We start from the raw sequence: 288358 nt of genomic DNA on the forward strand, positions 1-288358 counted from the left end.
CAGCCAGTACTCCACAACTGGTGTAACAAAGACCGTGGTATGTACTATCATGTCTGTGGGATGGTGCATATAAAAGATCCCTTGCTGCTAATCGAAAAGAGTAGCCCGTGTGAAGTGACGACAGCGGGTTTCCTCTCTCAATTTCTGTGTGGTCCTTAACCATATGACCGACACCATATAACCGTAAATAAAATGTGTTGAGTGCATCGATAAATAAAACATTTCCTTCCTTATACGAAGAGCCTAATATTGCACCGTAAAAAAAATGTTTTAGTCTCAGCGAGGCGGGGTTAGCCCTTGCTGAACCAATTCTTATTACTGATTACATTAACTACATGCCTATGGTATTTGTACTGTGAAAACCCCCCCACAACGCACACACCCCAAACAAAACTGAAAAAAAAAACCTTTTTAAAAACCACAACCTCCAACCCCACCCCCCTAAACAAAAGAAACACAACCCCCAACCCCCCCCCCCCCAACAAAACAAAACAAAACAAAAAAATCCCACCCAGTAATACATACACACAGTCATGTATTGGCAGCTTATCTGACAGATTTCTATGGATTTTTATGTCCTTTTTTTTCTTTTTGTTCTTAGAAAAACGCTGATTACAAAAATACCTGTTATGGTTATTTTTGTGAGTAAAACATGCTTTCGATTACTCGTTCCAGCCAGTGCATCACGGCTGGTATTTAAAAGGCCGTGGTGTCTGATATTCTGTCTGTGGGATCATGTATATAAAAATCCTCTTTAATAATATACGTCAAAATTACCAAATGTTTGACGTCCAAAAGCCTATGATTAATAAGAAAGAAAGAAATGTTTTATTTAACGACGCACTCAACACATTTTATTTACGGTTATATGGCGTCAGACATATGGTTCAGGACCACACAGATTTTGAGAGGAAACCCGCTGTCGCAACTACATGGGCTACTCTTTCCGATTAGCAGCAAGGTATCTTTTATTTGCGCTTCCCACAGGCAGGATAGCACAAACCTTGGCCTTTGTTGAACCAGTTATGGATCACTGGTCGGTGCAAGTGGTGTACACCTACCCATTGAGCCTTGCGGAGCACTCACTACGGGTTTGGAGTCGGTATCTGGATTAAAAATCCCATGCCTCGACTGGGATCTGAACCTAGTACCTATCAGCCTGTAGACCGATGGCCTAACCACGACGCCACCGAGGCCGGTCCTATGATTAATAACCAAAGTACTCTAGTGATGTCGTAAAATAAAACAGACTTAACTTTATGGCAAATGAAAAACATTATTGTTTAAATTTATCTATCTGTCTGCCTGTCTGCCTGTCTATCTATCTATCTATCTATCTATCTATCTATCTATCTATCTGTATAACTATCTGTATATCTATCTATCTATCTATCTATCTATCTATTTATCTATCTATCTATCTATCTATCTATCTATCTATCTATCTATCTATCTATCTATCTGTCTATCTGTCTATTTATCTGTCTATCGATCATCGTGATATATCGCGATATCGGTTCCCTTACGTAAGCCAATCATAATATACTAATTACCGATTATAAAGAATATTTCTCACAACCTCAACAGCCCATATTTTTATCTTTATTTATATAAAGTAGGACAAAACAATATTCAAAATTTGCAAGCCTATTTTTAAAAATCAGTCAGCCTACATAATTTCTACCCACGTGGAATATTTTAATATTCCCTTGAAGTTGAATTAATCGATTCATAACGTGTATAAACATCACATTCTATTTTTATTTTATACTAAAAAAAATTTATTACATTCATAAAACTGGTTTAAAGAAAAACAAATCCCCACCAACCCCCAAACCCCCCATCCCGGAATAATCTTCTTACGCCAATGACTGTTATTAATTAATCACACAATTAGTATCGTGCACACAACATATATTTGTATACTAAATCAGTACGGGTCGATGGCGGGTCGAATGAAAACACAAAGATCTCTTGGACGCACACGCTATCAAATCTCGGGTGACAATAGATCTGCTTAGCCGTCGTTATGACGTCAGAAGCCGACTAAGTGTTTGTTAGCTTTAGTTTAATCAATACGGAACGAAATTGTTTCGCGGGGCTATACAGATACAAACACGCCCGTGCGTCACTGGTATATATCGGAATTTTAAAAAAGAACAAATGTACACCATGCCGATTAGATAAGGAAATAAAAGAGTTCAGATAATAGGCCTACATTTGTAAAGCATGACATAGCATGACAGCATGGCATAGCTTGGTATAGCATGGCATATAGTATAGCATGGTATGGTATAGCATGGTATAGCATACAATAGCATGACATAGCTTGGTATATTATGTATCATAGGATACGATGCAGTATGATATTACCAGAGTGTTTTTCGGTATCGTCAGTATTATATAAATTATTAGGAATAAAAATTGTACTATGTGAGCCTCTGGCGAGCATAATACATTATTATTAGTCCTAATATATGATATTGACGATACCGAAACACACGAGGGTAATAATCTCTTTATCATATAACCTCAAGCTTAATACAATGTGTTTTTGTAAATTGTACACGCAATTTAAATTCCGGTCCGCCATTACTAGAATTTCAAATGACGTAAGAATATGTAGCGCGGTGTCTTTTTGAATGGATGCATAACGTTTTTTTTTTGGGGGGGGGTTTTGTTTTCTGAACGCTGGACAGCTTTCAGTGTAAATTTTTGTTAAAAAAAAATGTATTGCCCCAGTGACAATGTCAAGGATGGGGTGCCTTGAATCATTGACTTACAAAGTGTCTGTAACATATATATCCATATTCATACATTATACATAAAAAAATATATATATGATATGATTTTATGACGTGATACATAAGACGGTATATAATAATAATATTATTATATAAGCTAGATTATGTTAAGTCGGCGAATATTAACTTATCGCACACAGATGTAGAAATAACTTATTTAATCAACCATGATTAGGCCTTATGCACCATTAAAATGACTGATTATAGACTGTATACGTTGTTATTGGTGGAATCTGAAACTATTACATTTCGCCTGACCCTTAATACAAAGAAAAACTGAAACCCGCTACATGTTGCCATTAGTAGCAAGGGGTCTTTTATATGCACCATCTCACAAACAGGATAGCACATACCTTGGCATTTGATATATCAGTCGTGGTGCTCTGGCTGGAACGAGAAATAGCCCAATGTACCGAAAGACGGGAATCGATCTTAAACCGACCGTGCATCAAGCGAGCGCTTTACCAATGAACTACATCCTGCCCTTAAAACAAGGAACACCGCTTCATCAAGGAAGTATTGTGTTTTGGACAAATAATTGCACATTCTCTTTATTCTATTTCGTTATTTTCGTCTTCTTTCTTTTTTTCTTTGGGGGTGGGGGGGGGTACGATCTGATCATCTGATCGTCATAGTGTTTATTTTAAAAACTTTCCTTATTGGGAGACCAAATCCAGTTTGGGCTACGTACAAACATGAGAACGATCAAAAGCACATTGAAATACACAGACACTGGTATTCTACACGATACTATATTTAGTATGTAATTAAGTCATTAAAAAGATTTTATAAGTCGAAAACATCTTACAAATGGCAGCAAATTAAGTTTAGTCCCTTTAATAAAATTACAGTATCGCCATGATGTGATTGTTTTGATCATCTCTCTACAGTTAATAGGTATTTCGACTACAGGGGCGTAGCATGGTCTGGACACGCGGGGGTGGGGGGTGGGGGGTGGGCTCAAGCTTTAATCTAGCAGACCCTTGTATCTACATTTCCCGGAAACATGGTTCTAGGGAATCCACCATTTTGACTATATTAAAACATCATTTGGACTCTACTTTGGGCAGATACGACTCTAATGGCGGTAGTGGGTTTTTTTTTTTTTGTCGTCAAAGGCTATAATACAGATTTTGCAAACTTCTAATAATTTAGTTTATAAAATGAGACCCTTAAGTCAGAACCAGCCTTGGTGTCATGTTCGTTAAAGCTTCGGCCTTAAAAGTTGGTAGGTGCTTGGTTCACATCCCAGTTGCGGCACCAACCCATAGCGAGCTTTAGTTGATCAGCGGAGAGTTGTACAGTGAGCGTCCTTCCCAGCTTGTCTCTCACTAGGGGCGGAATGTAACCCAGTTGTAATTAGAGCTCGCCTGATGCGCGGTTGATCTGTGATCGATCCCCGTCGGTGATCCCAGTTTGCTGTTTCTCGTTCAAGCCAGGGATCCACAAATGTTGTAACAAAGGCCGTGATATGTAGCCTACTATCCTGTCTGTGGGATGTTGCATATAAAAGCTCCCTTGCTGCTAGTCGGAAATATTAGCCCACGGGTTTCCTCGCTCATTACCTGTGTGATCCTTAACCATATGTCCGACGCCATATAACCGTAAATCAAAGGTGGTGAATGCGTCGTTAAATAAAACATTCCTTCCTTCTCTCTGGGTAACCACTAACAACCAACCATTAACTCTGATAGCCCAGATTACCGAGATTTACATGTGCCCAGAACAGCGTGCTTAAACCGTAAGTCGACATAAGCACCGGAAATTGCATAACAGATGAAATGTTATGGAAATTGAAATTAGATGTTAACCGTGTTATTGGTAAATGGAACATGTATATGCATGGTGATGTATTAAGTAAAAGTGGAGAAAGGTTTGGCGGCTATGTCCCTATTGTGTATTTTCGTCGATGTTTTTGTTTTTATGTACGTAAAACATCACCGACAGTGCGTCACTGTCGTCGCTCACGTAAATACGTTTTTCCAAACCCTGAAACCACTTTGGCTGCTTTGCGAAAATGCGTCAGTTCTTTCTGCTGTGATAAGAATCGATTGTCCAATCCCACGACATACTAGAATACTAAAAGAAATCTATGAAACACCTATCTCTTTAATGTAATGTAGACCAAATCATTTTTATGCCTGTTGGGTTTGCTTGTTATTACTCGTTCCAGCCAATTCACCACGACTGACATATCAAATGCTGTGGGATGGTGCATATAAAATATATGTTGCTACTAACTGAAAAATGTGCTCTAATGGTGTCATTAAACAAAACAAATTTAACTTGTTATTGTGTAGGCTACTTAATTAAATGTATTTATTTATTTTACTAATGCAGGCTCCGCCTCCCCCCCCCCCCCATACACCCACCCACCCCACCTACTAAATTATTCATTTATATCATTAATAGGTCAAAATTTCATTCCATTTAAAAAAAAAAAATTGACAAGATTTTCGTGATTACATCCAACAAACGTTCAAGCACGCTGTTCTGGGTACACGTCTTAGCTATATGGGTTGTCTATCCAGGAAGTGGGTTAATGGTTAGCTGTAACGAATGACAGATAAAAACAAATCAAGGTAAAAGCTTTACACCTCCCCCACTGTGCCGTCAAGGTAAAAGCTTTACACCTCCCCCACTGTGCCGTCAAAACTGACTCTAGTTTGGAGAGACGGGGATGAAGTGGGGGCTGAGGGTTTAGGTCGTCAGTCTCCTCGGGTGCAAAATCACCACCCCCACCCCCCAAAAAAACCCTACAAACAAACAAACAAACAAAAACAACAAAAAAACAAAACAAACAAACAACAACAAACCCTTCCCCCCAAAAAACCCCACCAACAACAAAAGATCGTGGTATGTATTACCCTGTCTGTCGGATGGTGCATATAAAAGATCCCTTGCTGCTAATCGAAAAGAGTAGCCCATAAAGTGGCGACAGCGGGTTTCCTCTCTCAATATCTGTGTGGTCCTTAACCATATGTCTGACGCCATATAACAGTAAATAAAATGTGTTGGGCGTCGTTAAATAAAACATTTCCTTCCTTCCAAAAAAAAACCCTCCCCAACAAACCCCAAACAAACAAACAATAAACAAACAAACAAAAGACAAAAACAAACAACAACTATGGACATTTGGCCAACATATTGACCAGCAAAACGAAATATTTTATCAGAAATAATGAATACTACATGAATGGCCTTTTTATAGCATTTATCTGAGCATTAGTTGTTTCAAAACATATCTGAGGAGCGAAACGGCGGCGTAAGAAACAAACGTGCTCAGCGCCTATGCAATAAAGATCATTGCCATGTAATTATTTTCTGTACAACCTTGGTAACCTTATTCAAGGGCAAACCTGCAAGCGTCGTTATCTGCTGATTTCCCTAAACTATATAGTAATCACTTATAACGAGACATAAAACACTCGCTCGTAATCGATATACATGTATATACTAGTAAATATATGTTAAAATCATTGTCTAAAATCAGGCAATTTGTAAAATACCTGAAATTTTCATCCAATTTATAAATTGCCTTAGTCACTCAGTCATTTTACATATTACCTGGAAAATGAGCCCCTTTATTTATACCTAGATTTTAGGAATATAAAATGCGCATTTCAATATGAAGTTGTCACTGTTCCTCAGAGATGGCAGACACTATGGAAGCTACGTTTTGTGAAGAATTGTCAACAAGAAAAAATTCTTATTCCAAATGATTGCTACCGACTAAAGAAGAATATGTTTTGTTGTTAGAAGAAGTTACGGTGGCTGCTCAATCTGAAAAGACCTGGGCAGGTATGATATTTTCCAATGCGGTGATGTTGAAAAGTTGATACGAAAACGAAAAGAAGATCCTGAAGATTTCGTTTACTTCTCTAACATTTTACTGCATATTTTCTTTTTGTTCTTTTTCTGATTATTTTGACAAGGGTATTTATGAAAATAAAATAAGGTCATTACTTTTGTTATTATGATTTTATGTATTTTAATTATTATTATAAAAAAGAGATTTGTCTTTCTTGTCTGTCATACTGTGTAAATATCAAAGGTATATCTCTAATCTTCATTTACTGTTGTTATATTATATGTTGTGTTTACAGCATCAAACGAATGTCAGTTACTTAAGAAGAACAATGCGTGATTATATAGCGAACTATCACATCAACTCGTCTTTCGTACTGAATAAATAAGTCATTTCAGTCAATCTGTCAAATAAAGGGGCTCATTTTCCAGGCAATATGTAAAATGACTGGAAATTTCAGGCACTTTGTAAATTGCCTGATTTTAGACATTGACTGTAACATATAGATAGATAAATAGATAGATTATACGAGAAATATACTTAGTTTAATTGAATTGTTGTTTTTTTCTATCAAGAAAAGACAAGCAACCATCTTTATATTGTAGCAATGGGAATATAACAAAATTGAATGAATGAAAATGAATGAATACATGAATGAAGATAATTAATGGGGAAAAATTAATAAATTAATGACAAAGCACAGCGGAAGCAAGTAGACAGTAGATATTGGGAAGGGGTGGTGAGGGGGCGCTGACTGGGATCGAGGGCGCAAAGCAAAGTTTCTAGGGGGTTCGTGGTATGTTCCCTAGTAAAATTTTGAAAACTATGGGTCTTATCCCCGTCCTTCTGTCTGTCTGTCTGTATGTCTGTCTATCTGTCCGTCCGTTCTACATATAGTTTTCCGGACGTTGTTGTTGTTGTTGTTGTTGTTATTGGGGTTTTGGGGTTGTTGTTTTTTCACAATGCTTCGATATATTGAGCTGAAATTTTGTGTATAGATTTGTTATATACTGCTACGGATCAAGTTTGACGTCGATTGCGATATAGCTATTTTTGACATTTATGACTCTTGAACTTAGGAATTCGAACATTTGCTTTCCGGACTTTCTTTTGGCAATGTCTCAAGGTACTGATCTAAATGTTTGTGTATAGCTTTATCATGTTCTGTTACGGTTAACTTTCATGACCATTTACCAAGTATTCCACAGAGTTATGTCCCTTGAAGTTTGGAGATACGAAAATTGTTTGGGCCCAGTAAGGAACATGTATTAGCAGTACTCTCAGAATGCTTGTTTTTCAAGCTTACTGGTAGCCAGTTATCAAAGGCCGTGGTATGTGTTATCCTGGCTGTGGATGGTGCATATAAAAGATCCCTTGCTACTAATGGAAAAATGTAGCGGATTTCCTCTCTATGACTGTGTCAAAATGACTATGTTTGACATCCAATAGCCAATGATTAATAAAGCAATATGCTCTAGTGGTGTCGTTAAACAAAACCAACTTTAAGCTTACTGGTGGTAATATTTCTAAATTTTTGCAATTCCAAACTAAAAAAACACATTTTTATACTCCGTGTGTTACTAACGGGCTCTATACACTAACCCACAGTTCATTATGAAAGGTCGTGATTATTCTCACATAAGTCTTTGAAAATGGAAGTTTTGACCCTCATATACTTAGGCAGTTGAATACACAATTAGACAGTACTCCACATTTTGATTTGAACAAAAATAAAAATAGGCCTACTTACACATGCACACACACACACGCACACACACACGCGCGCACACACATACACACACACACGCACACACACACACGCACACACATACACACACACACACACACACACACACACACATACACACACACTCACAGAGCACCACCTGAATTGTATTGTTGCCAAAAAGCTGCCTAGACGTAGTTGCCTGGGACTACGGAATTTAAATCTGATATCGATATTTGTTTTACGTATTCTGTATCTTCTGGGTATTTTCTGAGGTGGCGTGAAATAAATCACTTACGAGCAGCACATCAGTGTGATTCCATCTCCATAGTTAATTACCACACATTTTCATGCATATTTACGGTTTCTATTTTTGTCTCTAGTATACATTAAATATTATGTAACGATAGTAACACTTACCGTCGATATTTTTCATTATCTTCTGCATACGAAAAACATAAATCTTAGTGTTACGTATCCACGAAGTTATTATAATTACTTACTAAATATAAGCCACAGTGTCAGAATTAGGTGGTGTTTATTTAATTTCAAGGTGTATATGTATTTCATGAATAAGTAAATCTTATAGGTCTCCATATTGTAGTGGTTAAGCCATCGGACTTACCGGCTGGTAGATATTGACTCGCATTCTGGTTCCGGATCCCACGTGGTGTCAGTTTTAACGACATGATGGATATGTAAGGCCACTACCTCGACTTCTCTTTCATGAACAGCTAACCACTAACTCCCTGTGTACCCAGGACAGCGTGCTTGAACATTAATTGGCTATAAACACGATAATAACTTAACGATAAGAAAAAGAAGAAAGAAAGAATGATGAATGATGAATGAATGAATGATGAATGAATGAATGAATGAATGAATGTTTAACGACACCCCAGTACAAACACACATCTGCTAATGGGTGTCTGTGCATCCAACACCTGATTAATTTATAAATTGTAAATTAAAACAGATATCTTCAGGGGATATAGCTCAGTGGTAGAGCATTCGACTGCAGATCGAGAGGTCCCTGGTTCGATCCCGGGTGTCCCCTCATGTCTTATTTTTTAAAAATTAATTTTATTTCATATAAATATTTTTGGTCCCGTCATGATCTATTGTATCCTAAATTAATGTGATCTTTTTCATCTACATCAATGTAGACACTAAATACGTACCATTAAGAATAACATTCTGGAGCGTATTTCACAAAACATCGTAAATTTAAGTCTGCGACTACCGGTTATACTGGTCATACGGTTATATGTTTTTGGCATCTATTTCACACAGAAAATTACATCATTACAGAAAATGGAGCATATTGAGGACAAAAGAACATGAAATATGTGTATTTTAAACTATATTTGTTGTACTATAATAGTAAATAAAAACTGTGGTTTCGTCGTAGATTTACGTTTACGTGCAAAACTAGGCTTACGATGTTTTGTGAAATTGGGCCCTGTATTATATCATGCGGAAATGTATATGAACTCTTATTACCAGACGGAAGAGCACTTTGACTAGTTAGATCCGTTAAAATCACAGACCCTAGTTTCAAACCGTGAAAATGGACACTAAGTATTTTACTCTACAAACCTGTAACACTTCTGGATATAGTTTTACAACAGAGTGAACCGAGAGTCTGTGACATTGACACGGAGAAATGACCTCTAAAAATATACGTGCGTTTTTAGAATTATGAAAAATGCATTTCGTGGTATTAACAGACACCAGGATAACCTGAAACACTTTGGACATACGGAACTGTATAATCTAAACAATAAAATGCTAGTATGTCTAATCTCGATTATTAAAAATGGCTCCAATAGTAAAAAAAATGCGTCATAGTGTTTAAAAACCCAGGGTGTGTCACTTTAAAGTATAATAAATATCGTTTTTTCCCCTTGAAGCTTCGTTACCTGGGAATGACGTCAAAAGATGCCATGGCAACTAATGAAACAAATACACAAATAGGACTACACCACGTACTGCACAATTAATAATCTTAGAAGTATAAAAAAGGCAATTAAATGATCTTAGAGCTATAAATGGTAGATATTGAGCAAAATATCTAGACTGTCTTGTTTCCAAAAATAAGATTCCTATGTCAATCGTATCAATGTAATACGGAGAAAAGATGTGGGTGTGAATGTCTACAACATTACAATTATGAAACGGGAAGAAGAAACCCTATATAATTATAATCACGTAACCAAAGTTAAAATTTGTTTTATTTAACGACACCACTAGAGCACATTGATTTATTAATCATCGACTATTGCATGTCAAACATTTTGTAATTCTGACATATAGTCTTAGAGAGGAAACCCGCTACATTTTTTCATTAGTAGCAAGGGGTATTTTATATGCACCATCCCATTGATATGTTAGCACACACCACGGCCTTTGATATACCAGTCGTAGAGCACAGGCTGAAACAAGAAATAGCCTATTGGGCCACCGACGGGGATCGATCCTAGACTAACCGCGCACTAAGCGAGCGCTTTACCACTGCGCTACGTTCCGCCCCCTTTTAAATGTTAAAAGCCTACCCTTGCATTAATTAATCCCCTTCCTTCGAGTGTGTTTGTGTGTGTAACTTTTATCATGCTCATGTACCACGAAGGTTTCGAGCATGTCTGTGCCGGGTTCGGCATCTTGATAGCCAGACATCCAATCAGGGACAGATAAAGTTAAGTTAAGTTAGAATAATTACATCCAAAACAAAAGGGGAGTTTATAAATTTGTGTGGTCATCCTAACTAAAGACAATAATAACCCAAAAATAATTTATTAATAATTGGTCGCATTTTATAACTGGCAATCTAAAATAAAGTTTATTTTTAGGAGATTTGGCCCCAGCCACAGTAAGTTTAATTCCTTCGAGTAGCAGTATATCAAATAGCATCTCGTAGGGTCAAAGTTCGAGGTTCACCTAACATTTAGTAGCACAGTTAATACTACCAGTTCTGTCATTGGTGATAAATGTGACAGTGTTTGCTGTCATAAAATATTCTTTCTTCTGACCTGTAAATTCCTGTAATTTAATTTGAACTCGTATAAATGTACAAGTTACTACTGTGTTTGAAACATGTGCGGGGTCCTACTAGAAATAGAATTATACTATCTTTTTTTTTTACGTCTGTGGGATGATGCATATAAAAGAGCCCTTGCTGCTAATCGAAAAAAGTAGCCCATGTAGTGGCGACAGCGGGTTTCCTCTCTCTATATCTGTGTGGTCCTTAACCATATGTCTGACGCCATATAATCGTAAATAAAATGTGTTGAGTGCGTCGTTAAAAAAGATATTTCCTTCCTTCTCTAATTTTTTTTACGGAATTAAGGTAGCAAAAAACCTCTCCCTGTTATGTCTAAAACTAACAACTTAACACACACACACCCCTCTTATTTATTCTTATTCACTTTAATGGTGATGAGTAAGCGCTGTGTGTTGAGATTTTAGCCATACTATGTAAAGTTACTACATTAATGTCGCCTATGGGATTTGATTTGATGGTATAGACACTTCAGCGTTTGATTTGTATGCCTGTGAAAATGCTGATTATTTTTAACGGCCGCCTTACAAATAAGATAACATTTTGTGGCCAAACTACTGACACGCATGCATTTATTCTACAATTACTCACTATACGTATTGTCAGGAGTGGGACGGAACTACTTTTTAACTAGTTTATGATCATTAAAGCAATGTTGCATCGTTGAAAGTTACTCATTCTTTACTTTCCAGTTGATTGCTTTGATTTTCGAAAAACAGTTTTGAAGAAAGGAAAGGAAAAGAAATGGTTTATTTAACGACGCACTCAACACATTTTATTTATCCGGTTATATGGCGTCGGATAGTTTTGAAGATAATTTTTATTTTAATGGAGATGTTTGTTTTATTTTAACGACACCACTAGAGCACATTGATTTATTAATCATAGGCTATTGGATGTCAAACATATGGTCATTCTGACACAGTCATAGAGAGGAAACCCGTTACATTTTTCCATTAGTAGCAAAGGATAAATAAAATTACTGGCTACCGCCTTAAGATATCGGCTTTATCCTGCTCAGGTCGAATGGCGAATGACGCTTGGCAGAGCCCCACGACTGGTATATCAAAAGCTGTGGTACAAACGACAAAAGCTTTTGAATCAATGCAATCCCCTGAAAACCGGACAATATACTTGGTACCCTGGGTGTATAGTTTAGAGGGGTTTCACTGTCTGTGTGCCTCTCTCTGTGTCTGTCTCTGTCTGTCTGTCTCTGTCTCTGTCTGTCTCTGTCTGTCTGTCTCTCTCTCTCTCTCTCTCTCTCTCTCTCTCTCTCTCTCTCTCTCTCTCTCTCTCTCTCTCTCTCTCTCTCTCTATATATATATATATATATATATATATATATATATATATAACTGACTTCGAAAACTAGTAATTTTTTGGTCCATCATAGAGGTTTAATAGAGTTTGCAAATGCGGCGCACCGGGCAAATATTGTTAAAATAGCAACAGATTAAAAATTATAAATAACACAAATGCGACGCTCATTGCATTTATTATTTTTCACTCACACTTTTGAGTGTGTTGCTACATTTGTATTTAAATACTATTTGACATAAAAAAATGTTCTCTGAAGATGTCAAATATCCATGTACATGTAGTAGTTTATTTCAATGTTACAGTTCCCATACATTTTATATAATTCTATATTTGATTTTGGGTGGCTACCACACACACACAAACGCGCGGTCGCACGCGCGCGCACACACAACACACATGCGCGTACACACAAATCAAAAACAACAATCATAAACAATAAAAAAAACTAAACAATAACACCATCAAATCTACATTGTTTGCAGATTAGTTTAAAAATAAAAATGCATAAAAGAAGTTTGTTGACTTGCCATGCACAATGAGTCTGGTTATTGATTTCAAGCTAGTTACTAAGTTAGATACGCAAACCCTGAAACCATCTGAATTGCGACAGATAACAGGACAACTAGATCGACGTTTGGAGGGACAGAGTAGCGTGTATATATAAATCAATATCAATTTACAAATCATGAACGTAAAATATGGAATGCAAAATTAATTAATTCATTTGATCCAAGTGGACTTTTAAAATAAGTTACTGCGTGGTCTAATTCCAATTATTATTATTATTAATTTTATTTTATTTTATTTTATTTTATTTTATTTTATTCATTCATTAATTCATTCATTTATTCACTGTTTAATTATTATTTATTTATTCATGCGTTCGTGTATTTTTTTTTATATACATAGGTATTTATTTTACTTAATACCAGGGGCGTAGAGTGGCTGGACCTAGTCGGGGGCCTTTTGTCTACGTTTCCACTGGACATATTAAGAAAAAAATAAAAAAAGCCTCACCCGCTCAGCTAACTGGTAATATCGTCCGAACCTCCAATCTATGTCCCTGAATTCATAAACGGAACGTAGGCCAGTGGTAAAGCGTTCGCTTGATGCGCGATCAGTCTGGGATCGATCCCCGTCGGTGGGCCCATTGGGCTATTTCTCGCTCCAGCCAGTGCACCTCGACTGATATATCAATGGCCGTGGTATGTGTTATCATGTCCGTGGGATGGTGCATATAAAAGATCCCTTGCTGCTAATAAAAAAAATTTGACTATAAAGTGGCGACAGCGGGTTTCCTCTTTCAATATCTGTGGTGTCCGACGCCATATAACCGTAAATAAAATGTGTTGTGTGCGTCGTTAAATAAAACATTTCCTTCCTTTCTTCCTTCATAAAGTTATTTAGTGCTTACTAATATTAGTTTAAACCCCTTCATTATTAACTACAATTTTGTTTTCTAAATTTTTTTTTTTTTTTTTACAAGTTTAAATAATAACAATAATAGGCCCCCTACCAGCAAATTTTTTTATAATAATAATAAAAAAAATTAAAAACAAAAACAAAAACAAAAAAACCCCCACCAAAAAACCCTTCCTAAAGCATGTAATAATACTTGAAGTACATAAATACCAGACACGTGAAATGTCGAAAAAGAAAAATCTTATATTGCATCGATAATGGCACCTGTTCCGTAATTCTAAGTAAGTTGATCGCTGCACGCGCAAGCGTGGTATATGTCTCCTGTCAATACGAAAATCAAAGGTCACGCGAATGACGTACATTGATGTTTGCAAATACACGTCACGAGGAAGCTGCTGCGACTACTGCAAAATTATACCGACACACAAAAGAAACGAACCAAGACCATTTTTAAGGTTACGGTGGAGTCGACTCGGTTGAATTAGGGAAACCCCTATCTTTTCTGTAGCTAGAAAAAGAAAAGAAAGCAGTGTTTATCGAATCCTCAACACATTATTTATCAGCATATGATTTAAAAAAAAAATAATAAGAAAGAAAAAAAAAAAAAAAAAAAATAATAATAAAAAAAAAAAAAAAAAAAAAAAAAAAAAAAAAAAAAATGGTTTAAAAGATGATCATTGCGCTTTTTAAAAGCGTTTTCAAAACTAATAAACACGAACAAAACAACGTGTACACTTGATTAAACACGTATTTTTGTCACCTGAATCATTATCAACAATCTCAACTAAAACATTTCTGCTCAAATTAATGCAGTCAGTATTGTACTATGTCTTCTGAAAAATAAGGGTGGGACGCAGCCCAGTGGTACAGCGTTCGCTTGATGCGCGGTCGGTAAGGATCGATCCCCGTCGGTGGGCCCATTGGACTATTACTCGCTCCAGCCAGTGCTCCACAACTTGTGTAACAAGGAAGGAAATGTTTTATTTAACAACGCACTCAACACATTTTATTTCCGGTTATATGGCGTCGGATGGTGTAACAAAGGCTGTGGTATGTACAATCTTGTCTGTGGGATGGTGCATATAAAAGATCCCTTGCTGCTAATCAAAAAGAGTAGCCCATGAAGTGGCGACAGCGGGTTTTCTCTCTCAATACCCGTGTGGTCCTTAACCATATGTCTGACGCCATATAACCGTAAATAAAATGTGTTGAGTGCGTCGTTAAATAAAACATTTCCTTCCTTCTTCTGAAACATCGTAACACGTTTCTTTTTTATGTCAGTGTATGAGGGCCAATTTTTATTAACAAAACTATATATGTGGGTCAAGTAGGTTTGTAGAGCAATATTAACGGTGTCCAGAGTATTTACTTTAACACCAATATGAAAATTTCAGAATTATATTAGTTGTGTTAAGGATGGGCTTAATGGTGAGCTCTACCTAGTATGTACTGACAAACAGTAGGGATGAAACCCGCTATCAATATTACTAGTCGACGAAGTAGAATCTATGATATTGTAAACAAAATAGACATCTTATGGTATCACACACATATATACATACATGCATTTATACATACATGCATAATGCATACATACATGCATACATGCATACTCTTTCTACATCTCTCTCTCTCTCTCTCTCTCTCTCTCTCTCTCTCTCTCTCTCTCTCTCTCTCTCTCTCTCTCTCTCTCTCTCTCTCTCTCTCTCTCTCTATCTTGTTGTTTTTATGGGGTGGGGGCAACTGAGTAGTTAATAGTCTAAAACTCACTAAACAGTTAAGAAAATAATTTTCTTTAAGTTTCTATATTTTTTCCGGATTTATTGCCCCCCACCCACCCCCACCCCCCACCGCCCGCTAGCTACGGCCATGGTTTACAGTCATTTTTGGTCAAATGGACTGAAGACTGAAGAAATCACCGCCTATGATGCCATCTTAATAATGAAGTCTCATAGACGTCGGAAGTGGAGGAGTCGAAAATCACGTTAATATTATAGCTCTGATGCCTGGTCGATCAATTTAGGATTGATTCCCGTCGCTGGACCCAATGGGCTATTTCTCGTTCCAGCCAATGCTCCACAACTGACGTGACAAAGACTGTAGTATGTGCTATCCTGTCTGTAGGATACAGCATACAAAAGATCCCTTGCTGTTAATATGTAAGAGTAGTTATGGCGTGGCGGCAGCGGGTTTTCTCTTGCATTATCTGTGTGGTTCTTTTCTTTTTTAAAAGGGTTGGGGCCCTGAATTCACTACCTTACAAAGTACATAGAAAACAATATATTAATATATAAAAAAGGAGCAGTGACAAAAGTAGAAATAAAAAGAAGATTGAAAAGAGAAAACTTAAAATGAAGTTATAGATATACTTCCAAACTGGCGTCATACTTAAAATTATACACATAACAAAAGTACTGAGTGTCTCAGTTGTGGCCTTCTAGAACTTTTAACCATGGTCCCCAATTGTCGTCGAATTCTGTATGTAAGCAGTTTTTTTATTTTTGTAACTTATCTGTAATAAAATTGTTGATACCAGTCTCATTTAGTGTACTCTTTTGTAATTTTGATTTGTATATGTAACATTTTACGTTAACAATTAACCAGTTTACAAATATATGTGTACTATTTATAATTCTATTCTTAACCATATGTTCAATGCCACATAACCGTAAATAAAACATTTCTTTCTTCTGTCCGATGATTTGCACAGTACATACCACGGCATTTGGGAAATAAATCACTGAAGGGGACAGAAATTCGACCCATTGCAGCTCAATAAAACGCTCTGCTACTACACTACATCCATATGAAAAATGACATGCATGATGCACACGTGTGTTGATGTGGTATTTGAAAAAAAGAAAGAAAAAAAAAGTGTTAACATTTAACCCACATATACATATCCGCGGGGAGCTTATCGAACAAGTCGTCATGTTTACATACTGCTCGCTGTAATGATGTCACGTGTAGCCCAATACAAAAGCCATATCTGGCGGTGTGTGTGACGTACAGACAAGTTGACAAAATCGGAGCACATTGATAAAGACAGATGCGATTGGTAAGTAAACATTTTATGTGTTGGGGTCATTATTTATATTTCAACAATTATACCATGCACAGTGTATTATAGCTTTGTTTAAAAAGCACAGGTTTTTGAGAAACATACATAAGCAATACATATTTCCTTGGGAATATTAAAGAATTTAAGAATTAGGAAAGGAAGCACAGACCCCCCCCCCCAACCTCCCCCCAACAAAACAACAACACACAAACATATATATATATATATATATAATATATATATATATATATATATATATATATATATATATATATATATATATATATATATATATATATATATACATGTATGTATGTATGTATATATATACATGTATGTATGTATGCATATATATATATATATATATATATATATATATTATATATATATATATATATATATATATATATATATAAACAATACATACATACATACATACATACATACATACATGAGGCCAGAAAGGATTTAATTATCCCCTACGCCAGTGCGTTAATATCTATGTATGTAATAGTCAACCTCGACATACATACAATATATAGATATTCATACATCAATACATACTAGCCAGTGCCAGGTCTGCCCACTGTCTCATGCACGTAAGCGGGATCGACCGCGTAGATTGTAGGCCCCATGCATATGGTTGAGTTAAAGAGTTTCCTTTTTATGGAAGCTTCGATAGCTCAGAGCGTATCGTGGTTAGTCTTGCAATTTGCGGGCGAATCGGTGCCACAGGTTCGAGTCCTGGGACAATTTTTGAGGCCAGAAAGGATTTAATTATCCCCTGCGCCAGTGCGTTAATATCTATGTATGTAATAGTCAACCTCGACATACATACAATATATAGATATTCATACATCAATACACACATATATACATACATACATACATATATATATATATATATAATTAAAGACAGAATTATTTATTTTAATTCTGTTTATTTGTGTAGCCTACCAAAAAATAAACAACATCAACAACAACCCCCAACCCCCCAAAAACCTAAACAAAAAACAACAACACCAAAAAACCACAAAAAACCCCAACCCAAATAAATAAACGAACAGCAGCAACAACAAGAACACCACCCTCATGACACAGAATAAAATATTAAATAATGCAACAAACCCGTATATTTTTATTTGAATGTGATACTCACCATATATGAAAGACAACAGAAACTATTTGCGTATAGTGTTGGGTATTTCATCTCACTTAAACCATAAACGCGGCCTAGTCTATATATACACCCACGCTGCTTAAACTGTTAATCAAGCATAAAAATTATTTTATTGAAAGGGATGTAGTTCATTAGTAGACCAATCGCGGCACTGACATGCCACATGTCAGAGGATCGAACCCTCTCGGTGGACTCATTAAGGTGTACAATTTCCATTCTATCGGAAATCAATACATCGAGATAACTATTTTATAATTAAAGACAATAATCCTGTCTGTAGGAATGGGTGTATAAAAGATCATTTTCTGAAAAGAAAAAGTGAGGAGGGAACAGCTTTATTCTTTCACCAGAGAACAACATTTCCTAATCGAAAGTCTGCTTACGTGATGTTTACCTAGGTAACTAATTGTTTCTTTTAGATGAATTATATTTGCGTATCAGGTGAGTTTCCAAACCCAACACACTTCTACTATAGTTCTGTGTATTTTAAACAAAATTATTTGTTATTTAGTATTTCCGATTTGACTATAAGTCAACTGATATGTTGCGCATCAATTGAGTGTCAGAAATTAACTCTTATACAATTCTTGGCTTTTTGTAATACAATCATCCTCAAGTTTATAACGTTTGGCTTTAAAATATAACTGTTTTCCACGTAACCGATTGGCGGTTCGCAGGAACTTAAAGTTGCGTAACCGTCACGCGAAAAGATCGATGGTTCGCGTAAAACACTGTTCCCTGCTTTACCAATGGATCAGCTGTCTCAATGATTATTTGATTGTAGGCACCGATGAAAGCACGTGCTCTTAAACATGTGGGTGCTGTTTTATAAAATATGTGTGCTTTCCTGTCTGTGGGAAAGTGCATATAAAAGATCCCTTGCTGCCTTAGGAAACATATAGCGGGTTCCTCTGATGACTGATTACGGGTCAGAATTACCAAATGTTTAAATGATTAATTAATCAATGTGCTCTAGTAGTGTTGTTAACACATTTTTTTTTCACAAAGTATGTGAACAACATTTTGCTTGATAAATCAGGTTTTCCATAAAGGTGTTTAGGACGACACTTCTAAAGAATAGTCCGGTTTAGGAAATAGTTACATAAACAAAATACTTAAAAATTCTGATATGCTTTTTGAAATCTTTCTTTAATGATTACACGTAGGTTGACCTCTGTAGTATTTAACCCATTGGTTTGAAGTAACTTGTTATATGTAGTACTAACTGATAACAAGTGTGCAATGGTATGGTTCCACTTGTATAACAGCAACACGAGGCGGTGGTCATGCATAGGGGCCATTACTTGAAAATTATGTTGATTTTTTTTTACACGGTACTTGTCAGTCCAGAGCACTCCCTAAAATTAGTTGTCACATGACCCTCTCGACAGTGTTGTATTTTTAACAGAATATATTCTGACATAGAAATTGTATTGAACTGCATGGAGTAATTAATGGTGTTGTGTAACCTTAAGGGCTCGAATAGACTGGACGCGGTGCGTGCGTTCTGCCCGACTGTTGCGTCTGCGGTTTGCTATTTGGGCATATACAATGTCCCCGAACCCCCCTCAAAAGTCGCTCTCTTTGGAAGCTCAGCAAACTCAAAACTGCCTTATTTTTAGAATTTTACAAAATCCTTAATCCGCGCCAGCACATTACTGAATATAGCTTACCTGTCTGTCTATCTGTACACATACATTTTACAAAATCCTTAATCCGCGCCAGCACATTACTGAATATAGCTTACCTGTCTGTCTATCTGTACACATACATTTTTGTTAATCCGCGCCAGCACATTACTGAATATAGCTTACCTGTCTGTCTATCTGTACACATACATTTTACAAAATCCTTAATCCGCGCCAGCACATTACTGAATATAGCTTACCTGTCTGTCTATCTGTACACATACATTTTACAAAATCCTTAATCCGCGCCAGCACATTACTGAATATAGCTTACCTGTCTGTCTATCTGTACACATACATTTTACAAAATCCTTAATCCGCGCCAGCACATTACTGAATATAGCTTACCTGTCTGTCTATCTGTACACATACATTTTTGTCGGTAGGAAGGAAGGGGGAACGGTTTTAATTAACGACGCACTCGGTACATTTTAATTACGGTTATATGACACTGGACATTAAAAACCACCCAGTTATAATGAACGAGAAAACTCACTGCCGTCACGCCATTTGTTACTCTTTTTGATTAGCAAGGGATATTATTATTATTTTTATGGAGCATCTCACAAACAGGTTAGAACATACCGTGGCATTTGTTACACCAGTTGTGGAGTACTGGCTGGAACGAGACATGTTCGTTGGTATCATTTGTAAATGACAGATAGGGCCTACCTATATATTTTGCACCAAAATCAGGACTAATTTTCTCCAATCAGGAACAACATTTTAAAAATATATATTGATTAACGATTCGCTAACTTACCATTAGTCACATAAACATGTAGTCAAAGTAATACAGTGGCTTGCTATTAAGTAGCTAATGAAGATAGGAAGGTCGTACTAAAGATATCATAGTTTTGTTTATCTTGTCCTTGACCTGCAAATAGAGAATAACAAGTACGTTTTGTTCATACAATATCCATGATACCAGAGCCAAATCTAAAATTTCGCAAGTGGCTATAAAAATATATACATGTATGTGTGTGTGTGTGTGTGTGTGTGTGTGTGTGTGAGAGAGAGAGAGAGAGAGAGAGAGAGAGAGAGAGAGAGAGAGAGAGAGAGAGAGAGAGAGAGAGATGGAGATAAAGAGGGAGAGGAAGAGAGAGAGAGAGAAAAAAAAAGAAGAGAAACACAGAAAGGAGAGGAAGAGAGAAAGAAAGAGGGAAGAGGAAAGAGAAACAGAGAGAGAGAGAGGAAGAGAGAGAGAGAGAGAGAGAGAGAGAGAGAGAGAGAGAGAGAGAGAGGGAAGAGGAAGAGAGAGAAACAAAGAGAGGGAGAGAGAGAGAAAGAGAGAGGGAGAGGAAGAGATAGAGAAAAAGAGAAACAGAAAGGAGAGGAAGAGAGAGAGACAGAAAGAGAGAGGGAAGAGAGAGAGAGAGAGAGAGAGAGAGAGAGAGAGAGAGAGAGAGAGAGAGAGAGAGAGATTCATCGACTGATCGACACCCCAGCACACAAAACATCGGCTGTCGAGTATCGAATAAATGTAAATGCATTGATACATAAATTATAAAATTATGAATAAAACAAGTGTAAACATATCATCATAAAATAGCAAGAAATAAAATCTCAGCAAAAACGACAAAAAACTAACAATTGTTACAATCAAACCATGGAAACGGTGTATGATGGGATCGGTGGTAAACATAAATCAATATTGCACCCATCAATACAAAACGAAAAACACAAAAGTGGAAAATATCGCACGTGCCTACAGAACATCTTTTAAAATATCTAACACATACAGAAGGTAGACCATGGAAATGCTGTCATATCTGCACCACATGGAGAACAGTACTCGCAGAAGAAAAATAGCAGCGCAAAACATGTACACAACAACAAAAAATTATTAATCAAATGCAAAAACATATCTTACTGATGACGGTAATAACTGCTGTAGTTGATTAAGCCTGGCTAGTTAACACCTGGAATCGGACACCTGGAATTGAACACCTGGAATCGAACATCTGGACGCTCACATGACTAACAGGTTTTCTCCTCAGACAAGAATTTGTCTCAAGGCCAGATTATTTTTTCTGAAGTTTGATATTTGTGTCAAGATGAGTGATGTTTCAATGATCGATTATAATCGAAAACTGGTTGGTTTGGCTCTACCAATTGATATTAAAGTTCCATAATTGATTGTGTAGAAAATATTAAGTGTAATTGTTCCTCCAGTTTACATGATGGAATTATTGGTGTAAGTATGTTAGTTGTTGGTGTTTGTTTTCATGTGTATATAAAGAAAACGTATGTTAAATAGTTATTTATTGAATTGTAGGGTCTATCCAAGTGAAAACAACAATAGGTGCACAATGTATGTAATTGAAATCCTTATATGACCATAATTCTAACCGATTGTGTAATCGAAAGTTGATCGGTTCGTGCAAACCAAATGCAACCGATAATCGATGATGAAATTTCAACCGATTCTCAATACTAGTCGAAACTATTAATTTTACTGCATTCTACTTATGTTAAGATCATACTTTATATCAGTGCTACTAAGAGCGTCCATCTGAAATGTAACTAAATACAATGAACGCAGAACTGAACCTTGGCGCACTCCATTCATAAAAGTCCATATTTGAATATTTAAAGTATTTAATCCCGTTTACTACATTTCCGTTTAATAGTTATAGACCATAATATTCTAGCTTTAAGGCGAATTGCACAGTATTTAATCCAGTTTACCACATTTCCGTTTAATGGCTTTATACCATGATATTATAGTTTAGAATACATCGCACAGCTTTTAATCCAGTTTACTTCATGTCTGTTTAATAGTAATAGTTATATACCATATAATATTTTAGCTTTAGGATGAATGATACAGTATCTAATAACATTCGTACAGATTCCAAATGCATGTTCATGTATCAATAATACATACCCACTCTACACATCGAAGTACTTAATTATGGTGCATACATTGATGTTTTCGCAGAATCATCACGTATCTCTTCCTTTAATAGTGTCTACTAAAACGAAAACGAAATTTAAGGGTTTTTTCTTGTTTAGATTACCCCAAAAAATCCAACAGCATAACAACACCCCCCCCTCCCCTGGACCCCCCTGGATCCGCTACTGTATATTACAGAAAATTAACTACGTGGTTATCATTATATATATATCGTAGTTAAATATTTTATTAATTTTTTTTAAAACCCCAAACAATTCGAAAGCAAAACAACAACAAACAAACAAAAACAGCAATAACAACAACTTAATGAAACATTAATAAATATTAAATTACAATTAATGTTATATATGATTCACTACCTTCATACAACATTCAATCTAACCCAGAGCTTATATATTTTTTATAAGGTACACATGCGTCGGAAGCGGAGTGAAACAATTCCACCCCAAACCACCCCCTAACTTTAAAATTAAAATGGTCAGAACATACATTGCCCCTTTAATTCAAAGACTAATAATTAATTCCCCATCCCAAATGTTACTATCATCTTCTGACGCCTATAATATACGAAGGGTTATAGGGTTGATCTCCCTTGGTGGAATGGTGATGTTTCCCTCCAATTCAACCAGTGCCACACGATATTATATTAAATACTGGCATGTCCTGTCTGTGGAAAAGGGAATATAACATGTTCCTCGCTGCTTTTCAGGAGGTGTAGGTTAGGTGGTGGCAGCAAGTTTCCTAACTATTAAAAACAAAAGTCAAATAATCTCCATGACATGAACTAAAAAGTGTGAAAGCTGTTATATATAACAGGCACAGTCATTTTGCGTTATCTCATCACGGGATGAGACGCAGAATGCGCCGTCGGTATTGGATTGACCACCGTCGGTGGATAATTGAGTTATTTCTTGTTACAACTGGTGTTATAAAGGCCGTGGTATGTACTATCCTGTCTGTAGGATAATGTATATAAAAGATCCCTTGCTGCCGACACCATATAAATGTAATTAAAATGTGTTGAGTGCGTCTCCTTCCTTCTTTGATCCCATCAAGCAATAAGACGTAGAATGCGCCGTCGGTCTTGGATCGACCAACGTCGGTGGATAATTGGGCTATTTCTCGTTCCTGCCAGTGCTCTACAACTGGTGTTAAAAAAGATGTGGTGTGTATTATCCTGTCTGTAGGATGATGTATATAAACGACCCCATACTGCTAATAAGAAAGAGTATCCCAATGAATGGTAGCAACGAGTTCCTCTCTCATTATCTACGTGGTCCTTAACGCCATATAAATGTAGGCCCTAATTAATGTGTTGAGTGCGTCGTTAAATAAAAAAACATTAATTCCTTCCTTCCTTCTTTCTTCAAGTAGTTCTGAGGTGTGGTTAAACAAGTCTTATTAACTCCCATGCCAAGTGAATACCTCGCCTTGAAGAAAAAGAAAGTAAAAAAAAAAGATAAAAAAAAAAGGAGAAAAAAAAGAGAAGATTATGTGAAGCCATTTAACATGTTTGTACTTTTGAAAATTCACATGATAAGGAGAGCTGAAAAATTACTCAACTTGTACTTAAAGTGATGAGGAGCCATAGTGATAGTAAACGGCGAAGTCTGCGTTTTATGTTTAACACTCAAGTCGATGCATTTTTCTTGTTCGTAGGATATCGTTTATTCATCGGATGACCTAGGATGTAGGTCAGTGGTAGAACGTTAGTCTCAAATGCCACTCAGTGATGGAGTCAGTCCTCGAAAGGGCGGGACGTAGCCCAGTGGTAAAGCGCTCGCTTAATGAGTGGTCGGTATGTGATCTATCACAGTCAGTGGGCCCAGTGAGCTAATTCTCGTTCCAGCCAGTGCACCACTACTAGTATATCAAAGGCCGTGGTATGTACTATCCTGTCTGTGGGATGGTACATATAAAAGATCCCTTGCTACTAAAAGAAAAATGTAGCGGGTTTCCTCTTTAGGATTATATATAAAAATTACCAAATGTTTGACATCCAATAGCCGATGATTAATAAATCAATGTGATCTTTAAACAAAACAAACTTGAAATTTTCCATTGTCCTCAATGAATTCTGATTTCCCCCGTCCCATCCAATGCTCCACGATTGACAAATCATAGGCCCTGGTATGTACTATCATGTCTATATGAGTACATATATAAAAGACCCCGTATTGCTTTATCGGTAGATATAAATGGCTGTCCTCTGTCGAAATATTCCAGTTTAAATAGTGCTGACAGCCTATACTGTTAAACAATTATTCCTGTCTTTCAATTCATTCATAATTTAATAACTCATTCATTAATTCATTATCTTTACGTGCACGTCTTATATAACACTTTGGCAGGACACTGCAGAAACAGTGCTAATAATACTGTAAATACATAAACCTCAAAATATCGACCATAGTATTGGCTACCTTTGTCAAGTACACTTGGTATATACCACCAACGGACAGTGTACTAATAAGCAAGTGATTACGCTAATGTCCACACGTTCACACTACTTGCACTTAAAACAAGATGGTAATTACAGACGATAGCGAGGTGTATTTTCTTCTTCTTCTTCTTCTCTTTCACACTTTCTCTCATTAAACAAAAGGCCGAAAGAATTACTACATCCAATCACCAATCACCATTCACAGTAGCCGATAGATACCGAAGATTACGGGAAGTCCCCGCTGTTTTCCGGCCCGGCTCTTGCCAAGCTGCATGGGTCCCATCACAGCGCGGGGATTTCGCTGGCTCATTTTACGTCAGCTTGCATCATGATGTTACTCGATTTCACGCCAGAATATCAAAAAGCCCAGCTCATCTCTGGAGCACACAAGAATGACGTCAATCGAACGGACTGGACTGTACACACTATCGGTGTCATTTGATTCGACCCGCACGTATGATCGAGCGACCTGCCACCCCTACGAGAAAGTAGGCAAGTCCCGTGGCGACCGTAAGCGTGCGTGTGGTGCGGTCTGCTCTGGGTGTAGTAGACAGGGAGGGCATGGCGGCTCTATACCCTGAGGGTACGCGCTACCCTCCAGAACAGAGCCTGGACCGAGCCGTGCCCAGGGCGGCACTCAGTCGGAGAGATGCAGTGTCGTTCTGTTCAAGTAACTGTTACTTAACTGTGCCAAGGTTTGAGGTAGGTGACTTTCTTTCTCTTCGGTTCTTTTGTGTGTGGGTTTTTTTTTGCGATTTATATTGTCAGATTTAACTTCAGCTAATTTGACCGTGCCGCTTTCTGAACATGCACGGTAAATTGTCGTTTAGACTCGACACTAGAAAAGACACAGTCCTGTGCTTTGTATAGTTGAATGGTGTTATGGTCAGTAGATTTTCCCATTGAAGACTATCAATGACAGAGTACGCTAGTGTAGTTTCACTATAAAGCCAAGGGACCAATCGTTTTTTATGAGGGGTGGTAAAATTCGAAGCTTATCATCCCAGGCGCGTGTGCACCCCACCTCAATACATGCATACCAGCCTTGGTGGTTTAGTGGTTACGCCATCAGACTTACGACTGGTAGGGACTTATCCGGTACACTGGCTCTGACCCATGTCTCAGTAGGTAGGTATAGGAGAAGCCATGTGTTTAGGGAAGTGACGTCACGTATCAACATGCGCGCGCATCTGGTAGGCAGAAGTCTATCATAATGGCCATTAGTAACAAAGCGAACTAGCGTAGCGTGAATAGCAAAGAATGGCCAACACGTGCTTAAATTACCGCTTGTAGCACGGGAACGCTATTCTACATAGCTCCTGTATGGAGGAGATACATGTACTCTTTCCACCCATAAAATTTGACGATTGACCGAGTTCAAAACTATAGCAAACTTCCTTTTTTTTCTTTTTCTTTTCACCTGAATAAATATTTTTAGTCCATGTATTTTTAAAGCGTCTGGTCCATATTTCAAGTAAAGCATTACAAACGAGTGCGCGCATACACAAATAAAAATAATAAAATAAAACGAGTAGGCCTATATTTTTTATTTAAAACTTTAAAAGAAATAATTGGCCTACACTTTGTTAAAGAAAATTATTTCTTTAAACAATTTTAAATAACCCATATATATATATATATATATATGTATATATACATGTATATATATATGTATATATATATATATATATGTATGTATGTACATATACATATACATATACATACATATGTACACATACCACACATACACACACACACACACACATATATATATATATATATATATATATATATATATATATATATATATATATATGAACATTTGTTACAAATGAACAACCAGTAGACAATATATAGACAGTAGTTATATATATATAACACATCAGACTTGTCTACTGGTTCATTTGTAAGGCTTTTCATCAACAATAAATTTAAGCAAGTATCTTATTAGAAAACTTTACAAAAACTTTAAAACTATTAATTTTATCAAGTCCTTTTTTATTCCTTAAACTTGCTGATATCGGATACATATTAACACATTGTATTAAAATGGAGGAACCTAAATTTAGTTTCCATACATGTTCCATGACCACACATACATTGCTCCCTCTAGCTACAGCGTCCCTTTTCAAATATTAGTACAGAACTTAGCCTTTTAAACCGGATACATCTCAAATTTACTTGGTCCCTCACCTTTGTGGTTCCATCTTCAGAACATTTTGTAGCATTATTTTTTATATATATATATATATATATACATAAAAATTGCCATTAATATTTTAATTGCCTAATCCCATGCAGGCCAGGACATAGTTTAATACGCAGTCGATCTAGGATTGATTCCTGTTGGTGGTCCTATAGGGCTGTTTCTCATTCCAGCCAGTGCTCTACAACTGGTGTAACAAAGGCTACACTATTTATTATCCTGTCTGTGGGCTGATGCATATAAAAGGTCCCTTATTGTTAATCGGAAAGAGTAATCCATTGTGTGACAGCAGCAGGTTTCCTCCCTAATATTATCTGTGTGATCCCTAAACATGTCCGACTCTATATATCCGTAATTAAAATGACGAGTGCATTGTTAAATAAAAGATTCCTTCCTTTCAAATCTAAAACAGTGTCAGTTACCTTTGACAAGAGGCACAGTTTCAAAGGCTATCACTTTCAACCTGATTAATAAACCAGTTAAAACAACAAATTACTGTAAATTAACACACATTAACACAATGCAAATATCATTTGATCATTGGTTTATAATGATAATAGAAAAAGAAAATAATAAATATGTGTTGTCTATTGTTTCTCGATATAATTTTATTGATTTTGTAAAGTCTGTTTTTATTAGAAAATAGAGATCCTGGTAAAAAAAGATTAAATCCAAGTGTTATCAATGTCATCATCACATACTGAATAGCCCCAATAATATTGCATATGGTAGTTTGGAAAGTCAGTGAAAAAGGTTCTGGTATCCTTCTTATGCACAGAAACATGAGATACTGTAGAAAAGAATCGCTGAATCTAATACCAGTGTTCTTCTTAGCATCCCTTAATTCACCCTAAAACTTGAACGCCCTTAATTCATCGCGAAAGGCCCATTTTTCATCCAAGAGTTGCCAGTTCTCTTTTTGTCCATAAACAGGGATCACTGATACCTAGAAAAAAATAAGAAAATTGGTAAATTTCTATGATATATAAGTATGAAAGTTTTATATTGTGTATATTGAATATTATTGAAATATTTGAATACACATAAATGTATTTGTGAAGACATATTGACATTGTCACTGATGACAATAATACTTATAAATACAATCAGCTCCCCTTTTCTTTCTTTATTTGCTGCAAACTAATTCAGATAACTTATATAATAAATGCATGTAACATAATTTATGTTTTTAATAAAATATGGTGGCTATCACCAACTTGTGGATCAATATCCAGTTTTATTATTAGTATTTATTTATTTTTAATCCCCAAACAAATGATTTAATACATCTGATATCCCACCCTGAAATGTTTATACCTTTTATTTTATTATTAAAAAATCAACTTACACATTACAAATACACCTGTGGATCACTTCTTCAATAAAAAAAAAAGTAAAACATAATTAACATATAATATAATTAATAAATGGAAATATTTCAGAACCATTTTCATATGAAACAATATATATATGCTTGATTGCACACACCACGCACAGCTCCCTGTTATTTAATTAAAAATATAAATACTCCAGCCACCTACATATTTTATGGCATAATACAATATAAAATATATTCAGATTTTTGTTTTACCCACTAATGGATCTGTCAATACAAACAAAAAGTTACATAAAACGTTGTTTGTCGATTGACTGGGTAGGCCTACTGTTCACAGAGTATCTATCTTTGTTTCCATGTCAGTTTGGTGGGGGCTTTTATTATTATTATTTTTTATTTTATTATCTTTTCAATTTTCATTTCAATAAATACTGACGTGTATTAGTATTACGAATGAATAACATACAACAAACCTTGTATAAAATGACGATCTCCGTTGTGGGATGGGCAAAGTTGATTGTTGTCAGCTTTAACTGTTCAACGTTTCGCTTCCACTGTATTTGATGAAACTAATTTCATAATCCTTATTACAGTGACTTGTGCATCTAACAACAACGTATGAAATTACCATGACAAAATACCATTCATCAAAACTAGTCTACACTGATTTAATTGACGGAAAAACATTCGATTGTTCATTACTACTAATGCCAGTATTGTCAACTGGTTTCTTGCCTACCAGCGCTCACGCGGTACCACGTGATCAAAACATGTGACGTCACCGTGGCTTCTCCTATAAGGGTACCACTAACTTCTCTCTCAGTAACTACCAACCACTAACCTACTTACCTGGACAGACAGCCCAGATAGCTGCAGTGTGTGCCATGGATAGCGTTCTTGAACCTTCATTGGATACAAGCACAAAAACAAATACAAACAAATGAATATGCATGCATACAATCATTTCAGCATTACCTTCAAGCATATGTATCCCCCCAAACCTCTATGGATAAAAAACATTTCAGTCCAACCAAGCATATGAGACCCCCATTTGTAGTGCAATCAACTGGAGCTATAAAAACTTGACGGTGATGCACATTTTTCATTGGTTAATTGGTCTTGTTTAAAATTCTGGGGCGTAGCCAGAGAGGAAAACCCAGACCTGTAAAATAAATATCAATTGTCATGGGAAAAATAAAATAAATCTGGGGAAATTCCAGACGAGGCAAGCGTCATGCTGCTTACGCCATTGAAATTTTAAGATTAATTAACTAGAAAATATTTCTTGCAGTTGTCCTTTTCAGGGATAGGATTGATTTTCTTTAGACATGTGTCAAAAAAAGGGCTTGGCCCCAAAAATATTAGTCTTATTAGTTTAAAAAAAATTTCAACATGGTAAATGTTTTTCAACAAATAATTCATTTCAATATTTGGAAAGACTGCCGAACAGTCCAGCATACATGCTAATAATAATACTATCACTAACCCTAAACCTAAGCCTGAAGGAACTGGTTAATGCAATGTTTGGAAGTCTTGCCAAATATTTCTACTGGAACTTACAAGTAATCATGATAACCATGGAAATAGGAAATGGTTTATTTAACAATGCACTCAACTCATTTTATTTACGGTTATATGGTGTCAGACATATGGTTAAGGAGCACACAGATATTGAGAGAGGAAACCCGCTGTTGCGACTACTCTTTTTGATTAGCAGCAAGGGATCTTTTATATGCACTATCCCACAGACATGATAGCACATACCACAGCCTTTGATATACCAGTCGCGGCGCACTGGCTGAAACGAGAAATAGGCCGATGGATGGGCCCACCTACTAGGATCGATCCTAGACCAACCACGCATTAAGCGAGCGCTTTACCACTGGGCTATGTCCCGTCCTCTATGGAAATAGATGCACACCGTACATACTATCAGGTACCTACAGTAATGTTGACCTCAACCATCTATATGTATACAGCTAAAACATGACCCAATGACACGGCCATCATACCTTGTCAAGAAAAGCTATCTTATCAGGCATATGGTACAATGAAGGTTGTTTTAAACAATCTTGCATAAATTCCACCTGTAAGTGTAAACCTATCTTATCAAATATATGCTACAAGGAAGGTTGTTTTAAACAATGTTACATAAATTCCACCTGTAAGTGTAAACCTACCTGTCATTAAGCTTTGTACACTAGTCTAGTGGTGCTAGTCTAGTAGTGCCTTTTGTTATTTAAGGAAGTTTTTATTTTTGTATATGCTACAATGAAGGTTGATTTAAACAATGTTACATAAATTCCACCTGTAAATGTAAATCGGATATGTTTGAAAAGTTGTAATTAATCAACGTTATATGTTGTAAATTTATAACTAGTCATTATCCCCCGCAACACGGGTATTAAAACGAGCATTAACAAACGAAAACGTCTGCTTATTGTTGAATACAGGATTACTAACAACATTATGTACAATTAAAGTCATAGTATTATGTTTGTTTTTTGTTCAATTTACTGAATATAAATAATCATTTTATTAACTTAAATGCTCACTAAATGTTACTATTGTTGACTTGTTGAGCTCTACACACCCTGCCACTTCCATAATACTTTATAATATTAATAATGATTTTACCAAGGAACTGAAAACAAAACCAACACCCAAACACACAGTAAAAACTCAAGCTAATGTTCAACTAACGTCTCAGCATATCAGGGCTCGAACTTGAGAATTTGTCTCTGATGGCAATTTAAAAAGATAATTGTTTGCGTGAATACTGAATAGGCTCACCAATAGCAATTTAAAGCCTGCCCATGGCAATTTTTGTAAAAATAATTTTTGCAGAAATTATTTTTGCAGCAAATAAACACAACTGAAAGGTTATTTTGCTGTGTATAGACACATATTTTAAAAATACTAATGGTATATACTGGCATATAATGTATACCAGACGTAAACATTTTAAATGTGGTAATGTTATATACTGGCATATAATGTATACCAGACGTAAACATTTTACCATCATTGAGGAGCTTTAAAAGTGCCGTCAATGATGCTCTCGACCTACAGCAATTTATATCTCAACGACGGCGACTGTGGTTGGTGCCGTTGATAAGTTCGAATTCTGCATTCTGTACTGCGCCATGCTTGAAGTTCATATTGCGGAAAGGGAAGCAATCTTTGCTTGTCCTATTATCAGCTGGAACTAAAAATTAATCACAAAATTAAACTCCTAATTAGCCCTAATAGTGTAACTTTTTACCAGCTTTACAGATAGCACGAGACGAACACAGATAAAAGTTTTAAATGTTTGTATTGTTTAATAACACCACTAGAGCACATTGATTTATTTGTCATCGGCTATTGGATGTCAAACTTTTGAAAACCAGCTACATTTTTCCATTAGTAGCAAGAGATCTTTTATATGCACCATCCCACAGACTGGATAGCATATACCATGGCCTTTGATAAACCAGTCGTGATGCACTGGCTGAAGCGAGAAATAACCCCATGGGCTCACTGACGGGGGTGGGGGGTGTCAATCTCAGACATACTGCTTATCCAGGTGAGTGCTTTACCAAGTCTGGGCTACAGCCTGCCCCACAGATAAAAGATTATGATTTATATAATCACTCCTTAAAATGAGGAATACTGTAAAAAAAGAAGAAACAAAAAGAGAGGAGATGGAAAGCAGAACTTGCTTATGAAACTTTATTACACAGCATATTGCACAGTTTGAGTGGCATTTGCTGCCTGACAGGAGTTTGCTATCCGATTCCTGTCAATTTCAAGCCTTGCTGTGCAAGATTAATGAGTTAGTGAGAAAAAAGTGGTGATCATCATGTAGGCCAAATTTATTATCAGTGGTCTCCCAGTGCACTTTTGCTGCAAACAGATCAGCACATACCATGCAGGATTTCTGCCAGAAGGTAACACGGGTATGGTGCCATACCCAAATATTTTTGCAGATTTTATTTTTTGTAAGTTAACCTTTTGAGAAGAGTAACGACTATTATCATTACTGTATGATTTTCTTAACCCTAACCCTAACCTTACCCCATTTTCTTTCCCCCTGTTGACTGTGATTGCATTCAATTCCATAGCGGAATATCCAAAAAATTTCTTTCTGCCAGAAATACTGCCATGGTCTTTATATAACATCTTTGGCTACTGAAAAACAATATCTCTGGCTGCTAACTGAAAAAGAATTGTCTATGAGTATGAGACGCCATCAGATTTCTTCTGTAATATTAACCTCTATTGTGGAAAATCAGGTACAGTCAAACCTGTCTAAACCAGACTCTCAAATAACAGGAATCCTATGAAACTGGCCAAGTTTCATGGTCCCACATTTTCTAAATTATAAAACGCAACCTTCTGCACACCGGACACTGTCTGAATCGTATAAATATTAGGCCCAGGGTATGATCTGGTTTAGACAGGTTTTACTGTATCTGGGCCAAGAGAGCATTCTTGATATTTCCTTTGAAAATTGACTGTATGAGAATCCAATTTTTTCTTCTGTGATATTAACCTCTACATCAAAATCAAGAGCACATCATTGAAATATCCCTTCATATCCATAACCACCATTTCATGGCTCCAATTTGTGATGTAAATTCCTGTAGGTCAGGGGTTTCACCAATGGCACTTTGTGCCGCAGGATACAAATTTCTGCCATTGGTAAGGCCCCTCAACGATGGCCAAAATGTATACGTTAAAATTTATACATAAATGTTTTCATTTGAAATAGACTTTTTGTTATGTTTCTTTGCTACAAATGTCACTTTAAAAAAATTAACATGGGTGGGAAATTCTTAAGTTCAAGTCCTGGATTTGAGTCTATATGGTATAGGACCAAAGCTTAAAAACTGACATGCATTTGCCACTTAAAACAGACAGTATGTTTTTTTTCTAATATTGATAATCAGTTTCACAAACAGCTTTGGCTTTACATCTTACAGCATTGTACGACTATTTAGATTAAGAAATTAGTGCTAGTGATGTCGACATTATGATGAGCAATTGATTAGATTAGATATTATAAAAATGAAAAAATAAGAAAGAAAACAAAACAATTAATGTAAATTTACATAAAATTAGAGTAATGTTTGTATGAGTACAAGCAGTCAAAAAGTTAATTTCTAACACATGCTTCCAGACTACAATTTCAATTATAGATACTTCATTTCCAGCTATTTAAGGTTGACCTAAAGCAAATTTAGTCTTTCCTCTTTTCCTGCTGACACAAACATCTGAACTGCAATGAAAATGCACCACCCAGTTTTTAGTTGTTATTGCAATCACATGAATATATAAGGTTGCAATATAATAGTTCAAGCACATTATCCTGGACACACACCTCGGCTATCTGTCCAGGACAGAGGGTTAGAGGTTAGTTAGAGAGAGGTCGGTGTAGTGGCCTTACACCTACCCATTTACTGGCCTCGGTGGCGTCATGGTTAGGCCATCGGTCAACAGGCTGGTAGGTACTGAGTTCGGATCCCAGTCGAGGCATGGGATTTTTAATCCAGATACCGACTCCAAACCCTGAGTGAGTGCTCCGCAAGGCTCAATGGAATGGGTAGGTGTAAACCACTTGCACCGACCAGTGATCCATAACTGGTTCAACAAAGGCCATGGTTTGTGCTATCCTGCCTGTGGGAAGCGTAAATAAAAGATCCCTTGCTGCTAATCGGAAAGAGTAGCTCATGAAGTGGTGACAGCGGGTTTCCTCTCAAAATCTGTGTGGTCCTTAACCATATGTCTGATGTCATATAACCGTAAATAAAATGTGTTGAGTGCGTCGTTAAATAAAACATTTCTTTCTTTCCTACCCATTGAGTTGTTAAACTCACTCTGGATCGGAGCCAGTACCGGGATACAAACCCAGTACCTACCAGCCTTAAGTCGGATGGCTTGACAACTACACCACTGATGCCGGCCAGTGCACGGAATTGAGTGTATATATAACACCCATGTAAGTAATTAGCAGGGTCCCGTTAAACTCGTTCTCGGTTGGAGCCAGTACCGGGCTGTGAACCCAGTACCTACCAGCCTCAAGTCTGAAGGCTTAACCACTACAACACAGAGCCTGGCTATTGCATTTCCAGTGGAGATGAGTGTATATCAGACACCCATGTAAGTAATTAGCAGTGTCCCGTTAACCTCGCTCTCGGTTGGAGCCAGTACCAGGCTGCGAACCCAGTACCTACCAGCCTTAACTACTATACCACTAAAGACCGGCCAATGCGTTTTCAGTGGAGTTGAGTGTATATCCGACACCCATGTAAGTAATTAGCAGTGTCCAGTTAACCTCGCTCTCGGTTGGAGCTTGTACTGGGGTACGAACAGAGTACCTACCAGCATAAGTCCGATGGCTTAACCACTACACCAACAAGACCAGCCAGTGCGTTTTCAGTGGAGTTGAGTGTGTGTCGGACACCCATGTAAGTAATTAGTAGTGTCCCGTGCAAAACACGACCCACTTCCTACACACATTAATCGGTGTGTTGTCCAGCTCTGGGTGGGAGCCGGTATCACGGTGCGAACCCATTACCTACCAGCCTTAACCAATGCACCACTGATGCCAGCCAGTGCGTTTTCAGTGGAGTTGAGTGTATATCCGACACCCATGTAAGTAATTAGCAGTTTGTGTCCTGTTAAACTCGCTGTGGGTGTGAGCCGGTACCGGGGTATGAACAGAGTACCTACCAGCCTTAAGTCCAATGGCTTAACCACTACACCAACGAGACTGGCCAGTGCGTTTTCAGTGGAGTTGAGTATGTGTCGGACACCCATGTAAGTAATAAGCAGTGTCCGGTGCAAAACACGACCCACTTCCTACACATATTGATTGGCGTGTTGTCCAGCTCGGTGGTGTGTAGCAGGGTGCCGAATCACTTATCCTTTCACTATGTACATACACTGATTAATGTCCGCATTCACACAATCAATACCAAATGTAGTTACTAGCAGGGATTTAAAATGTGGCTTTACTCTATTATCTGTACATGTATGTATACTCATGCAGAACGTGGACATTTATACACAAGTTCAGCCCTCTGAGAATTGAAAATTGGCATGTTGCATAAAGCATTTATGAGTTATACAAAAACAAATCCAGGTAACCCATTTTTAGGTGGGTTTTTTTTGCATATATCTTGTTATGACCATGCAAATGATGTGCTGTATTTAATGAGCAGACGGAATGGATTAATGGATTACAAAACCAGACAGGTGTGAGTCATGCACAAATGAAACTATGGTTTTCGCAGTTTTCTGAGGCCTGAAGTTCATGTGTCGCTTAAACAACCTTAGTTCAAGCTATTGATCGCCAATCACGGGTATAGGAAGGTGCCAAAAAGTGTGTGTGTGTAGCCATAAATACATATATAAATATACAAAGACCATCACTGCCAACCCCCCCCCCCCCCATCCCCGCTTCCTATGCCAATTTGCCAAATGTGAATTAAAGTAGGATTTGGAGAATATATATTTTATTATTAAATCACCAAAATGCTAATTTAAAAACACATGGATAAAATTATTTAAAGACTCTTTAATTTTTAATTTTTTTATTTTGCTAACCATGACATGAATTTGGCCACAATTTTTGTGACAAAATTCACTAAATTGCTAACTGTTTGAGTCCAATGTAAACACAGTTTGATTTAAAACTTATTCTTGCTTTGATATTCATATGATATGCAGACCATAAAACTTTTACATTAAAAGTCAATCGGTTAATGTTTTGGTTTACAGTACACGTACTTATATATTTTCAAAGTGTTTATTAATGTTTCAAAGTGCCGATACTAAGGTCAACGACAGTCACTTTTCGCACCCTTGTTTTGGCTTCGTACACAGTAAATAAAACATATCCAATGGTAATATTTTGATGTGATATATTTGTCAAAAGTTACTTTTTATTTCTTTCATCTTTTGAAACTTAAAATTAATATTTTGTCCAGAATTATGAAAAATAAGAAAATACCAACCTGTAAACAATGTTGTCCGCTTGTTATAGAAATTTGACAGGGGTCAAGGTTAGTAGACCAGTTTTTATTTTAATGTGGCGAAGCATTGTAATAATATAGCTAATTTTGAATTTGAATGACGTCAGTATTCCAATGACATCACTTTGAATCGCCTTACAATAACCATACACTGAGTACATGACGTTTCCGTTTTAAGAATGCTGGAAAAATTCCAGTGCAAACTTGCTATTGAATTTTTTTTTTTGATCATTACTAATGCATCTGAATGTGTTTGAAGAAAATCTTGTGGATAAAAAATTATACCTTTTACGAAATATGGATTTCAAGTGAAATTACGGTAAGATATGCTATATTTATTGTGTACAAACCCAAAACAAGGGTGTGAAAAGTGACTGTTGTCGACCTTAGTAATAGGTGGCTGACAAAATTTGCTAAATTGCTAATTATTTTTGGGCAGGATTTACCTCAGTCGGTTAAGAGCTCGCGTGAGGTGTTTGAGTGGCAGGATCGAACGACCTCAGTGGATCTATTCAACTGAATTTGTTTTCTTGTTTCAACCAGTGCACCACAACTGGTCAAAGGCCGTGGTATGTGCTTTCCTGTCTGTGGAAAATTGCAAATAAGAGATTCCTTGCTGCTAATGGAAAAATGTAGGTTTCCTCTAATAATTACTGTAATTATGAAATGTTTGATAACCGATGATTAATTCATCAATGTGCTCTAGTGGTGTTGTTAAACAAAACATGTGTCCAACCTAACCCTAATACAACTGATTTAAAACTTGTTCTTGCTTTGATATTACAAGTATATAACATGCAGGACGTTACATTTTGCATCAACAGTTTTAATAGTTATATACAGTTTATTCATTTCCGCGGTATTCATTTATATTGTTTCACATTGCAGGCAAGTGCTTGTGTTATGAGCACTGCCCGAAATGATGCAACTGATTTTTAATGCAGTCAGAAAAGTTGTTTTTTGTGTGTGTCCACAAGCAGGCGCAGATGTATGTCACAATAGCTGATGAAATGCGTAGGTTGCTGGTGTACATGTTTTCTGACAAGTCTGACTCAAGCAGGGCATAAAGTTTGACATTAATGATTGTTCTGGTCGCGTGCCACTTACTTAACTGCCAATTTACGGCAAACACTATTTGACACTCTGTGCACCAGTAATTTCTGAAACTAAACATTGCCAATGACAATAACTGCTGTAATTTGTGTTACAAATCCGTTATTTATTTACAAAGACGCATGCATTCGGCTTATTTACACCAGCTAGGTTTCTGTCACAGTTAATAAACTCAACACAGTGCATTTTTATATTAAACATATTGAAAGCAGATTAATGGATTTTTATATTACACACATTGAAAGTAGCGCATTGCCTTTTTTTTATATTAAACATATCTAAAATAAAGCAGTGTCTTTCTGTATTAAACATTGAAATTAGTGCATTGCATTTTTATATAAAACTTTGAAAGTAGATTAATCAATTTTTATATTACACACATTGAAAGCACAGTGCCTTTTTCATATTAAACATATTTAAAATAAAACAGTGCCTTTTTGTATTAAACATTGAAATTAGCGCAGTGCATTTTTATATAAAACATTGAAAGTAGAGCAGTGCCTTTTTATATTAAACACTGAAAGTAGAGCAGTGCCTTTTTATATTAAACACTGAAAGTAGAGCAGTGCCTTTTTATATTAAACACTGAAAGTAGAGCAGTGCCTTTTTATATTAAACATATTAAAAGTAGAACTGTGTTTTGGACGGATATGTGTATGTGTTTTGGACGGATATGTGTATGTGTTTTGGACGGATATGTGTATGTGTTTTGGACGGATATGTGTATATGTTTTGGACGGATATGTGTATGTGGTTTGGACAGATATGTATATGTGTTTTGGACCAATATGTATATGTTTTAGACAGATATGTAAATGTGTTTCGGTCAGATATGTATATATGTTTCGGACAGTTATATACATGTGTGATGTTTAGTATTGTTATGTATATTGTGATATATTAATTGTATAGGAAATTTAAAGAACGTGCAAACCATTATTTTAAAATACTGATGGTATGGTTTGGATGTAGTCCAGTGGTAAAGCACTTATCTGATGTGGTGTTGATCTAGGATTAATCTGCATCGGTGGGCTCATGGGGCTGTTTCTTGTTCCAGCCTGTGCACCATGACTGGTATATTACCGGTATATGCTCTCTTGTCTGTGGGATGGTGCATATAAAATATCCTTTACTATTAATGGAAAAATGTACCGTAGCAGGTTTCCCCTTCTAAGACTATATGTCAGAATTACCAAATATTTTACATCCAATAGCTGATTATTAATAACTCTAGGGACCAAACTTTTAACTGTCGTTGATTAAACAAAGTGCCTGGACATTGAATATTCCTTGTTTTTATCAAGTTCAAGGCTAATATTCCTTGTTTTTATCAAGTTCAAGGCTAATATTCCTTGTTTTTATCAAGTTCAAGGCTTCTAGATTATGGTAGACCCACTTCAGTTGCTACTGATATGCAGTGTTGGGCTAGTAAATTTCTACTAATGCCCTGCCTGACGGCTAGTGAATTTTTTTTGGTCAAATGCTGCATTTAAAACTGTTTTGTAAATTTGAATATTCTGTCTCCCACAAATCTAAGGGTTTTTAAGCTCATGTCTCCCTCTTTAGGTGACATATCTGATTATTAGTACAATTGTATTTATTTAAAGTAGGGCTAGTGAACTTTTAATCATGGCTAGTACATTTTAAAAATCACTGATCCCATGGCAAGTGGATATTTATAAATTCTAGAAGCCCAGTAAGTTTATGACTTACTAACTCAGACTGTTAGGTTGTGTATCTGGTTGTGATTCTGTAATATTGCCATGTGTATACGGAAAATATATATACCCTGGTACATAGCATTTTGATATGGATATTTTATTTAGTGAGGAAAATTCAAAACAATCTTTAGATCAGTTAACTGTTTTGTGATTTATTGGTGGGTTACACAAAGGACGTTTGTCCCATAGCTAGTTCAAGGCAGAGTAAAAACATAATAAAATATATGAGTCATATTTGTTCTGTCCAGCTTAAAAAACAACTGCCTGTAATTTCTTGCTGTTGTGTAAACTAACAGCAATAATAATATTTGCTGTAACCCAACTAACTCTCATTTTGTTGCCATGCTTTCATTTGTTTGTGATTTTGTTTTTCCATTTGTTATTGTGACAGTAAAAACTTAATTGCTGATATGATGGATTGCATTACTATTTTTTTTTTTTAAGGATAGCCGTATTATATGACTACATATTACATGGTCTAATTGTTTTTTTGCTAAATAATAGGTTTACATCCCAGTGCATGAACTTCAGTACAATTATGTCAAGAGTGATTAATTGTTATTTGATTACTGCCCTTAACCTATTGACAGAGTGTTGTCTGGGATGTAGCCCAGTGGTAGAGCACTCGCTTGTTGCATGGTCGGTTTGGGATCGATCCCCGTCAGTGGGCCCATTGGGCTATTTCTCGTTTCAGCCAGTGCACCATGACTGGTATAATCAAAGGCTGTGGTATGTGCTATCCTGTCTGTGGGATAGTGCATATAAAAGATCCCTTGCTATTAATGGAAAAATGTAGTGAATTTCCTCTCTAAGATTATATATGTCAGAATGAATATGTTTGACATCCAATAGCTGATGATTAATAAAGCAATGTCTTCTAGTGGTGTCGTTAAACAAAACAATTTAAAAAATATATTATTGACGAAGTGTTGTCTGGGACCTTGTTATGGGCATTAACATAACAATTCCTCTTGCCTGGTTTAAAGTCTGAAGTATATTTGATTAAATTAGAAAATTACCCTTTGTCTCAGTATGACATGTGAAGTACATATATTGATAAAATCAAAGATTGCCAGTCTAAAAAAGTAAGTACAGTGTTACCTCTCAAAACCGGACCCTCTGTAAACCGAAATTCCCTCAAAACTGGACATTTTTCAGTCTTTTTTTTTTTTAAATCAGTAAATAACTTGACCTCTCTAAACCAGATATCTCTTTTAACCTGGTATTTTACGTGGTTTCAAGGGTGTCCAGTTTAGAGGGGTTTCACTGTAATTACACTACTACATTAGATTGTCATGGATAAAGGAAAACCTCAAAAGCATTGATTATCTTGTCATGCCTGCAAAATGTTCTACTTCGGTCAATGAAATTGTGAAAAACACTTATTTGAAAAAAGTAAAAGAAATTTTGTTACAGTATGCTTTTTGGCATATGTGTATGCCTGAAAAATAAGTAATTTGAGAAATCAAAATCGTTCCAATGTGTAAATATTTGTATAATTTTTAATTTTTTATTGATTACATTGTTTGTTATATATACTTATTTGCAATTCAATTTGTAGTCTTACTGAAGTGGATGAAGTTTTGAATTGAGTATAAAACAATTAAAACACATGTTTAATATATATTATAAACAAAAAAACCTAGAATTTGCAATTCCTATTATGGACATATTTTTCAGCATTTATTACTACAGAGGGGTGGAATTTAGCTTGGTCGGTTAAGTGCTCGCTTGAGGTGCTTGCATCGCAGGATCAAATCACCTCTATGGATCCATTCAACTGATTGGATTTTTTCTCGTTATAACCAGTGCACCACAACGGTCATGGTATGTGCTTTCCTGTCTATGGGAAAGTGCATATAAAAGATCCCTTGCTATATTAGGAAAAATATATCGGGTTTTCTCTGACTACGTATCAGAATTACCAAATCTTTGACACCAAATATTCGATGATTAATTAATCAATGTGGTGTCATTAAGCAAAACAAACCAACTTTATTACTACAGCTAATTCTTAACTGATATAATAAATTATATTCATCTTTGCTTGCCACAGCAATAGCAAAACACAAAGAGCCAAATTTATGTAGCTTGTTTTCGTCTTACACATGTTACTACATATATTTATAAAACTTAAATACCTGCGTTTAAGAAAAACAGACTTTGTAAGTTGATCCAAAATCGTTTTTGCCTGTCAGTTATGATTTAAAAAAAAAAAAAAAAAAATGAAATTCTAATTTCTGGAAATAGACAATAAAACCCCCTAATAATCTAAATAATAAATTTACATTTGAGCTTTTAACTCCCAGTACATTATTAAGTTTAATAATATCTGATATCTACATAAAACTATTTTGACAGTCAGTTACATTTGAGCTTTTAACTCCCAGTACATTATTAAGTTTAATAATATCTGATATCTACATAAAACTATTTTGACAGTCAGTTACATTTTGAGCTTTTAACTCCCAGTACATTATTAAGTTTAATAATATCTAGTACAAGTCTCATTTTCTATAACAGCTATAGAAGTATGATAACAAATTTTTATCAGTTGTTTTCTGGTTAATAATTCTGATTAGTTTTGCCAATAAGAAGATCAAAGAGGCTATAACAATATATATTATCTAGTTTTGCCAATAAGAAGATCAAAGAGGCTATAACAATATATATTATCTGTAATAACATGAAGATCAAAGTGAAAAAAAGAGAAAAAAAATCACATAAATTAGTCCAGTTTGCTGTATAACAAAATAGTATAATGTGAGAGGCAGCAGGCTTATATACATGAACATTAATAAATTACAAAAAGTCAATGGCATAGCCAGGGAAGGGGAGAATGAGAGTAGGAACCAGCCTTAGTGATGTTGTGGTCAAGCTATTGAACATTAGGCTGGTAGGTACAGGGTTCGCAGCCTGGTACCGGCTCCCACCTAGAGCGCGTTTTAACGACTCGTTAGGTAGGTGTAAGACCACTACACCCTCTTCTCTCTTACCAACCATCAACCACTAACAACTAACAACTAACCCACTGTCCTGGACAGACAACCCAGATAGCTTATGTGTGTGCCCAGGACAGCGTGCTTGAACTTTAATTGGATATAAGCATGAAAATAAGTTGAAATGAAAATGAGATTAGAAAACAAAAACTGTTGTTCATTGCCTATACAATTTACCTCACAATTTACACAAAGAAATTGGCCTTCAGAGTGCCTTTCAAAAGTATCAAATCCTCTCTGTAGACCTGTTTTCTGATTTTTTTTTTTTATTCCTGTCCCAACCAATGCCCCATGACTGAAATATATCAAAGTCTGTGGTATGTGCTGTTCTGTCTGTGGGAAAGTGCATATAAAAGATCCCTTGCTGCTAATGGAAAACTGTAGTGTTTTCTCTACATATCAGAATTAAATTTGTTGACATCAAATGGCCAATAATTAATGTACTCTAGTGGTGTCATTAAACAAAATAAACGTTAACTTTAGGTTAGAGCTGATAATAAACTAATGAATCCACAGATGGGTGTTGATCTTATTACCCATCACATCACACATTGGTATGAAACTTAGCTAAATAAAATGAATGAAATGGGTTTTTTTTAACGACTCACTCAACCCATTTTATTTACGGTTATATGGCGTCAGACATATGGTTAAGGACCACACAGACATAGAGAGAGGAAACCCGCTGTCGCCACTTCATGGGCTACTCTTTTTCGATTAGCAGCAAGGATTCATTTATATGCACCATCCCACAGACAGGATACCACAGCCTTTGATATACCAGTTGTGGTGCACTGGCTGGAACAAGAAATAGCCCAAATGGGCTCACCGACGGGGATCGATCCCAGACCAACCACGCATCAAGCGAGCACTGTACCATGGGGCTATGTCCCGCCTCCAAAAACTGAGGTAAATATTGCATATCCCTACCCGATACAAAAGTATACACAGACTGAGTATGATCTCAGTCAAGCCACATTATAATATAGATGTAGTTTCTCTGTGCTACAAATTAAAAGTTGATAACAAAGCTGAAGCTCTTGCTGGCCTTGTGGCGGTTTCAGCCTAATTGGTCATTGCAGTGTAATGACTATTGACAAAGCACTTGACAGGCAATTTGTTGTACCTATTTGTTCTGCGTATTTGTATTGGTAAGCTCAATTTAGTTGCCTTTGATAAAAGGAAAGAAGAAATGGCCAAGTCTGATTATTGATTATTTCTCGTCTTGTTTAGATATTGATCATTTTGAAGTTTATAATCATGATCATGATTTCGGTAATTAAATGGTATATATATCAAAAGATGGTAGTTTTAAATTTAATTATATGTAATGATGTTTTCTTAAAGGGACAGATCCTAGTTTTTAAAGGCACATTTTTTCACTACTAAGCCGTTGATCACTGATAACAAACATTACTTACATTTTATTGTTTAGATTATCAATTTCCGTACAACCAAAGTATTTCTTATTATTCTGGTGTTTCTAATTTTTAATGTCACAGACTCTTGTTTCACTCTGTTGTATCCAGGAGCGGGACGTAGCCCAGTGGTAAAGCACTCGCTTGATGTGTGGTCGGTTTGGGATCGATCCCCGTCGGTGGGCCCATTGGGCTATTTCTCGCTCCAGCCAGTGCACCACGACTGGTACATCAACGGCCGTGGTATGTGCTATCCTGTCTATGGGATGGTGCATATAAAAGATCCCTTGCTGCTAATTGAAAAGAGTAGCCCATGAAGTGGTGACAGCGGGTTTTCTCCCTCAATATCTATGTGGTCCATAACCATATGTCCGATGCCATATAACCTTACATAAAATGTGTTGAGTGCGTCGTTAAAAAAACCTATTTCCTTCCTGTTGTATCCAAATTTGTTACAGGTTTGTAAATTAACAAAACTTAGTGTCCATTTTTACGGGGTTTTTTTTAAACTAGGGTCTAGGTGAAAAATATGCCTTAGTGTTTAAAAACTAGGGTCTGTCCCTTTAAGCATTAAGCAGATTTTGTGTTGGATATTGGACTCTCTTTAATTTTCCATACAATATACAGTGGTCATACGGTTGACAAGAATAGTAACTGAAAAGTACAGAATATTGACAGATATATGAGAAATATATTTTTGAATGTAAATTAAATATTACAATCAACCTTTTGTTATTTTCATAACCTAAATACCTTTTTGTGCTGTAAATATAGACGGAAATTTATTGTACAAAGTATATCATTGTTATTAATAGTATGTGAAGATATATTGTAAAAAAAAGAATTTGTTTGTTTTTGTTTTACTGAACAAAAATTGATCATTTGCTCTCTCCCTCCCCCTCGCTTTTTCTGTGTGTGTGTGTGTGTGTGTGTGTGTGTGTCTCTCTCTCTGTCTCTTTCTCTCTGTCTCTTTCTTTCTCTGTCTCTCTGTCTCTGTCTCTCTCTGTCTGTCTCTGTGTCTCTCTGTCTCTCTCTCTCTCTCTCTCTCTCTCTCTCTCTCTCTCTCTCTCTCTCTCTCTCTCTCTCTCTCTCTCTCTCTCTCTCTGACCATGTTTTTACTACATTTTTTTTTCTTTTCTAAAAAACATCCAACAATGTGAGCACTTTTAAAAACAAGGTCATGCAATATTATGTTACTGTGGTAGTTTTCCTCCTATGCGGGCTTTGTTATTGTCCTAGTTCGGTAGTTTCGTGGTGGGTATCTTATCCCAGAGGAAGTAAATAGAGGGCAGATAAAACATGTCAAGCTATGCTGAAGGTAACTAGTACTTGAACTTATTCTGGTCATCCTGGGATGGGACGTAGCCCAGTGGTAAAGTGCTCGCTTGATGCATGTCTTTTTGGGATCGATCCCCATCAGTGGGCCCATTGGATTATTTCTCACTCCATCCAGTGCACCACAAGTGGAAAATATATCAAAGGCTGTGGTATATGCTATCCTCTCTTTTGGATGGTGCACAGGGATGTAGCGTGATCTGGACCTGTGGGGGTTCGAATATGAACCAAGTGGACCCTTTTTCTATTTTGTTTTTGCACCACCAGAAACTATATGTATAAACCTGTATATTTTAGTTCTGAAAGCAGACCATTTACTTTAACCCCCCCCCCCCCCCCCAGCCTATGCCCCTGGTGCATATAAAAGATCCCTTGTTACTAATAGAAAAATATAGTAGGTGTCGTCTCTAATACTATATATCGAATTTTTTTAACTTACTTGGATATGAGCAATATTGGGCTTTTTTAACACCTGGATGGGTGATCAAGTACAATCGACATTACCAGTACTACACCATTGTAACATTAAAGTAAAGTTTGTTTTGTTTAACGATGCCACTAGAGCACATTGATTTATTAATCATTGGCTAATGGATGTCAAATATTTGGTAATTTTTAAATTATAGTCCTAGTGAGGAAACCTGCTACATTTTTTCCATCAGTAGCAATGGACCTTTCATATGCACCATCCCACAGAAAGGACAGCACATACCATGTAATATTAAGAAGGAAGGAAATGATTTATTTAATGATGCACTCAGCATATTTTATTTACGGTTATATGACGTCAGACATATGGTTAAAGACCACACAGATATTGAAAGAGAAAACCCGCTGTTGCCACTTCATTGGCAACTCTTTTCGATTAGCAGAAAGGAATCTTTTATATGCACCATCCCACAGACAGGATAGTACATACCACGGCCTTTGATATACCAGTTGTGTTCACTGGCTGGAACGAGAAATGGATGTAATATTAAATGCCATACATCCCAATGGGTGTAAGCCAAGGGGACTTGATCGTTTAAGTATGTACACTATTGGATCCACCATATAAGTTTAATCAGATCCTACTACCATACGCATCAATGGGTTTTAATCTCACCAGCATCAGTGGGTCCACAGGGTGAGGTGGTGGTGTAGTGCAAAAGACGCCAAGGTTATTTGATTCCACAAGCATACACACCAAGTCACCAACGAGTCCAACAAGGGGGTTTGGCCCTTCTAGCATACATACACACTAATGGGTTTAATGCCACCAGCATCAATAGGTCCATGGTTGTGGGTGTGGGTGTCGTGCAAAAGATACCAAAAATGTTTGATCCCACCAACATACACACTTATGGGTTTAATCACACTGGCATCAATGGGTCCACTTGAGGAGGAAGCGGGGGATGATATGTAGTGCTGTAGAGCAAAAGACACCACTGGCAACAACCAAGGAGGTTTGATCCCACCAGCATACACACTAGTGGATCCACCACAGGGGTTTGATCCCACCAGCATACACACTAGTGGATCCACCACAGGGGTTTGATCCCACCAGCATACACACTAGTGGATCCACCACAGGGATTTGATCCCACTAGCATACACACTAGTGGATCCACCACAGGGATTTGATCCCACTAGCATACACACTAGTGGATCCACCACAGGGGTTTGATCCCACCAGCTTACACACTAGTGGATCCACCACAGGGGTTTGATCCCACCAGCATACACACTAGTGGATCCACCACAGGGGTTTGATCCCACTAGCATACACACTAGTGGATCTACCACAGGGGTTTGATCCTACCAGCTTACACACTAGTGGATCCACCACAGGGGTTTGATCCCACCAGCATACACACTAGTGGATCCACCACAGGGGTTTGATCCTACCAGCTTACACACTAGTGGATCCACCACAGGGGTTTGATCCCACCAGCATACACACTAGTGGATCCACCACAGGTGTGATCCCATCAGCATACACACTAGTGGATCCACCACAGGGGTTTGATCCCACCAGCATACACACTAGTGGATCCACCACAGGGGTTTGATCCTACCAGCTTACACACTAGTGGATCCACCACAGGGGTTTGATCCCACCAGCATACACACTAGTGGATCCACCACAGGTGTGATCCCATCAGCATACACACTAGTGGATCCACCACAGGGGTTTGATCCCACCAGCATACACACTAGTGGATCCACCACAGGTGTGATCCCATCAGCATACACACTAGTGGATCCACCACAGGTGTGATCCCATCAGCATACACACTAGTGGATCCACCACAGGGGTGTGATCCCATCAGCATACACACTAGTGGATCCACCACAGGGGTTTGATCCCACCAGCATACACACTAGTGGATCCACCACAGGTGTGATCCCATCAGCATACACACTAGTGGATCCACCACAGGGGTGTGATCCCACCAGCATACACACTAGTGGATCCACCACGGGTGTGATCCCACCAGCATACACACTAGTGGATCCACCACAGGGGTGTGGTCCCACCAGCATACACACTAGTGGATCCACCACAGGGGTTTGATCCCACCAGCATACACACTAGTGGATCCACCACAGGGGTGTGATCCCACCAGCATACACACTAGTGGATCCACCACAGGGGTGTGATCCCACCAGCATACACACTAGTGGATCCACCACAGGGGTTTGATCCCACCAGCATACACACTAGTGGATCCACCACAGGTGTGATCCCATCAGCATACACACTAGTGGATCCACCACAGGTGTGATCCCATCAGCATACACACTAGTGGATCCACCACAGGGGTGTGATCCCATCAGCATACACACTAGTGGATCCACCACAGGGGTTTGATCCCACCAGCATACACACTAGTGGATCCACCACAGGTGTGATCCCATCAGCATACACACTAGTGGATCCACCACAGGGGTGTGATCCCACCAGCATACACACTAGTGGATCCACCACAGGGGTGTGATCCCACCAGCATACACACTAGTGGATCCACCACAGGGGTGTGATCCCACCAGCATACACACTAGTGGATCCACCACAGGGGTTTGATCCCACCAGCATACACACTAGTGGATCCACCACAGGGGTGTGATCCCACCAGCATACACACTAGTGGATCCACCACAGGGGTGTGATCCCACCAGCATACACACTAGTGGATCCACCACAGGGGTTTGATCCCACCAGCATACACACTAGTGGATCCACCACAGGGGTGAGATCCCACCAGCATACACACTAGTGGATCCACCACGGGTTTGATCCCACTATCGTACACCCTAGTGGATCCACAGCAGGAGTTTGATCCTGTACCACACACACTAGTGGACCACCACAGGGGTTTGATCCTACTACTAATCACACTAGTGGATCCATAACAGGGGTATGATTCTACTACCATACACACTAGTGCATCCACCACAGGGGTTTGATCCCACTATCGTACACAATAGTGGATCCACCACAGGGGTTTGATCCTACTACTAATCACACTAGTGGATCCATCACAGGGGTTTGATTCTACTACCATACACACTAGTGGATCCACCACAGGGGTTTGATCCCACAAGCATACACACCTGTTGGTGTACTGGTGTTGAGATGGTGGTGGTGGTGATTATGTAGTGTCCACTACCATACACACTAGTGGATCCACCACAGGGATTTGATCCCACCAGCATACACACCAGATGGTGGTGGTGGTGATTATGTAGTGTCATTGGGTCTACAAACAGGATTTGCTCCTATTGTCTTTAAGTATGAGGCTTGTCTACAGGACATTGTGCGGGGGGGGGGGGGGGGGGGGGGGAGGGAGCTAGATGGTGGTGAGCGAAGTTTTTAGGGGGGTTAGGTTCCTCCTGGAAAGTACTTTTAAAAAGAAAATTTGCATGGAGCAAAATCCCTCTGTTCAAGATGACGATGCTGCTGCTGAACTGTTCTGCCAGAAGGAATTTTGTTGAATGCAAAATTATTTAAAAGACTGAGGGACCATTTCCATTCTTGAAGACGTGTTTGTCAAACATGAAAGTATTTGGCATGTTGTCTTTAAAACCCCCCATGAAATTATGTATGTACTGTTGGATGAAATCTTTAAAATGAGAAAAGAGGTCATTTTATCTTGGATTGTCTATTCCTGTTTAATTTGTATAACCAACCACATGGCATTTGTTTGCAGTGTGATAAGGTAATACTTAATCTTGATGTTATCAACCTTTGTTTTTAAAAAGAGATTTGATAGTGTCAAGGGGATCCTATAATACCCGTAACTGAATGAAACACGATTATCCAAATGTCTCTCCTAACTGTATATCTATTAGATCTCTGTATCGGACAGTGTATACCCGAGTAGCTCGGCTCTAGGTATGATCAGAGATAAGATCTTATATAAAGTATATATAATATAGCACGTATAGTTCACTAGAAAACACAACAAAAACACTACACACTTTGGAATCTGTATTACTACTACGCACCGGCCTCGGTGGCGTCGTGGCAGGCCATCGGTCTACAGGCTGGTAGGTACTGGGTTCGGATCCCAGTCGAGGCATGGGATTTTTAATCCAGAGACCGACTCCAAACCCTGAGTGAGTGCTCCGCAAGGCTCAATAGGTACGTGTAAACCACTTGCACCGACCAGTGATCCATAACTGGTTCAACAAAGGCCATGGTTTGTGCTATCCTGCCTGTGGGAAGTGCAAATAAAAGATCCCTTGCTGCTAATCAGAAGAGTAGCCCATGTAGTGGCGACAGTGGGTTTCCTCTCAAAATCTGTGTGGTCCTTAACCATATGTCTGACGCCATATAACCGTAAATAAAATGTGTTGAGTGCGTCGTTAAATAAAACATTTCTTTCTTTTACTACTACGCAGACCAATGTACTGCCGCAGTAGTTAATTAACAACAACAAATAATAACAACCCAGAACTGATCACTTAATTAGTTAATCTCTAGGTGTCTAGTTTACACAATATTGTAATCACTTCACCGTGACACAACACCCACACGTGTGATAATTGAGAAACGCTTCCAGGGGAACTTAATTAATAAAGGAATTACAACTCTATTCCTAACTGGTTAATTTTTAATTAACCCTTAACTACTCATTCAGTAACATTGTAACACAGAATTAATACTGGTACCTATCACAATAAAGACAATAACCTACAGTTTACCTAGGTCCTCTAGGATGACTGGCTAAGCCTTAATAATTATTTAGAACAGTGAGCCTACAGTATACTGCGTCAGATGACCGGCAGCACCGTCTAAATAATATTGGTATAATACAGTATTAAAATATTTAAAGTCACATCAATCACATCAAGGTTATACAACAGAGCAGAAATGATATTTACCAAGTCCAAACGGACTAACGTTCCCTGGTAAGCCTTCCAATATGTTTTTCCCCGATATCTCTAAAACCCTAGCTATTTATCATAAAACCTGAATATTGCCTGGGGGTACAACGCGGTCCTCCCCCTATCAAGTGGTATTTCCACAGCGACCATGCCGGCATATTTTTCTTAGATCGCCAGACTTACTGACGCCTAGTCGCCAAAATCACGGTCGTCGAAACCGCACTCGCAGAGGTATTACGTAACTACTGGCCACATGGCCTCCAGACCTGGACTAAGTGCATATTGGGATGCACGGTTGCGCGAAGGTATTACGTAACAAAGTGCCAACCTGGGCTAAGTGCATATTGGAACTGCATACGGCCCTCTAACACAATTAATATCGCCACAGGTGAAAACAAAATTAAGAGCATGTTCCGTCAAAGATAGCATTCCTAAACATTCCAGGGTTTTAATATCTGATATGTCAGTATAAAAAACAAAATATTTGTTAAACCCCTGTCCCAGATTTGTTACTCAAATATAAATATGTGTACTTTTAATTTATTTTGTTGTTGAAAATATGTATTTGTTAAATTAACTTTTAATATCACATAACCATTTCTAGTTTGAACTTTCTGATTGTTACTATTCTATACAGTGTAAAAAGAGGGAAATAACCCTTTAATTTCATCCTAGGATATTGTTTAGTCAGTTACTTTTTGATACCAAGCACCAGATTGTTACAGTCTTGGGCCTAGAGCGCTTGCTTGATGCACGTGTTTACGATCGATCCCTGCCGGTTGGCCCATTGGGCTATTTCTTATTGTAGCCAGTGTACCACGACTGGTATATCAAAGGCCTTGGTCTATGGGGATCCCTTTCTACAAATGAAAAAATGTAGCAGGTTTTCTTTCTAATACTGAATGTTAAAATTAAGAAAAGAGTTGACATCCAGTAGCCGATGATTAATACATTGTGTTTTACTGGTGCTGTTCAACAAAACAAACTTTAACCAACATGTTTACTAAAAATGATGGTTTATTTGTACACCAACTACTTCTATCACCACACACTGACATTTTCTTCTTCTAGGGTAAAGAATACATTTCCTTACTACTTTGAGAATTCCCCTTGCCAAATTGTTATTCTAGTTTTCCTTTTCTTAATGTCCTCTGATCGGAACCCTGTTCAGTATGTGCTTGCGTTGCAGAATCGATCCACCTAGGTGGATCCGTTCAACTTACTGGGGTTTTTCTCGTTCCAACCAGTGCATCACAACTGGTTAAAGGCCATGGTATGTGCTTTCCTGTCTGTGGGAAAGTGCATACAAAAGATCCCTTGCTGCATTAAGAAAATATTGCGGGTTTTCTCTATTGACTACAAGTCAAAATTACCAAATGTTTGACGTCCAATAGCCAATGATTAATATAATCAATGTGCTCTAGTGGTGTTGTTAAACGAAACAAACTGTTCAATATGGGACTGTGTCCTTGAGAAAGTTGACAGCGATCGCTAGTGTCTAGTGGCCTAGTTTAAAAAGAGGATGGGATTGAACTCGTTAAAGCACTTGCCTGAAGTGCTAGGGTCGAAGGATTGAATCTCTGTTTTTCTGATTAGGTTTTCCCCCTATCCCAGCCAGTGGCCAACCACTGGTATATCAAAGGCCATGTCCTGTTTGTGGTAAAGTAAAGCCTGGTTTTCTTGGACACAGGTGTTTAAGCATTGTAAATGTATGTAGCTACGCTGGTGTAAGACAGAAACAGGCTTTGTATGGTGTATGCTACCAAATCAAATTCTATAGACGACAATAGTATCTTGTGTGGCTAAAACTCCTACCTGCAGCGTATCAATCGACATAAACGCCACAGATATAAATACTACCACCCCTCATCCTTAAAGTGAATCAGAAAAAATTGGGGGTCAAGCTGCTCATTTCTGAGATAACGGTTAGCGTCTATGACTACCCTAGTTCCATACAAAATTGAAGTACTTTTTTTTTTACAGGTACCCCATACATGTTTCAAGCACAAGGCTACTTGACACAGTGGTACTAGATGAAATAAAATTGCATACATTTTTTGCCCATATGAAACTTTTTTTTTTTTACAACCAACATACCGTATATCGCTGTGTATTAGCCGACTTTTTTATACAAAAATTATCAAGTCAAAGGCTGGGGTCGGCTTATCTAAGGAGTCAACATTTTATTGGAAATGTAAAGTTAGAATAGTGACGTCACGGCTCGACTCGATCTATTGTCATTACTGTGCTCTGCATTTCCGCTTTCATAAAGGTTTAATATTGCATTTTAACACAAGCTATTACAAATAAAAGATATTAAAATTGTATATATATGTTCATCTTTAATAAATGTTGGTGTTTAAAAGTTATTTAGTAATATTTATCTGTTTAAACAACAATAAATAGTGACCGATCAAAACAATTTCGGAAAACTTCGCAGGTCACGTGTCATTACAAAACTGCTTACTAAACCGGTGAACACGTTAATTGTTCCAGCTTCATTTGTTTGGTTTGTCGGCTTGGGATTAATCGACACGGGTGGTTGGGTATGGTAGGGTATAGCCGACTAGTAATGAAAAGACCGATTAGCACAATCAACAATGCAAACAGTCACTGTGTTTTTAACGTGTGGCTGCAATCAAGAATGTTTAGGTATATTTCGCTATTTTGGTACTTATATTTTACGAGAAATAAATTAACCGGACACCGTTTCTATAAATAGAAATCGGCTACTGCTTCCGGATAAGTTTGCTGTGACAAATCACGTTTGAAAGCAGATGTACTTTGTCATTTTGTAGACCACACAGACATCTGACTTGGTTAGTTTTATATAGGGGGGTCGGCTTATATACAAGGTCTATAATTTTAAAGCCGATTTGGAGGGTGAAACTAGGGGGTCGGCTAATGCATGGAGTCGGCTAATACACAGCGATATACGGTACTCCAATCACAGGACTTGTGGTGTTCACTTCTCTATCAATAGTTGGGTGCACCTTGAACTTTGACACAGCCAGAAGTTATTTGGTTTAGTACTACCTGAATAAATTTAGCTCATTATCTTTTTGGCCGAGGCTTAGGCTGAATGTTTGTTAGGATGGCCGAGTTTTGGATGATTCCAAAACTTGTAAAAGTCAATAACGTAATAACTACAGTATGTGCCAGTGTGTAAATTAATTGTGCACCAGTGCCCTGCTACAGTTTTGTCCATGCCTTGAACAGGTTACTTCAGATCTACAGTTTTGTCAACTGTCTGTAGATGGAGCTCATGAAATATTTAATAAGAACTGGCTGATGAGGTTTACAGTCCAGTAGCTATGCACTTAAGGTAATCTTAGGGCTAAGATCGCTTTGTGGAACGGGGCCCAGGGGTAGACTGTTGATGGCAGTCAGTAAGTGGACATGTGTGAAATGACCTTGCTGATGCATGAAATAGTGGTCCCATCAACAGTCCATTTGTTTATTCACATACAGTAAACCATTGGATTACTATGTCATTGGTAGTGCTATGGTGTTGATTTACGGTTAAGCAAAATAAAGACAATAATATTCTACTCTCACTCACCTTGCTCGCTCACTCATTTACTCACTGCCTTGCTCATCTAGTCACTTTCTAACTTAGTCACTCAAACTCCCATGTTTACATTTGTTCATAAAAAAAAAGCCTTGACAGTTGATGAGGTGATAAATTTATGTTGTAAGATTTATAACAACATTTAGTTTGAACAGTGTGGATAATGGATAGGAAAGCAGTATTTATTCATCAACACCTCAACACATGTTAAACTATGACTGTTTGGTGTCATAATGTATGATTGTTTTCAACACATGAAAGAAAGGAAGAGAGATAGGAAATACACTAACACTACTTCTACTGGTAAAGCATCAAAGGACCGTTTATATGTACATTTATTCATCAACAACTCAACACATTTTAAACTATGGCTGTTTGGTGTTATAATGTATTTTATCAACCCATGAACAGGGTTCGAACTTAATGGTAAGGTTGCCTGCCTGGCGACCGATTTTTTTTCTTTCTTTTAAATGAATAATTAATAAATAAATAAAAGTACAGCTATGTAGCCTACTTTGCACCATGAAAAAGTGTAGGTCTGCTTTTACATATAAACATGCCCAATATAAGAATAGGTGTAAGGTAATTAAGTGGCATGAAAAATTGGGCACAAATTCATGTCGACAAGATTCAGCCCTGGTTATGTGTACACGTCATAGATATATTTTAGGATTTTTTAAAATTATTATTATTTCATTGAGATGGGGTGGGGGAGGAAGGGGTTGTGTCGGTTATACCAGTGCTCAACGTTTGGTGAACGCAAGCATCTTTTTTTGTTGGAAATTATATAATCGGCAATTATATAATCCTATTATCTAATTTAATATGAAACACTAAGTGATTTCGCAAACCTAACACGTGCATAGCTCGTGTTCTAACTTCTAACACGTGCATAGTTCGTGACCCATCACGTACATAGTTCAAAGTAAATGTTTTATCTTATAATCTGTTGCAATATTGTTTTGTTTTTTTAAAATATTATTCGGGCAAGTGAAAATAGATCCGGGCAAGTGAAAGTGCTGTCACCACTTGCCCGGATGGCAACTCAAAAAAAAAGTTAAGCGCAGACACTGCATGAACGAAAGATAGAGGTGGGGAAACCCACTGACATCACATAGACTACTCCTACCTGTAGAAAACCTGTATTTCATCAAGGAAGGAAGGAAGGAATGTTTTATTTATCGACACGGTCAACACATGTTAATTAAGTTATATGCAGTGCACGAACTTAAGAATTTGTCTCCCACAGCAATTTTTAAATGAATTGCTATGAATTAAACTGCCCACTGACGGCAATTTTTAAATGAATTGCTATGAATTAAACTGCCCACTGACGGCAATTTTTAAATGAATTGCTATGAATTAAACTGCCCACTGACGGCAATTTTTAAATGAATTGCTATGGATGAAACTGCCCACTGACGGCAATTTTGAACCTGCCTATGGCAATTTTTTTTAAAGGTTACTTTGCTGTATGTAGAGTCTACTTTATAGACATATTTCAAATGTGAAAATATTAAATATTGACATATTATGTACACCAGTTGAGGAGCTTTACCGATGACACAAAAGTGCCATCGATTATGATCTCAATTTATATCTCAATGAAAGCAATTGCCGTCAGTGCCGTCGTTAAGTTCGAGCCCTGTATATGGCTTTAGACATATGGTTAAAGGACCACACAGATAATGAAAGCGGAAAACCTGCTTCCGCCACACAATAGGTTACTCTTTCTGATCAGCAGCAAGGGATCTTTGATATTCAGCATCCCACAGACAGGATAGCACATAATGTGCAGCCTTTGTCACACCAGATGTGGTGTACTAGCTGGAACAAGAGGTATCCCAATGAGTCCAATGATGGGGATTGATCCTAGACTGTCTGCACATCATGCAAGCAGGATTCCATCGAGGGCAATCGATCCAGAAGCCCATTGACCTCAAGTGGGTGTTTTACAACTGAGCTGCAGCCTGCACCTCATGTGAATAAAGTTTTCTATTGGACTATTGTGGATTCCACTGGTGTTAAAATACACATTTTGATCCCTGATCCATAATTATTATTGCTGTGAAAACAGCATAGCCACTGGCTTGTTACTATGTTAGCCCAGATATCTATAGCGTCATCTGGAGAAACATGAAGGAGAAAAAAACAGACCAAAGTGTTGGATAGTAAATTGGAAATTACTTGTCTCATCAATATTTTATTGATACTCTACATATACTGAACCACAAAATGTTCCTAAGTGCATTAAATGTTGTTGTTTTTATCTTAATATAAAATTATTTTACAGGCATCGGTGGTGTAGTGGTTTTAAAAGCTGCCGGACTTAAAGTCGGTAAGTACTGGGTTCGCATCCTGTTACTGGCTCCCACCCAGAGAGAGAGTTTAGAGTAGTTGTATGGCCACTACACCAACTTCTCTCTCACTAACAACTAACCACCATCTTGGACAGACCACCCAGATAGCTGAAGTGTGTGCATAGGACAGCAAGCTTGAACCTTAATTGGATATAAGCATGAACATAATTATAAACAAACAACAAACAAATATATTTTGTAATTCAGATGCCTGCATGGTTTGCACTATGTGTTAATTTTAGTAAAGGTGTGGTGCAGAATGTGGTTCAGGGGTCTAATTCACAAAGCTAGACAACAAAGTATCCTCTTTGCAAATCTTTTAGCATTGCACTGCGATATTGCAAAGTTGCGAGAGTTTAGTGAATTGGTCCCCTGATAATAGAGTACCAGCCTGAGGTGCTTGGGTCGTAAGATCAAACCCCTTCTGTGGATCCATTTGGATTTGTTCTGACCAAACTATTGTGGCATGACTGGTTCCATATATCTTCTCGCCCAGTGGTAAAACGTTCGCTTGGTGCGCAGTCGGTCTGGGATCTATCCCCGTCGGTGGACCCATTGGGCTATTTCTCGTTCCAGCCAGTGTTCCACAACTGGTGTAACAAAGGCCGTTGTATGTACTATCCTGTCTGTGGGATGGTGCATATAAAAGATCCCTTGCTGCTAATCAAAAATAGTAGCCCATGAAGTGGCGACAGCAGGTTTTTCTTGCTCAGTACCTGTGTTGTCCTTAACCATATGTCCGACACCATATAACCGTAAATAAAATGTATTAAGTGCGTCATTAAATAAAACAATTCCTTCCTTTTTCACTAAAACAAAACAAAACTAACTTTTGACTCATAATGCTTTTTTGAGGTAAGATACACTGTTGAATTAATCCCTGTTGCATATTCATGACTAGTATATCAAAGGACATTTTATATATATATATACCGGTATATATATATATATATATATATATATATATATATAGCGCTATGCTGTCTTCTCAATTGGAGAGTACTGCTACATTAATTTACCCAGGGTTCATACTATACTGACAAGACAGCAAAAAGTCTCTTTTTCCCTCAAATAATTATAGGGAGAATTGAGCAGACATGGGGAGAAATTGTTTAAAAATGTTTTTGTTTTTTTGACGGTATTAGATTATTACAAGCATAATAAGAGCATTTGGGTTCTCATTTATATGCCTTCAAAAAATAAGTTTTTTCATTTTCAGCATTTTAAGCAACTGACCTTGATCTTGAATTAATGACAATTCACTATAAATCATAAACAGAAGTAGAATTGATGCAAAGACATCACCGTAACCAAGCCATTGGTTGACTTCTCAGGCCATTACTCTTATTTCTTCATCCATATATCAACAATCTATCATTGGCAGAATTGATTCAAGGCCATCAATTCAGGTACAAAATGGAGTTAGATGGCAGACCATACAGTGGTCTTCCCAATGCAGACAATTTGTTTCTCATCCAATAGCCAATAATTATTGATGTTAAACATGCATTCATTCTAATGGAGAACAAGAAAGAAAGAAATGTTTTATTTAACGATGCACTCAACACATTTTATTTTACGGTTATATGGCGTCAGACATATGGTTAAGGACCACACAGATTTTGAGAGGAAACCCGCTGTCGCCACTACATGGGCTACTCTTTCTGATTAGCAGCAAGGGATCTTTTATTTGCGCTTCCTACAGGCAGGATAGCACAAACCATGGCCTTTGTTGAACTGGTCGGTGCAAGTGGTTTACACCTACCCACTGAGCCTTGCGGAGCACTCACTCAGGATTTGGAGTCCATATCTGGATTAAAAATCCCATGCCTCGACTGGTATCCGAACCCAGTACCAACCAGCCCCCGAATTTAATGGCAGCCATTTAGCAAACTGCCATAATTCCCATGTCATATGCCTCAATGCCCTCAGACATAGTCTCAAGGCCTAACTGGCCATGCCTTATTTTACACAGTACTAACAGGTCATTATACTCAAACCCAACTCATGAAACCCCTCACACTTCTTTATTTTGAATGTGTGCTGTTGTGTTATATTAAGACATCTGTAAAGTTTGCCTTGTTGCCTTGCTTTCTTGCTGTAATGCCCTCAAAATATCTCCAGTAGTCTAGGCTAAATGGCCTTGCCCTTTAATTTGCAATTTTCCAGTCTTGCTTCATGACTTGCCAATAGTGAGACATTAAAAGTTCAGTGAGTACCATTTTGTAGTATACGCACATGCACACGCACGCGCGCGCGCACACGCACGCACGCATGCACACACGCACGCACGCACGCACACTCACATGAATCTGTACTCAAATAGCATAAGACCTTGTGGTATGTGATGAAATAAGATCTGAAAATAGGAGAATATCCAGACCCCTAAAAAAGCCAGGAGAATTATCAGGGATTAAAAACAGGAATATTACTAAGGACTTAAAAATGGACAAAACACTAGGCCCAGTGAGTACCTGAATACAAGAGAAATACCAGGGATTAAAAACAGGAATATTACTAAGGACTTAAAAATGGACAAAACACTAGGCCCAGTGAGTACCTGAATACAAGAGAAATACCAGGGATTAAAAACAGGAATGTTACTAAGGACTTGAAAATGGATAAAACACTAGGCCCAGTGAATACCTGAATACAAGAGAAATACCAGGGATTAAAAACAGGAATGTTACTAAGGACTTGAAAATGGATAAAACACTAGGCCCAGTGAGTACCTGAATACAAGAGAAATACCAGGGATTAAAAACAGGAATGTTACTATTGACTTGAAAATGGATAAAACACTACCTGAATACAAGAGAAATACCAGGGATTAAAAACAGGAATGTTACTAAGGACTTGAAAATGGATAAAACACTACCTGAATACAAGAGAAATACCAGGGATTAAAAACAGGAATGTTACTAAGGACTTGAAAATGGATAAAACACTACCTGAATACAAGAGAAATACCAGGGATTAAAAACAGGAATGTTACTAAGGACTTGAAAATGGATAAAACACTACCTGAATACAAGAGAAATACCAGGGATTAAAAACAGGAATGTTACTAAGGACTTGAAAATGGATAAAACACTACCTGAATACAAGAGAAATACCAGGGATTAAAAACAGGAATGTTACTAAAGACTTGAAAATGGATAAAACACTAGGCCCAGTGAGTACCTGAATACAAGAGAAATAAAGTGAAACCTCTCAAAATGGACCCTCTATAAACCGGAAATCCCCCCAAACCGGACATTTTTCACGGGTACTTCATTAAAAATCAGTACAGAACTTAACCTCTCTAAACCGGATACCTCTTTCAATCAGACATTTTGATTGGTTCCAAGGGTGTCCAGTTTAAAGGGGTTCCACTGTACCAGGGATTAAAAAGAGGACTATTACTAAGGACTTGAAAACGGGTGAAACACTAGGACCCGTGAGTAGCCTACCTGAATACAGGAGAAATACTAGTGACCTAAGTGCATGTAGAACCAGGTAAAACAACAAGGATCTGAAACCATGTGAAAGACTGGAAAGTATGAACCACAAGAGACAGCAGGGACCTGGAATGAGAAAAAACCCCACTAACCCCCCAAAAACCCCAAAACCTGCAATCAGGAAATATACCTGGAACCAGAAGAAACACATTGGATCTGAGACAGGGAGAAGCATCATCAAAGTTCTAAATGATAAAAGCAGCAAGGGACTGAAAGCATCACAGACCTAGAAACACCAGAGATGCTCGTCATTTCTCTCTCCTGTTCAGATTAGCAGTAACAGTTTCTATTTTCAGATGAAAGCAGATACTGCATTTCCACATCTGAGTGATAAACACGTAATGTCCGTGAACAGTATTGTGTATCATCACATTTCTTTTGCAGTTTAGTATATAACACAGCAACATGTAAAATATCTATTGATTTTTTTCGCCTTTTTTGTCATGCATTGGCGTCAGCATTTGCTTTACAATGATTATCACAAAAAGAACTGCTGTCCTATTTGCGTCAGTAACGACAATTTAATGATTGAGGAAGACCGACGTCTGTCCTTACAATCCAGTGATAGGAAATGCGTTGTTCTATTCTTCTTAATGGACATTGTCAAGTACTACAATGAAAGAGAGTAATGTTTCTTACGTCAGTTGTTTCCACTTAATAACAGTACAATGCATCTTTAAAATGTGTAGGTGTATAGAGGTAAACAAGGGGGTTTTGTTGTCGTACAGACGTGTACAGTCTGATTGTAATTATTTTAGATCGATCCAGTAAACCGAATGTCATTTGTTGTTTTTAATGACGTTTTTGTCAAAGAAAGAGCATAACCTTTCTTACATCAGTTATTTGCACTTTATTGTAGTATAAAAAATGTGTATACATAGATAGTACATTTTTCTTTTTTAAATAAGTGCAATAAGTTGTTAAATTCCAGTGTTTCATTTTGTTGTTTTAAAAAAAAAAAAAATTGTTTTTAAAGCACTACAAAAAAAAAAAAAAATCTGAACTGTTTTTGTCAGTAATTTCTTTTTACTGTGAACCATTTTAAGACATAATAAAAGAAATGCTAGATTTTAATCTAAATTTTGTTTCAAAGTGTGTTAGTAAAGATACATGTATATTTATTTTGTATTTTTGGGATAGGGAGAAACACTACACATCGAGAATCATATACCTTTAAAGAACAACAACAATTTGGTCAAACGTCATTTACAGGAACCCAATCCTACATCCTACATAGGGTATTGGCTGGAACAGGGCAAACACGAGTCCATTAGGGTAGACCTATCCTGTAATCGTTTACACTTCTGGCAAACACTCTAGCCTCCCTACCAATGATTTAGAGCCTATCTTTACTGTTAAAGTTTGTTTTGTTTAACAACACCACTAGAGCACATTGACTTATTAATCATCTGCTGTTGGATTTCAAACATTTGGTAATTCTGACATACAAGCCTTCCTGCTATAACCGTAAATAAAATGTGTTGAGTGCATCGTTAAATAAAACATTTCCTTCCTTTCCATTTTTCCATTAGTAGCAAGGGGTCTTTTATATGCACCATCCCAAAGACAGGATATCACATACCATGGCCGTTGATATACTAGTTGTGGTGCATTGGTGTGGAACAAGAAATAGCTCAATGGGCCCACTGATTAGTGTCAATCCAAGACTGACTGTGCAACAGGTGAGTGCTTCACCTCTGGGCTACACCCTGCCCTCCAGCCTGCCCTCCACCCTGCCCTCCAGCCTTGACTGACGTTGATGCTTAGTAAGGAATATAAGCCTGGCAGATTGCTTGGGTTGGAGCAACCCCTGCAACTACCCACAGCAATCAGCAATGCCGTGGAGCTTTTAATTCTCCATGATACATTTTTGCCGTGGACTATATTCAGGTTTTTTTTCAATGTCATGTTGTTTTTTTGCCGTGGACATTTTGTTAATTGCAGGGGTTGTTGGAGGATCGAACAATTTCATTGGACACATTCTCTGATTGGTTTTTCCCCCATCTCAACCAGTCCCCATAACTGGTATATCAAAGGACATGGTAGTGTAGTCCTTTCTTTGGGAAAGTGTCCCCATGACTGGTATATCAAAGGACATGGTAGTGTAGTCCTTTCTTTGGGAAAGAGGACCATGACTGGTATATCAAAGGACATGGTAGTGTAGTCCTTTCTTTGGGAAAGAGGACCATGACTGGTATATCAAAGGACATGGTAGTGTAGTCCTTTCTTTGGGAAAGTGTCCCCATGACTGGTATATCAAAGGACATGGTATGTGCTGTATAGTTTATAAGAAAGTGCATATAAAATATCTCTTACTGTGAATGGAAAACTGTTTTTTTCTGAGGGTTTCCTCTGAAGACAGTGTGTCAGAGTTACAAATGTTTGACATCCAATAGCCTATGACTAATTTATCAATGTCCTGTTGTGGTGTCAGTAAACAGACTCTAATGTTTCTGCATTATTCCCATGGAGTGTGGTGGTGCAGCCCCAAGTGTATTGCAGTGTATGCACCACTGCACAGTGAAACCTCTCGTTTGAATGGCTATAGAATCTTAGGTATATGGGATGACACTGCAATGTGTCATGAGGTGAGTGGGTCAGATTGAAGTTGAGCTAATATACTTAAAAAAATTAATTAAGGGCCACTAGAATTTAGGTAATTCTTTGCTAGTGTTACTTTATTCAAGTTTGCTTGCTACTAATGGAAAAATTAAGCAGGTTCCCGCTGTGACTGTCATAATTACCAAATGTTTGACATTCAGTTTTCGATGATTAATAAATCAATTTCCTCTAGTGATGTCATTAAACAAAACAAACATCTTATTCAGGGCTCACCCAGCCCATTGCCAAAGTAGCCAACTAATAATTATTTAAAAAATGACTTAAGCATTTAGCATTTGGTTAATAAACCTGGTTTTAAATTATTTCCTGTGTGAATTCTGATTATTGTAGCAAGTTTTGATCACAGATAACTTAAAAAAATGGTTTCAGTAAAATTTGACACATGATATACCCAAAAAGCTTGCACATGGTGGCGTTTTTGTGATTTTATGAAAACTAGCGAAGTATGCATTTGACTGTCATTCATTGGGGCAGGATGTAGTCCAGTGGTAAAGCATTGTGGGTCCATTGGGCTATTTCTTGTTCCAGCCAGTGCACCACGACTGGTTATCAAAGGCAGTGGTATGTACTACCCTGTCTGTGGGATGGTGCATATTGAAAAGAGTAGCCCATGACGTGGCGACAGCAGGTTTCTTCTCTCATATCTGTGTGGTCCTTAACCATATATCTGACGCCATATAACCGTAAATAAAATGTGTTGAGTGCATCATTAAATAAAACGTTTCTTTCTTTTCCTTATAACCATACAAAAAATGTGTTGAGTGTGTCGTTAAATAAAACATTTCTTTCTTTTATTACACAACTTATAATATACTTGTCATTTTGTTCACTCCAAATTGTTTAAATCGTTAAGTTTAAGAACATGCCATAACATAGACAACTTACAAGCTACATTGAAAAAAACTGTGTTTTGTTTTACTTTATATTTAAAGAAAAATGCCAAAAATATCTACTAGGCATCGGTTACTTGTGTTGAGTATATTTTTAAAGACCACTTCTTGATATTTGCTTAAGTGGGTGTTTAGCACAGGTTTGACTCGATATGAATAACTATACCAGTGTATATAAACTTTGTGACAATATTTATTTACCATTTGTGAAAGGCTTCCTTTGTCAATTACAATGCAACATGGATACTTTTCCCCTACAAAGATACATACATGAATGCATAATACATAGAAGATATTTCATGTTTTTTATCAAATATGATTTATATCATCGAGTGAAGTTTGTAATCATGTCTCATGAGTCACGCTTGCGCAAAGAGAGTGATATGATTGCAAACTTCACAAGATGTGATATAAATCATATTTGACAAAAAACATGAAATTATTATATAACTTTTGGCAATTTATCTTTACTTTTAAAATGCCAGCACAAAAATAGTTCCGGCTTTTTTTACAGTAAAGATAACACTTTCTACAGTGATGATAACACATTTTAGAGTGAAATAGTGAAATTTTCACTCTTAAAATGTGTTATCGTCACTTAGTGACTGATAACATTTTTATTTCACTAATATTTTAAGATATTTCACTAAATGTTATATAATAAATGTGTACATTTTTTATTATACAAGGAACCTCTTTTGCCATGCACATTGATGTGATACAATGTATATATATTTATTTACTAAAATACCTGAGACATTTACAATCAAACTTATAACAACCTGTGATACAACTATTAAAAGGAAGGAAATGTTTTATTTAACGACACACTCAACACATTTTATTTACGGTTATATGGTGTCAGACATATGGATAAGGACCACACAGATATTGAGAGAGGAAACCCGCTGTCACCACTGTATGGGCTACTCTTCTCAATTAGCAGCAAGGGATCTTTTATATGCACTATCCCACAGACAGGATACAACTATTAAAGATCATTTCATCATTATGCCATTATATCCAAACTAATACAAAATGACCTGTATTAACCATTTGTGGTGTATGTGAGAACAGAACAATGATCTTGAAACATGGCTATTAAATGCAGGTAGATGTATATACATGTATGTTAGATTATTTGAAAGGTAAAGTAGGCATCTCTTCAGTACAGTTAAAGATGTATACTATATTTGATTAGGCTTAAACAAATTACTTTTCTAGACACTCGACCCTACCAAGAAAAAGGGCAGATCCTAAAAAAAAATCCAATATATATATATATTTTCCAATATTTTTTATTAACATGTAGATGAAAAGGCTTCCTTTGATATACTTTATGTGGACCTGATTTTTAAAATAAAAGTTGACCTACCCTACCAGTTTTTAACACTTTATTCAAAATGCACCATTTATTATTATTTTGGGGGATCTTATTTGAGATAAAGGAAATTGTTCTCATTAAACAGGTGGCTGTTTGATCAGTTTTGACGCTATAATAATGTTAAGAAACAACCACCAGTTCTTCAAATTATATCCTAAGATTGTCCCTATTTGCACGAACTTGAATGCAGGAATGTTCCATTACATTCCCCATGTTCTACTGAGGTGCCAAAAGGCAAATCTTCAGCTTATTGCATTTGTCCAACATGAGAGCTTGTTTGGTTGATAATTATTAGCACACATTTCTTCGTGTATTCTCTTAAACTTGTGAAGCATTATGGGTTTTCAGTTACCACTCAAGCTGGTCAGAACTCATTACCTGACTGTGTCGAACTTGTCTGCAGAAAGAGATAGAGAGAGAGAGAAAAAGATTAAGTCCCATGTTGCTCTGTATGACGCAGGGAACTAGGTGTTAATTTACTCGCGGCAAACACAGACAAAAGTTACAGCGGAAAAAAAGAGTTTGTAGAAAGTTTAGAAGACAGGATGTGATAAGATGTAGAAGTCAGTGATGGTGTTACCACGGTAATTTAAGTACACGTCAGTGTAAGCAGGACATTCTAAAGACGGTGTTTTTGTTGAGATAAAATAATTGACTGATAATGCTTAGTTCTGTTTGCACACATATTTCTGGTGATCTCTGGTAAGTATGTGGCATAAAAATTTTATTTTAACATGTTTTTGTTTTGTGTTGGGTTTTTTGTTTATATTTTAAAAATATTTTCTTTCCTTTGAACATATTTTAAATTGACTATCCTGAGTTTACTGCTGTTATAGCGTGTTTCCGACTAATAAATTTTGTAAGTACTGAAATTACGTACTAAATACAGGGGTGGCACAGTGTGAAAAATAGTGATACAGCTTGAGGTTGCCAGACTCTCCTTCCAACTTCACCTGTGAAGGACATTTTCACAAATACAACAAATATAACCTACAAAAATGAAAAAGTGGTACGGCCATGGCCATACCGGCCATACCATCTGCACCGCCCCTGAAATATATTTTCTTGTTTAGAATATCAATTAGTGTATTCAGTGTATTTCTTGTCCTAATGTTTGTAAGTAGCCCAAACTGGATTTGGTCTCCCAATAATTTGTACATACAGAAAAATATATTATATTATACTAAGAAATAAAGTGAATTTTGTCTTAGTACAAACACTAATATATAGTCACTAATATTTTATGCAAAATAAATATATTTAAAGGGACATTCCCGAGTTTGCTGCCTTGTAAGATGTTTCCGACTAATAAAATATTTCTACGATTAAACTTTCATATTAAATATATTTTCTGGTTTAGAATATCAGTGTCTGTATATTCAGTGTGTTTCTGGTCATCTTAATATTTATAAGAAGCCCAAACTGGATTTGGAAAAAAAATATTTTAGGAATTAAAATGAAATTTAACCTAGTACAAATATTACAACGACCAGAAAGACCTTTAATATTTTATGCAGAAAAATATATTTGATATTCAATTACAATCGTTAAAAAGTATTTTAGTCGATAACATCTTAAAAATTGCAGCAAACTCAGGAATGTCCCTTTAATGTGAAACTGTAGTCAGTAAAATATGTCAACAGACCATTTTGCAGCTAAAAGAATCTTTAGAGTCTGAAAACCCCCAAAACATTTACATTGTATCTATGATACATTTAATTAATTGATCAATTAATCATTCTTTATTTGTTGTTTGATCATGTATATGCTACATTTAATGTCTTCATTTGTATTGATGTTATTTATGTGGTAAAAGTAATTGAGCATAAAGCACAATACGTGTTCAGTCAAGAGCCATATGTCATGATATCCATTGTACTGTGAATTAACTGCATACAGTTCGGGCCCAACTGAACATTGTATGATGAGGCATGCAATCAGGTAAGTAATTTTTTTTTTTTTTTCCACCTTTTAATGTCTGGAGGAATTGATTATTTTACATACAGCAGGCATTAAAATACATGTAAGTCAAGAACGGTTGTTTAGGTTACCTTACCAGGAGATTGCTGTATTTTAAGAGTTAAAAAAGTTTGTTTGTTTTTGTTAAAAAACTCCAGTAGAGCACATTGATTTATTAATCATCAGCTATTGGATGTCAAACATATGGTGAATTTTTTTTTAACATTTTTTAAGATATTAAACCACCTACATTTTTCCGTTAGTAGCAAGGGATCTTTTATATGCACCAGGATAGCACATACCACAGCCTTTGATATACCAGTCGTGGTGTACTAGCCGGAAATTTTAAAGATTCGAGAATAGTACTTCATTATCCACCAATTTAAAAAATCCAAAAAGTACCACAATCTAAATTATTATCAAATATGTGCTGTTTAATTATATACTGATGTCCAAAAAGAAACTTTACAAGGCTAGAAATTGTATTATGGAAAACCAACAAACGGTATGGTGGGATATGAAGTATCATGAACTTCAACATCTAAACATCACAATGCACTTGGTGGTATACATGCAAAGTGTTTGTAAAGTGGTTTCTAAACTGTTTCTTTTCGATTAACAACAATGTTTATAAAATTATTCAAATTTTATGTTTGTAAAGGTTATTTTTTGATGTCAGTATAAATTACGCACAAATGGAACAGTGATATGAATGAAAGAAAGAAATGTTTTATTTAACGACGCTCTCAACACATTTTATTTACGGTTATATGGCGTCAGACATATGGTTAAGGACCACACAGATTTTGAGAGGAAACCCACTGTCATCACTACATGGGCTACTCTTTCTGATTAGCAGCAAGGGATCTTTAATTTGCGCTTCCCACAGGCAGGATAGCACAAACCATGGCCTTTGTTGAACCAGTTATGGATCACTGGTAGGTGCAAGTGGTTTACACCTACCCATTGAGCCTTGCAGAGCACTCACTTAGGGTTTGGAGTTGGTATCTGGATTAAAAATCCCATGCCTCGATTGGGATCCGAACCCAGTACCTACCAGCCTGTAGACCGATGGCCTAACCACAATGCCACGGAGGCCGGTCAGCTGTTAAAGAGGCTGTCCTGAATTTGCAGCATGTTTTCAACTAACAAAGCGTTTTTGACAGCCAAAAGTACATATTAAATACATTTTCTTGTTTTAAACATATCAGTGTCTGTATATACAATGTGTTTCTTGTTACCTTAATGTTCGTAATAGCCTCAGTTATGTTTTACCTCTAAACAAGTTCATATTTAAAAAAAAATGTTTTTGGAAGTAAAACGAAATTCTAGCTACTCTGTAAACAGGACAACCAGAAACACATTTGATATATGGGAACTGATATTCCAAACAATAAACTGTATTCTAGATGTAACTTTACTTGTTAAAAAGGATTTATTCTTTGGAACTATGTTACAATGGTTGCAAACTCGGGATAGTCCATCTAACTTATGTCCTAAACACAGTTCAGGCAGCTTGAACCTTTTTTGGATATACACCAAAATTAAAGTATACTATCAGCAATAAAGATGTAGACATTTGTATGACAACCTATAAGGGATACCATGGAATATATAAAAAGCTGGGCCCATATTTTTGAAGCATTCTTAGCACTACGAAATTGTAAAACCATTGTAGGTTGTGACCACTACAGCACATGCCATAGTGACGTCATACCTTGGTTTTTACGATTTCGTAGGCTAAGGTTGCTTCAAAAATATGGGCCCTGTATTGAAATCAGTGTGTAGAGTTGCCCTTCATGTAAAGAGGGTTGTTTCTAAGTCTATTAGGTAGCCTTTGTTAGGCAGATTGGGGCAGGACGTAGCCCAGTGGTAAAGCGCTGGCTCGATGCACAGTCGGTCTGGGATCGATCCCCATTGGTGGGCACATTGGGCTATTTCTCGTTCCAGCCAGTGCATCACGACTGGCATGTCAAAGGCCTGTCTGTGGGATGGTGCATATAAAAGAACCATTGCTGCTAATTGAAAAAAGTAGCCCATGAAGTGGCGACAGCAGGTTTCCTCTCTCAATATCTGTGTGGTCCTTAACCATATGTCTGACGCCATATAACCATAAATAAAATGTGTTGAGTGCGTCGTTAAATAAAATATTTCTTTCTTTGTTAGACAGGCTTGAAGTACCTGTCATGTACTTTGTCTTTCATTAAAATGCTTTGAGCCAGGTGCTAAATAATCTAGGCTAATGAATAATTGTAATTAATTGTTGATGGATTCAGATTGGATTATCAAGTCATGACAAGTAACCTAATGTTTCAGTATATCTGTTTCAAGTTATTCTTCTTTTTTTCTTCAAAAAGAGGTCAAAAATGTTTGTAACATCCATCACAAAATGGTTGACATCCATGCTTGATACAGTGGTAGTGTTATAATTCAGACAAACATGATGCTTTATTACTATCACTTTATTTGCTAGGTAGTTTGTGTACATGTAATACATATCCAAAATATCTGTCCGTCCATCCATCCATCCATCTTATATCCATCCATCCATCCATCCATCTTATATCCATCCATCCATCCATCCATCTTCTATCTATCCATCCATTTTCTATCTATCCATCCATCTTCTATCTATCCATCCATCTTCTATCCATCCGTCCGTCCATCCATCCATCCATCCATCCATCTTCTATCCATCCATCCATCCATCCATCCATCCATCCATCCATCCATCTATGAATAATATAACACGATTAATTCAGATACTCTTAACTAATTGTTGAATTTGGTTTGGTCATCCTAATTAATAATCGAATATTATCACAGGAACTACCAAACATTGTTTGTATGGATACTGCTACTGCTACTTGGATCAAGTTTGTGATTAAATGGCAGTAGTTAAATTAAAGTTCAAAGTAAACATCGGCTGTTGGATGTCAAACATTTGGTAATTCTGAATCAGTCATCAGAGGAAACCTTGTACATTTGTTTTCAATAGCAGCAAGGGATCTTTTATATACTCTTTACCACAAACAAAGTACATGTACATACCTCGGCCTTTGACCAGTTGTGGTGCACTGGTTGGAATGGGGTAAAAAAACACCTAATCAGTTGAATGGGTAGTTAAATTAAAATGCTTTAATAATGCTCCATAACTTGGTGATGGTGAAAAAGAAAACAAATATATATAAATTGATGACTTGCATCTTAAAAAGGATATCAGTTTTGGTGATTTTAAATAAATGGGTTAGTTTATCAAGACTAATGGTAACATCGAGCCTAAAAAAAGGCCATAAAATGATGACTTGCAGTTTGAGAATAAGGAAATGTCACCATGCGGAGCGAGTGACCAAACATCTTTAAACATGTCTTCTACCGTTACAGGTAATTACGCACCCAAGAATGCTTCTTAGGTCATGGTTGCCAAGGAGTGTGGCAAAACCATAATGATAGCCAAGACATTTGTGTGTTGTTATTCCAGGGTGAACTATTAAGTGGACTTTAGACCCAGAGTTCAACAGTGTTTTATAGACATTTTCACAAATGCTTGTCATGAATAGTATATTGAAAATGTTGATAATGGGTTATGAGATGCATAGTCAGTCACATAGACAGGACAGCACATACCATGGTATTTGATATACTAGTCTTGTAGCACTGGTTGGGATAGGAAAAAACCTGGGTCTTTTTAGGAGATTTTATCCGACAATCCAAGCACTTCCGTCCACCGCTCCACCCTCAGTTTTGAGAAAGTCTTAAGTAATAAAGATGTTATGTTTATGATCTTTTTAATGTCATGTGAATGATTGAATTATAAATATTAAAAATGTATTCACATGTTGTAGATCGTGAGCCAAATGTATAAAATAAAAATAATTATGCATTGGTTTTAGATGCGTTTAAATGTTAAATGTGAACAAAATAAAACAAGTGCCGCTTGCTATAAACATGTGAATATCTATAGTAAATGATTTTTAAAATGAATACTGCTGTTTGAAAACATTACACATGACTAAAGGTTGTTTTCCATGTATGGTGTGTTTGATGGAAACACTGCTGTTGACAACCATAGAATCTGTTTTCAGATGTGTCAGTTTTCTGCAATCTGTGTAATATGCTGCACCTAAAACCATGTACATGAGAACTGGCCTAAAGGAATAAATACCTTGTAATCTTTGTAATCTTTAAACATGTCCACTGAAAAATGTTAGCAACAACTTGTACTGTTAGTGATAACAGTACATTGTAAACCATAAAACATTTTTAACAATTTAACAAGACCATACCAGACACCAGTATTTTATGTCATTAAACACATAAACATATTATTATTACATTGCCCATAATATGAGATTTAAACAAAAAGAAAGAATTTGTATTGCCGAGAACTGTATTTGTTTGTTTTGTTTAACATCGACTATTGGATGTCAAACATTTTTGTAATTTTGACATACCAGTTGTCATGCACTGGCTGGAACAAGAAATAGCAGAATGGGCCCAGCAATGGGAATCGATCCCAGACTGACCGCACATCAAGCGAATGCTTTACCAAGGGGCTACGTACCCCACCCTTGCTGAGAACTATGATGCAAAAGTATAATAATAATTCTACTATATCCGAACAAAATTATCTTATCATTTGCAGGCATGGTAAATTGATAACTTAGTTTTAAACCTGAGTAGAAATACTAAGTGGATTTGTGTATTACGTATACATGTATGTCTGTCGGTTTGTCTGAATGCTTTTGTCATTCAGTGTGTAATGGATCATTATACATTTGGCACCAAAAATGGATGACCGATTTCTTTAAGTATATCATTGAAACCCGACTCGGTGAATTAGCACGCATGCAAAATAGGTGCGTTTAGTGTAAACTGACCTCGTATGAATCCAGTACAGTTTGCAGCAGAGGGGGTAAGTTGTTCAATTCACTTGCAATGTATATTGATTTCATTGGAGATTAACACAGTTTTGTGTTATGTATCAATAAATAAATAAATATAAATAATAATGAAAATTAAAAAGATTTTTATTACATTTTATAGCTGTTAAAAGGCAGCTTGTATAACTAGCATCAGTTTTTAAAAAAGCAGTATATATATATATATATATATATACTAAATATATTCTAATATATATATTTTTTTCTTTAAAATTAAGTACCAATTGCATATAGAGAACATATTTGCTAAAACCTTAAAATTGCCCTTCTTTGGCACCACAACTTGTACATCAAAGGCCATGGTATGTGTTATCCTGTCTATGGGATGGTACATACATGTATAAAAGATCCCTTGGTGCTAATCAAAAAGAGTAGTCCATGAAGTAGCAACAGTGGGTTTCCTCTCTCAATATCTGTGTGGTCCTTAACCATGTGTCTGACACCATATAACCGTAAATAAAATGTGTTAAGTGCGTCGTTAAATAAAACATTTCCTTCATGGTCATCAAATGATTTATGATAAATAAATCCATGTGTTTAACACAATAACGATGTGTATGTATGGTGTGTGTTGTGTGTGGGTTTTTTATTATTATTTGTTAAAATATATATTTTCTATTATTCATGCTGAGATGGCATTAAACATTTATTCATTCCAGCCATTTTTGTTTTTACCCCCAGCTACCTGTCAGATCTCCATGGGTCAATCGTGTGTTGTTTCACCGATTACCACATTCCTTACATATATCCATTACCTGATCACACAGGCATTACAGTTTTGCCCATTAAGTGGATATTGCCTGCCAAGATAATGCATGTGTTACGACACAGTACTGTGAACCTCCGCTTTATTGGTACCATAGAGAGTTAGTACATTAAAAGATTAAGTAAAAATGTCTATATGCACAGGTGATATCGTTAAATTACAGCCAGCAGGTGAAATATGGTAATAATATGATTGCAGAACTGTGTTATGATCAGTCCGTTGTTAGCACCATAAGGGGGCAGGTTGATGCACGGTCAGTATGGGATTGATCCCTGTCAGTTGGCCCATTGGGCTATTTCTTGCTCTAGCCAGTGCACCATGACTGGTATATCAAAGGCCGATGTATGTGTTATCCTGTCTGTGGGATGGTGCATATAAAAGATCCCTTAGTGCTAATCGAAAAGAATAGCCCATGAAGTGGCGACAGTGAGTTTCCTCTCTCAATATCTGTGTGGTTCTTAACCATATGTCTGATGCCATATACCTGTAAATAAAATGTGTTGAGTGCATCGTTAAATAAAACATTTCTTTCCTTCCCTCTGTGAATCCATTCTGTGATTGTTTTTTTCCAATTCCAACCAGTGCCCTATGACTAGTATATCAAAGGCCATGGTATGTGCTATTCTGTCTGTGGGATGGTGCAAATAAAAGATCCCTTGCTGCTAATGGAAAAATGTAGCAGGTTGTTTTTCTAAGACTATACATGTATGTTAAAATTAACATCCAGTAGTTTATGATGAATAAATCCATGTTCTCTAGTGGTATCGTTAAAGAAAACAAACTTTTTATTACTAGGATGGATCACATGATTATTGCAGCCATTCGGGGACACGTAGGTTATGAATTTAGTTCCATTGAAAACAGTGCTCCTTTTCTTTATTTTATTTCGTTGAGAGTCAGAACAGATAGGCAGGAATGTGTGTTGGAATTTATGCAGGGAAGCACTGGACTGTGGTGAGTGAAGTTTCTAGGGTGTGTCGAGTCAAGCTCCCCTGAAAAATATATTGAGGGGGAAAAAAAGGAAAATTTGCTTGAGCAGGCGGGTTGGTGTGTGTGTGTGTGCGTGTGTGTGTGTGTGTGCGTGTGTGTGTGGGGTGATCCTCCAAAACCCTCCCCCTGCACATGCACCTGGATTTGATTGTTAGGTTATGCAATGTTGAAAAGGGAGTCATCTTCCATAATTATAATTATGGTGTAAAACCAGGGTTGATTCCTGCATCTAGAACTGAATGCCACATCATGTACTGGTGGTGTGTTATTATCGGAGGTAGATGCTCATCAGGATAAAGTCAAATTATGTAATCACTAATGGCTACAGCTACTGGAAATATACTGATGGAAAGAAATAAAGGATCACACAGATAGCAACAAGAAATAATGACTGCATTAAAAATCAATTCATATTATCAGAAGTTCACAGGGAACATATAGGCAGTACATTCAACACTACAGACATTCAATCCCACATTACAACTTGGTATGAAATACAGACATTACTACGCTAGTTGTGAATTAAATTTGGTCTACAATTTGATGTGTTACCTTATTTCTTTCCATCAGTATAATTATACTATTCTCCAGAATCATCTAATTTAACACAAACCACGTTGGACAACCACCTGTATTAAAATGTTACGTTTTGATGTTCCTTTAGATGCCTGCTAAATGCAGATTTGCCTATTTAATAGAATGGACTTTGATTTGTTTTATTCTTTCAATCATAGAGCGGCAGCTCAGACTGCTGTACCACATCCATACTAGTAGGACAGTACTGGAATCTTAATTTTTAATATACATACATCAGTTAATTTATTGAAAACTTAAAAGTTAAAGTTGCCAGGACAGCATGCTTGAATCTTAATTTTTAATATTAGCTACACTTATATTTAAAAGTTGGCTCTGTTCCACTAAGCGATCTTAGCTTTAAGATAATCTTAAGTGCATAACTGACATATACACTTAAGCTGATCTTAGTGCTAAGATAGCTTTGTGGAACGGGGCCCATGACAGCATTCTTGAACCTTATTTTTAAAATAGGCACATAATTACTGTTAAACTTGAAAGTTAAAAGTTCCAAAGACTGTGCTTGAACCTTAATTTTTAATATAGGCATGCCAGTTATTATTAAACTTAAAAGTTAAAAGTTCCCAAGACAGCAGGCTTAAACCATGATTTTTAACATAGGTACATCTATTATAATCTTATTATAAACTTAAAATATAAATGATCCAGGACAGCGTGCTTGAACTTTAATTTTTAATATAAGCGCATCCGTTACTGTTAAACTTTAAAAAGTTAGTTCTTTTATTATTGCAAAAAAGGGTCATATTGGCTTTCACCTTTTAAAGCTGGAGTTTGGTTAGTTCCTGGTCAAGATGTTTCCTCCCATCATCTCACCAAGATGTCAACAAACAAGTCAGTGGCAAACTATTCATACTAGGCATACCAGGCTAGGCCTCTACGTCATGCCTTTCGGGCTGAGTGTGATGGTTTTACACTCTTTTTTTTTTACATTATTTCTTTGTGTCTTTGCATGCTGTCTTGTGCTGTCTTATTTCGAACATGTAGAGAGAGATCCAGTATTTCTTGAGCACGTCAATTGAGGGGAAATGAAAACAAGTGAATGAGGCCAGCAGACAGGTACTGGTTGAAACTGTTTGTTTGGTTAATGAGGCGCACGTCAATACGATTGTACGAATAAAATCTCTGATGTCACTGTCAAATGGCTGGGATGCTTCAAGACATTTTTATTTTAAAATTGTTTCCTGTGGGTTTTTTTTTTGTGTTAAGTGCTTTCATTTCATGATTTCTTTGTCAAGTATTCTTTTATTCTGTAGAATTGTGGATTTAAAGAGTTATTTTGACAAGGGTTTATTTGTTTTTTTTACATGGTTAGTTCTGCAAAAATATTTTGGTAATTTAATAAGATGTGGATCTCTTCAAGGCTCAAATGTTAGCCTCAAAAAAAGTTATATTTATTGTTATTGTGAAAAAATTAATGAATGTTTAACAACATTCCAGCATGAAAAATACATCGGATATTGTGTATCAAACTAAGATAAATGCATAAATGAAATTATTGTGATGAGCTTGTTTTTGATATACTTCTGATTTTCTTTAAGATGTAAAGAAAGAAAGAAAGAAATGTTTTAATTAATGACACACTCAACACATTGTATTTGCGGTTAGCTATCGCCACTACATGGGCTACTCTTTCGGATTAGCAGCAAGGGATCTTTTATTTGCGCTTCCCACAGGCAGGATAGCACAAACCATGGCCTTTGTTGAACCAGTAATGGATCACTGGTCGGTGCAAGTGGTTTATACCTACCCATTGAGCCTTGCGGAGCACTCACTCAGGGTTTGGAGTCGGTATCTGGATTAAAAATCCCCTGCCTCGATTGGGATCCAAACCCAGTACCTACCAGCCTGTTGACCGATGGCCTACCACGATGTCACCGAGGCTGGTTCTTTAAGATGTCTGCATTTAGTTTGGCAGCATTTTAGTTTGCTTTTCATTTTTGATCATGAAGAATTTTCAAGGTTTTTAAAGTTTTGTTTTGAGTTATTTTCATTTCCCCCAAATTTTGGTTTTGATATATTTTCAGTTTTATTTAAAATTATTTAAATTTTTCTAAGGGTCAATTTTTGAGAAATTTCTAGTTTCCTTGTGCATTTCCAGCCATCTGAATATTTGGTTTAAAAAGGTTTCACTGTAGATACCTGAGAGGTGAACGGCTGTGTGTTATTGCTGTTACCTAATAGTGTTTATCTAATCCACTGGCTTTGCTCCATTAATAAATGGGAATAATGAAAAAGGGAATATTGAAGCTATTCTATATCCAAGAGTGTGGTGAATCAATTATTAACATGGAATACCATTTCCAAAGCCAGCGATAAGCTGCAGTCAAATTACAAGAAATATTTACTCTAGCTGTTACCGACGTAAGTGCAAACAGACTTTAAATATTGATGCCATTTTCATATGCAACATCACTCTTGTGGAATCCAGAGTTTCTCGGTGTATATTTTTTTTGATTTCTTGGAATTTAAAGAGATGGCAGACAGTCTGTAATCTTTTCATATTCGTATAAACAATGTGATAACGGTTGTTAACACCTCTTGCTAACTAACATCCGTATTTCAACAGCAGTCTGTATTATGTTTTGTTAATGTACTTGCTTGTATACATGCTTAGATCTTACATTCCATTTCAATGCAGATTTTGGTGAGTGAAGAATTTTTATCTTGGCGGCATGTGGAATTGGTTGATGGCAATTCCAGGAAAAACTAAATGTGAAATGATCACCTGAATTGGTTGGTTATGGGCTGGAAGTTAGCAAATGTTTTTCTTTAACATGCAAATGGTGCGAAATAATATAAATTGTTTTTCAAAGATGACGGGGGATTACAAAAATGCCATTCTCTATCGCTATTTTTCATTCCAACCAGTGCACCACAACTGGTATATCAAAGGCCGTGGTATGTGCTATCCTGTCTGTGGAATAGTGCATATAAAGAATCCCTTGCTGCTAATCGAAAAGAGTAGCTCAGGAAGTGGCAACAGCGGGTTTCCTCTTTCAATATCTATGTGGTCCTTAACCATATGTCTGATGCCATATAACTGTAAATAAAATGTGTTGAGTGTGTAGTTAAATAAAACATTTTTTCTTCTTCCATTCCCTGTCCATTAATCAGGAGTACGTGTATCTTTCAAATTTGTGTGGATTTGGACTTTCATAAGCAGTTATATAATTTATAATTTTGAAAATAGTTTTTTCTGTTTATATTGTATATTATAAAATGTATATTATAGTCTTGGCCAGGAAAGGTCAGTGATCACTCCCACTCCCACTCCCTTCTACAGTTGCTTGGACATATTTAGGAAAGCTGTAAATTGATCACCTTACAATAAAAAAAATTAGAAATACATTTGAAACTTCATTAGATTGCTTGCCTGGCACCATTTTAGGAGAATGGTCTTCAGCTCACTTTGATTTTGCTCTTGTCAACGACTGTAATGAAAAGAATGAAGTCTTTTGTATTTGTATATTTTAAATTAAACATGAATAAATAATTTTTTGACACAAATTTTCGTAAAACAATTATAATAATTTTGAAATAATAATGTTCCCAAGTGAAATTTTTGTCAATGTGAACAGTTTTTGGAAGGTTGATATTTGGATATGACAACATGGCAGGGCATATAGTCCAATGGTATAGCACTCACCTGATGTGCAGTCTGCCTAGAATCGATCTCCGTTGGTAAGCCCATTGGGCTATTTCTTGTTTCAGCCAGTGTGCCATATGACTGGTATATCAAAGGCCATGGTATGAGCTATCCTGTCTGTGGATAGTGCATATAAAAGATCCTTTGCTACTAACAGAAACATGTAACAAGTTATATTCAAAAATGTAGCAGGTTATATTTAAAAATGTAGCAGGTTTTCTTTCTAAGACCAAATATATCAAATGCTTGACATCCAGTAGCCACTGTTTAATTAATCAATGTGCTTTAGTGGCATTGTTAAAGAAAAGAGACTTTTAACTCTTTGTTCTGTCATAGCAAACAGTATTTTGGAAGGTTGGCATTTAGGATATGACGACAGTATTAATTCTATCATGGATTGTGGTTACAGGCGTCATCATGGAACATTTTCGAGTCGTCAGTCTTTGTCTTTTCTGCCGTCTTGTCTTTGTGTTCAGTGTAATCGCATCAAGAAGTGATAACATCTCTATGAGCTGTTACCAAGTGTCCGTGGCATTATTGTTATCATTCCCCCCCCCCCCCCCCCCCCCCCATGCAAAGTGTCAGTCAGGATTGGTGAATGGAACCATAGGCTAAAACCCCCAGAAGTTTTATGTAATCTTCCAAGTTGGAGGGCCATAACGACACTGCCCAAGACGTCTGAGCCTCGGAGATTGCACTTGTTTTTGCGCCGATCGCCTGATTGTCTTCGGAAATGTCAAGTGCCGATCTTGGAGACGTTATTAAAGATTGCCCAATTTCCCTGCTGATTGTCATCTCGGCGTGCTCATGTGCGGTGTGTGGTAATCTTTAGTTGGTGTAAGTCGGTAGTGAGGTGCTGATAGATGGAACTTATTGCCCGCTGACATTCATGGTCACGGTGCTACACATTCCGTCTTTACATTAATTACACCGCGTATATCTGAGACGTCATATTATTCATACTGCCAGTATCTTGTGACTCGCAGGCATTTTGGATAAAATTGATTTATGGTGAGACACAAGACAAACCAAGACACAAACACATCTAAACAAAAAAAATTTCATGAACTGGTTGTGTTGTTGCACACAAGATTACCTATTGTTGGATGGATTGATGAGTATATTAAAGCAGATCTGGGGGTTTATTGTTCAGATTAATCCATTAACATCTGTAGGGTATGTACATAATCAAGGTAGTCAAGTTGTTGCTCTGGACATGACCTGCTTGAACCATAGTTGGACTATCATCATCATCACTACCACCACCACCACCACCACCACCATCATCATCATCATCATCATCATCACCACCATCAGGATCATCATCATCATTATCATCATAATTACTATCATCATCATTTCTATACTGCTAAAAGAAGCTTGAAGACCATGTAGCGCTTAAATGAATTGTGTACCTTGTTTTAATTTCTTCCATTCGGAGCTGAATTTAGTTAAATGGTGTTTCTGTCCGAGGTGTGAGAGGTTATGAGTTCATTCTCACTTAATGGCTTCAGAGGAATTTGTAATGTGAAAAAGTGCATATATAAATTTAAATGTTACTGCCAGTTGTGAGAGAATGTTCGTAATATATATGATCTTTTATATTCATTATGTTGGAATTTGAAGGAACAAAATGTCAAAATGCCACTACAACACAGGTATAGTACATATAAACATTATCAGTAATGTTACCTTATATAAACATGTCAGCTTCACTGTGCTATTTTATACCCCACATTGGACATAATAATTTTTTTCCTATTCCAAATCCTCTATGGTGCATAGAAAATAATTCTTCATCAGCACCAAAATGAGTAGAAGCAAGTTTCTTCTCTATGCTTGCAAAACTTTAGACTCAAATCTCTTAATGATGTTATCTGATAGCAACTAATATACTTCTCAATGTTCTCGGGATATACCAAACACATGTCATGAATTGTTTATTAAATTTGTGCAACAGGCGATCAATGACACATTACAGTTTGGATGTTCCATACATCATCACTACAGTTATAGCATGACTTACAATTAGAGATATCGGCCATCGCACATCGCACATCGCACACATTAAATGCATATGCTTTACTTGAAATCTGTTTTTCCAAATATCTCTAGCAAATGTTGGGTAGTATATAGAACAATAAGCAAGGGTGTCCTTCATCTTTTTTGCCTCCTTTTCTCAGAGGACAATATTTTATAATCGTATGCATAACAAGATGTCAGTTCATGTGATTAATTTGTTCTTATTAGGTAACTGATAGTTCTGTTACATGAAATATATTTGCGGTCGGTTATCTAACCCTAAGGCATTGTATTATGCTTCTGTAGTATACTGATGATCCAGATATAATTTAAAGAAAATGATTATGCAACGAAGTATTTTTTTTTCAATTTGTCCACTGATGTGCTGTAATTCAAGGGCCGGATTTAGAAAGACTGTTTCTCTCATAAATATATATGTAACTACATATATTTATAATGCTTAAACACCTGCTGTTAAGAAGAAAAAATTGTTAATAAATTTAGCTCCAAGTGTTTAATAATCTGCCTATAGGGCTTACCTTATCCATTGACAAACATTTTGTGCCGGGATGTAGCCCAGTGGTAAAGCGCTCGCCTGATGCTCGGTAGGTCTAGGATCGATCCCCGTTAGTGGGCCCATTGGGCTATTTCTCGTTCTAGCCAGTGCACCACAACTAGCATATCAAAGGCTGTGGTATGTACTACCCTGTCTGTGGGATGGTGCATATAAAAGATCCCTTGCCGCTAATCAAAAAGAACAGCCCATGAAGTGGCGACAGTGGGTTTCCTCTCTCAATATTTGTGTGGGCCTTAACTATATGTCCGACACCATATAACTGTAAATAAAATGTGTGAGTGCATCGTTAAATAAACCATTTCCTTCCTTATTCCTTGTTACATTTGGCTTAAAATGCAGCAATGGAACCACCTTAAAGAAGAATAATCATCTCTTTAACAGAATGACGGTTCATGTAAAATATTGTTCCATGCTTTCTTATACTTTGTTACATTTGACCTTACAATGCAGCAATGGGACCACCTACCACTCATGTATTTCCTCCTTCACTGTCTGATTTGGGTATTTTGAGTGGCACTTTCATTCTGAGTGACGATCCTTTCAGACAAATTGTACATAACGCATCATGTCCAGGTTGTTGTGGACAAGTACACCCACTTACTGCAATTTAATCAGACCATTATGAAGTATTCCCATCTCTATACGCCTCTTGCCCTCCTACAGGTTTTCCACTTTTAAAGAGATTTGTCTGGACACATGCAGTATGGTGTTGTCAATTGTTCAATTTGTTGACAACAGCTTGTGTACCATTATAAAGATATTTTACAGTGATAAAAAAAACCCAGTAGATTCACTGAGATAGATGGATTCTAATATCTCCCCCCTACATCTCCCCCAAAAATGTATGATTGATATTTTTGTAAAATGGTAATTGCAGTGAAATAACAGGGCTCACCTTGTCCATTGCCAACTTAGCCAATAGCTAATTTTCATACAAAGTGGCTACAACATTTAGTCTGGCTAATAAAATGTTCATTAAATTTGCCACTTTTGAATTATTGTCAAGGAGGGGTGGGATGTAGCGCTTACCTGATGCACGGTCAGTCTAGGATTCATCCCCATTGGCGGGCTCATTGGGCAATTTCTCTTTCTAGCCAATGCACCATGACTGGTATTTCAAAAGCCATGGTATGTACTATCCTGTCTGTAGGATGGTGCATATAACAGATTCCTTGCTAAAAATGTAGGGGTTTTCTCTCATAGACAATGTCAAAATTACCACATGTTATCCAATAGACGATAATTAATAAATTAATGAGCTCTAGTGATTTCGTTATATAAAACAAACTTTTAACTTGAACCTTTTTTTCAAAGAAATACTTTATATATCTGAAAATTGGCTAAAAGAAAATTTGTTACAGTGTGAGCCCTGAAATAGATGTCTGTTCTTGTCCAATATATGGCACTAACATTTAATTTATTTTTTGGCACATGCATGTGTATATATGATATATTATTGATATTGTTAAAATAAGTCAAAATTCAATTGAAAAGATGATTTATAAAAAACAAACACATTTTACGCTACTTAATTTTGTTGTTGAGAGTATCTAAGTCCAAAGAATGAAAGAAATGGGAAAAGTTAATGGATTTAATGTGGGCACCTCACCATGTTGGATTAAGTTAGTGAGCAACAAATATACATGTAAGACAACACTGTTTCGACCAAGATAACAGAAAACAGATACAGTAAACCCTGCTCAAATGATCACTTTTTAGGCAGCCCCCTCCCACTACTCGGCTACTCTTATTGATTGAGAGACGAGATGTAGCCCAGTGGTAAAGTGTTCGCTTTATGCACGGTCGGTCTAGGATCGATCCCCGTCGGTGAACCCATTGGGTTATTTCTCGTTCTAGCCAGTGCTCCACAGCTGGTGTAACAAAGGTCGTGGTATGTACTATCCTGTCAGTGGGATGGTGCATATAAAAGATTACTTGCTGCTAATTGAAAAAAGTAGCCCATAAAGTAGTGACAGCGGATTTCCTCAATATTTGTGTGGTCCTTAACCATATGTCTGACGCCATATAACAGTAAATAAAATGTGTTGAGTGCGTTGTTAAATAAAACATTTCCTTCCTTCTTATTGACTTGGGGGGTGAGGGGGGGGGGGATGTAGCTCAGTAGTGCAGGTAAAGTCAAAGTTCTGTTTAACAACACCACTAGAGCACATTGATTTATTAATCATTGGCTATTGGATGTCAAACATTTGGTCATTCTGACAGTCTCAGTGGTACATTTACCTTGTCCTGTGCCTAACCACTGGCCTTGACAGAGACTGGATACAGGATGGATGTGCCTGAACCTTTGATAGATATAGGCACATAAATAGAGTTACCTCGACCTTTTAGATTTCAATCTGAGGTGCGATGGGTGGCAGGATCAATCCCCCTTAATGGAATTTCTCGCTCCAGCCAGTGTACCACGACTGGTACATCAAAGGCCATGGTATGTGTTATCCTGTCTATGGAATGGTTCATATAAAAGATCCCTTGCTGCTAACTGAAAAGAGTAGCCCTGAAGTGTCGACAGCGGGTTTCTTCTCTCAATAATAGCAGAATAGCATGTAACACAGCCTTGACTGTACCCCTAAAACTCCCAAATTGTTTTGTAAAAATAGGATAAAGTACTTAGTTTTTTTGTCTCCTACTGGTCCACCTGGAGGGGACTCTAGGTTTTACCTCTTGTCTGTATATGTCTGTCCATCCATCTGTTCATTTGTCTGTCCATCCATCTGTCCATTTGTCTGTCCCACATTTAGTTCCCTGGACGTTTTTGTTTTGCAATGTGTCAAAATATTCAGCTGCAATTTTGTCTGGGGCCAGACCACAGGCTATCCAGAGGCGGGGCCAGAGATGTGTATAACTTGATATATACAATTGCAGATCAAGTGTTAGCTGCATGGGGATCTGCCCATATTTGACAGTTGTGGCCCTTGCATTTAGCAGATGTGAATATTTGTTGGGTCTTGTAAAGGACAGGTATTGCTTTACCAGTACTTTTATAATGTTTGTTTCTGTGACATATTTTTCTGTAGATTCAGACATGCATGCAGACTAGAAGTCAGTGATACATGCAAAGCTTGTCTAAATCGAAAGCTATAACATGTTATCAGATCCATTAATCAGCGGTTGTGGTTTTTCCGCTATTTGATTTCTTTGTGGATGTGTGATCTTATCTGTGTATATGCTGTATACTAGTCCTTGCCTGTGTAATATATGAGAAGGTCACACTTACACACTGAGATGGGCCCTGCTGTTGATAGTGTTGCGGTGTTCCTTCAGCACATGTAGGTATCACATATACAAAACGTAGACCTGCATCAAGTGGTGTCTACACATATACATGTTGCCAGCTTTAGTTTTTCTTGGAGTGTGAAACAGTTTTTGAGAAGGGATAAGGGTGAGTGTCGCAGATAGTGGACTAGATTGAATTAAACATTAAGGAGAGAATGTAGAACTTTAGGAAGGGGGTACAAGTAGATAGCAGTGGCATATCTGTAACTGAATTACTTTTGTTTAGGATTGTCATACAAGCATGTAGCAAGGCTGAAAGCAGATCTATATATCGGGTGATTAAAAAAAGATGTCCCACTTTTTGAAGTTGAATAGAGGAACAGTTATGCAGTGCAGAACATAGAAATTTTGCATTAAAACCAGTTTATTATCTTAATTTTGATGTATTGATGGTAAAAGTTTCATTTTGATACATTTCTTACTTTTAAAATGGTGTATGGGTAAAAAAATAATGTTAAATGCAATGACAGGTTACTTTTAACACGTGCTAGGGGTAGCTCAGTGGTAAAGCACTCACCTGATACACTGTCAATCTAGGATCGATCCCCGTCAGTAGGCCCATTGGGCTATTTCTCATTCTAGCCAGTGCACCAAAGTACGTGGTATGTGCTACCCTGTCTTGAGTGGTATAGTGCATATAAAAGATCCCATGCTACTAATGGAAAACTGTAGCTGGTTTCCTCTCTAAGACTTATGTGTTAAAATTACCAAATCTTTGACATCCAGTAACTGATGATTAATAAATAAATGTGCTCTAGTGGTGTCGTTAAACAAAACAAACTTTAATCAACGTGTGTACTAAAAATGAAGTTCGACTGGTCCACCATGTACTTCTGCCAAACTTTAATCAGTGTGTGTACTAAAATTGAAGGTTGACTGGTCCACCATGTACGTCTGCCAAACTTTAATCAGCGTGTGTACTAAAAATGAAGGTAGACTGGTCCACCATGTACGTCTGCCAAACTTTAATCAGCGTGTGTACTAAAAATGAAGGTCGACTGGTCCACCATGTACGTCTGCCAAACTTTAATCAGCGTGTGTACTAAAAATGAAGGTCGACTGGTCCACCATGTACTTCTGCCAAACTTTAATCAACGTGTGTACTAAAAATGAAGGTAGACTGGTCCACCATGTACGTCTGCCAAACTTTAATCAGCGTGTGTACTAAAAATGAAGGTCGACTGGTCCACCATGTACTTCTGCCAAACTTTAATCAACGTGTGTACTAAAAATGAAGGTCGACTGGTCCACCATGTACTTCTGCCAAACTTTAATCAACGTGTGTACTAAAAATGAAGTTCGACTGGTCCACCATGTACTTCTGCCAAACCCAAAAATCTTTTCCTTCTAGAGTAAAATGTGTAGTGCATTTCCTTACTACTTCAGTAATTTACCTGCCAGATTGGACTTTTGTTTTTCCTTCTTCTAATGTCCTCTAGTTGCAACCCTGTTCAGTATGTCACTGTGTTTCTGAGAAAGTTAACGGTGATCGTGCAGACAATTTCACTGGCAGAAAAGTTTAAAAACAAAAATTCTTAAACTGTTGGGGGAAAAAATAACACAAAAAAGGAGAAAAAGTGCATTTTATAATGTAAAAAAGAGACTTGAGGGCAATGAGAAAAGAAAATGGTGGGCCAATCAACCATTGTTTTTAGTACATACAGTAGATGTTGAGTAGGTTCTCACTAATATAGCGTTTTTTTGACATTGTATTTTGTATCATGCACAGTTTTAAAATACATCATTGATGCATGCACCATTTTAAAAGTATGCCATTAATGCATTGATTATTTTAAAAGTATGCCATTAATGCATGCACCATTTCAAAAGTACGCCATTAATACATGCATCATTTTATAAGTACACCATTAATGCATGCACCATTTTAAAAGTATGCCATTAATGCATGCACCATTTTAAAAGTATGCCATTTATGCATGCACCATTTTAAAAGTACGCCATTAATGCATATTGCGCCATTATCACATTAAACAGCAAAAAAAACCTTTACTTATTGTTTATTACAGTAATCATCATGTAAGTCTTGGTGTCATGTAAATCGCTTAAACTTAAAACAATGCCGGCAACGACAGTCAATTAACTGACCTATGGAATAATCGCTGTAGTTATGGAAAGTTCTATTGTTATTGTTATTTTTATATGCGTGCATGCCCTCACGTTAGTGTGAGTTAAAACTACAAAATAGATTTTAATTTTGTCCCAGAATAATGTAAGCTAATTAAATATGATTAATTCAAGGGGACATGTCCCCACTTTTGAGATATTTTGCTTTATATTTACTTTATAATAGTGTAAAAGTGTGTAAATATAAAAGTGTGCCCCCCCCCACACACACACACTTTTTGGCACCTTCCTACGCTCATGGAGGTTATCATGGGTGACTAGACGACTGTTAATTTTCAGCCCTGCCATTAATGCATGCATCATTTTAAAAGTATGCCATTGGGTCAGGTCATGTCATGTCAGGGTTTTACATGCACATTCAGAACAAGCTGTTGTAGCGCACACCTGTCATGGGCACAGGTGCCAGCCTCGGCTGGCTCCTCCGTCCAGGACAGGATTACACCATTTTAAAAAGTATGCCATATACTAAAATGAATATTTTGCCATCAATATAATACATAATCAAATGATTCTACATTATATATATTTTTTACTATTTAACTGTAAAAAGTAGGGTTTTTTGTTTTAATCACCCAGTATATAGCAGTGACGTAAATGAGGCCCACATGTGTGGGAGGGTAACATACAATTTTGTTTAGTGGATGTTGGATAAAGGTGATCAGTCATTAGTGGCCATTGGACAATTTTATCTTTCGTTTTGGGATTTCCCATTTTGTCTGGAACAAGCGTTGGCAAGTTCCAGACCAAACAGTTGTATCCCTTGGGCTGAGATTTCCCGATCTCTAACAGACATATGTGATTGATTATTTTTCTGTCATCGTCCAACTATATTTATAGCTTTAAAAACAAAAAACAAAAAAAAACCCTATATTAACTTCAAAGTTAATAGCATTTTAAGTATCAGGTACTTTAATATTGCTGATTAACCAGATTATGTTTATATGAAACATTTATGAACATGGAAATACCGTTTATTGTACTGGTACTGGCACTGGTATTAGCACTACTGTAGTTCTGGACCCCGTTCCACGAAGTGATCTTAGAGCGCTGAGATCACTTCATGGAATGGGGCCCTGTTTAATATTTCTTGTAGTACAACACAGCAATTGTCTTTAAATGTATGATGTCAGGATGCAGTGGTTGGCCGAAATGCAGTGCTTTTTTCTGTTTAAGAGACTGAATTGTTTTTTGTTTTTTGTTTTTTGTTTTTTTATCCCACTGCCTCCTTTTCCTTTATGCAATGCCATATAACCGTAAATAAAATGTGTTGAGTGTGTCGTAAAATAAAACATTTCCTTCCTTTCCCGTTACTCCTTTGAATTCCATCTCATTTCTTCCCGATCTGGCAACTCCTATCTTTCAACTTCTTTCACTGTCCACCTCCACATCCAAGTCCTTGGCTCTCCAACCGCGACAGGTGCTTGTCTCTTGTGACTATCCGTGCCACACACCTGTCATTCCCCATCAGGTTTTAGCTATAGGCTTAGTCTGATCACTTCGGAGAATGTTAAGTAGTTAGTTCTGGCATTGTTAAGAGGCACTTGTAACTACCTACTATTGCCCCCACTACCGGCGGTCATTAGTAAGGGACTGAATTCTATAGTACACTTCAGAACATGACTTTGTTTTGATAGGCAAGCCGATAGAGACTTAAATAACATGTTATCTATCCATTTTGGTTGGTGGAACTTTGGTGATGCTGGGTGCAAGGTTAAACTTGTATGTTTTGGACATAAAGTATTTAGCCAGATTTTGTTTTAGTTAACTTAGAAATAAATCTAGGCCTGTGCTTATAAAACTTCTAAAGAGTCCAGACTCAATCTTGAATGGCAACACATGCATACAATTTGTATGGCGTTGCCATGACATTAGTCTTAGACTCTATCAAAGTCTTGAGTCTAGACTCTAAAAGTTCTATAAGCACTATTAGTCTTTGAGTTGTAAGCACCAGGCCTGATGACATATATACGAATAATACAACATTTTTGAGAGTTTCTTAATGAAATATTATGATTCAAATGGAGTGTAATAATTTGAAACCTTTCCAGATTCAAACTTCTGCCATTTCTCCAGGGATGGGAAAAGTCTCTTTTACTTTTTCAATTCTAGATTATGTTCTAGGTCAGTCCAGCATTATGTGTATACCCTGTCTCCAGACATAATATATTTCCATGACAGGCAATGTTAAATTTGATTACCCTGATTAATGTATTTGGAAATTTGACATATAAGTCTTAGAAACGAAACCTGCTACATTTTTCCATTAGTTGCAAGGAATCTTTTATATGCACAATCCCACAGACAGGACAGCACATAACACAGTCTTTGATATACCAGTCATGGTGCGCCGGCTAGAACGAGATACAGTCCAAAGGACCCACTGACATGAATCGATCCAAGACTAACAGCGCATCAGGCGAATGCTTTACTACTGTTCTATGTCTCGTCCTAATTTGCTTAAGATGGTTTAATGTTTCATATATTGAAATTTTATTTCTCTATTAACAAAATATTAAAGAATCTTGACTGATTTTATGGAAAATTAATGTATTATCTGTCTATTTAAAACTTAAAACATTTTATTTTTTAAAAAGTCCCAACTTAAATTTTTATACCATCATATTTTCAACTTTTCCTATTTTTAAAATATTTTTTTCTTCTTTTGAATGATTCCCAAAGGGAAATTTTTCTGCATGCTTTTGTGGTTTAATATTTCTGTATTGTGTTCTCCACCATTGGGAATAACTCTTCTTTGCTTCACATTTGCAGTTTGTATTTTGTCCTACATGTATAATTGTATACAGGTACATGTTGTTCTGCTGTCTGTCTTGTACCTGGGGATCACTTTTCTTCAGCAGTGTTTTCAGTAGCTGGCCGTCAAGACAACCATTGTAACTAGTGAGTGTTACAGAACCTGTGTTGTGTTTCTGTTGCCACACGTCTTAGCAAACTCAGAATGCTTTGTTGCAAACTGTGTTAATGGCGTTTCTGTTAACTGAACTGTAATGTTTTTGACCATGGAATAATTTGAAAGTATATATATATATATATATATATATATGTATATATGTATGGTATGTATGTCGATCACATCATCCAACTGTGTATTCTTTATTTTCTTTCCTTTCCTAGATGTAAACAGTCAGTTGATGCATCATTTGGTCTATATGTCTATCTTTCCATCTGTCTGTGAATCCTTGAATCTTTTGATCTATCAATAGTATTGTCTGTCCATACTTGAATCTTTAAATCCATCCTGGATGAATCCTTCCATCTGTCCGTCTGTCAGTCTATGCTTCAATCTATCCATCCATCCATCCATCCGTCTGTCCAGCCAGCCAGCCAGCCAGCCAGCCAGCCAGCCAGCCATCGTTTATGCAATCCATTCACCCCACTCTATCCATGAATCCGTCCGTCCGTCCATCCATCCATCCATCGTCCGTCCATCCATTCATCGTCCATCCATCCATCCATCCATCCATCGTCCATCCATCCATCCATCGTCCATCCATCCATCCATCTGTTCGTCCCTTTATCCATCTATCTGTCTGTCCATCCATCCGTCTGTTTCATCCATCCATCCATCCATCCATCCATCTGTCCATCCATCCATCCATCCATCCATCCATCCATCCATCCATGAATCCATTCATCTGTCCATGAATCCATCCATCCGTCTGTCCATCCATCTGTCTGTTTGTCTGTCTGTCTCTCTTTTTCTCTTTGTCTCTGTCAGTCAATATATCTGTCTGCATGCACTGATCCATCTATCATCTTTAATCTGGATCAAAACAAAAGAGAAAATAATTCAATGAAGTCTGAGATTATGGAACTTTTAAAATATTGATGTGTGTCATTCATGAATTCAGCTACATTGATTGAATAGCTAGGGCATTGTTAATTATTCAGTCATTTTTTAAAAATCCATTTACTTTTGATAGACGTCTTATAGCCAACAGTTTTGTTCATGAACAAGAAGTTTTTAGTTTATTTGGAATATGTGTGTATTAAAAATCAAATGTATTTGTCATGAAAACTGAACAAAGGATTTTTTTTATATGCATTCCTCTTAGACAGGACCACATACTTTGATATACCAGTTGTGGAGCAAAGGTAGGGACAAGAAAACAAAAACCTAGTCAAACATTATGTGCAGTTGGTCTAGGATTGTACCCCGTCTGTGGCCCATTGGGCTGTCTCGTTCCAGCCAGTGCACCATGACTGGTATATCAAAGACTGTGGTATGTGATATCCTGTCTGCAGGATGGTGTATATAAAAGATTCCTTGCTACTATTGAAAATTGTAACAGGTTTCCTCTCTAAGACTACAATGTATGTCAAATTTACCAAAGATTTGACATCCAATAGCTGATCATTAATAAATCAGTGTGCTCTTTTGGTGTCGTTAAACAAAACAAACTAACTTTTGCTAACTGAGCTAGATCCCACCTCTTTAAGAAATTAAGACTCCATGACTTGAGTTTCATTTATCTGTGAAGGAAATAAAGATTTAAAACCACAGGAGATAACATCCGAGTAACAGCTCCAACCTAAATGAGTTCCTAGCTCCAGGGTTAGGCAGTGAGGCCATTATTTTAACATTTCTCATACATTACTGGAGCCATTAATGACACCACAGCTACATTATCTCATGTAGATGTTTATGTTTATTTTTATTTTTAAACAGTCCTGTACCTTTAGCCCGTCATGGAAATTATTTATTGAAAATAACAGTTTCAGTTGATTGAAAAAGGAAAGTGGAAGTGTTTAGGAAATAACTAAAAAACACTATTTTTGTGTACAATTTAAAAAAACAATTGGTTCAGAAATAAATAAGATTCTGTGTGCATATCATGCTAAGAAAACAACATTGTCTTCTGGGAAGGACTATACAGAGCTTAGAAATAAGTTTAAAAAAAAACAAGACATAAAAAGAGAAAGATTGCTTAGATGCACGTATACTGTGTAATACATATAATTGATTGTCCATGTCTTTGACTAACAAAAAAAGAAGAAGGAAGTATTAACAACAACACAAGCTGAAATGATGCGACAATTGTGAACTGTATCGATCTCATTTTTGTGTCTGTGTCTGTGTTTTGCATCTTTTTTTTCATTATAAAAAGCTAAGCACTGTAACCTAACTACTGCCACATTTGAGATGAGCCTCGCTATTAACCAGACAATTCACAGCCAGCCGATAGAGAGAGAGACAGAGAAAAAGAGAGAGAACCCGTTCTGTCATCACCGCAGCCCAACACTGCTATCACTCCCTGTGTCTTGAAATTGTCAGCACCGACCTTGTGGTGAATCATTGATCTGCTAAGGAATGCTCACAGAGAACGAGCCACACTCCAGGAGAGAGAGAGAGGAGAGAAGGTACCGGAATATTGTGTCAATCACTCCGTAAACTGCAGCAATTTGGCTGTGACTAGTTTTTCCGAGAGCTTCCAACGCTTAATATGATTGTGACTTGATGGGGATACGGCACGTATTGGTTGTATTAGCGAGTCCACGCGTGCGTTCTGCCGGGCCTGCTGCCGGTATGTGAGGCGGATGCCCACGGAGTGAGGCACACAGTGGAACTGTTCTGGTACCGTGCACCGGCCTTTGTTTGTCCGTCTCCCGTCTCGCAGTATGTGACCGCAGCTCTTCCAAGTGACACTTTTGCCAATTAGGGACTTAACCTTTTGTGTCAATGCGAGAGCCGTCTTATAATATGACGTCTGCGGGCAGAGCTGTAATTTTCTCTCATGGGCAAAGATTGATTGGTGCAATCGGTGTGTGTGTGTGAAAAACGTTTTCAACGCTCTGTGAAGTGAGATTTTTACCACCACACACACCCCTCCTCTTCCTCCTCCTCTCTTTTCCTTTCTGCCAAGCATTGGTGGTGACAAATGAATTGTTAATCAACCCACCTTGATTGTGGTGTTAAGCATACATCATCATCGCTATCTTGTAGCAGACACGCGTTTCATTATACGACAGTAATAATCTTTTTCATATTACCGTTATTTCTATTTCGGATGATTGAGAAGAATATTTTTGTACTGATGGTGCATCTAATTTGTGTGGCGCTGTCGCTTCACGGGTCCGTTTCGTGTGATGGACGCACGAGTGCTGGTGAACTGAGGGTGATTCTCATGTGGACATAAGCTGTTTGAGTGTGCTCGGTACTCTGTCATGATTCCATTCACAACATGTATATGTTTTCGAAGAAATCGCACTGGCGCCATGGGTTGGAAGCTTATTCGTGGTGATCTAACCTTCGGGTCACTAGAATCCGACGGGCCTGCCCACAAGGATGTGGTGGTCTGTGAGGTAGGTTGTATGGTGCTAATGAAGTAACTATTTAAATTAAAACATATGTTAAATCTGTTAGCAAGTGTTCTTTTTTAATTGCTTGATTTTCAACCTAAAAATATTTTAGAAATTAAACAAAATGTTTAGGTTTGCTAAAATTATAGATTACTTAAGTCATTTGTTCATGCTTTCATTCTATTCATTTGTTTGCTTGTTCTTCTGTTCATCTGTTTGTTCGTTCATTTATTCGTTCATTCATTCATCCATCAAAATAACCATTTATATATTTAATTTCATTCATTCATTCTTACAACCAAACTTTCATACGTTGTACAACTATTCATTCATTTATTCATTTATTCATTCATTTACAATCATTCATTTATTCACATTTATTCATTCATTCATTCATTCATTTGTTTGTTTTACAGCTATTCATTCATTGTACAGTCATTCATTTATTCATTTATTCATTCATTTACAATCATTCATTTATTCACATTTATTCATTCATTCATTCATTTATTCATTCATTTACAATCATTCATTTATTCACATTTATTCATTCATTCATTCATTCATTTTTGTTCGTTTTACAGCTATTCATTCATTGTACAGTCATTCATTTATTCATTCTTAAACAACCATTCATTCATCTAATTAATTATTCATTATCCTATTAAATAATTTTCATTCATTCATTCATGGAGACTGAATATACATGTGCGTCACAACTGATATATCTATGTTTGTTTTTGTTCAGTTAATCTTTTTTCTTTTTCTTTTCTTTTTTTTGAAATACAAATGTGAAATATACTGGTATCTGTATGCAGATTGTCGCACTACAAAAATATTATATCACTGTCAGGTTGCAGCAATCTTTAAAATTTTCATTTTAAAAGTTTATATTAGAAAATGTTCTTGAAGGTTCATAGTTCAGTGTGTTAACAACTGCAATGTTAAGTTATGTATACAGTGGAGATAACACATGATTGTGTTAATGGTTTAATGTTGTTTTTTACATGACCTTTTGATCTTGATAATGCTTTCACCTTGTGCTATTAGATTATATGTGGGTGCATGAAGGTTCAGTAATGAAAGCTGGTTTTTTATTATAAAAAATTTAAAAAGCACTGGCATAGGAAATGGGGAGGTGGCAAGGGGGCATGTGCCCCCCACTTTTCAGATATTTTGCTTTATATTTGTTTTATAATAGTGTAAATGTGTGGAAATATAAAAGTGTGGCCCTCTCCCCACTTTTAGGCACCTTCCTACGCCACTGAAAAGTATATAATTAATCTATAGTTATTCATTAAAATGTTTCTTAAACTTAGTATTTTACTCTAAAATAATGTTAATCAGCCCCTGAGAATAGAAAATTTGCATAATCCATTTTTGGGTTGCACAAAAATAAATTCAGGTAGCTCATTTACTTTTTGCATAGCCCGTCATGACCATGTAAATAATTTAAATTTAATGTGCAAACGAAAAATATGTTATGCAAAATTAGATTTGCGAGAATAATGCACAAGCAAACCCGTCGTTCTCGCAATTTTCAAAGGTCTGATAAAACTAAAGTATATCCAATATCTCTCACAAAGAAAGCATTCTGAGAGTACTGCTGAAGCAATACTGGAAAAAACAAATGTTCATATCCCCTAAATTCAAGGGCCATAATTCTGTCAAAAATGAGAAAATCGCCATGAAAGTCAAACTTGATCTGTAACAGTACATGATAAAGCTATGTACAAAATTTTAGCTCTATATCTTGAGACATTGTGAAAAACAAGTCCGAAAAACTTTGTGGGACAGACGGATGGACGGACAGATGGACGGAGATGAAACTTAATAAACAAACTTGTAATTGTGGCTCATTAGCTAGAACATGAAAGAAGTCATACACAATGCTATCTAACAAAAGACAATAGAATAGGACTCGAACTTAACGATGACACCAATGGCAATTTCTGTAGTTGCGATATGAGTTTCTGTCAGTCATGGGCCTGACTGATGGCATTGTTTTGCTGATGGATGAAAATTATTGCCATCAGTAGAAGGGAATCTTTCTTGATTTTTATATTTGTTGCTAAAGTTACTGGTTTAAAATTGTTGTAGACCGGTTTAAAATTGCCGTCGGTAAGCATTTTGTCTACGTCAGAAACAAAACAAATTTGCTGAAGGTTACAAATTCTTAAGTGGATCATTAGATTAATCACTGTCAATGAACTTTTGGGTTTTTTTTTATCCCCCAACCCAATGAGTGGCCCATATCAGATACACCAAAGACCATACATGGGACAGTGCATACTACATGTATGGTTTGGATCAAGTTCATTGAGAGTGATTAATCTTATAGTCCACTACACCTTAGCCCAGCACTTGACTGCGTGTACCAAGCTATATATCACACCACCATATAATACCACTTGAATATCTCTCATATTCACTCCCACACAGTGAAGTTAAAGTTTTGTTTAACAGCACCACTAGAGCACATTTGATTTATTAAACACTGACTAGTGGATATCAAACATTTGGTAATGCTGACATATGGAAACCCACTACATTTTCCCATTAGCTACAAGGGATCTTTTATTTGTACTTTCTCGCAGGACAGCACCTACCACAGCCTTTGATATACCAGTCATGGGACACTGGTTGGAAAAGGAAAAATAACAACGGAGAATGAGGGCATTGAGGGGCTTGATTCTTTTGACCCACATATCTTTTATCTCACTTTTTAAGAGGAGCTAATATTCTTACTCCCCATCACTCCCTTGAGTCTAGTTCAAGGAGAGTAATTTATAGGGGAGCTAATATTCTTACTCCCCATCACTCCCTTGAGTCTAGTTCAAGGAGAGTAATTTATAGGGGAGCTAATATTCTTACTCCCCATCACTCCCTTGAGTCTAGTTCAAGGAGAGTAATTTATATGGTATCAATATGGTAATGTAACCTAAGTTAGGGGAGCAATTAATCACTCCCCGCAATTCTTTCTCTCATCTAAATCTGCGCTCTACACACAGATATACCAGCGATGGTCTATGACCTACCATCTTGGAAAGGAAAATAATATTTATTTAATGACACTCCCATGAAGAAGAAAACTAACAGGTCCACTGAGAGGCATTGATCTCGCGATCTCTCGCACCTCAGACAGACACTCCACCACGGAGCTATTCCGCAGGATGGATAGAATATGATGATGTGACACTTTTCATCATAATCAATTACCCCGGGCTTGCATGCGAAATGGTTCCAGTCTATAATGTTAGTCTACAGAATGACATTTCAGTCTAGACTGTAAACCGCCTGCTTCGTAATTCTCTACATTTGCTTAATATTTAGTCGAGGCTGAAATACATCATGATCAGTGAATGGTCAGGTTTTTAGTTGTTTCTTGTCGTCAAGATATAAATGTATGACTGAAGACATTAGACTTCAACATGATTTGAAGATCTGTTAAATTCATTGGCTGTTATTTCATATTTTGTTGGGAGATACAGCCTTGTAATAAATGGGCATGGATAAATAGTACATATGAACTAATGGTGAAGGTTATTGTAATTTATAGCATTCTGTGTGAATTAATGACATTGCTGAAGGCTTGAATAATGGAAGTTTCAAAGTAATGCCATACATGTTTTTGACAGCAAACCTGCAAGTGTGATAATTTATTTATTATCCTGTTGTGCACAAATTTACAAGCATTACAATGGGAGGAAAGAAATGTATTATTTAATGCCTTACTGAAGACATTTTTATTTATGGTTCTTTGGAATCAGATATTTGGTTAGTGACTTACTGAACACAATTTTATTTATGGTTATTTGGAATCAGATATTTGGTTAAGGACCACACAGATAATGAGAGAGGAAACCAGCAAGGGCTCTTTTTATAGAATAAAACATACTGCGGCCTCTGTTGCACCAATTGTAGTCCAATGGGCCATCCAATGGGTATTGATCCTAGAATATTAGCAGATGATTACCGTAATAAAACAATGTGCTCTAGTGGTGTTGTTGAACAAAACAAAATATAACTTGTTCATGTATTTTTAATTAAAATGAACCCAGCACCTCACATTTGTACCTTTTTTGGGGGGTGGGGGGTGGGGGTGGGGGTGGGGGTGGGATATAGCCCAGTGGTAAAGTGCTCCCTTGATGTGTGGTCGGTTAGGGATTGATCCCCATTGTTGGACTCATTGGGCTATTTCTCGTTCCAGCCAGTGTACTACAACTGGTATATCAAAGGCCATTTTATGTGGTATCCTCATTCCTGTCTGTGGGATGGTGCATATAAAAGATCCTTTGCTACTAATGGAAATATGTAGTGGATTTCCTCTCTAAGACTATATGTCAAAATTACCATCAATGTGCTTTAGTTTTTTTTAAACTTAACTTTAATTTTATTTTTTAATTAGATTTTTTTTTAATGCTTATGTTCAATAAAATGTTTCAAGCATACCATGTTGGACACATACCTCAGCTGGATTAATGGATTAATGGTTAGTGAGAGACAGAATAGATGTTTAGCGACACCCCAGCACGACAAATACATCGCTATTAGGTGTCAAACTATGGTAAAGGCAAAAATAATGTTAATGGTTAGTGAGGGAGAGGTCAAGGTAGTGGCCTTACAACACCCCATGGAGCTGCTAAAATGGGGTGGGTGCATGGAAACTCCTTTGTTCCCAGTCCAGCCACAGGTCATGCCAGACACTGGCTTTGGGATGGATGCGCCTGAACCTAAAATAAGACATGGGCACGTAAATAAAGTTCCAAGGCCAAAGTGCATGGAAGCTGATACTAGGATGGAAGGAAGGAAGGAAGGAAGGAAGGAAATGTTTTATTTAATGACACACTCAACACATTTTATTTACTGTTATATGGCGTCCGACATATGATTAAGGACCACACAGATATTGAGTGACAAAACCAGCTGTCGCCACTTCATAGGCTACTCTTTTTGATTAGCAGCATGGGATCTTTTATATGCACCACCCCACAGACAGGATAGTACATACCACGACCTTTGTCACACCAGTTGTTGATACTGGGATACAAACCCAGTATCTATAAGCCTTTAGGCAGGTGGCTTGACCACTTTTCCGCCAAGGCCATTTTGTTCGTTGATAATTACACGGTAGTGTACCTTCAAATTTTACTTATTGATGACATGTAGCCATATGGGAAAGTGCATCCCATCTTGTTGTCAGTGAGCCCAACACCACCAAGTCGTTATTGGCAGTTAATTTCAAAATTGGCTATCTGTCTTTGCCGAACAGCTGTTGGGCAACACAGTGGCTAGATGTGCCTGGGAGATAGTTTTCACAACATGGCCTTCAAAACAGTAATATGAGCAGGTGACATCTACTGAAGTTATTATTTCTTTTGATACCTTGCCCGTGTGTTTGTGATATACCAAACAAATTGTTATTGGATAGGAAACAGATGGGCTTTAATGAGAACTTACCTATATATTAGTTTTTAATGGTGTTTTTGCTACTGTAAATTGAGGTGGGGTTTTTTAACCTTGAGTAGGATGTATGTATAATAATAATCCCACTGCCCCCTTTCCTTTCTCTCCTTTGAATTCCATCTCATTTCTTCCTGATCTGGCAACTCCTATCTTTCAACTTCTTTCGCTGTCCACCTCCACATCCCAGTCCTTGTCTCCAACCGCAACGGGTGCTTATCTCTTGTGGCTATCTGTGCCACACACCTGACATTCCCCATCAGCTTTTAGCTGTGGGCTTAGTCTGACCACTTTGGGGAGTGTTCAGTAGTTACTTCTGGCATTGTTGAGAGGCACTTGTAACCACCTACTATGTACCCCTACTACTGGCGGTCATTAATTAGTGCTGTGGGTCAGACCAGCTTTATTAGCAGCAGAGGACGAGGATGCCAGGTTATGTTTTATTCTCCAGTAGTGTCGTTAAACAAAACAAAACAAAACTTTAAACATTTAACTTTTGATCACGGAGCTACATCCTAATTCTTCCACAAAAAGGGGAAAAACAGACAACAGTAGCAGCAGAAGAAATAGATGAAAAAAGAAATGTTCTATTTAACAACACACTCAGCACATTTTATTTACGGTTATATGGCGTCAGACATATGGTTACGGACCACACAGATATTGAGAGAGGAAACCCGCTGTCGCCACTTCATGGGCTACTCTTTTCGATTAGTAGCAAGGGATCGTTTATATGCACCATCCCACAGACAAGGTAGTACATACCATGGCCTTTGATATACAATTCGTGGTGCAGTGGCTGGAAAGAGAAATGGCCCAATTGGCCTACTGACAGGGATCGATCCCACACCGACCGTGCATTGAGCAAACGCTTTACCACTGGGCTACGCAGCAGAAATAGATGAACGCCATGTGTATTGACTTATCAGTGTATTGACTGCAGTACATAAATCATTGAACCCATTAAGACCTGATAAAAGTATGGCAGTCGCGGGGTATTAATCACTTATGGAATACAAACTAGCTGTGGACAATTGTTTAGTTATTCAGGGTGGTAAACATGTCGAGTTGTAAAAAAAATCGCCATGAATAATACAGCATGGCAACAATTGATTTATAGATTTTGCAATTAATTGCACGTCACTACCAAACTGACTCTCTCCACACACATTGTTGAGATGGTTGACCTCTGTGGTCCAGTGGTTGTGGCACTTGAATTAAAGGGACTATCGATCCCGAGTTTGTTTCCATTGTAAGATGTTTCCGACTAACATAACCTTTTTGCTGACGAAAATTACGTATTAAATATGTTTTTTTGTTTAGAATATCAGTTTCTCTATAAACAAGGTGTTTATTGTCATCCTAGGGCAGGATGTAGCCCAGTGGGAAAACGCTCGCTTGATGCGCAGTCAGTCTAGGATCATTCCCCGTTATCAGGATCGTTTGGACAATACAAAAATCATGACACTCGTTTTGTAATATCAGTACGATACACAAGCTCATATAATCTCTATATTTGTACCAACTTCTCTCTTACTACCCAACCTTTTGTCCTAGACAGTCAGCTGGGACATGTGCCCAGGACAGAATGTTTGAACCTTGGTGAAATTTAGGCACAACGATAAATTGAACTGAAATGCAGACTTGAGTTGGTCAGATGGTTATCTTTGCATCCTTGTATTGCAGAACGAAAGAAATGTTTTATTTAATGACACACTCAACCCAGTTCTACCTTTCATTGACACCCAATAGCTGATGTGTATTTTTGTGCTGGGGTGTCGTTAAACCGTTTGTTTGTTCGTTCATTTGTTCGTTTGTCCGTCCATCCATCCATCCATCCATCTATTCATTCAACACATTTTTATTATGGTTTTATTCCTTTCCTTTCCTTCCTAACAGCTGCTGATCAAACAATGTGCTGAGGTGCAGTTAAAACAAACATTCCTTTCCTTTCTGTCATGCTGATGAGGCGATTCGTGATCCTTTGTGGTTCAGGGAACAAATATAAAGTTATAACTGTTTAATGGCTCTCCATCACAAATGAAATATTGATTACCGAATCCAAGGTACCTCAGTTATTGGAAGATTTGTCACACAAAGTCTGTGTGTAGAACTCGGTCTGTCCTTTGAGTCGATTCAAGTCCCACACTTGGGTGTCCCGTCTCCAAATGTCACAGCCATCACAGGTGCTTCATCAGTGGGTAATAAACAACCAACTACAATCTTTGTTGTCTTCTACATGACACAAGTTTGGTAAAATCAGTACGATTCACACACGAGTGTAATGATTTCTTTGTTATCCATATTATTCTTTTTAATGAATAGGCTAAAATGACTGTCAAAATGTTCCAAATGTAACTAGAAGGAGATGAAAAAATCCAAAATGACGTCATTTTGGTAAGCGATTACACAGAGTTCAGATTAGGAAAGCCACATAATCATCCTATGATGTTACTTCCCAAAATGATGTCATTCTTTGGTCACTTGAAATTGTTATGACACATGTGTCATAAATGGTTATATTTCCTTGAATGTCTTGTAGAACTATGTGGATAATAAAATATATATACGTCATCAAGTAATTACCAAATACAGTTTGGTAATTTAGTATCAGATGGTAACTGCATTCTGTTGGTAATTCAGTAAATATAATCATGAGCTTTTAATTAATCTTTAAAGTGTTATAACGATGGGTGTTAACAATGAGGATTAGGGGTATATTGAAAAGTAATAGCTGCTTATTGATGCCACCATTAGTTTCATTAATCAGGCAAATGAATAAGATGCTAATATTAAAGTTTGTTTTATTAGAGCATATCATTAACTAAACATCAGCTGTTGGGTGTCAAATGTTTTGTAATTCTGACCCCTAGTCTTCAGAGGGAGCCCACTACAGTATACATTAGTAGCACAACATATATCAGTAGTGGGGCACTGGTTTGAATGGGGGGTGGGGGGGGGGGGCAGTAAGAGAATGGGTCTACCAACGGAAGAAGAAGTTTGTTTTGTTTAATGACACCAATAGAGCACATTGATTTATTAATCATCGGCTATTGGAATCATCGGCTATTGGATTTCAAACATTTGGTAATTTTGACATATGGTCTCAGAGAGGAAACCTGCTATATTTTCTCCAATAGTAGCAAGGGATCTTTTATTTGCACCATCCCAGAGACAGGACAGCACATACCACCACCTTTGATATACTAGTCATGGTGCACTGGCTGGAACGAGAAATAGCCCAGTGGGCCCACTGATGGGGATCAATCCCAACCCGACCGCGCATCAAGCAAGCACTTTACCACATGGCTATGTCCCGTCCCTGGGTCTACTGGTGGGGTTCAGTCCTTCAACTCCGGCTGCTATGGTGAAAGGTGTACTGATTCAGCTAGATCGGTCCCTGGATCTACTGGCGGGGTTCAGTCCTTCAACTCAGGCTACTATGGTGAAAGGTGTACTGATTCAGCTAGATCTGTCCCTGGATCTACTGGCGGGGTTCAGTCCTTCAACTCAGGCTAAAGGTGTACTGATTCAGCTAGATCTGTCCCTGGATCTACTGGCGGGGTTCAGTTCTTCAACTCAGGCTGCTGTGGTGAAAGGTGTACTGATTCAGCTAGATCGGTCCCTGGATCTACTGGTGGGGTTCAGTCCTTCAACTCAGGCTGCTATGGTGAAAGGTGTACTGATTCAGCTAGATCGGTCCCTGGATCTACTGGCGGGGTTCAGTCCTTCAACTCAGGCTGCTATGGTGAAAGGTGTACTGATTCAGCTAGATCGGTCCCTGGGTCTACTGGCGGGGTCCAGTCCTTCAACTCAGGCTGCTATGGTGGAAGGTGTACTGATTCAGCTAGATCGGTCCCTGGATCTACTGGTGGGGTTCAGTCCTTCAACTCAGGCTGCTATGGTGAAAGGTGTACTGATTCAGCTAGATCGGTCCCTGGGTCTACTGGCGGGGTTCAGTCCTTCAACTCAGGCTAAAGGTGTACTGATTCAGCTAGATCTGTCCCTGGATCTACTGGCGGGGTTCAGTTCTTCAACTCAGGCTGCTATGGTGGAAGGTGTACTGATTCAGCTAGATCGGTCCCTGGATCTACTGGTGGGGTTCAGTCCTTCAACTCAGGCTGCTATGGTGAAAGGTGTACTGATTCAGCTAGATCAGTCCCTGGATCTACTGGCGGGGTTCAGTCCTTCAACTCAGGCTGCTATGGTGAAAGGTGTACTGATTCAGCTAGATCGGTCCCTGGGTCTACTGGCGGGGTCCAGTCCTTCAACTCAGGCTGCTATGGTGGAAGGTGTACTGATTCAGCTAGATCGGTCCCTGGATCTACTGGTGGGGTTCAGTCCTTCAACTCGGGCTGCTATGGTGAAAGGTGTACTGATTCAGCTAGATCGGTCCCTGGGTCTACTGGCGGGGTTCAGTCCTTCAACTCGGGCTGCTATGGTGAAAGGTGTACTGATTCAGCTAGATCGGTCCCTGGGTCTACTGGCGGGGTTCAGTCCTTCAACTCGGGCTGCTATGGTGAAAGGTGTACTGATTCAGCTAGATCGGTCCCTGGATCTACTGGCGGGGTCCAGTCCTTCAACTCAGGCTGCTATGGTGGAAGGTGTACTGATTCAGCTAGATCGGTCCCTGTATCTACTGGTGGGGTCCAGTCCTTCAACTCAGGCTGCTATGGTGAAAGGTGTACTGATTCAGCTAGATCGGTCCCTGGATCTACTGGCGGGGTCCAGTCCTTCAACTCAGGCTGCTATGGTGGAAGGTGTACTGATTCAGCTAGATCGGTCCCTGGATCTACTGGTGGGGTTCAGTCCTTCAACTCAGGCAGCTATGGTGAAAGGTGTACTGATTCAGCTAGATCGGTCCCTGGGTCTACTGGCGGGGTTCAGTCCTTCAACTCAGGCTAAAGGTGTACTGATTCAGCTAGATCTGTCCCTGGATCTACTGGCGGGGTTCAGTTCTTCAACTCAGGCTGCTATGGTGAAAGGTGTACTGATTCAGCTAGATCGGTCCCTGGATCTACTGGTGGGGTTCAGTCCTTCAACTCAGGCTGCTATGGTGAAAGGTGTACTGATTCAGCTAGATCAGTCCCTGGATCTACTGGCGGGGTTCAGTCCTTCAACTCAGGCTGCTATGGTGAAAGGTGTACTGATTCAGCTAGATCGGTCCCTGGGTCTACTGGCGGGGTCCAGTCCTTCAACTCAGGCTGCTATGGTGGAAGGTGTACTGATTCAGCTAGATCGGTCCCTGGATCTACTGGTGGGGTTCAGTCCTTCAACTCGGGCTGCTATGGTGAAAGGTGTACTGATTCAGCTAGATCAGTCCCTGGGTCTACTGGCGGGGTTCAGTCCTTCAACTCGGGCTGCTATGGTGAAAGGTGTACTGATTCAGCTAGATCGGTCCCTGGGTCTACTGGCGGGGTTCAGTCCTTCAACTCGGGCTGCTATGGTGGAAGGTGTACTGATTCAGCTAGATCGGTCCCTGGGTCTACTGGCGGGGTCCAGTCCTTCAACTCAGGCTGCTATGGTGGAAGGTGTACTGATTCAGCTAGATCGGTCCCTGGGTCTACTGGCGGGGTCCAGTCCTTCAACTCAGGCTGCTATGGTGGAAGGTGTACTGATTCAGCTAGAGCTGTCCCTTAGATATGGTAATGATGATCTAGAATCTGAAAGTGAAATGTCCACTTTTATGACAAATATTCCTTTCATCTTCAAGGCATGTGTCTATATAAAACTTTAAGAGTCTAGACTCCTATCTTTTAAAGTCATCACACCCATACAGTTTGTATGTGTTGTCTAGACTTTAAAAGTTTCATAAGCATTTACAGTAAAACCTCTCAAAACTGGACCCTCTATAAACCAGAATCCCCTCAAAACAGGACATTTTTCTTAGCCCCTTTTTAAATATCTGTACACAAGAGAACCTCTCTAAACTGGATACCTCTTAAAACTGGACTTTGGTCCCGAGGGTGTCTGGTGTAGAAATGTTTCACCGTACATGTACTTTGTATAATACTCGTATTCCACATGTAGTAGTTAAACTAACAATCCTTTCCGATTCACTGCTGCAAACATATTAATAGTTGCTGATTAAACAGCTTGCAGGGATGTCATCATTATAAAATAGATATTCCTCTTTATTTAGTGCATAAATGGTAAAATATTTAGAACCTCACAAAGAAGCTGAAAATAAACTTACATTTGAAAACGGCTATCAATAAAGATGCAATTTTCGTTGAGAGCAATTTCCCCAGACAGACCAAATTTATCCCTCGAAAAATCACCAGTGCTGACAGTAATGTAGTAACATCCTTCAGGCAGAAATCCATGTTCCATTAGAACTCCTTGTTGGACAATTACATGTGGACGTGCAAGTTCGTTTAATGCTGTGAGAGTGGACACAGTGATCAATTCGCAATGTCCTATCCAAAGAACCGGTCAGCACTTAAAGAAAATTGTTTGGTGCAACATATCAATTTTAATTTGTTTTAAAAACAGATGTTATAGAAATATTTATAAATATTTTAAAAAAAAGTTCTATTCAATTGGTTTGGTTAAATTATTTGACTGGAAGTAGTGGTATGTTTTAGAAATTAAATCCGATGCCATATGACCATAATTAAAATATGTTGAGTGTGTCGTTAAATAAAAGATATTTATAAATATTTAAAAAAAAAGGTTTTATTCTAAAATTGGTTTACTTAAATTATATGACTGGAAGTAGTGGTATGTTTTAGAATAAATGTATAATGTACAACCTTTCTGAATGAACATGGAATATGATGAAACAAAAGTGCTAATAAATGTTCATTTCACCTATTTTTATTAAATGTCTCCCTTTTCTCCTGGGAAGGAAAAAGTCACTTCTATTTTTTCAATTCTAGATTAAAAATAAAAGTTTTGTTTTGTTGAACGGCACCACTAGAACACAATTATCTATTAATCATCAGCTATTGGATATCAAACATTTGGTAATTTTTACATATAGTCTTAGAAAGAAAACAAGCCACATTTTACCATTAGTGGCAAAGGATCTTTTATATGCACCATCCCATAGCACATACCATGCCCTTTGATATACCAGTCGTGGGGCACTGGTTAGAACGAGAAATAACCCAATGGGCAATTCTACTTCTAGATTAGTGCCAGGAGCTTGTCATTTGCATTGACAAAAGATGTTAAAATTTTGGATCTTATGGAACTAGATCTTTAAGTAATGTTAAGACTACGAACAGTCTGGTGTGTTTATCTTCAGTCGCACTGTCATATTAACTTGTCACCTGTTAAGAACGTATTAGCTTGTGCTTATTTTGTGCCATGGGCTTGAGCATAGTTTTAGCAGCTTTGCACCTATCATGCAAGTGGTCATTACAAAATTGGCCTTTCTGAATCATGCATATACATAAATCAGATTAATTAAATCTTTTCAGCCATTGATTTATGTGTGTTACATTCATTTCAAGAATGAGTGCTGTCAAGTTTGACTTTGTTCCCAAGTTAGAAACCAGACAAATATGCAATTTTATGTATCAGTCAGATTTATTGTACATCCAGTTGATCAGAAATCTATATTTCTTTATTATTTTCTATATCAAATTTCCTGCACAATTAGTGAACCAGAAATCTTTTGGGTTTTTTTAAAAATCAGATTTGTTAAATGTTCATGCAGTGTATTTAAAACCCATATTTCTTTAATTTTACTGTACAATTAGTGAATCAGAAATCTGAGTGGGCCATTGGGTTATTTCTCGCTCCTGCCAGTGCACCACGACTGGTATATCAAAGGATGTGGATATGTGTCATCCTGTCTGTGGGATGGTGCATATAAAAGATTCCTTGCTGCTAATCGAAAAGAGTAGCCCATAAAGTGGCGACAGTGGGTTTCATCCCTTAATATCTGTGTGGTCCTTAACAATATGTCTGATGCCATATAACCGTAAATAAAATGTGTTGAGTGCATTGTTAAATAAAACATTTCCTTCTTCTTGTCATTTGCATTGACAAAAGATGTTAAATTTTGGATCTTATGGAACTAGATCTTTAAGTAATGTTAAGACTACGAACAGTCTGGTGTGTTTATCTTCAGTCGCACTGTCATATTAACTTGTCACCTGTTAAGAACGTATTAGCTTGTGCTTATTTTGTGCCATGGGCTTGAGCATAGTTTTAGCAGCTTTGCACCTATCATGCAAGTGGTCATTACAAAATTGGCCTTTCTGAATCATGCATATACATAAATCAGATTAATTAAATCTTTTCAGCCATTGATTTATGTGTGTTACATTCATTTCAAGAATGAGTGCTGTCAAGTTTGACTTTGTTCCCAAGTTAGAAACCAGACAAATATGCAATTTTATGTATCAGTCAGATTTATTGTACATCCAGTTGATCAGAAATCTATATTTCTTTATTATTTTCTATATCAAATTTCCTGCACAATTAGTGAACCAGAAATCTTTTGGGTTTTTTTAAAAATCAGATTTGTTAAATGTTCATGCAGTGTATTTAAAACCCATATTTCTTTAATTTTACTGTACAATTAGTGAATCAGAAATCTGAGTGGGCCATTGGGTTATTTCTCGCTCCTGCCAGTGCACCACGACTGGTATATCAAAGGATGTGGATATGTGTCATCCTGTCTGTGGGATGGTGCATATAAAAGATTCCTTGCTGCTAATCGAAAAGAGTAGCCCATAAAGTGGCGACAGTGGGTTTCATCCCTTAATATCTGTGTGGTCCTTAACAATATGTCTGATGCCATATAACCGTAAATAAAATGTGTTGAGTGCATTGTTAAATAAAACATTTCCTTCTTCTTGTCATTTGCATTGACAAAAGATGTTAAATTTTGGATCTTATGGAACTAGATCTTTAAGTAATGTTAAGACTACGAACAGTCTGGTGTCTTTATCTTTAGTCGCACTGTCATATTAACTTGTCACCTGTTAAGGACGTATAAGCTTGTGCTTATTTTGTGCCATGGGCTTGAGCATAGTTTTAGCAGCTTTGCACCCATCATGCAAGTGGTCATTATGAAATTGGTCTTTCTGAATCATGCATATACATAAATCAGATTAATTAAATCTTTTCAACCATTGATTTATGTGTGTTACATTCATTTCAAGAATGAGTGCTGTCAAGTTTGACTTTGTTCCCAAGTTAGAAACCAGACAAATATGCAATTTTATGTATCAGTCAGATTTATTGTACATCCAGTTGATCAGAAATCTATATTTCTTTATTATTTTCTATATCAAATTTCCTGCACAATTAGTGAACCAGAAATCTTTTGGGTTTTTTTAAAAATCAGATTTGTTAAATGTTCATGCAGTGTATTTAAAACCCATATTTCTTTAATTTTACTGTACAATTAGTGAATCAGAAATCTGAGTGGGCCATTGGGTTATTTCTCGCTCCTGCCAGTGCACATTATATCAAAGGGTGAATATGTGTCATCCTGTCTGTGGGATGGTGCATATAAAAGATTCCTTGCTGCTAATCGAAAAGAGTAGCCCATAAAGTGGCGACAGTGGGTTTCACCAATATCTGTGTGGTCCTAACAATATGTCTGATGCCATATAAAAGGTGTTGAGTGCATTGTTAAATAAAAACATTTCCTTCTTCTTGTTTTTGACATCCTGTCTGTGGGATCTGTGCATATAAAAGATTCCTTCGATCTCGCTAATCGAAAAGAGTAGTTATAAGTCCATAAAGTGGCTTATTTTCACCCACATGAAGACAGCAGAAAATATTTTACAAACTTCGGTTTTAACGTTTTGTACACTCCCAATTATTCATATCTGTGTGTTTGGTGGTTTTGTGCCATAAAACAATATGTCCTGAAAGTTTCACGTACGCCATATAACCGTAAATAATTTCTTTAATGTGTTGAAGAAATCACCGCCAAAACATTGTTTGAACGTCGTTAAATAAAACAAACAGGTTTGTTATCTTGGCTGGTGAGTGAGATCGTACGCCTTTTCGCAGTTCTAATCGCCAAAAAAATAGGTTATAAAAAATAAATGTGTCTTAACATATTTGAATAAATACATTTTCCCCAAAACATCTGAATTTTTTTTACCCTCTTATAAAAAATTTATATTCTGTTATCAGATTTACTCAGTGTTTGGGGTTAAACCAGATTCTGTTCAAACAACAGAAGGCATGCTGTTAAAAATATTTTAGGTGGACAATATAAAATGCTCCTGATAAGTGATATGAAGTTGAGCCTCAAATGTGAAAGAAAAGAAAAGAAATGTTTTATTGAATGACGCACTCAACACATTTTATTTACGGTTATATGGCGTCAGACATATGGTTAAGGACCACACAGATTTTGAGAGGAAACCCGCTGTCGCCACTACATGGGCTACTCTTCCGATTGGCACTTCACACAGGCAGGATAGCACAAACCATGGCCTTTGTTGAACCAGTTATGGATCACTGGTCGGTGCAAGTGGTTTACACCTACCCATTGAGCCTTGCGGAGCACTCACTCAGGGTTTGGAGTCGGTATCTGGATTAAAAATCCCATGCCTCGACTGGGATCCGAACCCAGTACCTGCCAGCCTGTAGACCGATGGCCTGCCACGACGCCACCGAGGCCGGTATCATCTTATCAAAGGCAGTGGTATATACTGTCCTTTGTGGGAAAATATCATGTAGGATTCCTTGCTAAAATCCCTTAAGGGTAACTGCACGGCAGCAATAGGTATTTTTATGTATAATAGCACTACTACCAGTGTAATTTTGTCATACATGAGATTAAATGGCTTATATATTACTCCATTATGAGCATTTTTGTATATATATGTTACATTTTGATACGTTTATTGTTAAATGTTCACTGTTGACCCAGTATTTGTTTTTGTCATTTCCAAGGATTTAAGGTCTGTTATTTCTGGAACTAATATTCCTAATGTACCACCCACAAATTCATTCAATACTAACATAGTAATGTCTGAATTTCAAATGAAGTTGTAATGTGGGACTGAATGTCAGTGATGTCGAAATAACTGCCATAACACTGTTAACTTCTGACACTATGGATTGAGTGTTTTGGTTGCTGTTAATATTTATCTTATCCCCTATTTTTTCCATCAGTATAATAAAAATAGTAATAAAATCTGCAACATATTTAGTTTATTTGATTCCATCCGACTTTCTGCCTTGAAACAAAAAAGGTCAATAAACTAACAAATATTGTGGAAGCTAGCTAATCCTTGAATGCGCAGAAGGGCTTCCATAAAGCCAGATTTACAGAAACCAAAGAAAGTGCACCAGCCATTCTAAATATGTTTGGTTAATAGTCATTATTTTAGCTTTTTTTCTTCTAAAAATGACTTTTGCTAGAAATCAAAGTGTTTATTTATAGGTGCTGCAGATGCAATTGTGAACTTGTCAGAACAAATGAAATAGAAAAATAAATATTAAATGTGTTCGAAATCCAGTAGATGTTTTTTCCTATTCCGTGTTTTTGACAATGAATGAATTATACATCTTTGCATTAAAGGGACTATGCCAAGTTTGCTGTCAGTGCAAAATGTTTCTAAGTAACAGGTGGTTTAATGACTAAAATTGCATATTTAACAAACTTTTTCTGAATAAAATATCAGTGGCTGTACATTAAATGTATTTCTGATCATTCTAGAGTCTGTATAAGTTCAAATTTCATCAAAGCTTCTAAATTATGGTAGCCCCACTCCAATGGCTAGTGATATTCAATGTTGAGCTAGTAAATAACTACTAGTGCCATGCCTGATGGCTAGTGAAAAACTAAATTGTCAAACGTTGCAGTTAAGTCTGTTTTGTAAATATGAATATCCTGACCCCACTCCAACCCCCAATGTTAGTGTTTTTAAGCTCTATCTCCCTCTTTAGATGACATATCCGATTATTACTATTATGTAGTAAAATTGTATTAATTTAAAGTAAAGTAGTGCTGGTGAATATTTAATTGTGGCTAGTACAAATGTTTATTCACTGATCCCATGGCTAGCGGATTAAAAAACAATCCTAGAAGCACTGATATATATATATATATGTATTTTTAATGAAATTATTAGGAGGCTAAATCCAGTTTAAGCTACATAATAAACATTAGGATGACCAGTAACACATTTAATATACATACACTGATATTCTAAACAAGAAACCTTTATATTTAGTATGTAATTGTGGTTATTAAAATATTTTATTAGTTGGAAACATCTTACAGTTGCATCAAATGCAGAACCGTCTCTTTAATTTTCTGAAATATGTCACAGCCTTTTTATGTCTGAGAATTAGCACAGCAGTGAGTGCAGAGATATGGCTTGGATGTAATAATGTCATTTTGATTTCAACATGCTTGAAAGCTTCTTGTTCATTGTTCTGAAAATGCAGAACTATTTTTTGAAATCCAAGAAATGAATTTCCTTCCCAGTGTGGGTTTTTTGTCCACTTCTTTGGCTATCGACTGCAAGACTTGCGTCATACGGTGAGGAAATGTGACTCTCGATGGCAACATCCAGACACCAACTGCAATAACTTCTTAACAGAGGATTGATTCTCATGCACATGGCATTCATTAATAGTATTCCATTGCCGGAGAGCCAAGTATTGGTTTCGTTTAATGTGGGTTTTTTCCCCATCAGTTTGATATCGCTAGTGACAAAAGTTATGACGTACAAATGAAGAGTCGTTTTTCTAATCTGGCAGAGATTTCATTATCATTTTTGAAAATTGAAATAAATTGTGACGCCAGTAGCTTGTTTTTATTGGATCAGCATAACCAAACAAAAGAGAGAAAAAAGCAAAATAAGAAAGCCAATTTGTACAATTTGTAAAGTTCATTGTTCGATGTGTCTTAGTAATATATAGCTACAAGGCTGGAACTTAATGATGGCACCGACAGGAATTGCTTTAGCTGTGATTTCAGTTGCCATAGATCAGGGTCTTTACTGATCAGTTTTTTTTGCTACTGAATATAAATTATCGTCGGTTGAATGGATAAGTGTGTGTTTTTGTATTTGTTACAAAAGTTACTGGTTTGAAATTGCTGTAGGCAGGCTTAAAATGTTCATTGCTGTTTGTAGCAAATTCTTTAGCCCTGTAGCTATAGGCCATGGGCCTAATTCACTAAACTCTTGCAACTTTGTGATCTCGCAGTGCAATGCTAAAAGACTTTAAAAAAAGGATGCTTTGTTGTCTAGCAGAGCCTAAGAGACCTTTGTGAATTAGGCCCCAGAATTTTAATTTAACTTGGCATTTTTTTTTAAAGTGACATTTGCAGCAAATAAACATGACTGAAAGGTTATTTTGCTGTATGTAGACATATTTCAAATGTGCAAATGTTAAGTATTGGCAGATAATACATTTTGCGATTGTTGAGGAGCTTTACCAAGTGATGCTCTCTACCTAATGCAATTTATATCTCAACGACGGCGATTGCTGCCGGTGCTGTTGTTAAGTTGGAGCCCTGTATTATCGTGATGCTAGTGTCATGGGCATCAGGTCAAATTTTAGAAATAAAATTAACTTAGCAAGTTGTTTATTGAAATAATTATTTGAAGCATGTAAAAAAAGAAACATGGAAAAAGGATGTAAAACAATAAAGCTATGTGTGACCATCACCCAACAGAAAAAGAAAAGAAAAATATGATAATGGTTTTGGTTAAAAGTTATAGGTCAAGTCAAATTAGTTTGTTTTTCAGTTTGTTTCCTGCCATGGTACCTACTTTTACTTTTTGAGGTAGTGATGTAGAGTCTAAACTTTAGGTTTAAATATTATTCCATTACAAGGAAGGAAATGTTTTATTTAACGACGCACTCAATGCATTTTATTTACGGTTATATGGAGTCGGATCCATTATTACAAATGCAGCAAAATTTACTGAAGTTTGAGGTTGGGAAAAGTCCTATAAGTAATCGATTTGATCCGGAATTCTCCACATCATACCTGCTTGCGAGGCCACCCCTATTGATCAACTACCTGTCTTAAAGGCATATTGTCACAGACCTCTGACCTATTAAATAGCCTAACAAAGTATTACCTAAAAATATATAATTTTGATTTGTCCCTAAATGTACTTTATTCAACCATCTACGTAGCAACCATACTCCACTTATTAATGATATTTCGTAAAAATAATTGAATTATGGCAATGGTCTATAATTCAAAAACTAATATTGTCAACAGGGTTGACATGGATTTCACTCCATTGTGGTTCAGTTAAGGTGATGCGATAGCTAGATTTGGTTTCCAAATATTAATGTAATTTTTATTTATTATAAATTTTTAGAGAAATAAGGTTCTTAAATCTGTGACAGTATGCCTTTAAAGGGTCATTTCATATTTCTACATCATTTAATATGGTACAACTTGACTTGTCTTAAACAGCCAGCAGTTGTCACAGTCCACATTTTAAAACTCTTTGAAGGTGGCTTAATATACTGATGAAAAGAAATAAGGGAACACATCGAATTGTAGACAAAATTTAATTCACAACTAGCGTAATAATGTCTGTATTTCATACCAAGTTGTAATGTGGGATTGAATGTCTGTAGTGTTAAATGTGCTGCCTATATGTTCCCAGTCAACTTCTGACAATATGAATTGATTTTTAATGCAGTCATTATTTCTTGCTGCTATCTGTGTGATCCTTTTCATTCCATCAGTATATTATCATGGGTTTGAGTATACACATACATTACACACAGCCCTGACAATTAACCACGGCAATCGGCAATACCGTAGACATTGCAATGGTATTTTCAATTTTCCTCAGCATTTATCTTGCCATAGAGCATTCATTTTTTTTTTACTTTTCCCAGTCAACTACATGTTTATGATATTTTAGATCCATTAACATTGATTAAAAGTAGGTAAAAAATCCAAAAAGTCATGGTAAAAAATCCAAAAAGTCACGTTTACTTACAGGCATTTGTGGTCAGCTGTCCAGTATTTATGTCCATTATTCCCAATAACAGCGATTTTCTGACCAGAATTTTAAAAAAAAGAAAAAAGAACTAGATTCATATCCCAATATTTGGTGATTTTCGTTGTTGGTAAAACGATCAAATTTATTATCAAAATAGCTGTCACAATCAGCTATTGATCCCTGAAAATGACAACAACATGCCACCATTGTTGCCAAGCAAAAATACTTGCCAAAAACCACTTTTTGAACTCAAAATTCCAAGGTATTTTCCATTGAAAAAACCCAAAAGCAAAAGCCACTATTTTGTAAAATAATCTTTTTTTATTATCGGTGAGTGGCATGTACAAAACTGAAGAAAATGTGAATTGGTGAATGCACTGTATGTAGTGTACAGTATGTCAACTGCCGTGACTTCGGGCGAGATATCTTAAGAAAAGACCTTAGAAGTAACTGTCTGTACCGACAGAGTTTAAACCTGGTGATACTTTGAATTTTTACATCTTCTGTATCTACTGAGCATTTACCGAGATGGCATGAATACATTACTTATGAGAAGCTCATCAGTGTGATTCCAGCTCCATAGTTAATTACCACACATTTTCATATATATTTATAGTTTCTGTTTTTTTCACCCAGAACATGTTAAATATTGATATAGCGATAGTGTCACTTTGTTATTAGTCCTTTTCAATATCCTCTGCATATATACAGAACATTAATTTGAGTGTTTTGTATTCACCAAACATTCACTTTCAAAGTATAATGCTAGGTACAGACTACCAACTGTCAGCACAAAGTTGGCCAATTTTCTGCTGTTACAACTTACATGACTGTTCAGTTGGTAGTCTGAGCACTTTTACAACTCGATTCTCAATTGTCAAGCATTAGATGTTAATCTGAGCATGCCCACTGTAAGTTGGGAGTTGGGGAAATTACAATGCAACCATCGAGTTGACCAACTTCATTGTAACAGTCGACAGTCCAAGCCTAGCATATAAGGCACATAGTAAAAAATAGATGGTGCTTAATTAATTTCCACGAGTATATTTATTTTTATAATACTGACAAATTAAACTGCTCTTTTATATATTAACCACAAAACTGCCATGGAAAATGCCGTGGAGACTATTTTACAATCTTATAGTTATTTTGCTGTTGCCCTTTTCATAATTTCCAGAGTTGTTACATATAAGTTACTAAAAGACCATATATGAATAAAATGTCCTTGTTTTTTTCTATTTTCAGCGGAGAGGTGGCATCTCCTTTGAGAAGTCTGACAAAAATGCTATCTATGTTCGGACTTTAGGTAAGAAGGATGTAATTTTTCTTAAGCATACATGTAAATGAGTTTCTCTTTCTCAAACAGAAATTTAACAAAACTGATGGATGCTACAAAACTATTAAATTATGGACTACTGTAATTTTAACACTTGCTCTAGTATTAAACATATTGTAAATTTTAAAAAGTTCCTGTACTTGTAATAATTGCTTAAGCATTGAACATACATGTTTGGTAAGGACTTAGTAAAAACTGTAATTGTAAGGCTTGTTATAGCACTGGAAGTCATTGTTGCTATTAATTTAAGATTTTTTTTTACAAAATTTATTTGAGAAAAGTGAAGTTTTATGTTTCAAAGAATTATAAATTCCACTGGTTTATATCAACCGTCTAAGGGGATTAAATCCCTTTTGGGACAACCACCTTGTTTGTAATCATGCACATTATTGCAGACAAGCAACTTACATGGTTCTCTCATTTCCCCCCACTTTTTGACACAAGTTCTGTGAAAACACTTTTCCCACAGACAGAACAACACATACCATGGACTTTAATATACCAGTCGAGGAATACTGACTGAAACAGAAAGTGACACATCCACAAAGGGGTGAGGATAGTACAACCCCAGCAATGGCCCACAGAACTGTGTCTGGTCTAGTTACATGTCATGTCATAGGGTTTTACGTGCACGCCTGTCGTGGGCACAAGAGCTGGCCTTGGCTGGTTCCTCCGTCCATGACAGGAAAGGTGGGGGGAGAGGAGAGGAGGGACCGCCTGCACTGGCAGGTGTAAGGGAGCACCAGCAGCCCGATCAAATTGGTAGCAGGCGGTTGGGGGTGGTGGTGGTGCTATGGAATTTAAATGGAGCAGTTTTGATTGAGGGAATTTGGCGCAATTTTGAACTGTCGGTCGAAAGGTAAATGGCCGAGCTAATATAGGTTTTGATATTAGTGAATCGAGAGTGTCTAGTTGCAGAGCTGTGTCTGGTCTTATTTACAGAGCTGTGTCTAGTCTAGTTACAGAGCCGTGTCTGGACTATTTACAGAATTGTGTCTGGTCTAGTTACAGAGCTGTGTCTGGTCTAGTTACAGAGCCGTGTCTGGTCTAGTTACAGAGCTGTGAGCTGTGTCTGATCTAGTTACAGAGCTGTGTCTGGTCTAGTTACAGAGCCGTGTCTGGTCTAGTTACAGAGCTGTGAGCTGTGTCTGATCTAGTAACAGAGCTGTGTCTGATCTAGTTACAGAGCTGTGTCTGGTCTAGTTACAGAGCTGTCTGGTCTAGTTACAGAGCTGTGTCTGATTTAGTTACAGAGCTGTGTCTGATTTAGTTACAGAGCTGTGAGCTGTGTCTGGTCTAGTTACAGAGCTGTGTCTGGTCTAGTTACAGAGCTGTGTCTGGTCTGGTTACAGAGCTGTGTCTGATCTAGTTACAGAGCCGTGTCTGGTCTAGTTACAGAGTTGTGTCCTTAATCCCAAAATAACTAGAGCAGTAAATACTAATAGTGTCTGAGAACCCCAGTATTTAACTGTCATCAGTCATAACTTGTGTCAGATTCCATTAAGCTAAATTTTTGCTATTAAAGGGGAAATATTTTTATAAAAAACGTTTAAAATCTATAGCACTCCAGGACTTTTGTAAATAATATTAAAAAACCACCTTTGTGTTTCTGTTAGTGTTTTCTTTGCATGATCGCTTGCATAGTGTACTAATGCATACTGCATGTATGCACGTAAAATCTATCTTTTGTGTTCTCCAGTATTAGTTTTGGAAAACCTGTGGTCCATAAAATTGGTGTCACTGACGATACAGATTAGCCGAGCGTAGGGTGCCTATCTCCTGTGACGATGTTTACGATTTATTCCACTCTCGCCTTTTGTGCAGTCTTTGAGGTGTATGTACAAAGGGAGAGAATGGGTTTATTGTCACCGAGGTTTGAACACGTTCACCTACACGGAATCCGTCCACGTTTGCATATGTCATGGAGGTTTTACTTGTGTACTTGGCTTTCACTGTTGATAAAGAAATGTGTATGTGTATATATTGGTGGTATGCAACGTACAGTCAATTGTCAATTCAAGTTTATTGAACACTTAACCACCTTTTGCTGCTTGGATAATTTTAACTTCTTTTTTTCTTGTCTTGGTAAAGGAATATTTATTTGTTTATTTTTTTTAATATTCTGAAAAAATTTGTTTTCTTGATGGATCACTTATCTGGAAAACAGAAAGAAGGTGGTGATTTTCTTGAATAGACGATTGTCTCAATTTGTTGATGTATCACATGTTAAATCATGGTAAGTTGCTATTTTCTGTTTAGAATAAAAAGTAATGAATTTGTGGTTAGGGAATATGTGGGTGTCTATTTTTTTATATATATCTATACACTAAGCAACTAATGTTTTCTTGATTGATCAGTTAGCTAGAAGAAAAAAGGAAGTTTGTGCTTTTTTTGATTGGTTAATTTTCTCAATTTGTTGATGTATTGAATGTTAAATAATGATAAATTGCATGTTTTGTTCAGAGAAAAACAAAAGAATATGTGTTTAAGGAATATGTGGGTGTCTATTTTTTTTATATACTCTAAACAGCTAATATTTTCTTGATGAATCGGTTAGCCAGGAGGAAAAAGAAATGTTCAGGATTTTCTTGATTTGTTTAGTGTTGTATGTGTACATAATAAAGTAGATGGTGCTTTTCTGCTTTTGTAATTAAAAAATAAGATGAGGGTATATGTCTCTGTTAATTAAATATATACTTATATATATATATACACATGGCAGATGATTTCTTCATAGATTATTTAAATAAAAGAAAAGAAAGTTAATTAGTTAACCACATTTAAAGTCACAGACCCTAATTTCAACCTGTGAAAATACATTCTACATTTAAGTTTCGTTATCTATAAATCTGTAGGGTGTATACTACCAAATCAAATCCCATAGACGACAATAGTAACATATGTGGCTGAAACTCCTATCTGCAGCGTATCAATCGACATAAACGCCACAGATATAAATACTACCACCCCTCACCCTTAAAGTGAATCAGAAAAAATTAGGGGTCAAGCTGATCATTTCTGATATTACAAGTAGCGTCTATGACTACCCTAGTTCTGCACAAAATTCTAGTACTTTTTTTTTAACAGGTACCCCATACATGTTTTAAGCACAAGTCTACTTGGCGCAGTGGTACTAGATGAAGTAAAATTGAATACATTTTTTATCCAGAAGAAACTGTTTTTTTTTTTACAACCAACACACTCAAATTTATCACCAATCACAGGACTTGTGGTGTTCACTTCTATCAAAAGTTCGGTGCACCTCGAACTTTGACCCAGCTGGAATTTATTTAGTTTAGTACTACTTGTAACACATCTGGATAAAGTTACAGTAGAGTGAAACAAGTGTCTGTGACATTGAAACAGGGAAAAAATACCCTTTAAAAATAGACAACAGCTCGTCTCCATAACTATCACTTCTCAGAGATACGTGCATTTTTAGAATTATGAAAAATGCATTTCATGGTACTACAAAAATCAGGATATCCATAAACACTGAGGATGTTTGGAAGTGGATAATCTAAACAATAAAATGTAAGTAGTTGCTGATTTCAGGTATAAAAAACCCAGCTCTAATAAGTGAAAAATTTGCCATAGTGTTTACAAACTGAGGTTTACGACTTTAAAAACAAAAATAGTTAAGAAATATGTCGCTGTGTATTTTTTTTTTTAAATCACTAGATGAATGTTAAAGGAAGTGAAAGGAAGTTGATGATTTTTTGTTTGGGGGGGGGGGAGGGGATGCAATTTAGCTCAGTTGGTTGAGTGCTTGCTTGAGGTGGTTGCATGGCAGGATCGAACCACCTCGGTGGATCCATTCAGTTGATTGTTTTTTTTTCTCATTCCAACCAATGCACCACAACTGAACAAAGGCTGTGGTATGTGCTTTCCTGTCTGTGGGAAAGTGCATATAAAATATCCCTTGCTACATTAGGAAAAATGTAGCGGTTTTCCTCTGATGATTATGAGTCAGATTTACCAAATGTTTGACATCCAATAGCCGATGATTAATTAATCAATGTGCTCTAGTGGTGTCTTTAAACAAAACAAACTTTTTGATGATTTTTTTCATTTTATTAATGTATTGAATGTTTGAATAACCTTTATAGGGCATAAACTTGAAAATTTTCAGACAACCAAAAGGTCGTTTTGTGTTGTTTTAGTGTTTACACGAATAATTTTCTTACTACGACTGAAACTCAGGACAGTCCTTTAAATTTCTGAACAGCATATGATTTTGTGCATGTAGCGAGACTTCTAAAAACCACACCGACTTTGTATCGACTGCGATGCTGATTTCAAATGGATACATTGTAACTTTCTCACACTGGCAATGTAGGCCCATTCACTTATTATTTTCTTCCCAAAACAGTGATAAAATGAGCCAACACATCTTTTTAGATATTCTGAACAACAATTACTGCTTTTGCGCGAACAATCCATCCTTTTGGGGTTTGCATAACCGACAGACGAACGACAAAATTTTTGCATGCCAAATTTTATGCATTGAAATAAAAGATACTGTACATTTCTGTCTAATTAACCAATTGTCCAGGGGCCTAATTTGCTAAACTCTCGCAACTTTGCGATCTCGCAATGCAATGCTAAAAGACTTGCAAAGAGGATTCTTTGTTGTCTAGCAGAGCCTAAGAGAGCTTTGTGAATTAGTCCCCAGATAGCTAAGATACATGCAAAGAACAACATACCAGAACCATAAGTTGATATAAGCATGAAAAAAATAATTCAATGCTTATTAAAAATAAAACTAGCTTAGGGCACAAAACAGTGTCTTTTATATGGAAACACTGCCATATAGATGTTATAACCATAGAATCAAAACATTTTATATGTTCATTTTGATGCACATGCCTGTACCAAGCCAAAAACTATGCATTGAAAAATGGCCCTTACATTATGGATGAGAATTTTTCTCACTTTAAAGTCATAATTATCACATATATGGATATATAATAGCTAACTGCCACCACAGACCTCTGAGCATTAAAATTTCTGTAAATCATAAATAGATTACACAGTCAAATTCAGATAACCCAGGGGACACTTTTTCAAAAGCATAGGTAACTGGTTCACATGATTTTCACCTGTAGGTAACCGATTGTTTGGTTATAGGTAACCGATTGTTTGGTTCCACAAATTATATTAAATTAGGGTAATCCTAATGTTTTTGACGTTTAATTTTAAAATGTAAAGGTTCACCATGTAACCGATTGGCAATTTGTGTGAATTTAAAAGTTGTGTAACTGACGCACAAACAGAATGACGATTTGTGTAAAATATTGTGCCCTGTAACCAGTCATGACCATTAATTATGTCCTAACTTTAAAATGCGAACAAAAAATAGGTTGCATCAAACTAAAGACTCGTGTGAGAAACATGTGAACAAAACTATCATTCTTGAAATCCTCAAAACGCCTGCACCGATTAAACAGTATGATGAAGCTAGTGTGATTCAATTAGAAGGGGCGGGTCATAGCCCAGTGGTAAAGCATTCACTTGATATGCGCGGTCGGTTTGGGATTGATCCCCGTCAGTGGGCCCATTGGGCTATTTCTCACTCCAGTCAATATACCACACCTGGTACATCAAAGGCCGTAATATATGCTATCCTGTCTATGGTATGGTGTATATAAAAGAACCCTTGCTGCTAATCAAAAAGAGTAACCCATGAAGTGGCAACAGCGGGTTTCCTCTCTCTATATCTGTGTGGTCCTTAACCATATGTCCGACGCCATATAACCGTAAATAAAATGTGTTGAGTGTGTTGTTAAATAAAACATTTCCTTCCTTCAATTAGAAGATTTTACATTCCTTTTCTTTATACCTTGATTATGTCACAGCTTCCAGTAATTAAGTAACCGCTTGACCAGGTCACCATCCACTTAGCTTGTTGTCACCATTCTAAGACCATGACATCACTGCTTGACCAGGCCACCGACCGCTTAGCTTGTCACTAGTCTTTAGACCATGACATTACTGCTTGACCAGACCACCAACCGCTTAGCTTGTTGTGACCATTCTGAGACCATGACATCACTGCTTGACCAGGCCACCAACCACTTAGCTTGTTGTGACCATTCTGAGACCATGACATCACTGCTTGACCAGGCCACCAACCACTTAGCTTGTTGTCACCAGTCTTGAGACCATGACATCACTACTTGACCAGGCCACTGACCGCTTAGCTTGTCACTAGTCTTTAGACCATGACATCACTGCTTGACCAGGCCACCAACCACTTAGCTTGTTGTGACCATTCTGAGACCATGACATCACTGCTTGACCAGGCCACCAACCACTTAGCTTGTTGTCACCAGTCTTGAGACCATGACATCACTGCTTGACCAGACCACCAACCACTTAGTTTGTCACTAGTCTTCAGACCATGACATCACTTCTTGACCAGGCCACCAACCACTTAGCTTATTGTCACCAGTCTTTAGACCATGACATAACTGTTTGACCAGGCCACCAACTGCTTAGCTTGTCACCAGTCTTTAGACCATGATGTCACTGCTTGACCAGGCTACCAACCTCTTAGCTTGTTGTCACCAGTGTTTAGACCATGACGTCACTGCTTGACCAGGCTACCAACCACTTAGCTTGTCACCAGTCTTTAGACCATGACGTCACTGCTTGACCAGACCACCAACCGCTTAGCTTGTTGTCACCAGTCTTTAGACCATGACATCACTGCTTGACCAGGCCACCAACCGCTTAGCTTGTTGTCACCAGTCTTTAGACCATGACGTCACTGCTTGACCAGGCCACCAACCGCTTAGCTTGTTGTCACCAGTCTTTAGACCATGATGTCACTGCTTGACCAGGCCACCAACCGCTTAGCTTGTTGTCACCAGTCTTTAGACCATGATGTCACTGCTTGACCAGGCCACCAACCGCTTAGCTTGTTGTCACCAGTCTTTAGACCATGATGTCACTGCTTGACCAGACCACCAACCGCTTAGCTTGTTGTCACCAGTCTTTAGACCATGACATCACTGCTTGACCAGGCCACCAACCGCTTAGCTTGTTGTCACCAGTCTTTAGACCATGACATCACTGCTTGACCAGGCTACCAACCGCTTAGCTTGTCACCAGTCTTTAGACCATGACATCACTGCTTGACCAGGCCACCAACCGCTTAGCATGTTGTCACCAGTCTTTAGACCATGACATCACTGCTTGACCAGGCCACCAACCGCTTAGCTTGTTGTCACCAGTCTTTAGACCATGATGTCACTGCTTGACCAGGCCACCAACCGCTTAGCTTGTTGTCACCAGTCTTTAGACCATGACGTCACTGCTTGACCAGGCCACCAACCGCTTAGCTTGTTGTCACCAGTCTTTAGACCATGACATCACTGCTTGACCAGGCCACCAACCGCTTAGCTTGTTGTCACCAGTCTTTAGACCATGACGTCACTGCTTGACCAGGCCACCAACCACTTAGCTTGTCACCAGTCTTTAGACCATGACGTCACTGCTTGACCAGACCACCAACCGCTTAGCTTGTCACCAGTCTTTAGACCATGACATCACTGCTTGACCAGGCCACCAACGGCTTAGCTTGTCACCAGTCTGACACCATGGCATCACTGCTTGACCAGGCCACCAACCGCTTAGCGTGTGGTCACCAGTCGGAGACCATGACTGATGTCAGTACACAAGTCTAATTTGAACAGTTTCATCTTTCAGTCTCTGGGTGATTACTTTGTTGTAACCCAATCCACTCTATCTATTCTTTCTATCTCCTTTCATTCCTAACTCTTTGCGTTTATATAAAAAAAGCTATAGTTCTGTTAACACATTGTTGACGTAATATAATGCATTGTGGCATCTGTTTGTAAATGTTTATAAAAAAAAGTTTGAGCACATTGATTTATTAATCATCGGCTGTTGGATGACAAACATTTGGCAGTTCTGAAATATGGTCTCAGAGAGGAAACCTGCTACATTTTTCCATTAGTATCTTTTATAAGCACCATCCCTCAGACAGAAAAGCACATACCATGGTCTTTGATATACCAGTTGTGGTGTACTAACTGAAATGAGAAATAACGCAATGGGCCCACCAACGGGGATCGATCCTAGATCGACTGTGCATCCAGTGAGCACTTTATCACAGGGCTAAATTCAGCTCCCTGTGCATTAATTTTTTTTTTTAAATAAGCTACGCCTGCTGACCAATTCAATATCATTATTTAATTGTTTATAATGATAGCATATACTCAACAACGAAAGTTTAGCAAATATCTCTTATGATGTCTAAATTTGCCATGGTTGAATAAACTAAAAGAAAAGCCAGATCCTCCTGTTGTGTTAAGGCAAAGGTTGATGAGTTTATGTTGTTTGTAAATGGTAAACATTTCAGATGTGAATACTAATTAATAAAAATAGGTTAATTTATAAATGTTATGCCATTTCTTTTAACATTAGTTTAAATCAAACTGTTTGTTACATTCTAATTACATGTGATGGTCGAGACGTAGCCCAGTGGTAAAGTGCTCGCCTGATGTGCGGTCGATCTGGTATCGATCTCCATTGGTGGGCCCATTGGGCTATTTCTCGTTCCAGCCAGTGCACCACAACTGGTATATCAAAGGCCGTGGTATGTACTACCCTATCTATGGGATGGCGCATATAAAACATCATTTGCTACTAATGGAAAAATGTAGCAGGTTTCCTCTCTATGACTGTGTCCAATAGCTGATGATTAATAAATGAATTGCTCTAGTGGTGTTGTTAAACAAAACAAACTTTTTTTCTAATTACATGTAGGTCAATGCTGCCATGGGTTCAATAAACCCACAACTTTATTTACATGTATGGTGTAGGCTTTAAAAAACTCTGGCTTGAGTTCTCACTACATTTTAGTTGCTAAATGTTAAACTGTATGGTTAGATGAATTACTCTGTTGATTGAATGGCCCAAAGTTTGAATCGATTCACTAATCATAAATACACACACATTTGTCATTAACAGTCTTTTAAGACCTTAGTAAGATGTCCAAAGTTTGAATAAATTCAATAATCATAAATACACGCACATTTGTCAAAAACAGGCTTTAGACCTCGGCAAATTTTTAAGTTGCTAAATGGTATGGTCTTTTACTATGATGAGATGATTTACTACGTTTCGAGGCAATGATTTCAATCATCTATGAATTATTTCACACTTGCAATATTGGTTATTTCATGAGGCTCGCTCATGATAAGGACTCTCGGACGCATAACCTTAGTCTTGACTGGCACTGCGTCAATAAATGGATAGTTCTTTGTGTCTCCTTCGCTCATTATTGGCAACTTAGCTTTGTAGGACCGAGCAGCAAAATGAAGATTAATTCGAATCGAAGTACACCCAACAACGGTCTGTGAACTTCCATCCTTCAGTGAGAAGTCAGATAGAATTTTAGTTTTCCCACCTGAGGGTAAACTATGATTGACATAAAGACCTTAGATGACCCAGTTGCACTAGCTATCTATGCTTTTAATGTGAGTGCATGGAAACCAATGATAAGACACTAGGAATGATCTATGAAAACCCATTTACTACAAGTGGGAAACTAATCTGCTTTTTACATAACATGTACCTGCAAATACGCTTAGAGCGGTTTACTCCTTTATAGTTGACTTTGAAGGGTAAGTGCAGAACTTTAACAGAAATGTGCTGTAATTCTCTTTAGTTTTATAACATTTCAAATTTGTACACATCATACCCCCATGAAATATATTAAAACATCTATTTAATATGTTAAGAAACATTACAAATATGTACAGACTAATAAATTGGCTACCTTTTATTATAAAGATTATGTTCTGATTAACAAATAACATTTATTTAAAAACAAACTTGGTAATAGTTGGCATTGTGTTTGTTATTCTATTTGTTACGTAGCTACTTTTTTTTCTCAAAAATAATTGTTCTTTGTATATATATATATATATATATATATATATATATATATATATATATATATATATATATATATACACACACACACACACACACACACACACACACACACACACACACACACACACACACACACACACACACACACACACACACACACACACACACACATACTGGGCACAATATTAGTGCACATGTATTTGTGAAGGGCTTTATTAATAAAAATATTGGTAATTGTAAACTTGATAAATTTGTTAAGACGTCTGTATTTTATACTAACCAGCCACTCTATTTGGATGGTTGTTACCATTATGAAAGCAGCAATCATTGCACTGCTGGCTGTCTTGACTGGTTAATAATACTTTATGTGGTCATAAATTCACACGGTACACAATGGACAGCTCAACATGTGCTTCTTGTCCTCCCATTCAAGACACTTGTAATGCAATTTGTCTATTCCATAGAGTAGACCCTTTTTCTAAGCTATCTAAATCATAACTGCAATACAGTCTTGTCACGTGTTGGGACACGATTTAGCTCAGTTGGTAGAGCGCTCAACGGAGGTGCTTGAGTCCTAGGTTTTAATCCTTTTGTTGGACCCATTAGGTTTTGCCTGACCTCAACCAGTACTCTGTGCATGTCTGCTCCAGCCAGTGCACCACAACTGGTATATCCTGTCTGTGGGATGGTGCATATAAAAGATCCCTTACTGCTAATCGAAAAGAGTAGCCCATCAAGTGACGACAGCGGGTTTCCTCTCTCAATATCTGTGTGGTCCTTAGCCATTTGCCCCACGCCATATAACCGTAAATAAAATGTGTTGAGTGAGTTGTTAAATAAAACATTTCCTTTCTATGCATGTCTGTTTTTCCAAAGTATGTGCTGTCCTATGTGGGAAATTGCTTATAAAAGATGCCTTGCTGCTAATGGAAAAAGATAGTGATTTTCCTCCGAATTCTATCTATCATATTATCAAATGTTTGATATCAAATTATTATGCAGCAGCAGCCGATGATTAGGGATCATTTTGCTTATTTGTTTGTTTTGTTTAACGACACCACTACTGTGCACATTGATTTATTAATCATCAGCTATTGGATGTCAAACATTTGGTAATTTAGACATATAGTCTTAGAGATGAAACCCGCTACATTTTTCCATCAGTAGCAAGAGATCTTTTATATGCTCCATCCCACACACAGGATAGCACATACCATAGCCTTTGATATACCAGTCGTGGTGCACTGCCTGCAAGGAAAGGAAGAAAATGTTTTATTTAAAGATGCACTCGACACATTTTATTTACAGTTATATAGCGTCACTGGCTGGAATGAGAAATTTGCGGATTAGGGATCAATGTGCTATAGTAGTGTCATTAGACAAAACAGACTTCATTATTATACAGCAGCATTTTATTTTTAAAAAACTGTTTAACCATTCATATCATCTTTTCACTGTTCATTTTCTTCACATGCCAAAAAAACCCATTATCCATTTCTCCTTCTCTTTGTTAATATTCTCAAATTATTGTAATACGGTTTCTCTGCATTGTTGAAGTCTAAATTATAGTGTTATAAAACACTGGGTGATGGCTGTATAATAAGCTTTTGCCTGTTGGGCAATCCCAAGCCTATCAGAAGCTAATAAATGGTTCAACCAGGTGTTGCACTTTTCGAGTACTTAGAGCCAGTTTTATGTAGTAAGCGTAATTAAAAAGGCATGCATGCATATACAGGGCTCGGACTTAATGGTGGCACTCATGGCAGTTGCCATAGTTGTGATAGGAATCACGGTAGGTCAGCGGCATTACTGATGGCAGTTGCCATAGTTGTGATAGGAATCACGGTAGGTCAGCGGCATTACTGATGGCAGTTGCCATAGTTGTGATAGGAATCACGGTAGGTCAGCGGCATTACTGATGGCAGTTGCCATAGTTGTGATAGGAATCACGGTAGGTCAGCGGCATTACTGATGACAGTTGCCATAGTTGTGATAGGAATCACGGTAGGTCAGCGGCATTACTGATGGCAGTTGCCATAGTTGTGATAGGAATCACGGTAGGTCAGCGGCATTACTGATGACAGTTGCCATAGTTGTGATAGGAATCATGGTAGGTCAGCGGCATTACTGATGGCAGTTGCCATAGTTGTGATAGGAATCACGGTAGGTCAGCGGCATTACTGATGGCAGTTGCCATAGTTGTGATAGGAATCACGGTAGGTCAGCGGCATTACTGATGGCAGTTGCCATAGTTGTGATAGGAATCACGGTAGGTCAGCGGCATTACTGATGGCAGTTGCCATAGTTGTGATAGGAATCACGGTAGGTCAGCGGCATTACTGATGACAGTTGCCATAGTTGTGACAGGAATCACGGTAGGTCAGCGGCATTACTGATGGCAGTTGCCATAGTTGTGACAGGAATCACGGTAGGTCAGCGGCATTACTGATGACAGTTGCCATAGTTGTGACAGGAATCACAGTAGGTCAGCAGCATTACTGATGGCAGTTGCCATAGTTGTGATAGGAATCACGGTAGGTTAGCGGCATTACTGATGGCAGTTGTGGGTTTTATTTGTCACTGGATACAAAAATCATTGGTTTTGGTTTTGGTTGAAGGGATAATGTTTTTGGTTTTTAATTTTGTGTTTATTTGTTACAAAAGGTACTGGGCCCGTGCTTATAAAATGTTTAAAGTCCAGACTCAATCTCTAATGACGTCACATGCATACAATTTGTATGGCATTGTCATGATGTTAGTGTCTGACTCTTAGTAGAGTCTTGAGTCTAGACTTTTAAAAGTTTTATAAGCACCAGGCCTGGTTTAAAATTACCATGGGCAGGCTTAACGGCCTCGGTGGCGCAGTGATTAAGCCATCAGACTACAGGCTGGTAGGTACAGGGTTCGCAGCCCGGTACCACCTCCAACCCAGAGCAAGTTCTTACGGGCTTAGTGGGTAGGTCACTGCACCCTCTTTTCTCTCACTAACCACTAACCACTAACCAACCAACTAACCCACTGTCCTGGACAGACAGCCCAGATAGTTGAGGTGTGTGCCCAGGACAGCGTGCTTGAACCTTAATTGGATATAGGCACAAAAATAAGTTGAAATGAAATGAAATAGGCAGGCTTTAAATTGATGTAAGTGAGCATCTTGCCCATGGTAAAAACCCTACAGAATTGCTGTAGGTAACACATTCTTAGATTCAGTTGTAAGTAGCATACTAAATCATGTTTTTTTGTTGTTTGCGGATACACATCTTAGCACATGTTTTTCAACATGTAAATTCTACAAAGAACTTGGTATCTGAAATGCGCATCTGAAAGTAAAGTAACGCATGCATATAAATTTCATTACGATGTTGAGTGCGAATGATGCAAAATTTATACGCACGCATTTTTACCCCTGGTTTACAGTATGCAAATGTCATAAAGTGCATGATTATATAGACATAGCTAAGTAGTGTATATTGTAAAATCAACAAGAACACATGCCCCTTTAAAAGACATGTTTGTTGTATTTAAAAACAGTGTGGTTTCGTGTACTGTCACGGCTCGCACTGGCCGAACCAGAGGAGCACCCTCTGAACCAGCACGTGTTCATCTTCCACTTCATCGGTAATTAGGGCCAAGTCTTTGTCAGACACATTGCTTTTCAAAAGGAAAACAGGAGTATACACACATTCTTTCAAATATCTTATCTCGGTGGGATGTTACAAATTACATCTTTTGTTGTATGCAATGTTGGGATCGGCTCGGCTGGGATGTAGCCCAGTGGTAAAGCACTTACATGATGTGTTGTTGGTCTAGGATTGATATAAGTCCATTGGGCCCATTGGGCTATTTCTCGTTCCAGCCAGTGCATATGAATGGTATATTAATGGCCATGGTATGTGCTATCCTGCTTATGGGACGGTGCATATAAAATATCTCTTGCTTCTAATGGAAAAATATAGCGGGTTTCCTCTCTAAGAATATGTCAGAATTACCAAATGTTTGACATTCAACAGTTGATGATTAAACAAATTTTGAACTTTGGGATTGTGTTAAGAATAAGAAATAAATACACGCCTATGTTTTTAGGGACAAAAAAAAAAAAAAATTAAAACTGGAATTTAAAAAAAAATAGACTAAAAAGTAATTCAATTAGGGTAACCAGTATATACATGTATATGGTTGCACATTAAAAATGGAGTGAGATTTTCTTTTGACGGTTTCCTTTCCTTGAATACTGCATAACCATGTGTGGCAATGCATACAGTGTCTTGAAAACTGCCAATCACTTTGTCACAGATGCCACACAGCTAATTGCCTGTGGACGAGAATGCCAGCATAATCCACACTGTGTCACATGTATGTGTCTGATAACTGGTGCACCTACTGATTAGCCCTATCAGTGCCATACTTTCAAGGAAAACAATCTTCAGATAATGAGCTGGAGTTGGTATAGAGAAAACAGAAAGTGCTCTTTACACAGTCTGGAGTTATAGAACAAGAAAACACAGAGAGTCTTTGTCAAGTTCGGTCCGGTTATCACTATTCTAGGGTTAGCTCTGGCAGTCACCAAATTCGCCAATTGTGAATTTCAACAACAATTGGCGAAATTTATTTTAATTTAGCGAAATAATTTAATGAAATAATTGATATTTTGTTCTAGAATAACTGGGTTTCTGCTGGGTTTCTACTGGGTTTCTGCAGTGTTTGAAGTTTAGAAGACAATTTGGCGAAATGTTTTGCTGACCCAGAGCCAGCCGTGCTATTCAATAGGTTCAGTTTGATTCATGGCATTACCATTGTATTTGCATAAAGGCATGAATATACATAAACAGACATGCACATTATAATACAGGATTTATAAAAAATCTAATGATGCCAGAAATACATGTACACCATATGTGACTCCTTTTTTATTCCAATTTCTTTCTTTCAATGCTATTTTGTAAAATGTTCTGTTAACTCAACACAGTTGCAGTAAAATATTCAATAGATTCAGTTTTATTCGTTTTATTACTAAAGCATTTATTTAAAGGCATGCATGCATACATAAAGACAGGTACATTACAATTCAGGATTTATAAGTGTAACGATGTCAGGCATACATGCACACCAAATGTGTCATGTTTTTTCCCCATATTCCTTTTGTCAACAATATTTTGTATATGTTCTACTGACTCAAAACAGAAAAATATACTAAGTAACAAAAGAAATTTGAGGTGCAAAATAACAAACTATTTTGTTTTCTAGGCGGTGATGTGAAATTGACAGTAGAACATTTCAATTGATTTTATAATCTTACATATAACAGACATAATAGAAATATTGACCTCTAGGAAGTGTTATTTTGTGGTGAGATATTCTAGGCATATGACTGGTGTTATTTTGTGATATTCTAGGCGTACGACTGGTGTTATTTTATGTGGTGAGATATTCTAAGCGTACGACTGGTGTTAGTTTATGGTGAGATATTCTAGGCGTACGACTGGTGTTAGTTTGTGGTGAGATATTCTAGGCGTACGACTGGCGTTATTTTGTGGTGAGATATTCTAGGCGTACGACTGGCGTTATTTTGTGGTGAGATATTCTAGGCGTATGACTGGCGTTATTTTGTGGTGAGATATTCTAGGCGTACGACTGGCGTTATTTTGTGGTGAGATATTCTAGGCGTACGACTGGCGTTATTTTGTGGGGAGATATTCTAGACGTACGACTGGCATTATTTTGTGGGGAGATATTCTAGGTGTAGGACTGGTGTTATTTTGTGGTGAGATATTCTAGACGTACGACTGGCATTATTTTGTGGTGAGATATTCTAGACGTACGACTGGTGTTATTTTGTGGTGAGATATTCTAGGCGTACGACTGGCGTTATTTTGTGGTGAGATATTCTAGGCGTATGACTGGTGTTAGTTTGTGGTGAGATATTCTAGGCATATGGCTGGCGTTATTTTGTGGGGAGATATTCTAGACATATGACTGGTGTTATTTTGTGGGGAGATATTCTAGGCATATGACTGGCGTTATTTTGTGGTGAAATATTCTAGGCGTATGACTGGCGTTATTTTGTGGGGAGATATTCTAGGCATACGACTGGTGTGCCACTCCACTTCATTAACTAAATAAATAACTTCTGTCGGACACAATTATATATTAGTTTATGACCAAGAAAAAGTTGGCCCATTGGGATTCCATACACAAATTGGATAAAGCATGAAACAGTCTTTTTTTTTTTTTTTTTTTTTTTTTTTTTTTTTTATAAATTAGTTTTGTTCTTTTTTCTCTGCCTTCAATACATGCAGTGTGATGCTTTTGCAATGGTCAAACAGTCATTTACCAACTGAGTTGTTGGGTCTACAATGTTTAATTTTAATTAATAGGATTCTATATATATATATATATATATATATATATATATATATATATATATATATATATATATATATACTCTTCAAAAGAAGAAACGCAAAACCACATTGTCGTAACATTTGGAGAATTGATTTAATTATTGAATGGTGAGTCCGATAATTACCAAATGTTGCAGGATTGTTCACAATTCACTCTAGTCCATTGTGAGTAAGTGATAGGACACACCACCAAGGTCAAGGTCATCTGGAGTCAATACCGGGTGTGGCCTCCGCGTGTGTTGACAACTGCCTGGCACCGCCTGCCCATTGAAGCAACCAGAGTACGGATGACATCCCGGGGGATGGTGGCCCACTCGGCCTGCAGTGGACCAGGTCAGTTCTGCCAGTGTGTGAGATGGCTGCCCACACCATGACACTACCCCCGCCGAATCTGTCCACTTCCTGCACGTAGTTTGCCGCATAACGTTCACCACGACGCCTATACATGCGACATCTTCCATCATGACGTCGGAGCAGAAATCGGGACTCGTCACTGAACCACACCTGTCTCCATCGCAGTTGTCGATGAATCTGGCACCACTGCAGTCGGAGTCGACGGTGTTGTGGTGTTAAGATAACACCTCGAACTGGACATCTGGCACGAATGCCTACCTCACGTAGGCGGTTCCGTACGGTCTGGTTGGATATCCTGCGCAAACCTGGTATTGCTGCGGCTGTGGAGGTGGCAGTAGTCAATCGTTCCCGAAGGTGGCGTACCCGGATGTAGCGGTCCTGCCCGGGGGTAGTGACCCGTGGTCGACCGGATCTAGGGAGGTCACGTGTTGATCCATGTTGCTGGTAACGGTCCCACAGTAGATTGTTTTCAGTACGCTAAGACTCATATGTCAAAGACCATGGTATGTGCTATCTTGTTTATGAGGAAAGTGCAGGTGAAAGGTTTGTTGCTGCTTTGTTGATAGATTTCCTCTTTTTCTCTCTATTGAAATAACCATATGCAAGGCTGGTTTTTAAAAACTTGTTACCTGCAGCAATTTTTAAAATGTTTTTCCCATAGGCAAAATGCTCATTTGCAGCAATTTTTAAAATGTATTTTGCCATAGGCAGAATGCTCATTTGCAGCAATTTTTAAAATGTTTTTCCCATAGGCAGAATGCTCATTTGCAGCAATTTTTAAAATGTTTTTGCCATAGGCAGAATGTTCATTTGCAGCAATTTTAAACCAGTAACTTAAGCAACACATTTAAAAACTAAAAACAGTCCCTTTAGCTGACTGCAATAATTTTTATCCATTGGCAAGAAACTGCCATCGGTCAGGCAATGGCAAACCCCTAACCGATGGCAGTTTATATCAGAACCACAGCAATTGCCATCAGTGTCATAATTAATCTTGAGCCCTGCCTAATATGTTAAGACACCAAATATTGAAATAGCTGTAGTTAAATATACTTTTTAAACAAACATTCCTTTCCTTCTTTTCCCTGTAACAAAAGAACAGCACTCGTGTGTGTGTGTGTGTGTGTGGTGTGTATATGTGTGTGTATGTGTGTGTGGTGTGTATGTGTGTATATATGTGTGTGTGTATGTGTGGTGTGTATATGGGTGTGGTATGTATATGTGTGGTGTGTAAGTGTGTGTATGTGTATGTGGTGTGTGTATGCGTGTGTGGTGTGTATATGTGTGTGTGTTTGTGTGTGTCTGTAGTGTGTATTTGTGTGTGTGTGTCGGTGTGTGCGTGTATGTCTTGTCGTGCGTGTGTGTGTATGTATGTGTGTGTGTGGTGTGTATATATGTGTGTGTGTGGTGTGTATATATATGTGTGTGTGTGTGGTGTGTATATATGTGTGTGTGTGTACTGGATCCATCTAAACAATATTGAAAATTCTATTATTCCTCTTTATTCTATCGGAGAAATAGCAAAAACAATTTTTACATTCTCATTTCATGAATTGTGTTCACTTGGCACGCTCCAGTGGTAAAGATCTCTATATCTTTATCTGTCACTGGCAACCCGTTACTGTATTCCCATATGTGTTTCTTTATTATTTTCAAAATGGAATCTCATCTTGTTGTTGGGCACCTGACTTGCAAGAAGCGTTGTGGTATTGATTCGACAGCTTGTATATAGTGATCTATATAATAAACACATACTGCTCAATCAAACAAGTCACATACAAGCCGGGCCAGTCGGTGTTATTTCATTAAGGACCTTGCCAGACAGTAAACAAAAATGCAACAAAATTATAATTTTCATTTTTGTAAATTTTAGTTTACTGAACCTGTGGAGAGCACGGGAGCAGGATGTAGCTCAAGCAGTAGCATGTCCCGCCTGTGAAGCGGTCGGTTATCAGATCGATCCTTCTTAGTAGACCCATTTGTACAGTTTGGGCTATTTTCCGTTCCAACCAGTGGTCCAAAACGTGTTCATCAAAGGCTGTGGTATGTGCTGTCCTGTCTGGGAAAGTGAATATAAAAGATTCCTTGCTGCTTATCAGAAAAAATAGCCTATGTGGTGGCAGTGGGTTTTTATCTAAAGAAATATGTCAGAATGACCATATGTTTGACGTCCAATAGGCTGATGATAAGATGAAAATCAATGTGCTCTTGAGGCATCGTTAAATAAACCAAACTTTCACTTTACTTTAAGCCGGTGATGTGTTGGGTAATAAGGTGATGTTTATAGACCAGTTTAACTGTATATCATTGTTGGATGTCTGTTATATAACACTGGTAATTTAGTCTAGTAGGAACACTTCTAAAAACACTGTATATGTCTGTCTATGTATATGTCTATGTCTGTCTATGTCTATATCTATGTCTATATCTATGTCTATGTATATGGTAGAGTAAATGTGTGTTAAAAATTTGTTTTAACGACACCACTAGAGCACATTGACTTTTATTAATCATCAACTATTGGATGTGAATTTGTAATTTTGACATAGTCTTAGAGAGGAAACCCGCTACATTTTTACATTAGTAGTAGCAAAAGATCTTTTGTATGTACCATCCCACAGACAGGATAAGACATACCATGGCCTTTGATATACCAGTCGTGGTGCACTGGTTGGAACAAAATATAGCACAATGGGTCCATTAATGGGGATTGATTATTTGCCTTAATTTTGATAATTTTGATATTCTTTGACAGAGTTTTATCATTGTCCATTTAAACTAAAAAATTACGCATTAAAAATTGATGTATGTCAGTTTCATTAAAAAAAGAATTAATAAAAATATTGTAGTTAATGTAGCAAATAATATTTAAAAAAATAAAAAATTCAATTAAGATCTTTTTAAAAAGTATTTAGTTCTTTACATTTTAGTAGTTATGGAAACCTGTTTAAAAATAGAATTAGTAATTCTATATTTGCTCAACATATATCCTTAAATACTAGCCATATATTTAATTTTCAAAATCACATAGGTAACTAACAGAATCACTTCTTGGTGTATTTCAGGAGATGTCAAAATGCGGACAAAACCGGAAAGTACTGCTGCTCAGATGACCAGTGCCCGTACGGCCATCTTGGAATCGGAGCGACGGTTGTTGGACAGTAAGTGAATATACAGTCATGTTCTTCTCGTACTGCAAAGAAACCTTCAGTAATAATTTTTGTTATTTGTTTAACGACACCACTAGAGCACATTGATTTATTCATCATCGGCTATTGGATGTCAAACATTTGGTCATTATGACATAAAATCTCAGAGAGGAAACCGCTACATTTTTTCATTAGTAGCAAGGGATCTCTTATATGCACCATCCCACAGACAGAATAGCACATACCATGGCCTTTGATATACCAGTCGTGTCAGTGATAACATATGCAGGGCACTCAAAATTTCATATGATTGTTCAAGCTATCAATTTTAAAGGAAATGACACACAACAGTGAACATGGTGAGGAATATTGGTGTCACAAAAATTGCTGATCTAAAAAATGACACTTTGAAAATAACAGTAATCAATATTCACAACTTTGAAAACCACGCCCTCACCACTGTCCTGACATAAATTAGGGAAGTGTGGAATCAATGGATAGCTGTGGGTGTGTAGAACATTTTTATCAAATTAGCTATTAAACTTCAAACATTGCAGAAACACACCATTATTTTCAACAAAATAATAATCATTTCATGAAATTGTTTCACCAAAATAAAATAAAACTTGCCAGTTGTGTTTGAAATTGGCAAGTGGCAAAGCTAGCCCTGAGGTTCACACTCCTGGAGTTTTCAACATGATAAACTGTTCAGCTTGGCTACCTAATTTGATTATTTCCAATTCAAGCCATTAACAAATCAGTATGCCTTTTTGATTCTGGAGCTAAAAGTGTCCATTGGCAATAAACATTTTAAAAATTAAAAATCAAGTACTTATTTACAATTTGTTTGTTTACAGTTTGTAAAAATAGGTTATGCCATGATCAGATTTATCTTTTTTTTGCATGCGCACCCAATAGCTGATGTATTTTTCATGTTGGGGTGTCGTTAAACATTCATTCATTCATTCATTCATGCATCCGCACCTGCCTTTCGCACACACTGTCCAGCAAATTTGATTGCATTGATATTAGTAGGTGCAAACTGACCTGTCTGTCCCTGCTTTCACACATTTACACCTGTGTGCAATGCAATCAAATTTGGAAGACAACAGAGACAGTTGAGAATGAGAAAAAAATGTATAAATGTGACGGTAGCTTAAGTCATTCAATAAAATCAATCCACTGGTTGGTAGCATGGACAATAATGTCATGTGAAAGCGACTATCCCAAGTTGGTGAGACGTAGCCCTGTGGTAAAGTGCTCGCTTGATGTGCGGTTTGTTCGGGATCGATCCCCGTCGGTGGGCCCATTGGGCTTTTTTCTCATTCCAGCCAGTGCACCACAACTGGTATATCAAAAGCCATGGTATGTGCTATCCTGTCTGTGGGATGATGCATATAAAAGATCCCTTGCTACTAGTGGAAATATTGTAGCGGCTTTCCTCTATGACTGTGACAAAATTACCAAAAGTTTTACATCCAATAGCCGATGATTAATAAATCAATGTGCTCTAGTGGTGTCGTTAAACAAGACAAACAAACTTTAACTTTTTTCTTTTCTGTTTTTTTTTTTTTTTTTTGTTTTTTGTGGTGACATTGGCTTAAAATATTATGTGCCAAGTAATTATTGCACCGATACATCAGATGCATTTTTCACATTAATATCTTGCTTGCATTAATTTCATGATTTACATTAGCTACAAACTCAGGAAAATACCTTTAATATGAGGTGTACTTAGTAGTGTACTCATCTGAGGTTGTAGGATTAATTCCATTTGGTAGACCCATGGCACTTATTCCTGTCCAGTGGTAAAGTGCTGGCTTGATGTGTGGTCTGTTTACGATCGATCCCCATCAGTGGGCCCATTGGGCTATTTCTCGCTCAGCCAGTAGACCACAACTGGTACATCAAAGGCCGTGGTATGTACTACCCTGTCTGCGGGATGGTGCATATAAAAGATCCCTTGCTGCTAATCATAAAGAGTAGCCCATTAAGTGGCAACAGCAGGTTTCCTCTCTCAATATCTGTGTGATTATTAACCATATGTCTGATGCCATATAACCGTATATAAAATGTGTTGAGCGCATCGTTAAATAAAACATTTCCTTTCTTTCCTTATTCCTGTCCAAACCAAAGACCCACAGATAATTAATCAAATGCATAAAATACAATGGTATGGTCTGTTCTGGCTGTTAGAAAGTGTATATAAATGATTCCTTGCCGCATGTTAGTAGAGTTATGTGTCAGACCAATTAGCTGTTTCAGTGAAAACCCTCTAAAGGGAACACCCATGAGACCAAATGAAAATTCCAGTAAAAATTTTGTACTGACATTTAAAAGGGAACCCTATAGTGATAAATAGGCACTGAAATGAAAGAACAGACCTTTAAGGTATTTAACACTAAGTGTGGAAGGGAGACCCGCTGACTACAACTGTGGAGGGTTGTCTGGGGCAGGGATAATTCTGTCTGGAATGAGATTTCTTTGTCTTTCTGGACGAGCTTTTGTACTGAAATAGAAAAGTGAATATTTCTGCACAAAGCAAGGATTGTGTCAGGACAGACTATTCCAGCCAAGAGGAGAGATGTGTGCATGGGGAATTGTCTAAATAGACATTTGCAGGCATGACAAATGTTGCACACATTAACCTACTGGCCACTCATAAACTAAATGTCAGACTACTTGAATCGGAAAACAGCTTTTGTATCTTATTTGAACTGAGGTGCTTTATGCATGCATCGGTCCATTCCTCCATCTATCTTGTCTATCATGTTTGTATATCCATTAGTCTGCATGTTTATCCATCAGATTGTCCATTCATTCATTCATTCATTCATTCATTCATTCATTCATTCATTCATTCATTCATTCATTCATTCATTCATTCATTCATTCATTCTGCCCAAACCCACCCATGATTCCACCTGCTCAGCCACTGTATACCACACAAAGCCATCCGTTTGCCCACCCAAACGTCCAACCAGTCCATCCAATCAGTCATCCATCCATATGTCCACCTGTTCGTCCATCCGTCCGTCCGTCCGTCCAATCATCCATCCATCTGCCCACCTGTTCATCCATTCATCTGTCCATCCATCCATCCATCCATCCATCCAATCATCCATCCATCTATCCACATGTTCATCCATCCATCCATCCATCCATTCATCCATCCATCCATCCATCCATCCATCCGTCCATCCGTCCATCCGTCCGTCCATCCGTCCATCTGTCCACTTGTCCACCTGTTCATCCGCCCGTCCATCCGTCCGTCCGTCCATCCGTCCATCTGTCCATCCTGTCCGTCCGTCCGTCCGTCCGTCCGTCCATCCATCCATCCATCCATCCATCCATCCATCCAGTTTACAGGAAACCTGCAATATTTTTTCCATTAGCAGTAAGGGATCTTTTATATGCATTTTTCCACAAACAGGACACCACATACCATGGTATTTGATATACCAGTCATGGAGACATTGATTGGATTAGGGGGAAAAAAACCTGAGCAGAAAATGTGTCACTTATGGAGTTTGATCCTCCTACCCTAGAAACCATGAGCGCGTACTGTACCAACTGAGTAGATCCTGCCCCTGAAGAATGAAGTATTTCGGTCACATGGAGACTGTGACCCAGATACACTAAATATGTCTATCCACCCTAATATCGGGCCAGCAATGTTAATTAATGTCAGAGGAAATAGATTATTATTGATCGGCAGAGATGAAAGGTACATGTAATTAAGAAAAATTATTTCTATTAACTCATATATTTATTGCAAAGCTCTTCAGAATAATGACACATATGTTCCACAGTTGAACATTCTGTACAAGACTCATTTGTATAACAGCCACCTGTTTGTAAAGGAGGCTGAAGATAAATAATTTTAGTATATACACGTTACGTATATATACTGGTTCAACTGTGTAATAAGCTTGTGGGCAGGTCAATGTCTCTAAGGCAGAGACTCTGAAAAGTACAATTCGCCATGTACTTTTCAATTTCCAAACTGTTTATAATTCATAATTTTAATTTTTTTAGCAGTAGTTCTTTAGGCTAATAATTTGGATATCAAGTTGTAACTGTTTAAAAGAAGTTAATGCAGTTAAACAATGTTTTAAGCAGCCACATAAAGAAACGTTTAAAATATCCTTTTATTTAATAGAGAAGCTTATTAGGTGTTTTATTGGCTGGTTTTATTTGAGAAAACAGTAAGTTTTGTTGATTTAAGCAGGTATGTGTATCATAGAAATAAAAGAAAGGAAAGTAATGTTGCTGGTTTTTTGTTTGACGATGCCACCAGAGCACATTGATTTGGTCATTTTGGCATATAGACTTAGAGAGAAAACTTGTTACATTTTTTCTCTGTCTGTCTGTCTGTCTCTGTCTCTGTCTCTGTCTCTGTCTCTGTCTCTGTCTCAAGTGACAGGACGTAGCCCAGTGGTACAGCGCTCGCTCGATGTGCGGTCGGTGTGGGATCGATCCCTGTTGTTGGGCCCATTGGGCTATTTCTCATTCCAGCCAGTGCACCATGACTGGTTTATCAAAGGCTGTGGGATGGTGCATATAAAAGATCCTTAGTTGCTAATCAAAAAGAGTAGCCCATGAAGTGGCGACACTGGGTTTCCTCTCTCAATATCTTTATGGTCCTTAACCATATGTCTGATGCCATATAACTGTAAATAAAAATGTGTTGAGTGCATCATTAAATAAATCATTTCCTCCTTCTTCTTTTAGAGTTGACTTCATGAGATTATCATCACCACTTCTGTTCTCACTTCTTGATTAAATGTATAAAATCATTAACTGACTTTCTTTTAGAGTTGACTTCATGAGATTATCATCACCACTTCTGTTCTCGCTTCTTGATTAAATGTATAAAATCATTAACTGACTTTCTTTTAGAGTTGACTTCATGAGATTATCATCACCACTTCTGTTCTCGCTTCTTGATTAAATGTATAAAATCATTAACTGACTTTCTTTTAGAGTTGACTTCATGAGATTATCATCACCACTTCTGTTCTCGCTTCTTGATTAAATGTATAAAATCATTAACTGACTTTCTTTTAGAGTTGACTTCACCAGATTATCACCTACACTTCCGTTCTCGCTTCTTGAGTTTGCACAAAGTGCACAGAAGGCGGCGGACATGTTGGAAACAGAAAGCTGAAAGTCAGTGTCTGCTTGATGAGCATTACGACAGACAAGCCCAGGTATGGTCTCTCATGTTTAACACATGTACTGATGTCCAAAAGAAACTATACCAAGAAAAACATTATTTAATTTCCTTTATACTTTGGATAATGAAAATAAAATGGTGGTTAAATATCTTTCTGCTTTTATGGAATGCAATTTTGTTCCCAGCATACCAAAACACCACTCTAATAAATATATACATGTATGTTTTAAACGTGCAGCATATTTTGGTTTTTCGTCAGTAGTCTCTCAGAATATTGGTATAGTTTCTTTTGGACATCAGTTAAAATAACTGGTCATAGGACATGCTTGCTGGGTTTGGGAGTGAATGTGAGGGTGGGTCTGTTAAATTTATTAGTTGGTTTTATTATTGTAATACATGCATAGGCTTGAAATAGCAGCCTGTCAAAATGGAAAACCATTTTTTAGACCTAGCTAACAGGTGAAATAAAAATTAATCTGCTAAAACTCCCTAGATTTGTGGATAAAAAGATTAAAACATTATTTTATCTAGTGATTAAAAAAAGTCCCACCATTTGAAGTTCAATAGCGAAAAAAGTGCAATGCAGAATATTGGAATTTTGCACCAAACCAATTTATTATGTTGTCTATCAAGTACATATTTTAAATTTTGATACAGGGTGCTTTCCCTTGTATTCACTCTCCTGTCTTTTCTTTCATCTTGTCCTATTTACATAAACAATTCTTTATTATTATTATTTCTTTATTATTATTATTTCTTTAAATTGGCAACATTGGTTAAAAAACGTTGGACGAGTTTAATTAGTATGCCATAATTGCTGGTTTAGAAATAATATCTTCTTTGTTATTTATTTTCCATTGAATTTCATTTTTATCCTTTATGATTCATCTTCCCCAACAAATTCCATAAAAAAATAATTATAAAAAAATATTTGTTTGTAATCTTTGTAGCAACAAATACTTCATTGCTTGCATCTACAGTTACTATTTTGTTTGGTAATTGTATTAATAAGACAAGCAGATATTAAATTCATATATAATGGGGTATCTAAAAATACTTTTCTCCAAAAATCCCTAGGAGGGGGGAGGGTAACGGTATCTGGTCCATGGACTATAAGTTTAAATATTCAATTAGTACTTTAAATTGTTTCAGCATATATTTTGTAAGGTAATGAATTGGTGATCCCAATTCTAACATTACCGAGTTGAAGTTTTTCTTGAGGCAGTAAAGACTTTTTAAAGTATAGAAAATAATTTTTTTTTTTTTACTTTTTAGTACTCAGTCCCAAAATAAAAAATGTGTGGGATCATAACTGACCAAATTTGCTAGTTAACCTTTGTGCATGTGATTATATATGAGCGGTGATAAGTACTAACGACAGCAATTATTTCAGTATATTGAGGGAAATATTGGCTTCTGACCTACAATTGCGCTGTCACTGTAGCAAGCAACAGCGCTGTTTCATTAATGATTCCTCCCAATGATAGTCGCGGCGCGTTCTGAATAGGTCGCTTTCATCATAGAATCCTCTCATTTTGTTGTTCCGCTGCAGACCGGTAGCCCATTACTGTGTATTATCTTGAACTTCCTGTGCTAAATCTCTTTGCTGCTGTCATCAAGAGTTCTGCAGAGATGCTGTATTCACCAAAAAAAGATCTATTGGCATACTTCAGACATAGCTTGTCCAGACGTACACTTCAAAAAAAAAAAAAAAAAAAAGAAAAAAAAAGAGAGAAAAAAAAAAAAGGTTTCATCCCTAGAGTGTGTTTGTGTTGAAGCAGTTGTCTGTGGGGTTTATTAGATCATGTGAATTAGGACACAAGTGAGAGGCTGTGATCACTTGTCTATCCTTTGCTTGCGTGATGATAAAGCAGGAAAAGCTGTAGTCATTTATTTTTAAATTGAGTCTTCAATCGGTTTATCGTCGCAACTGGTCTTGGCCAGGAAATAATACAATTTTCTGCAGCTTAATCTGGCATCATTGTTTCTGAACTCGGTGACCTTGGAAATTGAAATCAAGGTCTTGAGTAGTTTGATTGTCTGGAGAGGGAAAATAAGGCCTGTTTAATGACAATCAAGCACTTTGTTTGGGCAGATTCGACACTGTATGGGAATTGTTACATATGGTCTAGAGACTGCCTAGATAAAGGGAAAATATTGAATAGTTTTGTTTTTAATATGACACTACTGCACACTTTAACCCTTCTGTGGTGTGACAGCCTGTGATCATTTTACTTATGTTGTGGACATGGCAGTGTGCTCTGTGCTGCTGTTAGTTTGACATCATGAAAAGGCTCTGTCCATGACATCATTCCAGCACAGACATGGAAAAGTTCAATTATAGCCATTTGTTGCCTGCCATATGGTTATTTTGACACATGGTCTGGAGCCAGAAAGGAACCTGCTTCTGTCAGACAAACTACAGTGAAACTCCCCTAAACTGGACACCCTCGGGACCAAGTCAAAAAGTCTGGTTTTAAGATAAATCTTAGTTCTTTCTCATCAAGGTGGCCAGCCAGTTCTTCAACTTCATCTTTTCTCTGTTTTGATCTGTCGGCTTCTTCTGTCCTTTTCCTTTGCTCTTCCAGGTAAAGTCTGTACCTGTTTTAAGAGGTATCCGGTTTAGAGAGGTTCTATTCTGTACAGATATTTAAAAAGGGACCATGAAACACATCTGGTTTTGAAGGAATTCCAGTTTACAGAGAGTCTGGTTTTGAGAGGTTTCACTGTACTACCAAACAGTAGCATTACATAGCTTTTATTAGTATTTTCCCATAGACAGGATAGTACATACAACAGCTTTTTTATGTACCATTTGTAGGAGGACACTGGTTGGATTGAGGAGAAACATCTAGTTCACTGAGGGGGTGGGGATCATCCTGTAAGCCATAAACAGAACAGTATCTATCACTTGATGTATCATTTGTGTGGCACTGGTTGGGATGGGGTCCATTGGGGGAGGGGGGATCAGTCCTGTTACTCATAAACAGAACAGTACCTATCACTTGATGTATCATTTGTGTGGCACTGGTTGGGATGGGGTCCATTGGGGGAGGGAGGATCAGTCCTGTTACTCATAAACAGAACAGTACCTATCACTTGATGTATCATTTGTGTGGCACTGGTTGGGATGGGGTCCATTGGGGGAGGGGGGGATCAGTCCTGTTACTCATAAACAGAACAGTACCTATTACTTGATGTATCATTTGTGTGGCACTGGTTGGGATGGGGTCCATTGGGGGAGGGGGGATCAGTCCTGTTACTCATAAACAGAACAGTACCTATCACTTGATGTATCATTTGTGTGGCACTGGTTGGGATGGGGTCCATTGGGGTGGGGCATTGACCCTATTACCCATAGACAGAACAATACGTACCACAGCTTTTGATGAACCATTTGTGTTGCACTGGAAAAATCCTGAGTCCAGTGAGGGGAGTCAGTTCTATAACCCATTGCACTTCATGTAAGAACTCTGCGACTGTCCTGACATGGAAAAAAACCCCAACCTACTGTTGCCATATTCTTGCCAACTGGCAGCTAGGAATTTATCTATACTTCCTCAAGGATGGGATAGCCTTTGATACAGGCCACTAATAAAGCACTGATTAGAGTGGGAAACTACCTAATGGCTCTGTCCACTGAGGTTCATTGTCTGGTTCATATATTACAGTAAATGGCGGAAGATAATTTTAGGCATGCCATTATTACTGACCAGAGGAAAGAAGTTTCAATTACATGTTTGTGATGAGGTCAAATTGGGATCATGCCTTTTCAGCTGTACTCTCCCGGAGCCAGCCCAGAAGGTCTTTAATTTGTCCGCATCAGGGAATAAGACCATTAAGGATCCATGCAAGCAGAATTTGTCTCGCTTATAAAGCTTCAGTCAGATGTGACCTAAGTCAACATCCCAGTAGTTTCGCACTACCATTTAACAGAATCTGCCTGGGGTGCAAAAGGTCATAAGATCGATCCCTCTAAACAGACTCTTTGTTTTTCTCTCTTGCAGCAAACGGGGGCGGGATGTAACCCAATGGTAAAGTGTTCGCTTGATGTGTGGTCGGTCCTGGATCGATCCGCGTCGGTGGATCCATTGAGCTATTTTTGTTCCAGCCAGTGCTCCACAACTGGTGTAACAAAGGCCATAGTATGTACTATCCTCTCTGTGGGATGGTCCATATAAAAGATCCCTTTCTGCTAATTGAAAAGAGTAGCCAATGAAGTGGCGACAGCAGGTTTCCTTTCTCAATATCTGAGTGGTCCTTAACCATATGTCCAATGCTATACAAACATAAATAAAATGTGTTGAATGTGTCGTTAAATAAAACATTTCTTTCTTCTTCTTTTTTTTGCAGCAAATGTTTTTGCTTAAGAACTGTTTTGTGTAATATATCAATTTAAATATTGAGGTTTTTGCTTAAGAACTGTATATGTAACATATCAATTTAAATATTCACTCTTAATTAAGCCAGATTTTTACCTAAAAACTGTGTCTGTACTATAGCAAACCTACTTACATTGTAGTTTTATAGTTCTGTATCCTAATAACCATCATAATTATGTGGTGTTCTGTTTAATGGAAAAGGAATCTTAACTGATCAGGGTTTCACTTACACGTAGTTGTAGAGCTTTGCTTGAGTAAAGTAAAGTTTGTTTTATTTAATGACGCCACTAGAGCACATTGATTTTTTTATCTTATCATCGGCTATTGGACATCAAACATATGGTCATTCTGACACTGTTTTTTAGAGGAAACCCGCTGTCGCCACATAGGCTACTCTTTTACGACAGGCAGCAAGAGATTTTTTATTTGCGCTTCCCACAGGCAGGATATCACAAACCATGGCCTTTGTTGAACCAGTTATGGATCACTGGTCGGTGCAAGTGGCTTATACCTACCCATTGAGACTTGCGGAGCACTCACTCAGGGTTTGGAGTCGGTATCTGGATTAAAAATCCCATGCCTCGACTGGGATCCGAACCCAGTACCTACCAGCCTGTAGACCGATGGCCTAACCATGATGCCACCGAGGCCGGTAGCTTTGCTTGAGATATGAAAGGTTCTGTAGGATCATCTTAAATTGTTGTATCATGAAAAACCGTGAACCGGGCTAATCCATAAATCAATCTATTTATGTTTGACTTGATACGCTTGAACGCCGACATCAAAATACTTTTGTTGAATTAAGAAAACCTTCTCAAAAACAAAGTGCACAAATAAGGAAAAGACAAGTAAAAATTCAAAATATTTTATATACATAGGGAAATGAATACATAACCGCCTTTTTGCACTGTTCGCACTATATTAAATGGTGTGTAATATTAAACAAACTTAAATAAACAAAGTTTTTACACTGCTGTCATTGTCAAAGTCTTGTCTGTTTCGCAGATTCATTGCATAAAAGTTTTGATGACATCACGTAACATGCGTCACTCTTGAAAAACAATATCCCGGTTTATGGGAGTATCTGAAGAATGTCAACATTAGACTACGACATGCATTTAATCATTTCACAACAGAAACTGGCATGAATATTAACATTTGTTGGTTGATTTTGATAATAAAGTGAACAAGGTAAAATATTATTACATCAAGTCGATTGTACAGTACAATGTGCATTTGCAGAAACCATTTCCCATTAATAGGCCAGTTCATGGTTACTTGAGGATACATCCAATCCATTTCTAACAGTTGTTAATGATTTATATGGTTACTGTATTTGACCGGAAATTAGCCCATGTCTTTGAATAAGCCCCCCCCCCCCCTCCGTTTTGATAGCATTTAAGAAATTAGGCCCTCATTCATAAATAAGCCCAGCCCCAACTTCGTCACCTTATAAATAACATGAAAATGCAAGTTTGCTCAAAGTTCATTTAAAAGGTAATACCTCCTGCAGATAATTAAACACAAATTAACAAAAACAATTTCTACTCTCCATCAGTTAACTGTATTGATGTAATTGTTCTCAAATTAATATACATGCACATGTACTCACGTATCACAAGTATCATATACTTGATATCTCATTAACAGCCATAGACCAAAAACAAATCATTAAAACATTCCTTTTCTTTCTAACTAATGTATTGACCAAGAGAAAATAATGAGGATTCTGACGAAAACTGTCTTGCCTGTCACTTAATGAATTGTAAAATGATGTGAAATTATTGCTTTCGAAGCAAACCTTGACCTTGGGTCTCACTGGAGATGGTGACACCATCCATTCTAACAGAACAAAAAAGACAAAACTATATATGATGAGTTCATTTCCAAAAGACAGTACATGTATATGTAAATTTTCAAATGTTAGAGTTATCATAATCAGTGAAGGTATATTGATATTAGTAAAAGTTTTTTTTATATTAATAACATAACTACAGTACATATCAAATTGCATGTCAAACATTTGGTAATTCTGAAATATAGTCTTGGAGAAGAAACCTGCTACATTTTTTTTCATTAGTAGGATAGTACATACCACAGCCTTTGCGGGGCACTGGCTGGAATAAGAAATAGCCCAATAGACCAACTGACTTGGATCGATTCTAGACCGATCTCACATCAGGTGAGCACTTTACCACTGGATTACATCCTGTCCAACTCGGCAATACAACAATAGAGTTTCCATCAAAATGTGATCCATGTCCATTACACAGAATTTTAAAACTCTTTCTTACACACCTGTTGGTCAGAACACCATGCGTTATTTTTGGTTACACATGGTTGTTAACACATGTATGTCTGTTAACAATTTCAAGACAAACGACTGGCTGCTTCTACATGATGACCAGGTCACCAGTGCCATACAACCAATGAAAAACTACATAATGGAAATTAATTAGACTGTGACGTATACCGTAGTTAACCTGATATTCATGTGTCTGTGACACATAAGTCAGCTACAAGTGCAATGGCTGTAAATAACTTTTAGTCAAAAAAGATGTTAAAATTTGCTTAAAACCTGGTTATGTAAGAAATTGTGAGATAAATGGTATCTAATGGCCACTTGTGTATTATTCTCTATCTACACTATACATTGTGTATGTCATATGTTGCAGCAAAATCATGTTTTTCTCAAAATGATTTAACTGGACATGCTTTTAAAACAACTTGTGAGATAAATGGTATCTAACGGCCACTCGTATATTATTCTCTATCTACACTATATGTTATATGTTGCAGCAAAATCATGTTTTTCTCAAAATGATTAAATGGACATGCTTTTAAAACAACTTGAGATAAATGGTATCTAACAGCCACTCCTGTATTATTCTCTATCTACATTATATGTTATATGTTGCAGCAAAATCATGTTTTTCTCAGAATTATTTAAATGGACATGCTTTTGAAAATAAATTCTTCATATAGTCATTATTATATATTATACTCTTCAAAAAAACTAGTGGAACTGAAATAAGAATTTACAATTGCCAAAATTGTAAGGTATATTAGTTGTGGGGAATGGTTATATTATAATAGTGAATTAATTGGGAAAACATTACAACCGGTATTTCAGTATTACAGTAGGTTTTATGACCACCAAAGATCTTGAAGGACGATTGGGGTCAGAAGTGAAATTTGAAAGTTGACGTTTTTTTATCAGTAAATTGCAAATTCAAACAATAAAAATGACTAAAAATAAAACAATAACAACTGTATGATCAACAGAATGAAAAAGATTGAAAGAAATAATGTTCCACAGTGATTAATGGACCTTCCTGGAAATTGTCAAAATCGAGAATGACACCCCACACATGTGCAAACTGTGGAATGTGTTATGGTGTGTTGATAAACAGAGCTGAATGTTCTTTACTAGGATGTCTGTGGTCAAAACGTATATTAGGTCTAATAGTTGATATTAACATTAATATTTCCGGTTCCCCTTCTTTTTTTTAAGAGTATATATAATTTAAATGACAAAACACTATGATAATAATAATATAATAATAATTAATATATGATATACTTTCTAAGAAAACCCATGACCTCTGTGACCTCGAGCAGCCGCACTGTCACTGTGATAAATCCCACTTGGATAAATATATTGATTTAATACAAAAAGAAAACTGGCCACGACTCCCAAGAAAGAGTTCATGCATGGAATCAAATTAACGGCCATCAAAGTGAAAGATAAATGTTCTGTCCACTGGTCTCAACCAGTCATGTCATTGATGCACATGAATATATACTAGGACCAAAAAAAAAACCCAGAGAGAAAGAAGAAAATTGCAGGGCTAAAAAACCAACATTTATTGGCATCATAATTAAATGAAATGCTTAAAGGCAAGCCTGGAAATAAGTGTCTAGTCGCAGACATTGTCCGGTACAAATGGGTCATCTGTCAAGCTTTGACAGTCACAAACTTAAGTTTATAATATTCGCGGTCATTTATGTCCGACACAGAATGAAGTATTTTTGTGTTGAATTGGTTTGATGCATTTTAAAAATGCATATTCAAAAGGTGTTTTTTTGACAGTCACAAACTTAATATGGTAATATTATTGGTCATTTTCGTCTGACACAAAATGAAGGATTTCTATGTTGAATCAGTTTGATGCAGTTTAAAAATGCATATTTAAAAATGTACCACTTCAGGCATGTGTTAATAGAACTTTTGCTTGAATGCCATTAGCCCAAGAAAGGAGAAAATTTCCCTTTAGACAATTTTGTCTATTAATAGACCTAAGCAACTTTGATAACCCCAAAGATCCATAATTGGCCGATGTGTTCTGAATGGCTTAAACAACCAACACATCTTTTAATATCAAAGTTTACCCCTCTACTCTAGTTCCAGTGTTTTATATGGGGCACAATTTGTCTCATAAGTGTCCTGTTTTGAAGTAACATTATTTCAACATTTGAAATGATGACAGTCACATTTTCAGTTATGACAGGCTTACATTGATCGATACATGCTCCCCCCCCCAAAAAAAAAACCCAAAACAAACAAAAACTAAATCCATTCCTGGAAAGAGATTATTCACAGATATGAAAAAGAAAGCAGTTTTTATCACAAAACGGTGAATATGTCGAAATTTTAAATGTCATGTCTGAAAACTTTTATCAATATAATATAATGTTATTTGCCGATTTATTGTCCCACTGTTTTTGAAGTACGCATAACCGTACAGTGTCTGTTTCAAATCAGTGTATATCAGAAGCCATCTGTGACCCGCGTGATGTCAAACTGTGTATAATAAAGTGACAAATAATTGATAATAATACACCTGAGTAAACTTTGATGGAATTTTGTTGCAGACATAGATTATTAATTACAGTAACAGAAATCTATAATCGTATTTCTGGTGGAATATCAGTGGGATATATAAGCAAGTGCACATAAGTCAGCAAGGGGAAAAAACCCAAATGTTTTTTGTTTAGATAGCAGTTGATAATAATAGGCTTGAGTAACTTTAATGGAATTTTGTTGTATACATGGATCATTAATTACATGAATTTTAATAAGTACATGTCACCGAAATCTATAATCTTGTTTCTGTTAGAATGTCAGTGGGATATATGTACAAATGCATTTAAGTCACAAGGAACCAAAAAATTTTTTTTTTTTAGTCAGCACATTGTTTAATATTATTAGATTTGTTGAGAAAATTAATTTTAATGAAGTACATCTCACCGAAATCTATAATCTTGTTTCTGTTAGAATGTCAGTGGGATACATGTACAAGTGCCTTTAACTCACAAGAAACAAAAAAATTAAATGTTTTTATAGATTTGTTGAAAGAAGAAACCCACTATTCTCACATCAACTATTCTAATTAACAGCAAGTTGTCTTTTATATACAAGATAGTACATACCACAGCCTTTAAAGATGATGACTAGTTTTTAAACAGTGTAAAATATTTTTGGCTGTTAAAGGTTTTTGACTGTTAACTTGCAGTGTTGCACATTTCTCACGTTTTGCTTAAACTTTCCATTTTGATAAATTTAACATGTTTCTGTTCATGAATATTTAGTTTTTTTAAAACAAAAATTCAATATAATTCAAAATTACTTTTTATGTTTACAAAATGAACAAGGTATGTATCTCTGAAACTATGGGTTCAATACCTTTAACATACCTCTGACACCATATAACCATAAATAAAATGTGTTGAGTGTGTCATTAAATAAAACATTTTCTTTACCTTTAACATACCAGTCAGCCTTTGGTTAGACTGAGTGGCATATAAACCTGACAGGTCCACAGGTAGGGCTTGATCCTGTGTTCCATCACAGTTCAACCAGAAGCTTTGCCACCACTGTGCTACATACATTTATTATCATATATGGTTCAACATAACCGAGTTAATAATAATCATATGAAACACGTGTAATAACAAGTGTAATGACTTAATTTTGGGAAGCGACGTCATAACATGACGTTGCTTCTGTAGTCCTAGCTCAGACTGTGCATTTGAAATATTACATCATTTCGTCGTCTCCTTCTAGTTGTGGCTGAAACATTTTGAGTTGGGTCTTGTTATTCATAAAGAAAACAACAATAATATGGATAATAAAGAAATTATTACACTCGCCTGTGAGTCGTACTGATTTTACGAAACTCGTATCAGGATTCATGTATTACCCTCGCTCTTGCTTGGGCAATACAAAAATACTGATACTCGTTTCGTAAAATCAGTACCACACACAAGCTTGTATAATAATCTCTATGTACGACCTGCTCCCCAGTCCCCAAGTACAGCTGTACTGACTGGTAAGCAAAAGGAAAAAAGTTTAATCTGATAAAACTTGTCATGCTTGGAATGATCCAGGTAGGAGCAAGTGGCCTTCGGAGTATGTTTACAGGTTCTTCTGCTCTTATCCCCAGCTTCCACAAAGTTAAGGCTTTTATTTACATAGATGTTGGTGTGTGCGTCAAAAAAATGTCTTCACTGTCCACAGAAGTCATGGGATGATCTGATGTTGGTAATCGTGTGTTGTTTCTCAATGTTACACGTTTCTGCTGCCTGTTGGCCCTTGATGGAATGAAAGTGAGAGGAATGCGTGTTTAAAGATTACGACAGCATACGTATGGTTAATCATTGTTAATCTGTTAAATGCAGTATATCAGGATGCACTTACACAGGGGACATGTACCTCCATGCTGGTAGGCTAGTGGCCACTCATTGGGTTTTACCTACTGTAGGAGCTGGATTTAGCTCAGTCGGTTGAGTGCTCGCTTGAGGTGCTTGCGTTGCAGGATCGAACCATCTTGATGGATCCATTCAGCTGATTTTTTCTCTCGTTCCAACCAGTTCACTACAACTAGACAAAGGTCGTGGTATGTGCTTTCCTGTCTGTAGGAAAGTGCATATAAAAGATTAGGAAAAATGTAGTGGGTTTCCTCTGATGACTACGAGTCGTAATTAACGAATGTTTGACATCCAATAGCTGATGATTAATTAATCAATGTGCTACAGTTGTGTCCCATGGCTGGTATGTCAAAGGCCATGGTATGTGCTGTCCTGTATTGGATGTCAAACATTTTTTAGTTTTTACATATAGTCTTAGAGAGAAAACCCACTACATTTTTCCATTAGTAGCAAGGGATCTTTTATATATGCACCATCCCACAGACAGGATAGTACATACCACAGCCTTGATATACCAGTCATGGTATACTGGCTGGAATGAGAAATAAGGTGTTTCAGTTAAAGGTGTGGCAGTGATCATATTTTAGACACCTGTAATGGCTACTGATTAAACAATGCACAGAGGGTGTCGTTAAACGCACATTCGTTTTCCATTCCTACCCGATTTATTTTAATGAAAATGCAGTGGCTTTAATTAGTATGCTCAATATGCACAGCGGAAGAAGATTGTCCTAACCGGAAAGACAAACAGCCATGAAAGTCTCCCTCGAGATTCTAGTGTTACCACAAACATGAAAGCTGATACAAACACAATAAAGATTATGTCAAGTTGCAGACTCCATTGACAGTCTCTAGGCACTTGAATTCTTGCACGGTTTTCCCCATCATAAATGTCTCGGCGGTGGTGTCATTATGTACTGAATGAGATTTACCAGTGACGTACAAGTGACGCAGATCATTAGAAAAGTCATCAAATTAATGAGCCTTATGTATGTCATTTGAACATAGGCTCCAGAAATAAATCATTGTTTGTTTTGCACATACATAGTTATATCTGTATAATATTCTTTTTTGAGAAAAATCTTGATCGACAAAGAACATTTGTGTCAACCAGTCTTGAAATACATGTACTTCAACATGGACTGGACTAAGAACTAAGAAGGGTAGATCTTAGTGATGTTTTATTAATCGACTAAATTAAATATTGATCAGTTGTATAGTCTACTGTGGTGGTGATTAGTTAGAAAATGTCGTAGTCAGTTGTTACACATGTTCCTACATTTTAAGGGGGTGGGACGTAGTTCAGTGGTACAGTGCTCACCTGATGCGCGATCGAGCAAGAATCAATCCCCGTCGGTGGGCCCATTGGGCTATTTCTCATTTCAACCAGTGCTCCACAACTGGTGTGACAAAGGCCGTGGTATGTACTATCCTGTCTGTGGGATGTTGCATATAAAAGATCCCTTGCTGCTAATCAAAAACCATTAAGTGGTGACAGCAGGTTTCCTCTTACAATATCTATGTGGTCCTTAACCATAATGTCCGACACCATATAACCGTAAATAAAATGTGTTGAGTGCATCGTTAAATAAAACATTTCCTTCCTTCCTTCCTTCCTTCCTTCCTTCCTTCTTTCCTACATTTTAAATGATAGATTTTATTTCAATATATGCTTGAGTCTAGGTTTGTTTTCATGTACACGTAAAGCAAACAAATATTGAGTTGGTAATAAATGTAAAATTAGCAATGTATAGGGTCTACCCCAATGAACTTGACAATAGGTCATAAGCCTAATAATTCAAGGCTTTCTTATGGAAGTGTAATTATAACTAATATTATTATTGAATTTAATTGGTTAGTGCAAACCGATTATAACTGATGATCAATGATGAAATTCCAACATTTTTCCTAGGCCCCGTTCCACGAAAGAATTGTAGCTAAGGTTAATTGTTGTGTCTTAAGGTGAGTTTTACAATTGGCACCGTAAACTTTATAGCCATTCCACAAAGCAACCTTACGGTAGTTGTAAATGTCCCTTTTATGATTAAAATCTTTTTTGCGAAGAAGTGTGAATTAGTTAAATGATAAATTGGTTACTGACTTTTCGGAACATCTTGGATATATTCATTGGTATCGGACATCTATGAAGAAATTTTGTTAGTGTTAGTGATAATTGCCAAATGCATAAGACATGAGAGTTATCTCCTGTATTTTCGTGTGAAGGTCCTATATGGCCTAGAATGTTATTCATCGAACGCCGAGTTTTATACAAGGTATTTGATATATATTAGATCCATTTTTACATAAAAAGTTAGTATCCTTCCTAAAAAATTAACAAATCATTTAACTGTCATTTGAAAGCTACGCTAGTGGCTTACAACTGCCTCATACCTATTGTAAATTTTCACAGTAATTTATGACGATAGTAGGCTATGCCGCATTGTGGAATGGGCTGGCAATCTTAGAAAAAAAATTAAGGAGGGGATGGTAGGTATTTACGGCGATAGTAGTCCTAAGATAGCTTCCTGGAATGGGGCCCGGCCATGGTCATTAGTCCTAACTGTTGATGGACAGCAGTGTATGGATTTCATTCTATACACATGTATAGTGAGCAGGAAACAAATGCATCAAATGACACAAATTATCAACAAACTTAAACATAACTTCTTTTTTTCAAGACTTTTTGTTTTGATTGCACTACACAATGGTATGTGCTGTAGTTGTTTACAGAGCACAATCAGTGGTAGAATGTTTAGAATTGATTACCAGTCCAAAATAAACCTCTCCCCCCCCCCCCCCCCCAGTTCCAGCCAGTGCTCCATAACTGGTACATCAAAGGCTATGGTATGTACTGTTCTGTCTATAAAAATCGCTTACTGCTTTATGGTAGAAGTAGCCTTTGTGATCGCAGCAAGTTTATTTTGTCACTGTAAACCAAGTGTCAAATAACCATACGTGTTGAGGTGTTAAAGCAAAATGTCTTTTCATTTCCTGTTGTTTTATAGAACACTATACATTTGTATTTATTATTAAAAGGGTGGGATTAACTCAGTTGATTGAGTGCTCACTTTAGATGCTTGCATCACAGGATCGAACCACCTTGATGGATCCATTTAACTGATTGGTATTTTTCTCGTTCTAACCAGTGCACCACAACTGGACAAAGGTCATGGTATGTGCTTTTCTGTCTGTGGGAAAGTGCATATAAAAGATCTCTTGCTGCATTAGAAAAAATGTAGCAGGTTTCCTCTAATAACTACGAGTCAGAATTACCAAATATTTGACATCCAATTGCCCATGATTAATTAATCAATGTGCTCTAGTGGTGTCATCAAACAAAACAAACTTTTTATTATTAAAAGGGCAGGATCTAGCTCAGTTGGTAGAGTGCTCATCTGGGGTGCTTTGGTCGTAAGATCGAATCCCCTATGTGGATCATTTCCTGATTGGGGTTTTTCTTATCCCACTCGGTGCCCCATGACTGATGTATCATAGGCCATGGTATGTGTTCTGTGTGCGAGTGTCTGTATAAAAGATCCTTCGCTGTAAATGGAAAAATGTTTCGCATCTTTCAGCCGATGATTAATAAAATCTATGTGCTTTAGTGGTGTCATTAAAAAAAAATGTTTAACTTTATTATTAAAGGCTTTCTTGCTGTGCTGCATAAGTAAATCATGTTTTTATTGTAATATAGCGAAGCTTTGTAACCATACAATTAATTTTTAATTTTAATTACATTGGGTATTCCAATGATGTCACTTAGCATCTCCACACAATAACAATAAACTGGGTGCATTTTTAGAATGCTGGAAAATTTCCAATGCAAAATTGCTACTAACGTCTTTTTTGTTTGTTTAAAAACCGGCCTCGGTGGCGTCGTGGTTAGGCCATCGGTCAACAGGCTGGTAGGTACTGGGTTCGGATCCCAGTCGAGGCATGGGATTTTTAATCCAGATACCGACTCCAAACCCTGAGTGAGTGCTCCGCAAGGCTCAATGGGTAGGTGTAAACCACTTGCACCGACCAGTGATCCATAACTGGTTCAACAAAGGCCATGGTTTGTGCTATCCTGCCTGTGGGAAGTGCAAATTAAAGATCCCTTGCTGCTAATCGGAAGAGTAGCCCATGTAGTGGTGACAGCGGGTTTCCTCTCAAACTCTGTGTGGTGCTTAACCATATGTCTGACGCCATATAACCGTAAATAAAATGTGTTGAGTGCGTCGTTAAATAAAACATTTCTTTCTTTCTTTCTTTTTTTGTTTAAAAATTACTAATGCACTTGACTGTGTTTGAAGAAAATCTTTTAATTAAATTTGTTTTTACTGTTTTCAAAATATGGATTTGAAGTGAAATTACATTAAGATATGTTATATTTTTTGTGCATGCATGAAGCCAAAACATGGTTGCGAAAAGGACTGTCCATCAACTGTAGTACATTGTGACTAACTGTGTGTTTGTCACCTAATAGGCAATGATTACAAGTGTGTTGAGCCGTGGTGAACACAGTTCTAATCATGTGGTTTCTTTCCCTTTTCCCCATTTCCTTCCATTTGCCTACAAATTGATATAATAGCACTGCTAATGAGAACGAAATCCATCCCTTGCCAGTCCTGACTCTGTATTATGCATCTCGACTTTACAGGCCTTAAAAGATGACGTAATGAAACAAAGTTCACTGGCCACTGGATTCTTGGCAGTCTTCTCCAGCATCATTAGATAGTCATCCATAATAACCATTTCTTTTCCTGTGTGCAGAAACTGCTTTGGTTACTAATGAATGGAATTGCAGCCTGGATAAACTCCACTTAAAAGGCGAGCCCTCTGGGTACGGGTTTTTTCCATGTCAATCATTAGGCTAGTCTATAGCAGCAGATTTCCCTTGCCCCCACACAAGCTGGTGTTTAATACGAGCCGCCGACTATTATTGTATTTGCGAACCTGTTTGCGTCATACCGGTTTTTGTGATTGCTAGTGTAAGCATGGCCTTCTGCATGTAGCTCTTCAGTGAATGCGATGAACAGAAATTAGGTTTTGCCCTTGCCATACTGGTGAAATATTACATACTTGCCTGGTTCTGAGACTGTAGATTTTTAAAGGAAAGTACAGAAGGAAGGTTTTATTTAACGATGTACTCAACACATTTTATTGTTAATTGAAGCATATCAAAAAAGTAAATATGGCCTTCATCCATTGATTATGAGAGGCAGTTCATTTTGACATTTAAGTTGTCGAGAGAGGGTGAGAGAGCAAATGTGTGTAAGAGAATGAGTGAGTGAATATGTGAGTGAATGAGTTGAAATTGGCGAGCAAGTAACTGGGTAAACATGGAGTGAATATTTGTGAGAGAGTGAAAGAAAGAAAGAAATGTTTTATTTAACGATGCACTCAACACATTTTATTTATGGTTATATGGCATCAGACATATGGTTAAGGACCACACAGATATTGAGAGAGGAAACCCGCTGTCGCCACTTCATGGGCTACTCTTTTCGATTAGCAGCAAGTGATCTTTTATATGCACCAAACCCATAGACAGGATAGTACATACCACAACTGGTATAACAAAGGCTGTGATATATACCATCCTGTCTGTAGGATGTCGCATATAAAAGATCCCTTATTGCTAATCAAAAAGACAGCCTATCGAGTGGTAACAGTGAGTTTCCTCTCTCATCTGTGTGGTCCATAACCATATAACCGAAATTAAAACATGTTGAGTGTGTCATTTAATAAAACATTCCTTTCTTCTGATTATTATAATTATTCATGTAGAATGGGGCACTTCCCCGTCCAGGAATAGGGCCCCACACTGAATTGAGTTATTTTCTGAACTTTATTCTGATAATTATTATTTACAAAGAACTGGACACTTCCCGTTCCAGGAAATCAGCCCCACACTGAATTGAATTATTTTCTGAATTTTATTCTGATTATTATTAATATTATAGAACTGGACACTTTCCAGTCCAGGAATCGGCCCCGCACTGAAATTCCAACTAGCTGCTGCTTAAAATCAATTATTTTCTGAACTGCGGCACACAAGGAAAACATTTGTGCCTGGCACTGTGTACAGGCAGCAGTGATAATCGGAATAAATTGTTCATCATGTCTAATTGCCTGTGGCCTTTTGTGCTAAAAATAATAAGGTGGCAGTGAGAATTGTTTTTGTGTCCGGAATTCATCAGCTCTGCATGTTTACCCAGGGAGCATGCAGCGAGAAAACCCACAGGTCAAGTTAGCTGTGACATGGTCGTGGGTGAGACAAGCAGAAAAAGAGGCAGAAAATTAATGAACCTGACAATTAATTAAGCAAGCTTGAAATCTTTTGGGCTCCATTTTAAATTCCATGTATGGTTGACGGGTCAAAGTGAGCCCATGTGGGGAATTGTATAATCACTGACATAGGAAGTGGTGGAGGGGGAGGGGGGCAAGGGGGCATGTGGCCCCACACTTTTCAAATATTTCGCTTTATATGTGCTTTATAATAGTGTAAAAGTATGTAAATATAAAAGTGTGCCCTCCCCCCCCCCCCCTTTTTGGCACCTTCCTACGCCACTGCTATTAATTACCAGTGTGCATTGGTACAAAAAGATGACGGTGATGCGGTGGGGCAACTACTGTAAGTCGTGAAATATTGGCGATCTTGAAATTTAGAAAAATCCAAATAAGTAACATACTATAGTGATATAAAATTTTAGTGAGGTCATCATATCAGAAACTAAAGAAGAATAAATTTGAGTTATATGATCAGTTGAAGTAATAGTTGTGATCAGTTTTGATGGTACGGTATGCAGCTTACAGACAATTTACATTTAACAAAAAATTCCAGTAACTAACTATTGTTGTTTGCTAATCTTTTGGTTTAATCAATAGCATGTAACCATTTTTATGTGTTTAGTTGACTAAACAATCACACAAAAGTTGTTCGGAACAGTCTGTTGCACGTCTCTTTAAATTTAGCGTCATGAAATATTAGTGACTTGTATGGTGTCACTAAGTTTGCTAAAAGTGCTCTCCTGGTGCGCGGTCGGTCTATCTCCACTTAAAATGCACCACTAATTGTTATTGTTATTGCTATTGCATGTACGATGATGCTATAAAACACACAATGACCTTAACCCATGTATACAAATTTTGAGTTATTTATTAGCTACCAGAATACATCCAGTTATACAAAATCACTTAAATGATTTAAAAAAAAAAAAAATCCTTTTTACAACTAGTAATCTGACTGGTGCATTTTCAATGGCAATCAGAATAGATGGCACTTGTCAATGTTTGGAAGCATATTGTGGATACAGTGGCATAACGTAGGCGTGGCCATTGGGGTGGTTGCCCCAGACACAAAATTCTGGACTGGTGGAAGGGACTCGGGGGAGTGCTAATTGTCCACTGGTTACGGGGTGCAATACTTGCCTTGCCTCGGGCATTGGCAACTGTCGCTATGCCACTGGGTATCTGAGCTGGAAATAAGGTACCAGCCTCAATCTTTAAAGACACAGACCCTAGTTTCAACCCGCAAAAATCGACACAAAGTTTGGTTAATCTATAAACCTGTAACACATTTGGATACGGTTGCAAGAGAGTGTACATCAAAACAAGAGTGTGAAGTTGAAATGGTGAAATACCGTTAAAAATAGACTACAACTCGACTCCATAACTGTTACTTCTTAGACACAAGTGCATTTTTAAAAATATAAAAAATGCATTTTGTATTATTAGAAACACCAGGATGACCAGAAAAACTTTGGTTGTACGGAAATGGATAATCTAAACAATAAAATATAAGTAAAGTTTGATTTCAGTGATCATGAACGGCTCTAATAGTGAAAAATATGCTGTAGTGTTTAAAAACTAGGGTATGTTCCTTTAAAGGCCTATATAAAGTTAAAATTAAAGTTAAAGTTTATGTTGTTTACTGATACCACTAGAGCACACTAATTTATTAATCATCAGCTATTAAATGTCAAACATTTGATAATTTTGACAGTCCTCACAGGAAACCCACTTCATTTTTCCATGAGCAACAAGGAATATTTTATATATCACTCTCCCATGAGGACAGCACATGCCATGCATGGAGTTTGATATATCAGTCATGCAGTAATGGATTGGATGGATCTACCACCGGGTTTTGATCCTATGACCACCAAGCTCCTCATGTGAGTGCCCTGAAGGCGTATTAATATATATACAGTGAAATTAATACCGGATCCTCTGTAAACTGGAATACTTTCAAAACCGGATGTTTTTCAAAGTCCCTTTTTAAAAACCAGTACATAATTGAACATCTCTAAACTGGATCCCTGTTAATACTGGACATTTTTATTAGTCCCTAAGGTGGCCGGTTTACAGGGATTTCATTATATATATATATATATATATATATATATATAAATAAACTTCTATGCAAGACAGAATCCAATAGTTCTGGCAGCATGGCTTTGCTTCCTGTCAGGGATGGGATGTAACATGGTCAGTAGAGGTTCATCGGAGGAATGAAACCCTCATTGGACTACTGTGCCAAACATTGGCAGATGACTGGTATTACTGAAGGCAATGTTTGTGCTGTCTTGTCAGTAGGAAAGTGCACATATAAACTATTTATCTGAATTATGTTTGGACTATCCATTGCTGTGATATGGAAAACTGTAGCAGGTTTCCTCTGAAGACTATGTGTGGGAACTACCAAATGCTTGACATCGAATAGCTGATGATTAATTAAACAATGTGCTCTAGTGGTATCGTTAAAGAAAACAAATGTTTACTCTGTTTCCTTTTAATTAAGCATGCCATGTTGATCTGGAAACTACGGGAAGCCATGGCCTGTGTAATTGTAAAATACTTCATCATTTTGCACATTCTTTAATAAATAATTTGATGCCGCTGTAAGTAAATGAGTTGAAGAAATTTATTTTCTTGATTACTGGGTCAGTCTCCTCCTGGGTGCACTGACTGGCTTTCACTGATTGCAGTTCCACAAATGATGAAGACAACCTAATGGTGGGGAAAGAAAAGGAATGTTTGTTTGACACTTCAGTATATTTTAAATCATGAATGATAGATGTCCAACATAAATGTATATGGTAGTTGGAGAGAGAGAGAGAGGGAGAAAGGGAGGGGGAGGGGGAGGGAGGGAGGGAGAGGGAGGGAGGGAGAGAGAGGAGGGAGAGAGAGAGGGAGAGAGAGAGAGGGCGAGACGGAGAGAGAGAGAGGGCGAGACGGAGAGAGAGACAGAGAAAAGAGACAGAAAGAGAGAGAGGGAGGGAGAGAGACAGAGAGGGAGGGGAGAGAGAGACAGAGAGGGAGGGAGGAGGGATAAGAGAGAGAGAGAGAGAGAGACAGACAGACAGACAGAGAGAGAGACAGACAGACAGTAAAAGAGTGGCTGGTTGGGTCAGATAGAGAGAATGAGTAAGTGAGTGAATGACAGAGAAACAGAAAGATCCATATATTGGCACATGTTCCTGATGTTATAGTAGCTCAAATTATATTTTATACGGAACCAAAACGTTATGTACCTCGAATACTAGGGTTAGCAGCTTTAAAACCCAAGATTTAACAGTGTAGTGAGGTGGTGGAAGGCATTGGGCGTTAAGCATTTTTCTATTTTCCTTCCCCTTCCAAACACTACATCTCATAAAGAAAATTGCAAAAATCAGCACAATTGTACATAATTCCTATATATGTTCTGCGGATAAATACGTGATGTTGTTGACAGAAATAGAGCCAACTAGTCTAACCCCTGTAATTAAGTTACTGGAACTGGCAAGTTCTTCAAATGAAGATAGATTTGTCGTTCAGCGCTAGATAAATTGACTTTTAACTATTATCTCAGTATAACCTCCGTCCTTATTGATTCTCTGCAGCAGTTAAGAAAACATAGCCCGTGTGGCAAGCAGAATGTTTCTTTATTCATTTACATCTCACGTGTGACGGGTCATAGGATCGATTGCCCTCTGTGGACTTGATTTTTTTATTTATTTCCCTATCACAACCAGCTCTCTATGACTAGTACATCAACAGTCAAGTTCTGGGGGCCTATTTCACTAAACATCGTAAGTATACGTCCGCAACTAGCAGTTATACCGGTCATTCATTTACACGTGTTTGACATCCGTTTCACGCAGAAAATTACATCATTACGGAAGATGGAGCATTTTAAAGACAAAAGAAAATGAAATATGTGTACTTTCAAACTGTATTTCTTGTACTATAATAAGAAGAATTGTGGTTAAGTCGTAGATTTACATTTATGTGCAAAACTAGGCTTACGATGTTTTTGTGAAATTGGGCCCTGGACTTTAGATCTCGTCAATTTGTGCACAATAGGTTTTTTTTTTTGGTACAGTAATGTTATTAACAGCTGTTGAAGAGTTGCAGATATTCACAAATTCATTTAAAGTTATTTAAAGCTTAACATTTCAGTGGGAGGGCACGATGTAGCCCAGTGATACAGCATTCGCTTGATGCATGGTCGGTGTGGGATCGATCCCCGTCGGTGGGCCCATTGGGCTAGTTCTCATTCTAACCAGTGCACCACGACTGGTATATCAAAGGCTGTGGTATGTACTACCCTGTCTGTGGGATGGTGCATATAAAAGATCCCTTGTTGGTAATCGAAAAGAGTAGTCTGTGAAGTGGTGACAGCGGATTTCCTCTCTCAATATCCGTATGGTCCTTAACCATATGTCTGATGCCATATAACCATAAATACAAAGTGTTGAGTGCGTTGTTGAGTAAACATTTCTTTCTTTCTTTCCTTTCAGTGATCTCCATGTGAAATGTCTTTACACTCAGCATGTTTGTACTTAATTTGGGTGTGATTATTTTGGCCATACATATCTTGGGTACATTTACTGCTGACCGGCCTCGGTGGCGTCGTGGCAGGCCATCGGTCTACAGGCTGGTAGGTACTGGGTTCGGATCCCAGTCGAGGCATGGGATTTTTAATCCAGATACCGACTCCAAACCCTGAGTGAGTGCTCCGCAAGGCTCAATGGGTAGGTGTAAAACCACTTGCACCGACCAGTGATCCATAACTGGTTCAACAAAGGCCATGGTTTGTGCTATCCTGCCTGTGGGAAGCGCAAATAAAAGATCCCTTGCTGCCTGTCGTAAAGAAGAGTAGCCTATGTGGCGACAGCGGGTTTCCTCTAAAAACAGTGTCAGAATGACCATATGTTTGACGTCCAATAGCCGATGATAAGATTAAAAATCAATGTGCTCTAGTGGCGTCGTTAAATAAAAACAAACTTTACTTTTACTTTCATTTACTGCTGTGAATTTGGTGCAACCTAAAGCTCTGATACTGTATATACTGTCCTGCACATAAAAAGATCGCTTTGCTGCCTTTTTAGTGTTTCCTATTTCTCTTCTTTTTTTTCAGCTTGTGTCAAAATAATCATATGTTAGCCAACCAATTTAGCCATAGTTTAAAATGTGCTAAGATGTTGCTAAACAAAATTAATATTTGTTTGCTTTCGTCTTTCTTTCTTTCTTTGATTTCTCGCTCCAGCCAGTGCACCACAACTGGTATATCAAAGGCTGTGGTATGTACTATCATGTCTGTGGGATGATGCATATAAAAGATCCCTTGCTGCTAATCAAAAAGAGTAGCCCATGAAGTTGCGACAGCGGGTTTCCTCTCAATATCTGTGTGGTGCTTAACCATATGTCTGACACCATATAACCATAAATAAAATGTGCGTCGTTAAATAAAACATTTCCTTCCTTCTTTCTTTTAACCATATGTTAAAATAATCATAAGTTAGACATCAAAATATAACAGACATAGTTTAAAAATGTGTTGAGGTGTCGGTTTAAACAAATATTCCTTTCCTTTCAATTAATTCATTTAAACCAAGTGTTGTAATTAACACAGTCATGTTGAACATGTAACCATTGATTATATATAGGGGCGGGATGTAGCTCAGTGGTACAGCGCTTGCTCAATGCGCGGTCGGTCTGGGATCGATCCCCGTCGGTGGGCCCATTGAGCTATTTCTCGCCACAGCCAGTGCACCACGACTGGTATATCAAAGGCCGTGGTATGTGCTATCCTGTCTGTGGGATGGTGCATATAAAAGATCCCTTGCTGCTACTCGGAAAGAGTAGCCCATGAAGTGGCGACAATGTTGAGTGTGTCGTTAAATAAAACATTTCTTTCTTTCTTTCCATTGATTATAACATAAGGAAGGAAGCAAATTTTTATTTAATGATGCACGCAACACATTTTAATTTGGTTGTATGGTGTCAGACATGCTTATAGGAACCACACAGATAATGAGAGAGGAAACCTGATGCCACCACACAATGGGCTACTCTTTCTGATTAGCAGCAAGGGATGTTTTATATTCAGCATATGACAGACAGGATAGTACACACCATGGCCTTTGTTACACCAGTTGTTGAGCATTGGCTAGAATGAGAAATAGCCCAATGGGCCCCCTGATGGAGATCGATCCATGACTGACCAGACATCAGGTTAGCACTCCTTATAACCAGGGCTGGGAATTATTCTGGGATCTGCGGTTTTCCTCTCATGGAACAATGCATTTCCTCGCATTTTAATCATTCTTGCCCCCAGACCCCTCTAGATTTCCTCTTTTTTTACATTTCACCACCCCGGACCCCTCTAGATTTCCTCTTTTTTACAGTTCACTCAATTCCCACCCCTGTATAACATAAGGAATGCAGTATAGCTGATTGCATGGTAAACTACTTGGTCGAGTATGTTTTATGAGTACCAGTAGTATGATTAATCTTCTGTTAACCCATCAGCTGGTTTATTTCCCATTGCAGTTAATGCTGTGTGACTTCGAAATCAAAGCAGAGAAGAGCATATTAGACTAACATGGATCACTGCTGAAAATAAGATGAGCAGGGCCCGTGGCTATAAAACTTTTTAAGAGTCCAGACTCAGTCTCTAATGACGTCACATTTTTATGGCGTTGTCATGACATTAGTGTCTCAGACTCTATTAGTTTCGAGTCTTAAACTCTAAAATTTTTATAAGCACCAGGTCTTGTCCAATCCCTACTTACAGAGAGGTGCCTAACCATAGCATTGAAATAAGAATAAGATAATATTAAAAACAATGTGCTGGGGTTTTGTTTAAACATGCATTAATTTTCGGATTAAGTGGTAACACTTGCTTGAGAGGCAATAGCCTCTATAGTGCTCTAGTGGTGTCATTAAACAAAACAAACATCTGTGGCAGCAATGGGTTTTCTTTTTCTTGATGTTAAGCACTTGTGACATGAAAGTTGAGAGTTTGGATTTGTGACTCACAAAACAAATACATTTTATTGTATACATAACCTTGAAATATATAGATCTTCAGAAACCATAAAAGTGATATTTGTTGCAAAGTCATATTTTCACCATAAAAGTCGTCAATGAAAATGTAGAAATCATATTTATATTTTTGAATACGTTCATTCTTCAGTTATCTCCCTTGTAAGTTATTAAAATGTAATTGTTGTTGTTAGTGTCGCTACATCATTTTATAGTTTGATTATTACCAATGCATCAGATTATATTTGAAAAAATAAAAATGTAATTTAAACAATTGTACCTATATAAAAAAAAAACCCCATGGATATGAAGTACAATACTGGTCAAATATATAAAACTGACTGTGTACAAAGCTAAATAGTGGTGACACAATGCCCTGTCGTTAACTTCGATTAATGGCGTGTTTGGGTTTCACTCATTGCTTCACAATTCATAAAAATAGGGTTTCACTCATTGCTTCACAATTCATGAAAATATGGTGTTTACACATCACTTGTTGACATAAAAATTGTATTTGAAAAAAAAAGAGAGAAAGAAATAGCCATTCTATGTGTATCCATTATACTCCATCTCTTCATGTAATATTTGAAAACCTGCATGTAGACTGGACTCTGCCCTTTACGTCTTCATTAGTTGCTTTGTTTGTGATTAGTGGCCACTCAGCGTTGCAAAGAACTCGTTTCCCTCAACCAGTCCCTCTATGGAATCATTTCTGGACCCGCGTTTAATGAGAAACTAAACTGAACACAGAATGCCCTCTGGATCATAATTGGTTGCTTTGTGAGCAGAAATTGTGGTATTTTCTGAATTTGTCGGCTCAGACACCATGCTTGGCTTTAGAACGCAGTGGGGAACATACAAAGCCTGTGATGAAATGTTAATGGAGTGATAGACTTGTTATAAGTGGGCATGTATCAGATAGGGAAATTACCTTAATTATTTTGTACTCCGAACTGATGCAGTGATAAAAATATATATAAAAAATTGCTTAAAACATGATTAAGACAACATCTTCAATGTGTTTTTTTCATCTGTTGGGACTAAGTCTTTCCAACAACAGTTTATTGACTAAAGTGTTGCTCTGTTTAGCTTTAAAAAAAAAAATTCTTTCACATAGTACATTATTTTTAATTATTATTATTGCTTAGTTTAATATGGCTTAATACTTGAATCTGCTACTAAAAATGATTTGGTTTTTCAAACTTATGTTCTTTGCTCACCTTAGGAAATTTGAAAAGTCCCAAAATGCATATAATATTTAGATATTTATTAGATGTATTAAGAGATCATTAAGCTAGTATTCTAAGAAAGAAACTTGTTTAATAAAAGATGGTCATTTCAGCAATGATACAACTTCTAATGACATTTCCTGTTTTATTTTATCCGCTTGATTTAATAATGTAACAAGTGGTACAAACAAATACAAAATGTAATACACTAATACAAAATGTAATACACTAATTACAAAATGTAATACAAAATGTAATACACTAATACAAAATGTAATACAAAATGTAAAAACAACCACACAGAATGTAATACACTAATACAAAATGTAAACAATCAAACACAGAATGTAATACACTAATACAAAATGTAAACAACCAAACACAGAATGTAATACACTAATACAAAATGTAAACAACCAAACACAGAATGTAATACACTAATACAAAATGTAAACAACCAAACACAGAATGTAATACACTAATACAAAATGTAAACAACCAAACACAGAATGTAATACACTAATACAAAATGTAAACAATCAAACACAGAATGTAATACACTAATACAAAATGTAAAAACAACCAAACACAGAATGTAATACACTAATACAAAATGTAAACAACCAAACACAGAATGTAATACACTAATACAAAATGTAAAAAGAACCAAACACAGAATGTAATACACTAATACAAAATGTAAACAACCAAATACAGAATGTATTACACTAATACAAAATGTAAAAACAATCAAACACAGAATGTAATACACTAATACAAAATGTAATTCACTAATGCAAAATGTAAACCAAACACAAAATGTAATACACTAATGTAAAATGTAAACAACCAAACACAGAATGTAATAGACTAATGCAAAATGTAACACCTAAATGCTTATTGTAGCAACACAATGCAAAATATAACAACCCAGTGCAAACTGTAGCACCTAAATGCAAAAATGTAACACCTAAATTCAAAATATAACACCTAATTGTTGAACTGTCTTAAGTGCGTCATTCACTACAGATATGTTTAAAAGAGAATTGCTTTACATGGGGATTACTGTACTGGAGCCAAAGAGCTATTCTTGTAAAACAGCATGTGGGGTGGAATGGATGGTACTTTGTTTCCCTACACCTCTTAGTTTTTGCATCAATGTTATGTTTCGGCTGATTATAGCAATATGAAGGTTGTAAAATTCCCATTAGGATGCTCTTTTTACTAATTACGCGTGTGGTTCTGCTTTGCTGGACACTGAGTGCCAGGGTATGTTACTTCGCAGTGTCTGCACATACAACATAGGCTGCTCATCAAAACATGCAGTTGTGTTTCCCATCATCGATAGGCTGTTTTTACTAAAACATACCACTTCCCTGACGTAGATTGCCCATAGATGTGAAATGCAGTTGGGTGTATGTTACTTGTTCCCACTTTTTGTGTGCCGATTTTTGACATTTATTGTCTTAAGTGCATAATGTGTTTACATTAATGGTTTTGAAATCTTTTTCTACCTCGCAACGCATAATTAATCTTTGCGAAATGCTGTTTGTTTTTTCAAAGCATTTTTTTGTTTGTTTTGAGATTTAGTTTGTTGTTGCTGCTGTTATTGGTATGTCAATGTTGTGGATTCTCATGTTGCATGTTTTACCTGTAAAAATGTGTGGAGCCCCTTTATTAAAAGTTGTGGTATACTATCCTGTATTTGGTAAAAGAACTTACTGTATTAATCAAAGAGGTGGGATTTAGCTCAGTCGGTTGAGTGCTCACTTGAGGTGCTTGAGGTCGCAGGATCAAACCACCTCAGTGGATCCATTCAGCTGATTGTGTTTTCTTCTCATTCCAACCCATGCACCACAACTGGACAAAGGCCATGGTATGTGCTTTCCTGTCTGTGGGAAGGTGCATATAAAAGATCCCTTGCTGCATTAGGAAAAATGTTGCGGGTTTTCTCTGATGACTACGAGTCAGAATTACCAAATGTTTGAAATCCAATAGTGGTGTCGTTAAACAACACAAACTTTATATTAATCAGCACTGGTGTAAAATAACTCTGACAAAATATTTCAATTAAAGTAATATGTTTAATCAAGCTGCTGGTATATCTGTGATATTAATAAACATTGGGTGGGTGGTTAGATGTGGGCGGGTTTTGGGTGGGTGTTTATATGGGGTTGGTGGGTGGATGGATAGATGGATGGATGGATAGATGGATGGATGTTAATGGCATCCAAGCATTAAAAACAACATAAAAACACAAACAAAAAAGAATTGAATATAAAAAATGAATCAGTGAAAAATATTAGTTTTATCATCACAATTTTCTTCTTGCATAATGTGTGTTCTGTCCTGCACAACATGCTGTTTCTCATCTACAATGATAACATTTCTGCTAGAAATAGATGGAACTCGATAATATATTGAGTCTTGACGACTTTTATAATTGACGCTTCTCGGGTTCATATGGTTCTTTTGACAACCATATCGCAAAGTCTTAATTCTAATGACAATAATTTGCTGCTGGCCACAAGACAGCAACCTTATTGAGATAACTAACTACCTGCCAGTTATTGAAAGCTTTGAACTGGCTGATTATAACAGTAATAATAATAATAACTTTTATTTGTAGAAGGTTATTTCTAGGAGATATCTCAATTAGCATGAATTTCTTTTCTTATTTTTTTCCCCTGAAGCTTTCTCAACAAGAATACAGGGTATGCACTAGGGATTTTTTTTTACTTGCCAACCACGCGAGTCACTTCAGCACTGACTTGCCCGTAAAAGTTTTGAGTTGCCTGAATTTTATTTTTTAAAAAGTAGTATATTTATATTGCACTTTTTTTCCACATTATTGTCATACAAACAAGAAAGAAAGAAATGTTTTATTTAATGACGCACTCAACACATTTTATTTACGGTTATATAGCGTCAGACATATGGTTAAGGACCACACAGATTTTAAGAGGAAACCCGCTGTCGCCACTACATGGGCTACTCTTTCTGATTAGCAGCAAGGGATCTTTTATTTGCGCTTCCCACAGGCAGGATAGCACAAACCATGGCCTTTGTTGAACCAGTTATGGATCACTGGTTGGTGCAAGTGGTTTACACCTACCCATTGAGCCTTGCGGAGCACTCACTCAGGGTTTGGAGTCGGTATCTGGATTAAAAATCCCATGCCTCGACTGGGATCCGAACCAGTACCTACCAGCCTGTAGACCAATGGCCTAACCACTACACCACCAAGGCCGGTGTCATACAAACAATAACAACAAGAAAGAAATATGAAGCAGAGACTGTTTCAGTGCTAATATTGCCCCCTGCACTGATCTGCATTGTACACATGTTGCCGTCCTCATGTTGAAACATTCCTTATGTTTTACTTTTAGCGTAATTATAACCAAAAAACCTCACAAAAACGTTATTTCTTTTAAAAGATTTATATGCTAACATAAGTAATGTCAAAAAGTATTATCTTACTAAATATGATGATTGTATACGACATTGAATCATCGGGCTTATGTTTCATTCTTCGGACGACACACACATTTTGAATTTGTTCGTTATTCGTGCATGTACATGTAGTTTGATTGCATATACATACAGAACCAGTCATTTGAATTGTTTTCAAAACTTACTTTCTGGTTGTTTTACAAACACTGAATTTTGGATATTCGGAATACAATACAACATATGTGCAAAATTTTGGTCGCCAGGCGGGCGACTCAGTATAAGCTTATGACTTGCCTAATATTATTTTCACTTGCCTGGGGCGACCGAGTGACCGTAAAATGCATACCCTGAGAATAAGAATGTTATATATTGCATATTCAACAAATGTAAATTATGATGTTCATCCCATCTATATGTATTATATACATACATGTATACAGTAATATACATGTATTATATACATGCAGTAATATAGTAACTGAAATATTAAGGATAAAACCATTAGTATGTACAAGGCAAAAGCCAAGGGATATTTTGACATAGTGCCCATGATGGGATGTATTCATAACCAGTGGCAGCTAGATGCTTCATCTGAAGCCAGATTTAGACCAGAATATACATTTAGCTCAATATAAGAACATTAACTTTAGGTCCAGTGGGCTGTATGTTCAATCCTTCTCAATGGATAGACCTATTGTTTTTGTGGGGGTTTGTCTCCATGGTTATAGCTGTAGTGGTCAAAAGCTTTGGTTTGTAATCCCTGGCTTTTTTCTCTGACAATATGGATAAACATGTACGGTTCAAGTTGTCTGTGGTCCACACGTCTGTCAGTTAACTTTTCTTGTCCAGGGCATATCTTTGTTTTTATCAGTACATCAAACCTTGCATGCAAGTACAACTTGGCATAGCAGTATGTCATGTACCACAATAAGGTCACCACAACATGCTTTTCACAGATTACAAGCACATTAAGGGAAATATTTGTCTGGGCCATATCTTCCTTATCAGTTGATACCTTGCTTGCATCTACAACTTGACATGACAGTGTGTTGAATACCATAATAAGGTCACCACAACCTATTTTTTTTTTACAGATTACTGTGCATTTTACAGAAATCTTTGTCCTGTCCACATCTTCCTTATCAATGATATAGTATAATAAACCTTGCTTGCAACTACAACTTGAGATGGCAGTGCGTTGCATACAATAATTAGGTCACCGAGACCAATCTTTCACAGAATACTGCAAATCAAAGGAAATTCTTGTCTTGTCATAAAAAAAATTTAAATCCACTAGCCATGGGATCAGTGATTTATAAAATGTACTAGCCACAATTAAAAATTCACTAGCCATACTTTACTTTAAGTTAATATAATTTTACTACATAATAGTAATAATCGGATATGTCATTTAAAAAGAGAGAGAGAGCTTAAAAACATTAACATTGGGTGGTGGTGGTGGTGGGAATATTCATAATTAAAATAATAGACTTAACTTCAGCATTTGACTCTTTTTTTTCACAAGCCGTTGAGCATGGCAGTAGTAGTTATTTACTAGCCCAAAATTGAATATCACTAGCCATGGGAGTGGGGCTACCATAATCTAGAAGCCCTGCTTACAGTGTACAGCATATTTGTAATGATGTAAAATAAGATGTATTGGGTATGTCGTTAAATAAAACGTTTTCCTTTCATCCATTCATAAGTACAGCATGTTTTGATTAGTGAAGAATCTAAACGTCAGGATATTTATTTTGTAGATAAGAACACAGTTTGTGTGGTTATTCTAAAATCTGTATTTGATTAATTGTGAGAGCTCTCCTCAAAGATTGGGAACAAATCTTGTCATTTGCAATTTGGTGAATTTTGATTGGAGAAATTGCAAAAGGTCGTGAGATTTAGTTCACAAAAAATAACATAATTTGTATACATGTGTATATTTATACCTACCATATTAGAATTGTGTATGTATGTGATTAATTATGAGAGATTAGATGATACCTGCCTACATACATGTGTATATTTATACCTACCATATTAGAATTGTGTATGTATGTGATTAATTATGAGAGATTAGATGATACCTGCCTACATACATGTGTATATTTATACCTACCATATTAGAATTGTGTATGTATGTGATTAATTATGAGAGATTAGATGATACCTGCCTACATACATGTGTATATTTATACCTAGCATATTAGAATTGTGTATGTATGTGATTAATTATGAGAGATTAGAGATACCTGCCTACATACACTCTTTGGTATAAGGGGGTGGGATGTAGCCCAGTGGTAAAGCATTTGCTTGATGTGCGGATGGTCTGGGATCGATTGCCATCGGTGGACCCATTGGGCTACTTCTCGCTCCAGCCAGTGCACCACGACTGGTATATCAAAGGCCGTGGTATGTGTTATCCTGTCTGTGGGATTGTGCATATAAAAGATCCCTTGCTGCTAATCGAAAAGAATAGCCCATGAAGTGGCGACAACGGGTTTCCTCTCTCAATATCTGTGTGGTCCTTAACCATATGTCCGATGCCATATAACCATAAATAAAATGTGTTGAGTGCATCGTTAAATAAAACATTTTCTTCCTTCTTTGGTATAAATTTGTGTTCGCTTAGCCTGTCCTTACATGCATGTTAACACACATTCAAGCCTTTGTTAAATAGCCATATAAGAAAGTATGCAAATTTGGACCCTGAACATTTCGTAGTTTTTTTTAATTCCCCTGTCTCTTTTCCTTCTCATATCTCTTATGTTCCTGATCTGACAGTTCCTCCTATTCTAAAAGTTCTACCGTTCACCTCCTCATCCCAGTCCTTGTCTATCCAACTGCAACAGGTTAATTTGTACTATATTCTAGATGCTTTAAATGAATAAGATGAATCCTGTACTAGAATAATTTGGGAGAAGAATATCACTTCTTGGGTCACCGTGGTGCAGGGGTGTAACATTCTCTTTGAGAATGGCCAATACAGCACAAAATTGAAGTTTTGAGTAAAATTCAGTATCCGTAAAATTCTGTGATATTTGTGATTTTGCACAGTTCTTTACACTGTTTTTGTTTAAGTCTTGAATTTTTATAGTGATGTTAATCATCACTTTATTTATTTGCATTACCATAGATTGACACCCAATAGCCGATGTATTTTTCGTGCTGGGGTGTCGTTAAACATTCATTCATTCATTCATTCATCACTTCTTGGGATGGAAAGATACATATAATATGGTGATCTCTTTAAGATAAATAATTTAGGAGAATAACAAGCCATCTTTTGATGGATAGCAGTTTAATAGATATGGCCATTTGATCAGGTGTTGATAAAACACCCTTTAGACTCTGTCTTGTGCCGACAAATGATATAAGCTGTGTGAATGATTTTGTCATTTAAATTTGATGGTATGTATCGGCATTGATTGTGTGTTGGTTGGTATTATTTTATCCAGAATTAATCCTCTTATGTTTTAATATCTTTATTGGATGGCTATTCTTGTCCGGCCGGTGGTAATAATTGTTCTGATATCCGGCAGGATGGATGTTATTAATGACAATTGATACAGCATTTGAGATCTCCCTCATCTTCATTAAAGATTTGTTAGTAACTATTACACACCTGGGGAAACGTCTTGTCGCCTTTCATTCCACATGAGGGATTTCGCTTCGTTCTCAAGCATTTCTTTTTTCTTGTTTTTCGGGGCGGGACGTAGCCCTGTGGTACAGTGCTCGCTCGATGCGCGGTCAGTCTGGGATCGATCCCCGTCGGTGGACCCATTGGGCTATTTCTCATTCCAGCCAGTATCACGACTGGTATATCAAAGGCCGTGTTATGTACTACCCTGTCTGTGGGATCGTGCATATAAAAGATACCTTGCTGCTAATCAAAAAGAGTGGTGACAGCGTGTTTCCTCTCTCATTATCTGTGTGGTCCTTAACCATCCGTGTGATGCCATATAACTGTAAATAAAATGTGTTGAGTGCGTCGTTAAATAAAACATTTCTTTTTTTTTCGTTTTTTTGCTCTACGTCAGTCGGTAGAGCACTTGCCTGAGGTGCTTGCATCATAGGATCAAACCACCTCAGTGGACCCATTCTGTGATTAGCAGGGTTTCAGCCAGAGTATATGAAGGTTAAAATTATGTATGCTAAAATCTAGGAAATCAATAGATATGTTTTTATTATTTTTAGAAACTGGTTTGTTTTATTACGTATTGTCAAACTTTTTTTCTTTTCTTTTTTTACACAAAAAGCCTGGTTGTTTTTTCCCCCCATCCCAACCAGTGCCCTTTGGCTAGTATAGCAAAGACCATGGTATGTGCTGTCCTGTTTGCGAGGAAGAGCATATAAAAGATCACTTGCTGCCAATGGAAAAACATAGCGGGTTTCCTCTGAAGACCTTGTTTCAAAAATTATCAAATTCCATTAAATTTGAGCTCTGCAGAATGTTTGTAAACTGTGGTAAATTAATGGATCAGTTAGTATTTTACAGTATTCTAATCCATACAAATTTGATGAATGTATTTTTTCTTTTTCTTGCAGTGCTTGCTGTCACAGCTTGGAAACTGGGACTTCAATATATTTACACTTAATACACTCACAAGTGGTAAGCTTTGGTTTCAATTTTTTGGCAGGGGTGAGCCAGGGTGATTTCATTGTATGGACACCTTTTGGTTTTTAAATCAAAATGGTTATTCACAAAGACAAATAAAAAGTTTAGCAGTTTTATTAGTATGCTTAAATAAAAGAAAATGGCTGCTTTCAAAGAGAAATCAGACGTTGGATTTAAAGGGACAGACCCTAGTTTTAAACACTAAGGCATATTTTTCACGTAAACCCTAATTTCAAGCCGCAAAAATGGATACTAAGTTTGGTTAATTTACAAACCTTTAACAAATTTGGATACAACAGAGTGAAACAAGAGTCTGTGACATTGAAATACCTTAAATATAGACTAAAACGCGACTCCATAGTCATTACTTCTTAGATGCACATGCATTATTAAAAATATGAAAAATGCATTTTGTTGTATTAGAAACACCAGGATGACCAGAAACACTTTGATTGTACAGAAGTGGATAAACTAAACAATAAAATATAAGTCATGTTTGATTTCGGTGATCATAAACGGCTCTAATAGTGAAAAATATGCTGTAGTTTAAAAACTAGGGTCTGTCCCTTTAACTGATGCATCATTTGTCAGTAACGGATAAAAATCAAAAATGAAATGTGTAACTGTCAGGCCATTTATCGGTTACGCAGAAATAAATCAGTGTAACCTATTTCCTTCTTACATAACCCGTTATATCCATGTAAATGGTGCTCAAAATTTTGCATGTACATACAAAAAATATGTTACACAAAATTAGATTTGCGCGGGCAGCCTGCGAACAAAATGAACGTTCTCGCAATTTTGAGAGGCCTAAAAGTAGCTGTTTTACTATTATTAATTGTTTTCATTTGATTTCTTGTATTTGACAGGTAGACCGCTCTTCCATGTGGCCTTGCATCTATTCCAGGAATATGATCTCATACGGCGCTTCCATCTAGACACCTTAAAACTTATGAAATGCTTTAGTAAGATTTTACACCTTCTTTAAAATTTCTCTCCAATTATAAAAATACTTATTTTTGGTGCGATTCAGTTTGTTCAATTTAACATTTGTTTTGTTTTAGACTACTTTAGACTGCAGTATGTCTTTCCTCGGTTTTCAGCAGATCTCCAGATGAAAAAGATTTGAGGGAGTGATTAATTGCTCCCCTAACTTAATTATGGGGAGCCAGTTAATATATTACCATATTGCTAAGATGAGTTAAAAATTGTGTATAGTGTTAATATTTGAGATAACCCAATGATATTGTATCATTCTTTGGTTTTGGTATTAACCCGATTATGTCACATATCGTAACAATTTAGCTGGCTATAATTTCATTTTCACCTGTTATTATTTTGCTTAATGACATCAATGATAACCTTCCATACAAACGGGGTGTGGGATGTAGCCCAGTGGTAAGGTGCTCGCTCGATGCACGGTCAGTGTGGGATTGATAACTGTGGGTGGGCCCATTGGACTATTTCTCGTTCCAGCCAGTGCAAACCGACTGGTATATCAAAGGCTGTGGTATGTACTACCCTGGGATGGTGCATATAAAAGATCCCTTGCTGCTAATACAAAAGAGTAGCCCATGAAGTGGCGACAGCAGGTTTCCTCTCTCAATATCTGTGTGGTTCTTAACCATATGTCTGATGCCATATAACCTTAAATAAAATGTGTTGAGTGCGTTGTTAAATAAAACATTTCTTGGAATCTGTTAGTCTTGAGCATAGACTATAAAAGTTTTATAAGCACCAGACCTCGTCAATTAAAATTTTAAATGATTGTTTTTCAGTCTCTTAAACAACAATTAATTGTTTAAATTTAGTTTCCAGGTAACATTTCTCACCTGTGTTTTTCAGCTCTGATTGAAGATGGTTACCATCAAAACAACCCCTACCACAATTCGGTTCATGCTGCTGATGTCACTCAGGCTATGCACTGCTATCTACAAGAGAAGAAGGTACACCACTTATTTCATAAAAAGAATCGTTGTTTCCAAGATTTAAAAAAGTAAACCTGCTGTTGTATTGACTATTGTTTCAACAATTTCATGTTTGACTATGTTGAGATTCCACAAGTAAGATGGTAATACAGGTCTTTTGGGTTAGGGGTGGAATGTAGTCCAGTGTTAAAACACTCGCCTGATGCATGATTGTTCTAAGATCGATCCCCATCGGTGGACCCATTAGGCCTTTTTATTGTTCCAGCCAGTGCTCTACAAATGGTGTAACAAAGGATCATTTATATACTATCCTGTCTGTAAGATGGTACATATGAAAGATCCCTTACTGCAGTGGGTTTCATCAGTGATTCTTAACTGTATATCTCATGCCATTATGACCATAAAAAATGTTCTTTCTTTTTCTTTCTTGATTGCTTGCTTTCTTGTTTTCTTTCTCTCTTCTTTCTCTCTTCTTTCTGTTTAGAAGTTTGCTATTCCAGCCAGTGCTCAAAGACATGTAAATTAAATACCATGGTATATGACATCCTGTTTTGTGGCAGCAGGCTTCTTCTTTCACTTGAAATTACATTTTACAATTCTGTGATGTTGTTAAACAAACATTCCTTTCTTTTCTTTACATCATTAGCAAATCATAATTAGTGAAAGAGAGGCCAGCCTTAAAAAAAAGTTTCTTTAACTTGATAACGTGTATAAAATTGCTTTTAACTCCTCTTTTAATGCATGATTTCCCCCTTAATTATTCATCTTTTTTTCGCTATATTATTAAATAATGATTTTACAACTTTACTTCTGACTGACCTGGTACTAATGGTCTACAACAAAGCAGCTTTTTAAGTTAACTTTTTTTGGTGTGATTTCATTTTCAGATCTACCAGAAACTTGCAGCTCATTCTGTTCTGCTTATTTTTAACAGCTGAAGAAATCTATGTTGCCATTCGAAGTACTGGTTGCGTTCCTGGCATCAATGTCTCATGATTTGGATCACCCTGGAGTCAACAATGCATTCCTCATCGCCACTGCCAACCACTTAGCAACGCTCTATCAAGTTAGTTGGCCAATCACGTACAGCATTACAAATTTCCACAAGCTAGTTAGCCAATCACGTGCAGCTTTACCAATCTCCACAATTCAGGAAACCAGTAATGTACAGTCTTATAAATCTTCACAAGTAAAGTTAGTCAACCAATCAAGGACAACAGTTCAAATCTCCCCAAGTTAATTAACCAATCATGTACCAATTGTGTACAACATTTCAAACCACCACAAGCTGATTGACCAGTTATATACCAGATTGCATATCTCAACAAATTAGTTGACCATTCACAAACCTCACTGTGAAAACAATTGAGGGGGGTAATGGTTCTTGTAACTTGCATTATGAGGAGCCATTCATAATATTACAATATATAGTATTGATATTTAATTGTAGTACTGTTTTGAGGTTTTTTAATTAAGTTACTAAGGGGAGTTAAAAATTAACTTTCTTTGAACTATTCTCTGAAGAATGACTGGGAGTGATAAAATAGCTCTCCTTAAATGGTACTGGGTTCGCATCCTGGTACCGGCTCCCACCCAGAGCGAGTTTAATGGCTCAATGGGTACTACACTGCCATCTCTCACTAACCACTAAAAACTTACCACTGAGGTGTGTGCCTAGGGTAGTGTGCTTGAACCTTAATTGGATATAAGCACAGAAATAAGTATAAACAAACAGAAGTTAGCAAACCAATCCTGACACTGCATAGCATTGCACATCTTCTCAACTTAGTTGGCCAATCATGTGCAATAATACAAATATCTTCTCTTTAGTTGGCCAATCAGGTGCAACATTACATAGATATTTTAGATATTTGCTGTAAATTTTCCCACTTAATATTTTTGTTCCTTCTACTTGCGAACGCCTGTGCAGTGAAACATATTCTTAACAGCCACCTACTTCCAGTAAGGTGCATTCTTAAGACTTGTGCTTGTATAATGGAGGGAGCTGTGAATACCAGTTTTGTTTGACTGTATTTTTTCCTAATAATAGTAATCCTTTTTTTTTTTTTAAATACCATGGTCTGAATATAAAGACTACCTATTCTTTGAGACCATTGACAAAATGTATTTATTGTGTGACCTTTGTAGATTCGTTTTAACTTTCGTGAGTCTAATGAGAAAATAAAAATTAAATCAAATCATGAATCTAATATAAATTTTCATCAAGGCCATGTTGTTAATGCAATCCTTGGTTTGGCCTTGATAAATAGGTTTAACTGCAACAATTTGGCGAGAAGATGAAAATGAAATCAAATTTTGAAATCTTAGCACAGAAAATAATCCGGTTTCTGCTTTATCTTGCACCAGTTGCTTCTGCTCTGGTAGGCTGACTGATCAATATCCAGTATTAAACTTAAATAGCAGAACTAATTTTCTATCCTATCATGTGAAGCCACTGTCAAGTCATATTAGTTTAATTTGTTTCCTTCAAAGCAAAAATGCATATCACATTAGAGAAAAGATCCTTTTCTTGTGCCTTAGGCACTTGTTTGATAACTAGATGAATTGGTCGCCATAGCAGCTACCAGTGTTCAGGAAAAATTATAATTTGCCCTGAACACTGGTATTTTGGATAGTGGAGTAAGAGTTATTTTCAAAGGTAATGAAAAAAGCACCTTAAAAATGTAAACTACATGTACCATATAAAAGAATATAAATAATCAATAGATGCATATGTATAATTGTAATATCCAAACTTCAAAATTTCAAAATGTGTGCATTCACAGACCTGTCAACCTTTAGTCAAGAGAAAGCAGGAGGTGCGTGTTGAAAAAGCAGGAGATTTTGTCAAAAAGCAGGAGATTTTTTAAATTCATACAATTTAACCCAAAATCGCAAGATTTAAAAAAAAAATTATTATAATAAGTTATATGAATACTATATAATGTCATATATACTTGTTAACCTTAGATATTGGCATTTAAAAAAAAAAAAAAAAAAAAAAAAAAAAAAAAAATTATTAATAAATTTTATTTTAATTTTTTTTAAGTTTAAATATTATTATGATTTAATACATATTTTAAAAAACCCCAATATTTTATGCAAAAATGTTAAGAACATGAACAAGAAATTAAAAAATTAATTAGTACATTTACGGTATTACACTTACACTGTTACAGCCTTACAGGTTGCGTTACATTATCATTTGTGGTTAGTGTACCTAAGTTTCAAAGACAAATTTATATAAATCTTATAAATTAATATTCAGTTTTTACTATAATGAGGAACGGTGGCGTGGTACTTATTTAAAATCATTATAATGATGCAATAAACATTGTATTTTCATTAATCATAAGTAAAACCTCATTATGGACATCGTGTGAAATATACCGGAATTATAGTCATTTCCGTGAGTAACTTTATGTCAATGTCAAACACAACATTTTTTAATTGTACAAAAATAATTTCTTGAAGTGTACCCTTATAACCAACATTTTACTGCACAAACATACAAACACACAAACTGACACAAGTATGTTTATACAGCTAATTGCTCTTTTCGTTGTCTTGCTGTGACATGTGATTTTAACATGCATCGTGTGTATCGCTGTCAACTCGTGAATCTGGCAGTTCAGATTCGTCATAGTTGCATTATGTAATCCAGTGGGAAGACATTTTACAATTCAGAGGTGTTATTAGAACTAAATTGGATAGTTTTTTTTTTTTATATGGCAACACTGAATGTCAATACACAGCCTGTTGAATTAGCGGCAACACGCTTCGTAGCCATTTCGATGACAACAAACATTATAATAACACGTCATTTTATAAACTCCATGTGCTTTTTTAACAATATAAATAGGCTATCCCACAATTCTTACATCGGCAAAGGTTAAACAGTCGGGACAGTTCGGTCTGTTACATTCTCAGAAACCGAAAGTAGTCGACATTTTCCGAATGAGAAAAAAAGGCAGAGTTACTTCCCTTATGTTATTTTGACAAAAGAGGATGGATTTTTTTTTATGCTTACAAAAATGTCATTGAACAGGCGAAATTGTCTCCCGCACAGGGGAAAGGAGATTTGATCAAATACCGGGAGACTCCCACGGAATCCGGGCGGGTTGACAGGTCTGCCATTCATTCATTTTCATTTATACTTACAAGCATGCATTCCTGGACACACAGCTCAGCTATCTGGGCTGTCTGTCCAGAACAGTGGGTTAGTTGTTAGTTGTTAGTGGTTAGTGATAGAGAAGTCTGAGTTGTGGTCGTACACCTATACATTGATATTTCTCGTTCCAGCCAGTGCACCACAACTGGTATATCAAAGGCAGTGGTATGTACTACTCTGTCTGTGGGATGATGCATATAAAAACTCACTTGCTGCTAATCGAAAAGAGTAGCCCATATAGTGGCGACAGTGGGTTTCCTCTCTCAATATCTGTGTTGTCCTAAACCATATGTCTGACACCATATAACCGTAAATAAAATGGGTTGAGTACGTCATTAAATAAAACATTTCCTCCTTCTTTCTATCCACTGAGCCCGTAACAACTTGGTCTGGTAAGGAACCGGTACCGGGATGCGAACCTAGTACCTACCAGTAAATAATAAAGTTTGTTTTGTTTAACAGCATCACTAGAGCACATTGATTTATTAATCATCGGCTATTGGATGTCAAACATATGGTCATTTTGACACAGTCATAGAGAGGAAACCAGTTACATTTTTCCATTAGTAGCAAGGGATCTTTTATATGCACCATCCCACAGTCAGGATAACACATACCACAGCCTTTGATATGCCAGTCATGGTGCACTGGCTGTGACAAGAAATAGCCCAATGGGCCCACAGATAGGAATCAATCCCAAACCAACCGCGGATCAAGCGAGTGCTTTACCCTCCCCTAAGTCCAGTATGGCTTAACCACTGCACCACCGAAACCTTTAATGTGTGCAGTCAAGTCTAACCATGTCACATTACATTATTTGTCTATTGGGCCCAAAACACTAGGTCTGGTATATTTTGATGTCAGGGTCTCTTTAACTGTTACAAATATATTGACTGCATTAATATCTTTAGAATGATTTTCATCTATAAAAACCAACAATAATTATGAAAAATTCCACATTAATATATACCTCTCCCTTCGTTTATTAAGACAGATGAAAAAGGTTGAAAATGTTGTGCAGCTGGCAGTGTAAAAATATTAACACATACATGTATGTAGTTTGCACCAGCACAGATGCAGTGTATTTTTTTCATATTCAGTTCAGTGAGTTTTATACGCCCGTCTATGAGTCGTATTATTATACGCCCATCTATGATGGGTTGTTCATCCATCTGTCCATATCTTACATACAGATGCAAGAAAGAAAGAAATGTTTTATTTAACGATGCACTCAACACATTTTAATTACGGTTAAATGGTGTCAAACATATGATTAAGGACCACACAGATAATGAGAGAGGAAACCTGCTGTCACCACTTCATGGGCTACTCTTTTCGATTAGCAGCAAGGGATCTTTTATATGCACCATCCCACAGACAGGGTAGTACATACCATGGCCTTTGATATACCAGTCATAGTGCACTGGCTGGAACGAGAAATGACCCAATGGGCCCACTGACAGGGAATGATCCCAGACTGACTGCGCATCGAGCACCACTGGGCTATGTCCCGCCATCTCACATACAGATGCATACAGGATCATCAAACTTCACATGTAGGAACAACATGGGATGGCGTATCATGTACCTCACGGGTACTCTTGTTTTATCATCTGGTACCATACTTGTCAGACCCGTACCCAGCAGGCCCAGCTTCAGTGTGTTTAGGGCCTTAAAGGTGCTGACCCTAGCTTTGACCCTCAAAAATTAACACTGAGTTTGGTTATTCTAATACCATAGAGTAAAACTGTCAGGAGTATGTGACACTGAAACAGGGAAATAGCCTTATAATAAACTGGAGTTTGTTTCCGTAACTGTCTTATAGGTACGTGTGTTTTCAGAATTATGAAAAATACATTTCGTGGTATTAGAAACACCAGGTTGACTAGCAACATTTCAAATGTAGAAAAATGGTTAATCTAAACAATGTCTTGATTTAATCAAAAACGTCTCAAATATGCCAGTGTGTTTAAAAACTAGGTTCTGTCACTTAAATACATAGTCTGAAATCTTTATCTCACATCTGTAATCTTGAAAACTCCAGAGTACCTTGAGGTCAAGGAGTTGTTGAATGACATCATTTTCACCAACAGACAGTATATTTATCGGAAACCACTGATATATTCCTAGCTTGTTGGTTCAGTCCCTTTAACATTGAAATAATGAATGTGTATTTCACAGAAAATGGAACATCATTTCTGCAGATTTGCATGATAGTATGCAAATACAGATTCTATTTGCATATTATCAGAAAGTCATTACAAATAAAGCTGCATACTCAGTTCCCAAGGTTTTTACAATTCCTGTTTTGTATCAAATGTATTTTAAGCTAACACAAAGTTTCCAGAATGACCATGTCTGTGGCAAAGTGCATATAAAAGATCCCTTGCTGCTAATAGACAATTGTAGTGGGCTCCTCTAAAGCTGTATCCTAACCGGATGTGAGCGATTATTTTAGAAATCATTGATTTCAATCGCAGTATCCTAACCGCACATGTACGGCACGATGGATAAATATGTTGTGTCTCATGCATCCGGTTAGGATACGCCGATTGAAATCAGTGATTTCTAAAATAATCGCTCTCATCCGGTTAGGATACAGCTTAAGAATTATCAAATGCTTCACATCCAATAGCTGATGATTAATAAATCAGTATGCTTTAGTGATGTCATTAACAAAAATGAATAAACTTTTAACTTTAAATTTTTTAAAATTTTAATCAAGTTACATGTACATGTAAGCATAAAAGAAACCTGTAATAGCTGAAATTATTTTACACTATTTAAAAAGTAGGTCAGCTTTATTTGCTGTGAAATACATTTTGTTAATATTTCACAGATTTAATTGTTCATGTGATACTGATATATGTTTATCTATTTCAGAATATGTCAGTATTAGAAAACCATCACTGGAGATCTCTGGTGGGAGTGCTACATGAAACACAAGTCCTAGATCATCTGTCCAAACCAGACTGGTACGTTGACACATGTTAAACAATACTGATGAATCAAGGAAACCAGTCATCACTTTTTTTTTGGCAACAAAGTTACAGATTGTTGTGCATCTAAACTTTTATGATCCTGTCTGTGGGATGGTGCATATAAAAGATCCCTTGCTGCTAATCGAAAAGAGTAGTCCATGAAGTGGCGACAGTGGGTTTCCTTTCGCAATATCTGTCTGACACCATATAACCATATATGAAATGTGTTGAGTGCATCGTTAAATAAAACATTTCCTTCCTAAACTTGTATGTTAAAACAATTGAAGAGTTCTTTCTTTCAGCCAAATGTTTCTTGTTTCAGCCAGTGCACCACAACTGGTATATCAAAAGTCATCCTGCCTGTGGGATGGTTCATATAAAAAAATCCCTTGCCACTAATGGAAAAATGTGGCAGGTTTCCTCTCTAAATCCATAATGTCAAAAAATGTTTAACATCCAATAGCAGATGATTAATAAATCAATGTGCTCTAGTGGTGTCGTTAAATAAAACAAACTTTAACTTTTCTGTGGACCAAATGTTAAAATAACTGTTAAACTCCAAATAGCCATAATACAAACCATGTGCTGAGGTGCTGTTAAATTGCTTTCCAAATTATAATTCTTGATTAGAGCCATGTCTTTTTTTTCTCAATCTTTCGACTATTGTGAAATGTTGATGTAGATTTATTTGTTTGTACATTCCAGGAAAACCATGGAGCACCAGCTCAAATCGTTAATCCTGGCCACAGATATTATCCGACAACAAGAGTTCATGCATCGCTTTAAGGTAAATTAGAGTAGATTGTTTTTTAGTAAATGACTTGCATGGAAATTATTATCATCCATATTAAAATCTGTGTAATTAAAGTCTGGGTTGGGTTAGAGATATCTAGTGTTACTTAAAGGTTAATTTTTAAACCACCTAAAACCTTTTTAAAATAAATTATTTTGACACTGAAATGCATACTTAACTTTGAGTCAGATTTTAGTCATCAATGTTGTTAAAAATTACACAAAAATGTTTTTAAGGTTTCTAAAAATTTTGAAAGTAAATTCTTGTTAAAGATTTAAAAGCTACAACTTTTTTTCTTCTAATATTAATAAGAAATAAATTAGTATTACATACAAGTTCATATGTATGCATGTATTAGGGTCTCCATGAGTACTTGAGTACTTCAGTACGGGTCGAGTCTAGCAAGACTAATCAGTGATACAAGTTACACAATTATATGATTATTTGCTAGTTTCTCTTTTTAATCTGGCCATCCATCCGTCTGTCCGTCACAATACTGAACATATCAACCAGTTTCTAAATGCAATACAATGACATGATTTGGCATTCATGTTCAGTGCTGGAATTAAGATTTATAATGCTATTTTACTTTATATTCCTTTGTCTTATTATCATCTTGTGTAAGTGTTGGGCACTCGGGTCCGGGTCGAGTTTGACCCTCAAGTACTCAAGTCCCAATATTTTGGACTCATGGAGGCTCTAGCATGTATAAAACAGTTCAAATGTAATCTACTTAAAAGATGCATGTACATAAAATAAATTCACAAGAATAATTATAATTAATTATTTGAATAATTATTGCTAATTATTCTAATTTCAGCACCTTCTCAGTGATGCAGATTTTGACCCTTCAACAAATGCAGAACATAGGCATTTTATATTACAGGTATTGTATACAACTAATCTACACGTAGATCTTTTTGGTGTTCTTGTTTAACTAAATAATGTGCATTTATTAAACATTCTATTGGAGTTTACTAAAAACATGTTGGCAAGATCTCGGCCATCCATATTGTAATTTATAATTAACCTTCCTAGAATATGTGTAACTTTAAAAATAATTATTTTTAAAGTTACTGAAAACAGTTCAATGTTAGCTTGATTAAAAACATAGAATGTTCATAAAAGATGAAAAATAAAGCAGCAAAAGGTGGTTAATAAGCAATTTTGACTAACATAAATATCTGGTAATGGATTTTTAATGAAATGGAAATAAAGCATTTACAACAATAGCTAAAATTAACACTGGAAAAATGAGACAGTCGAATAAAACCAGTAATTGTATAGGTCCATTAGAGATTAAAAATTAAAAGAACAGTTTTTGACATTAGCATATTAATCACATAGATTAAATCAGACAAAACGTAGTGCAAAAAAAAAAACCTAAAAAATTATAAAACAAAAATAAGAATCTGATATGTGATCATTGAGTTTGTTTTGAAGCAAATTCCATATGAAATATATTCACCAAATTAACTGCAATTCATAGGCATGTTCAGGAGAGCAAGTGATGGCAAACAATTTAGACTGATACCATCGTCTTCTATCACATCACATTTGTTTAACTTTCAGCACAAAAACCAGTCTTGTTTCATATTTGTTGAAACACTTGTGAATGGCAAGCTGAATGTTTATTATCTTTATATCTGGTGTATGATGATAAATGTTTTTAATTCAGATAGCTCTCAAGTGTGCAGACATCTGTAACCCGTGTCGAACGTGGAAAATCAGCAAGGTGTGGAGTGAAAAAGTCTGTGAGGAATTCTTCAACCAGGGTTTGTCATGACTAACTATTAACTCGGATATTAATTAGGTCCATGTACATTTTTCTACTGTGATAATATTAATCAAAATTGTTTTAGGCATGTGAAAAATCAGCTGATTTATTTTCAGAATAGTTCATGAGTAGATTAACATACAGTCAGGTATTTTAACTGCATGAGTTAATTTCGTTAGATATAATACATTTATTTTAGTTGAAGAAATATTAGATTTTTTAACATATGTATAGGCAAGTAACAAGTTAATATTTTATTGTTAAGCAGTTGTCAGAGATATGCATTTTTTTTTTTTTTAATTTGGTATATCAGTAAAATTTGTGGACTGAAAGTGAAAACATAATTTTGGTGTCATATTTGAATAATCGGAGATTTGAATAAAATTATATTTATGATATAACTGTTAACAATAGATTCCAGATACATGTTTTTAATTAACACCAATTTTATTTCTTGGGTTAAAATGGACAAATCTTTTATTCCAGGAGATACTGAATGGGCAATAGACATACCAGTAACTCCAGTTTGTGATAAACAGTCCACCACAGTGGCAAAAATTCAAGCAGGTATTATATTTAAACATATTAGAATTGTTTTCGATTAGCATCAAGGTATCGTTTATATACACCTTTCAGAGACGGGATGTAGCCCAGTGGTACAGCGCTCGCTTGCTGCGCAGTCGGTCTAGGATCGATCCCCGTCTGTGGGCCCATTGGGCTATTTCTCGTTCCAGCCCGTGCACCACGACTGATATATCAAAGGCCGTGGTATGTGCTATCCTGTCTGTGGGATGGTGCCTTGCTGCTAATAGAAAAGAGTAGCCCATGAATATCTGTGTGGTCCTTAACCATATATCCAACACCATAAATAAAATGTGTTGAGTGCGTCGTTAAATAAAACATTTCCTTTATATGCACCTTTAGGACAGTACATACAACGACTTTTGATATACCAGTTGTGGGGCACTAGTAGGGATTGGAAAAACCCCATTAAGAGAATGGGTCCACCTAAGGGGTTCGAACCCATGACCTAAGCATCTCTGATTGGGATGGGGGAAAACCCAATCAGAGAATGGATCCACCGGAGGGTTGGGAGGGGGGGGGGGGGGGGGGAGCACCTCAGAGAAGTGCTCTACCAAATAAGCTAGATCCTGCCTGGATTATGGCAAAGTTTGAGCAGGATGACCGAAAAATATATTTCAACAGAATACTTAGAGCTTACTTGTTTTTTTTGTTTTTGTTTTTAAATAGTCGTAATTTGCATATTTATTGGGAGGGTGGGTAGGTGAAATTAAAAAAATTTGAAGAAGGTTTGACAAATTAAGCAAATTACATCAATTTTGAAATTTGTATTCAGATTGTTTTTTCAAATATTTGTTTTCCGGGTGCATGGAAGTTGTAATTAACAATTTTAAATATTTGTTTTCAGGGTTTATGGAATTCGTTGTGAATCCACTCTTCTTGGAATGGCAGCGTTTTAACCCGACTGAACTAAGTCGTAAAATGCTGGACAATGTCGAAAAAAACAAGAATAACTGGAAAAAGATCATTGAAGAAGAAAGTGTGCAGAACCACGTGACTGAATCGGACAGCTTTTCTTCCAAGTTCGAGGGAGATAACCCACCCCTGGAAGAGGAGAGCCACGAAGGCAACAACGACGACGATGATGATGGTGAATCGTCTCTGTCGGAAGGCAAAAGTGAAGCGGACGATGTAGTTGAAAATGACGTTAACCTAAATTTCATCTACACCGAGGAGCAGCAGAGTGAAAGTGGGCGGAGCCTGTCGCCCGTGTCGGAAGACTCGGAAACTATTCCTGTGTGTGGTGGCAGCCGGCGGCACAGTGTTCCACCTTCCTTGTTTCGCCGCGATCTCAACTTTTACTTGGGAATCAGGCACGACAGCGTCCCCAAAATTCCGTACATGCGACGTCAGAGCCTGCCGACGACGGCCATTTATCGAACTACCTCAGGTGACCGACATGCTTCCGAAAGGTCCCGCGACTCTCGAAGTCTGTCGATGGACACATTGGTAGCTCGTCCCAAACTGTCGAACCTGAGCCCCAGCATGGAGGCCAGCCGATGTGCGAGTGGTATGGATCACTTGAACTTCGATTCTTTGAAGAACCAGACTCTGGTGCTGCAGAGGGGTAGCATCACAAAGTACTCCTCACAACGAAACGTCAATTCAGTGTCGGACCTCACATTCCATCCACTGCAGCTCCACCTGGAGGACGACTTCAGACAGCTGCTGCAGCAGAGACAGGGATGCGACAATGACAGACAGCTTCCCAACGTCGGCCTGGCGTCGAGCTGGCCCACGATCACACCTAAGTCAAAAATCATCAACAATGGAATTCCAGGGATGAAAACTGCACTTGCTCAAATGAAGCCTGGCTCGTCGAAAGGGGACACGTTAGAATGCAACAGCCCAGGGGACAAACCCGTGTGTCTTTCAGAACCCCAGCGCGACCCTGGGCCTGGACGACCTCATTAATGTTTAGGTCAAGGTCACAAAACAATGGAATTAGGGCATATAGTGAGAAAACTAACAAGACAATAGAATTAGAGCATAACATTTAAAAATACATTTTTTAAGCAGCTATAATTGACTCGTCATACACACATTAATTTGTAATGAAAATTGAAGGATAGATCAAATATCTACTGGATTATATATATATATATTTTTTTTTTTTACCAAAGCTGGATAACCTTGCTCACAGGTGCTTGAAATTCTGTAGTGGCATTAGTGACAGCCCAGGTAGCTGAGGCATGTGCTTGAACCTTAATTGGATATAAGCAAGTAAATTAATGAATTAGCAATAGTAGTAGGTGAATAAACAATGTTAATAAATAAATAAATGCCAAAAATATTCAGCAAAAATTAAGACTGAATACTCACCTTGTACAATACCATTCACGTTGCTTGTAAATGACTGATGTTTATGAATAATAGATCTGAGTGCAAAAGTTTTAATATTTAATCCATATTTTTGTTTGGGGATATATCAACATCATGTATGGTATACAGTCAAATACAGTTTGCTGTAATAAAACTAGAATAATGACCATGTTCATCAATATTTGCCGAGGCTCTGCCAAGACGAATACTGATTAACTATACGAAATTGATATTTTACCTAGTAAAAACATGAGTAGAAAAGTCTGTTTATCCTATAACAGTTATAAAATAATATTTTAATTAAATATTTAGTAATTCACATTTCCAAAGTTGCCTTTGATGGAATATGACTTCCATCGCGAATGGCACAAATGTAGTTTAAAGTTTTATAATTTAACTAAATTTTATTACAATTTTATGTTTAGGTGTACAGGTCTTGTTTTATAAACAAATGACCCATTGACAGCAACAGCTATATTAAAACAGCTTGATAAACCAAACTATTAAATGACATGGATACTATGGGTATGTTATAGGATAAACGTCGCTAGATTGAAATTGTCACTAGTAAACTATAGTGTAAGATAAAAGAATATCATGCACCTGTGACTCCCATTTGGGCCTGGGTGAGGTGTAGCCCTGTGGTAAAGCACCCGCTTGATGCGCTGTCAGTTTGGGATCGATCCCCATCAATGGGCCCATTGCACTATTTTTCGCTCCAGCCAGTGCACCATGACTGGTACACCAAAGGCCGTGGTATGTGCTATCCTGTCTATGGGATGGTGCATATAAAAGATCCCTTGCTGCTAATCGAAAAGAGTAGCCCATGAAGTGGCGACAGCGGGTTTCCTCTCTCAATATCTATGTGGTCCTTAACCATATGTCCGACGCCATATATCCATAAATAAAATGTGTTGAGTGCGTCGTTAAATAAAACATTTCCTTCCTTCCAATTTGATGTTGAAACATATCAGTTGGTACATACTGTTTTCGTTCGAAAAACATTTAACAAGTTTTGAAACCAGTTAGTCCCTATTACAATTTTTGTGTGTGTCTGCAGATCAAACTAGTTACACAAGAATTGTCTGTTTTAATGTTGCAATTCTTTGAAATATTTTTGTTAAGGCTTCAAAAAATGTCTTTAATCATTTAATTTTTAGAAAACAAATTATATGAAAAGGAAGATATTTACTTTTATTATGCCCTAGACAGTTGTCGTGTGACCTGGATTCTTGAACGATGCAGTATATTTGAACTCAGGTTTTTTATGCATTCACTATTTATTTGTTCCATTCTATCAGTCACATCCACCCCAAACCATCCATATCAAATTAGCCAAATATTATTTCTGTTTTACTTGTTTGTTTGTGATAATCGTCTTGAAATCCATATTGTATGATTCAAAGAAGCCATGATACCAGAGTATCTAGTGCAATTTATGTGAAAAGCAGACTTGTTAAAAAAAAAGTCCATTACAAAAACCAGAATTATAAAAACCAAAATTATATATTTTTTGTGTTTTGCCAGAAACATAAATGCTAGCAATGGTATAAATGTGAAAAGAGGCAAAGATGCTAATTGAAAAAAATCTTAAATATATTCGATAACATGAAAACAAATGTCTGATTGTTTTGTGACTACTATCGGACTATGTTTTCCAAATATTTTCGTTAATTATTAAAATATTATACTCACCATCACAACTAATTTTCTGGCCAGTGACAAATATTTTAAACATTTTTATCCCAAATATTTTTGTTACCGGTACGTTAAAGTATCAGGATGCAAGTTTACTGTTATGCTAGTCTCAGACTGTCAACTGTCATGACAAAGTTGGCCAACTTGACGGTTGCATTGTAATTTCCCCAACACCTGACTTACGATGAATGTGCTCAGATTAACAACTAATATGAGTTATACAATGAGAATCAAGTTGTAAGAATACTCAGACTAGCAACTGGACAGTTGTAGAAGTCGTGAGCAGAAAGTTGGCCAGCTTTGTACTGGCAGTTGGTAGTCTGATCCTAACATTAGAATGACATTGATGACATTTTTGTTAAAGGCGATGCCACATCATACTAGTGCCTCATGCAAGAATAGCCGATTGCAAAACAACCATTAAAATCGGAATATTATCTTATCACAATAGGCTATTCTTGTGACTATTCTCGTATGAAGAACTAGTATCATATGGCATTGCTTTAAGTCACATCACATTACATTCATATCAGTGTAAGATATTTTTCACACTTTGCTAAATTATGTTGTTGTTGTTTTTTATCTTGGCCAGATAGCACATATTCATCAAAGTTAATTAAAACAAGTGGTGCAAGTTAGCAGGTGGGAGGGGGTTACTCTTTCCTTTTTGATTTGTTGTGAGTGGGTACATTGTGAGAGGGTACATTGTGAGAGGGTACATTGTGAGTGGGTACATTGTGAGTGGGTACATTGTGAGTGGGTACATTGTGAGAAGTGGGTGCTTGATGTTACAACATACGTTGTGTAACCTTCAAATTTAGAACCCAGTCACACTTGTGTTAAACAGCCTCCTAAACGAGTTGCACACATTGGCTTCTTAAGGATGAAATCTCATCGCACCATGCTGTAACATGATTTACTGATGTAAAATACAAACACAACTGGTTTTATTATCCTTGTGTAGGCCTACTGTAAATCATAAAATATTAGCATTCTTAAAGTTTAGCAAAATACAAATAAGTGATATATTAGCGACATAAAACTTTAGTGAGGTCGTCATATGAAAAACTAAAAAATATTTATAAAATAATAAGCTTAAGTTGTAGGATCAGCTGAAATAATATTTTTGACCAATTTTGACATTATTCAGCTTATACAGACAACTTAAATTTAGTAGGAAATTGTAGTAACGTGCATGTTAACTAACTATTGTTGTTTGCTATATCCTTTTGGCTTAATCAATAGCATGTAACCATTGTTGTGTGCATGTTCAGTTAATCATTGATAAAACAGTCACACAAACATTTTCGGAACAGTCTGTTGTACGTCTCTTTAAATTTAGTGTCATGAAATATTAGCATCTTATATGACCTTGCTAAATTTGCTAACATTTTATGCTCCCTATCACTATCAATAACACAGTACAGCATTGCCCAACTGCAAAATATTAAAATGGAGAACAATATATTTTTTATGTGACTTATATTAATGAATACTGCCAAAGAATATAGAAGAAGCACTTCTGATGGCAAGACTATTAATGTAGAATATTAATGTAGATGGTTTCTACTACATGGTTATAAATAATACAAATATACCCTGTACTCTATATTGCAATTTTAAGACTTCATTTGCTGTTTAACAAAAGTGAATGTGTACTATATTAATTATAACTGTACATTTTTAACTATTAAAATGTAAACTTCTCTTTATGGTTGTGATTATTGATCACCTGGCGAAATGTGTTATGATCATCTGAAAATGTTCATTTTTATACTAACCTTTCAAAAACAGCTTACTTCATCCCACAGAGTGAACTACTAGCACATATATTGTAAAAGAAAAGAACGAATACTAACTTTTCAACCGTAATTTTGTTCTGCTAATAAGTTCATGCTACACATTGTCATTGGGTAGATACGATTAAGTTTTCCTAAGATGTATTGGCTTGTAAAATGAAGGGGTGCTCACCAAATGCAGGTCAAAGTTCTGACAGATGAGTTAAAAAATATAACCTGCAGTCTGATGAGCAAACTTCTTCTTTTTTTTGCTGTCCAGTACAGAATCAATGAATCTGTATAATAATGATTTTGTTTTGTTTTTTTGCAGTATACATGTGTATGTTGTGTAACTGCACTACTTTTAACCCTAAAACATTTTAAAAACTCAAAAGTGTCTGTCAAGGGAGAAAGTATTGCTTTGGTTTCACTGAATCATCCATCTTAAGGTTGTGTTGTATGACATTACGTAATTACATAATCATGCTGTAGGCTGGTGGACTAGTAGAAATTCTGGATCAATCTGGTAAAGATGGGGTCATTCTAGTCCTGCAGACTAATGATATATTTTCTGTTTCTGCAACCCACTAATGGGTTAGCTTGTGTTTGCAAAAAATTAATGCTAGTGTGCAGCTAACTTTATTAACATTTAAATATTATTGCAATACAAGTCTATCGAACACTACAATTTTTTACAAATTACACTACCCTTTTAGTTAGCAGGTCATTTTAAAAATAATCAGCTTATAAAATTCAGCATTGAATTGCTTGTGTGCACCTTCAAATTATTGGTTGATGTAACCAAAATTCCCACTTGCTAGTTTTGTACTAATTTTTCAAGATAATACACTGAACTCCATTGAAAACACACAAGTCAGATTAGTACGAGGAGAAAATATAATGTGTTTAATTGATTGACCGATTGATTTATTTTATTTTATTTTTATTAAAAACATTTTTTATTAACTAGATGTATTCTGGTAAAATAAATAACCTGAAACTTGTGTCCAAGGGTTTGTGTTATTTTCATTTCAACTTATTTTGTTCTTATATCCAGTTAAGGTTCAAGCACGCTGTTCTGGGCACACACTTCAGCTATCTGAGCTGTCTGTCCAGGACAATGGGTTAGTTGGTTAGTGGTTAGTGAGAGAGAAGAGGGTGTAGTGGCCTTACATCTACCCACTGAGCCCTTAAGAACTCGCATGGGGTTGGAGCAAGTACTGGGCTGCAAACCCTGTACCTACCAGCCTGTAGTCTGATGGCTTAACCACTGCGCCACCGAGGCCGGTTTTGTGTTATTGTGTGTTTTACAGCAACCTCACAGATGCGATACTGATAACAACTGAAACTTGAGTGGGACATAATCAATGGAGTTCTGTATATTAAGATGGCCAACCAATCAAACTGCAGTATGACAGTCAGGCCAGAGCAAACCTAATGGTTTTAAAGGAATATATTGGCATGGGCAGCTGACCTTCTAAATAGTCCAACAAATTATCACCAGAGAATAATACAAGCGTATATACATTTATTAGTCCCTTAATAGTCTAATCAGAGGTTTTATTTCCAACCCTGTATTAAAAAGGAGATTTAATCTATATAATTTGAGGGTAATTTGTTAAAAATGTTTTTATTTACATAGAATTTGTTTTCTAAAAAAAAGAGAAAAAAGTTGGTATGAGTTTAAAAATTCATATATTTTTATTTGAGTTTTAGCATTATTTAGTGTATTGTTATATGCCAATTCAGTGGTTCCCTTTTGATGCACACAGACTATACATTAGCTAGTCATGAAGTGAACTGTATACTTCAGTCTGAGCCAGTGTTTGTGTGTAAAAATAAACCAATGAGTATAAGAAGAGATTTATTTTTAAATCCTGTTTTCTGGTTGAAATCTGTCTCACTATGTTTTGATGCATCAAGGTGCTCATGTATCACACTGCATATTGATAAATTTCAAACATATGCTAAAATATTATTAAAGATCATTTTTGACATTGGGTTGTGGAATTTCCATCATTGTGCAACATACACCTAATACTGAAAATTATTTTACATTCAAAAGTTGTTGTTTTTCTCCAAAAGGCTTCTTTTTTTTCTGTCTATAATATTTTTAAAGCCATTCAGCTATTCTGTGATTTTAAAATAGCTATCAAAAATAAATAATAATAATAATAAAAAACTTACTTGGTTGTTAAAAAAATATTGAAAATATAAAAAAAATTAATATAAATTTCATTCCCCCCCCCCCCCTCCCTTCCCCTCCTCAATATTATTTTCTTGATTTTGTTTTAAGTGGATTCAATGGAACCCAGATTATAGCTTTTGGGCACCAATTCATCCCTCCCCTCCTTGCTAGTGATACCATTAGTTTTTGTATAAAGATAATAAATAATGTTATATTGTATCAAGTTTTGGTTTGGTAGGTGAAGGGATACAGACTAGTAACGGGCATTTTCTAGTTTTGATTTAGTAGTATTAACATGAAATGTAACAAGTAGTGTTTATTCCTTACTCCATTGCATATTTCGTACATATCATTATTAATGAAAACTAAAACCTTGTTGATCTTGTGTTCAATTTCCAGATAAATGCAGTTACTATAGTAACCGAGTTTGAAATGTATAAAGCTATAATGATTCATGTTTAATAGTTTTTAAAGAAACAATTTGTTTCAAATATTTTGTGCATTGAATAATTATTTTCCTAGCGAAAACAAATGTCCTTGTAAATGCTAAATTCAGTCATTAGTGAAATATTTGAGGAACACATCATTGTAGAATTTTTATAGCTCCGTTAGTTTTTAACTGTTTGGTTAATAAATACACATGTGCACCCGGAAATCAATTAGGAAATAACCATAGCCTGAGGTTAAAAATGAAACATTTGGGCACATCAAATAGATAATTACACCTGCAAATCTAAAAACTCCATATGATTATGTCCATTGTGAACTGAATCATTTTTCTGTGGAACTAACTGTATATTTGATATTTCTTTAAAGAAATACCTGGCTACACTCTAACTGTAGGCCCTTGAATCGTCAACTTCACCTGTTCCAATGACGTCATTAGCTTTCCAGGTGTTATTTTCATTTGATCCTGTAAAAAGAATGTAATTAACCAATCACAATAAAGAACACACTCGCAGTTAGTTTACAATTAAGTACCGCCTAGTTTTAACCATTTCATGGAATCCAAACATTGAAGGGGCGGGACGTAGCCCAGTGGTACCCTGCCCGCTTGATGCGCGGTCGGTCTGGGATCGATCCCCATCAGTGGGCCCATTGGACTATTTCTCGTTTCAACCAGTGCACCACGACTGGTATATCAAAGGCCGTAGTATGTACTACCCTGTCTGGGATGGTGTATATAAAAGATCCCTTGCTGCTAATCGAAAAGAGTAACCCATAAAATGGCAACAGCGGGTTTCCTCTCTCAATATATGTCTAATGCCATATAACTGCAACTAATGTGTTAAGTGCGTTGTTAAATAAAACATTTCCTCCTTCTTCCAAACATTGAAATTAATTGTCTCTGACCATCCCAATAAATACCCAGTAGATGGAGAATATATAAAACTCTCAATATCTGGTTTAAACCTTGTTGCCTCAGACAACTACTTCTAGGAACTGTTTTGGCTGCAGGGCGAGACGTAGCTCAGTGGTACAGTGCTTGCTCGATGCACGGTCGGTGTGGGATCTATCCCCGTTGGTATGCCCATTGCTATTTTTCGTTCCAGCCAATTCACCACGACTGGTATATCAAAGGCTGTGGTATGTACTACCCTGTCTGTTAGGTGGTGCATATGAAAGTGCATATGAAAGATCCCTTTCTGCTAATCGAAAACAGTAGCCCATGAAGTGGCGACAGCGGGTTTGCTTTCTCAATATCTGTGTGGTTTTTAACTGTCTGACGCCATATAACTGTAAATAAAATGTTTTGAGTGTGTCGTTAAATAAAACATTTCTTTCTTTGTTTTGGCTGCTATACAATTCCTGTGGTGCTTAATTAATTTCCAGGTGTATATTAAATAAATCATCATCCCAATATATTATTAACATTTCTTACTCGATACCATGCTGAAATCCGAGAGGACAGGCTGTTTTCAAATATCAGGGATTAGTCTAATTTATTCTAGAATATTTGAAGAAGAAAACATGCACTTAAACTAATTTATTTTAATTACTAAGTAAAAGTCTTCCATCTATAACAGGTAGGGGGTAAAAAAGAGACCGTATTCCATAATCATTTAAAAATTGTTTTAAAGATCACATTATTACATAACATGCACCATAACTAAACCATTGCTTTCTTCTTTCAAACTAGCTTCATATTGCTTGCACCATAACTAAAGGATTGAATTTGAATTAGTGATTGGGAGTTTTGTGTGTGTACTTGCATGTTGATGCATGTGTGAGTGTGTTCAAGCATGTGTGTGTATGTATGTGTACACAATAACATATCAGTTAGTATGAGATGGTTTGTGTTTATCCTACAATTATGGCTTTACAAGTCAGTTTAACATTATTTCCCTTCCTTATAACAAGATGCTTTATTTATGTCCCTTGAAAAGTAGAGATCTATTTATATTCTGTTTTATGTTTTTACTTGCAGTTCTAATTTTTGTCATATCTTAACTGAATTTATACAACTTTTCATACAGTCCATACTAAAGTATGGATTAGGTTTCAATTTATTTTTCAAATTATGTACAACTTACATAGATTAAAGAAACCCCATTTAATATTTATCAGTTGTTTGTTGTTTTTAATGGTCTTACAATTTACAATATATCTTTACTGAATAACCTCCACCAGTCCCAAATATTGGACTCATACCGTATATCATTAATTATCTATGGCTGAAATTATTGTCCTACATTGATCATTGTATTCTACCGTGTACGCGTACTCTAGTCCTGTGAATGGTCTTTGCTGGACTCGACCCGTGCCCAAGTACCCGTGGAGACCCTACCATTTATAAACGTGTGAAAATTATCCATGGATCAATACCATTTTTGTCTTGTCTTTATAAAATTAAAAGGTATTACTTTTCCAGTGGCTGCAGAGATGGCATAAACTTTTGCATTAAAGTTTAATGTTAAAGTTTCGCATATAGTTCAATTTCTCACGTAAGTCCTAGGTCAGTGAAACTTGGTTTATGGTGCACCTATGGATGTTCGTCAGTGCACGAACATTTTTCTTATGGAAGGCAGAATTCTTGTTTATAGCCATACATTACTGATATTAATTAAAATTATTAAGCAAAGAATGCAGTACTTCCAAAACATGGCAGAAAAAATTTGTGGCTACTGCGACATTTGGAGAAAGAAGAAACTGGCTGCTGCCATATAGATTGATAAAGCAGCAAGGGATCTTTCCTATGCACTTTCTGAGATAGAACAGTACATACCTGTGAAGTACCAGGGCCCCATGTTTATAAAACTTGATCTCTAATGTCACACGCATACAATTTGTATGGCACTGTCATTCATGACAGTGTCTTAGACTATTGGTCTCGAGTCAAGACTAAAAATTTTATAAGCACCAGCCCAAAAGGCACCATTTCACAATCTCGGGTAAACAGAACTCTGTTCACATGCAGCTGCTTTCCATTTAGGTAACCAATTGCTTGGTTACAAGAATTACACGTGCAAAGCAAACAAAGTTTGTCCTGATGTTTTAAGTTGTAAACATAACTGATTGGCAGTTTACAAGAATTTAAAGTTGCATAACTGCCAAGTGAACAGAATGACTGAGTGCAATATTATACTCTGACATACCAGTCCTGGAATACTGGATGGGAGAGAGCAGTGGAGCAGGAAAACTTGAGCATTGCCTCCTCACATTTTTAAACTACAGCTATATGAACTTTAGACATGAAGGGGCAAGATTAAGCTGTCAGTGGAGCACTCAACGAAGGTGCTTGGGTTGTACAATTGAATCTGACAGTTTTACTGTCCCAACGCTTTTATATCAAAGGCCATGGTATGTGCTGTCCTGTCTGGGAAAGCACTAATGGAAAAATGTTGGTTTCCTCTGAACTGTCTAATGATTAATTCATCGTTAAACAAAACAAACATTACAATGGAAACAGCTTGTCTGCTCATTCAGATGCCAAACAGCAAATACTTCTGGACTGCCCAACAGCTGATGCTGGTATATATATAATATTGCTGGTATGTATATAATATTACACTTCATTCGATCTTTAATGGTAGATTCACACCATACACACAAATTCAATATTTCAATAATTAAAAACAAAATTGAGTGAAAATGGTTTTATTTACAAATATATACATCTTTTTTTATTAATTACTAGTACTATGACCCATGAGCTATGATATAGGTTAAGCCACTGAGTATTACCGTTTGTTACAATAACAGCATAAAATATTTCACAAATTAAGCACTAAAAAGATCTTTACCTAGCATAAAATATTATACAAGACTTCCCCCTTCATACAATATTAAAACTAAGTTAAAAACAAGCATAGCATCAAATAGTAAAATGCTTTCTTTTTGTTCTCCAAAGCCTAAATAAAACTGGTGCATGCACACCAGGGGCCTAATTCAGAACGGTCTCTTTTGCTCTGTTAGACAACAAAGCATTCTCTTTGCAAGTATTTTAGCATTGCACTGTGAGATCGCAAAGTTGCGAGAGTATACTAATTAGACCCCAGGGTTCTAGTTCACAAAATGCTTGCAACTTTTCAATCTCGCAATGCAATGTAAAAAGATAATGCAAGGATGATGCAAAATTGCTTAAGAAACGTTTGACCCATATTTCCGAAGCTACATTATCTTAGTGCTACGATATTGTAAAACCATATTAGGCTATGGAGTGTGCTGTAGAGATGTCTTGTACGATGATTTTACGATATTATAGTGCTAACACAGCTTGGAAAATCTGTAGCCTGATCGGAAATATTTATACTATAAATTTGACTTTCATAAATATTTTCTGATGATTTGTTTTTCCAAGTTGGTACGGTTAAATCACATGACAGAATCTCTAACATTGTATCACATATGCACATTAATCAACCAACTCTTTTTTTTTCTTCTACATACCATGGATAGAAATTACAATATGTTAAACATTTGTGGGAAAAAAAATACATATGAAAATTGCAAAATAATATGATTGTGAAATCACTTTCCCACAAGATGAAATCCCTTCAGTAGTCTTGTCAGTGATGTCAGTTGATCCAAACTTTGCATAATCATTCAGACCAATTAGCATCGAAACATCGAAAAGCATGCGAATACAATGGCTATTCATCAGTGAGGTGGTATTAAGGATTTAAAAAAAAAAATTGGCTTGACTTAACTAATGCAAATTTATTTCCTTTGAAATCACCGATTTAAAGAGCCAATCACAAAGTATTTGTGAATGAAAATATTTTCCCCTACGGTTTGGAACATGATGGTTACCTTGAATAACCACCACCTGTCCCTCAAGGGCATATCAAGATTGTCCATTGTGCTAACAAAGGTAGGTACTATGTCCGTATACAAATGTCACTTGCACATAATATAAGCTAAACTTTGTTAATCTCTTAGTTGGCCTGTAGACACTTGTAGGCCTTTTTATTGCATCATAATCACACAACACTAAAAATGGAAGTAGCAAAAACATCACTATTTTACAAATAAAGGCCAATTTTAAGTAATGAAAACATAAAGAAGGCTAGTCAGTTTGTTATGTCAACACTAGTAAATGCAATTAACTGGTATAAAGCCCTTAGAAGAATGGTCAGAACCCCCATCCACTCCCCCCCCCCCCCCTCAAAAACCCCTTCACTCTCCTGTTTGTTAGCATGTTGTGTATACATACAATCGGTCTTCTACATGCAAGCCAGAGTCTCCTTAATAACGTCACACGCATGCAGTTTTTAAGTATTGTTATGACATTAAAGTCTCTAGACATAAAAGCATTGATGAAAGTGGGTTATGAAAAAACAATCCAAAAATGTCAACATCAATGGTCGAGTACAGAGACTTGTCCTTGGGTTATGGTTGCACTATGGTACAAACTGGCAACACCCATTCAGAATGTGTGCAAGGCACTAGCCGAATCAACATCTTTAATTTTGGATGGAGAATGTGGAAAACTTTGAATAAATCATGAACAACCTGGAAACACTGCATAAATGATAAAAAATCAGGAATTCTGGATAAATCAGGAAAACTTTGATGTCTGTTAACAAATTTCGAGTCCACTGTTTTATAAACACAGGGGCTGTAACAGATCAGGTTATATTAAGAATCACCTCACATCGAAAGCAATCAAGTTATTGTGTATTTCAGTCCTATCACTGTAGTATATGGTGCAAGAGGCATATTTACAATCTGAGCTTTTAAAATACTGCCAAAATTATTATCACACAATCTCTGAGCCAATTCCTCAGGACTCACACTGGAACAAATTTTAGTTTAGCTAATTTTTCAGATTTGTAGTGCATTTCCTTGAAAACTATTCAAATGTGTTTAATTTAAGGAATATTTTGTTAGCCAAAAGTCAAATGTAGCCAGTGTGTATCAAAATTAGCTATAGACTAATCTGGCAATGGACAAGGTGAGCTCCGATTCCTATACCACTGAGCAGTTTAGTATGCGACATGGTCAATATGCATAGATTAGTGTGATCTGTCTGGTATGTCTGTTCTAATAATGCATCAGCAGTTCCGTTCTTGAAGCGGTCCACCACACGCAATGATCTGTGTGCTGTCTGTGACCAGGGATGATCTTTTGTTCGTTTTCCTCAGGATGTGCTGTCCAAACTGGAAAATACAAAAACAAACAAATAATCCTGACCCATGTTTTGTATACAAAAACTTGCAACTTGAATGTTTTTAAAACCTCATAAAAGTTGGCTAAAACAAGTTTATTAATCAAACTCAAATATAATAGTAAAAAAAAGTATTGCAATTTGTATGCATATTTATGTCAATATTCCAGATGTCTGGAAACTAAAAAATAGTAGTCTACCTTTCCTGTGATAAAATTCATAGATGTTCACTTTTCAAAAACTTTATAAACAAACAAAAGATAATTACATTTTATGTATTCATTTCCCAACCTTAAAAACATTCTTTAAAACAAATGATAATATAATGCAGTAGTAGGTAAAGTACAAAAATGGCATAATTTAAATTTAAAATTACACCAAAACTAGCTAGCCCTGACAATGTTATTGATCTAATTAAAACAGCTGGTATTTGTGACAGAAACTGATAATCAATGATGAAATTCTGATTCTCAACCCTAATTAAAACAGCTGGTATTTGTGACGGAAACTGATAACCAATGATGAAATTCTGATTCTCAACCCTAATTAAAACAGCTGGTATTTGTGACGGAAACTGATAACCAATGATGAAATTCTGATTCTCAACCCTAATTAAAACAGCTGGTATTTGTGACGGAAACTGATAACCAATGATGAAATTCTGATTCTCAACCCTAATTAAGACAGCTGGTATTTGTGCCGGAAACTGATAACCAATGATGAAATTCTGATTCTCAACCCTAATTAAGACAGCTGATATTTGTGCCAGAAACTGATAACCAATGATGAAATTCTGATTCTCAACCCTAATTAAGACAGCTGGTATTTGTGCCGGAAACTCACCGGTCTGACAGGACTGTGTTCCGGGGAACTGAACGAGCTGTCGTGGTTCTCCTTGTTACGGTCCGGACTGAACAGATGTCTGTGAGCAAACTTCTTCTTCAGAGCTTGAGCAATAATGGAGGCTGGGTCGTTGTTCTCAATGGCTGGTTTCTGTCGAAAAGGTGTCCCTCCAGGTGACCTAAACATTTTTTTAAAATATAAATAATTAAAAAACCCACAAAAAACCCCAACAATATAGATATTTTTAAATATCAAACATATGAGAGATAAAGACATCCGACTGGCTACTCCATGGTGATGACTTGCATGACAAAGCACACCCTCCAATGAAATTAGCAACACGTAACCTGTTTTCACTGTAACATATAAGTTAACTATGCAGCTGTAGTTGAAAAAGAAGGATACATTTATTTTAACCTTTATTTTCGAGGATATATATGCAAAACCAGAATACTATACTCATGTCTATTAGATGCCATTTATTTTAACATTTTCAAATAAGTCTAAAAACAAATGGTATTTAACAGCTACTCATGTAGTTTTCTAAATTTATTCCATTAATAAATGAAATGTATTGGCAAAAAAGATGATGTTACAAAAAGAATCTACTGTAATTTATGTACAATAAACCTTCATAGTGACTATTTTGGTCTACACTGGTGATATTCCAGTTAATTAGTTCGTCAAGTACTGCTTGCTTTATTCATTTGACAAATTATTTACAAAGTTGTATGACTGAGTACAACAGACTTAAATACAGAGTTACTTCCCTTCTAGTCTTGTGGCTATTTAAAAAGGTTAATATATGAACAAAAATTGTTCATTCAATGTGTTTGGCAGGAAGTAACAAATCAAGTACCCCAAAGCACATTTTAATTAAACATTAACTGGTCACTGAATATGATTGTGTGATACTGTACCTAGTCTATATGATTGTGTGATACTGTACCTAGTCTATATGATCGTGTGATACTGTACCTAGTCTATATGATTGTGTGATACTGTACCTAGTCTATATGATCGTGTGATACTGTACCTAGTCTATATGATCGTGTGATACTGTACCTAGTCTATATGATCGTGTGATACTGTACCTAGTCTATATGATCGTGTGATACTGTACCTAGTCTATATGATCGTGTGATACTGTACCTAGTCTATATGATCGTGTGATACTGTACCTAGTCTATATGATTGTGTGATACTGTACCTAGTCTATATGATTGTGTGATACTGTACCTAGTCTATATGATTGTGTGATACTGTACCTCTGAACTGATTCTCAAACTAGTCTATGTGATATATGATAGCGTGAGAGCAGGGAACATTTTGTTTTCAAAATCTTGATTAGTGAATCGTGACGTGATACTGAACAAAATGTTCCTTGGGTAGAGTACCTCTGAACTGATTCTCAAACTAGTCTATATAATTGTGAAATAGCGTACCTCTGAACCGATTCTTAAACTAGTCTATATGATATATGATTGTGTGATAGCGTACCTCTTAACTGATTCTTAAACTGGTCTATATGATATATGATTGTGTGATACCGTACCTCTGAACTGATTCTCAAACTAGTCTATATGATTGTGTGATAGCGTACCTCTGATTCTCAAACTAGTCTATATAATATATGATTGTGTGATAGCGTACCTCTTAACTGATTCTCAAAACTAGTCTATATGATATATGATTGTGTGATAGCGTAGCTCTTAACTGATTCTCAAAACTAGTCTATATGATGTGTGATAGCGTACCTCTTAACTGATTCTCAAACTAGTCTATATGATTGTGTGATAGCGTACCTCTTAACCGATTCTTAAACTGGTCTATATGATATATGATTGTGTGATAGCGTACCTCTGAACCGATTCTTAAACTAGTCTATATGATATATGATTGTGTGATAGCATACCTCTTAACTGATTCTCAAACTAGTCTATATGATATATGATTGTGTGATAGCGTACCTCTTAACTGATTCTCAAACTAGTCTATATGATATATGATTGTGTGATAGCGTACCTCTGATTCTCAAACTAGTCTATATAATATATGATTGTGTGATAGCGTACCTCTTAACTAATTCTCAAAACTAGTCTATATGATATATGATTGTGTGATAGCGTACCTCTGATTCTCAAACTGGTCTATATGATATATGATTGTGTGATAGCGTACCTCTTAACTGATTCTCAAAACTTGTCTATATGATATATGATTGTGTGATAGCGTACCTCTTAACTGATTCTCAAAACTTGTCTATATGATATATGATAGCATACCTCTGAACGGATTCTCAAAACTAGTCTGTAAGATTGCGTGATAGCGTACCTCTTAACTGATTCTTAAACTGGTCTATATGATATATGATTGTGTGATAGCGTACCTCTGAACTGATTCTCAAACTAGTCTATATGATTGTGTGATAGCGTACCTCTGAACCGATTCTTAAACTGGTCTATATGATATATGATTGTGTGATAGCGTACCTCTTAACTGATTCTCAAAACTTGTCTATATGATATATGATTGTGTGATAGCGTACCTCTTAACTGATTCTCAAAACTTGTCTATATGATATATGATTGTGTGATAGCATACCTCTGAACGGATTCTCAAAACTAGTCTGTAAGATTGCGTGATAGCGTACCTCTTAACTGATTCTTAAACTGGTCTATATGATATATGATTGTGTGATAGCGTACCTCTGAACTGATTCTCAAACTAGTCTATATGATTGTGTGATAGCGTACCTCTGAACCGATTCTTAAACTGGTCTATATGATATATGATTGTGTGATAGCGTACCTCTTAACTGATTCTCAAACTAGTCTATATGATATATGATTGTGTGATAGCGTACCTCTTAACTGATTCTCAAAACTAGTCTATATGATATATGATTGTGTGATAGCGTACCTCTTAACTGATTCTCAAAACTAGTCTATATGATATATGATTGTGTGATAGCGTACCTCTTAACTGATTCTCAAACTAGTCTATATGATATATGATTGTGTGATAGCGTACCTCTTAACTGATTCTGAAAACTAGTCTATATGATATATGATTGTGTGATAGCGTACCTCTTAACTGATTCTCAAAACTTGTCTATATGATATATGATTGTGTGATAGCGTACCTCTTAATGGATTCTCAAAACTAGTCTGTAAGATTGCGTGATACAGTACCTCTTAACTGATTTCAGTTTGACGTTGGTGAGACCTTTCAAGATTTGAGACATGTCCGGAACACCGGTGTAAGCGGGAAGAGGATTGGAATTCTTCTCACTGGTAGACAGATGGTCTTTACCCTGAAATTAAAAGTTTGTTTTTGTTTAACAACACCACCAGAACACAATGATTAAAGAGACTGTCCTGAATTTGCTGCTATTGTATTACATTTCCGACCCACAGAGCATTTCCAGGGCTCGAACTTAAGGGCGGCAACATATGAATTGCCATCGGTTGGGGGCGTCACTGATGGCACTTTTGTGCCGCCGGATAAATATTACTGCCGTCAGTAAAGCTCTTCACCGACGACAAAATGTATAAACATGTATGAACATTATCTGTCAGTATTTAACACGGAAGTTTGAATCCTTGTGGGAGTTAATGGGCGTTTAGTTAGTACCACGCGATGGAACAATATTTAGTCATGCGCGTACCCTGTGTTGTATAACATACGTTCTCACTGCATTTTGCCTCCTCACTTTCGTGTTATTCCGCCCCTTTTCATGTTAGGCAGCCCCATTTGTTTTTCTGCGCCACTCTTTATTTTTCGACATCCTATTATAATTTAGATCACCAGTAGATCTAACAGCCTTGCATGGAACCTCATGTCCGGGTGACATTTCATCTATAAATAACAATTTAAATATCTACCAATTGCACTTCGCCTTTTATAGCATTATTCGGGAGCATACAAATTCTAAAAATATCGGGCGAGACTATTTATGCAATAGGCTAACTTGTTGGTCCATTTCAACATTAAAAAAAACAGAGGGAAACGTGCAGTAATAAACTCTGGATTGTATACTAGTATAAACAGATTTTATGGCTATACCATCACGTTTTTTCCCCCTGCCTTGATACAAATTTTATATAAAATGTTATATTGAAATTAGTTTCCGGCATACTTCGTAATTCATCCGAATCATTTTGTATACCCTCGGCATAATCCCGAATGTTTTCAAATCAATGGCATGATTTTGCAAGTAAGGTTTTGATTGGTCGAATGAAAGGTCAACTGGACATGAGCTCCAATGGGCTGCTGTTAGATCCACATGTAATAGTGGAGCTAATTTTAATTAGATTGTGGTATTTAGTATTTCAAGCAGATTTTACAGTTGAAAGCAAAAACTTTATCAAATACAATGTTTAAAATATTCTATGAATAGACATTTAGTAGGATTTTCAACAACAAAATTTCTGCAATGATAAAGATAATCTAAAAACATTACAATGTACTGACATTTTAAATAGGGGGGGGGGGAGGGGGGGGGGAATAATTATCAACCAAATTTCGTTTTCAAACCCTTGGGCAAGACACTATATCCCCTCAATGAATGATTGCGAGGGGATAATTATGTTTTAAATATCTCTAAAATGTTGAAACCTACCTTTTTGATCAAATCTGCCAGTGACATCCCTCCCATCTTCATGGCTTGTATTCCTGAAGGTACAGTTGGAGGAGGAGGTGGTGGTGGTGGTGGGGGAGGCACACAAGTTGGTGGTGGTGGTGGTGGTAGTGCAGCTGAGACAACTGGAGACATACTTTGGTGACAATCAGAATCCACTTAAAAAAACAAAGTCCACAATCATTAACAGCACTGAGAATTAAATATTCATAAAGTTAACCTATCTCATGTTGTTATTTCAGATCATATCCCACAAAATCCTAAAAAGCCTAAACACAAATGGATTCAGCAGGTCTGAAACGCCTGAACAGAAAATGGCTATGGTGCGGATGCTATTTTATTTGTCTGATTTACTACCAAGGTTATCTTTCTTGGGTAATACACTGTTTTACTGCCACAAAATAAATAATTAAAATGAAGTTAAAAATAAAGAAAGAGGTGGAAAAAAATATCAGTACTTTTAACAGATTCATTACTGATTTTTTCAAGCCAAAATTATAACATAAACAACTAAGATTCACTATTTTTTCCCAAAAGATCTCTACAACCCAAAACAAGCTCCAAGTGTACCTTTAACTGATTTGTTCACCACTTCCTGCGACATGACGAGCTGTGCGATCTGTCTCCTGAGTTCGGCCAGCTCGTCCTCCATGGCGGTGAGCTTCATCACAGTGGCCGGGTCCACGGACATGGTGGAGCACGAGGCCAGCGACAGGTTTATCGGAGTCGACGTCATCGTCTTCTTGTGAACGACAAAAGTCCCGTCATCAAGGTCCTCTCCGAGACACTGGCCTTCCAGACACGCTCGGTTCTCAGCTCTACAGTGAACAAGGAAGGAGTGATGAGAAAGAGAAAAAAGGAATGTTTGCTTAATAGCCCGACAGTGTTGACACGATTCGTAAAGGCACGATGACGCGATAGGAAGGAAATGTTTTTGATTTAACGACGCACTCAACACATTTTAATTACGGTTATATGGCGTCGGACCACACAGATATTAAGAGGAAACCCGCTGTCGCCAGACACGTTGGGAATCCAGTGGTAAAGTGTTTGCCAGATGCGTGATCAATCTAGGAGAGATCTCCCTTGGTGAACCCATTCCAGCCAGTGCTTCATAACTCAGGAGACAATATTTCAAAATCTTGCGTAACCGGAACACCCAGGTACCAATTCGTGACTTTAATAACAGAATATAATCAAACCTGCTCAAACAACCACCTATCTTAAGTGGCCACTTTTTCCACTGTTATTAATTCCATAAAAATTTCACTACCGAAATTAAGCACCTGCATGATCACATGTAATCCTCACCAGGGGCCAATTCCAGAAAAGATTGTACGTTTACGTCTGCAACTTGCAGTTATACTGGGCATACGTTTACATGTGTTTAGCATCTATTTAATGTAGAAAATTATATCATTATGAAAGATGGAACATTTTAAGGACAAAAGAAAACGAAATATGTGTACCTCTAACTTTATTTATTACGTTTACACGCAAAACTAGCCATACGATCTGTGAATTGGGGCTTGTACTAGTGTTGGGAATCAGTTTGAGTTTCATCATTGGTTATAATCGGTTTGCACCAGTGTTCAGTTATACAATCGGTTAGAATTATATAACAATAAGAAGGATTTTAATTATAAAGACAATGCACCTGGTAGAAACCTTACCTTTACCTTTAATAAAAAAAAATTCTAAATTCTTTATCTTTATGTGAAAACTAACCCCAACATATTTACATTGATTCCGTGATCTAAACTGGGGAAATTATTACACAGCCCATTATGGATTTTTCTAATCAACCATCACATTGGTAGTCGAACCAATCAATTTTTAATTATGATCGACCATTGGAACCTCACTAACCTGTAGTGTATCACGTTGTCACCGAGGTCCTCCTCTATCCAAACCAAGTCCTGATCATCTGACATTTCCGATGAAAGCGTTGACACCAGACTCTCCATGCTGCCATGGTGATGATTGCGATTGCCAAGTAGACGACTCTGCAGTTGAGAGAGAAAGAGACACTTACAAGGTAACACAAAAGCACACAGCTACTTTAATATTATATATACATTATCAGTGTTACATGTTGGTGGGGCTATAGCAGTTTATGATATATTTGTGTATAAGCTGACCGCACCTGTAATCGGATCCTCCTGGCAGGCCTTAGCGGGAGAACAGCTCCGATGTAGCGAACGAGACTCCAGCGGCTCTTCTGTCTTCTCATCCTCACTATTCTTAAAAATCGCGTCTCCTGTACAAAATGTAAAACAAATAATTAGAATACTTATACAAATTATAAAGTCAGAACTATCAGCTGTGAAATCAAAATATCAAGTGTGCACAACAATCGTAAGTTTATGCGGTAACTTTAACATGTAGCAGATTAAAAAGCATTCTGTACGGTTAGTAACTTAAAACAAGTATTCTCGACATGCATTTCAATGCCTGCAAGGATGTACGTTGCTTTAGGTGTGATGGGCAGTAGGATCAATTACAGTAGGACTGGGGTTTTCTCGTCCCAATCAGTGCCCCCAACCCCATGTAATTGACAAAAAACTGAAGTTGCCAACTATTTTCATACAAGTGGGCCATGATTAATACCTTAAAGTGGTATGTACTATGGAAAAAGTACATGTACATATTTAAAAAGATCCCTTGCTAATATTGGAAAAATGTAACAGATTTTATCCAGAGACTATGTGTCAGAATTATCAAATATCTGGCATCCAATAGCTCATCATTAATTATTCAATGTGCTCTTGTGTCATGCACATGTGCAGGAAATTGAGTGGGTGGGGTCGGTCTAGACTGTGGCAAGCAAAGTTTTATGGTAAGTGAGGTCGCGCACCTCTGGAAAAATAAATTTAAAAAAACTAAGAAATTTGCTTAGAATGGGGGGTGGGGTTAGATCCCCAAATCCCTTCCTTGCACATGCATCTGAGTGGCGTCTTTAAGCAAAACAAATTTTAACTGACTATGAAATTCTTGGAACACTTAAATTGCATATAATGTTCATTTGAAATCAAGGATTTTGTATTATATGAAAAAAAAAAAAATAATAATACAAAAAAAATAAAGATCAAACATAAAAGTAGCGTACAATAACATGAACGAATTCAGCCATGTCAATGCCCAAGTAATCCAGGACCAGCTGTAACACAGTGGTCATATCTTCAATCACGTCCATTTTGTGAGATCAAAACAGCATCACGACAAAAACAGCTACTTGATCAACCTACAAAGGAAAAACAAATGGTGTTAATCTCAAAATAAAATTTAAAACAGTCTGAATCGGACCTAGAAAGTATGTTGTGGTCAACCCGCCACAATTGCACTTTTATTATGTTTGAACAAAATAAACTTAAATTAATATATTAGATTTTACGGAACTGCATTGGTGCTTTGCCTGTGACAAAACATTACAGTAAAGTGAAAAAGAAAGAATGAAAAAAAAAGGAAGAAAGCACTACTTGTTAATAACTGTCCTGCTTCAGTCAGTCATATGACCAAGAAGTGGTACATTCCTATTTTTGCGTGGGCAATAAACTCTTGCTTCCCAGGATAGTGTCATACGTCTGGACCACTTCCAATCTATATTGTATACTAATTAAGGAAATAATTAAGGGGAGACTTGGCCAACCATTGAGGCCTGCTGACCAGCATTCTTGACGATAGCCCAAGTACTTTGCCATTTGAGAGATACTGTATACGCAAATATTTTCGAGGCTAAAATAATTCGCGATCAGGCTTTCATTTTACATTTTCGCAAGGAATTATTTTCGCGACTGTGTTCCCCGATAATAAAATAAAAATTACCCATATTTCATTTGCCAAAATGTTTTCAATGACGATTTCACGCACATACTTGGACATGTTCACTATGCTGTCAGCGAGACCATTACCATTACCAATATTTATTTACATGCTCATACACCACTCGAGTTTCGAGCATGTCCGTCCTGGGCTCGATCTCTGGATAGCCAGTGAGACGTCAATGTTGTATGTATATCTGATAAGACTATTGTCATGTTATCGATGAAACACGCACATGCAATACAGAACATTGAAAAACGCAAATATCATAAGAAATAACTTTTCATTATTGGTGATACTCACAAACTTCCATTTAAGGTCACAAAGAAAACAAACAAAACTGAGATTACGTAACAACAGACTTGCACCCAAATATGTGTTATTTGGATCAAATCCATGTGACCAGGCAGGTTTACAGAACCACATGACCGTGCGAACGACCTACTGCTTGATTCTGATATGGGTTAGGCATGTAGAGATAAGGAAAAAATATCCGCCCGGTACCCCCTTCCCCTAACCCTAACTCCAACCCTAACCCCAACCCTAACCCTAGCCCTAACCCCAACCCTAACTAAAAATAATAATGGAGGGGACCGGGCGGATATTATACCGATGGTTAGGATGGCTCTCTGCTCTCTAGCATATTCTTTGCAGAAGGGAACTGGCTTCAGTATTGTTTATATTAAGTGACCAGCAGTGGTGGACTTGTTATAACAGTATTAACACTGCCTGGACATTTTTTTTATGATTTTAATGTTTCGTGCGGTCCCAACAAGTGTCTTTAACAATAAATAGCAGTGTGGTTCAGACTATAGTGGAAGTCCTACCCCTTATATCCCCTACGTAACAATTGTCTCTACACTATATTCAAACAAGAAAACGTTTAATCTAAAACTAACACTAACAGTGATATTGTTACTTTAAATTTAACATAATTGTGTACGATCTGATCACGTGGTATTGGCGTGCACCATGTCGTTGCTTTACGTTATACACTAACGGCGCATAGCATCACATTTGTCAAAATCACGAAGTCGTAACAGATGATACAAACACTTTTAACCTACTGATTTTAATTACTTCTAAGAAAGTAAAACACTTCAACAACTGTCACGTTTTCCATTTTAAAAAGCCCTCTTCCCTTAACCAATCGTATACATTTTCAGTTTAAAAATCGAAATTGTGCGAGGAATGAAATGTGGAGGAAGGATTAACTAATGTATTAAAACCAATGGTTTATATTTGTATTACAAAATCAAAATGATTTGATGCATACAGATTAAAACAGAAAAATACAACAGACTGTGCAGTATATGCAGGACTGATACATTGCATAACAAACAGAAGACCAGAAGACACTTACAGTAGCCCTACGTGAATATAAAGAATGACCTGAACAATAATTATGCAGCCTTAATGTTTAGCTTCCAGCTGCCTTTTATAATTATTTTAGATAACTAAAATAAACGCTATTTATTCATGTTTTTAATGTTCTCCAAGACAGAAGGCTTTTTATAACATATTTATTATATTTGTTCCTATTTCAGAACTATATTTCACAATTTAAATACGTTTTATTTCGGCCAATAACGCAGTATTTCCTGTTCCAGTAGCCAATGACTGTATGCTTTGTCATTGGTGGCAAATTTAACAAATTTTGTTTTATTTAGTTATCTTTTAACACTACGTGGTAAGCGGAAAGCCCATTAGTATTACACTTTAAGGTTTACTATAATAAGTGAACATTAAGTAGAATGACAGGAATATGTACATATCGACTAATTAATGCCAACATGTTTGCCATATAATGATTATTGATATCCGATGTTAATTTTAATTTATTAAAGGTCCATTATCAGAGCTATGATAATGATTTTTCAGTTTTTAATTTCTGATTGCATTTTTCTTTTAGCAAATAATTTTTACGAAGTAGACTTAATTTAATTTGAATTGCTGTAATATGACCGGCATGAGTTAGATCTGTACCCTCCCCCTTCAATGGAAAGGGCTAGTCTTTAGCATACATATCCCCAAACAAATTACAATGACATCAGATATGTACTACATAGTAACATACTGTGTCATACGTTATTATTATATATGTAACTATAGTATTTGTATTAGGGGATTCTATTTGGGGGTACCTGTGGTCTTTAGAGCCTGTGACATAGAGGGGTAGGGTCGAACTCTTCCCCCCTCCCCCGCAACTCCAGATATATTCTTTTTTTTATATGTGAGAATACTGTTGGTGCGGGCACTCTATATAATACAACCCCTGCAATTAAAAAAATGTCCATGGTTAAAAACATGCCATTTAAAAAAACCTGAATATAGTTCAAGGCAAAAAGGTGCTGTGGAGAATTAAAAATTCCACGGCATTTCCAATTGCATGGATTGTAATAGGATGTTATTTACATTAATAAAAATATGAGTAGCTAATTCTACTTAAAGGGACAGACCCTAGTTTTTTAACACTAAGGCATATTTTTTACTATTATAGCCGTTTTTGACAACTGAAATCATATTTTACTTATATTTTATGGTTCTAAAGATGATCAATTTCCCTACATTGGAAGTATTTTTGGTCATCCTGGTGTTTTTAATATCACAAAATGCATTTCTCTTATTTTTAAAAATGCACACGTGTGTGTCAGAGAAGTAACAGTTACGGAGTCTATTTTTAGAGGGTATTTCACTATTTGAAAGTTACAGACTCATGTTTCTTTCAATTGTAACTTAATCCAAATGTGTTACAGTTTTGTAGATTAACTAAACTTAGTGTTAATTTTCACGGGTTGAAACTAGGGTCTGTCCCTTTAACATATAATACAAACTAAAATAATATTTTCATTCAAAATTTAGCACATCACTGTACTAAAGTCACCTCCATCATGGCATCAATATGACCAGGGTTTCTGATAGAAGATAAAACGGGTATGGTGCCATACCCAAAATATTTTGCAGATGTTTTTTTTTAAAGTTAAGCTTTTGACAAACTTAATGACTTATCATTACTGTATGATTTTTTTTTTTAACCCTAACCCTAAACCTAACCCATTTTCTTTCTGGGGGAGGGCCCCCATACCCCATGTTGACTGGTTTCATTCAATTCCATAGCGCCATAGCCAAAATTTTCTTTTTGGCAGAAACACTGATGACGTCATCACGATAAACACAAATTAGTTGAATCATGCATTTTATTATTTTTTAAACAAATGTTATGAAAATGTGATACTTGGGTATACAGATCTTGATGGCTTGCAGAGGCCTTGCAAATTTGCATATACCTTTAAATTTGAATACCATTGCAGAGAACATATTGTTCAGTATCATGTAACGATTCAATACGCAAGATTCAGAGATCGCTACACAATTTTAAAACATTAAATCAGTAGTTGCTAATCAATTTTCATTTTCAAGACTGGAAATATTGCTAATCAAGATTTTGAAAGCAAAAATGTTCCCTTTATTATTACACAGGTTAATACACTAAATTATCACATGAGTTTATGACATGGATATCACTGTATATTAAAACTGCCAAATCTGTGCTTACCAAATGGTAGTCAAAGATGCCTTCTTTAATACAACCATAACTTGGAAAAAGCACTGATAGTATTCTCAGACTATCTGGGGTGTACCTTAGAATAAATCTGGTGGAAACTGAAAACACACACACACACACCATATTTGTTTACTTTGTTATTAATTTGCACTATTAAATGTTTACAACAGTTGCATTATTTTGCAGAACATTCATCATCATCATCATGGTAACGACAAATGCAATTTTGAGTATGAAAGCCTTGGCAACAGATCCAAAGAAGAGAGCAGCATTGTCAAAGGTATAAAGGATTGTATACATGTATGCAAGTTCATAAGCTGTAAAAGCTTCACACCTAGCAATAGTGCTGCACAACATTTTTCTTTTCTTTTTTACACAGACTTTGTCTTTCACCGACACTGGTAAACATTGAAATCTGTTTGAAAATAAAAGGTTTACACTTTAGTGAACCCTGATATAACTGTTATTAGTGTTAATATAATAATGAGGCTAGCATGCATGTCTGTGGTACTCATAGTTAAAAACATTTAATAAAAGTCTGTGTTTTTTAAGCAATATGTCTGATTGTATTTCAGGACAAAACCTGCATTGGAGGACTTGTGGTTGTGCTGTCCAACAAAGACACCAAAATTGTCATCCTTGCTTTAGAGGTAAACTGTGTTATTAATATTAATTCAGTATGATCATAAATAAATTGGACTCATTGTAAGTTACAATTACTGGTACCACCGTCTTGCTTGTTCTGTAGAAACTTTATAAATCTTGCACAGGTAGTGTGATATATAAAATTACAGACTTCACATGATGAAATATCAATCATAATTCATATAGAATATTCTATTTATTACATAACTTTCATCAATTTACTTTTGTTGCAAAAAAAAGTGTGCCTAAACTAAAGTCTGCTTATGTTACCAAAGACTTGTTAGTGGTATTACCCTCCACAACAATGTACATACTATTAGTGCTGTTAGTTTTCCACTACAGATGATAATACAAAATGAAAATAAATACTGGTACAATTTATCTTAAATCTAAATACATGTACATGCAATTGGATCGATCCCTGTCGGTGGGCCCATTGGGCTATTTCTCGTTCCAACCAGTGCACCACGACTGGTATATCAAAGGCTTTGGGATGGTGCATATAAAAGCACTGCTTATCAAAAAGAGTAGCCCATGAAGTGGCGACAGCAGGTTTCAATATCTGTGTGGTCCTTAACCATATGTCTAACGCCATATAACTGTAAATAAAATGTGTTGAGTGTGTTGTTAAATAAAACTTCTTCTTTTTTAATGTAATTCCTTTGTATAATAACTTACTGGGAATATGCTTTGGATTTAAATTTTAAATATGTCATTATGAAAACAAAATAAAGTCTTAAAGACTAATTAAGCATGCTAATATTTTAATTGGCTTTCAAGTGAATTAATTATGAAATTAAAATGCAGTTTATATTTGATGATTTAAGTGAACTGATTCTAAAATTCAAGTGCTATTCATATTTGATGATTCAATGAATGATCGCTTAAACCGTATTATCAAGGCTAGCTCTGTGTGAGCAAAAATTTACACCAAATTGTAATAAATATTAATATATTATAATGAAAAATTTCAGAAACCCATTGTTATTTTCCAACAAAACGGTAATCATTTTGAGAAATTATTTCACCAAATTAAACAGCTGACAATTTTGTTAATTTGCTTTAGGAGAATTTTTTCAGTGGTAGAGTTCTGATTATTTGTAATTTGCTTGATGTGCTTGCAAAATATATACAAGTATGTCATGTAATCAAGTATGTCATGTAATCTATGTTTGTTGCTTATAGACACTGCTCTTGCTAGCAGAAAGCCCTGAAAATTGTCCTGGTCTCCGAGATTTCATTGGCATGATGGATCAGCTGGAGTGCCTTCTCAGGTACGTATTCCGCTGCTTTGGATACACTCTAGATATTGTTAGGGATGTTCCAAAGTTATAGGCCAGGCTGAGTATTGACAGTTTTAAAAAAACCCAAAAACCCCCAGACATCTACCTTTAATGGAATGCTAAATTAAGGGTTTTGGACCACTACAGACTTTAATTGATATATATATATATATATATTTAACACGATTTTGTTGTAACAGTTAAAAAAAAATATCACAAATTTAATTAAATAATGGTCACACATTCGCAATTTAATAGATGCAGCCATTGTTTTAGCCTTTAACCACAGACATTAGTTTTGTTTAAGACTAAGGCCAGTATGGTTTTGTACCATATATTTTCTGATAACAAACACACTTGATTTCAGTTAGCATAGTAGCAGTAACCATGTAAACATGGATATGTATTGCCCTGTCATCTCATTACTGTTGTATGATCTTCAACATACATTGGTGGGTTTTTTTTTTTTAATGAACTTGCAATTATCAAAATATTATTACCTGCTAGGTATTTTCTGTTTCTGTTTTTTAGCAGCTGCGAATAAGGGTCAAAGATAAATGCCTGAGGTATATTGCCCATAATGGGTGGTTTTACAGTAAATTCACCAGTCTCGAAATCCATTTTTGTTAGTGTCTACGAATGTGCTGTTGTCGTTTCATTGCACATCCCAGTGTTGTTTCATAACACATTTCAATGTTTTTCATTACACATTTCATATTACACATATATGTAATGTTAACTGTACAATTTATGTTTCTAATTAACATTAACCAAAATGCAATACCGATTCAATTGTTTTTGATAAGGTTCAGACCTGTTTTGTATTAGATCAAATGCATAGACTGATCTGTTTTTGTTCAATGCATTGGACTGGTACCCTATGTGGACCTTGATTTCACTTCTGTGAAAAAACTATATAACATCATTGTTAAACCAGCCTTAAAGTTAGGTTCCTAACATGAGGTGCGGGTGAGTGTATTTTGTTAGTGTATGCAATGTAACTAATGAAAGTAAAATAAATTTTTGTATTTCTCAACAAGAATTCTGACAATACAGATATGTTTTTAAATTGATTAATACATATCAAACAACAAAACAGCCTTAAACAGCTTCACTTTCCTGTGAAAATGTGGACATGTTATAGTGTTCCTTAAAAATAACGTAATAATGGACTAGACAACAGACAAGCCCATGGTTAACAAGGGTTTACTTTAAATAAATAAATACTGTTTGTCCTCTCTGCAAAACCTTTTTTATTTTTGTATTCATGGACATGAATACATATTCATATTTGTAATATGTATCGTATTCGCCAACATGTGTATTCGTTACACCCTTAGATCCCAGTGTTGTTTCATTATACATCCCAGTGTTAGTTCATATTAAATATATCTTAGTGTTGTTCAGGATAGACGCCAGTGTTGTTTCGATATACGCCCAGTGTTGTTATATACTATGTGCTGTTACATAAATACATCTTGCTGTTGGTTCATTATTGACCCGAGTGTTGTTTGATTGTAGACATGATGACAAGCCTGACGTGAAGGATTTGGCTGAGAAACTCTACCTGTTGTTGACCACCACTGAACTGCTGCAGCAAACACCACTGAAAGACAGCAGCAACACCCAAGGCCAGTCATCTAGGTAAAAAATAGACAGCAGACCAATGGCAGCTCACATTTCGTACAATGCAGTGAAAACGTAATTAAACCAATCCAGGGCTCGAAATGCAGTGTTAGTACATGCACCGGTGCATGCTAATTTTTGCATGTGCATGTAACTTTTAAAACTGGGTGCATGCGGTGCATGCTAATATTTTTCAAGTACTGTGTATTGCGTATACTAGTATCCTGTTGTCTACCAGATTCAGACTCAAGTTGTTGAATTTTGCGTATGCATTTCGTAATCTGTTCGCCACATGAAAACGATAACTTTTATCTTATCCATTTTGTATCCCATAATCCTACTTACAACAATGGCGCCCTTTCGGTCATTTCCGTGAAATATATTTGCGAAAATTGCCGGGAATATTTCGGTTATATCCGTGAACGGTATTAGGGAAGGTGGTCGAGACCGACTTTGGGGTATCCACGCGCATAACACAGTTGTTGTCGTCACTGACAAATTGAACTCCGCCAGATCTGTGATCAACACAAAGTACCGTAACTGCCTTGAACATTTTCAACCTCAGATATGGACACTTGATCAGATGATTGCGAACGTGCAGGTGCGTTACTCGCGTAGTTCACTCGAAGTCAGCCAGTGATTATTTCAATTGCAACTTCTTGTCGAATTCCGTAGGCTAATTTATATTATACCAACAGATTTTATTGAGTTAAAAAAGTTGATAACTTGCTTAATACAAAACACAAATATGCGTACGTTTTTGTAATAGGTCTATTATAGATTTCTGTAAGGTGTTTACGTTGGGTGAAATTATCAAATTTGATCAAGAATCAGTAATAAACGCAGTTTTATAACGTTCCGGTACTGTTAATAAATAAATATAGGTATTGCCGAATAATTCCGAATAGCTTCGTATAAAAAAAAATCAACACTGTAATCAAGGTAATTAAAATAGTATTTTCCTCATTGTTAACAGGATTTACCTTATTTTTGGTGCATGCAGAATTTTAATGGTGCATGTAACTTTTTTTTTAGCATGCACCTGGTGCATGTAGATTTTTTTTTTTCATTTCTAGCCCTGCAATCCTAGTAAAGTTAAAGAGATTGTTATAATTCAGAAATATCAGTCACATTAAAAACAAATTATTTTTCTGTTTAGTCCTCTGCTGGTCCATCCAGAGGGCACTATAGGTTTTATTGGTCTGTTTATCTGTTCATCTATCCCGTATATAGTTTTCCAGACATGTTTTCGTTGCACCTCGAGTTATTGAAATGAATTCTTTTTGTATAGCTTTATCATAATATGGACTTATAGATCTTGACTGAGTTATGGCCCTTGAATTTAGGAGATATAAAAATGTATTAGGCCTGGTAGGTCACATGTATCAGTACTCTCAGAATTCTGATGTACATATATATTTCAGAAGAAATAGCAGTTTTCAGAAAAACCGGAGTTTGTTGGCTAACGGAAAGTACAAGAACATGATTCTGCAGATACGGGGAATGATAAATGTGGTTGAGTATTTCTGCTGGTTCATATTTACAAACTGAACAGTATTTTATGAAGGTTATTTTATTTATAAGGCCATCTGAAAACTAACCTGGCTCCATTTTAACAGAGTATTGATTTATTAGAAGACTATATATCAGTTTTTCTTTCTTTCTTTTTGCTGTGGGACGTAGCCCAGTCCCAGTGTTACAATGCTTGCTTGATGCATGGTCGGTCTGGGATCAATCCCCGTCAGTGGGCCTATTGGGCTATTTCTCATTCCAGCCAGTGCACCATGACTGGTATATCAAAGACCGTGGTATGTACTACCCTGTCTGTGGGATTGTGCATATAAAAGATCCCTTGCTGCTAATCGAAAAGAGTAGCCCATGAAGTGGCGACAGCGGGTTTCCTCTCTCATTTTCCAGGGAACAATATTTCGAAAATCTGAGGTAACCGGAAGTCGGTTCACGTGGTTTTTACCTAGGTAACCAATTATTCGGTTACGTGAATTATATTTGCGTAACCTGTGGATTACCTGATCAGTTACCTCAAAGTTACGTTGAAATTATATTTTAAATACATAATGTTTAGCTCAAACATAAAAGTTAAAACAAAATACAAAAGAAAACATTTTGTAAAACAGTTTTTAATGCTTGCAAATCGAAAGAAGTGACTTGTAGATGTTTCCTTTGTTCTCGTACGATCGTAGCGTTGTAGATTTATTATTATTATTATTATTATTATTATTATTCACCACTTGCCATCGGGATCGCAAAAAGTATTTTTTATTTGCCCGAATCTAAAAACCACTGTTCTCGGGCACCGTATTCTAGAACCTCTGTGCAGCTTGCTGAAGTTAACACTATTGTAAAAGGACTTAATATCAGCCCAGTACTGAAACAAAATAGATACATTTGTAGGAAACATGCCCATTCCCTGGTTCCTCTGAAGAATAATGCAAAACACTCAGTCACTCACTGGTGCATGATTAGACTAATAATTTTTTTTATATAAATAACAAATAAAGGCTACCATTTGTCACTGATAATTTGTAAAATTTAGTATACACCAGATTAAAAAAAAACCCACCCAAAATCCCAAACAACAAATGTCCAGTTCCTCTGAACTATAAAACAGGCTACTCATTGGTGCATGATTTGATTAATAAAAATAAATCTTGTAATAACATAAAAAGAAAGACCACAATTTGACACTGATATTTTGAGGTGGCGATGGTACTTTCACTTTATCGCTGGTACTTCTATACTACAGTGACATTCCAAATGTTTGTTATTTAAAGCTCATTGTACGATGTTAGTATTTTTTTTTAGCTTTTGTGACATTTTTGTTTACGTTAAAACCGTGTTCAACCTTCGTAAAATTATAAGCAATCCAATATTATGTCTACATATATACCTTTAAAGATAGAATAGCAGCAGATAATTTAGGCGCCTTAGCGGTCCGTGCACATTTCTTTAAAACTTTTGGCTCGACTCTATACTGAGCCTTTGATCATGATGATGATAACTAGTTTAACGTGCCCATATACCACTAGGGTTTCGAACATGCCCATCCCGAGTCCGACCTCCGATAAGATCGGTGGCCTGACTCGGGATGGGGGGGGGGGGGGGGGGGGGGGGCGGGTGTTGAAAATGGGCAGAATTTTGGAAATAGCAATTAGTAAAAAAGTTAATAGAATAAATAAAAAAAAAGTAAAAGGTTACAAGCCAAAAATAAAAAGAATTGACTGCTTGGCTGAATATTTATATAATTTGGAGCATTTTAGAAGAACAGTCCAAAATTAACTAAGAGAAAGAAGAGAGGATCGGACTATTTAATAATATTTAAAAAAAAGAAAGTAATTTAGACATAAAGTTTTGAACTCAGATCTAAAAGTTTAAAGTCCGATCGATATGTCCACGCGAGTGGCCTCGTTAAGGCCGTTTGGGTGCACAGCTTAAAGGGACGAGATGTGTTGCATTCCTGTCAAGAAAACCCCTAGATTGACAGTCGATAAACGTTGAAGGTGTAGTGCTGTGCTGAAATACAGATCTTGAGAAACCGGATCCGTCTGAATGAGAGAGAGTATCAGACTAGGGTATAGTCCAGTCGTCATGGGTTGGTATAGTGGTGCGGACGGGCCTGACTCCGGAGGATACGAGATGGTATCACTATAAAGCAAAGTAAAGTCTAGAAAAGAGTAGCAGGGGCCGACCCCACTTCCTATTTCTTCTTAGAGTGGGGCGGTCAATCTTCCAGTGCTGCTAGGAGCCTTTGGTCACAAGTTACAACCGTTGCAATATACCGTTGGCTACTGGTTTGCTGCACATCAAGTATCTAAAAATCAGTCTAAAACATGTGTCGGAATACTAGTAGTATGTCTGCATGAATAAAATTACTATAATCGTGAAGTCTGCAAGTTTTAATTTCGGAACGTCTACAGGTCACGACGTAACCGATTTGCGGTTCGAGTAAATTTAATTTTGCATAACCGACACGCGAACAGAACGGCGGTTCATGTGAAATATTGTGCCCTGATTTTCTGTGTTGTCCTTAACACTAATGTCTGACGCCATATAACCGTAAATAAAATGTGTTGATTGCGTCATTAAATAAAACATTTCTTTTTTTTCTTTCTTTCTTTGTTTGAAATTAACAAAAGGAAGCAGAAAAAGATTAAGATAGTGGTGAATTGTGTGATTTTTTATGATTTGGTTGTGTCAACAAATAACTTATTTTATTAGTATATCAAATCAGTTGTAAATACTTGTATGAATACATTGGAATGTCTGTTTTTGTCTCGCCTTTACAAAGCAAACATGCGAGATATAGGTAATACTCTTGCAACGGTGATGAGGTCAAATTTTATGTTAAAAGTTTAACGTTAATGTTTTGCGTTTAGATTGTTTTCTCAAAACTATAGGTTACCAGACTATATTTTGTGGTAACCTGTAAATGGGTTACCAGACACAATGCTTATTTCGATGCCTGCTTTTAAGTACACATACTAAACACGTTAAGTTTATGGTTTACTACCTCCACTCCACATCTTGTGCATAATCTTATGCACTAATAGTTCTAGTTTAAAGCTGTTGAAATGTTATTTAAAAAAAGTTTCTTTCCTTTATTTTGTAAAAACCCACAATAAAACTGTTGATTTCCTATTTGACTGCAGCATGACCGAGATTTGTGCATGAGACTTCTGCTTCACATAAAGGGTGTGGTCAGTATAACCTTTGACCTCAACAAAAAAAGATGCATTCTCAAAACAAAGTCTGACGTTAAACCAGAGGTAGGTTTTGCTTTTTAATTATCACCAATTGTTCTACCTTTCTTTTTAACTGTACTTTACACATACCTGTAGCTTAATAGCAGAGGTTTCAGGTTTTAATCATCATAGAGTATTTGTGTATAGTAGTAATAGATTAATTTTACGACATGTAATAAATATGTTTTGTTTTTGCAAGTTTTGTTGTTGGGATTTTAACATATATGCCTCCCTTGTTTTGTTTTTTGGTCATTCTGATGTTTGCATTAACTTTAACTCAAAACACCTTTTACCTTTTTTAATATCCTCAGGGGTACGTTCATCTTCAGGTAATGTTAGCCAACATAAGCCGCTTTTCATTTTAAATTTAGTGAAAAGGCTATTGTTGACTAAGCTATGTAAACCACAGGATGACTATTGATGGTAGACAACCAAAACCGATATTGGCCACTATGAAAATGAGTAGTCCCGTTTTGAATTTTGTTTGTGATCTTTTTCATGTACTGGGTGGGGGTGGACATACACGTAATACAATTGATGTGAAGCTATATAATCTGGAAAACGTTTTTTAGTTTTTCTTGCCATTTTTAAACATTAAAACTTGTTTTTCTGAAAACCATGACTTTAGACCTAGATTTGAAAAGTGTCTGCTATTTTATCAAGCAAACATGTTGTGCACATATTCTAGATGATGTGGAACATCCAAATGAAAAATATAAAAGCAAAATCTTCATTTCTCACTAGGGTTGGGATGGAAGTCAAATTTGTTTCTATAATATCAAACAAAATATTTCAGAAAAATGTGCATTAAAAGGTTTTGCCACAGATTCAACGCACCCTCTTCATGTTTTTATTCCTTAAATACATGTAGCCTAATAGTGTAGTTGGCTGTTTTTGCTCAAATACATTATTACTTAGTTAAATTAAATATTTCACCACTGGTACCAAAATAGATGGTGTGACATTTATCAGTTGTTTATGTCTTTAAATTGCTCCTGTTTGTAGGCTCTAGTTCATGCCATATCGAAGTCACAGACCATGATTGCCCAGCAGGTTGTTAAAGAGGAGAATGGTGAAGAGGTTAGTTAACGCGTTCAGGATACCAGAAGCCTGGTACTCCCAAAAATCACATGAGACTTTATAACATTCAAGGCCGACAGTCTCCTATAATATGTCTGATGATAATAGACTAAAAAAAAAAAATTCAAACCTTTCTGGAGGCCACTGAATAAACAGATAGGAAAACACCGGAAGTAGAAATTTTTTTGTTTTTCAAAGTCAGGTCTTTTTGTCAAATTTGAGGTTTGATTCATAGAAAGAGAACCAATTGAAGAAGGAAATGTTTTATTTAATGACGCACTCAACACATTTTATTTACGGTTATATGGCGTCAGGCATATGGTTAAGGCTGTCGCCATTTCATGGTCTACTCTTTTCAATTAGCAGCAAGGGATCTTTTATATGCACCGTCCCACAGACAGGATAGTACATACCACAGCCTTTGTTACACCAGTTGTGGAGCACTGGCTGGAACAAGAAATAGCCCAATGCGTCCACCGACGGGAATCGATTCTAGACTGACCGCGAATCAAGCGAACACTTTACTACTGGGCTACATCCCACCCCGAGAACCAATTGAAAGGTTTCATGTTAATGTCAGGCATTCAATATTTGTGATAAAATTACTTAAAATTGATAACAGTAACACAGAATTTGCAAAATATATATACAGTGAAACCCCTCTAAACCGGACATTCATGGGACCAAGTAAAATGTCCGGTTTTCAGAGGTGTCTGGGTTTTTTCAGGGGTCTGCATTTACGTAACTACCTTCCGTTCTCCATTAAATAGGGAAAGTGATAAAGTGTTTAAAAACAACAACAATGAAATGTTGAAAAAATTTTGCATTTATGTGGCATTTAAACAAAATAATACACTTATTAACGTATGAATAATTTTGAACAAGAAATATATCAACAAATCCACAAATTGTCAATCAATTGCTGAATCCGTCCACATTGAGAAACATATCCATCGTCTCCAACTGTTGATTTCCCGATACAAAACTTTTCACTCCAAGATTTTAATGTTGGTTTAGGTATACATTCGAAACTTTTAATTATTTTAAGTTTATCATCGAGTGATAGTTCAACACGGAAACGTTTAGCTGAAAATTCAGTCATGTTGAAAATCAATATGAAAATAAAAAGTTACCAACATCTGTTCGATCATGCCAAGCCAACGTTACTTTTGCTTACTCTTTATTTTGCTGAATAAACGTTTTTAAAATAACAAATTCACACAATAGGAACACAGTGAATTAAATTCATTGTTATTTTTGTTGATCTTTCAAGCTAATCACGAGACATGTTTGTGAAGGAACATATAATAAACTGTAAATCACATTAATAAATTGATAAAAACACCTAACCCAAACCCGAACTCGGCCTATCTTAACCAAAATTACAACACATTGCATGTGTTAATTAAATATCATAGCTGGCAATGGACCTTTTATTTGTTTATTGCCATGTTGCCAACCTTGTCTCGAGACAATGTCACTTCTTTTCCTTTTTTTTCACTTTTTAGTTTTGATCTAACATTTCAGCAATTTGTTTACACTTGTAAAAATTAACAAAGTTCCAACTTAACCAACTACTTGTCAAGGATCATTCTGTATTTACATAATTAAATTGGCCTAGTAGTTAAAGGTTACATAGGAAGAAAAAAATCAGTGTTTATGTCATAAAAAATGGATTGTTTTGTTCAGTATCATGTGTCGGGGATTGCTATACAATTCTAACAACACATTTCTCTGTTCAGACATTCATATATGGCTAAATGACCAATGCTGGACAAAATAAAGTAAAAAATATCCCTCTATATAATAATTTGTATGAATGAGCATATTTGAAATGGGTGTCTTGGTGAACAAATGCAAGGTAGATAATATTATTCATCCTATAGAATACCCATAGAATCCATGTCATAAATCCATTTGATATTTACCATTATTAACCGGGTTAATAATGTTTTGCTGCCAAGACATGTATACCTAAGCGTATTGTTTTCATAAGATTTAGTTAAAATGTGTGATGTCAAACTACATTTGTGCTAATCCTGATGATGTCATTTAGTACTGTGACCGATTGACACAGAGTCAGTTGATATTTTCCTTATTAAAAACCACTTGTAGCGAATCCTCTATTAATGTAACATATATGCTGAAATCATCTGCAGATGCTGCTGTCATTTGGTGCACACGGCGACGATGCTGACAAGGAAAACTCTGAGCTGCCGGACTACCTGTCTGACGATGCCGACAGCCCAGTTGTCGATACGAAAGCCATGGCTCGGACGGGCGATGTCGAGAAGAAGAAAGGTGGCTGGATTAGGTCTGCAGCCAGTTTTCTAACCAACTCATTTTACTGGTGATGGAGCCATTGTCAACTGAAGTGTTTCAGCACTCGGCTATAACGACTGTTTGCACATAGTGCTTGGCTTATTGTGAAAGAACGCAACCAAGTTCATAAAAATACATTAACTTTGGTCATTTAAAGATTATAAGGACTGACTAAACTGTGGGGTTTGTTAAAGAACACCAATACATTAACAAAAATACTTAACTTTAGTAATTTAAAGATTACAAAGTACTGTTTGACCTGTAGGGTTTGTTAAAGAACACCAAGTTCACAATAATACATAACTTTTAGTAATTTAAAGCTTACTAAGTAAAGACTGTTGACCATACTGTGGGATTATGAAAGTTCAGTAATTAGTTAGCAATGTTGTTCGATACTGGCTATCTAAATGTATATTGTTTTCTTAGATGACAAAATACAACAAAAAATATGACAGTTGTCAAATTTGCATTTTGATGACTTATTATGAATTGTTAAAACATTTAAAGGCTGGGATATGTTTGGCTAGTTTATCAGTCATATCATATGTGATTAGAAAGTTATTGCAACATGCAATGAAAATCTGTTTTTCTAATTATTTTCTGGACGGATTATATTGGATATTTGTGTGAAATACTCTTAGTGCTTGTAGATTTATTTTTCCTACGAGTGAATACCCAAACTGTGTACACTGTTTTGTGTTTACTGCAGTATTCTTACATATTACAGCTCCCTGTCATTTTTTCTTTAGTTGATTTAACATTTAGTATCATTGTTTTTCAATTTTAAATAACACACCTCTTTCCACATAATTGTGATCCTATTAGTTTAGTTCACTTGTTTTATTTGACCATTTTTGATAATTATCCCCCTTTGTACAGCGTTATTTACTTACTTTTCATTATGTTTCATTAGTTCATGGCACTTTTTTAATGAACTAATGTCAAGCTATGATATGTATATATTTATGTACTTGCAGTGCTAATGAACTTATGCTAAGTCACAGACTTCAGTTTACTAATGTGTTTTGATTCTTGGAGATGATTATTCCCTTTAGTACTTTTTATGACTTTCACCGTTAGCCTCGCATAATAATTTTAAACTTGTCACACATCATGTTCCATTTAAGATTACTATTTGTTGTAATTTTTCAACCATTTCTGACAGCAATTTTTTTCTAACATGGACAGCATTATAGAATTCTCTTTTGAATTTTTCAATGTATTGAGGTGTTTAAAAGTAAAATCTCGCCTCCACCATATTACATAATAATACCAAGCAGTGGAATATGCCCTGCTTCTGAGTTTCAAAATAGAAAATATAATCCATTTTTATGTGACCTTATTTAGTAGATTACTATAGCCAAAGGATATCGAAGGATGACGTGCATCAGTAAGAAAATTAATGTGGATGATCTATTCTAAATGATAACATAATAAAAATATACTTGAGGTTACAGCTTTAAAATGTGACAGATTAATTGCTTTTAGTTTTTCTATTTCTTGAGACATTGTTTATTAAGATTTTCTGTTGCTAATGTGCTATTTCATCTTGTATGTTTCTAAGTATTTTGTTGGCTTTGTATCATGTTAATGTGTTATCTATGAAGATGGAGTGATTTCGTCTGACACACAGTTAAATAACCACGCATGCATTCACACTACACTACTCATCCATCTCCTTTTGTACCCCTGTGTGTTGGGTTCATCTGTGTAATCTGTTTCTTTGTAAAACACATTCTAAGACTGCACCTACACACTACACTGTTAGACTGATAATCTGTTTTTATTTTAATTTGTTTTAAAGCTCCAATCTCCAGTAATCTAATAACATCATTTAACATATTTAACTGATGCAGCATGCAAACACAGTTACAACATTAAAGGCAGTCGCACAGCACCTGACTTATTAGATGATGCAATAAAATATTGGCTGGAATTATGTACATTTAATTTGAATTAAAAAAAGTAATTTATTCAACATCATATCATGTTTGTCACGCACGTAGGAAGGTGCCAGAAAGTGTGTGTGGGGGAACACACACACATACATTTATAAATACACGTATCCATGTATAAATATATATGCTGCTACAAAGTGGTGGGGGTGGGGGGGGGGGGGGGGGCACATGTCTCCCTTGCCCCTGCTTCCTACGCCAGTGTTGTAGATAACTTTGTATATAATTCACGACCTGCTCTGGGTGGACAGAAAATTTAGCCAAACTGACTATTAAATTACAAAAATTGCACAAACCCACGGTTATTTTCAATCAATATATAAATCATTATGGTACATAATAATAAGTTGTTCTGAATGAGTTAGATACAAAATAAAAAGCCAATGTAGCGAGTTATTTTCAGTCTGCCTGTATGTTATAAAACACAAGGCCTGTGATTCCTTGGTACAACTTAAGTCTCATCACATTGTTTTTTTAAAATACAAATTAACTAAATAGGTCTCTGCTCCCACCTTCTGTAAGTGTAATTGGTGAAAAGTGAAAACCACATTATTTTGTATATGACTTGGATTACATGATTGTAAATGGTTCGATGTTAAAAATACATAAGAGATTGGGGCTTTAAGGAAAGTATTCAGACTATGTCCAGTCTTTTGTGATAATGTATGCTTTTCAACAAATAAACATGTTTTTGTTTTTAAATCTGGCGTGTGCTCAATGATTTTGAGGAAAGGTTGGTCTTTAGGATGTATAATACAGTATTCATTTTATCAACGTTATTTTAATGAAATAGCTGGTTATACATATTGTACACTTTGTAATATAGATTTATGTAGACCCACACTATTAAATATAAGTAAATATTTACTGTTTAAAGTAAGAAGGGGATATTTAAAAAACCCACCAATATAACAGAAATGTTTTAATGTCTGTCGTATGTAGTATCAAAGCAAAAATACTCATGTAATAGATCATTAGCAAACAAATTTCAAACCAGGTGAGTGATATATGAACTGATGTAACCCAGATATGCAACAAATATTGATATTGAAAAAGTAAAGTTTTTCTTTCATATACTAATAATGAGTCATACCACCATGGTTCGCCAAGCATGAATGAATCCGACGTGTCTTGTGCCTGGTCAAACATCCAAAAGAGTGTGAGGGGACCCTGTTCCATTTTCCCTGAAAGTCATCCAATGATATGCCATAAATGTTCAATGGGTAAAAGGTCTGGGCACAGAGCTGGCCATGGTAGTGTGTTGATGTTTTACTGTTGCAGGTAAGCAATGACCAGTCGACTACGGTGAGCACGGGGGTTGTCCTTAAAAAAAACCTAAATGTTGCCTAGCCTTAAGTGTGATGGCACAACGATCGGCCCATTGGTCTGCGAGTTTTCCAAGAACAGTAGGTGTGTGCACAGCATTATTTTTGCATGAACCAAACAATTTAAAGTGGTAGATTTTTATTTGAATCGGTAATCTTGGTTGAACTGTTGACAAAAACGGCCCAAAATGGTTGATTGATAAATATACAGGGCATTATAGCTTTAAAAAGTCATGATTAGCCATATATTGAGTCTTAATTGGTCAAAATCATCTTTCCATATATTGTTTTACATTTTAAAAGCATTTTATACGTTCTCTTGAAAAGCCAGTGAATAAATAACTAAAAGGAAATAAGCATTTATTTATTCAGGAAAAAAAAATTTGTTTACGAAAAATATATTAAAAAAAGAAAGAAATAAATTACATGTTTATTTATCAATTGTAGGACTGTAACAAGAAAAATTAAAACGAAAACATCTCAATTTTGATGGAATTTTCAATACAAAGATGAGAAACCTTTTTAGCTCATAAAATCTCCAGGGGTTTGCGGAGAACACATGCACATAAATCAACCAATCACACAGATACACAAACAAACACAGTGCCACATATACACAGTCAGGAGCGTGTGCAGGAATTTTAGCAGAAGGGTAGTCGAGACTGGCGAGCAAAGTTTATGGGGAGATGTAGAGATGCTCCCTCGAAAAATGTATTGCGGGGGGGGGGGGGGGGGGGGGGAAAATGTGTTTAGAGTAGGGAGGGGTTTCGATCTGACACCAGTAACTAGTTTACACACGTTTACTTTATTGATCGATTTATTTATTTATTGAGAATTGCAGTCGCCATTATTGTACAATTTAATGTTTGTAAGGAGATTGCCTCGGAAGTTGGATAACGTGTGCCCAATCCTTTTGTGTATATACATGTATATATATTTTCAATCGGATCAGTAACCAGTTTTAGGGTGGACTCTATCGCCTCGACGTAGTAATATTACGAGTGCTCGTTAACCAGTTCAGTGCATATTTGTGAAACCGGAAGATTTTCACATTCACACACATAATGTTGTACCCAGCGAACACGTACGTAAGTATGTATCAGATGATGTGGCTATTAGTATTTTGTACAATGTAATTATGTATAACAAGTTGCCGGTAATTATTTGTTATTCCCGAACGACATAAAATGTCTTTAACCATGTACAGTATCAGCAAGCAAGGTAGATTATGAAGTATCGAAACTGGACCAACTGAATGAAATATTATAGTACTCGTTTGTACCTAACCACTTGTTTATTTGAGATACGTAGTTATATCATTTACAAGTGATGCGATAATATTCAGTGAGTCTTTAGTTTAAAATTAAATGTATCGAAGCCTAAATGGTTAACTTGTTACTATAGTCCGTCCTACAGGGAATGCCTTTTTTTTCAACTATGGAATTAATAGAAATTAATTATTTCAAAGCCAAATGATATGTAAATTGTATACAAAAATAGTTTGGGTTTGTTTGTATTTTTGTGTTATTTTCAAAACACTTTTATTTTTCTTCTTACGTCAAACGAAACTAAAATTATAACATGGGACGGACTATAGGCAAGTAACCCATTTAGATTGGTAAGTGTCTGATACAGGAATATAATGTCCATATACTCCAAGTTGCTGCTGTTTGACTTGTTGCTGCTGTTTTTCTGTGGACAACTTAAATATGACAGTCATAATAAAAGTTCACTTTTGTTGCACTAGTGACCTACTTAAACCGTGTGGTTACCGTTCTTATTGTGGATTCACGTCAACAAAGATATATTGATCCAGTGTTGAATAACCAAGCGACCTTGGGGAGTAAAGCTCTGTAGTGTCGTTTTGCAATAAAGTGCCGAATTGCAATACAAATTTTATTCGGCACTTTATTGCGAAACGACACTCTACAAAGCTCTATCCTAACCGGCCGCGAGCGACGCCAGCGATGCGAGCGATTTATTTTAGAAATTGATTTCCATTGCCAAATCCTAACTGCACGCGCGCGATGTGACAGATTTATATGTCGCGTCGCACGCGTACGGTTAGGATACGGCAATTGAAATGAATGATTTCTAAAATAATCGCTCGCGTCGCGCGCGGCCGGTTAGGATACAGCTTAAGGGCAGTCAGCAAATTGTTGTCCTAAAACCATGTACTGCATAATCATGCATACTAGTCTCAACCATTGTAACATATTTCCAAATAAAAGTTCGACCCCTGAAAAACCCTCCTCCCCGAACACGTGCCTTCGATTATATGATCAGGGCTTCTAGATTATAGTAGCCCCACTCCCATGGCTAGTAAATAACTACTATTACCATGCCCGACGGCTAGTGAAAAAAAAAAAGTTGTAGTCAAGTCAATTTTGTAAATATGAATATCCTGTCCCACCCCAATCCCCAGTGTTAATGTTTTTAAGCTCTATCTCCCCCTTTAGGTGACATATCTGATTATTACTATTATTTAGTAAATTGTATTAACGTAAAAGTAAAGTAGGGCGAGTGAATTTTTAATCGTGGCAAGTAAATTTTTTAAATCTGATCCCATGGCTAGTGGATTTGTTTTATAAAAATTCTAGAAGCCCTGATATGACCGTACTCAAACGAACACTACCACCTACATCAGGCGATTCCTAATACATGGAATGTATTGTCACACTAGACCAGGCGTACTAGCTCCCATTTTTGTAGGGGAACAGGTTGTTTTTTCGCCCGAATAAAACGAAAATTCCCGAATCTGGATAAAAAAAACATTTCCTCGTATTGGCATTACTGCCAAACAGCTGTCTTGCAAACGAATCACTACGCATTTTAACATGGCTTGCAACTAATTTTGCAGATAGAATGATGGAAATAATGGTCTCAGGTTAGCACATTTTGCCCGAATATCTCTTCTATAATTTGTTCCCGAATTATAGGACTTGCTCCAGCACTGGGGGTGGGGGGGGGGGGGGGGGGGTGGGGGTAGCCCGAGTACTCTGACGGTAAGAAAGCTCTCTTTCTGTCAGTACTCTGGCTGGGAGGTGGGGGTGGAGGTAGGTGGGTAACTGCCCCGGTCTCGTACGCTTATGCTTTCTAATAAGCAATTAAGTATATCTGGTGTTACTTAAAATACCCTTTTAGATACCAGAAACACCCCGCCAAAAAACCCCAACAAACAAACAAACAAAAAACCCAAACAAAACCAAACAAAAAGTTCCCAAACAAACAAACAAAAAACCCCAACCCCCCAAAAAACAAAAAACAAACAACAACAACAACAAAAAACAGTTATCGTTTTTACTTTATTTTGGACCCTCATAGATAGATTCCAATAATAGCGATACCAGTTTTGCAAGTACCCTTTTCACCTAAATCATTACACTAGGTTCAAAGACTAAGTACAAAATTGATAGTTTTGCCTCTCAATAACTTTGGTCCCTTTTAGCAGTAACTGTATTACTTCACAGTATGACTATACAACATGTAGTGAAGCTCCGTTCACTGAAAAGAAAACACGCAAACAAGGGTGTTGGCGGAAATGGCTCACCTTGTTTATTAAAGGTTGCCTGTTTATTGTTTAATATTTAGTTTTTGTGAAAATGTAAAAGACATGATAAATAATAATTCTATACATTTATGAAAATCTAAAATTTTGAATGAAGGTGCGGCAAATCCACCGCCAGTATTCATATTACATTAACTGCTGAAGGGATGGAGGTAGAGTGAATTAAATAGTTAAAAAAACGTTTGTGAAATTGATTTTTCGCCTTAGCTTGCCAAAATAATCTTCGACACAAAGGATTTATTAGCCAATGAGAATTGGTAATTTTTCTTGTTTGTTATCGAAAAGTTGGAATCAATAAGTATAAATTGTGGAATCGAAGAATTCTAGGGATTAGAAATAAACCGAGTTATTAAGACAAAAATGGGTGTTATGAGACGTTATCTTATCTTCCTCGCTGGACACTTGCATAGTGTCCTCTATCTTTAGGCAGGTAGGAAAATCATTTCGAAGAGGTCTGTCGGTCCGTCTCTCTCTCTCTCTCTCTCTCTCTCTCTCTCTCTCTCTCTCTCTCTCTCTCTCTCTCTCTCTCTCTCTCTCTCTCTCTCTCTCTCTCATTGTCATTCTCATTGTTTGTGTTGTTAAAAGACAATCTTCCGAAATGATAGGAATTCGCTTTAGCTAAATATTATTATCTTAACATTACAGGCTGCGTGGAACCGAATTAACTTCAAGAGAACACACTCACTGTTACATTTGTCAAGCACACAGGATTAATTTGTTACCAGTACACTAAAATTCTTACCTGTTGGTATATGGTACATACATACATATATCCCCAAGATGGCTGATGAGGTGGTTGTACCAATTCTGGAAATAAAGGAAGAATTTGCGACTTGCGATAACTGTATGGATTATTATGATGATAAAGATAAATCACCAAAAATACTTCCTTGTTTTCACACGTTCTGTAGCAACTGTCTAGAAAAGAGGTTCGATAAGTCACTAAAGCAAATTACCTGTCCTAAGTGTCAACATATATGGCCGATTGATACTACTATCCAAAAAACATTTCCACAAAACAATATGATAATGAATCTGGTTGAATACATCAGACTGAAGAACAAACCTGAGGATCTTGTTTGTCACCAGTGTCCGAACAAGTCGAAGGCAAACGTTCGCTGCCTAGACTGTCAACAGTACTTATGCGATGAATGTGCATCATACCACAGACGATTTCCAGTTTTAAAAGACCATAAGTCTCTTCTGATAGCAGAATTCATTGACATGCCTCGAGAAGAATTCTTTCAACAAAAAGAGGTCTGCAAGCTGCACGAGTCTATGAAACTGGATCTGTTTTGCGAGAAGTGCTCATCGGCAGCATGCTCTTCGTGTGCCCATGTTTCCCACAGAAACCACGAGATGCACAACCTCAAGGACATCTACACAGACAGAAAGAAAAAGGTCAGCATAGCTGTAAAGAACCTACAAACATCAACAGATAGTTCTAAAGAACACAGAAAGAAGCTGGCGGAACAGAATAAAACACTAAGCGTAATGCAAAAAAACCTTCTGAAAACCATTGATGATTCTTCAACTCTGATAATACAGAAAGTGGAGGAAAAAGCAGAACAGCTAAAGCAGCACGTTATTGAAAATATATCCAAGCAGACAGCTGAACGAGATGATGAGGTGAAGCTGCTTACACAGTCAGAAGTCGCTAAGGCAGAGCATACACTCTACTGCCAACAGGCATTGTCGTTTGCAAGGGCTGTGGAGTTTACTGACATGTCTGAAGGTCTTGAGAACAAAATTAAAACATTGACGAGGAGACCAGAACTGCGTGATATTGCTATACAAAATGTTACGGTGGATCTGGATGTGTTTAAAAACATGGACAAAATTTTACAGGAGCCTGCTATGGTTGATATGTTAAATATGAAAACGTGTATTGAAGTCACAGACGTCATAGCAAACCAAATGTCTGAGGTGATAAAGGTTTCCCTTCTATCACAAGGTGTTCAATCACTGGAGTTGCAGGCATCCATCAAAGATCCTAAAGATAACAGGCAAGCAGTGAGGAACAAAATGAAACGTTTTTCATCCACTGTTGGACGAGTCTTGTACAAAGCAGCAAACACTGGTCCTCATGAAATATTTGTCAGTGTTAATGGAGTCCAGTTGGTTGATCATGGAATTGTCTTTCAGGCGAAACACCTGGGTAAGTGATACTATTTATATTAGTTTTAAAAAGCACATATATGTACTTTTTTCATTATCATTAAATGCACTGCAACGATATAACAGCGAGTAAACTATAATGCGACGATACGTATCCGAGCGACGATAAAAATCGCACCTGAGACAGTTTCTGTGTCATTTAAACTCAGTACTGCATTTGAATTTTGACGTCTTTGTTGTTTTGCGTTATTCTGTTAGTTCGGCTTTGGGGTGCTACTGCTATTATAATGTTGTTTTCCCCCAGTGTTCTCGATTGATGTCAATAGACAGATGTTGAAGAAAACAGTATAAACATGTTTTGTTTTTCATATTTGTTTATTGGAAGTGAACTAAAAAGTACTGTTGTGTTCAGAAATGTAGACCCTAAATTGTGACTTTTGAATTCCAGTGACCTTTTTGTTTAACACGCACTTTTTGATGATTATGTGTTAGTCCATTTTCTCAAAAAGTTGGTCTAATGTATGTAGATAATAATTTTCTTGATCCACAAAAATGTCTCCAAGCGTCAGATGATTTTATCGATACAAAGGACTAGAAAATGTTGTAATTTATACGGTATCATCCGTCTATTTGAACTGGTTTTAATCTTCATAAAGATCCAATTTACTCAACAATGTAGCATCAGATACGATAGTTAGATCATTCATCAACAGTTGAATAGGCTAGGTTTGGTGATAGTTTGGTTCTGGAACGACTAAAGGTGATAACAGAGGTGTGTTTTTCTCTACACTCAAAATAATTGTCATAATCCTTTTTATTTTCCTGTACACAAAACGGAACACGTCTGTTTCTCAAGGGTAGAACCTTGTTTTGTCTATGTGCAACTTGAGTTTGATGTATTTTAGTAACTGTTCATCCATGAGTTGATCAAGTACATGCTGGACATATGGTACTGCTTTGAGTTGCTTTAATTTTGATGGGTTTTCCAAATTATCAAGCATTCTTCATCGTTTGCAATGGCAAACATGAGGACAGCCATGAAATGTTGAAGAAGACAGCCATAAAATGTCTAAAATCTTTCACATATTCTTTTCTTCCACAGAGTATGATTTTTGATTCTGTATTTCTGAAGTGTTTGTTTAATGTCCAGATAATTACGTTTTGCCAACCAATGTTCCATGGCTGGTATATCAAACGCCGTGGTATGTGCCTTCCTGCATGTGGGAAAGTGCATATATATATTTTCCAATGCAGCATGGGATCTTTTATATGCACTTTCCCACAGACAGGAAAGCACATACCACGGCCTTTGACCAGTTATGGTGCACTGGTTGGGACGAGAAGACCCCCAATCAGTTGAATGGATCCACCAAGGTGGTTCGATCCTGCGACGCAAGTACCTCAAGCGAGCATTCAATCGACTGAGTTGAATCCCGCCATCATACTAGCACCAGTCTATCATTATAACCTGTTATGGAAAGCTCTTTCGTGGGAACGAGGTTTACGTGGACGTTCGTCTTATTTGCACATTTTTGTCTTGGTCCATGTTTGTCTCCAACCAGTTCAGCACTTGATAGAGCAGACAGAAAACGCGAATGTTTCTTATGGATAAGCCTGTGATAATTTTTCGGACTTGATAATTCCACTTTCAACAAATAGGAATTTTTATTATGTTATCTAAATACTATTTCGTTCGTCTGTATGATATTAATTTTATAGGCATTATTGTTAGTCTAGTAGAGATACCTTTTTTATCAGGTAATTATTTGTGCTCACCTAATGCATACACTTCATTTTAACCTTTTTTCCTTTGTGAAATAATGTATGATACATCGGCTTCCTAGTAATCTTAAAATATTTGAATTGTGCAAGTTTCGTATGGATAAATCATACGAACGACAAATATAATTGTTGTTATTACTAATTCGTCAGAATAACACTTATTTCAGACGCAGAACAGGCGAAGAAGTTGCTTTTCAGTATCGACGACCAGCCAAGACAATATCAAGAACTTCTTTGTAAGTAATACATTTATTTTACTCCAACGAGGATAAGATATCAAACTTATCATATAAGGAAAAAAAGGTAATGTAACAGTATATTCATTGTAATAAATGTAAAATGTTTGTTTTGTTTTGCAGTACCGCCTGTGAAGTTTGATAGAAACAAGTTAAATTATGAGCGGGGTAATATCACAAAAGACGGATTTCTAATCTCGAAAGACTCATCTTCGCGGGATAGGCCACCGACATGGAAATGTTTTGTTGGAGTTCCATCTGAGACTCCCATCGGTGGACCTGGGCATAACTACTGGCAGACAAGAGTATATTGTGGTATGTTGGAATCGGGAGAGTTGAACCTGACAGCAGTAGGAGCTGGGATTTGTCCAATTGATAAATGCGACGATGGCTATTTGATTCACAGCAACGAAAACGCCTATGGTATTGGTGTCGTTAGCTGTAGAAATCACAAACGTATGTGTTTGTATGTCTTCTCTCAAGGTCGTACCGTGCAGGACATTCCCATCGCCTCTTTCAAAACTCACGCCTCACTTCAGATGGATCTGGGGTTTCTGCTGAATTCAGATAAGAAGATATTGCACATCATCGACGTCCTGTCCAACAAAGTCATGCACTCTATTCAAGACATTGACGTGTCAAAGCCGTTTCTTCCTCTCTTTGGTATATACAATTCTGACACGTTTGATAGTAAACTTAAAATCATTGCGAGTACAGATCTGTTGTCTGATGCTGCGTTGCTGCTGCTTCTTTCAAGTCTATTGTAATCAGAACGTCAAACTCGTGACGCTTTCAAGGTGTCCCCCTGCACAAGGCAGGGTCATAACGCCATATTATTGCACAAGGTCGGGTCATAACGCCATATTCCTGCAAGATAAACATGGCTGCAGGGTACGAATAGCTGTCACGTGCTTCGTCTATAGGACTAAACCCTATATATTTAGTACAAAAATACTGAAAATCAAAACTTTTTTGTACACCAATTATACAAAGGGATTGTTTTCATAAATGATTTGTTTGATGATGAAGAAAACATTTTAGTTTTTATAACGTTTAAAGGGCAGATACAACCTAGAGACAAACTTTCTAAATTATGTATCACTAGTGAATGCTGTAAAAAAACACCTGTTACACTCATTAACAATACAACCTTCGATTTCCGGTCATGTGGGTGGTATGAGGCGATCACGTGTTCGTTGAACTCTCATCTTTCCCATCTTTTCCAGTGCCAGGACTTGTAGAAAGTTTTTTGAAAAGCATATCACCATTTGTGAGTCAGTTGCAAAATTTGAATAACTACCAGTAATTACTACAGACACAAGACTTCGATTAATTGACTTTTTTATTCAAGAAAAAGCGTAAGTAATTTTTTTTTCCAATGTCATGAACGCGCACGTGCTCCATGAATTTGAAGAAAGGCGAAACGTAGAATGTGGCTGAGTAACTTTTACCTGACTATTGAAAATAAGAAAACAATTTGTGAGTACTGTAGTGCTTTTGTAAGTGTTGCAAGACAGCCGACTAACATTCTGTGTAACCATATAAATAAAAAACGGGAATAAACTCATTATTTATTTCAAACGATATAAATCGGTGAACTGAACGCGTGCACGGGCACGAGCAAAAATGAGCAAAATGAACAAAAGTCACCGAGAAACGCGACAATCTCCAGTAGAGACTGAAAAGGATATCCTTTTGGCTCTTAGGTCTGACATAAAACTATTAAATGAGAAAGTGGATTCGATGAAAGCAGACATCATGTGTGGACTTGGCTCCGAAGTTAAAAGAATTGACGGATGAAGTGAAGAAAGAATTAAATGAAAAGCTAGATGGCGTTATGTTCGATACAGAAAAAAATACCAAGGACATACAAGATGTAAACAAACGATTGAATTTTGTTGAAAGTAAAATACAGCAGAGAATTAAAACTGGAAAAAGCAACAGTTGAGATTAGAAATGCATGACCGCAAACGAAATCTTTTAATTTATAGGCTCCCCTTGGAAGGAGATATATAAAAAGTGAGGATCCGGAAAAGGTTATACGGAAAATGTTTACTCAAAAGCTTGTGTTGGACAGCACGAAAGTTGGGGAAATATCCCTAATAAATGTTAACCGTATGTCTCGAAGCCGGACTACACCCAGCCCAGGTGGGAAGCGAAGAAGTCTCGGTTGGACCTCCACCAATCATTGTTGTATTTGTTCACCAGGCCGACGGAGATTTGGTATTAAATTCAGCGTATCGCTTGAAAACAACTAAAATAACTGTTCGCACAGACCTTCCAGTAATGTTGAAAAAAGCCAGAGAAAAGTTAGCCAAGATTGCTTTCGAAATGATAAATGAGAAAAACATTCAAACAAGAATTCATCTGCTTGACACAACGGTTATTTTAGAAATTCGAAACAAAAAATCTGATCCGTGGAAAATCGCACCCAGTATTAAGTTCAATGACTTATAATGCCTACATTGTTTTCTATGTACTCTGTAAACAAACATCACCGTGTTATAATGTGGGAAGTGAACAAGTGACACAAATACTGGTGATTAATTGTGTATTGCTGCAGTGTACTGAATTGTTGTACACTTTCACTTTACTGAACTGTTGTACATACATATATATATTTTGAACTAACCATTAGTAAGTAACCAGTAACATTTCATATTGAATGAATATGTTGCTGAACAAGTCAAAAAGGAATATTGGTGAAATGTCTATCAATGCGACTTGGGCCGTATACATAACCAAGTAGGGGTTGTAATATTAATGTAATTATATATAAATATAGTAGCCTACCTATCATGGGATAACATATTGAGTGGTTATTTAGACACACGTTGGCTTAACAGATCATCCATGTAGGTATGTGTACCGGTCGTTTAAAGGCTAACGTGGAGCATATTTATCCCAGTAGACACATATTGGGTTATGCGGACACAAACAATAGATCACAAGCTCTCTACTGAATTGTAGTACTTTTTTAGTTATTGTCAACTAAACTGGAGCCTATATTGGCACTTTAATATTTGTTTTCGGGGTCTATTTTAAGGTATTTGGTATGTTGATCTAGGGTCTTGGGATAAAATACATTCTGGCAAAGTGTTTGATTAAGTATGCCATTTACCAGCATCCACCTATATGTATTATGAGCACATGTATTTTATTTTATTTTATTTTACCTATTTTTTTTTTTTTTTAATTTTGGAGTGGGAGGCAGACTAGGTAGGTTGCTGGTATTACAGTATTTATGTAAGGACAGGATTGTCAGAATTGACTTCCTTTATGTTGATCAATTCTCAAAATGTTTTTGAATACATGTCTGATTGAAAGAGACTAAAGGCGTTTCAAGCAAGTAATATATCATAACAAAGCAAAGTCTACTATTTCATTTATTTTCCAGTTAGTAATGTACTACATACATTGTGCCACTGTGTTAGCATATGCAGTGTTTTTCAAGCATATGTAAATGTATCCATACACACACTGTATTGAATGACAAAAGATAATCTGGATATAGTAAACTATGTCATTAAGCAAAACATAAAATTAGTATTCAGTCTAATTAAAATTAGCTCCACTATTACATGTGGATCTAACAGCAGTCCGTTGGAGCTCATGTTCAGTTGACCTGTCATTCGACCAATCAAAACCTTACTTGCAAAATCATGCCAGTGATTTGATGATGATGATGATGATAACTAGTTTAACGTGCCCATATACCACTAGGGTTTCGAACACGCCCATCCCGAGTCCGACCTCCGATAAGATCGGTGGCCTGACTCGGGATGTGTGTGTGTGTGGGGGGGGGGGGGGGGGGGGGGGGGGGGGGTAGTGTTGAAAATGGGCAGAATTTTGAAAATAGCAATTAGTAGAATAATAGAATAGAATAAATTTTTAAAAAAAGAAGAAAAAAATTACAAGCCAAAAAAAAGAAGAATTGACTGCTCGGCCGAATATTTATATAATTTGGAGCATTTTAGAAGGACAGTCCAAAAATAAATAAGAGAAAGAAGAGAGGATCGGACTATTTAATAATATTTAAAAAAAAGAAGTAATTTCGACATAAAATTTTGAACGAAGGTCTAAATGTTTAAAGTCCAATCTATATGTCCACGTGTCCTACGGCGAACTGATGAGCGGAGAACCGGCAAAGGCGGGGATGAAGTGCTTCCATCTCTGGTCGGCGAGGATGGTTATAACACTCCGGTAGTCGTTGCCGAAAAGGGCCTTGACGATCCTGTGGATGGTATGGCTATCCATCTCTCTAACTAGGACCGCTTGTCGGTAGACTCCTTCTCGGCGCTGAGTTAGTACCAACCCCGTCTTGCCGGCTGTAGACTTGATGGTGTGTAGCTCGTAAGCGCTTCCATTAGGCAGTTGTTACAGCTCTGGTTCCACTAGTCCGCCCATCAGTAATGCCGGATCCGAGGTGTCCCCCTGCACGAACTTCAGGAAGCCGGACGTGATTTTCCCGATCTGAACTTTCCAGACGGCTTCCGAGTCGGAGGGGGACGGTGCCTGTGAAGGTGGAGGCCTTGCCTTGTCAGGCTGGTCGCTCGGCTGAGCGACGGCTTTCCTCTTCGCAACGGCTCCTGTCCGGACCGCCGCCTTCCGAACTGGCAAGACTGGTGACAGTGGCCAGTTACGTGTAGGCGTAGAGGGAGATGGAGGTCCGTCTGCGGGCGTCTCGCACATCGGCGCGTTGAGAGCATCCCTCGGTGTTGACGGCGGGTCCGGATGAGCTGGGCCCATATTTTCGAAGCTATCTTAGCCTACGAAATCGTGAAATCGTCGTAAGCTATGACGTCACTATGGCGTGCGCTATGGCAAGTCGAGAGCACAGGCGACAGCGTCCAGCTTCATCGAGAGTTATGGTCTCACTACACAAATGTCATCTGCCATTGAAACCCATGTTAAACTGCCCAACTTCAAGCGAAGATTGCCCATAGAACGGGTTCTCGTTGGCACCAACAACATACACCATTGCGAACATACATTATATAAGCATTTATTTTCACTCCAAAATTGAGAACATTTCCGTCTCAGTTTTTTGCTATATAACCGCATCTGGCTGTAGTACCGGTCCGAACAGGTGGTTCATTAACCGATTCACTCCGGCTGTCACTTGCGCTATATACCCATGTCCCAAAAGGTCGATGCACAATATTACAAAATAACATGGGCAAAATACAGCCAGAAGGCTTACCATTAAACATACATATTGTTTTAATTCTTCACCATTTCCTAGAAGTGAATATGTGAACCATAACATGTGTCACAATTAGGAACTATAGTGGACGTGATGAATGAACTGTCACCCGGAAGTGATCTGTGTAGTGAGACCTTAGCTTTAAAACATTCGGGATTGTACCGAGGGTATACGAAATGATTCGGATGAATTACGAAGTATGCCGGAAACTAATTGCAATATAACATTTTATATAAAATTCGTTTCAAGACGAAACAAAAACCGCGATGGTATAGCCATAAAATCTTTTTATACTAGTATACAATCCAGAGTTTATTACTGCACTTTTTCCCCTGTGTTTTTTTTTCAATGTTGAAATAGACAAACAAGTTCGCCTATTGCATAAATAGTCTCGCCCGATATTTTTAGAATTTGTATGCTCCCGAATAACGCTATAAAAGGCGAAGTGTAATTGGTTGATATTTAAATTGTTATTAATAGATGAAATGTCACCTGGACATGCGAGTCCACGCAATGCTGTTAGATCTACTGGTAGACCCAGTAGAGCTTATTTTAATCAGATTGATTAGTTTTTTGGTTTACATTCGATACCTCTCATTTCCTTTTGTCACATATTATGTGTGTATGTATGTATAATATGTTTTTTTGTTTTTGTTTTTTTATTTGTTTTTATTTTTATTTATTTTAGTTTTTTTTGTACTTATTACTATTATTATTATTATTATTATTATTTTTAAAATTTAATTTATTATTATTATTAGTTAACATCTATTGTATACCATATTGTTTCTTATTATTTTTTTCCTGATCACTGGGAGAGAAACCCAGTACATTGTGTATATTTTTTGGAGGGCACACCTTTTTCACCATTGTTGTTACACACATGTATATGCTTTTTTAATCAAACTGTTTTGTTGGTTAATACATCTACAGTAGTCCATCTGAAATATTAGCAGTATTGAAAAACATGAAAAATAATAATTAAAGTCTTCTGGGACAGATGTATTTACATCAGAATGTTTCAAATTCTTCTGGAAAGATATTGGAGTGTTTTTATTCAGAAGTATTAAATATTCATTTGAAATGGGTGAACTCTCAACTACACAAAAGCAAGGAATTATCACTTTAATACCAAAAGGGAATAAACCCAGGGAATATTTTAAAAACTAGAGACCAATTTCGCTTCTCAGTACTACATATAAAATTATATCTGGATGCATAGCCAATAGATTAAAAAAATGTTTGGACCAAATAATACATGAAAATCAAAAGGGTTTTCTATCAGGTAGATGCATAGCAGAAAACATTAGATTACTCTAGGATTTGATGCATTATACTAGTGAAAACAATATTTCGGCATTACTCCTGCTAGTTGATTTCGAAAAAGTTTTTGATTCAGTATCTTGGAGATTCATCGAGAAAACGCTTAAATTGTTTAACGTTAGTCCAGACACTATAAAATGGGTGAACATATTGAATAAAGGTTGTAACTTAATAGTAATTCAAAACGGCTATTTCTCCACCTTGTTTCCTGTTGGGCGCGGCTGTAGGCAGGGCGATCCAATGGCCCCATATCTCTTCATTTTATGTGCAGAAATTATGGCCAGCTTAATAAGAAATAAAACGACAATTAGAAGAATCATAATTGATAATCGTGAATATAAAATAATGCAATATACAGATGATACAGCTATAACACTTAATGGGTCAGAAGCTTTTTCTAAATTTTCTGGTCTGAAAACTAATATTGAAAAAACCTACTGTGGTCTGGATTGGATCTAATGCTAAAAATAACTACACACTCTGCCATGATAAAAAGCTAAACTGGTCACAAAAGTACGGTGGCTGGGAAAGGACATCACATCAAATAATTTTTCTCTATCGATCAATTTAATATCTCGATCGATCAACTTACTATCTCGATTGATTGACTTACTATCTCGATTGATCGACTTTCGAACTCGAGGCTTTGCGTCAAGATAGGCGACTGGGATACCGAAATAGGTTATACTATACCATATAAAATCCCATAAGTACACCCACTGTTGCAATAGCTAAGGCAACTACATCTGTATCTGTAGCAGATAGCATGATCAATCGAATATGGAGGGGCATGTTGATTCCCAAAATGGGCAGTGCTCGGCCCAAGATGTCCTTGAGACATCTTCTTGGGCCAAGAGATGCCATATACTTTTGTTACATTTGCTTAAATCGTTCAAATTGTTTTTTGTTTAACGACACCTCTAGAGCACATTAATGAATTAAAAATCGGCTATTGGATGTCAAACAATTGGCAATTCTGACATGTAGTCTTGAAAGGAAACCTGTCACATTTTGCCATTAGCAGCAAAGGGTCTTTTATATACACTTTCCCAAAGAAAGGATGGCACGTACAAAATATTTTGAAATACCAGACGTGGAGCTCTGGTTACACCATTTAAAGGCATGTGGACATTTTGAAGCTGTGCCTGCCCAAACGAGTGGGATTTTCGCTCGGTTGCAATCCGTTCGTTTGAAATAGAATACAATGAAGGGTTCATTATCTGGGTGAAGCTATTGAGTTTTCCTATTCCAACCAGTGATTCTTGAATGGCATATCATAGGAAATATTATGAAATATGCTGTGTAAATATGTATATACTTTGTATGTACATGTATGTGTGTGCGTGTATCTACTATCTATGTATATGCATGTATGGATGAATGGATGTAGGCAGGTTGGTGGGTAGTTGGTACGTAGTTACGTACGTACGTATGGATGGATCGATGGATGGTTTAAAGTTCGTTTTGTTTAACGACACCACAAGAACACATTGATTTATTAATCATCGGCTAGAGTTTTATAGAGGAAACCCGCTACATTTTCCCGACATTAGTAGCAAGGGATCTTTTGTATGCACTATCCCATAGACTGGATAGCACATACCACGGTATTTGATATACACCTCGTGAAGCACTGGCTAGAACGATAAATAGTCCAATGGGTCCACCGACGGGGATCGATCCTAGACAGACCGCGTATCAGGCGAACTATTTACCACTGGGCTACGTCCTGCCTCGGATGGATGGATGCAAGCATGCGCGCATGCATGTATGTTTGTGTGTTCATGTGTGCCTGTATGTGTATCTGGTTATGTAAATGTGTTTGCGTGTGAATATTTAGCTATGTCCCAGTTATGGCGATTTATTAATGTTGACTTTCACTTATATTTATAAGTCGTAGTTGTCTAGCATCCCACATGATGATATCCCGGTTCTTCTTTCACAAAAATATGTTTTGATCACTGGTATATGTGTGTGATATCTCCCTCCTTCGTCTGTCTGTCTGTCTGTCTGTCTGTCTCTCTCTCTCTCTCTCTCTCTCTCTCTCTCTCTCTCTCTCTCTCTCTCTCTCTCTCTCTCTCTCTCTGTTCATATCGTCAATATGATATATTAGGAATAAAAGTTGTATTATGTGAGCCACTGGCATAATACATTATTTTTACTCCTAATATATGATATTGACGATACCGAAACACAGAAGGGTAATATTCTCTTTATTATTTAATCTCAAAGTTAATACAACGTGTCTTTGTAAACTCCATACACAACTTTAATTCCAGTCAGCCATTACTCGATATTCAAATGAATGAATGGTGCCGTGTCTCACAAATTGTCCCATGCCGTTGCTGGGACTCGCACCTGTGGCACCGAATCGCCCGCAAATTGCAGACTAACCACGATGTGTTCTGGGTCACAACAACATTATAATATATACTACTCAAAAGAATTTAAGGGTCAAAACTTTATAACCAAATAAGTTTCAGAGTGTATTAGATTGATGATGTAAACTACACCAACATTTTTATTTATTGTTCCATATTTACAAAAAAACACAAATAAACGTCACTGTATACTAGAAAGTCACATGACATGCTGTCAAAGTTGAAGGTTGTCAAACATGGATTTTACACATTAGAACATTCGTTTAATAGTGTGTGAATCCACCCCTGGCGTGAATACACTCGACACATCGTTGCCTCATGCTGTTGATCAGACGTCTGAAGAACTCTTGGGGAATGGCCTGCCACTCTGCCATAAGAAGTTGACCCAGGTCATGAAGGTTGGCCGGAGGGGCATGGTTATCCCGAACTCTCCTGCCTAATTCGTCCCAGGCGTACTCTATTGGGGCCAAGTCAGGCGAATATGCTGGCCAATCCATCTTGGCGATACCTTGTTATCTGAGAAAGTCCGTTACCACCCTGGCGCGGTGGGGTCTGGCATTGTCATCCTGCAGAACTGCCCCGCCGCCAATCTGCTGAAGGCCTGGGAGAACCAACGGCCGGATAATCTCATTCAGATAGCGGATTCCATTCAGATTGCCATCCACCACATAGAGGGGGGTCCTGTGGTGGATAGAGATGCCGCACCACACCATGACGCTGCCACCACCGAACCGGTGACGTTGTCTAACGTTAACGTCAGCGAAGCGCTCCCCAGGACGTCTGTAGACACGAACCCGACCGTCGTTGAACTGGAGACTAAACCTGGACTCATCAGTGAACATCACTCGACCCCACTGAACACGTTGCCACCGCAGATGAAGCGTGCACCAGTGACGTCTGGCCGTTCTGTGACGTGGTAGGAGTGGTGATAGAACAGCCTGGCGACGGCAGTGTAGATTATTGGCTCTCAGACGATTGCGTATGGTTTGATCAGACACTCGGGTTCCAGTCGCAGTCCGCAGATTGTCACGTAATCGGCGTGCAGTGGTTGTGCGTTGACGTAGAGCCATATTGGTGATGTAGCGGTCCTCTCTATTTGTAGTGCTTCGGGGTCTTCCCGAACGTGGACGATTTCGAACAGAATTCGTTGCTTGGTACCGTTGCCACAGTCGCCCAACGACACTCTGACTGACACCAAGTCTCAGAGCAACATTTCTTTGCGTATTGCCATCCTGAAGCCAAGCAATAGCCCTTCCTCGATCTTCGATAGTCAGTTGAAGTCGTACCATTGTCGAATTTGGAGTGTGCACCGTACACGAACGCAAGCTCCAATTATACGGAAATTCAGCATTGGGAACATGGAATACACGTGCAAAGCGTGCAAATGAAGGGCTTTGTGAAAAAGCAAGTTATGGGCACTTAGCAGACCTTTCGCTTTCGCCCTAATTTACGTGCAAATGTAAGCATGTTTTCGCCATTAGAACTAGTCGACAGTGTCAATGACAGTGGATTTTAATTCATTTATGGGTTGCTTAGACCCACTTTCGTCAAAATGGAACAATACCATGCGTGACATTATGGTCTAGCTAATATAATTGACATTCAGAAAATAATGTCGAAAATATCGTCTGACCCTTAAATTCTTTTGAGTAGTATATACATTCCCATTATATAATTTTTCCATAGGTACTAAATAGACATAACTAATACTATACAGTACTTCTGTTATGTTCTAAATAAGTCGTGATAAACAGACCGTCACATCATCTAAAACGATGTAAAAATACAAAATGTGCCAGTAGTATACTGATGGAAAGAAATAAAGGATCACACAGATAGCAACAAGAAATAATGACTGCATTAAAATCAATTCATACTGTCATACGTTGACTGGGAACACATTCAACACTACAGACATTCAATCCCACATTACAACTTGGTATGAAATACTGACATTATTACGCTAGTTGTGAATTACATTTGGTCTACAATTTGATGTGTTCCCTTATTTCTTTCCATCAGTATATTTGTCATGTACTGTCGACATTTAAGGCTTAGCCCCATAACCGTTCACACACCCCTTTTCAAATGTCTGTCTTCGTCACAGGCGTGCTGGTAACCTAATATAACTACTTTGTATAAACCAGGATGTTGCCCGACAGACTAGGTAGCTGTTTCCATCTACATTTACTCGTATTCATGTCTTGTTCGTCTACTTTTGGTGACTCCACTGTCCAAAGGAAACCAAGCGAGACCTAACTGAAGGAATGAAGAACTGTTTTCTTTAACGACGCACGCAACACATTCTGTTGGGGGCTATATGGCGTCGCAAATTATGAGCGAGAAAACTCGCCGCCATCACGCCATGAGGTATTCTTTTCGATTAGCAGCAAGGGACCTTTCATACACACAACATCCTACATATAGGATAGTACATACCACGGCCTTTGTCACGCCAGTTGTGGATCACTGGCTGGAAAGAAATAGCCCAATGGGCCCACCGACATTAAAAGTATGTCACCTCATAATAGTTTTAATCTACCTGCAACAGAATAAAGTATCACATGGTATTTATGATTTAAAGAGTATTTTTGTTAGTAACCTTCATTTTAGCTGAAAATCGTACCTGTCTCGGTGGCGTCGTGGTTAGGCCATCGGTCTACAGGCTGGTAGGTACTGGGTTCGGATCCCAGTCGAGACATGGGGATTTTTAATCCAAATACCGACTCCAAACCGTGAGTGAGTGCTCCGCAAGGCTCAATGGGTGGGTGTAAACCACTTGCACCGACCAGTGATCCATAACTGGTTCAACAAAGGCCATGGTTTGTGCTATCCTGCCTGTGGGAAGCGCAAATAAAAGATCCCTTGCTGCTGATCGGAAAGAATAGCCCATGTAGTAGCGACAGCGGGTTTCCTCTCAAAATCTGTGTGGTCCTTAACCATATGTCTGACGCCATATAACCGTAAATAAAATGTGTTGAGTGCGTCGTTAAATAAAACATTTCTTTCTTTCTATTTTTAGCTGAAAATCGGTCCATTTGAGAAAAAATATTTTACCCTGTACCGGTTTTAACCTCAAGTGTACACCGCATATCAAATGTAGCCATGGGGGTGGTGTGTGTGTGTAGGGGGGGGGGGTTGATTGAGTAGACCCCCAGCCCCAACCCCCTGCTCCGCCGTGCCGTGAATAGATAATAGTACAAATAATCAGTGTCGCTTGTTACTACCAATTAGACCTGCATTTTTATAACAAGACAATGTCTTTGTCTCTGTGTTAAGTGTTTGTGGCGCTTTTTTGTGTCATAAATATAGGAATCTACACAATAGAAAGAAAGAAACAAACAAACACAAAATAAAACAAAACAAACAGAAAACAATACAACCGCAATTTAGTGTAAAATAATTTTTGATTCAATGAAACAGTAAACATTTCACATCATCAAATTCAGTTACATTTTTGTTTTACTCCAAAGATGTATACTAAATATATTTATTTGGATAATAAACCAAATTTAATGTCAATATGTGTGTGTGTGTGTGTGTGTGTGTGTGTGTGTGTGTGTTCGTGCGTTTGTGTATAATAGGTATACACCAATGAAGCGTGAATAATATGTAATTTATAACTTCCCTTAAAGATATTATGCCAATTATAATAAACATAATATTTGGCTTGATTGGTTTCTTTTTGAAGTGATATTAGCCAATTCGTTTACACCTTTGGCATATTATAACAGTACACAATTACATACACTATTTTTTTAAAGTGCTAAACGAAGTAACTAACGGGTTATTCGTTATATAAAATGCGCAAACCAATATAACTATCAACAATAAAGCACCAACGTTCAAGAACTATTTAACCGGTTCTTGATTCTGTTTAAATTCAAATTCAATATAAAGTCTGTGATGTTTGTAATTAATTAAGAGGCCATGTAAGTTGAATAAACTGATTGTTGCTAGCAACCGTCCTCAGTGGTGCAGTGGTTAAGCCATCGGACTACAGGCTGGTAGGTACAGGGTTCACAGCCCGGCACCGGCTCCAACCCAGAGCGAGTTCTTAAGGTCTCAATGGGTTGGTGTAAGACCACCACACCCTCTTCTCTCTCACCAACCACTAACAAACCAACTAACAACTAACCCAGATAAAAGATCCCTTGCTGCTAATCGAAAAAGAATAGCCTATGAAGTTGCGACAGCGGGTTTCTTAGATCTCAATATCTGTGTGGTCCTTAACCTTAACCGCGTCAGTGGTTCTTCGTGTACTGCTGTATTTTTTATATAGCAATGATCTTAAGTGGTCATCCGTATAGGTGGCCCATCCACAGATAGTAAGCTCACGAATGCTCTTGGAACTTTATGGGTCACCTCGGAAGGTCAACAACAACAACATCTTCAGTATAACAACTTCAACTTCTGGAGATCGTCATGCATTTCACCCACCTGCTCCTTTGGGTGGACGAATGGCGGACTGTTCATAAACATCACCATTCCTCTCCTTCCTCACCCCATCATTCCTTCCCATACCTATCCCAACAACCTTCCTTCATATACATTACAGTTGTATGGATAACCTGGGAAGGATGGGGGTGGGGGGTGACGCCGTGTCAGGATACATTAGGGCGAAAGTGGTCTTGGCCGTTAGGTTTGCCTGGTAGGAGGCCTCCCCCGCCCACACACCCGGCGCTCCCTACCAATGGAAATCCGGCCCAGCAATTTTGGGTACTTTCCTGGTATTGGAAGGTCAGCAACCTGTCCGCGAAGCCCACCCGTTTGCGAAACCTTCTTCCAGGGCCTAATATATAAATGATATTAATTAAATACATTAATTAGAGCACCGGCCAAAGATGTCTCAATTGGGACATTTTGGGCTTCAAGATGCCCCTCCATATTTGATACATATCAGCAAAGCTACGTATGGATCATGCTATCTGCTACAAATACAGACGTAGTTGAGAGATGTGAACAGTGGGTGGCTTTTAGTACAGTGTATACATACCTGCTCACATTATCCCGACCAAATTCATAGGGTAAAGGGAATGGGGATTAGTTCTTCTCCAATTTGGGAAAAAATAAAAAATGACCTGTACATGTCGTGGCCTCTATTTATGTGTTGGATGATTACCTAGATGAATGTTATAGTTTGGTTGATATATTGCATATTGTGTTTTTAACCACAAACCTTAACGTTGTTGCCTATGGGATTTTATATGGTATAGTATAACCTATAACGGTATTCCAGTCGCCTATCTTGATGGAAAGCCTTGAGTTCGAAAGTCGATCGATAGAGATAGTAAGTCAATCGATCAAGATATTATGTCGATCGATCGAGATATTAAGTCAATCGATCGAAATAGTAAGTCGATCGATCGAGATATTAAATCGATCGATTGAGATATTAAATCGATCGATCGAGAAATATAATTTGATGTGATGTTCTTTCCAGCCACCGTACAAAATTCCTTTACATTCCTGAGAGTAAAATTTAATGTTGACTTAGACCAAATTGTAGATTTAAATTATACAGAAAAAATTAATGCAATTTCCAAATTACTCAACTCCTGGTCCAAACGACAGTTTACCATGTTAGAAAGAATTGTAGTTGTAAAATCATTAGCTTTGTCAAAACTTATTCATCTTATTCTTGGCATTCCTAATCCAGACAGAAATAAATTAAAGATTATTAATCAATTAGTTTACTCTTATATTTGGAAGAACTCCATATACCGTATAGCCAGAAAGACCTTAACACAACCAAATGATTATGGTGGCTTGAAGATGATAAATCTATAATTTTTTTATAAATTCTCTGAAATTAACCTGGATAAGAAGATTAATAAATAGTCCTGAATCATTGTGGTCCCATTTGCTTCACTGTCAGTTACCTTCCAGAAATGTATTAATTACAATATTGGTGATGACTATCACAGGAAGTGCAGTAAGAAGTTTTCAAATACGTTTTGCAAAGAGGTGTTTAACACTCTTGCATTTTTTAAGAACATAGTGACACTCGCAGAGAAGGATGTTGCCGCTGAACCACATTGGTACAATTCATTGATAAAAAATTAATAATAAAACTATATAATAGTATTATGCTAATTGGAATTGAAGAGGTATTACAGATGTACACGAGATGTTTGATCTAGATGGTAACCTATTCAGTTATGATACCTTTTGTGAGTTTTATGGGTTTCATCCGCCATTCACAATTTTTGAAGGGTTAAAAGCTACTTTACTTGAAAGATGGCCATTTCTCTCTTCTAAACCCCTTTCAGAAAACTTCCTCTTTTGGCCAAAACATGTCTATATTACTGTAAAGAACAAAAAAGGATCACAGCATATATATAACATTAGAAACTCGTTTTCATCACCAAAGTATATTAGTAAATGGGAACATGATTTGGCTATAGAAGAGGACTTTAACTGGTGGGGCAAAAAAAGTCTTGTTTTTAACATTACAAAGGACACTATTATCCTGTTCAATTATTTAGACCCAAAGTTTTTTGCAAATGTTACGTTTATTTCCTATTCGATATTTGTTTTCTTTGCATTTACATGAAAACAAACCCAAACCCCGACAGGTTTTATATACAAATCATCATATAAAATGCACGAAGTTGACTTAATTCCACTTTTTAAAAATCTCTGTGTCGTTTGAATGCACGTTATTTCGCCTATAAATAACTACGGTCATTTGCATATCAAAACATTGGGATCTGAGGCTACGTGAAGGCCATTATAGCTTGTTTCACTAAATCAAGGTTATTATTGTTTTGCAGTGTGTAACAGCATTGTCTAATCTTTCCGTTAAACATAGATGTAAACAAACAGAACATGTAACCCTTTCTTGTAGGTGCATTATATTTAATAAATTTAGCTAATGTATTATGTATTTTTATTTTATTATATCAATTATATATTAGCATACCATACCTAACCTAACACAACTGAGGTGTAGCACAGTAATAAACACAAATCACCTCACACACCGCAGGAATGTGCTTTCCAAATTTATAAATAAATTTAATGCAGGTCCGGACCCAGAAGACCGGGGGGGGGGGGGGATAAAATGTCAAAGGCCACCAACATCAAATAATAATAAAAATGTTATTTAATTTGCCTCTAAATTGGGAACTCATACGTATATATATATATATATATATATATATATATATATATATATATATATATATATATATATATATATATATAGTATTTAGGGTGGTGCTAGGGGCTGGGGTGTTACATTTGTAATGCGAAAAACCAAAGGGCTATTGTTCGGACTCGTATGGGTTCAACCACTTTTTCATCCCGCAGACACAGCCTTGAATGTTCAAAATACGATAGCATTGCTTGGTCAATAACATCATTATAGCAATGTGTAAACCACGTAAAATACATGTTTGGTAGGGTATATAAATTCATTGAAAATGTATTAGTTGACATTCTTGTTATTGTTATTTGAGGAAAAATATGAATAAATCGAAAAACACTTCAGTTGATGTAAAATCGTGTATTAAGAACGTTTTCGATTATTTTGAAGATGAATATCAGCGCGGTAGACCTAGGTATGCTTCTTATCGAATTGTCGATCGAGTTTCCGCTGCACTTAAAGTTTCGGTTTCAACAGTAAAAAGAACTGTGAAAAATCTAAGCTCTACGAATCCAAGCACAGAAATCACTGTTAAAAAACGCAACCGAAAACAGAAAGATGTTATTAGACGACGAGTATACAGATTTTATAGAGAGGGCGAATTACCTACATTACATAAGATTAACGTGGCTTTAAGGGAGGAATGTGGAATCAACATATCCATATCAACTTTACGAAGAACACTCCATGACCTCGATTTTAAATACCAACATATGTCTACAACCGGAAAAGTGATTTTTGAGGACGCCAATATATCAGACAGGAGACTGTCCTATCTCCATGAAATATCCAGTTTACGAGAACAAGTACCGCCAATCACCTGCCGAAATCAGACGCTGCTGATCGAGTTCCTAAACTCTGTTCGGTGACTGGGAAGGGAAAAAGACTTATTATTTGTCATGCTGGCTGTGATAAATATGGATTGATAGATGGCTGTGAATTGATCTTTGAGGCTAAAAAAACAGACGGTGACTATCATGGTGAGATGAATCATGACAATTTCATCAAATGGTTTGAAGAACAACTTATGCCTTCTCTACCAGAACCTTCTGTTATCGTCATGGATAACGCAAGCTACCACAATAAATTAACTGAGATTACACGATGTCCTGCACTAAACGCTAAAAAGGAAGAAATTCAGTCGTGGCTACGAAACAAAAATATACCTTTTGAGAGTAACATGACAAAGCCAGTTCTTTATGAACTTGTGAAAAGTAACAAATGTGCAAAGCAATTTGTTACTGATGATATTGCTGAACGCCATGGGCACTTGTGTTTAAGACTGCCGCCAAGACATTCTGAACTCAATCCGATAGAACTGATCTGGAGTCAAGTCAAAGGGCACATAGCTCGTCATAATGATGGTAAAATGACCACGGTGCGGAGAGAACTTGCACATGCATTGAACTCTGTCACACCTACACACTTCTCTGACGCAGTTAAACATGTAATAAAGATCGAAGAAGATTTTATCAAACAAAATGGTTTTATAAGAAATAAATACCCCCTGTGATAGTCCCCCTTAACGAAGATAGTGATGAAGAAATGAGTTCGTCGACTGATTAAGTTATTTCTCCATACCCATTAGGAGTATTACTTTAATGTATGCATGAACTCTTTAACACCAAAAACAATTTATTTCCATATCATTCACTATCAACCAACCTAACAACCTATAAACTAATCGACTAGAAATGCATATAGACTACACATACATACGAGAGAAATGTTTATTTAACGACACACTCAACGCATTTGATATACGTTTATGTGGCGTCAGACAAAACGGTTAAGGAGCATTATGACAGTGAGAAAGAAACTCGCTACCGCCACATGGGCCACTGTTTCCGATAAGCAATTTTGATAAGCAATAAGGGACGTTTTATATGCACCATCCCATAGACAGGATAGCACATACCACAGCCTTTATACATCAGTTGTGGTGCACAGGCTGAAACTAGACACAACCCAATGGGTCCACCATGTGGGATCGATCAGTCGACCTACCATGAGCGAACTCTTTACCTCTGAGCTACGTCCCGCTCCATATACAAAAGAAACCTTAAGTGGGGTTGGGGTTGTGCAGAGGGTCACACCTCCATCAATCGCATGCATACCATATTCTTCTCTCTCTCTCTCCCTATAACCACATAACCATAGATTAAAATATGTTGAGTGCGTCGTTACATAAATGACGTCTCTCTCTCTCTCTCTCTCTCTCTCTCTCTCTCTCTCTCTCTCTCTCTCTCTCTCTCTCTCTTCAGCGCGCGCGCTTGTGTATTCCACAATATAATTATAATATTTGATACATATTTTTTTTTCAAACTGAAGTTTTGTCACTTGAACTCCCCACCTGAATCCGCGCCTGCTTCATGTTTACAGATATTTTCTTAAATATAGGTCATACTACGATTTGTGCGGATAGGACGATAGAACCGAACATTAGTTTGAAATGCACTATAGAATGATGCTTTTGATATGCAAATGACCTTAGTTATTTATAGGCGAAATAACGTGCATTCAAACGACACAGAGATTTTTAAAAAGTGGAATTAAGTCAGCTTCGTGCATTTTATATGATGATTTGTATATAAAACCTGTCGGGGTTTGGGTTTGTTTTCATGTAAATGCAAAGAAAACAAATATCGAATAGGAAATAAACGTAACATTTGCAAAAAACTTTGGGTCTAAATAATTGAACAGGATACTAGGTTAAAGTGGTTTCAGTATAGAATAACACAAAGAATTCTTCCAATAAATAAGTTTTTATTTGATATTAAACAGGTAATTAGTCCAAACTGTAGGTTCTGCAATGAGTCAGTTGAAACTTATTTGCATCTATTTTATTATCTCGCTCGATGCGCGGTCGGTCTGGGATCGATCCCCGTCGGTGGGCCCATTGGGCTATTTCTCGTTCTAGCCAGTGCACCACGACTGGTATATCAAAGGCTGTGGTATGTACTACCCTGTCTGTGGGATGGTGCATATAAAAGATCCCTTGCTGCTAATCGAAAAGAGTAGCCCATGAAGTGGCGACAGCGGGTTTCCTCTCTCAATATCTGTGTGGTCCTTAACCATATGTCTGATGTCATATAACGGTAAATAACATGTGTTGAGTGCGTCGTTAAATAAAACATTTCTTTCTTTCTTTCTATTTTATTATTGTACTCATGTTCAGTCTAATTTTAAAAGTTTGCAAGAATGGTAGCAGTAGCCACTGGTATCACTGTGTGTTTCTCTCCAAAAGAGTTTCTTCTTGATATTCCAGAAAAACAAAAAACAATAACAAATATTATTATTATTTTGACTAAACGGTTTATATATCACTCTAAATTTAGAAAGAATTTTTTTGTTGTTGAGCATTTGGAACATAATATACACAAATATTATATTTTAGAAAGAATATCATTCTGTAACAAAAATAAATATGAAGAATTTCTGAACAGATGAGATATCTGGTGAAATCTGTTCTTGCAGCTTGAACCAGTCTATACAGAAACACATTGTTTGTATTATATCTTGGGATGTGAATCGGTAGATGTTACTACAATAACTTGCCTTTGGTGCTGGTGACACTTTGTAAAATGTACTATGTAAAATGTTGTTACATATTGAAGATGGTGAATAAAATATTTAAATTTAAGAAAACAACAACCCCTCCCCCCCCAAAAACCCCCCAAAACACCCCAAAAACACCCCCCAAAAACAACAACAACAATACAACCTTCACTCCTGGTAAAATACCTATTCCTTCATTATACTTATTTTCGTGCTTCTGTCCAATTAAGGTTCAAGCACGCTGTCTTGGACATACACACCTCAGCCATCTGAGCTGTCTGTCCAGGACGGTGGGTTAGTTATTAGTTGTTAGTGGTTAGTGTGAGAGAAGAGGGTGTAGTGGTCTTATACCTACCCATTGAGTCATCAAAACTCGCTCTAGGTGGGAGCCGGTACCGGGCTACAAACCCTGTACCTACCAGCCATATGTCCGATGGCTTAACCACGAGACCACCGAGGCCGGTAAAAGACCTATATTACTTTTTAAAACAAAAATTATTCTAAATGAAGTACGAGTAAAGATTTGTACAATATATTTGAATTATAAATATGTAATACCAAAGTCACACACAAAATATGCGTCTAAGAGTTTAACATGATTGTTTATGTAGGAAAAGTTTTATGCTCTACTTTTCAAATGTGGAAGATTCAACTCTGTTATGGTTTTAGTATCGATAGCTGCAACAACAAAAAGAAGGATTTTTTTTATTTAACGACGCACTCAACACATTTTATTTACGGTTATATGGCGTCGGACATATGGTTAAGGACCACACAGATATTGAGAGAGGAAACCCGCTGGCTACTCTTTTCGATTAACAGCAAGGGATCTTTTATATGCACCATCCCACAGACAGGATAACACATAACACGACATTTGATACCAGTCGTGGTGCACTGGCTAGAGCGAGAAATCCAATAACAAATTCTTTCTTACATGTGCATTCCCAGTCTTGAGCTCGCCGCGGTAAGACGTGTTTGTTTCGCCTGTGCACACTGCATGTGCTTTCGCTTGCTCGACCTGGGAATCGTCCATTGGTGTTTTTGTTTTTTTCTACTGGGATGAATGTGGCCACTGGAACTAATTGAAAGCTAGAACGCTTCTCGTTTCGACAGCCTGCACCACCAGGTTGGATTTTTTATTTTTTTGCAGCGAGATTCCTTTCTTTCACGTTATTTGTTTTCGGCAGACATTTGTCGACATGTTTTTCCGTAACTCGTATGACGGCCATTCTGCAAAACGCCACGGTTGTTCGCGTTTAGTCTCTACATGTCCGAGCCTGTCCTAGCAGCACTGGAGGATTGACCGCCCCACTCTAAGAAGAACTAGGAAGTGGAGTCGACTCCTACTATTCTTTTCTGGACTTTCCTTTGTTTCATATTGGTACCATCTCGTATCCTCCGGAGCCGGGCCCATCCGCACCACTATACCAACGATGACGACTGGACTGCACCCAAGTCTGATATTCTCTTGTTCAGACGGATCCGGCTTCTCAAGATCTGTATTTCCGCACAACACTACATCTTCCACATCTGATGACCATCACTCTTGGGGGTTTTCTTGACTGGATGCAACCCATCTCGTCCCTACAAGCTGTGCACCTTAACGGCCTTAACGAGGCCATACACGTAGACATATAGATCGGATTTTAAACTTTAGACCGTTCAAAATTTTATGTCAAAATTACTTTATTTTTTCTATATTATTGATTAGTCCGATCCTCTCTTCTTTCTCTCATTTATGTTTGGACTGTCCTTCTAAAATGCTCCATATTATATGTACATATTGCATGGGACGAGCAGTCCATTCCTTTTTATTTTTGGCTAGTTAAATTTTTATACAGTCAAACCTGGTCTAACGGTCACTTGTACCTAACGATCACCTGCATATAACGGTCACTATAAATCCCCAATACATTTCCTTCCTTATTTGACCTGTACATAACGGTCACCTGTCCATAACGGCCAGCGGTCACTATTTTTCACCCAAAATCACAGGTTGAATCTGCTATAAGGTCACAAGATGATCGTCGTGAAGACGTTTTTTGGTTTATTTTTTGTCCCTGGTTATGTCTTTATTTTTTCAACCAATCTAATTAAAATTAGCTGCATTATTACATGTGGATCTAAAGACAGCCAGTTGGAGCTCATGTCCACCAATCAAAACCTTACTTGCAGAATCCTGCCAGTGATTTAAAAATAATTTGAAAACATTCCGAATTATCCTGAGGGTATACGACATGTTTCGTGTGAATTACGAATGCCTTAAAACATGTTTTATTTTATAAAATAAATAATTTTAATGTAAAACTGAAGACTGATTTAGTTTTTTTTAAATTTTATAAATAAATAAATAATTTTTAATGTAAAATTGAAGACTGATAACCCACCCCGTACATATTGGTATGGTTCGCTGTACTGCGGCCACTAAAATAGACTCGCCCGATATTTTTAGAATTTGTATGCTCCCAAATAATGTTATAAAAGGCGAAGTGTGATTGGTCAATATTTAAATTATTATGTCAGAGGCCGAATCCGGGGTGGGCGTGCCTGAACCCTCGTGGATAGGGGCACGTAAATATAGTTACCCATACCCATAAATTATTATTTACAGACGAAATGTTACCTGGACATTGGGGACTACGCAGTGTTGTTAGTTTTAAATCACTGGCAGGATTCTGCAAGTAAGGTTTTGATTGGTGGACATGAGCTCCAACTGGCTGTCTTTAGATCCACATGTAATAGTGGAGCTAATTTTTATTAGATTGTTTTTCAACGATCTTAAAAATTATAAATTAAATGTGTTTATTTGTCTGTAGCTTCGAGTTTATTTTCCGTGCAAGTAAAGTTCCATTGTGATTCGCCGATCGTAATTGAAAAACAAACAAGCACTCAATAACTTCCGTGACACGCAGTTACTGGTGGTGTAATTCGATTGGTTCTCAGCGTCCTCACTGAACAGTAGACGACTTCCCATTGGCTGTACATAATGTAATCTGTATTTATGATCAGTCTGTTGAGTCTCGAGAAACAAAACAAGTGAGGTGTTATGTTAGGTGTCTGATTGTTTCTAGCCAGACATGATTGGTAAATAAACATGAACTGCTGAAGGCGACGGTCATTAGAGATGCCCCGTGTTAGGATTATTTAATGACTCATGATCTTATTCAGCTGTAATCAACGGTCATACTCCACTGAAGGATTAGCGGTGACATGAAACAAACAAATGAGTTAAACATGCCACATGGGTAATAACCTTCAATTAAACAAAATATCGTCTACAAGTCAATGCCAGTGTTTCCGAAATGTAGTAACGAATACGTGTGCATGCAAAATGCCACCGAAAAATCGTACTGCTTTTACGTTAGAACAGAGAATCGACGTTATTAACAAATCTGAGAAAGGCAATTTAAGTGCGCAAAAGATCGCCAATCATTTTGGTGTAGGACGTTCTCAGATTAATTCTATTTTAAAAAGGAAAGCTGATGTTCTGTCCGATTTTGACAATAATGTTTCAGCCAAAAGAAAAAGGTAGAAGAAAGCAACAGGCAATGATGACATAAACAAGCTAGTGTGGGAATGGTTTAAAAATGCGACATCTGTTTTTTTTTATATAACAGTTGTGATATGCTTTAATATATGGGTTTTAATTTTGAACCTGTATATAAGGGTCACCTATCTATAACGGCCACTTTTGTCAGGTATTTGGGTGGCCGTTATATACAGGTTTGACTATATATATATATATATATATATATATCTTTTTCACTAATTGCTATTCCAAAATTCTGTCCATTTCCAATTCACCCCCCCCCCCCCCCCCCACCCGCCCTCCATCTTCTGTCTCGGACCCAGTCACTGGCTAAGTCGGAGATTGTGCCCGGGAGAGATGTGCTTGAACCTTAACTGAATATAGACACGTTAATATGTTATACAATCCAATCCAAATCTTACATTTGCATTCGAATAAATGTAGTTTTTGTAAAAAAAATTCCTGAAACATTTGTTTTACGATTGCAATAAAGTAAGGAAAATATGGAAAGCATTGAAGGAATGGATATTTTAAAAAAAAACCTAAAGTAAGACTTTCTTTAAATAAACTTACTGTTTGGTATGATAATCGGTGAAATAAACTAAGTAATTAACTCATTAATAGTCAATATAAAATATCACATTTATAATAACAACAGTCTTAGTATTAAGGTTACAAATATATATTTACTTTAAAAATTGTGAGTATGACAAATTCAATAAACGTCGAATAAAATGACCTGACTTTCTTAATGGTGTTTTATAGGGTGATATACGTTTCCTTTCTTTCTAGGTTCTGCTTTTTATCTTCGTTTTGAATCTCATCTATTTCTACCATATTTAATTCATATATGTATAATACTAAGTGTTGCTTTACTACATTAGGCACACACAATTCGTTTGGGTGTCGATAGACAAATCTTTCCTTTCTGTCCTTTCCCTTTCTTCTCCACTGTATGCACGTTTCACCTATCCTTCTTGACCCTGAGATCATAAAACATTATATGGGTATGCTTGTACGATCTATGACAACGAATGAAATGCTATTTCTATTAAACATGCATATAACTGTATATATGCCCAGCTCATTGGCAATGTCAAGGTTGGGAATGAATGGATGAATGAATGTTTAACGAAACCTCAGCGCAAAAATACACATCGACTATTTGGCGTCAAGGTTGGCATGCCTTGAACCATTGTCTTACAATGCACAACAATAATAAAGTTATAATATATGATTGTGTGAACATATATATATAATCGTTTGACAAAAAAATTATGATATTTCATATATATATATATATATATATATATATATATATGTGTATATATATGTGTGTGTATAAAACAATACAGCCAAATTATTTATTTTTGCCCAACCCGTTATAACCTAGTAAATGATCAGATGTCCTAAATTCAATGCGCGAACGAAACATTGATTATACAAAACCAAATTTACGTGAGTGACCGGCGAACAAAATTATTGTTCTCGCAATTTTCTTGGGCAGTGTTTCACCGTGGTGCAGGGGTGTAACATTCTCTTTGAGAATGGCCAATACAGCACAAATCCCCTTGTTTTCTTCGCGATAATATTGAAATTTTGAGTAAAAATCAGTATCTATCTGTGATATTTGTGTTTTTGCACAGTTCTTTACACTGTTTTTATTTAAATCTTGGATTTTTATATTCATGTTGATCATCACTTTATTTGTTGACACCCAATAGCCGATGTATTTTTCGTGCTGAGGTATCGTTAAACATTCATTCATTCATTAATTCATTCATTAATTCATTCACACTGGCAATGGCAGTCTTTCACATAATAAGCGTTGTTATAATACGTTGACATTTGTAGTGTTGAGTTTAATGAGTCCACACAAAAAAAAGAAGAAGAAAAAAAAGAAAAAAGATTGCCACTGATGTCTCAATTCGAATAAAATAAATATTGAATACACATTTGTTGTTTTCACTACTTTGCATTTTGGTTGATATAGTGTCATGTTTGTTATGTCTATGTTTAATATGTGATCTCTTACTGTCCGTAGGTATTATTTTGTGAAATATAGTTGTTTTGTTTAAATTATCATAATAACTCTAACGGAATAAAGTGTTTGACATCACCCTTTGGAGAGAGAGAGAGAGAGAGAGAGAGAGAGAGAGAGAGAGAGAGAGAGAGAGAGAGAGAGAGAGAGAGAGAGAGAGAGAGAGAGAGTTAATCAACTTCTCAACTTTCACTAGGGTTATACCAAATGTATATCAGGTTCTGGGGTTGAATAGTAATGCATCACTACAATTTGTCATCCATCAGACACAATAAATGGAGTTGCTATATCTTACGCGTTATGGCATCACACCGCCATACCACGGTTCATTACTTTGTGTATAAGCTTACGTAATATAGTCCAGTTTAGGAGATGAGTCTTCATTAAAAAAAATAATAACATAAAATTCTGAAATGCCATTTCAAAACGTTTTTGATCATTACAAGTAGGTTAACCTCTGTAGTAGTTAAATAACACAAGTTATTTGTTATTTTATTACCAAAGGTTACCAAATGATATGAACTTTGCATGTCGCTTACACACACACACACACACACACACACACACACACACACACACAAAAGCAGAAAAAAAGAAAAGAAAGAAAATCGATTATCATCTATACATTCCACTAACTAGAATTGACTCCTCGCCAGCATCAACACTCTGCCTGGATGTATCTTATGTTAAGACGTGCTCCACTAAAACATCCCCAAAGTGTTTCATGAAAAAAACCCACCCGTGTGGTATGCTGCCACTTATATTACAACAAAATGAGGCAGTTCTCTGGCTAACTCAAAAATATTTGCGGTCAACCTATATTGAGTTTTTATATGGCAGTTACTGTACTTCTTAAAAATAGCTGACACGTAGCCCTCTCGATATTGTCCCTTTTTCACAGAATGTATTCTCACATAGAAATTCAAGCCCGTCAACCTCCATCAGAGAGTTAGTACGAAATTATTGGTAGACAAAAAACCAGTTTGGGTCTCTTACAAACATTGGAACGACCAGATACAAACAAAATGGATATATAGACATTGATGGGACTAGACTAAGCTGCAGAGGACAGTATCGTCCATTGCCAAGCGTAGTCAATCAACGACACTTGAGCTACATACGTATTTGACGTTGCACCTAGAACTTTGACAGGGAACTCTCTGATTTGGTGCAAACCATCCTACGGTATATATTTGTCGAACTATGATCCGGAAGTCTATGATTTGGTGTAAAGCAACCTTACCTAACTACTACCATGCATATGTGTGTTTATTGTGGATACGCATATATACATGCCACAGTTACCTGGTTATAGTAGCCTACATAGCGGACTAATTTGTCTCAGCGTAGCAATTCAATAACTTGAATAAAGAACATTCCCGTATTGATAAGATGGAGTGTTGGGTGGATGTTGGGGTGGTGGTTGAAGGGTGAATGGGTGTGGGAGGGGGGGGGGGGTGGCGTTGAGGGAACACCGTAATTATTATTTTATGCCTGGCGCATCTTTTTTTCCTATGCACACACACAATGTTACTTCGTGGATGATGTATGTGTAATCCCCCCCCCCCCCCCCCCCCCACCACACACACACAGCTTCGCCTCTTTCTGGTTTCTGACCGTTTCTGGTTAAAATAAACAGGTGAAACAGGATCTTTCATAACGAAAGAGCTCCACAGAGTGGGAGCTGTGACGATTTTACTGTGTCACAGTATGTGAACTGTTAACATTATACAACTCAGTAACGGCTACCCACTTCAAGAGACAAATCATTAAATATTTGGCTTTGTTATTATCGACTGTCAGCACGTTTGCGTCCTGACATGTTCCACAGGATCAGACACACTGGATCGGGTATGTATTGAAACTCGATATTTTTTCTGACGATATTCTTTATTTAAGAAGATGCATTTTTACCACTGACATGTCCAGTGGAGGGTGGGGTGGGGGAAAATTCAGGATGAGGATCAGGGAGGGCCAATGCTTCCAATTCTGGGAAATTACGGTGGAGCCTGAAGGTCCACGTATCTTTTACCGATGTTGTGATCCATGTCATCCATCCAACATACATAAAATACTGTTTATGTCAATTATTTTAAACAAGACGCTTCTCTCTACCTAGTTAACAATTCTAATTCGCAGCTATACAGATTATGGCCCGGGACGTATAATACTTTATATTGATTTGTACGTTGTGGTACTTGTATACATTTACCAATTATGACGTGTCTTCGTCTCGAATAGGTACTTGCAATATGTACATGTTTATTACATTGATTTTGACTTGTCCATAATTTCTGATAATTTCACATAGAGTAGTTTGTTTCAAAGCACGACTCATCCTATAGGTCGAACTTTCCACTACCTTGTATGCACTTTTTTTATCCAACATGATCGAATGTGATTGAGTCGTATAGTCTTGCATGACTATATGATCTTGTTGACCTGAGCAGTTTCGTCGTAGGATGTTTTTACTTATTTTAACAAAACAAAGAAAATACGATGTATATGTAACCGGATGTTTTAAACTGCATTTCACATACACTACATATTTAAAACAGTTTACATATATTTTATTCTTTCTAACTCTTAATAGTACAAAGCTGTCTCTTATTTTGTTTCTATTGTTTTCCTGTGTCTTTGGTATTGTCAGTTTGGGTTCAGTAGTAAGCTCATCTATTGTTTCTTTTGTTACCTGGTGTTCTCTGGAGTCAGAGACCTTTTAAACATTCAAGTAAGACAGATGTGTTTTTCTGCGTTGCAAGTTTATATGTGATCAAGTTCTGCACAGCACAATTATTAACAGCACAGGTAAATACAAACATATATTTTAAGATATAACCATATGATTTAAGTAGTAAAATAGCTTAGTGTATGTATGTTTTATGATAAACCTTACGTTAGAACTTAACATGTGTAATTAGTTGATTAAACTTATTCTATAGCGAATGGGTTAAAGTAGTGTTTAATAATGTTTATAATTATATAGGGATATTTGTCTTCTAAGACGAGTATTTGATTAGGTTTGATGATAATAAAATTAAGTTAATAACTAATTCAAGTATTAATCTAATTTATTATTAAGTATATGAATGAATATATTATATGTATATATTTTATGCGCACCTATTTATAAGTGTTATTTTGTTGACATGTGTTCAATGATGTAACTCAATCAGCATCATTATTCAAACAACCTGACCCACAGTCGGTAGGTTAAATATTTACTTATATGTATATGTGATGTTTATGATTATGTGTGCTATGGAATACACAGAAGTGGTTATTTGTATAGTTATTTTATAACGTGCTTAGCACATGCTTATAGCAATGATGTGATAATTAAATTAACCTTTGAATTATAATTATATTTGATTTGAGTCTGTTTGAATTGAAATGTTTGTGTGTTAAATGTACATTAGTAATATAATATTGTACTAATTTGTACTTGGCAACTAGCGTTATGTATGGTAAAATATTATATGTTGTAACCTGGAAAATGTAACTGATTTTATGTCCTTTTGTTATTCCAGGGTCGTTATATATGTGTGTGGATGTATATTTTTTTATATACATCGGAATCTTCACCCCCCCCCCCCCCCCCCCCCCCCCCCCCCAGGTAATCCCTGAATAAAGACCTTAAATCCCAGCTGAAGTCTTCTGTGCTATATAGAGCCTTTGGTAACATATACGTTTTGAATAAACCATTTTGAGGTGTGTTCTTGTTAGTGGTGATATGTTTATATTATTGAATAATGTAACAAAACGTGTACCCTCAGGTGAAATTGGCCTTTCCCACATAGGTACATATAAATGATTCCTTTAGTCTTGTTGATATTCCTACGTATGACGTTTTGTAATCGTTGGCGACTCATTAAGAGCGATGTTTATTACCAAGTGGATTTGTACACGTGTGCTTTTGAGTTCTGATGTCGCAATGACCTGTTAATACTTAGGCCCACTTTGTAGCGCAGTGTTATCAGGGTACTTCACTCTATGACGACGCACATACAATAATATAACTATTCCTGTCCCGAGTCGGGCCACCGATCTTATCGGAGGTCGGACTTTGGGATGGGCATGATCGAAACCTTAATGGTATATGAGGACGATAAACTAGTTATCTATCTAATATAACTTAAAAGTAGGCGTGCAACGATACGGTAAAACTATATTGCGATATACTGCAATACAACAAATCTTATTGCAATATAGTTGATATTATTTAAATTTAATATTTTTATGTGGGTTTTTTTTAATGAAAGCAGAAGCGATAAACTTTGTAATCAACTTTATTAGTTTCAGTTTGTCATGCTAAATAACCAGTTGTGTGCATTTAACATAATGGGATAAATAATAAACGAAAGGAATACAATTTATGAATTTAACTCTTAATATATGTATATAAAGTATGAGTATTCAGTACGGTGTCAAAAACATTAATAATAGATGACACTGATGTGACATTTGACAGCTTGCTCTCCCTAACAACCATGATAAATAACTCTCCTACCTTTAATTACCGGTATATTTTTCCCACGTTTTTTTTTTTTTTTTTTTTTACAGTGACATATATTCCACATGTATACTTGATGGTCACCTATAGTCCGTCCTAAATGGAACGCCTTTTTTCATACTATACAATTTACTACAAGTTATTTATTTGTGGGTCGATTGTTTTCTAAATTAGACACACAAATTGTGTTTGTTTGTTTGTTTGTTTTTTTATTAATTCCAAAACACTTTTACTTTTCTTCTTACGTCAAACAAAACTGAAATTATTTACAAATGTTTTTTTGTTTTTTTGGCCTATTTCCTGTCAAATAATATACAAGGAAATAATAACGTGTAACAATCACGATACGCAAAATTGTACCGTGGTTCGTGCGAGTGCGAATAATTTTTACATGCTTATATACCACTAGAGTTTCGAGCATGTCCGTCCCGGGGCCTGTCTCTGGATAGCCAGGGGCTTGTCCCGGGACAGAACAAAATTAAGCGGACAATTTTGAAATTTACATCCAAAAATTAAATAGTGGGCCTTTAAAATTTTGATGCGCATCTCTAATTAATATAATTAATAAAGAAAATTCTACTCATTAAATTTGGTCGCTAGATTAGATCGGGTGGTCAAAAAGAAATTAGATAAGATCAGTGGCCTGACTCGGGATGGAGGAGGGGCGGGGGGGGGGGGGGGGGGGGGGGGGGGTGTGTAGAGTTGAAAATGGGCAGTATCGTTTACCATTTAAGGAAATAATTAACAGATTTTGCAATCAAGGGTCATTTACCATTGCATGTTCTGTGAAAATTGAGTATAATTTATACATGTATTTGTTTTTTAACATACAGGAGGACGGAACATTTTACACTGATTTGTTTGCATTTGTTAAAAACATACTTCCTTCTTTCTATTTATTATGTCAATAAACGCTAGATGGCGCTTCCAAATTTTTATTAAAAAAGCCCAGCTTGTTGTAGCGCACGCCTGTCATTGGCACAGGTGTCGACTAACGCCGGCTTCCTCGTCCAGGACATGAAATCGGTTGGGGTGGGAGGGACCATGATCTGTAGAGGGCGGGGGCACTTGTGGTGCTATTGTATTTTGATTGATTTCAACTTATTTTCGTGCTTATATCCAATTAAGGTTCAAGCACGCTGTCCTGGGCACACACCTCAGCTATCTGGGCTGCCTGTCCAGGACAGTGGGTTAGTTGTTAGTTTGTTAGTGGTTAGTGAGAGAGAAGAGGGTGTAGTGGCCTTACACCTACCCATTGAGCCCTTAAGAACTCGCTCTGGGTTGGAGCCGGTACCGGGCTGCGAACCCTGTACCTACCAGCCTGTAGTCCGATGGCTTAACCACTACGCCACCGAATGTCCCGTAGGATTAAGTCCAAAATTAAAGAATTTGCGCAGTTTTCGTGAAGTAAATTTGCGGCATGATTTGAAACGGTTCACCGAAAGTAAATTTAAGGGGCTATTTGGGTAATTTTGACTTAGTTGGTCGATATAGAGCTCTACTGTGAGTCAGACTATATTAACTCTATAGAGACGCGTACGACTCGTTCCATCGAGTGGTACTAATAAAAACAGCCGTAAACTACTGTGAGTCAGACTATATTAATTCTATATAGACGCGTACGACTCGTTCCATCGAGTGGTACTAATAAAAACAGCCGTAAACTACTGTGAGTCAGACTATATTAACTCTATATAGACGCGTATGACTCGTTCCATCGAGTGGTACTAATAAAAACAGCCGTAAACTACTGTGAGTCAGACTATATTAACTCTATATAGACGCGTACGACTCGTTCCATCGAGTGGTACTAATAAAAACAGCCGTAAACTCCAGACAGAACCCGACGGTACACCTCGAACTTTGACGCCGAACTCTTTGATTTGGTGCAAACCATCCTATTAATACAGGCCCGTAGGAACCACTTTGGAAGTGTGTGTGTGTGTGTGTGTGTGGGGGGGGGGGGGGGGGGGGGCACTGATAGATCGGGTACAAACTCTATATAAGATTTTGGTTACAATGACAAACATTATATGATAAAAAAAGCTCACAAGTGTGTGTGTGTGTGGGGGGTGGGTGGTGTCGTCACGTGCCCCCCCCCCCCGGTTCCTACGGGCCTGAAATATGATATAGATGATCCGGAAGCCTGTGATTTCGTGTATGGTAACCTTACCTAACTAAGAATGGGGAACAGAGAGGGCCACGGCTCACACATCTGGGACATTAAGGTGGAGTCTGAAGGTCAACATATCTTTCAACCGATGCTGTGATTCACGTCATCCATCTGACATACATAAAATACTGCTTATGTCAATCATTTTAAACACTACGCCCGTCTCTAACTTAGATATTAATTTAGTATATTAGCAACCTATAGGCTATGCAGGTTATGGCTCGGGACGTATATTGCCTGAAAAAAATTGTCTTAATAATATATTGATTTGTACGTTGTAGTACCAATTATGATCTATCTTCTTCATTTATTACTTGAGTTGTTTTTGACTTGTCCATAATTTCTGATAATGTCACATGAAGTTGGTTTGTCTCAAGCCCCATCCTAGGTCGAAATTCCCACCACCTCGTCGGGTTATCCGACATGACCGCATGTGATGAGGTCGTATAGTCTTTGCATGACCATGTGATCTTGTTGGCCAAAGCAGTTTCGGCGTAGGATGTTTCTATTTATTTATTAACAGCCTTGTTTGACACCCAATAGTCGATCTCAATTTTTGTGATGGGGTGTTGTTGAACATCCATTTATTCATTATTTCAACAAAACAGCGAACATACGATGTGATGGGTAAAGCAGAGTATACTTTTTTTGAAAACCATTTTGAGGTATGTTTTTTTTATTAATGGTGATATTTGTATTATTGAATAATGAAAAAAGGAACCGTCAGTTGGAATGGGCCTATCCCACATAAATACATATTTTAGTCTTTGTTGACATTCCTACATGAGACTTTTGGTGATTGTTGGCGATTCATGGAGAGTGATATTTATTACCAAATGGATTTGTACGTGCTTTGGTGCGAAATTCAGGGCAACAGATTAGAAAATCGAGAAAATCTCAGTTTTAACACAACATAAGTTTTGACTTTTAATAATAATAATAATAATAATAATAATAAAATAATAATAAAACAATAAAAATAATAATAACTTTATTTGGTGAGGGTGACAGTTTCAGCACAAGCTATTAGTACATCGGGCAATACACTGAAATAGTGAAAGAGAAAATACATATATACTTAGTACTATACTACAGCAATAAATGCTTGCATACAAATTATAACGCTATTGGACTAAAGACATACATTGAAAACAATATAAACGAAATCATTTAGCATGTTACTTGTAACTTATAAATAAACAAACGTCATTAAGATATTTATTTCTTCCTCTTTCATTTGTAAAATAAACATAAAAAATAATATCAACTATAGATACGATTGCTGTAACGCAATTTTTTCCACACCCGTTGGTGAGACCACCATTTTTTTTTTATACAACACATACTAATAACGTACGTGTGATTATAATTTAAAGACACACGACTGGCCGCTTCAAGGTGATGACCAGGTCGCGACAACCATACCATCCAATGACCCCCCCCCCCACCCACACACACACCACCTACCCCCCCCCCCCCCAAAAAAAAAAAAAACCCACAGGATCGAAATAGATTGATCTGTGACGTTTAACTATGTTAACATGAAATTTACCTGTGACGCATCAGTCTGAACCACAAAACCGTAACACATGACCATGACCGTATCTCCGCACAATGCAGAGTCAAATAGGAGTTTGGCAAAATAGTGTATGATCTATTGCAAATTGGATAACAAATACTATGGGTGAACATATTACTTTTGATAAACATATAGTTATCTTAGGTTTGCCTAATGAACAAAACAGCAGTGTAGTAAATTGGATGATTATTAATATAAAATATTATATTTATTCTATATAAATGCAAAAAGAAAAATTGAACTTACGATCATTACAACGGACAATTAAAAACAAATTAGAAATTCAAAGGTGTATTCAGCTAAAAACTGTGGTGAGTAGGTGAGTGGATGAGAGAGTTTTTTGAATGCAGTATATGTTTTAAACATGAACATTGTGTACATGTAAATAGTCTGTGTGTATATATATATACTGATGGAAATAAATAAAAGATCACACAGATAGCAACAAGAAATAATGACTGCATCAAAAATCAATTCATATTGTCAGAAGTTGACTGGGAACATAGGCAGCACATTCAACACTACAGACATGCAATCCCACATCACAACTTGGTATGAAATACAGACATTACTACGCTAGTAGTGAATTAAATTTGGTCTACAATTCGATGTGTTCCCTTATTTCTTTCCATCAGTATATATATATATATATATATATATATATATATGAAAATATAATTAAAATATGTGTACGTCAGTGAGCTCAGGGCACCTCAACCTCAAATATTTCTGGGGACAATAAAAATTTTAAAAAAAAGAAGAAGTAAATATATGATGTGACACGTGTAAAGTCAGAGAGTGAATTGGAAGGAAATTATTAAGATTTTAGAGTAAGTGCAGCTGTGATGACATGCACTCATGAATCACTGTCATAAGAGTGATGATATCAGGAGTTCACGAAAGGTGAACATATCCTGCCCCATGGGTGGCACCCGTAATGAGTACTGCCACTACAGCTGTCAAGTCTGTCACTTGATCTAAAACGATGAAAAATAATAAATGAAAAAGTATGCACAAGTTCAAAATATGGAATAGCACCAGTCATCATTTTGGTCAGTGGTGCATCGTATTTAGTAGATATAGCCACCAAATGTCTGCCATAAAACTTTAGGATGCCCTCAGGAATCCCTGGGCAATATGACCCAGATGGAATAACGTCTGTGCAGAAGTCAGCTACAAGCTCAAGGGCTGTAAATAAGTTTTAGTTGAAAAACACGCTAAATTTGTTTAAAACGTCGGTTGGGGTTGTAAGAAATAGAATACTACATTCGTGTCCATTAGATACCATTTATTTTACAACTAACTCATTGTTTAAACAACGTATTCAACTCGCTTTCGTTCGTTAGATACGTTTTAAAACAACTCATTGTAAGATAAATGGTAGCTCGAGTCGCCTCCAGCCCTCACCTTATTGATATTGATATATAGGCTAGAGGAAACTCTTATGTAATGTTTTGACAATTGTCGACAACTTAATGGTCGCAAACTACTGTGGCTAAAATACAATGTTTTTCATCAATCTGATGCCACAGAGCTTTAGTTTGATTACTCTCGAGTCCAGTCATGACATTAAACTTACATGTTGTTAACCAGTACCAACGCTACACGAAGAAACCCGACGACCCTATGCGAAACGAACTTAGTACAACGCATAATTCAGTATCCAACACAATACGTGATAATATTTTGCATTATATACCATTCATTACAATGTTTTCCCTAGACATGAAGTAGGGCATGGTAAAGTGACGTTTTGGGGGCATATTTTATGTGCAGTTTTAAATTATACAATTTTCAAAAGGTCAAAAACCGTATGGCCATTTTATTTTCTATATCTATTTCATAACTTAATTAAAGAAAGGAAATATGTAGTACTATCCACATAGGTGTGTTTAAAGGCTTCTTTTTACATGGGAAACTTATAAATTTATAAAAGGCAAGGCATTTTAATTTTGAGGGCAACATGGTGCTAACCTATCTGTGGGAGAGTACATACAAAAGACCCCTTGCTTTTTAATAATAGGCATGTTTACTCTCATACTAACACTTAACTTCTGTACTGGTCCAGGACAGACTTGGTTGAACCTTAATTGGATAGAAACCAGTAAATAAGTTATAACAATTTCTTTTAATGAAAACTGACAAGAAGGGTTCTATATTTATCTGTACAACAATAACATTAAACCTTTTTTTATGAATATTATCTTTCCTAGTGTGTCTAAGAAATGGTAGACTTACCAATTTTATAATTTGCAGTGTTAGTTTTATTCTGTATGCATCCAGTATTAAAGTACACACTTGGTTTGAAGCAATCAGTTGGTCCAATGAATAGAAATGCTGTACAAATGCTCAGGATGCTCAAACGAATGTTGAAAAGTAAAGTTTGTTTTATTTAACGACGCCTCTAGAGCACATTGATTTTTTTCTTTAATATCATCGGCTATTGGACGTCAAACACATGGTCATTCTGACACTGTTTTTAGAGGAAACCCGCGAAGTTCCCAGTGACCACTTACAAAAAATAACGAAACACATCTAGATCTTACTGACATATTTAATCATTTGATTTGGTAGTACACTCCATCAGTAGCGGTAAACATTCCCTGCCCAAGTTTATCAGAAGGTCACTAAATTTCTACAAGGCCAGTTTGTCGCTGGAGTAAATCATTAAATATAGTTATTATTATTATTATTATTATTATTATTATTATTATTAATCGGAACACCTCGCTACACTAGATGAAGAGTAAATCGGAAAAGATCGCATATATTCGTGAAAACTATTTTCCGACTCTTCGCCCGATATCTCATGAAAGTTACTGAACTTCAATTTGAAGGGAAGTAACTCCATCAATCACTTGTTAGAAGAAAACATTTCGTGGCTAATAAATTTCAAGAAAATAATTTTTCAGGCAGTGGTTGGGGAACTCTACCCGGATGTGGTTCAGATATACACAGACGGGTCGAAGGACCCAATCACTGGTAAAACAGGGATGGCCTTTATTGTTAAAAATAGTAATAAAAATCCGATAGCTATTAGGGCTAGGCTGTCGGATAATATATCAGTTTATACCACCGAACTCATGGCCATACTGTATTCCCTGAAGTGGGTTGAAAGATATCATAATTATAATGGCCCTAGCAGATATGTTCTTTTCTCTGACAGTCTCAGTTCCTTGCAGGCAATCAATGGCGCCCATAGTGTCAGACCCGAAATTATTTCTAAAATTGTCAAAAGCTATAATAAATTGTTGGATAAAGGAATTGAGCTAGCCATGGAATGGGTCCCAGCTCATATTGGAATAACTGTTAATGAGTTGGCCGATGCAACGGCTAAAAGGTGTTTGCTGGACCAAGTAGTCAGTGTACCAGTGGAACATAACTTTAATGAAATAAACTCAATAGCTGACCCACACTTTGGTAACCTGTGGCAGACCGAATGGAACCACAGAGCCAGAGTGTGGCATTCTTATATTAAACCAAGGGCGACTACCCCTGGACCGGTTTCATTTAATGTCAAGGCAACTAAAATTATTGCAAGATTACGTATGGGTGTCTCTTCGGGATTAAACGATATCAGATTTAAAATTAAGAAAATTAATTCACCCAACTGTGTTAATTGTAAAGTTGTTGATAGTGTTAACCACTATCTTCTTGAATGTACTAAATATACCAAATTCAGAAGTAAATTGGTAAATTTCTTTAATGTAAACAATATAAAGTTTAATGCATTTAATGTATTAAACCCATCTAAAGAACATAAAATGACAATCGACAGGTTAGTGGTCGCCTTTGTTTATCAAACTAAAATATATATATAAATGTTTAATATAGATTGGGCAGCGCCTATCGCTGGTAGGGGTGGGGGGCGGCCGCCGCTAAGGCATTGTTAGATTGGTGCGAAGACGGCCGCCTGCCGCCATGCTGGACGTGTATGGTGCTGCTCTTTTCCTTCCGATGGTTTCTCTTGAGCGTGTCAGTACTGCTCTTTAAAATTTAGTTGCCTCTTCTCCCTTAGGGATTTGGAAGGACGTTGACCGCCCCTTCTCTCCACTTCTCGGAATCCTCCGTGTCTTTGTCGCGCCTGGCAGGCTTTGGAGTAGGCGTTTCATTTTATTTTAAACATGTACCGAATTTTAAACTGTATATACCTTTATATATAACTATTTTTATAATGTCTATATTATTATGTATGGTTGGTGATGGATGAATGTTTTATTACTCCGAGCTGATAGTTGGGGGTGCGTTATCTGGCAGTAACAACCCCCCTTCTCGCCGGTCAAATATAATTATTGTATAAATCGTTTCAATTTTTATTTTGGTGTTTATTTTTTAAATTAAATAGGTTACCAGCGTGCTCTTTTAAATATGTGTTTTTTATGATAAGTTATTTATGTTTTTAACCTCTTTTTATAATAGGAAATAGGAATTTAATAGGGCGGTGCGCTGCTCCTATCCTAGGGTATGCAACATGGTTCTATACCATACTTGTATGCGCTAGGTTTCTAAATTAAAGTGGTGCCAGCGTCTGATGAATGGCATAACGTTCTGTTTCTCCAGGATTATGGAGAGGCGCCCCTGGACTTGGAATCGCCAGGATACGTTTTTATATTGCCAGACTCACCAGACGCTTAACTTTCCCTGTTTAAATACTTTTTTTAATGTTTATTTATTTATTATTATTATTATTATTATTATTTTTTTTTTCCTTCTCTGGTAGAATCGTTGGCCCTTGGGCCTAATTTTTGATGGGGGCACCGAGACTGGAGGGCACGACGGTTGGGTTGGCCGGGGGGGTGCTGGGTGGGTGGGGGATACTCCACCGGAAGATGGTTAGGGCGGTAGGCGTAGGCGGTTTTGGTCGTAACAGTTGTTAGGTTTGTCCGGGGGACTGCCCCCCCCCCCCCCGGAACCTTCCCCGGTTTCGGCCACACCGAAGTCCCCAATACGATGGGTGCCCCTAAGGATGGGGGCACCGAGACTGGAGGGGCCGACGGTTGGGTTGGCCGGGGGGGGGGGGGGGGTGCTGGGTGGGTGGGGGATACTCCACCGGAAGATGGTTAGGGCGGAAGGCGTAGGCGGTTTTGGCCGTAAGGGGTGTTAGGTTTGTCCGGGGGACTGCCCCTCCCCCCCGGAGCCTTCCCCGGTTTCGGCCACACCGAAGTCCCCAATACGATGGGTGCCCCTAAGTAAAACATATTTCCCTATTAAAAAAACCTTTTGGTGGCTAAAGCCTAACCTCTTAGTCACCTGCCACCCCTATTTTGAGGGCTAATTAATATATTTAAAAAATCATTTTAAAATATATTTATATTTAGGACTGCCCGATCTAAATTTGCGTTACAAATTGTTAGTTGTTTGCTGTATATTAAATATTGTTTGGGAAAATAACGCACAAAATTATTTATTGTAAAGTCCTTTTTCCCTGTTTTTTTTAAATATCAAAATTGCCCCAGTAATTGTTCTGTCCCAGGTTGGACTACTGGCATCCGGTGGCCGAACCTGGGATAGACATGCTCGAAACCTTCGTGGTATAGGAGCATGTAAATATTTTATTGATTGATTGATCGTGGCTAATAAAACTAAATTTGCGACAGTAAAACCACCGATATACGTCCGCAAATCGGAAAACACAGTAGGGTTATCCCCTAAATAACACCAAATTAGTGCTTGTGATAGTTTTGGAATGTTTTCGTGGAAATCGTTGTTATATGTTAAAAAACACATTTTTGGATATAAAAAAAAACGTTTTAGGGTCGGCAGGTTCAAATTAGGGTCGGTCAGGTAACCGGAAACAAACAATATTTTATAATACGCCTTATCAGTTCGTGTGTCCCACGGAATAGTTTAGATGGTATGTCACTTTCATTAACCATTGTTGTTACAATTACAGCCATGTAGCGTAAGAACGTTTATGGACTAAATGCCGGCCTCGGTGGCGCAGTGGTTAAGCCATCGGACTACAGGCTGGTAGGTACAGGGTTCGCAACCCTAATATCGGCTCCAATTTGAATAATTTGGATCATTTTAGAAGGACAGTCCAAAAATAAATAAGAGAAAGAAGAGAGGATCGGACTATTTAATAATATTAAAAAAGAAAGTAATTTCGACATAAAATTTTGAACGAAGGTCTAAAAGTTTAAAGTCCGATCTATATGTCCATGTGAGTGGCCTCGTTACGGCCGTTTGGAAGCACAGCTTATAGGGACGAGATGGGTTGTATCCCGTCGAAAAAACCCCTAGATTGACAGTCATTAGACGTTGAAGGTGTAGTGCTGTGCTGAAATACAGATCTTGAGAAGCCGGATCCGTCTGAGCGAGAGAGAGTATCAGACAGGTATAGTCCAGTTGTCATGGGTTGTCATAGTGGTGCGGACGGGCCCGATTCCGGAGGATATGAGATGGTATCACTATAAAGCAAGTAAAGTCTAGAGTGGGGTGGTAAATATTCCAGTGCTGCCAGGACAGGCTTGGACACGTAAACGCGAACAACCGTGGCATTCTGCAGAATGGCCGTCATATGAGTCACGAAAAACCAAGTCGACATAGTCAGCCGGAGAAATGACGTGGAGGCAAGGAATCTCGCCAAAAAGAATCCAACCTGGTGGTGCAGGCTGTCGAAACGATAAGTGTTCCAGCGTTCAGTCATTTCTAATGGCCACATACATCCCAGTAGAAAACTTCATTTCGCTAACAAAAACAACGAAATGAAGGATCCCCAAGTCGAGCACACGAAAGCACGTGCAGTGTGCACAAGCGAAACAAACACGTCTTACCGCGTCGAGCTCCAGACTGGGAATCCAGTAATTTGAAAATAATTTGAAAACATTCGGGATTATAACAAGTGTATACGAAATGATTCGAGTGAATTACGAAGTATGCCGGAAACTAATTGCAATATAAAATTCGTTTCAAGATGGAACCCCCCCCCAAAAAAACCAACAAAAAACAACAACAACAACACAAAACAACCGTGGTGGTATAGCCATAAAATCTGTTTATACTAGTATATAACCCAGAGTTTATTACTGCACTTTTCCCCCTGTTTTTTCGATGTTGAAATAGACCAACAAGTTCGCCTATTGCATAAATAGTCTGACCCGATATTTTTAGAATTTGTATGCTCCCGAATAATGCTATAAAAGGCGAAGTGTAATTGGTCAATATTAAAATTATTTATAGATGAAATGTCACCTGGACATGGGAGTCCACGCAATGCTGTTAGATCTACCGGTAGACCCAGTAGAGCTAATTTTAATCAGATGGGTGTATATTAGCCAATTTCATTAATTATTGAAAAAATCATTGGTTCATCACATACACAGTGTCATTACTTATATGTGTATGTGTTAACATCATTACAAGGAATGCCCCAGTATTTGTAAACACTTCGATCCAATATTTAGAAATAGTTGTGAGAATGTGAAATGAATCGAAATGTTAAACAATATCGAAACATTTCAGGACAATAAGTTAACCATTCAGTGTCTTTGGTGACTTATTATTTTGGTAAACAACGAAATAAGTAAATATTCAGCACAAACGTATACTGTAATCCGCGTATTCGACCACCCTCTGCGACGTAGGCTGAAGGGCTTGATGCCTGTAAGGCTCAAAACAGATCAGGTCTGGGTTTAGATAAATTTACTTCTATAAATATTAACAATAAGCATGAGAATTGATTAATATATACCTTTTCTTTTAGTTAGTAGGAAAAAATGAATGAGTACGGTTCGAACATTGTGCAGCTGCCAATCTGGCAGTGTGAAAATATAGCTCATGTTTCATGATGTCTGTTGCCAGATCGGTAGTTGACGTCAGCACAGTCTCGGTGTGTCTTGTCACATTCGATTCAATGCATTTCATTTTGGACTGGTACCATACTCGTCAGACCCAGACCCAGACCCAGACCCAGACCCAGTGTGTTTTGGGCCTTGTTGAGGATTTCAAATCAGTACTACGTTTGATTATAGTCGGTCGAGTTAAGCATCATTGTTAGCAACAGTGTGCTCACTGTGTAGGTTCTCTGTGTTGGATTTTTCTTCTGAAAAGGTGACAACATCCTCGTGAATTGCTGTAGGGCTATATGTTGTTCTTAGTTTGATCATGTTTTAATTTTTGAATACTACAGCTGTATACAGTTCTACAAAATGTTTCTAAGATTTTACCATAGGTGTGTGTAGTTTTTATTTCTTATTGTTGCTTTTTTAATATTATTATATGCTGCACATCATTTATTCTTTCAATGATGTAGCTTTTTGCTGGGCATTATGCATTGTATAATTAAAATACAATTTTAATAATAAGATTTAAAATAAAAGAATACCAATTTTATATATTTTAAACATTAATTTATTATTCACTACAGCTCCATCAGGGGTGCAGAAACGGAAAATATCTCTCTAGTCCACCGGACCGGTACCAATCAAAATTTATTAGTCCGCTAGAATTTCTATTGGTCCATCAGTGGTAAAGTGCTCGCCTGATGTTCGATTGGTCTAGGATCGATTTCCGTCGGTGGGCCCATTAGGCTATTTCTCGTTCCAGCCAGTGCACCACGACTGTTAGATCAAAGGCCGTGAAATCTTGTCTTTGGTATGGTGCATATAAAAGATCCCTTGCTACTGATGGAAAATCACCACACCCCCGATCATCGATCATCGATAATCACCGAGAGCGAAACAAACACATAGAAAATAGGATGGTTAAAAACCTAAGAGATATACGTTACTGGGACTAAAGATTAAGGTAAGTATATTTTCTTAGACAAAACTCGAAGCCTATTCTCAGAGTCCGTTAGGACTCACCAACGTTTGTGTACTTTATATTTTTCTTTTCAGGAATTGGTTAACTATGTATTAACACGTTCCACACTCTTTTTTTTCTTCCCTTTCTATTGTATCCTTGTAGTATATATATATTTTTTTTCCAGTAACATTGTGTAAATTATTTTTTTAGGAATTATTGATTATGAATTAACACATTCATCTCCCCTTTGCTGTAGTATATTTTTGTTAGTTCATCTCGCTTGTTAAACTTAGGTACTTAACAACTTAGAAAGGAAAATTAACAAAACGCTGATAAACTACAACAACTAGTCCAAACATTCCAACTAACGATATTGCGGGCTCCGTTCAGGTCCGCACAGAAAGGATTCCGGCAAAGTTAAAACCAAATCAACAACAAACCACAATCGATAATGGTAGACCCAAAACAGAGCAGTGGAGCCACGCCCGAGATAACAGAAGAAGAAATCCACGTGTCAACACAGGACGACAAGGAACCATCCCCCCCCCCCAACATCGCCTAAACCACCTCCTAAACCCAGTAAGCCAACCACCTCCCCGAAATCTCCTACCCCACCCCCCAAACCCAGTAAGCCCAATAAACCCGCCACCTCCAAGAAAACCAGAAAAAACATAATCGACAAGGAAATAAACCCAGACACTGAATTTGTTAGCCTCAACCCAAACCATAAATCAAACGAGCTGGCGCGCAATCTGGCCCAAAAATCCACCTGTCGCCCCACCCCCGCGACTCCTAGGAGCGCAGTAAAACGGTTAGGATCCCTCAATCTTAGCCAAGAGGCCAACCTATTCTCAGACAGCGACCAGGACGACCAGGACGACGAGATGGACAGCCATGATATCCACCCAGATGTAACCACTTGTAACAAATTCGATGCCCTGGCCACCCCTGGCAGAAGCCATAAAAAAGCTAGAATAACAAAACAAACTGATAACATCAAAGGAATAAGGCAAGTCCTCATAAACGGAACTAACCCAAGTCCATACCAATACGTGTACTGGCAACACTCACTCAACAAAAATACAACCAATCCCCTCCAAGCTTTCTACCACACCCAACTGACAAACGGGACGACCTACATCAAAGGAGAAGAGACAACGTTAGAAGCACTGGGGCCACTAATCAGACTAAAGATGGATCCACAAACCGGGAATAAAGATAATATAGAACTAAAAACAGTAGGCAAGGAAATAACCCAACATAAAATGACAACACCCACCCTGGAGACCAGCCAAAGCAGCACCGAGAGTAAAAAACTGCATACAATAATCCAAAAACACCTAACGGTAGGAAACACCCCCAAAACCTGTCAAAAAAAGTTAGATTTCTCTAGTTCTCAAACGATCAACCCAACAACGAGAGCGGACCCCATCGAAGCAACCGCGTCCGCCACTCTCGCAAACGCAAAAACAAAAAAAGACTGTATAACAACAAACAAAACCGCTGCAGGTAGCCGACCCCAAATGAGAACCACCCAAACCACCAGAGCACATCAACGATACCCACCAACCAAGGCCACAAACGACAGGAACGCAAAACGAACCCCGGCCAAAAGTATAAACTTCCTAAAAAACAAAAAAATAATACCCACCCAACATAGTGATAAGACCACCAAAAACGGAAAAAGGATAACCAGTAAAGCCCATACCAAAGAGATTACCACTACCTCCAAACCTATCCCCCCCCCTACTCTCAATCTCCTTCTCAACGGCCACCCCACCCTCCTTCACCCCAGCACCCATCCCTACCACAGTCCCCACCCCCACACTAAACCAACCACCACCTCCCCCCCACCAACCCCCCACCCCTACCGTTAGCCTAACCCTAAATACCACCAGCACTGATACCCTGCCATCCCTAACCCCCACCCCAAGCCGTAACCTAAACCCCACCCCAACCCCCCATGCCCCCACCCCTACCCGATCGTCACCCGATATCCCACCACCCACGACCCGAGCCATCCCTCCAAACAGCCAACCAACTAAACCCATTAACAAATGGTTAATTAAACTCCACCCACTCCCCCCCCCAGGACACGACTAAAACGGCACTCCAGGCTGGAAATCCCCAACTTAATATAGATAACATCACCATTTGGACCAACGGATACCTACTAATCACGGCAGATGTTACCACAGATAACTCAATCTCTATCTCAGGTCGCAGGTATAAATTACAAGAATACGAAATAAAACCATCTAAATGCCATCACTGCCAACAATGGGGACACGGAGCCAACAAATGCCGACACCACCGAGAGATGCCAACATGCCACAGATGCGGCCAAAGACACCCCAGAAGCTCCCTAAACTCCCCATGTACACGACCCATCCAGTGTCCTAACTGCCTCAGCCGGCACATGGCCCATGATAACCGCTGCCACCATTTCCAAAGAGCGATGCGGCAGCTCAATAACTAAAAAAAACCCCAATCCAACCAAATAAACCAGATAAACCAAACAACCTTTAAATCTAAACCAATTTCGACAACCATCTCTTACGCCGAAATGGTCAAAAACAAAGAAAACTCTCAAATTAGTGAACTAACCAAAATTTTAGAAAAACTAGCGCAAGAGGTAGCGGAGCTAAAAAATAACTTAAACCGATCAACCAACTAAAAACCAAACTCTGCCTAAAAAACTAAACCCAACTCCAGGACAGACAATGGGAGACAAGTCTCCACACACCGTAAAAATTAATGATAAACCAAACAATAAAGGCCTTAGTGTTCTCCAGTGGAACGCTAAAGGCCTCCACTCAATGGGACATGGTGCTGAACTCATCCAACTAATTAGCACCAATAACAACAAGCCAGACATAATATGTATCCAAGAAACCTGGTTAGGGACTGGACCCCCCCCCCCCAAAAAAAATAATAACAAAAAATAACAACTAAACAATTTAAAATACCGGGCTATACAACATACTATAAACACCGAGAGAATAGCACTAGAGGTGGCCTAGCCACGCTCATTAAAAATACAATCCCACACAGCGAAATTAAAACCGATACCTTAAATACCAATCTGGAAGTCCTAGGACTTACAGTACTAAATAAAAAAATGCCTATAGATGTCATCAATGTCTATAGCCCACCAGGAGCGGCCCTCAAAAAACTAACCATAAACGACTACAACAAACTTATTACACCAAAAAATAACCTAATCCTAGTAGGAGATTTCAACAGCCATAGCCCACTATGGGGAGGCCAGCAATCCGACACGCAGGGCGACATACTCGAAAACTTCATTAATATAAACAACCTAGTATGTCTCAACGATGGCAGCCCCACCTACTTTCACGACCATCTAGCAGCCTCCTCTGCCATCGACCTAACCATAACCTCTAACACCATAGGAGCAAACGCCCAATGGGAGGTACTAGATGCTCTTAATAGCGACCACCTACCCATACTAACTACCTATAAAAGTAACATAGCGTATACCGAACAACAAAAAAATTCCTACCTAAATTCAAATTTAGTAAAGCCAACTGGGCAGGCTTTACAAGCGACTGCAGCAAACTTAAACTAGTACCTAACATAGATATTGATGAGGCAACCACTAAAATCACCAAACGAAATAATCCAAATAGCTGAAAAAAAATATACCTAAAACTAAACAACCCACAAAAAATTCACCTGTAACTTGGTGGACAGATGTAATTCAAGCAAAATGTAGCTTCAGAAATAGGATGAGAAAACTCTTTAAGAAAACGGGTAAACCAGAATACCATACTAAATATAAAATAGCAAAACAAGAAATAGGTAAACTAATCACGGAAGCTAAACAGGCTAGCTGGCAGACATTCTGCGGGGAAATCAACACCAGAACCTCTATCAGGGAAATGTGGAAAAAGGTTCATGCCATCCAAGGACAACGCACGTTCAATACAGTCCTCCAAAAAAATAAACTAGCCACCACAAATAAACAAAAGGCAGACCTCCTCAGTCAAACATTTAGCAAAAACAGCAGCAACGAAAACTTCCCCGAAATATTCTTTAATAAACTTAAGAAAGATAACAACCTCCCAACAAATAATACTAAAAGTGATACTCAGCCTAATACGGACAAACTAGAATTTAATCAACCACTAACACTAGTTGAACTAAAAGCAGCCATTAAATCTAAAAAAAGCACCGCCACAGGGCCAGACCAAATCAGCTACACGCTGCTAAAACATATGCCAGATGTAACCCTTGAAGTAGTGTTGTCGCTCTATAACAGGATCTGGGAGGAGGGTCGCATGCCCGCAGCGTGGAAGCACACGGAGTGCTTTAGCCTCCCAAAGGCGGGCAAAGATCACTCGCTCCCGGGTAGTTATAGGCCAATAACACTCACTTCGCACATATGCAAAACCTTAGAAACCATCATCAATAAGCGTCTAAATAACTACCTCCTAGAGAATAAGCTAATCACTAACGTACAAAGCGGATTCAGAACTAAACACTCAACAATTGACCAAATAGTTCGACTACAAAATAGCATAAATGACGCCTTCCGCAAATCCAATAAAGTACTAGCAATTTTTATAGATATTGAAAAAGCATTCGATATGGTATGGCGACAGGGACTCCTCAGCAAACTAAGAAATAACGGCATTAAGGGCAATATGTTTAACTTCATAAATAACTTCATTCACAACCGATCAATATCTGTTAGAGTAAACGGACACTATTCCCAAAAAACTGAAATAATAAACGGTATCCCACAAGGTTCAGTCTTATCACCAACCTTGTTCAACATCTTTATTAATGACATAACCAAAGCGCTCAACGCCAAGAGTAAAAGTAAATCAACCACCCCCCTAAACACAGCCCTCTTCGCCGACGACTGCGCCATTTGGCGCACAGGCAGAGTAACTAAACAACTATTTAGCCTCATGCAGAACGACATGAATAAACTCAATAAGTGGGCCCAGGACTGGGGCATAAAACTATCAGAAACTAAAACAGTCTGCATGCTATTCCATAAGGTCAACTCATCCGATAATCACCAAATAACCTCAAATAACAAACCAATCCCAAGGGTCAAAACCTTTAAATTCCTAGGAGTAACATTCGACTCAAAACTAACCTTTAGCGACCATATAAATAACGTAATCAAACAGTCTAAAAACACGCTAAACTTACTACGGGCAATCTCAGGCACCAGTTGGGGAGCGCAAACGGAAGCAATGCTTTTGGTTTACAAAGCATGTATCCTCTCCAGGATAGACTACGGAGCCCAAGCCTACAGCTGCGCCGACCCCAAACTGCTACAAAAATTAGATATCATACAAAACCAAGCCTTACGAACAATAGCCAAAGTCCCACGTAACACCAGCGGCCAAAGTCTCGAGGTAGAATTTAACATCATGCCACTTAAATTTCGCCGTAATTTACAACATCTTAAATACCACCTAAAAATCCACTCGCTTAAATTAGACCACCCAGTTCAAGAACTTACCCCTATAATTGCTAAACCAGGGCTAGAATTTAATAAAAATAAAAAACTTAACGACTCATTTGCCACTAGGGCCAGTAAACTTGAAATAGAAGTCGGAATTGATAACACACCAGTAGCTCTATATAACATTAATCAACCTATGGAATGCCACACTCCATACCTAATTAAAAAAGCCACAGACGAAACACCGTTTCCGCCATTTAAAAAAGTCCTGTTTGAAGCAGCAGCCAATGAAAACTACCCAGAACACATCCACGTCTACACAGATGGATCAAAAAACCCGGACAATGGCAGGGTTGGCTTCGCAGTAGCAGAAGAAAAGATATCTAAACACTCTAAAATAGTTAAATACGCCAGGCTGTCAGACAACTTATCAGTCTACACAGCAGAACTGACAGCCATCTACGAAGCACTAATCTGGATTAAAAGTAAACAATACCCTAAAAGCGTCATTTTCTCTGATAGCCTTAGCTCAATCCAATCGCTACAAACTAATAAATCTACTAGGCCTGACATCTTAGCAGCCATCCACAAAGTACTTAACGAGCTAAACCAACTTAAATTAACAGTAGTCTTCGAATGGGTCCCAGCCCACGTAGGAATAATTGGTAACGAAGTAGCCGACTATGGAGCAAAAACAGCACTCGCAATTACCAGCACAATTACCAACCTACCCTTAGGAATAACAGAGCTCATGTCAAAAGCAAAAAAACACTACCTAAACCAATGGCAAGCTAGCTGGGACCTAACTAAAAAACACATGGCACTATAACATCAAGCCTCTAGTTAACTCTATAAGACCTAAACACAAAAAAACGTATGTGGATAAGCTAATCACTAAACTACGCCTAGGACAATCGTCAAAACTAAACAGCTGCTCCTTTACTAAATTATTAAACCCAGAATGTGATTGTGGCACCCGGGAAGATATGAAACACTATCTCCTGGATTGCACGCTACATACCACCCAGAGACAACTAATGTTAAAATCAATCACCGATGGTAACCATAATAAACATATAACGCCTAACTTTTTACTAAACCCGGATAAATGCCTAAAGCATAAAACTTTCAAAGCAGTTTATCGATTCGTCCAGTCCACCAAACCAGAGTTATAAATAAATAAAATAAACTTCAAAACTACCCACCTGTACACCCCTACACAAGAGTTGTAAAAAAATAAAAATAAAAAAAAATAATAATAAAAAATAAAAAAAATAAAAAAAAAGTACAATGTACATATTATATTATCAAANTTATTAATAGGTTTTGACAACCAGCCTGGCCCCCCAAACCAAAACATTATATTAAACTGTTAACTAAACTATACATAGAGAATGTTCAAAACCACCCGCTTGTAAGCCCTTATGTACGAGCTGCTACCACTTAGAACTCGGAAACGATGCACTCTACTATAAGTGGCCAAAGGTGGGGAGGTAGCGAACTTCCGAATATACTAATATCAATATAACAGGTTACTAATTATTCTTCAAAAAACAACTTGGCAAACTCATGCATACCATTCCGTATGTGACCGCAGTAACACAGCTGAACAAGAATTAACCAGCCATCCCAAGCCTATGTACCAATCAGGGTAGGACCACTAATTATCAACTTCTCTCTTTTCAGCCGCCCATGGGTCCAAGCCAGCCAGCCACAAAACCCAACTATATATATAACGCACATTTATGTATTTTGCACCATGCACTTAGTAATGAATAACACTAGCAGACGCGGTAAGTCACCTAGGGCACTGAAAGACAACCAGAGAACAGAATATAGAAGACCGGCCAAGTAAGATCAATATAGTTAATGGCGCTAGCCCACAAACAAAGTAATATACAGTTACCAATAGATAGCGATAATCACTTGTTGAAATTGCGGGGGAGGGAAACCAAATCAAAACAAAACCACTATTACCTAGCACGCCAGAAAAGGACGACTGTGATGTATGTGACTATTCATTACTAACCAACTAACTTCTCTCTTCTTTCTCTCTTTCATTGTATGTTAAATAATATGCTAGGCACTAGGCTTTTTAACCAATACACACACTACAAGGGCGTGCCCTTCAAATTAGATAAACTAGAATAGACTAACACCCCCCCAGCCACTGTGTTAACCAACCTACACAGAGGCATGGGGGGGAAGGGTGGTCATGATGACCGTTGGATACACTAGAATAGGGACGCAAGACAATAGGTACAACCTAAACACCAAACTAGGATTACACACAGACAGCATGCTCACCGCAAACAGCACACAGGATGCATTGACTAATGATAACAATGCATCCGCCCAACACTTAATGGCCCAGCACGTGCTCAAATAAGGAACCGGACAAAAGAAACCGGTTCCGAGTACACAATTGCAAACACCCGGGGAAGGCCGAACAAAAGAATATCGGCCGCCCCCACCCCAATAAACCAAAATACTCGCTGCTGGAATGTACTTGGTGTCACTGAGGAGCAAATTGAAGACCAAAACAACACCTGCGCTTCAACCACCCCGGAACAAACTGCCTTGCCTACCAGTGTCTACACAATTGCACGAGTCTCCTCTGGGCTGTCATGCCACGACCTGAATAGGTCAGGTCCTTCTGAGGACCCCATGAACAGCCTAGGGAGACAACCAGCATCATGAAGGTCTATAAATAACGAGCTACTCTCGAACCACTAACGAGTTACACTCGAATTCCAAAACCTATACTAGCTCAAATTTTTACCGTTCGACCGACCGTTCAAAATTGCGCCAAATTACTCAACAAAACTGCGCACCTTTTCTCTTTTGGTAAATCGCTCCACTCAAAATTCCATAGCACCCCAAAACCCATCCGCCTGCTACCGATTCAATCGGACTGCTGGTGCTTCCTTGCACCTGCCAGTGCAGACGGTCCCTTCTCCTCCCCCCCACCCACCTTTCCTGTCTTGGACAGAGAGGCCGGCCAAGGCCGGCACCTGTGCCCACGACAGGCGTGCGCTACAACAGCTTGCTCTAAACGTGCACGTAAAACCCTTTGACCTTGACCTTGATGGAAAATATAGCGGGTTTTCTCGTGATGTGTGAAACCTCGCTGACATAAAAATCGTATTCGAAAATCCCCCATAAAATAGCCTCTCTATATTGATAGTATACAGTGCATTACACATACGTCCCAATTGCTGATATTTAAACATTGTGTTGGCATTTTTAATGGGTTTGTGTGCCGTTATATGTTTTTGAAATGCCACAACTGTGATGGTAAATATTAAATTGTTTCTTTTAATATTTTGTACATTTTTTTCAGACACTAAATTGAATAGTGCTGGTGTTTTACGATCAAACAAAGAATATATACTATCAGAATATATTGTTTCAGAATCTGAGAAAGAAACATCCAGAACAAGGACAGAGAAGGTAAAACTAAATCAGATGTACAACGAAGTTCAAATTGAAGAATTCAGTTTGCCTGATTGGACAATAGATGAATCCAATTACAAAGAAACATCCAGAATAAGAACAAAGAAGGTAAAGTCAAAGAAATCACCATCTACAAAACAAAAAGAGAAGTCCAAAGAAGTTCAAATTGAAGAATTAAGTTTGCCTGATTGGGCAATAGATGAATCCAATTATAAAGAAACATCCAGAATAAGTACAGAGAAGTAAAGTCAAAGAAGTTCAAATTCAAAGAAATCCACCATCTACAAAGAAATCAAAAAAACAAAAAGTCCAAGGAAGAATTAAGTTTGCCTGATTGGAAAAACGATGACTCTAATATTGAACACACCCAGTCTTACCAAAGGATAATGAGGGGGAAAAAAGTCGAAAATGTTTCATAGAAAAGGGTTGAAATGTGAAGAAATCGAGCAAAAGAAAGGAACATCAATACTATTTACGGTACAGGTGCAGAAGGTAATGAAATGAATGTGTGCAGCAAGAACGGTGAAAAGTATCAGGAACAGAGAAAGAAAGGCACAAAGAAAAATAAAACAAAATACACGTTATGCTGGGTATATAAGATACATATCTGGTTCGTCTGTTCAGAGGCAAAACAAGATAGCACTAATTTCATGTTTAAAAAAAACTATAGTCATGAAACAACAATTTGTAGATCTGTACTGATAGCTTGGAACATTTATCTGTCAGAAGACGAGCCCCCAAACACACAATACGCATGGATATTATAAACAGATTAACAATTAATTGAATCGTACGCTTAAAATCCATAGTATCCTTGATTGCTGTAATTTAGTTTCACGCTCATTGGTCTGATTGCTTGACCCGAATTAACTAAAGACTAAATTATAACATAAATGGCAGGTGACAGAATAACAAGTGAATCGTACATGTACAGCTAAATATATAAATTGTATTCGAATATAGTTGTAAATGTTGCACTGTGACACTACTATACTATATATTATGACTGACACACACAGTGCCAAATTACGTGAGTACATTGTTTATGCAGAAGCATATTCGCTCTACAGACATAGTGTGAATACGCCAAAAATACGCATGCGTCACCTAGAAAACTTGAGTATCAACACGTTGCGAATATGCAGAGGCGTAAATTCATGTACTCTCTCAAATACGCAGGAATACTATTCGGTATTAACATATTTCTTTCTTTACTCTTACATTAACAGTCTTCTGTGTGGTTCTGGCGTTTTGTATTCGCTTATACGATAGCCTGATGAAAATTAAAATACAACTCTTGTAAGCACAGATATGTGCGTTCGTGCGTGCATGTGTGTGTACTGTATCTTTGCAATTTATATTAAACATTTGCATTTTGTATGTTTCTTACACACTCGTTAGTGAGAACATCATTCGTTATTTTTGATAACACATACTTGTTTACATATGTACGTGTGTTAACAATTTCAAGACAAGACATACAACTGGCAGCTCCTAGGTGATTCGCAGGTCACTAATGTCATACATCCAATGAAAAAACTGCACGGTTGAAATCGATTACACTGTGACGTATAGTTAACCTGGCAGTCAGTTGTGTGTGACGGTAAGTTAGCTACAAGTGCAAGGCTGCAAATAACTTTTAGTCGAAAAAATTTATCAAACTCGCTCGTTAGATACATTTTAAAATAACTCGTTTTAAGATAAATGATATCTATCGGCCACTCATGTATTATTCTATATTTATACTGTACGTTTATGTTCAACAGCTTTGTAGGACTGTATATAATTTGTATGTACACATGAAAATGCGATTATTATGTTTGCTCTATAGGTTGTTAATATTGGGTCACGTTTAAATACCAATTTAATAATTACAGGTTTTTGTAAAAACTAAATT

At 37.0% G+C, this 288358-nt stretch overlaps 4 protein-coding genes and 1 non-coding gene across 9 annotated transcripts; 4 read left to right on the forward strand and 1 right to left on the reverse strand.

Annotated features, from left to right (window-relative positions):
- Positions 1-9323: 9323 nt before the first annotated feature.
- Positions 9324-9395, forward strand: Trnac-gca. The gene has a single exon. It is a non-coding gene; the product is annotated as a tRNA-Cys (tRNA).
- Positions 9396-25946: 16551 nt separating this feature from the next.
- Positions 25947-188261, forward strand: LOC121375941 (high affinity cAMP-specific 3',5'-cyclic phosphodiesterase 7A-like). Of its 4 annotated transcripts, XM_041503667.1 has the most exons (15): positions 26030-26132; positions 56817-56861; positions 114160-114220; positions 134001-134096; positions 139155-139297; positions 172883-172946; positions 173822-173917; positions 174798-174898; positions 175815-175946; positions 181935-182026; positions 182738-182819; positions 183646-183711; positions 184504-184600; positions 185089-185169; positions 186032-188261. In XM_041503667.1, exons 4-15 carry the CDS (start codon positions 134012-134014, stop codon positions 187096-187098), a joined length of 2106 nt encoding a protein of 701 aa, XP_041359601.1. In that variant the 5' UTR covers positions 26030-26132; positions 56817-56861; positions 114160-114220; positions 134001-134011; the 3' UTR covers positions 187099-188261. The 4 variants fall into 4 exon arrangements, with proteins under 4 accessions (XP_041359599.1, XP_041359601.1, XP_041359602.1 ...); XM_041503665.1 differs by lacking the exon at positions 56817-56861 and having other exon boundaries at positions 25947-26132; XM_041503668.1 differs by lacking the exons at positions 26030-26132; positions 56817-56861 and adding an exon at positions 84077-84176.
- An 8991-nt stretch (positions 188262-197252) lies between these two features.
- LOC121375425 (mitochondrial fission regulator 2-like) lies at positions 197253-210268 on the reverse strand. Of its 2 annotated transcripts, none has more exons than XM_041502871.1 (9): positions 210155-210268; positions 208375-208509; positions 207412-207525; positions 207135-207271; positions 205836-206083; positions 205248-205423; positions 203818-203939; positions 200624-200801; positions 197253-199772 (listed from the first exon to the last, which is right to left on the reverse strand). In XM_041502871.1, exons 2-9 carry the CDS (start codon positions 208459-208461, stop codon positions 199668-199670), a joined length of 1167 nt encoding a protein of 388 aa, XP_041358805.1. In that variant the 5' UTR covers positions 208462-208509; positions 210155-210268; the 3' UTR covers positions 197253-199667. The 2 variants fall into 2 exon arrangements, with proteins under 2 accessions (XP_041358805.1, XP_041358804.1); XM_041502870.1 differs by having other exon boundaries at positions 210168-210240.
- A 436-nt stretch (positions 210269-210704) lies between these two features.
- On the forward strand, positions 210705-227025 carry LOC121375117 (armadillo repeat-containing protein 1-like). Its single transcript, XM_041502361.1, has 9 exons — positions 210705-210777; positions 212839-212932; positions 213228-213302; positions 214483-214571; positions 216102-216224; positions 217631-217721; positions 220874-220990; positions 221972-222046; positions 224206-227025. The coding sequence occupies exons 2-9, from the start codon at positions 212858-212860 to the stop codon at positions 224398-224400; spliced, it is 840 nt and encodes a 279-aa protein (XP_041358295.1). The 5' UTR covers positions 210705-210777; positions 212839-212857; the 3' UTR covers positions 224401-227025.
- Positions 227026-232532: 5507 nt separating this feature from the next.
- On the forward strand, positions 232533-238967 carry LOC121375765. Its single transcript, XM_041503382.1, has 3 exons — positions 232533-233374; positions 235284-235352; positions 235476-238967. The coding sequence occupies exons 1-3, from the start codon at positions 232576-232578 to the stop codon at positions 236117-236119; spliced, it is 1512 nt and encodes a 503-aa protein (XP_041359316.1). The 5' UTR covers positions 232533-232575; the 3' UTR covers positions 236120-238967.
- Positions 238968-288358: the final 49391 nt, after the last annotated feature.

Source organism: Gigantopelta aegis, chromosome 6 (genome assembly GCF_016097555.1).
Source record: "Gigantopelta aegis isolate Gae_Host chromosome 6, Gae_host_genome, whole genome shotgun sequence".
Classification (NCBI taxonomy): domain Eukaryota; kingdom Metazoa; phylum Mollusca; class Gastropoda; order Neomphalida; family Peltospiridae; genus Gigantopelta; species Gigantopelta aegis.

Bases quoted from the DNA above. Each gene is read 5' to 3' on its own strand.
- LOC121375765 (XM_041503382.1), top strand. From the start codon at position 232,576: ATGCACAACCTCAAGGACATCTACACAGACAGAAAGAAAAAGGTCAGC. The intron at 233,375-235,283 runs GTAAGTGATACT...CACTTATTTCAG, and splicing joins CTTTCAGGCGAAACACCTGG to ACGCAGAACAGGCGAAGAAG. The intron at 235,353-235,475 runs GTAAGTAATACA...TTTGTTTTGCAG, and splicing joins ACAATATCAAGAACTTCTTT to TACCGCCTGTGAAGTTTGAT.
- LOC121375941 (XM_041503665.1), top strand. From the start codon at position 25,992: ATGGCGGCTCTATACCCTGAGGGTACGCGCTACCCTCCAGAACAGAGC. The intron at 114,221-134,000 runs GTAAGAAGGATG...GGTGTATTTCAG, and splicing joins TATCTATGTTCGGACTTTAG to GAGATGTCAAAATGCGGACA. The intron at 173,918-174,797 runs GTAAGATTTTAC...TGTGTTTTTCAG, and splicing joins AAAACTTATGAAATGCTTTA to CTCTGATTGAAGATGGTTAC.
- LOC121375117 (XM_041502361.1), top strand. From the start codon at position 212,858: ATGGTAACGACAAATGCAATTTTGAGTATGAAAGCCTTGGCAACAGAT. The intron at 212,933-213,227 runs GTATAAAGGATT...ATTGTATTTCAG, and splicing joins AGAGAGCAGCATTGTCAAAG to GACAAAACCTGCATTGGAGG. The intron at 213,303-214,482 runs GTAAACTGTGTT...TGTTGCTTATAG, and splicing joins TTGTCATCCTTGCTTTAGAG to ACACTGCTCTTGCTAGCAGA.
- LOC121375425 (XM_041502871.1), bottom strand. From the start codon at position 208,461: ATGGACGTGATTGAAGATATGACCACTGTGTTACAGCTGGTCCTGGAT. The intron at 207,526-208,374 runs GTACGCTACTTT...CATTTTGTACAG, and splicing joins CTGAATTCGTTCATGTTATT to GAGACGCGATTTTTAAGAAT. The intron at 206,084-207,134 runs GTTAGTGAGGTT...TGTTCACTGTAG, and splicing joins GACAACGTGATACACTACAG to AGCTGAGAACCGAGCGTGTC.